Genomic DNA, 288,358 nt, shown 5'->3' with positions numbered 1-288,358 from the left:
CAACAGTCCTAAATCCAAAATTTCAACGTTCTACGGCAAATCGTTTAGAGTTATGAGAGATACGTGCGTACATACATACATCCGTACGTGCATCTCGATTCCCCCCCGAGGGAAGAAGATCCCACCTCGTAGCGTGTCCGATCGCTACACCACCCCCTCCGTTCCTAGCCAGTAGCGGCTTTAACGGAGGACATCTTCTCGCCCTCAAACTGATTGTGCCACACAGCTTTCAGTCCAGGCCCCGCAGAGATGCCACCGATGCAAATGCCCCGAGGGACATCTACATCGGTAAAAATTCACCCCGAGATAGATTTACGTGTTTATGCCTTCAGAATGAAGACAACGGACACCTGCAGCTACCACGTCGCCCTCAGGAACTAAGCTAGAAACCTAACCGCGGAACGAAGACCCCGCGCCTAGACCTAACTATTAAAGAGCCACTTTCTGAATGTCTCAGATCCGTACTAATAACCTCAACAACAAACTTTCCCGCTAAAGTTTTATACATCGAAATTTAGACCTAGTTCCCTTAAGAACCCCGCTTAATACTCAAAATGAGTTTCTATCTGACTCCGCTCCGGTCTGCCCGGGAGAGGAGAATTAACGCCTACTCCCGCACAGCGCCATCACGGAGTCTCGCGTGACATTCACCATCTTTCGCAGACCGCCGCCAGGACTCCCCCGCATACCACCAAAGCACTACCCAGAGAAGCCCCGCCGACAGTGTCGTTAGCTCATTTGTGCCCCCGTCGGAGCGCGACCGCACCCACCGGGCAAGAATAATCCCGCCCGCCGACAGCGTGTTTAATAACATACCACCAATACATCTAACCGAGGCACGCTGCCTAAGCGCCTACCTTCGGTCAATCAAAACTGTCCAGACGGAAATCCGTCAAAATCCGTCAAACGTCACGCCGAAACTAGTCAAAATGGATTCAGGGATGGTCAGAATGGATATTTCCGTTGAAATCTGAAAAGCGAAATTTTTCGCGATCGCAATACTTCCTTTACTTCGTACAAGGAAGGAGTAATTATATAATTATTAAATAATTTAATAATAATGAATTAACTCATTTTTTGACATTAAAATTTAATAAGAACTTTTATTTAATTTTTATTTCATAAGTCGGCAATAATAATTCATTGAAATCCTGTAGTTTGGTTTGCAAATATTTGAAGACGACAAATAAATTAATTTTGAAAGCTTTGAATGAAGCATATTTGAGGGCGTCGATTTACGAGTACCAAAAAAGACGCTTATTTAGCTAAAAAAAAAGTAAAAAAATCATTATTACAAGGGTTTTATTTTACTCGTATGGCTAGGTAATATTGTCCATTTTTTAATAAAATCTTTTTATTTTAAATTTATTAAAAATTCTTTTATGTGGATGAAAAATCCACTAAAAATTACCAAAAAAAACCAAAAAAAACGGTCGCAAAATAAAGCCTCTTCTGCTATACGAAAATATTTCTTTACCCGGATTTATAGATAATAGTGGTTTTTTTCATAAATAAATCACTTTATTTAATCAGAAAACTCATTTGTAATTAAGAACGCATTTAAATAAAAAGTTTTTAACTTTTTTTTATTTAATAACTGTTATGGTATTTAACGGAATCAAACTGCGATCTAGGGACACGATTTCCTAACGTGAATACACCTCCTTTTAGAGATCAACGACCCTACTGATTTATTATATTTGAGACCGATATATAAACATTTTAAGTCGAGAAAATTAGCAGATTACTTTTTAGATATTTAAAAATAACTAAATTTTGTTTAACGGGTTAAGTACTAAGCCTGACCGGATTCAAACCCAAAACTTTCTTGGATATAAATCAGAAACGTTATTACCGTTTTTTACGTCGTGAATTTCTTCCAGAGATAGTTTGATTCTGTTTTAAAATAAGATATTATCCGAAGAATTACGCGGTTTTAATTTGTACGTGCGTTTGATACTTTTACGTCAATTAAAAGGATAATATTCTTACCTTAACGGTATACTTTTAATGTTTATAGAATAATTCAATTCCGTTTTCATCGGTTCTTCAGTAAAATATTGAAAATCTTTTAATTATATAACTCGAATAAAAAGAAATGAAATAAATTTTTTTTTTAAATCGTAACATTTTACTTGTTAATTGAATTTAAATTAATTAAATTTTGAATAATCTAATTAAAATAAAATATACCTATTTACAATCTGGCTACGTTTTAAAAAAATATAAATGTGAAAAAAAACACCTGACGTTATGTAATTAAAAAAGGAAGTATATCGCATTAAATAGTATACACGTTTATAAATTAAAAAATAAAGATCGGTTAATTAATTCTTGTAGTCTAAATAGGAAGAATTTTATTTTAATTAACTATGAGGGGATAATTGATTAGATAGTACCGTAATTAATTTAAATATTATTATCAAAGAAAAAGCAGTATTATTTACAATAATCTATACAGTGCCACAGATTAATTAATATATAAATATGACTTAATTACTTTAATATATTAATGAAAAAGTATGTATTAAATAATTTAAATATATTATTTAATAGATAAGTAAAAACTGAAAGTGTATTCTATTGTGACAGAATAGTATCGGTTATGAATTATATACTCTCAGTTAAAAAGTGCATCTTGTGTTGGTGCTGTGTGGGGTGTTGTCTGTTGAAATGAAGGATACTGCTCTTCTTATATGAAGAGATTCATTTGACGATGCAATATTTAATTGGGAAACGTATAAAAGGCCAAACAAGTTTATGACCTTTTTTTAATATAAGAGGTGCCATCTTATCTTACCTCTGTTTGCCTTTTTATTATTATTACTTTAACTATTATTATTTAAGCATTAGGTAAAATCTGTTACTCGATTTCATTGTGTAACTTTAATTAATGTCGGGTTATTTTGTTAGCCTACATTTGTGGAGCTAAAAAATTGTCATTTGTGGTGCGAAACCAAGTTATATTCAGTTATTATTATTATTATTTTTATTACTGATTTTTTCCTGTAAACATTTTCTCAACAAAAATTCTGAAGTGGACAATACATGACTTCCTTGTACGCCTATTAAATTACAGATACGCATTGTTTTAAAATGAAAATTGCATAAAATGTTATTCCATTAGCAACTGTTATTATTGAATTATTACATATGGTAAATTTTTTTTTACAATCAGAAGTTAATAATTATTAGTAAATCAATATATTTAAATTAAAAAAAAAAAAAAAAAGTTAAAAAATAGTAGATGAAATCTGATTCGAACCGAAGCGCATTCCCCTAAGAGGCAAATATTTCATAATTTAAATTTAGTTTGGCTACAACTCTTGAAACCGATGAAAATAAGTATCACTTACGATATATACTGCAAACCTCTGAAAGAGGGCTTATTACTGCAGTTAAGAAAAAGTCCAAATTCCAAGAGTTTTGGATTTTGTGCTTTTTTGAATACTTTTGGTCCAGTCGATTGCAGTCAAATGAGGAGATGCACAACTAGACCTTACAACGGTCCTAAATTCAAAATTTCAACATCCTACGGCTAATTGTTTTTGATTTATGCGAAATACGTACGTATGTACAGACGTCACACCGAAACTAGTCAAAATGGATTCAGGGATGGTCAAAATGGATATTTCCGTTGAAATCAGAAACCCGAAATTTTCCTTTACTTCGTACAAGGAAAAATCTGTAAATAATATACATATTAATTTCCCGACTGTTGAATCATAACGACGCTTTCATCTTTACACTCTTCATAACGATACGTAATACAGATACGATCTTTTTATAGATTTGTTTATCCCTTTTTCATTGATACTACCGTAATACTTGCGTAATACGGTGTTGAATTTTCTACCGACTAAGGCTTTAACAGTATCTGTATCAAGCGCTTAGAGCGCTAATCATATGCCCGATTTCGCCGAGATCCTACTCGTTATCTAGTACCTGATTTACACGTACATCCGCCTCGTAGAGGCCTTTGTAAGGCGATCGAGTTTTGGTTCTACGAGACGCGTGACGACGAAATGGCAACGACTGTTAGTGTAAGTGCCCTATGACAAGCAAGGACTCGCCTTGGCGCCATAGCCAGCGTCTTCGTAATATCATGCGCTTGCGTAAAGGATCCAGCAGCGGCTAAGAGGTGCATATAGTGACAGGAGTACAATCAGGCCTCCGGCTCCCCGTATCTCGCTGCGGGCAGTTGCCACATTTCTGGGCCGACCCAGAAATATCAGCGAGTAAGTAAATAGATCATCTTATTTACTCAGAGAAGTACTGGCGAAGATGTCGATTGTAGAGTCTGGAGAGTGTAAGGGAAATTCCAGACGGGTTAGAAATAAAGAGATCATCGGGAAGGGGAGTAAAAGATGTTTCAGTCTTCGCCTCCGCTGATGAAAGCCAAGCTGGTCAGGCAGGTACGTTCACTCGGGTACCAAAATATAATCTGATTAGTGATTTTATTAAGGCTGCAGACAGGGCTGGTAATTTTGTCCCTCTAACGGCAAAATTTGAGGAACAATATGAGCAATTATCGGGGTTTATTGAAAGCCGTCGCAGAACCTTTGCAGCGGTTCGCAGACGAGTAATCCGAAGGCTTAATGGGTTTAAGGCAATATTCTCAGCTTTGGCGAATGGATTTGAGGGGCTCGTCTGTAAACTAACTGAAGTCAAAGAGGTTGTAGTTAAAGAGACTCATTCCATCCCGGTACAGAGAGTCTGCCTATTTCGGCGGAGCGGAAAGGCTACGCCGAAATAGTTAAAGGCAAGCGGTAGGCCAGCTAAACCCGCAAGCAGCCAGAGGTCAGACTGGCCTTCGGGGCAGGAGGTCAGAATTTGAAAATTAGGAACATAAAGGTAGAAAGGTCCAGGTTGCCGTAGCGGATGACAAGTAGACAGGATCATTTCAGAATTTGCTGTTAACAAAAGGGTGGAGGTCAAAGTGGACCAGAAACGTAAAAGGAGACCTTCAGTGATCGTCTATGATATAGATCGTCACCTGTACGAGGAGGAGGTTGTCTTTCCTCCTCGGACAAAACACTGTTTCTCCTTGTGAGCAAAACAATGACTTGGACGATATTCAAGTCTGAATGCAGGTTTTTGTTCAAGACTGGTAGATGTGATACCCAAACGTATCACGGTGTATTCGAAGTCGGGCCTAGTGTGTTTAACAAGTTTGTCACTGAGGGTAGGTTGGTTGTGAATTTCTCTTCTTGTAGAATCAACGAGTTCATTTTTGATCAGATATGTTTTAAGTGTTGTAAATTTGGACATTGACAAAATTCTGCCGTTACGGTTCATTCTGTGCGCATCGTGGTGATGAAGGTCACAAGCATGAAAAATGTTCTAAAAGGTCTGAGGCTCCTACTTGTGTAAATTACAGAAGAATACGGAAGGCTTACAAGCACTCGGTCGATAGTAGAACTGCGGTTGTAATTTGGGAGCTGTTGAAGTGTATTTTAATTCATCGCTTAGTTAAATTTGAACAAGTAAATTCTGAAGGTTTTTCAATAGTTGACAAAAGTTTTGTACTAGAAGTAACAGATGTCCGCAGTTCTGTACAGGAGGACATTGAATTGTGTGTTTTTGAGGCAGGTTTCTGCTACTTATTATGGCACTGTTAAACTTGTTACTACTGATGGACTTGATTTCTGTGTGGTAAGTTCGTATTTTCGACAAAGCGATCCCGCTGAGGAAACAAAGCTCGATAAGATTAACTATTCCTGACAAATACATTTTTATGTTAAAGTAGCCAGTAACCTAAGCGTTTTCGGAAATATGTCGATATAAGATTTCTTCTTTATTTCGATGCGGGGAACCATCCCCTGAATTCATGAAACGGCTTTTATAAACACTCTATATAAATAACGCCAAATCTTCACAGCGTTCATATCATGTTTCAGTACTTTTTCGGTTAAAGAGGAAGATGTAGATCGACTTATAAAGATAACAATACAGACAGAAATAAGTTAGAACGGAAATAATAGGGTAAAGATTGCTTGAAGTTGATAGGCCCTAAAAAAATAATTGTGAATGGGATCGCACAGTTTAAGTAAAAGAAGAAATGCACGACTGAGAAGTTTAGAACGAGTAGAAAGAAGATATGCGAATAAAGTTTCAGAGGAAGGCGGAATCGAACGCAAACACCACGCGTAAAAATACCCGAGGCCAGAGAACTAGCGGTCGATATATGTATCAGTTGTGGGTTCAATGAAGGCTAGGAGGGGACATAATTGTCCAGTACCGAGTGCAGCATTGTACTAAAAAGGTATGAGGGCTTTAGAGAATTGCCGACAAAGCCGATGGCTTAGACGCAGCTGGGGTAGAGGACTGCCAGGTAAGTCCATGGTGGGAGCCTCTATTCATCATTAAAGATATAGCATTGTTGCACGAGTTGGTAAGCGAAAGATATATTTTAAAAACCAGCAACAGGTTTGCTATTGCAACGATCGTTGCGCCGTGTATTTTGACAGATATAAAATCCTACGGCGACATTAGCTTTTCAAAATGGTAAATGTTACGCTACTGGTTAAAAGTATATTATGATTGATTATATCTAATAGATTCGAATACTTCAATCTAAAACTTGCTTGTTATTTATTAATATATAAGTTTTTGTATTATTAATCGCTTCATTATTTCTAGGAAAATCCAAAATTTAATTTTTCAAAATAAAACTGCATTACAACTTCTTAAAAGTCAGACATCAGTTTGGCAGCTGTATGTATTCTACAGACTAAATGTTCTCCGTTCAGAGAATTCACGTTTCTCCAACGTCCTAAGTATATATGTAACATTGTTATTAAAATAATTTAATAAATACAATCTTATCGGATTTGTTCCAGACTTCTGAAGCATCCAACAGTCTCAAAAAGTGACCGGCAGTTGTCGATCATCTCTTTTACACATCGATCTTGTATGGTAACTACAATAATTTACGTACTGTAATTCTTTTCAGCCAGTTATGAGTACAGGAAAGAAGACAGTAGCTTGTTCGTAGATGCTTACACGGCACAGGTTGCTGAGCAACCTTGGTTCAGACATTATGTTGTCTGAAACTGACTATTTGCAAATATTATTATATACACATTATTAGAATATGTGTTGTATGTGTGCAAGTAATTCGCTCCTCTTTTCAATTCGAGTAACAGTTATCTTGCGACTTCTCACTCAAACAAATACGGATAACATTATAAAAAAACTTAACATTATTTTGAAATAATACTACCTCATCTGGGCAGAAGCATAATTGGAATGCAACTGCTTACTTTCTTTCCAGCATGTTTTGTATTGCACATATTATGATTCCTTACACCCTATTGCTTGATTTGATATACAATGAATAAACTCAAAATTTAGCCATCGTATTCTATTGACACATCTCGATTTTAATTGGCTATAAGGTATTATATTTTTGAAATTAATGTATTTTGTATTTATATAGTATTTTTTGTGGTCAAAGAAATAATTGAATCTATATACATATATATAAAAAAGACTATATATATATATATATATAATCTTTTTTAATTATAAATTTAGGAGATCTTACAATTTGCACATTTTCTGTACTGTTTATTACTACTTTACGTAAACTGTTGTAGAGCACAACTTATATTTTTTAACAGAAAAATTAATTAATTAATTAATTTTTTTTACAGAATAAATCAATCTTTACAATATTTAACAAATAAACATAGTGTTGAAGCTGGTAGCAAAAGAAAATCTTGAACGCTGGCAGTGATTCCAATAAGAAATTCTCAAATTAATCAAGTTGCACCGGTATCTCGACAAAAAATAGTACAAAACACAAAAACAGTAAGATAATATTACATCGGTTTCAGAAATTCTAACTCAAAAATATGTTTGTTTTGCTTTAATTGTCTCTTTTTAATATTTTACTTTCATTAATCTCATACAATTATTTTACTAGAAGTACATTGATTAACTTTAAACATATGTAGTCCGACTGCCCACGACAAGCAGTAAGTTTTAGTCGGTTTTATATCTGCAGGTATAGAGGTGTATCACTTTATAAACCAGATTAATCCTGGATCTAAATTTAATCTTACTTCAAATTAAGTAAATACTTAATTTTTTTATGTAATTGGCTATAAGGTATTATATTGTTGAAATTAATGTATTTTGAATTTATATAGTCTTTTTTGTGGTCAAATAAATAATTGAATCTATATATATATACATATATATAGTTTTTTTTTTAATTATAAATTTGGGGATCTTACAATTTGCACATTTAGTGTGTGTTTATCTGTGTAACAGTTAATATATTCAGATTTTTAAAAGTAAGGTGGATGGATAGTTTATCCTATTTTTATTATTGTTTTAATACCTTAAAGACATCATTCATCATTCATAAAACCATCGGCAGTACCACCGTGTTATGATCCTATACTGTCTATATATACTATATATATATACAGATTGTACAAAAGCAAAATGTATCGTTCTGATGTAATCAAATCCTATTATTCTGTTAATATTATAAAATTTATAGGCCATAAATTTAAGTTACCTGCGTAAAAATTTAACATGTCGGTTCCATTTCAAGTTTTCATCTGCTATAACTCACCGAGTAAGGTGATGCGGCTACAGAACAAGATTATGAATTATTGATCTTCAAAAATATTGCTTGAAGGTCGACAAAGTGAATTAGGAGAGAAGGTAAGATACTTTGTTTTACTATATTTAAGCGTTAAATATACATTTACAGCCGTGATTTCACAGTAAAATGATCTTTTTCTGCAAATTTATATACTAAACTCCAGGATGCTGCATAATTGCAGTATCATCTGCAAATAAAAATACTTTATCGTAATCCACATCTAACTTCAATAAATTATTAACAAAAATCGAGAACAACATTGTGATATCGGTTCCTTGAGGGTGACATTAACTACTTAAATAGGCAGACGTGGTTTATTATCTTTTATAATCGATCATTTGTTTTCTATTATAAAAATAATTTTTAAATATATATATCGTATGGTTTTACAGGTATACAAAGTATCCAAAATCAGAAGAAAATGTCCAAATTTGACCAGCAACCGGAATCACTTTATGTAGAGTTCCTAGATCACCGTCAAATGCCCCAAGTGGGCACTCCATAACAATATGACTACTGTCTGCTCTTCTGCTCCACAGTCACAGTCAGCAGATGGGCGCAAATCCCACCTCTTCAAGGTGTAACCACACCTCTTTTGACCCGTCCTAATATGGTTCAGCCTCGTCCAGGTTTGGCACTAGCTACTTTCCTCCTCAGATCTTACGGAGCAATATTAGCCAGGACAGGCAACCACTGAATGGGAGTATATCTAACAGTACCAATGATAATCCTCATGGCTTCATTGAGCTGCACATCTTTGTTGTGCGGGTGCTATTTTCACACAAGGGGTGCACTATTCATCACCAACTGCTACCGGCAATCTTGCAAAGCAGATTCACTCTTGAGCAAAGTTTTTTAGTTAACCTGATTCACTGTTGTTTGAATGTTAAGCACCGATCCAGAATGATTCCCAGATATATTGGATTGCAATTATAGGGCACTTTGCTTCCGTCAAGTCACATGTAGCTTCCTTAGGGCTTCTTTATTCTATAGATGGAATGCAGTTAACTGTAGGAATGCAGCTTTTTTTTTAACTGTAGTAATATATAATATGCATATTTTTCATTTCACGCTCCCTGGAGCCTTCAGTTTGTGTTGGCTGCGTGATTCTAATGATCAGCTGTGACATCTCCTTAACAGCCTTGAATCCTTTATAAATCCTAACGAGTTCTTTTTCATTATGTATATGTTTGGCCAGTCCTGACCCTAGATTCTGTTTTAAGTTAAACAGTAACAGTCCAAGCTGACTGGTCAAATCTTCTACACTTCCAGGTGCAGCCTCTTTTTCTTCTGAAGGCATTTGTCAGGATATTTTTCTTCCCCGGCTTATAATCAGTTTTCTTTATCTTAGTGGCTGAGACTGCCCACGATTGGCCCAATTCCACCATTGGCAATGACTGTCACCTGTCCATTTCTCAGGAGAATTATGAATTTAATTCAGAGTATATCAAACTGTCAGGAGCCAATATCCAAGTTTTTTGACACCCCACTCAATATTTTTATGGGAGCAAGAAAGTGGGTGTTGGAGCGAGGTACAATGTATGAGTTCAAAATATTTGGCGGGTGAAATTTCTGGGTACATCTCCAAATAAAAGAATGACCCAAAACAAAAAGACACAAGAGCCCAAGGATAGAAAGGAAAGGTTTATGACTATGGTTAGGGAAAAATTCCCCCTGGTAAACTGTACTAGCACAGAAAAGTTTCTATGCAATACAGATATGAAATTTTACCATAAGATGTAAACAACTATGAAACGGGTTGAGTCGTGACACAGCCTTCAAATATACTAAAATAACCCTTAATGCCTATTGCAATGAGAATAAATAAATTAGAACTCAATAAAAAATCAGTCTGACATCCAATAATCATAAAAAGAGTAATAAACGTATCCAATAAAAACTTACCAAACTTCACCAATTGTCCAAATCGCTATAAAAACCAAAAAAACTAAGCAAAACCACTAAACTTCGTACAGCTAAAAGACACCCAATCAAAGGCTTTAATAGCAAGATCTAAAAGCACAGCCAAAAGGCTATTATTTAGATAATTAACAATATAGCAACTTGGATATAATCAGTATTTTTATTAGGATGAAATCCGAATCGGTTGTTAAGTAATTAATCTGATTTTTAATATTTTCTCCATTATTTTAGCAATGTTGCTAATTAAACTAATCTGCCAGCAATTCTCAAAATTTATCTATCATCTCCTTTAAAAATCAACTTAATTCATAACGTTAATGACGACGATGATAAATCCATTGTCATGAACATTTGAAATTCACGCAAGTTATATCAGACATGATTTTTCATAATCAAGTTTTCTGATCGCTTCTTACTTGAATTTAAAATTATTTATATCATTTATAGTCAAACATAGCAAAACAGCAAAACAATCAGTAATAGTCATTTTCAAAATGTTATCGATATTAAAATTGATTGCAAATTATAACTTTTAAAAATTATACGAATGATTTACTTTCCTTAATTACTTTGATGATATTGTTAATACAAGTATACAAAACTGTTAACAGAGTTAATTATATTAATATTAATACCTCTGTTACTAAACAATTAATTTTAAAGTTTCAATGATCTTAACCAGTTATCTAAATTATCAAGAAAGATATTTGCACCGCTACTAGGTGATCTATATATAGCTGTTCGTATAAACTGCTTGTTATCATTTTCTATTTCCATGTGTATTTTATTGCATCCATCAGACGATAGAGTACCTTAAATGTAATGTCTCTAACATAACAGATACCACTGCTTTGGCCTCTTTTAGAATAACTATTTTTTTCTTTTTCTGTTTAGCCTCCAGAACCACAGTAAGGTATTACTTCAGAGAATATGTATGAATGTAAAGGCAGTGTAGCTCAGGTCGACCGTTTCTGAGATGCGTCTATTTATAGCAACATATCCATCTAAATTAGACATAGATTCTTCCTCATACCAAATCAAGGTTTCCAAAAAAAAACAGTGACATGAAAGACACGTTAAATTTATTTATTACATAGGCTTTTTGATCAAAATTGTTTCTTTAAGACAGGAATATTCATTCATATACTCAAAATGATTAATCAAAATAATTTCTAGATTACAATCGTTCGAATTTCATCATCGCTAACCAGATCATATGATTTCTTAATATCAGCTGTGGTAAAAAATAAAAAACCCACCCACACAAAATAATCTCAATTTAAGATAATATTAATCAAAAACAGACAACTTCAAATCAACCCTCTTGAAAATTAGTTATTTTTTTGATTTCCTCCAGGTCATAAACAGTTTTTTTTTTGTCTTCAGTCATTTGACTGGTTTGATGCAGCTCTCCAAGATTCCCTATCTAGTGCTAGTCGTTTCATTTCAGTATACCTTCTACATCCTACATCCCTAACAATTTGTTTTACATATTCCAAATGTGGCCTGCCTACACAATTTTTCCCTTCTACCTGTCCTTCCAATACTAAAGCGACTATTCCAGGATGCCTTAGTATGTGGCCTATAAGTCTGTCTCTTCTTTTAACTATATTTTTCCAAATGCTTCTTTCTTCATCTATTTGCCGCAATACCTCTTCATTTGTCACTTTATCCACCCATCTGATTTTTAACATTCTCCTGTAGCCCCACATTTCAAAAGCTTCTAATCTTTTCTTCTCAGATACTCTGATCGTCCAAGTTTCACTTCCATATAAAGCGACGCTCCAAACATACACTTTCAAAAATCTTTTCCTGACATTTAAATTAATTTTTGATGTAAACAAATTATATTTCCTACTGAAGGCTCGTTTAACTTGTGCTATTCGGCATTTTATATCGCTCCTGCTTCGTCCATCTTTAGTAATTCTACTTCCCAAATAACAAAATTCTTCTACCTCCATAATCTTTTCTCCTCCTATTTTCACATTCAGCGGTCCATATTTGTTATTTCTACTACATTTCATTACTTTTGTTTTGTTCTTGTTTATTTTCATGCGATATTTCTTGCGTAGGACTTCATCTATGCCGTTCATTGTTTCTTCTAAATCCTTTTTACTCTCTGTTAGAATTACTATATCATCAGCAAATCGTAGCATCTTTATCTTTTCACCTTGTACTGTTACTCCGAATCTAAATTGTTCTTTAACATCATTAACCGCTAGTTCCATGTAAAGATTAAAAAGTAACGGAGATAGGGAACATCCTTATCGGACTCCCTTTCTTATTACGGCTTCTTTCTTATGTTCTTCAATTGTTACTGTTGCTGTTTGGTTCCTGTACATGTTAGCAATTGTTCTTCTATCTCTGTATTTGAACCCTATTTTTTTTAAAATGCTGAACATTTTATTCCAGTCTACGTTATCGAATGCCTTTTCTAGGTATATAAACGCCAAGTATGTTGGTTTGTTTTTCTTTAATCTTCCTTCTACTATTAATCTGAGGCCTAAAATTGCTTCCCTTGTCCCTATACTTTTCCTGAAACCAAATTGGTCTTCTCCTAACACTTCCTCCACTCTCCTCTCAATTCTTCTGTATAGAATTCTAGTTAAGATTTTTGATGCATGACTAGTTAATAATTGTTCTTCATAAACAGTAGATAATCATAACATCCAGATCCCCTAGGGGAAGACATCCTCCGTATCTAGTCCTGATGGGCTTTACCAGGGGTCATCATCTTATAATCCTCAGCATATGACATCTCTCAGTCAGCCTAGATTTCTCATTCTCTCTTAAAACAGACTTGCTGCTTCACACACATGTAAACTTAAAACCGTTTGTCTTGGAAAATTGTTTCGCCTCATAAAACAGTTTCTTGTAGTAGTTGAGAATGATGATTGAAGTATATAGGACAACCCTTCAGATGTTTGTTAATATTGCTTCTCCACAGTCCCAATGAATTACTATTATTATTATTTATGTTTTCATTCAACTCATCAAGTCGACCTTTATAACTTCTCATCTGATTAGCTTGCCATTTTAGAGGCAAAGCTAACAAGAATCGATGGAGTATTACTTTTACTCAAAGTAGGCGATCTGTGAGCGGTGCTTAGATCCCTTTCACAGTCCACTATGTTCAAGTTTATCACCTAGTCGTTTCCTTTAATATTTCGATAACATACTTGTTTTGAGTTATCTGTATTCCCTGGATCAATACATTATTTGATCTGGAATACTACGGAAGCTCAATTTCTTGAATCTCCATTCGTAAAATTTATTCTTCAAAATAGAATTTTCACGCTTAATTTCTTCATTCTCCTTTTTAATGTCGCTTGTTTAGCGTGTACTAGTCTATTTTACTTAAGAACATTTTCATCGCTTTTTTAGTCATTTAGACTTTCATTATTTTGCTTTATTTCCAGTTTAATTTCACTATCTTTTAATTGAATTCAATATATCCACTTTAAGGTTTTCTGCACTTTTCTTCATATGGACAAACACCTTGATTTTTACACTTCGAGCTTTCCATTTTAAAATGCTGCCTTTGATTAATTTTTTACATTTATTTCATTAAACTTAGCGTAATTAATTTTTAATTTTGTTCAAACTGATGGTGTAGATCACAGACGAAGCATTTTAATAAAAGTTTACTATCGAACAAACCTTTGCGACCTCAAGTACACGATACTTTCAGAACTATGATTGCAAGCACACAATTCAGTTCTGTTTCTTCCAATACTATGATAACATTGTCACTGAAAGGATAGTAACCTTTTTCCTTCAACATCAGTCGGTAAACATTTAAGAAACAATTACTTCGGTCAATGATTTAGACAAAACATATATGTTGCTGAACCTAAACCCACTAGGGTCGAACAAAAGGTTCCAATGCACCAGTATTATCTGAATTTGATACATCTATGATCTCATGTTGTCTGAAATTAGAGGACTTTGTCTCTTTTTCTAATTGAAATCGATTACAACTTCTACAAAATAGTTGAAATCAACCGCTATCTATTTCTGATTTAGGTCTTTCGCATTCATCTTTGCTACTAAACATGTCTTCACTGTAGATCACAGTGAAGATTACTTTAAGAGGTCCTTCTTTTCTGTCCATGAATCTTGTTTCTTACTGAATCCCAAACAGCGGATGAGCAGTTTATCTTTAATAATATTTCCACTACGTAAATATTACCGTACTTCGGTTTTACTCAATTCTTCTGTCCAACTTTAAGATAAATATTAAAGCGCGTCATATTAACTTGCAGATCGTAAAAACTTCATTCATCCAATTTGGAAGGTATACTTTCCCAAATGCCTTTTTATACTTATTTATTCTTACCTGACCGCCCACATTAAATTAACTTACAACTGTGTGCTGATGGTTTTTTCATGCAGCTTTTGTTAAGTTCAGTTACCTTGAGTTAGTTTTCACACAACAAATCTTTAGGGTTTAAAACCAATGATCCTATGTACCAAATTATGAAAACGTTTGACCGATTCATCTGATACACCCATCCATCAGTAAATTCAAATTCAGTAAATTTACACCACACGAGTTCTATTGAACCGCTTGGCTATTGAAACCTATCACATTAACAGCATTCATTGCCAAAACTGGTCAAAAAAGTTACATACTGTGATCAGTCAAAATTTAGTGGATTCTGATCCATGAAAATTTATTCACCCTTGTGATCCGATTACAAAATGAGGAATTGTGGTCAGATAGAATTTTGTGTTCTAATCGATCAGTTTGTCTCTGTACTGAAATCACTGGAAGTAATAACTTTCCAGTCACAAGATTATTCATATTTATGATCAATCGAGAAGATATATTTAGATCAGCTGATTATTTGGATATCTGATTTTTCTGAATGAATCAGGATTGAATTACTTGGAAGAGTTCTACGTCAGGGTGGTAAAGCTTTAAGTAAAATTTATGATAACCTACACAAAATGCCATACTCAAATTAAATAATTAACTTAATTTTACTGTAAAAAGTTCATTTGTTCACTAATTGACAATCCAATATAAGAGAGTTTCAGGATATAATAAAAAATAACTTTCTAGTAAATATTAAAATAATTGCTTTATTATTTTACCACTGTCTCCTAAGTACTACAGTAAACAAAAATCTTAAGAATATATACCACAATAAAAAATATAGGCTAAATTTTGTTCATCTTATCGATTTCCAAATAAAATTTTTTGCCACATTAGATACCAAATTTTATTTAATTAATGATGTATACGAGTATATTACATATATAAGAAATTCATGTCATATTAAATAATACAGCAATGTTATACGCAAAAATTATGTTATAACTAATCGTTATTATACAATGATTTAACCTTTATTCTTACTTTTACTTACCTGACCTTTATTTTTTTTTTTAAATTGATACATTATATTCATAATAAAGTCTATGAATGTTTTGATATATTTTATAAGATTAATAAGCGATTAAATTTGTGCAAATATCAAAACATTAGCTATAAGATGTACATATAAAGAAAAACATATATCTTTAATGAACAAAGGATATAAAAGATCCACTCTCTAATCCACCTATCACTTAACAAAATCAGCTGTATATCTGTCATCAAAATTTATAAATCATGATTACCCCCTCCCCACACCATAAACTGTACATCCTATAAAAGACATTTACTATAAAGTTTTACTTTAATTTGCAACATGGACCTGATTACGCTATTTACTGCATTTTCATTCGACATAAAAATTAGAAATTTGTTGTAAACATAGTATTATGTGATATAACATTACAAATAAGTGCAAAGACTGCTGGTCGGTACGGACACTCCTTGGGATAATTCATTATTTTTTGCAGGTCTATCTCGTTCATCCCATAATGTTAGGCCATCACAAGCGCATATCTTTTTAGTATTTTCAAATAAACCAGCCGATCTTGATATAACACCGCAAGCTAGTCTGTAAAACATAAATATGAATTTATTTACAGATTGCCGATACTTTAATGTTATGATGTCTTTATTACAATGCTATTTATTAAGAATTAATAATAATATTATATATAAGTCGATTTGCTGATCAAAGAATTACATAATAAAATAAAACAATGCGCGATAAATATATGTCCATTAAACATGCATTTTTCTAAAAATTTATAAAACAGTAGAAATCAACAAAAAAAAATTAATTTTCTAGTAAAGCATGCAGCAAACCGAAACAACTACAAAGGGCTGTAGAAGAAACTGACAAACAGAAAAAAAACTTAATCGAAATAAGGATATATTTAAAATGAATTAGCAATAATGCGCAAGTCAATATAAATTACAAGTATCAAAATAAAGGATTCTCATAAAAATGCACGGTAGCTACAAATCACATTAAAATTTAGACAAAAAATAGCACATTTAAGGCCTCATAAAGAAAAGGGATATTCAGTACTGTCTGCTTGTAAGTACCCTGAATAATAAAGCTTATCCTTTCTTTCTGCATGCCCCAATCATTTTATTTTACTCTATTTTATATCATTGTACTGTAATATGAGATAGCATAGTTAAGGACATTTGAAGTCCTCAATTGCATCCTAGTAATGAGAAACTCACATGTCGATTGTGTGATAATAAACGGAAACATTCAGCACATTGTACCAGAAAACCACAAAATTAAAAGCTTCAAAACACTTGGGAAGGAAATCATGAAAATACTAGGTTAGCTGTAACATCAAAGATAAACTGCAACAAAAACTTCAAAAAAAAAAAATGCTACCAAACATTCATGAATTCAGTCTTTTAAGTAACTATACTTAATCTATATGATCAATGTAATGCAAGTATCACAAATCAATACTGTAATTAACCGATTGCTAAAGCATTTGTAAGATTTATCAAAACACAAAATCAGCGATGATCAAATTACTTATTGCTAAATTTGGATAGCTACTTTTAAGAAAATGTGCAAACCTTTCTCCAGAATTTCCATTTACTATCGAAATAGGAGATGAACCACGACCCAAATCGTCCATATTTGATGTGACAACAATGGAACGCCCAATCGCATCATAAACCTTTAACAATTTATCAACCAGTCTAAAAGAAGCACGGCCATCATCTTCTGCTATTATATTGCCAAGATCACCTGTATGCTATTAACATAAGTAAAAATTTTTATAATTAATTTCATCAAACTAGAAAAAAAATCATGCATACATAAATTAACTTATTTATTTACTAAGTTACAAATTTATTTTTATTAGTTTCAATGATTTTCTCACAGGTTTAATAGAAACTCCACAAATTTCCATTTTACTTAAAATATTTTGTAACTTTGAAATATATTAGCAAAATACAACGAAGGAAATCAGTAATTTTACTGATTATGCTAGTGCCATGAGATACTTGTTAGTCTTAGAATTATTTTTCAAATTTATACAGAGACTTGCAGCTCATGAAGATTTCCTATCTCAATTACTGCCATGTACTTAACATCCATACACAGTGGAGGACTAAAGTTAAGTTTCTCTGCAAACAGTTTTAAATTCTGTATCACTCTGTAGCAAATAAGAAAGTCATCTCTAAGCTTCTCAACAAGATATAATAAAAGAAGATTAATGTCACAAATCTTCACCTTTGAGGACGCTATAACCGACAAACTGAACTATCTATACAATTACACTATTCCATCAAGAATATTATGTATTTCCTAAATAAAGAAGCAATGATGTTTTTACTACGCTGATTTTGATCACACTATTCAACAACAATTCAAATATTCTACTTATAAAACCTGCTGTATTACCTACCTGTTATAATCGATAAATAATTATGAGATAAAATTGTACAAATAAAAAATGAAATTCTACTTTAAAACGAATGGTTCAAATATTGAACAGAAGATATCTATCTTATATTAAGTTATAACAAGTTATAACTTGGATTATGAAATCATTTAACAATAAACATTCCATCAAATAAGATGTCATTTTGCTACCTAAAATGTTTAACATTTTCTAATATAACATAATTTAACAAGAGTAATAAATCATTATTACCCCAAAAATTTAACACTGTGTAACTTATAATCACACATCTACTTCATATTACTATAATATGCTAGCGTTAGGCACTAAGGACTAGAATAATTCTTTTTTAACTAAATAATTTCAATAAACACACAGACAGTGTATGCTTATTACACTAAAAAACATCAGACTAAACAAGTGAAAAAGAATGACATGACATCAATCCCTTTTTTGGGCGACTTGGAACGCATGCATAGAACTGTGGTCATAACACTCCAGCAGAAATATTTAGAAACAGAATTTAATTTCAGGACAAACTTAGTAAATAATATGTCTAAATATTCCCTAACTGGTATTCAAATATGCACTGAAGAGATAATAAACATAATAAAAAAAAACATTTATAGTATAATAAAATGAACAGAGAATCATTTTAAATAGATTAATTCATATAACAAAAAACTTTAATTTACTGTAAAAAGTGATAATAATAGAAGAGTAATTTTTTTTAATTTTGGAAAAAATTAATGAAAACTACAAAATGATTATGGGATTTTTTTAGAAAACCAACACACTATAATCTACAGAGAATTAAATCCTTCTTGATTAGACAAATTGAACAAAATTACAGAATGATTCTCAAAGCATACACACACAATAATGAAATTGGATTACATAAAGAAATGAAAAAAAAATAAAATTTACAACAAAACAAAGTGTAAGGATATTTTAGAGAATAAAAAAATGCCTTACAAAGAATACAAACGAAAAGAAAACACGTCATTAATTTCATTTAAATTGAAAAAAATAATAAACATGTGAAACACAAAAGGTATGTTTTATAGGTAATGTTTTATTTGTCAATTTTGATATAAAAACTAACAAGCAAATTTTTTTTTTAATAAAAATGTTATATTAATCTGAATTAATATGAATTAATTATGTTATAAAATGTTATATTAATCTGAAAGCCTGGATCTTAATGTACAATTCTAGATAATCTAGGTCTAAATTACGGCACTGTTGTATCGTGTGATCAGCTTCTGCATTCCAGCTTCATAGAATCTGCTACCTGAGAAGGTAACCATCGCTGAACAGCTTTTTTCACATCATCTTTGTTGTCATGGTGCAGACTGCCGAAATGCTACTTTAAATGCAGAAATAAGTGGTATTCACTGGATTCTCAACTTCTGATAAATGTACTGACACAAATACATAGAGAACACTTTGTGAAATTAAAGGAAATTCATTTATAGTGATGAAATCATAAACTGTCTATTGCCTATGTTTATATTTTGTATACCACCTATGTCTAGATGATTACCCATTCCATACTACATCTTATACATTTGTACACCCCTCTTTAAATGCCCTAACCAATTTTCTCACCATTCCATCAAACATGGAATACTATTATTATCCCTGTATTCCCATATTATCATCCCTGTGCACTTCACTAATCGGTCAATGAATTTCAGGGACTTTCATACCTCTTCCATTTAAGAAATGAATTACAGCAAGTATTTTACAGTCAGCAGCACTGCTTATAGTAATAGGTATTTTAAACATGCACAAGAAACTGTAAACAAAGACTTAACAATCACATAATGGCATCTGAAGCAAGCCTACAGATGTAGTTACTCAGTGTGCACATGCACACTGCGTAACTACATTGTAGGTGAAAGTCACACCGCAGCAGATATAAATCTCATACTATAAAGAGTGATCAACTCAAGATGGCCACCTCAGAAACTATTAGTTTTATGTGACATTTTAAATAAAGAATCTTCCCTAGACTTTCCCTACTTTAAAAATACAGTATTACTATTTTTGAAATCTTCGCCCTTTCTCCAAAACGGCAGCCAACTTCATTATTTCAAATGGTAACCCCCAGGTTTTTACTGTATTTTTGGGTAGAAAATAATGTTTTAAGACATTGGGTATTTTTCTCATAAATGCAGTTGTTATGGAGCTACAGGCTGAATACCGTGAAATCAAATATGGCAGCCATCAGTATTATTTTAAATGGGAAACCAATGTTTTTTGTACATTGTTGTCAAATAATATTTTCAAAGTTTGAAATGAAGTAAAGTGGAAAATAAAATAAAAGCAAGATTAAAGGACTTATACCTTGAACGTGTAATTTTAGTTTTATTTATTAAGAAGGAAGAATTACAACAGAATTCCAGTGTCAATTATAACAAATTTTCAAAATATTCACCATCAGTAAAAATGCAGGCACTCTTCTGAAAAAGACATAATTTTAACTACCTTAGCTGTTATTAAACCAAGACATGTGCAACTGGTTTTTTTTTCACGTATCCCCACACAAAATAATGTAATACAGAAAAGTTCAGGCTTCTCGCTGGCCAAACAATAGCTCCTTGGTTAGCAATCCACCTGTTTTGGAAATGAGCATTTAAAAATTCCTTATCTCGCCATAATCATGTGCTGGTGCTCCATCTTGTTGGAAATACATTAGCATTTGCAAATCCAAAGGCAAATCATCAATAGATGGCAGTCGAATGTCTTCCAGAAATCAAGCTCCTGTAAGACTTCCCTCAGATAAATGTATGGGAAAAATTTCATAACTGATGACGACATACCAGCAGTTTAGGAAAAATCTCAATTGTGTCCTTCTATGACAATTAATGAATTCTCTTTTGACCAACAACGGTTGTTTTTCAATTGTGCATTCCATTATTGTAGAAATTAGGTTCATCACATCAAAAATTACAAAAAAGAAAAATAATAAATAAATAATTAGGATAATTTACAACCTCTTCTGTCAATTCAGCTGCTGAATTCAACCCTTCTTTCTTCATCACCAGGCATCTTAGTGTGAAGAACAGCAAGTTTATATTCACGGTAATTTTGGTTCTCCATCACCCTTGCTACAGAGCCATAAGATATGGGTAACAATTATACTGCTTCCCTTATGGAAGCTGTAGCATATGAATCAAAGGGCAAAATATCAGTCTCCTATATTTCCAGTAAAATCTCTGTTTTGGCAATTTAATTTTTTTCTGACATGACCCATTACTTCATAGATTTACAACTAATCGTGCAAATAGTTTAAGGTGAGGTGAATGTCCATCATAGTATCTCTGTGGACGTACGTATATCTTACTAATGTTAAATGTTACGTTTAAATTTCAAGCATATCCACTTTTTTTATTATCAAACTGCATTATTAAAATAAAAATTAAAATAAACATTACAAAAATGAAACTACACAAATAAAGAACATAAAAACTAAGGCATTCATTTACTTTTCAATAAAAATTCTAACAAATAACGGTGACACATTAACCATCAATGAATGTACTGTTAAATTTATAAAATTTTTAATGCAAAAAACACAGCTAGTAAATATTTAGCATTAAAATGTATTTATTGTTTTTGTAAGTTGACAACTGTTAGTCCGTAGCTAATTAATGACTGTGTTTAAAGAAAAATACCCAAGAATAAAAATGTCTTAAAATAATATTTTGTACTCAAAAATGTAATAAAAACATGAGGTTTCCTTTTGAAATAATGAAGTGGCTGCCATACTGGAAAAAGGGCAAAGATTTCAAAAATGGTAACACTGTACCTTAAATGACAAGAAAAATTTAGTGAAGGTTCCTCATAAAAATTAGTCTCCGAGATCCCAACAGTGGCAATTTTGAATCGATCACCTGTATATAACTACATTAATAAAAGGGCAGATCGTGAAAATTATAATATATCTAATAAGGCCAGTTAAGTGATTTACCAAAATATTTTAATTGTAATGAATTTTAAGAAATACACATCTTTAAGACTAACAGATCCGTAAGGAAAGATTTTTAGAACATTTGAGAACACGCATAAATAATAATTTTTTTTAAATCTTGCAGATTACCTTATTATATAAACATACAATAACAAATTTTAGAAATAAATAATTAACTGGAATATTTAGAGAAATATTACATTTACAAATATTATAAATACACACTTATAAATGAGCGGGTAAATTATGAAAAGGATCTACTGTTTAAATTGACACATCTGCCTTGATAGCCAACTAAGTTGCAACAATTTTAATTCAGCTGGATCATGATAACTATCAGTTTTAACTTATGAGAAAGGTATTGCATTACTTAAGATATTATTTAGAGCTGATTGTGAATTAATGTTTTAGAAGTACTTTTTACGTGTTTACATTGAGCTTACTATTAATTTGGAATCTTTGTAATTTTTTTTTTTTTTCTAATTATTATTAATTGTTAAACACTGAACGAAGTCTAACATTACTGAGATTACCATTCTGTCACTGGGATAATGAAGCAAGCAGCATTTTACATAAAAATCTGCACTTCCGTTCTAACCAAAGTCAAGTTATTAATTGACTAATAAAAATCAAAAATTTGTAAATAAAACTTACAGATGACTGATAATGAAGTTTAATTTTTTTTTTATTTGTTTGTTAAACAAAAATTCCTTAGCATTTCCTATATACTGCACACTACTTAATCACTCATCCATTCCAAAGTCGCAACGTGTCAATAATTCTCAAGAATTGTTAAACCTAATTTTTTTAAGACAACAAGAAACAGATAGAATTTGAATGCACTAATTCAAAATTTAAAACAATTTTTTAATCGTCGAACTTACACATCGCTAAATAAATATGCAAAACTTTTTTCAACAAGATGAAGCTACAAGTATGAGCTTTTGTTACACAAAATTTATTTCCTAACCACACCATCACCGATACAGGTATATCGTACGGCCAACTCTGGACACTTGACTTTTCACGATGCATTCATTTTCTATTTGAAAACTCAAGTATTCATTCAGAAAATTTATTAAATATCAATTTCAACCGTAAATAAAAATCCGATGGAGATATTGCAAATAAGGATAGGTGCGACAGACTTAAGTACTTGCAATGAAATAAAAAAACGATCATATAAAGGATGTTACTATTAAGAAATACAATATCCTTCAGATAATTTAAATATGCTTTCATGAAAAATATTTGTGCGTACATTTAATAATTAAATTAACATGAATTTACTATTCATTTTGTTTTTTAAATATACTGATTCACCGACAAAATAACATCGACTGACTGAACTATTACATTTAAAAACATTTGGCGTATCTTCTGAAAAATGGGATCAAATGCATAATTCCAGAAAGTTCAGAAAAAGATGTACGGAAAGCAAAAAGGTAAATGTTAAATTTAGTACAAATCATAAAAACACATGCATGTCCGATCAAAAAAATGTTGTTTACAAGTGCAGATATATATATTGCATACAAAATTATAGGGCACAACAAATTTTTCATTCTCAAAAATCAACATATAAAATACAATATCAAGAATTTTTATTACATAAATTATTAACTGGCCACTCGACATACTCGATTACTGGAATTATCCATCGGTCCACCGTGTTTTGTTCCAAAAAGATTTAAATGATCCCCAACACTGTGAAAAAAATTTTTTAAAAATTAATTAATAAATTACAAACAAAACATTTAAATTTTCTCTTTCAGCAACCTTTTTACACAAAAACACTACTTTTGTTAAGCTACAAGGGGAAGGTGAAATATTAGGATGCATTTTCTCTAGACGAATCAGTCAACCGTTCCTGTTCTTGTAACATTCCCAATATATAAGTCATTCTAAAATGTATTATATATGCTATCTACACACTTAAGAATGAAACTCAAGAGATATGAATGAGCCCGATTAGAAAGAAATTTCTAAGTTAGCCACAGCTCTGATGTAGAATCAATATTTTTTTTGATGATTAATTCAACACATACACTTGAAGCTTGTGCAAGAGAATATGAAATGGAAATTTTGTAGCTATGAAAACTGTCATGCCTGACTGGGATTTGAATATAGATTATATCTTTGAAATGGCGTTTGTTAGCTTTTGTGAGATGGCTTAAGAAAAACTGTTACCTATACAAAATAATAAAAAGAAAGCTTTGCTAAACAGAGATAAAAAAAATTGTAAATAACAAACATTCAAAAACTGTAAAAAAGAAAACAAAAATCTCAAAAACAGATGTGTTCAAAGATAAAACGACAATATAAATACAAAATCAAACTTAAAAAAAATTAAACGCAAAAGAAATATCAACAAAATAATAATAATATTAATAAATACCCATTCCTTAATGCTTAAAAAGAACATTTTACTGATGTAACTTATATTACTATAAATGAAAGAACACAAATTACACTGATAAACATAATTTTTGTTTCCTAACATGCGATAGGAAACAAAAAATCAACAAAAAAACAATCAAATCTGTTTTTTGATGCTGAAAACGAATGTGAACAATCGTTCTAATATCCACCATGTTTGAAAATTTTTTTAATTTTTATTAAAGGATTTTTTTCATTTTTCAATGTATAGTTAGCACTTTAAGCTCCTATATTATATTTTGTTAGCTCATTTTTTATTGTTTAACTTTGTTAATGTAATTTGTAAACTATAAATAAACAATGCTAGACAAAGAATTAAATCCTATCGTAGTCACATAGTGTGATATCATATCTAAAACTGAAGAGTGAGCCTACATGGACAAGATTAATCATATGCAGGTCAAAACATGTAGCTGAAAACACAGCTGTGTTGTCTGTATTAAGCACTGGATTTAGGAATTAATTAATTTTGTTCGGTCTTATTGCCGTCTTAAGTTTGTTAACAGTGCAATGTTGTAATGCCTCAAAATTGTGTAAATAATGATTTGGATGCCTTTTGTTATGTATGTCAGGTTATTTCAGTTTTTTTTTTTTTTAATATGTAACTACCGTAAAATATTTATAAATTCTTATTTTTATTTACACTTATAAAAATTATAAATAACTTTTTTAAATTTATTTCTTAATATATATCAATTCTTTTTCTACACACACACTCATGCATGCGCATAATCTCCATAAGACAACCAGTCCTGGTTCCAGATAAGTTTGGTCTTTAGTGGGGGTCACCTTAGTGAATATGACTGTCTCTGGTCTCATTAGCAGAAAAGATAACAGTAATTATTATCTTAATAACAATGGATAATTTGTTTGATGACAACGGAAAAAAAATCCATCAAAAGTTTTTTTAAAATCAAGTCATCTGTATTTTGAACAAAGTCAATAACTGCTACCAGAATAGTCATTTCAAGTTTAAAGAACTTAATTACTCCAAGATCTAATGATTGTGATCTACTTACACTGTGTCAGCAGGTAAAAACAATAAATATAAATAAATTCATTAATGACAATTTCAGGTGACATGGGGCATTATTCAAAATTAGCAGCACTTGTCTATCTTTAAAGTGCTGTCTGTCAATTTATTCATTAAATTTTTCATACAATTAGTGAAAATTGACCTCATCATCCAAGCCTTTCTATTTGCATACCCATCTACTTTCAGTTAGACATATTGAAATTTTTTAAACAATTGGGTGGCAGGCTAATTATTATTAATGAAGTTTCTTTTTCCCTTGCAGCATCGACAAAAAAAAATCACCGTTATTCTTTGTCTGAAATTTTAGCACCGTACACATATCTTTGAACATCAATGACTTAGTAAAGCTCGATAAAAAAAGTCATGTTTTGCCAACACTGTAAATGTCCTTGAGATGGTAATTTTTGATTAATGATGGCAACTTTTGCAAACACTCTGCCATGTTTTCACTGAAGGTTTCATTTCCACCACATATTTTTTGAACAATATTGTTTCGGCAGGAGAATTTTTCCAACCAACCACTGCTTCCAGTAAATGGATTTGATGCGATTGTGTGTTTTAACTTATTGCTTCTTCTTGCAGAAGTTTATCACTGATAAGATAATTTTCATGCAAGGGCACCTTCAAACAAAGCCGAATTTAAATCATTCACTTCTTTGCACAGCTGAAAAGTTTCCTTTTTTGTATTTTTATTAACATTTTTAAACCATTTTTCTTTTAGACTTTCTTTTTTTTTAATTTTTTTGGATAAAATTTTACTACAATCAATCATATTTTTCCATTACTTTTCTTTTTGACATTCCATATCAGCATCTTCAAAACTTCTAAACGCTTTATTAAATTTAATGTTTTGATTTTGTTTTTACCTGACAATTTACTAAAAAAGAAAAAAATCTGTGCGCCGATAATAATTATAAAACCACATGAAAACCCTAATGTTAAACAGAGAAATGGAATAGCGACAAAATCAGAACTGAAGTCTGCCATCATCTGAATCATTTATAACAACGTTTTTGTTTGCCTAACTTGAGAAGTGTGGATTCTATAAAGTTAGCTTTGAATAAACATCTTGAGAATACGCGAGTACAAAAATTAATGAATAAGCAGAATTTTTGTACACAATTCAAATATAAATTTTCTTGTCTATTTTTTTTAAACTAAATTTATTTTTGTAAATGATTAAAAAATTTTTCTTCAATGAATATTTGATGGCCTTGGTCGGGTTAGTGAGAAAAGATCAGAGAAAAGATTCAGAGATCTGAACAGATCTCAGTAACTTATAAAACTGAGCTGATTAACTAGAAAACTGATAATGCAGCATGGATTTTTGACCATCTACAGGTCACCCGCTGACCAACCAAGCCCGCCCTGTTTCTAACATTTAGATCTTGTGTTTTCCTGATCCTAAACATATCTGCTAAGGTATATTAAATTATGAATAAAATTGAAGTTAATCAAGAGTAATTGCTAAGAATTACTAAAGATTTAAAAAAAATTGATTTTGGGGGTTCTGCACTCCTTAAAAAGATCATCATTTATAAGATGATATTTTTCATATCTTCTGTAAAACTGTTTAACAAGTTTCACACTTTTCTTTTATAAAATTTTTTAATTGCTGTCTAATAATAAATTTATAGTTAGCCAAACTAAGGAATGATTCCTGAAAGAGGGCAACAGCTCTTTCAGTATTTGTTAAGGGCGTAGATCAGGAGGAGATCAACATCACTCAAATCTTCTGAGTAATGCACAATTTAAAGCAATGGAAAACTACAGCTACTTTTTTTTTAAAAAATGTAACTGCATTTTCATGTAACAAAGATGAAGACACCTTCCTTGGTACAATATTCTGGAGGTAAACTAGTCCCCCGTTCGGATCTCCGGGTGGGGACTACTAAGGAAGGTGTCACCAGAAAATTAAAAAAAAAACATTCTACAAGTCAGGATGAGATTAGAAAGGTTCGGTGAGAACAGGAAAGCGACTTTTGGTTAGGTGATTTTAGAATAATTAACTCAACTTCAAATAAAGGGCAGGGAGGAAGGGGTTTTGTAATGAACAAAAAGATAGGGAAGACAATAGAGTATTTCAAAATGCACAGCAACAGAACCATTGTAATAAGAATAAAATCAAAACCTAAGCCAACAACGATTGTTAACATCTATGTGCCTACAAGCGCCCATAATGATAAGCGCGCTCATGATGATGAGGTAGAGTGTGTATACGAAGAGATTGATGAAGCAATTAAACACATAAAAGGAGATGAAAGTTTAATAATAGTTGGAGATTAGAATGCAAGCATTGGAAAAGACAAGGAAGGAAATATTGTGAGTGAATATGGGCTGGGTAAAGGAATGAAAGAGGGGGCATACTTGTAGAGTTTTGCTCCAACTTTATTTAGTAATTGCCAATAACGAATTTAAAAATTATAATAGAAGAATATACACATGGAAAAGCCAGGTGATACTGCAAGGTATGAGTAGATTATATCATGCTTAAGCAAAGATTTAGAAATCAACTCGAACGGAAAGCTACTCTGGAGCAGCCATTAATAGCGACCATAATTTAGTGATAATGAAATGTAGATTGGGGTTTAAAAACCTGAAGAAAAAGTGTCAGACGAATCAGTGAAATTTAGAGAAGCTTGAGGAAGAGGAGGTAAAGAAGATTTTTGAGGACATCACATGAGGTATGAGTAATAAAGATAAGGTAGAAAATGTAGAAGAAGAATGGGAGAATATTAAAAAGGAAATTCTTAAAACAGCAGAAGCAAACTTAGGTGGAACAAAGAGAACTGGTAGAAAACCTTGGGTTTCAGACGATATAATGGATGGAACAAGCTGATGGATAAACATAGAAAATATAATAATTAAAGGAACTATCGACAATTAAGGAATACTATAAACAAGAAGTGCAAACTAGCGAAAGAAGAGTGGATTAAAGAAAAGTGTTCAGAAGTGGAAAGAGAAAGTGTTCAAAGTGGAAAGAGAAATAAACGTTGGTAAAATAAATGGAGCATACAGGAAAGTTAAAGAAAATTTTGGGGTACATAAATTAAAATCAAACAATGTGTTCAAAGATGGTACGCCGATTTATGATATGAAAGGCAAAGTTGATAGGTGGGTGGAATACATTGAAGAGTTATACAGAGGAAATGAATTAGAAAATGGTGTTATTGAAGAAGAAGAGGAAGTCAAAGAGGATGAAACGGGAGAAACAATATCAAGATCTGAATTTAAGACAGCATTAAAAGATTTTAATGCCAGAAAGGCTCCTGGAATAGACGGAATACCTGTAAAATTACTGCACTGCAGGTGAGGAGCGATTGATAGATTATACAAACTGGTGTGTAATATTTATGAAAAAGGGGAAGTTCCGTCAGACTTCAAAAAGAGTGTTATAGTCATGATTCCAAAGAAAGCAGGAGCAGATAAATGTGAAGAATACAGAACGATTGATTAGCTTAACTACTCATACACCAAAAATCTTAACTAGAATTCTGTACAGAAGAATTGAGAAGAGAGTTGAAGAAGTGTTAGGAGAAGACAAATTTGTTTTCAGGAAAAGTATAGGAACAAGGGAAGCAATTTTAGCGCTCAGATTAATAGAAGAAGAAAGATTAAAAAGACTAACCAACACACTTGGCATTTACAGACCTACAAAAGGCATTTGATAATATAGACTGGAATAAAATTTTCAGCATTTAAAAAAAATTAGGGTTCAAGTACAGAGGTAGAAGAATAATTGCTAACATTTACAGGAATCAAACAGTAACAGTATTAAATGAAGAACATAAGAAAGAAGCAGTAATATAAAAGGAAGTCTGACAAAGATGTTCTCTATCCCAGTTACTTTTTAATCTTTACATAGAACTAGCAGTTAATGATGTTAAAGAACAATTTAGATCTGGAGTAACAATACAAGGTGAAAAGATAAAGATGCTACAATTTGCTGATGATATAGTAATTCTAGCTGAGAATAAAAAAGATTTAAAAGAAACAATGAACAGCACGGATGAAGTCCTAAGCAATAACTACCACATGAAAATAAATAAGAACGAAATGAAAGTAATGAAATGTAGTAGAAATAATGTAGATGGAACACTGTATATAAAAACAGGAAGAGAAAATATTACAGAGGTAGAAGAATTTTGTTATTTGAAAAGTAGAATTACTAAAGATGGACAAAGCAGGAATGATATAAAATTCTGAATAGCACAGGCAAAACGAGCCTTCAATCAGAAATATAATTTGTTTACTTCAAAAATTAATTTAAACATAAGGAAAACATTTTTGAAAGTATATGTTTGGGGCACAGCTTTATATAGAAGTGAAACTAGGACGATCGGAGTACTTGAGAAGAAAAGATTAGAAACTTTTGAATGTAGTGCTGTAGGAGAATGTTAAAAATCAGATAAGTGGATAAAGGTACTACGGCAAATTGATCAAAAAGAAGCACTTGGAAAAATGTAGTTAAAAGAAGAGACAGACTTATAGACCACATATTAAGGCACACTGGAATAGTCGCTTTAGTATTGGAGAGACATTTAAATGGGAAAAATTGTGCATACAGGCAACATTTGAAATATCAAAAACAAATTGTTAGGAATGTAGGATGTTGGGGGTATATCGAAATGAAATTACTGATAGGGAACTAGATAGGGAATCTTGGAAAGCTGCATTAAACCAGTCAAATGACTGAAGACAAAAAAATATATATAATAAGAATTATCTTTCCCAATCTTCTGCTCTCATCAGAGCTACACCCCCTTGACTGTTTACACATAAATCAACTCTTCTTTCTTTAAATTTTAGCAAACTTTTCCTTAAATTTAAAAAAAAATATTAATACATTCTACGTCAAGACATGGCTCCTTAAGATTTAAAAATACAATCTACATGATGTAGAATGTATGAAATTAAAAAAAAAAATCAAGACTGCTTTCTAAATTAATTTTAGGATTAAAATTGTTTACTAAGTAATTATGCACTTAATGTATTAACAGTCTGTACAATAATCAAATAGCTATGATAATAGCAAATGACTAAGAGAAGCCAGATTTAACAAAGAAAAGTTTGAGATAACGAAATCACAAACAGCAACATGGAATAGTTATCCCTATTCTTTTTCAACTTGATTTATAAGAAATAAAAAAACTCAAGAACAAGAATAAAAATTAGAGGTAGATAAAGATTGTAATATCAAAAACATATAGCTGAAGATAAAGTAAATATGTTGTAATTAAAAGATTAGTACAAAACAGAAGAGAATGAAGTACAAAATAAGCTAAATGAAAAACTCATGACAAAAAACTTCTTTTTGTTGCATACTTCTGTAAACGATGGATTTTTTAAACAGACATTATCAATAGCTATTAAGAAATCACTTTAATGCAGATGATTCAGTTAAGTCATCATCAGTATTCTTGATATCTTGACTATTCTTATGATTTCTCATCTGAATTATGGAGATGCCATTTTTTTTAAAGTAAAATGATTAATATAAATCAATTTTAAAATATTTTAAATAGAAAGCAAAACCTGTTGCATCCTTCGGTAATGTCACCGCACTCATGTACATGCAACCCGTGTTCACCAGGAGTTAACCCATCAATAGTGCCTTCAATTACACATGATTCTGGATCCAACTGTACAAAACGAACAATTCCACGAACAGTACCGGCTCCATAACCGGTGTTACCACCTAACATTGCCACAGCGGCTGCACTACTCAATGACACATCATCTGAAACAAAATATTGAAGAGCATTACAAAACATATACATTACAAACTATTTATTAAATACGTATTAATATAAAAAGTTGAAAAGAAATATGTAACGAGGCTTGAAACCGGTCAAAAAATGGGTTTTTAGTAATTGATAAAGAAAGAGAAATCGATAAAGGACGGTATAGATTTAATTTTGACACCTTCATTGGAAAGCCTAAAAAAAGCGTGAAAAAGCGTGCAGGCTTTCTAAAAGCGTGAAAAAGCGCGCACGCTAACCTGCACGCTTTTTCAGGCTTTTAGAAAGCGCGCATGTTAGCTTGCACGCTAGCGTGCAGGCTTTCTAAAAGCTTGAAAAAGCATGCAGGCTCTATCGCGTAAGCTTTCTAGACCGTATTTAAACCGTAACGAATCAATGAACGGATCATACAAAAGACGAATGGCTACCTTGGAGGATCGCGAGCAGATCTCTGCGGAGATCCGGAAGAGTATTAAAAGGAAACATAACGACTTGGTAAAAGGAAGATTCGAGTCCGACCTTAGGCTACAGAGAGAATTTAAACCTCTTACCGATCCCTTGATTAAGCTTGCTGATAAAATTAGTTCGGGTGAAGGCGAAGTAAAGAGAATAAAAAAAGAAATAAATCCAAAGACCAAACCGTCGCCTCCGGTATCGGCTGAAGAGCTGAGGGAAAAAGAAGAGGAATATCGCAATTTTGAAAAGAGACTCGATATGGGCTCGATGTATGATATACTGACCGAAGAAGATAAAATGAAGATTGCTAAGCGTTCCGAATAGACGAAGGTCTAACCGGAGGAAGTAAACAGCCGGTTAGCGAGTTACACCAGAAAATGGACGAGGCTCCATAGCCTCTTCCGCAGACGGGAGATGGGCAACTGTACGAAATTTTGTTCCGGTGCATTGTGATCACCGTTCCGCTCCGGTTCTGGCCCGGCTCGAAACCGCATCCCAAATACCTCGGCCTCCCGACCTCTTCGCAACTTCCACATGACTGCTCGAACTTTCACCACTAAATCGATTGGGAGAGCCTTTCCCAATACAGTAGTAGCCTCATAGGAGGTTGTTTTAAATACACCCGTGCATACTATCATGGCTCTGCGCTGGGCACTCCTTAAATTTTGAAGCAGTGCTCTATTTCTTTCCAACCTATGCGCCCAACTATGCGCCGCGACTCGAGGGTTTTTGGTTAACTGGCATTTCTCCCACCACCACCCCATTCGGTCGCCCTAGAGCATAGACCAAATGTTCCGTGCCAAGAACGGCTACTGTGCCTCATAACGGTTTAGCGACCCAAATCCTAAAAGCTCCTAATGAGCTACCTAACGTGCGGGAGCGAATCAAGCAGGGCGCCATACAGCACCCGCTGAAGTGTCCCAATCGCTCACTTGTCATACATAAAACTAGATCGGGGAGGCGCACCCCTTGTAACAATTTAAAACTATACGAGTCAATTTATTTTAAAGACAGCAATTTTGGCTGCCACGCCTCGGTCGCTGTATGCCAGCTAGTACCTGTCCACCATTTAACAGCGCTTGGAGCTGATTTGGCTGGTGGCCAGCCCTCTTACCAAGGCAATTGGTTTCCAGCAGCAAAGCTTCCAGGAGTCTAAATGCATTTACATTTATTCCCTTACATTTACCGATGACGGTTGAACATAGCAACCTCATCGAGGAACTCCCACACGGTCCGACAGTGCGGCTCTCGCCACACTGCCTCGCCGCTTGTGAGCGGCCAGGTTTCCCCCTGACCTCTAAGTTCCAGGGTGGCACGGTCTCTGGCCCCCCCAAGGGCCGGGCAGTCGTACATCATATGTACATTTGACTGGACCTCCCCGCAGACACACAACTCATCAGCCACCAGGCGAAACCGAAACAGATATTGGTTTAGATTCACATGGTTGGTGAGCACCTGGGCACCCGACGCCCTTAAGAAGGAACTCGAGGCATACCATCCCCCCAAATCCTGTATAAAATTATACAAGGATCTACCCTTAGTCGTGGTGTGCCATTCAAGCTGCCATGCCTCCATCGCGAGGCTTTGAAGCCTTTTCCGCAGACGGGAGATGGGCAACTGGACGAAATTTTGCTCCGGTGCATTGTGATCACCGTTCCGATCCGGTTCTGGCCCGGCTCGAAACCGCATCCCAAATGCCTCGGCCTCCCGACCTCTACGCAACTTCCACATGACTGCCCGAATTTTCACCACTAAATCGATTGGGAGAGCCTTTCCCAATACAGTAGTAGCCTCGTAGGAGGTTGTTTTAAATACCCCAGTGCATACAATCATGGCTCTGCGCTGGGCACTCCTTAAATTTTGAAGTAGTGCTCTATTTCTTTCCAACCTGTGCGCCCAAACCGGCGCCGCGTATGCGATCATACTCTCGAAGACGCCTCGGTACACCAAGTACATTTGGCGGCCCGACAGCCCGTAGTCTTTCCGAGCAATCCGTCTAAGTTTGTGCATCACAGAGACGGCGTCCGCCGCAACTTGCTTAATATGGTTACTAAACAGCAACTTATCATCAAACAAAACACCTAGGTACTTATGAACCCTTACTCGGCTGATTACACAGCCTTTATATTTAATGTGGGGGTTTCGACTGCATGATAATTTGTCTGCGCCCTTTAGAAGCATAAACTTCGTCTTGGGCACAGAAATCTTTAAATTTTGAATGTCCATCCAGCCTTCGGCGGTTGACAAAGCCGCCTGCGCTCTGCTTTCTAGCTGCGGTCGTGAATCTCCACGAACTAAAAGGAGACAGTCATCGGCGAAAGCCTGGGCCGTGACTCCTTCTGGGAAAGTCAATCCCAGAAATCCGTCAAACACCAGGTTCCACAGCAGGGGACCGAGAACGGAACCCTGCGGGCTTCCCCTGGTGACGGATTTTTCCACAACTAGGTGCGCATCTTTAAACAGAGCCGTTCGGTTAGACAAATAGTCTCTTACCACGGCCTGTGTGGCTTCGGGAACATTGCGGCGTTCCAAAGCATAGAGGACAGAACTCCAACACAAGGAAGGAAATGCTGCCTCTATATCAATAAAAATTGCCAAAACATATTTGCAGTCGGCGCTTTCCACCTCGGCAAGAGCATTTAAGATGCAATCCTCGGTGCCAACCCCTTTCATGAAGCCATATTGGCCTCGATTTAGAATACGGCTCATATCAATGCTTTCCTCGAGCCGTTCCACAACCAGCCTTTCCAGCAACTTGCCGAAAACCGGCAAGAGGCTGATGGGTCGATAACTGCCGACCTCACCAGGATCCTTTCCAGGTTTCAGGATCACCCTTACCAAAGCCACCTTCCAGCAACCCGGAAAGCAGCCCCAGCTTAGGCATCCCGTGAACAGCCTGCCGAGAGGCTCCCTTATGACAGGCAATAAATGATGGAAAATATCCGGGTCAAGTTGGTCAATCCCCGGTGCCTTCTTTAATGCCATTCGAGAAACCACTCTGTCTATATCATCGGGTTCCACGGTCCGAACGCCAGGGAATGGTGTTTCACCCGCCCTGACGCCGATTTCCGCTTCACCCTCCGGAGCATCTGGAAACAGAGTATCCAGGAACGCCCGGTAGGTCGCCACAGATGTTAAAGTGTGGTCACGACCACCTAACCCGCACCGAACACTGGACAACACGTGCAATGGCTTCGGCTTGTAACAAGACTTTGCGAGCTGCCAGGGATCGCGTTGCAATTCCCGCATGGAGTCCTTCCAAAACTTGAGTTTGGCTTCCTTGATGGCGTGAACATATTTGTTACGGGCACGCCGGAAGGTCCGCAGACGCTCAGCGCGCACGTCGTTGTTCGTGATCCCCGTTAGGGGGCAACGCTGGTATCTAGCCCGAGCGGACCTCACTCTTGCGCGCAGCACGCTAAGGTCAGAGGACCACCATTTCTTGCCGGGCCTCCGTCTGCCTTCCACAGACGACCCCCCGGAAAATGGGGTCATGACGGCTCCAGGCACGCTCAGATCAGCGGACTGGCTGCTTATGACGGGTCCGTCCATTGGCCTAGGCCGCCGTAGGACCTCGTCGCAGCCAGTCTTGATGGCCCGGCCGATTAGCTCCGCCATCAATTCCACCTCCTCCCTGGACTCCATGCTCCACCGCAACCCCTGCAATGCAGCATCGCATACCCGCCTCAGCCTGCGCTGATCCAGGCCCCTTAGGTTGTAGCGACCTGGATTTGGTGCCCTTAGACCGCCTCCGTAAGCAATATCATAGGTTATGAGCCTATGATCGCTCACACTGGCCTCGGGCCAGACAGTCCAACTACCTACCCTTCGAAGCAAGTCACCCGTCACCAGAGTGACGTCTATATAACTTTCTCCCAGTTCGCTGGAGAAAGTTGGTGGCTGCTCCGCATCGTTAATGAGGTAGAGGTTCCTGGCTTCTGCGAACTGTTCGAGACCAGCGCCTCTGGGGTCTGTGAGTGGAGAACCCCAGGCGGTAGACTTGGCGTTAGCATCCAGGGCAACCAACACTCTGGTGCCCGGGAGACTGTCCAGAATCCCGCCCAACTTCGCCAGCAAGTCATCGATACTCCATCCAAGCTGGAAGTATCCCGACACGAGTACGACATCGAGCGTACCCCTCGTGATTCGCACCACGGTGAACTGCTCATCAGACCACTGGGGCATCCAGAACACACCCAGAGCGTCTGAGCCCACCACGATCGCAGAGAGCGGCCGTCCCCCACGAGAATGAATTACTTTCACCCCGTGGAAGCCGACCACCCTATCCGCGACCGCATACGGCTCCTGGACCAAGAGGACCTCGAGGTCGTACTCCTCGAGGAGCCTCATGGCCTCACTCGTGGCCGCCCGGGAATGGTGCAGATTAATCTGCCCCAGGCGCAAGCGTTCGAGTGGGTGGAGGCCGTCCCCTAGGGTTTCCCGCCGTTCAGGCGTCGCCATAGGCTGTGTTCTTTACAGCTCGAGCCCGTGCTATCTCGTACGCCCTACACTGCCTACTCCCGACCCGGTGTCCAGCATCACTGCCTTTCACCTGGGCACAGGCGGCACACTTAGCGGGCGACGATTTGTGTGGGCAGCTGGCTGCCCTGTGCCCCGAAGCGGCACAGTGGCCACACATCTCCTTCTGCGCTCTGCATCGGAGAGAGGTGTGTCCATAGCCCTGACACTTGAAGCAACGGGCTACCTCTACATGGTCGACCACCCTACAGGCAGTCCACCCAAAAAACAGCCTACCACCGGCCACTAAGACCTGCCGGATCTTAGGCGAGGTCTCGAGGACCCAGTGACTACTCCGGGAGTCCTTTCTACCCAACTGCCGGACAACCTTGGTTTCCCTAAGGAAGTCCTCGACAGCCATATCCAATGATGGATTTTGGCTGTGAATCGCTTTAAGGATTTCGGGCTCCTCCACCCTTGTTGCCCTCGGCATATCGTAGACCAATATCTGCGGTCTACGCTCGGCCAGTAGCTGAGCCTTCAGTCCGTTCTTTGCCAGAACTGTGGCCTCCAGCAGTTGATTAGCCTGCTGCCCATTTACAACCTCCAGGATCACTCCATGATCCCTTGTTTTAGTGACCCGGGAAATTTGGAACCTTTCTTTCCGCGGGTCCAGGATCTTCTTGAGGGTTAGCTCCGTCATCGCTGACGAAGCCCCCTGATCAGGCTTAATCGGGACCACTTTAACAGTGGCCCGCTTGATTTTGTTAGCCGGCGCCTGAGCTGGCGGCGGCGGACCTACCCGCCTAGGCGCAGGCGCGGCCGTTACTGCGGCGAAGGAGATAGGTTTCTTAACCTTCTCCTCCACCCTATTAATGGACTTCTGGAGTTCGCCCAGAGCCTGGCCGTTAACCGGCTTAAAGCTCCGGACTCCCTCCACAACCTGATCCACCTTGCCCGATAGTCGAGTAACGACCGAGTCTAGGGCAAGGTTAGCACCCTGGAGGCCCTCACACTTTATCGCCAGTCCCGTCACCAACATACCACATTCAGCCAAATAAGCATCCACAAGCTGCCTCAACTCGAGAGCAACTCGTGACTCCTTTTTAGAGGAAATTTTGGCCCATTCGGCCCTCATTTCCTCGATCCTCCCCAAGCCTTCAGCCCTGGAGGTCACCTGCTTTGACACAGGCTTCACCCCAGTGGCTTCCCGCTCAGGGACAGAATCCGCCTTGCCGCTTTCCGCCTTGCCTTGCTTCGCAAGTCGGCGTCCTTCGGACTTGGCGCCCCCCTCTACGCCGTGCTCCCGCTGTACGGTTCCAGCCTTAGCCTTCTCCGCACAGCCCAAAGCAGAGGTGTCCCGCAGGCTTTTAGTGCAAGCCGCTGCACTCGGGCGCTCCACTACCCGAGGGGCTTCCGTGACCTCCTTCTCGGAGGACCGGGGCCTCGGCGGCGACCTGCCGATTGACCTCCTCGGCATGAAGGGGTCACCGGCTACCAGGTCCTTGGCCAAACCGACCAAGTCCTCCAGACAACCTCCTCCGGGTTGCTCCATCGCTTTAATGCCTGACACTACACCAGCTGTGCTGCCAGGTACTACAAACACAGCTTGTTTAAAACTATCACCTATCCACAAAACTAAGGTGAGTGTCTAAACCTCTTGTACCCCGACGGACCGTCTGTTCGGCAGCCCAATCGAGGAGTCGAAGAATAAAACACTCCTACCACCGGCTAGGTTGGAGCGGAAAACCGCTTCTCGAACCTGCCAGAGGATCTGAAAAAATATCTGGCCTCACCAACTACGAACGGGGACACGTTATTACAAAGGAAACGTCCTTATTTAGCCGACAGCAGCACTCCTGCAACACACTACGCCGCCGCTCGGTTAAACGCCTCACAGCAACGCAGGTTGACTAACCGCTGCTGATCGTTGTCAACCCCGACGACGAGAACGTAGAACGCTGTACTTGCAGAATCAGATTAAGCACCGGTTGCTAAGCACAAGTTATACAGCACGGGGCCAGAGGCCGAGAAGCGATGGGTTGAGAGACTCGAGGGTTGTTCGAGTTGCTTTTTAAGAGAAAACCGCAGTTGTACACAGAAGAGGACTTGGAAGAGTACAAGAAAATTTTAGTCGCGATAAACGCACAAAGAAGAAAACTCCGCTTTGGAACGAGTAAAGACCAATTCCGGTTCCAAATATGTCGAGATAATAAGCAAACTTTTTCCGCCAGGAGTAATTAAAAAACGAAAGGAAGGACTGTTAATACCTAACAAAATGACTTTATACGAAGACCGAAAGATCGATTACGTTTATTTCGACGAACTATGTGAGAGGTTGAAACTGCTGATAGCATCTAAAAAGGCTGGAAATACGGCTCACGATAATGAAATAGTATCGAAGATTGAGGAATTGAAAGAAGCGGACTAATAAAAGGAGAGGCCACGCCGTAGCCGATTTATTCGAAAACATACCAATCAACAGGTTAGGTCAGTCAGAATTCAGCATTAGGATTCCGTTTGGGACTACCGGGCAATATCCCATTCCGAATAAGGCAATATCGACGCCCGCGAAAAACGAATTTGTAATTTAGCCTGCGCTGAAAGTCCAAATGATGGTGTTAACATGGATGATTGTTTGTACTTTATCGAGCAATACTTCGAAGATCGAGGTGCATTAACGTGCGAAGAACAAAGCAATTTTAATGTTATCGATTTTAAAGGCGCTCGTGCTAACAACGCCGCCCAACCAGACGATGAAAACGACCTCATAACCATGAGATACGCAAGTTTCCTTATTCAGCAGAAATTCGAAGAAGTCATCGCCCGAATCGAAAATATGATCAAGAAAGACGTGATTAATCCTTTAACAAGTGCAAATACGAACGATCCCGCTGTTGAACGCCGGTTACGTGAAACGGTGTCGCGATTGAAAAGTGAGATTGGGAAAGATGCAGAAACCCAAATTGACGATATAAAAACAGATGATTAAGCCGAGAAATGAGATACGTGAATAAGCAAATAGTTAGTAACAAAGCAGAAAGTAAATATTTAGTTACCGCGGCTTGTTAAGTTCTATTGCAAGTCTACCTGGAAAAACATTCGACATCGCAAGTGGTGTTGCAGGAACTGTACTGAATCGTGCAGTAGACCTGCTTCCTTTCGAAGCTCACATACCAGGTTACCAGTATTTCGGACCTGGAACCAAACTAGAAGAACGATTGAAAAGAGGAGATCCGGGATTAACGCGCTCGATAAAGCTTCCAAAGCACACGATATCGCATATAGTACATACAACGATTCTCGCCGGATAGCGCAGGCAAATAAAGAATTAGCAGAAAGAGCCTGGCAAAGGGTGTCGGCGTCAGATTCTAGCGTCGCTGAGAAAGCCACCGCATGGGCTGTGACAAACGCTAAGAAAATAAAAAGCAAATTCAGCGGTAAACTAAGGAGATCTTCAGGCAGAGGTACGCGGAGAAAAACCATAAGGAAAAGGTGTTTACCTCGAACCTTACAGTTCAAAGAAAGGATGCGGCTTAAGAAAACGACGACCTGCACGCCGCAGGTGCAGACGTCAGCAACGTGGAAAAAGAAAACAATAGAAATGTTACGCGAGCTTCCCATTCAACCTTTAACGGTTATGGAGCTGATACGATTTGCGCGCAAAGTAAAAATGCCGCAATTCAGAGGGGTTTTCATGCGCGATACCCTACCGGCTAGAATAAAAAAATTCGAATCAGGAATAGTAAATCTAGACAGCGTCCTCAATCCGGGAACGCATTGGGTTTCTTACAAAAAAAGAGGCGCGAACGTGGATTATTTCGAGTTATGGAAATTTACGTCCGCCTAAAGAGTTGGTCAATTATTTCAAATCCGGCGGAGAGAAAGTCGATATTAAGTATAATTTAGATTGCAGACAAGATTTTGATTCAGTTGTTTGTGGACATCTGTGTTTGAGGTTTTTAATATGTTCTGCCTAAATGGAAAATCATCCGTGCTGTCTGCAGATTTTTTTCCGCCGATAGAAATCGTTTTTTCCGCAGATTTTTCGTCGACGCCGCTTGGGAAATCGGTCTCGTCGATTTTATGTCTTACAACAACATTTCGAACGTGTAAAAGGGAAAAATAACGTGTTTTATTATAGCAATGGTAAAATTATAAAGTTAACTCCGGGAATGTACGAGATCGAAGATCCGAGGTTGAAACTGAAACATGCGATGGGCGATTGCAAAGAAATCGATTCGAACGCGACGGATGATGATAAACGAAAGCTTCGAAATCGAAGTAAAAATATTCAGCCAAAATGTACATTAAAGATAATGGTCGAACCTACGACCATGCATTCGCGACCTTGTGTTCTGAAACGGTAGATTTTACAAAACCCTATTCTATCCGTACTCTTTTAGGATTTGATGAGGCGGTCCTTCCAGCAAATACGTGGCATTTATCTCAAAGGCCAGTAAGTATTTCATCTTTAAACGCTATACGCATAACCTGCAACATCGTTCGGGGTTCGTACGTAGGCGGAGGTCATATAATTCACGAATTCTTTCCAAAAGTCGGACGAGGATATGAGATGATTGAAGTGCCGACTAGTGTCATTTATCTGCCAGTCAACACCAAGTCTATAAAGAATATAACTGTACGCGTCTGTGACCAAAACGCTGAACTGATAAATTTCGACGAAGAAAAAGTGACCGTAAGATTGCATTTGAGACGAAGAAACGATGGGCCTGATTTTCATCGATGATATAGAATATAAATCCTCCGGTACGGTTACATTATCAGACAGTCAACCTAAGAAACTTAAACGGTTAACACGAGAGAACGTGCGTTTTCTGGAATCTTTAGGTTTCACGGTCTTACATTAATGATGAACGGACAGATAATAAATGTAGACTCTGCGAACGCGGTGTTCGATGAAAGCATTACGGGCAAAGAATACCATACTCATTACCCTTATGCTGCAACCACGTTTAATAATAGCGACGAGATAAGAATCCCTATTCAACAACAAGACATACATACATTGCCATGTGATAGTTACCTGTATATCACTGGAAAGTATGGTGATGCTAATGGTGCAGCTGACCCGACTCTAATGTTGTGTAATAATTTCTGTGCTTTTCTTTTTGATGAAATACAGTACGAGATAGCAGGACAAGAAGTTGATAGAGTAAGAAATGTAGGCGTGACTACGATGATGAAAAATGCCCTCTCTCTGAGGATGATGGAAATAGATGATATTTTTCCTGCAGGTTGGTCATCATTTGGCACAGATGACATACAACAAGCCGGTGGCGCGTATATCAACGGCGAATCTGGTACGTTTAGCGTATTGCTTCCGTTGTGAATGCTTTTAGGGTTTTTCGAGGATTATAACAGAATACTGCTGAACGTGAAACAAGGAACTTATCCAGCTTAGGGCGTCCACTGACAATAATGCGGTTGTTATTCCGCCGGGAAACACTTCACTTTTAGTATCACGAAAATAGTATGGAAAATGCCGTATGTTAGCGTATCGGATGAAACGCGGTTATCGCTTTTTAAACTCGTCGATAGAGACGAACTATTACCATGGCTTTTCGAAAGTGGAATCTGTACGAATACCCCTCTTTACCTACGAGTAAAGATGTCATTTGGACGGTGAAAACAACCTCGCAAGCGGATAAACCTCGTTATGTAATCGTCTGATTTCAAACTTCTAGAAGAGAAGATGCGACTAAAAGCACCTCTAATTTCGATTAGGTTTCAATTAACAATATCCGTTTATATTTGAATTCGATTTACTATCCGTACGAAAACATTCAAGGAGATTCGCTCTTAATGTATGAAATGTTTAAAAGTTTTTATCGAACTTACTATAACAAGAAATCCGAAGGGGCGCTAATTGTTCCGTCTAAATACGTTTCAATACCGTTATTATTTATACTGTTCAAAACAAAGCGATTCTTTGAAAAATGGCGCTGTAGATATAAAAATCGAGATTTAAACTAATAGCCCTATTGCCGCCAATACGACAGCTTACTGCTTGATGATAAGCGATTGTATGACGCAATATTTGTCTTTAACAGGCACAGTCAGAGGCGTTTTTTAACCAGACCAGTTCGATGTCTATGAGCGTCAATATGTGTTCCTTCGTAGTAGACTTCAGTTGTTTTCGCACATCTGATACGGATGTATACGTCAAAGAATTGGCTATCGTTTCTCTGCACGAGCATAAAATTGAGCATCATTTGTTTACACCGCCTTTCGATTACTGATATATCGTCGCAAACTGCTAAATCTAAAGTACAGAATTTACAAAAAGAAATAGGACATAGTTGGAATTCAGGATTCATTTCGTATTCGAGATTACCATTCATCATTAACATATATTCTAATTTTACAATATATGTTAAAGGCGAAGACAAGAAGACGTTGTTATCCGCAATTTTAAATGATATTCGGTATAAGGTAGATCTTGACGGATATGATTGTCCGCCGATCAACACTTTCAACTGTAAAACGGATAAAATTTGTCCCTTTGGCGAAAATCACGACTGCGCTATGAAAAAAGCTATGTGGCTTTATATGTGGTGGAACGAGCACAGAAAATTCTACAACATACTGGAAGAGGTAGGAAATGCTATGAAAAACGCAGGAGTGCTACTTAAACAATCCCGGACAGGAGGTTCTCCGCTACCTCCCCAAACAATTCATCATCGATCATTACGGCCTATACGTTCCTGCAAAGGTGCACGCAGATCTACCAGTCTACTTGCAACAAGATCCAGAAATCAAGATTCAAATACCGTTTCTAGAAAACGACAAGGACTGGAGCGGAAATTAAACATTTAGCTTTTCTTTACCATATGTATATTAATCTTAACGCCGATCTATTTGTAATATTCAATTTTTTTTTGTATGAGAAAATATATGTATGGATGTAAACCATAACGCCATTCCTTCTGTATTTAGTTTTTAAAGTCAATAAATCGTTTCGAAGAAGAAAAAAATAGTTTTTCATTTCTAGATTTAATTCCTCTTCCTTATCATTAAGAACCATTCAATGTTTAATTTTAGGAAAAGAAAATAACACATCGTTTTAACACAAACAGCTTTTAATATTTACAATAAACATTTACATTTTTTTCTTTTTTTACATAATTTTACATCTTTTATTTAAAATATATACATTGTTTTATATTTTATTTAAAATACATACATATTTTACATTATATTTAAAATTTATACCACACAACAATTTATTCAACTAAATAGAAGAAACAGATATGCAATCTGCTATACTGGAACAGCTTCCAATTTTATTTTAAAATAAATACTTTATTTTATTGAAACAACATACTGATTTTTATAAACTTTTTTTACAAAAATAATAAATGTATAACAAATATTAAGTAAAGAGTATAAAAATCTACAGAATTATCGATTCATGAGAGTAGGTGACAAGAAGTGGGGGATTGTGCTAATGTCGCATTCAAAATTATTTATATTCTACTTTTATAATACATTATTCTAATCGTTTACTATAAAATATTTTTTTGTGTGTATCACTTGCTAAATAATCAAACCATTTCTTCAAATTAATACTCATATAATATATTCTAACTGAATTTGTATGTCTTTGATTAAGTAAAATAAATAAAATATCCGCAAATACTTCAGTTGAAGAAAGCTTAAATAAAGTATTGTCTTCCTCATTAAATAAAAATCTTTTCATCGGATCAACACATATGTAATTATCTACCATGTCCATAAGACAAAAGGGACCAAAATTAAAAAATACATTAGAAAGACAATAATAACAAATAAAAGATCACAAGCGGATCACAACCGCTTGGCTAGTCGTTAACGAAGATTCTTCATTAATTATGTGACATTGCGCTGTCACTTCTGGCCAGCAACCATGACTGTCTTTTGAAGTTGATCGCGTCTGTCCGTCTTCGACAAACACAGATCGAGGTGTTGCTTTTATTGACAAACCGAGAGGAACAACATTATCATTCTCATCAGCCAGTAAAATAAAATGTTGTTGCTGAGCCATCTACAACAGACAGGGTTTTAATATTTCAATAAAATATTTTTTGAATTCATGTTTAGAAACAGGAATAATAATTCCTATCCTCTGTAATAATTTGTCTTGTAGCCGTTTCAGCATTAAAAAACTTTATTGCAGACAATACATACCGAAGCAATAGTACTAAAAGAAAAACGTTTATTAGTTGCATTAACGGAACTAATATTTATCAATTTGTGCACTTTGCACACGATTCCCGCCAGCAGATTAGTTGTACTTTACATCTTTGACGCAATACAGTACACAAACTCATGGGGGGTAACAGATGCTACTCTCCAGTCCAACACATCGAGCACTCGCATCTCAAATTTATAAATTACTATATAGTTATATTCGGCCAACGTATATGTAATCAATTTACTGATCGGAATAGGATAATCTTCACAATATTTAGAGGCGATCAATAAACAACTACAGCTAACAGAGGTAATTGATCATCACTAATTTTCTCCATAAATCTAACACAGTCAAAATTCGGTAGCGCGCAATAAAATACTGAATGTTGCTGTTCAACAAAACAAACTATAAGCAACCATAGACCTAACAATTTTCCTTTTTCCAAAAATCATTTCTGGTAGAACTTTGTACCCTAACTGTGAAGACTCTAATAATCCTAACAATGTTTTATCGCTAGTTAAATTTCTATCCGCTATCATCTTGGTATATTCCATCTGTAAAAAAATATTTTCTAAAGTTATGTACTGTTTAACATATATATTTTAATTATATGATTAATTATGAAAAATTATTTTACTTCAGTTTAATATCTATCTCTCGTATTTGCTTTTAAAAATATTATGTAATCTAATAAGTATTTGAAATAAACTAAATTGCTAGTAATATTTAAAATAATATTTTGCTGATACTCACTTTATTCAGATATACAAATTTTAACAAATCGATTTCAATTAACTTTCAATTTTATATCCTGGAAAAGAAAAAATAATTACTAAAACAGATTTTTACACTAGAATAAATAAATAAATAAAACTAAAAAAAAATAATATGTTACTACAAAATAGTTTTGAAACAAATACTCACTATAATCGGTTCTGACTGAGAACTTTTTGTATGCAGTGAACAATTAGATAAAATTTTAATTTATATCCTGGAAAAAGAAATAAAGAATTATCTTTCTAAATACTAATTAATTTTTAAATAAACGAACAAATAAAATTATATATTTAAATTTAATAAAATAGTGTTATTTAAAATAGACAATTAACTGAAAATAATCAATATCATTTAACATTACTGCATAATAAATTAAACCAGACTTAAACATTAACAGTAACAATGTATTAATTCTACAAATTAATACATTAATTACAAATTAATTATTGGCTAAATTAATCAAAACACAATATTATTTAAAATAGATAATTCTTATATATATATATATATTTATTAACATTTAATATATTTTTGGAAATTTTACAATTACATGTGTAGTTATTACTTAATGGTGGAATTAATCAAACGACGATATTATTTTAAAATGTATAAGTACACATTATTTATAAATAATAATAATATTAACAGAAAGACAAAAATATTATTATTATTATTTTAAAATGAATATTTATTTTATTTATATATATAACATTAACATAAAGATAAAAATATTATTTTATATTAAGTTAATTAAATTTCGTTTCACTTACCTTAAATAATAATAACAATAATAATGATGTTGATGATGATTATGAAGACAAATTTAATAAAATAAACTTGAATAAGTAAACAAGTATTATATTCACTAGTAGTAAATATAGAACTTAATAACTCGTGAAAATTCGGCGGACTTTTATACAAAACCGTTAATCTTTTGTCATTGAGATAACTTTCAAACAAACAAAGAAGAGTGACGCAAATATGAATTATCGACAGATAAATTTAAGCAAAGTCGGCAAGCGAGCACGTGTACTGCGCCGCGGGTTTTTTTCGCCACAGCAAGCGAGCACGTGTACTCTACGTGGTTTTTCCCGCCATTTCCCCCCCACAATTTTTTTTTACCTTTGACCTTCCCCGAACCGGCATGACCTTTCGTGACCTTGTCCGTTAACCGGCATATGTATACTACTAATGCCATTTCACCTAAATATATACATAATAGGAGTAAAGCTGAAGTTTTTGAATCCGTATGCCTGTTCAACATCAAATGGAGACCCAGACAGGAAACATGAGAGAACATTTGTCATCGTGTATAGAACGTATAAATATTTCTAGAAAGATGATTCATCTCAAAGAGCTTTACATGTCAACAGTTTTATCACTGTAGACATCATAATTTAGTAACGAATCATTGTTCTGGAATTTGTGCATGTGCTCCATCCATGATCAACAAATGTTTTTATGTTTCCTGTCTAACCTCCATTTGAAGTTGAACAGGCATATGGTATATATATTACTGCAGTTGTAAATTAGTCTGTTTTTTCATAATTGTTCCGTTCTACCTATTTGTTGTGTTTTTCTAACAATTTCATCATCACGGAAAAGCATTTCAAACACAACACAGACTTTAAACACAAGGTTATTTTAACACACTGAACACATCGGAAATAGTGCTGCTGGTAAATAGTTTTCCAAATGTAAACGAAGCGAATTTGCATCGGGTGGACAGTATGAAATAGAACTTATTAGCATGTAAATAAATGAAGAAATCCTTTTCAGGACCAAAACACAGAAAATATCTAGAAATTGATGCTGCTGTTTTGGCCTATTTCAAGAAACTCCACACAAAAGGTCTTCCAGTGACAAGAGATGGACTGATGTTAAAGGCCACGGAAATTTCCAGGAATAACGGTCTTAAATTTAAAACTAGCTGTGGATGGAATGAGAAATTCATGAAAAGGTAATATCTGTCATTTCGTTGCAGAACCTCCCTTTTTCCATAAGTTAGAATCAGATTACGAGTATAAATCAGTGCAATATCAACACTATATAATCAATCTACAATTAAAGAAAACAATAATACCGTCTCAGTCAAACTGGTAATGCTGATGAAGTTGCCATGTTCTTTGATATGCCACCAAATTACACTGTAAGTGAGAAGGGACAAAAACAAGAAGGTAAAAAACAACGGAATATGAGAAAGTAAGAGTAACTTTCATGTTGAGTGCTACTGGCAATAGAAATAAATTATCACTGTATGAAATTCTGAACAGGAAAACTGTGCCAAAAGAAAGGTTCTGTGATGGCGTAATTGTTCGAGCTTCAAACAGAATGCTTAGTGGATGACAAGCAATCTAATGCAAGATCGGTTACGATATGTATGGGAATTTACACCAGGTAGACGTCTGAAACAAAACAGTATGTTTATACATTGTATGTTGGATACTTTTCGTGGTCATTTGTCTGACAATATTAAACCAAAACGGACAAATGGAAAAAGTAATTTAGTTGTAATTCCTGGAAGTATGACAAGTCAATCAACTTGTCATATTATCCAGGAATACTTGTCATACATCCAGTGGTTGTAATCACAACCACTGGATGTCAGGGTTAATAAATCTTTTTAAGGTTGTATCCTAGCACAATACAATCAATAGTCGACTGAAAACAATCATACCCTTACACCGAGTGGCAAAATTAAATGGGTGTCAGGAGCTAAAATTGTAGAATGGATTTTGAAAGCTTGGAGTGATTTGCCATCAAAAATAGTTAAGTCATTCTTGACATGCTGCTTGTTGAATGCATCAGATGGTTCTGAAGACAATGTCCTTTGGAACCACAGTGACACAAATGACTCTACACCAACATAAAAAGCTAACGAGACACATTATTTAATCACAAAAAATTACTGTGATTAGTGATAAAATAATACCATACTTATAAAGTTAAATACGTACATAGCTAACTACATTACATTTGAGGTACCATAATACAAAATATAGCATTAAGTGCTTTTGATTTTACCGCATATTTGGATTGTTCAAAAAATTCTAAGTAGCTACTATTTAACTTTTTGTATTAATTTTTCAAACTAGGATAAACTTAATGAAAAATATAGATATATACAAAATACTTCCATGAATTACTGTAATTTATAATAAATAAATTATACAATATTTTTAAATTTCTACTGGATATTTTTATTTTTTCCAGAAATTATCTACTAAACTTGGAGTGTCTTAAATTCAAAGAACTACGGTATTAAAAATTAACTAAACTAATTGAAAAATTGTCCTCATATTTGCTAAGGAATATATTTATTCCATAGTCAAATAATTCAGACTTTTTTTTAACAAAAATGTATTGTACATCTAATTTATAAATATCAAAAACTGCTAATGGAAAAATTATTTTAAATCATGTACATTTTGGTATGGAGCTTTCTTAATGTCCAAAAGTAATATTACAATGAGAGTTCTTAATCTTCAGATTATAATTTATAGTTACCCCACTGATTTACTACAAAAAAGAAATACGATTTAAACAACAGTATGATATACCATAATCGATAAAAATTATTTGTTTAAAAATAAATTAAAATAAAAAAAGATTAGCTACTCATTCTTATTAGTTTTATTATTAATAAAATATTGATTAACTTAAAAAAGGCACTGAGTGCTGCATGTTGTCATCTCCATTAAAATAATCCCATTAATCTTTTAACAATAGATAGAACTGTTTCAATCATAAATTATAATATATTTGTCCAGTTCAAATTTTAATTCTTTCAAACTGTTGATAAAATGCACAATTAACAAGTAAATAACTAAAAACACTGTCAACATTAAAACTACATTGACGTTTAATGTTTAATATTTAAAAACTTGTTTTACATATATTGAATGTAATATACAAGATATATTTTTAATATATCATGTGTAGTTCCTGTTTAAAACAAATGATCTACTTACAGAGTTCAGTAACCGATTAAAGAAAAAAGGCTTTTAAGAAGTTTTGGTATATCAGTACATTAAACTTGTTTACACAGTATAATTTTAAAATTTATTCATTATAGATGAGTATATTGGAGTTTACAGTATTGGGAGTTTTTGACCTTAATGCACCTACCTTTTCCTGATCCATAACCTTTAAGAACAGCTTTACGACCTGTAGATTCAATTTTATTCTGAATCAGAGATGATGGCAAATTTGATTGAATAACAACTGTACCCTTTTCCAAAGATATGTCAACTTTTTCAACTCCGTTAAGCTGTTCAACAGCATTCTTTATTTTATTAACACAGCTTTCACATGTCATTTGAACTGCAAATTCTACCTATAATCAAGTAAACAGTAAGGGATGATGTGAAATGAAGAGACAGTTTTTGCAGTGGACTGTAATTAATTTAATGTTTTAAGATTATTATAAAATATAGAAAAGTGTAAAACTGAATAATATTACACATGAACAGCCAAAATCTCATCACAAACACGCATGCGTGTGCACACACACACAAATACACATTCAGATCAACACCGACTCTCCATGACTCTCAGCTGTCACCTACACAAAACCAACCAGTCATCCCCATCACCCACTCACACAACCATTAAACACACATACAAACATATATGCACACAATATCATCAAACTAATATTTCTAAAGCGATGCCAAACCATCAATGATCAATGAAAGCAGTACTGTACATGTGTATGTGCAACATTTATCAAAAATCCCCACACCTTTTTACATGGGCACCAGGATATAACAGTTGTGTACTGCTTCACCAAAAACTCAAGAAAAGAATAGCTTAATGCGTGGGAGCATGCACGTTTTGATTTTTTCCTAGACTGCAGGCCTCATCTTTCTCAAATCTTCCCTCAACCAAATAAAATAACTTATTGATGTTATGAGTCGTGGAACATACTCAATAAACAACCATTCTGATCAAAAAGTAGCCATCAACATCAAGTGACTTTGGTAAGCTCAATTTGAAATGCTAATAAAAATTATAACAATAAACGCAGCATTCTTTTTCACAAGTTCCTGCAATGTTTCTGTAGATTTCTTACCGAATTTGAAACAAAATTTTACTCAAACATGTTGCTCTACAAGAATCTTCACTTTCTTTTTATCATAAGATTATCATTAACGTGAAAAATATACATTTACAGGCCGGAAATGAAATGATGGAAAAGGTAATAATAAACAGAGTATTCTTTCTAAAGAATCCTGTTATAAAGATCTGCTAGCTTTATAACAGATTATCTAGTGACTTTTACACAATGGTGTGCTATTTCAAAAGTTTGCTTCCTGTTATGACAAATCTCATACGTATGTATCCATTATAAATTCTATCTATCTATCTGTCTACAACAACATTAATATAAGTATATGAATTTTACATTTACAAACTTCAAAATGGTGGTTATGTTAAAACTTAAATCATTAATATTTCTAAATTACAATAATTTTATACAAAACATAACAAATCTGAAGCGGACACCATATGATTTCTTTGTACACCTATTAAATTACAAATACACATTTTTTGCTGCACTCCATTTAAATTATTTCATTTGAAAGTGAGATACAAACCTCCTAATTCTTTAATAAAGTGGACAGTTATGCAATTCCATTGTGGTGGACACCACACTGCATCACATTTTTTGTGGTGTCCATATCAGCATTTTATAATAGTTTACATATTAATTTTTTTTCACGTTGCTAAAGTAGTTATGTCGTGTAAGTGAGAATGTGTCAAATTCATAACCATGCACACATAGGTTATAATCCAACTTCATATACGTAAATTTTTTTAACCTTTTTTTTATAATTTAAATATATTGATTTATTAACAATTATTAACCTTTGTAAAAATTTTTGAATTAAAATGAAACATAAAATTTTATTTCACAATAACTTCTGACTTTTTCATTTTTTTTTATTGTTATTGAATTATTATTTATTGTAATTTTTTTTTACAATCAAACATTAATAATTATTAATATATCAATATAATTAAATTTAAAAAAAATAAATCTTTTTTAAATATATGTATATGAAGTTGAATTTGAACCAATGTGCCTCTTGTAAGATCCAAATATTTTATTAATTAAAATTTCATTTGGCTGTAACTCTGGAACCAAAGAAAATAAGTACCACTTATACATCATTGAAAAGCTCACAATGTGGGCTTATTACTGCAGTTAAGAAAAAGTCCAAAATCCAAAATTTTGTGCTTTTTTGACACTTTTGGTCCAGTCGATTGCAATCAAAAGGGGAGGTGCATAACTAGATGTTATAAAAGTCCTAAATCCAAAATTTCAACAGTCTACAGCTAATAGTTTTTGAGTTATGCAAGAACAGATGTCAAGCTGAAACTAGTCAAAATGGATTGAAATCTAAAATTTCTCGCAATCACAATACTTCATACAAGGAAGTAAAAATACATTTTTATTAAAAAACAATAAAACATTATTTAAAAACATTTTAATATGAACAAAATAGCATTTTGTTCAAATAGAATTTGAAGGCTAATACTAGGCATCTTTTTGTTGTACAGTAACTTGACACAAACCAAATTAGAGCTAACAAAACCCACTCCCATTTGAATATTCTAAATATTTTTTATCCTTCTGACTGAATCTAGTTTTCTTGTTTCAACAAAACAGAATAACACACAACCACATTTCACCACATAATCTCTTCACAGCATTTACATTTTACGTTTTAGCAATGTGTAAATAAATATAAACAAAAATGTCAAAAGTCCTAATAGGAAGTTATGAACAATCACAATTACCAACTAGTGAGAAATATGTAACAAAAATTATAATTTAATGATAGCAGTTAATACATTTTAAACAGTTAATAAATTACTTATTACTGCAACACGATTTCACAGAAATAAAAAATTAATTCATTGACAATAAATATAATCATATTTACATGTACTTATAAATATTTACAACTGTAATAAATAAAATGGATAAGAGTTTCAATAATTTCAATGGGTATGAGTTACCAGAAAATTATAATTTTTGTAAAATCAATAAATATTTACAAAATTTTGTATTCCTGTTATTTGTTAATTTGATAATTAACAATTATTATTTGACATAAGAATTTACAGCAAGTTTTCTTCACAGCCTCCATGGAGAAGTTATATGTTCTTGTTATATGATGCCATTATAAAAAACTAACTGCATTACATCAAATAATGCAAGATTAGTTAGGTAATATCTAAACTGCAATAGCTCCTGTTTTGTCACAAATATGTGGAAATATGAGTACAATATGAAACATAAGTTATTAATAACATTTGATAACACTATTTATGTTATTAAGTATACCAGCCAAAAATTATAAATATTTATTTCTGATAAAAACATTTATTACATTAATAAATTATATTTTATTATAACATTCATATTTTAAATTAAAATTTAAAAAAGTTGGTAATGAATTGCATAACTTCCGCAGCTAAAACATTTGGGAGTTCATGCACTGGGTTTTGTTTTACTATTCACTAAAATTGATTTTATTTTAAATAAATTAAAATGTTTAAGTTTTCATTTTTTTTTTTAATTTCAGGAAGGGGGAAGAAAAATGTTATTAGGGGAGGAATATTAAGTTGCTTAACTGTTTAAAAAATATGTTTTGGGTATTAAAAATCTGAAATTGCAAAATCACTTTTTGCAATTTGAGGGCTTCATGTCAAGGGAAAACCAGTCAGAAGTAAATTAATTTTTAAGAAAATAATCACTAAGTGGTGATAATAAATTTAAAAAAATAGCTTTTTAAAACAGTTTAGTAAGTACAAAGAAACAACCATAACTGTAATTAAGAACAAACAAAGCTGTAATTTTGTAGAAGCGGTCAAAACGTTTGGCTATTTTCTTTTCAAAAAATAATAAGAGCAAGAGCTACCAAAAATTAACATTTTTGTATTTTTAATCCAAATTAATAAATTCAGTATGCATATTGTGACGAGCACATCTTGGTCCTAAATAAATCAGTTGAAACATGTTCAGGCCCTAGATACTATATATCTACCAATCATTTTAAACACAATTATCAAACTTGATTGTGATTTACATTAATAAATATTAATGAAAATAAGGCTAGTTTTTATAGTGTTTAGATCAACTATAAATTGAAATAGGAATACCACATTTCTCAAACATTAAAAAAACTTGGTTCTTACTTTTTCATATTAAAGCAATTAGTTTCCCTTAATGATAAAATCATAAACTGTACAGGTTTTTATTCATTATGTGGTTTCATGATGAGTTACAATGAATCTGCTAATTCTCAATTAAATTATTTTTAAACATTCATAAATATACAGCCAGTGTAATAAAAGAAAATTATACCACTGCTTTAATTTATCTGGGACACTTAACCTTACCAGTTAGGTGTACAAATCTACACTGTTATTAATTTATACATTTAAGAATTGCCAAAACTGGAATCCATCATAATTATAATACAATGCTATTTATTAGTCCAGAATTTATGACCACTATATAACATTTGAACAATCACAAAAATATATGAGAAGCTTCTGTTTTATTATAATATTATGAATTTAGAAAAAAATAAACAAAGTTGTGTATATGTCTTACTACAATTTAAAGTAATACTTAATAATCTTCCTTGCGAGATACATTTAATATGAAAGCTGTGTTTGACCATATCACAAAATAATATGTTCACTGAATTTTTTCCTTGTCAAAGGTGGATTAATGTAGAGTACACCTTACATTAGATGTTTTAATTATTGCTTGTTGCTCTTTTACAAGCCGATATGAGGAAGCAGTTGCATGTGTAGATAAAATTAATTAGAGAATCTAATTAATTTAAATAAACGGGTTCGATTAATTTAAATATTCCTACTCCAAAATATTTACACAGAAATAAGTACTACACTATAAAGATTTCAAGTATTTTCCACTCGATACAAAATAACATACCAATGTTCAACATTTGTGGAATTAATCACAAACAACCTACCTTGGTTGAAGCCATTGCAAATTTACACTGCTTTTTAATGAATTGTAACAATTATTTATTGCAATTAAGTCAATTTACTTCGTTCCGTAAGGAACTGCTAAGAAAATACAACACAAATTAATTTAAAACTAAACTTAAACGGCTGACCGATACGAGTTAACAAGTTACATACAATTGCGAAACAATCATGACTGTTTATTAATCGTAATCAGAAGTTTTCAAGGTTAAGCTTCATGCATTGCTGCCACTACTGTATGAAAAACCAGTATCGCACGTGTTAAATCGCCGGTCTTATAATTTACTCTAATACTTCACAAATTTAATTATAAATGCTGTTAGTTTTAAAAGAAGTAAATAGCACCTTGGAGATTTTCTTAACATGCATTAACTACAGGCTAAAAATCAAACTAGAGTAGCTTAGGATTTTTCACTACCTTGTCAGAGTCGGTAAGGGCGAACATCATGCAAACTGACTAATTTTTATGATAAATGGAACAAAATTTTGTTTTTTTATTAAGATTAGCTAATTTTTATTTCTGTTCGGTTTATCATAAAAATAATAATATTTATGTATGAAAAAGTTATGCTAAGTAATCAACAGTTTATGGATTCAAGTAATTTTGCGATATGTAGAAAGGACGATATTTAGTAAGTAGGATTATTAGCCCACCGGGTTGGTCTAGTGGTGAATGCGTCTTCCCAAATCACCTGATTTGGAAATCGAGAGTTCCAGCGTTCAAGTCCTTGTAAAGCCAGTTATTTTTACACGGATTTGAATACTAGATCGTGGATAACGGTGTTCTTTGGTGGTTGGGTTTTCAATTAACCACACATCTCAGGAATTGTCGAGAATGTACAAGACTACACTCATACATATCATCCTCTGAAGAATTATCTAAACGGTAGTTACCGGAGGCTAAACAGCAGAAAAAAAGTAGGATTATTGCTGTCATAATAATGACGAACCCATAATATTTACTTTTGAAATAAGTTAAGTTTTGTAACCTTTTACACAGATTGAAAAGAATATTATTGACCAGCGAGGGGGGGGGGGGGACTATACTGTTAAAGCCTTAAACTACAGCGAAAGACAAAGTGACCCCCGCGCGCGCATGTGTATGTGTGTATATGTAGATGCGTCTTTCTACAAGCAGCAGAAGTATCTCTCTGAATAAAACGTAAATGTATCTGGGAAATATTTAAACCCCTAATCATCGCACAGCTTGGATGTCAGTCCTTGCTAATGGTTTCTAATTATTATCTGGCCGGTATTTAATTTTTTAGTAGCGGATATTTGTTTTTATTTTAAGGTGGACGGAGTTGGGGGATTGCGTTCCGGTCCTTTTTAGACAGGTTTTTGAAGTATTTTACTTGGGTTATTCTGTTGAAGATTAGAAAGATATTTGTGTTCGTTCAACGCGATTTTCTTTCAGTCCATCTACTGAAGGCTTTTCGGTGCTAGTGCTTTTCGGACTAATTGTAATCCGCTTGATGGGGCTCTGGTTTTTGGAGGGTGCAATTAACTCCCTTTGTGAAAAGAGTCTCATATGATCTGTGTCAGTTTTCTGACTAATAACTGAAAGGTGAAGAAAAGATATCGAATTTAGGTTTTGGAGATTCTTTTTCGTACATCAGCTGAATCACGACTGGGCTGTTTGCTATCGTGGGATGTCCTTTTTGCTTCTTTCTTCTTTTTACGTGACTCGACGTGTTTGTTGGTTGAAAATATTTACAATTGTAATTTCAGAAAGATCTGTGATCCTGAGAAGTGTATCACAGTGGAGGGCAGCCACTTTGTTCTCTCCGTCGTATGGCTGCTGCATTTCTTCTCCATTCTTCGTTCCTATCTTCATTTCTTCTTCAATTCTTCTTCTCCATTGGTAGGCTATAGTGTTGCTAGCTGGACTCACAATTATAGAATCAATTTGATTATGTACGCGAGGCTGGCAGTGATCGCATGTTGTTGTATTTCCACAGAAGAGAAAATACCAATGAAATTCTCTTTAAGACACACAAGCGAGGCCAAAAACTATCCCTGCATATATAATCTCTACTTTTTTATCTGCAGTACCTGCAATAAAATTAATGGAGAGGGGGAATATCCAGTCAGGCAGTTGATTTCCTATTTCATTACATATAATTTATTCCACAGCACTTATTTGTACTTGGACCATATCGCTGGAAGATGATGACAGATGAATGACACAGGCATAGTCAACAACATAAACCTCACAATTTAGTTTCCTTTTGTTAGTTGCTTAATTACTGTAGTGAAGGAGAGACTGTTTTTATTTTCCAGTTCTGAAAAAACCTGGACAGTTTCGACAATATTAAAACAAACTGCTGATAGTCTGGCAATGCCAACTTCCAGTTAAATCTTCCCCTTCTGACCTACTTTCTAACTTGAAATCTTCTGGTGATTTTAGTTAATGTTATTCATGTGCATCATCTAGGAGAAAAAAAAGAAAACAGAACATCCAATAGCAAGCAAGGGTCTTGGACTGATTGAGCTTTTTTTCCTGTTTAGCCTCCGGGAATCACCATCAGGTATTACTTCAGAGGATGATATATATGAGTGTAAGTGAGGTGTAGTCTTGTAAAGTCTCAGGTCGACCATTTCTGAGATGTGTGGTTAATTGAAACCCAGCCACCAAAGAACACCGGTATCCACGATCTAGTATTCAAATCCGTATAAAAGTAACTGTCTTTACTAGGATTTGAACGCTGGAACTCTCGACTTCCAAATCAGCTGATTTGAGAAGATGCATTCACCACTAGACTAATCTGGTGGGTTTGGACTAATTGGATTTATCTGATACTTATCGACCCTGTGAATCACGATGGGTCATCAAGTATTGCGTGAGGTCTTTTCCTTACTCCTTGTTGGATTGGATTCTCATTGCAGATATCCCTGCCAAAGCAACCCCCCCAAAGGGTCTCAGCACTCGTGTCAAACTTCCACTACAGTCTATATACCGGCATCATATTGTAATGTGGCATTCATAACAAACACGGTGCGCCAAATATCATCCTCAAAGCGATATTTAGGACGGCTTCCTGCTTTTCTGGAGTGTGGAACATACCAAAGTCCCCATACTGGGTAGTCATAGGTGAAAACTGGCAGTACTAATAATAAATAAATTAGTAGTTTTGTCGCCAAAGGGTTGGAGCTTAATCAGTTAAGCACTAGGTGTAGGAGGTCCTGCCTACCTTTGCCTTCCAGATTAAATAACATATGTTCGATGAAGGTAAGCCGTTTGTCCAGAATCATACCTAGGTACTTAACTCCCTTACAATACCAGTTGCCTGGTCGGAGGGTGTCGCTTATATGTGAACAATTCAGCTCAACTACCATCGTGGAAGGATGTCTGCTGGTCACATTGCTTGATAAAGAGTACAGTGTAATAAATTATGTTTATAGAGAACTATTAAAAATATATAGCCTATCTTGTATTAAAATTATTAATATATCCACACTTACAACTTTTACATTGTACGGAATAATTTGGTAAATATAAGATTATTTTCTGCTAATTTTCTAAAAATTAAATGTTGAAGACTGTCTAAATCTTTTTTCATGCTAATTGTTCAAGTAAAAAGCAGATTTTGATAACATGTATAAGCTATTGAATCAGATGGTATGGAATACATTGAAATCATTTAGAGATGCAAACTTAGCATTGGACTGGTTTTATAATAAAATAGAAACATTCATTATTATTGTACCTCTCACAGAATGACATATCCTGTATGGTATGACGGTGAATTAATCAAAATCCTTAAAGTTAAGGAATATTATATGAAATTTAGGTTTAAAAAAATCTTTATATGAATAAATTTAAGATATTAAGAAATAATGTCAAACAGAAATTTAAATTATTATATCATAATTCTATTGATAATATTGAGAATGCGCTAGATCATGACAGTAGGGATTTTTGGTTTCATAAAAAATTAACGATCTCATTCTAACTCATGTAGAGAATGGAAATTGTTCATTCAAACTAACATTCAAAATAATCAGAAATACCAAAAGCCTTTGCCGACTATTTTCAAAGTGTTTATGCAGATTCTTCAGCTGAATATGACTTATCTAATATGTTGGAGAAAATTAAAAAAAATATTTTGAAATTATCTCCAATTGCTATATCAGAAGTTGAAAAGGTTATAAGAAAAATGAAATTAAAAAAAATTAGTAGCACCTGTGGCATTACACCTTATATAATAAAAGGTTGCAGCAACATGTTTGCATATTCACTGACTATTTTTTATTAAAACAAACACCTTTCTGAAATTGTGGAAGGTGACAAAAATTTCTCAAATTTAAAAAAATTATGGGTTAAGAAATGATGTAAAAAATTACAGACCTATAGCAATACTTTCTGCTCCATGTAAGGACTATGATTATATTTTATACCTAGGACAATATTTTCATGTAAAACCGCTTACTTCTAAAAAACTACAAGAAGTTATGTGACAATGGTCAACTTCTTCAACTTCACACAATATGAATCGGAGAATTGGAATAGATCAGAACAGGTGGATATTATTTACACGGATTTTTCCAAGGCTTTTGGTGAAGTAGAACAAGTAAAAATACAGCGTATTAAAATCTGTAATTTTCTCTAATTACTTAGATGTTATCTAAGAAAAAGACAACAATATAATGTTCAAAAATTTAATTCTAGGAAATTTTATGTTCACCAGGGATAGATCAGGTCTAATTAAGTCCATTACTTTTCATAATTTTTATGAATGATATTTGTCCTGCTAGAGAGTTCTGAAGCTCTCTTTGCTGATCTTCAATTCTCAAGTCCATGAATTTCTATGTTGTGATTCATGTTCAAAATTATATTAATAAGGTTGCCAACTGGTGTAAAGAAAACTGATTAAATTTTAATGTAGAAAAATGTAAATACATGTAGATAATTCATAAAAAAGAGATAATAAATTTTAGTTATATTATTAATATCAAAAATTTTGAAGGTGCAGGAAGTTAGGGACTTGGGAATTATATTTTCATCAGATAGTGGTTAAGTCTTTTAAGACTTAATCAAGACTTTTAATGTCTTGATGGTTGGGAAGGTTTTTTGGTGTTCCGAGTATTAATTTTAAGTTTGTCTAATTTGCTAGACGACTAACAAATTCCATCTCATAAAAATTTTACATTCTTAAAATGTTTTGAGAGTGTACGATCAAGATAAATTTTTAATCATTTTAGGAAATTGTTATTGTAATTTGGCATTTATTACTAGGTAAATAATTATGCATATTACAGATTGTGGTAATGAATCATTGAAATTTAATTTTCTACCACATTCATTGATTTAAGAGTGCTGGAATATGTGTATTTTAAATAATGAAATTATCTTAAAGAGATGGTAGCTCACTGTTTATTTATTTATTTTTTTTAAAGAGTAGGAGATTTTTTTGTGTTCTGTTTTTTCTGTCAAGTAATAAAATTAAAATTTATTTATACAATATCCAACAAAGGAAATTTATATTATTTATCTAAGTGCATATTATCAGAGCGCTTTATTAAATAAACTTAAAATAAAAGATTGTGATAATGTTTTTAGTTTGCACAAATTTAAGAGTCATCTACAAGTGATAATTTTTATGAAGTCAGATTCAATTCACTATCTGGAGATGGCTTTGAGCTTTCCTTTGGGTGGCATTATTTGCCTTACACTGCATTCTGCTGTGGATAGATCTTCATTTTTTCCTTATCCTTAATCCCTTTTTCCCTGTTTTCAGTTCTGTTGGAGGTGGTCTGACCTGCTAGGTTGATACTGAGGATGTGGGAACTGTGAAAAATCCATTCTTGGCCTGCCAAGACTCAATCAAATTAAGGGAGGTAGTAAAAAATAAGCCAAATGACTGAAGTGCTTATCAGTGTAGTTGGATCTACTGGTCACTTCTAAAAATACAAAACATACATCAAATAAATAAATCTTTTATTGTGATTGTTACGTAGATTTAGTAGATCACATCAGGAATGGATGTGCTACTCACAGTTATGCTACTTCACAGGTAAAAAAAAGGTATTGCCTCAGTATCACTGATATCTATATAACTGGAGAGGAGATCCCATGTATTGTTATTTGTAAAATTTGGATTATAAATTAGTACCGCTAAATAAGAGGTAGACTCATAAAAATAAAATGAAACAGCGCATGCGCAGAGATAAGTGTAAGAGTAGGGATAAACATTGGAAAATAAACATCCCTACCATCACGATTATAGTCGCGCAAGCGTACAATGATTTTATTTAGTTCCCAGCATTTCATTCTGTGGCGCTGGAGTATGCTTCAATATTGAACACTTAATTGTATTTATGCCATTTGGTCCCCTATCCAGTTATGTAGAGATCAGTGCTCAGTATTTAGCTCGATGGATCAAGAATAATCACTGTAAAACCGTGATTAGAGCAGCATCACAAAATTAATTATAAGGTAACAAAATAGATGTAATAATACAAACAAATGAAATAATGTTACGGTAAATACATAAAGTTACTAAATATAACAAATAACTACAAAATAGTTCACGGTTCAGAAGGCATTAATGAAAACTATTTGAGAACAAACTTTATATACACATTAAATGGGTTGCAGAAAATTCAGGTATTATCAAGTGTATTTATTCATTATTCAGTATGTATGTATTTATTATTAATTTATTCATCAACATAGTATAATCTTTCTGTAAAAGAAGATTTTTAAATTTGGTCTAGTGGTTAACTTGTTGATGCAAATCAATTATTTAACGACTGTTTTTCGAAATCGAGGTTCCGAGATTCGAATACAGTAAAAGCTAGTTTTTGTTGCATGTGAAAATACCATGCGTGACAGGGATTTCCGGATGAAGGGCCGAGACGCTACCACTCGCGCCATGGAGACCGAATTTTGGTGGTTGAGGTTCAATTAACCAAATCTCATGAATGATTAGCCTTTCCTTTCTTTTTACTGTTTGGCCTCCGGTAACTACCGTTCAGATAATACTTCAGAGGATGATATGTATCAGTGTAGTCTTGTACAGTCTCAGTTCGACCATTCCTAAAAAACGTGTGGTTAATTGAAACCCAACCACCACAGAACACCGGTATCCACGATCTATTATTCAAATCCGTGTAAAAATAACTGACTTACTAAGAGTTGAATGCTGCAACTCTCCACTTCCAAATCAGCTGATTTGGGAAGGTGCGTTCAACACTAGACCAACCCGGTGAGTTATAAATGATTAGCCTGAATCTGTACAAGACAACACTTCATTTACATGACATTCATGTCGTTGTCATCTCATTGATCCGTGAGGAGGTTGCTTATTATTCTCTAGTTATAGATTACAACAACAAAAATTGAGGTAGCATTAAAAATGGTTCTGTAGTTTAATAAAAATGGTAATTTTAATTTTTAGAAAAGCTTGTTCATTCATAAACACAAGGATAAATAAAATTTTTAATTTTCATATTTAATTGTGCCAATGATCAGATAGCCCTTATTATAATTTGAAAACACATTGCGACTTTTTGATGGAGCCACAAGAAATAATATATAATACACATAAAACGGGAAAATACGACGTATAATCAACGCAGGTGTTTACTGATCAGAAATTATTGTATCTTAAGTTGAGAACGAAAACCATCATTACGATCAAAATTTTGTTCAGTTTCGTTGCCTGTACAAACAAAAAGTGCTTCTGATAGAAAAAGTTTTAGTTTGTGATCATTATTTTGATTTTTTTGATAATAATGTAATTTAATCTATAAATTGTTATTCAATATTTTCGCGGGAAATTAACATTTTTAAATGTGTAGCTATTTATATATAATTTTAAAAACTATATATATATATATATATATATATATATATATATATATATATATATATATATATAATATAGAGTTTTTAAAATTACAGCTGTGTCGATTATAAAGTTGTTGGCAGTACTGGTATTTTCAATATAACGGTCATGAAACATACTTAACGTCGCCTGTAAGATGATCTTTCACCGGTAATTCTCTCTTGTATTGTTCTTGTGTAATTAGTCAGTATTAGTCTTTTTGTTTGTTTTTAATTACCAAAATAATTTATAAAGATAATTTAATCACAATCTAATTTATATTTAACTTTAAGTCGACTATTTAATGTTTTGGATTTTATTCGATTTGCACAAACTTGTTAGTATAATCATTCTTTATTATAATTTTTTTAGAAGTGGAAAATAAAGTTGTGACGCCTCTTTCAAAGAAACAAAGGTTTTGAGAAAAATTAAAGTTAAATAGTTTTATTACTGACTTAAATTAAGTATCTTTTTTAATGATAGTTGACCAGTTACAGCAAAACTACAATGTTGGAAAAGTTATTGAAAATGTAAAGAATTATACAATTGTGAATTTGTGCAAGCGAACATACACACTGTATTTATATTTGAAAATAATTTGTTACAAACCTCGAATACGTATAAAATTAAAGGTTGTGTCTCTAATAGATAAATCTATAACATAAACAATTGTATCAGACATCATTTTTTCTTCTAATGTAACAGCAGTAAGAAAAAATATTGTGTGAAAAATTTGAGTTGATACCACTTGACATTAACTTTTTTGAATTTTTTAGGCTTTGATTAAGCGAAGGCTATGCGATGAAACACAATTATAATGAAAAAACCATTTGTGTTCTTTATGTATGAAATGTAGACATGTGTACTTTAAATGCTCTTGTGGAAATTTCAAAATGAGTTATTTCATTGTTTACATACAATTTTGGTCTGGATTTTTATTAAAGAGGATAAAATCATTGCAATGTCAAAGTATACTTGAATTTTTTAATTGAAGGGGGATTACATATAAAATGCATATCTTATACATAAAAATTACATTTTTCTTTAAAAGTAAATTGTATGATTTGCTTGCATAAGCTATAAGTATAATTACATTGTTTCTAGTATTTACTTAGGTTTTGTTGGCTCACAGTCCTCAGAAGCCGACTGGAAATTTACATAAGTGAGATATGTACAGTAGTAATAACTAAAAAAAATTGGCAGAGACAATTTCATTGTGGAAGTTGATGACCTGTTTTAAGAAATTGAAAAATAATGCCAAAACGCCTGCTTTTAGTAATATATGAGTAATGTTTTTCATTACTCACATTTTTTATTTAAACCAGATTGGAGAAAAGGGAATTTTCTCAATTTTCATATATTTGTGTGTGTTCAAATAAATATTTTAACATTTAGTGTATTAAAAACATGTATACCTTTGTTTTTGAATTGTATTAAGTATTTATTAGTTAATGTTTTCTCATTTTTTAAATTACTATATTGGAAATGTTTTATTAAGAAATAAATCACATAAAAATTCTTTTAAAGAAAAACAAATTTTGGAAAATTTTTTTAAAGAATATACTATATGACAAAGAGAAATTCTTCAACTAATTAAGACATAGTAATTCAGATAATTCAGGCTAAAGAAATGTTATTGTTGTTTTTGAAACTTAGAAAATCTTATAAATTTATGATTACTTTTCAGACTGGTGTAAAACTTAATATCAGTAATATAATTTTATTAAAAAAAAGGATTTTATTATTGCTGCTTTTTGTGTAGGATTATATAAAGGTTAGCTTAAATAGCCAAGGAGGAAAAAATCTTTTAAGTTTTTAAAATATTTTGTTTTTTTAACATTACTTCATGAATTACAGACTAACTTTAGAATAGAATAAGTTCTCGTACAAACATAATTATTGAATTAAACCTCTCTTTGGCATATGTTTTCTTGGCATAAAAGTTGATGGATTAATAGAAAATGAATGAGGATAATTGTGTTTTTTTCGTATGATAAAGGTTCAAAATAAAACAAACTTCTAGAATGCCCTAATTTACATTTCCAAAACTGACCAGATAAATATATCAACCTCTGTGGTGGAGCCTCTGCATTTCATCTAGAAGGTTCTGGGTTGTAATTTGATAGGCTTGGGGTTATTCTATCTGCATCATAGATTTACTTTTATAAATGACTGTTTGGGGTAAAAGGAAAAATGGAATTGAGTTGATCACAGGGATAATTTGGTAAAGTAAGTTAAGACTATAGTGAGAAAACTAATCTAACTAAATAAATGTTTATCTTTTTCAGAAAAAATTGATAAAGTTTGAATTTGGAAAGTACACAATGGATATCAATATACAACCTCAACAGAATCCTAATGATGAAAATGAAGTAAGTAGTATTTTTTTTTTTTTACCTCTGATTTAATTTTAAATGTATTTTAACCATGAAGATGAAATGAATGAAATGATAGTTTAAAAATGCCAGACCTCTGCGGGAGATCAAACTCAAGACCAAATAATGTATACTAATTGGCCGACCATTTAAGTGATTCTTTACTTCATTGGCATGTTATTTGGGCCAGCACTCTTTGCATTAAAGCCTTGGTTCATTTTTTCGTCTTAATTTTACCCTATTTGCCTCAGTGGTAGCATTAAAATGACTGCAGAAATCATCCTTTAGATCGACTATTGTATATCTGTTACAATGGTTCTCTAATTTGTAGTACGCATCAGTTATACATATGCAGTACACAAGTTAGGTTACTGTCAGGGTGTAGCATGTGAGGGTATCTGGCGCGACACTGGCTGACCCTATCTGATAGGCTGTACCTCACCTGTCAAAGATGCATACTTCACAGCCGTTTTATAGGCTAATACACAGTAAGCTGTATTATTTGTAGGTCCAGTATCATCAGTTTCAAAGGTGACCTTTAAATCGATAGAAACCGATTTCAGTGATTCATTGTGGTGAGAGGAATCGACCACGTACAGAGATACATCCTTTCTGAACTCTGCGTAAGTATGTTCAGAGTCACTTTCTTCTCGACCATAATATGATCACTGGAAATCTATGAACATCCTGTATATTTTACTAGTGTCGCCTTTCAAGTCATTGTACAGGTAGTAATCAGAATTGAGATAGACTTAAATTCTTCAACTTGCAAGAGTTGAATTTCGACATGTCTGGTTTCTTGGTTTTTCCCATCCGTGTTGAAAGCCAGTATCTCAGTTTCTTCTCTTGTAATGTGGTCTGTACTGTCCAAGTATTGGTATCGCTTTATGTAACAGCTGACCACTCGTGTGTATCCCAACTGTGGAAACCGATCAGCAGCTTATCCAAGGCAACAGTCTCTTAGTCCAGGCTTTAAGTAAGGAATTTCCCATGCGACTTTTGTGATTGATTATGTAGCTCCATGGTGTTACATAACATATTATGTATTAGGCTTTATTTATATTAATTTCATATTAATGAATTAATTGTCATTTTAATTTCAATGTTTAATAATAAAACATTCGTTTTTCTTCTGCTTAATTACAGCTATCTTTGTATATATAATGAATTTTTTCTTTTACTCTGTTATTTTGTAATAAGAGCAATTGTTTTCTTAGTCAATGTACTTAAAACACAAGCTTGATGAAAATGAATTGTATTAAAAAAGGTATATGCAAGTGAATAAAGTATAAATTTCGTACGTCAATTGTTTTAGTTTAACTAGTGATGTGACAAACAGAGATGCATGAGTCATAGAATTACGGGTTAAAAACTTAAAATAGGTATGTAGTTATAAGCATTATGTAATTTGTAGACATGTTATTACTAATGAAAACAAATATTCTCTGTTTGCATTGTAAATTGAAACGGTTGTTACTTACAGGTAGTTGTGTTAAGATGTCACGTGAATGTGGAAAACCTCTTCACAGTCAAGCATGTCGTCTCATATTTAATGTTATTAAGTTCAAAGTCAAAGAAACAAAATGGGTTATTGCTGCTTTTTGTGAAAGCAGAACATTCATGTTGAATGCTAAATTTAAGGTGGTTTACAGTAATTGACAGCAGGAAACTCTGATACAAAGCAGAGGCTAGTGGTTCTCAAATTGAAACGCCAACGAAAAAAAATTTATATACTCATAATAAATATGTAATAGATATCGACAGGTGTGTTATTAGAAGAGAATTTTATAAATATTTTGAATTCTATAAGGAAATACCTACTATACAAAATAACATAATTTTTGTCGTGAGGGACTGAATTTTACTGCTAGTAGGGAAACACTAAAATTATGTGATTTCAATTCAGGAAGTGTTAAAGCAGTAGACTGATTTTGTGTGAATGATATGTGGATTATTAATTTAATATTATTAATAATTTTTTTACATTTAGTGAAGGAAATAAAAACAGGCAAAAAATTATCAGCTTACATTATGATGCACAAGCATACTTTCGGTTAATTGTCTACAATAATTTGATTATTTGTCAACAGATTTTTACAAATTAGGTGTCATTTTCAAAATAAAAGACTTAATAAATGAAAAAAGTAAAAATTTGATCAAACAAATAATTACAAAGATGTTAAAGATTGTAAAGTTAAGGTGACCGCAATTTTGAAATTTTTGAAGGTGACATTTTCAAAATTTTTTTATTTTGTAGATTAGATTCACCAAATTTAATTAAAATAGGTTTACCCGTTCTTGAGAAATAAGTTTTTTGTTGAAAATCACAAAATGGCGTCCAGAAGGAAAACAAGGCAAAATAGTACTTGCGTCGATTTGAAATTTTTGTCATGTTGGTGTCCTGAATCAGTACCTGAAGTTCAGGGAATATGCCCTGGAACACTCTGTATTTCCATTTCTGTCTATAACCACCAAACAAAACGATGCTGTAGTCTTCCACAAATATGAGCTTGTCGACTCGACAAGAATATTTATGTCGACTCGACATAAATAACAATCACTTGAAATTGAAACGCACTTGAAATTTACAAAAGGATCATTGAATTAAATTAACAAGCACACATAGTTAAGATATACTGTTGGGTATTTACTCAATAAGTCTTATGATCTGTTTAAGAAGGGCAGTGTTAACACCTGATCTGTCTGCAGTACCACTGATTATGTGAAGAAGCATTACAATTACTGTAAAAAGATTTGGAAGCATTATTCTTTGTATTTAAAAAGAAACTTTTAAATTCGTTTTCAAAAATTATTAAATTAATAATAATTATGTTAAAAACAACTAAAATTTCACAAACTGACTGTTTTTATTAATTACAGGCACTTTTGCAACAAATTCATAACTATAGAAAAAAGGTAAATAGTTTAGAGTTTGTAGTTTGTGAACTAAAAGAAGATAATGATCTGCTACAAAAAGAAAAAAGAGATGCTACTGAATTAGTAGAAGAAGAACGTGCTATTATCAACAAACTTAAAGTACAGGTAAAATGTATTTGTTCTTTTCTGGGTAAATGTGGTCTTAACAAAATGTAACTTTTAGATTAATGTATCGTTACCACTAAATATAGGTAAATGTATTAGCTCAATCGTTTTTAAGTCCTTAAAAGTATTACTCCTATCATTACTTAATTATGAGCAAAGATTGGTAATCTAAATGTTCTTTTCATGATAAGAAAGGAAAAATATTTAAAGTAGAAATACAATAACGTATTAGAAAATGACAGCCTTAGTATCTTAATTTTGAAAGGTTGAGTTGCGATATGAAATCTCCAAAGTACTTCAGTTTTTTTTTTTTTGAGGTAATCTTAATTGAGATTCTTTTGGTTTTGGTTATATAAAAATCTGATTTGGATACCACATGACTTCCTTGAATGGCCTATTAAATTACATATACACATTTTTTTTTGAATGAAAAGTACATAAAAGTTTATTTCAATAATAACTTCTGATTTTTTTTTCACTTTTTTAATATTATTAATTCTAAAATTTTTTTACAGTCTGACATTAATAATTATTAATAAATTAATACATTTAAATTTAAAAAAAAAAAACATAATTTGAACTGATGTCCGTTCTCCTTGTAAGAACCAGATATTTAATTTATTAAAATTTTATTTGGGTATAACTGGAACCAATGAGAATAAGTACTTCATGATATATCGCTGAAAAGCTCTCAATGAGGGCTTTTTACTGCAGTTAAGAAAAAGTCCAAAATCCAAATTTTTTTGGATTTTGGGCTTTATTGGACACTTTTGGTCCAGTTGATTGCAATCAAAAGGGGATGTGTACAACTAGATGTTACAATAGTCCTAAATCTAAAATTTCAACATCCTACAGCTAATCATTTTTATATGTACATATGTATGTATAGATGTCATACCAAAACTAGTCAAAATAGATTCAGGGATGATCAAAATGGATATTTCCACTGAAAACTGAAATTTTTCACGACCACAATACTTCCTTTATTTTGTACAAGGAAGTAAAAATTAAGTTGAAATTATTTATAATAGAACACAAAATTATCAAAATTGCTTGTGAATAAATAGGTTTATCGTTATTAAGGATTTATGTTAAATTCTGTTGCTTATTGTAAACAATCCTACAATAAAATGTAATTACAAAAGGAAATAACAGAAGAGTTTTCTCCTTATCAAACCAGATAATTAAATTACACAGCAGTATTTTACATATAATTATATATGTATTTTATATTGCATAGTATTTTTATATTTTATAGCAATATGTTTTGGTCTTCAAGAAAGATCTTATGCTTCACTTTTATTTTAATTAATTATGTAATGATCTTAAACATTTTCTTAAGAAAATCTGTAAGATCCTCAGAAAATCTTAAAGATTATTTTTAAATTTATTTAAAACTAAAAGAATAGATTTACTTCTGCAAAAATAATAAAGTTTTCAAAAAATGTTAATTAGTTTAACCTGATTTTCTGTGTACTTATTGAATGTCACTTAAGTACATTATCAATTATTTACGTGTTAGCTCCTTTGAATTGTTTTTATTCTGTGATGATTTTATTTATTTATTAATATTAATACTTTTTAAATGTTTAATAATACTATTATTCATTTCTAATAATTTTAAATTATCCTCTATGTTTGGTATTTCATGTCCTATGTAATGAGGTGATCAACAACATTTGAAAATATATATACATACAGTTACTGTTATTTAATGTTTTGTGTTTTTTTTTCTAATTACATTCATGGTTTACAGTTATTACAATTAATTTTTTAAATACTACTGTTAAATTTATTTTGCGACCTAGTTTTATTATGATTTAAATATCTTGTTAAGGTGTTTGCTGGTTTAAAAGATGTAAAAATGTTTCTACTGAGAGCATTAACTGTTTGTATTTTTATTAATTTTATTTATTTGCCTTGCTATCATTGGATATTCATAGGTGATAATAATTACAGCGCACTAAATATATTCGACAAAGTTGAACATAACTTGACACAAGTTTAAACTTGTGTCAGATTTCTAATGTTTCTAAATAATAATAAAAATTATAAATGCTGGAATTTAAATTTTCATCAGACAGTATAAATGATAAAACTTATTTTCTGTGTAATATTTTACAAAAGTATACAATTTTAAACCTAAGTGCGATAATCAAAATTATCAATTGATTAAAACCATAGAACATACTCAGAGATTCAAAATAAGTCTGAACATTTTGAATACATTTTATTTATATATACATTTGGCCGAATATAGATCAAGGTTTTTCCTACATTTTCTCCTATAAAATGTCGGGGGGGTGGGTCAAATATTCTGGCAATAGTGATGATGATGATAGTGTCAAATCAAGTGTTATGTGTCATGAGTGAATTTTTAATGCAATCTTTTTTCATGAAAATATAGAAAAACGATTTAAAAAAAAAATTAAAATTATTACTTTAAAATATTTCATAATAAAGATCTTGTAGACAATTTAAGTTTTTAAAAAAATTATAATGCTGTTTAGGTAAAATGTAAGCAAGTATGTATAATATTGTAAAATAGTATAATAACATACTAATATAATGGGTATTTAAAAAAGGATGCAACCCTTTTGTTTGATGACATGAATTTATTATAAAAATATTAATGTTAAAAAAATATTTATACAACAATATTCAAATTCCTTTAATAACTTTATAAAGATGTTTAAAATGATTTCTTGTGATCCTGATGCAGGATCACATGTATGATCCAGGATCATACATGTTTCATTATATTTGCAGCCATTTTTCATAATGTTTGCTCAGTAATAATTGAAATCTCACTTTCAATGTTAGCCTTCAATTTGTCAAGTGTATGAGGATTGTTTTTAAAAACTAGACTTTTTAATAACCCCCTAAGGAAAATGTCTGCTGGAGTAAAAGCTGGAATTTTGGAGGTTGCAACTCTTTTGTCATCAAATGATTGCCAAAAAATTTCCATAATATATCCAACATTTCATAACAGTATGACACGTGTTATCCTGCTGAAACTGATATCCTCGTTTGTGTAAATGGCAATAAACTGTTTGATTAAGTTGCAGTAAACCACACTGTCTGCAGATTTGTCAAAAAATAATGGCCCTATTTCACGATGCTGGGAAATAAACACACTAAACACCAATTTTACCTGCTTGTAATGGTTGTTTGTGAAACGTGTGAGATTTTCAGCACTCCATATTCTGTAATTTTGACTGTTAATGCAGCCATCCGAGTGAAACCGTGCCTCATCGCTGAAATAAACATGTCCTAAATTTCAATACTATTGACATCTACTGACGACAATACTGTAAACGTTTTCCACTGTCTACTTCTTCGGTTCGTGAATGACACCGATGTGATAAGCATGCAATTGTAATTTTTTACTAGCCCTCAAAGTTGTAGGTAGTGAAAGCCAAGCCTGTGAAGATTCTGGGCGAGTGATGCAAATGTTCTTTCACATCCTCCAGAACTTCTACTGTTGAAAGTGACGGTTGACCTGTACTTTTCTGATCATGTTCACTCCTGGTCTCAGAAAATTTATTAATCAAACACAGTATTGTTAGGACCTTATTAGGAACACCTTATTAGGAACTGAAGGAAATTTTATCCGAAACTTGTCTTTCACTGTAAAATTTATACGTGCGATAAGTCTTGATAATAAACGCACGTTCTTCCTTGGAAAATGACATAGTTAACACAATAGAGATGAATATTTACTGGTATAGCATTAGTGCTCAAGAAGGACATTTCAACTGTTACAAGCTGCTAACTTTGAGTACATTGTTGCCAACTGACATGTAGGGAGAAATAAAATTTATCTGTGACCTTTTTGAATCGCCCATTTCAAAAAGTCCTTTTTGAAACTCCCATAATAGATTTCAAAATTAATTTTTTATTGCGGTAAGATTTTATTTGGCAGGAAAAATTTTTTTTCCCTGAAAATTTAATTAAAAAATGAGGTGTTTACCTATAATTTGGGTCGACATACATTCGAGCAAATATGGTATATAATGGAAATATTATATATTATTGGGGCAAAAAAGTTCCCAGAATTGCTTTGCATGGTTTAAGATAGGAATCGTAATTAGGACATTTCTTATGTCGGCAGGATTTATGATTGTGAGATTTAACCGCATCACATGTTTCCTGTTTTGCATACAACAATATTAAGATGTTGAAAAATGTAAGCGGAACAATTAACAATTGAAGGCAGAAAAATTAAAAATCTTGTTTTGCTTAAAAAAATCATCATAGACTTAAGTGCTGCTTGAGCAAACACATGGAAAACTGGGAATGAAGAAAACAGCAGTTTACACTCTGCATAATCATTGTAATGATTTTATTAGTGTTGAAGATTTCATTCGCAGTGGGCATCTATCTGATCAACAAATGAAGAAAATATCAAGTGTGTAGAAAATGTTTGAAATTATAGAAGAAAAACCGTCAAGGTTTGACAGTGCAATTTCTGTCAATATTTTTTTTAGTTGTAATATTTGGGCCACCAGTGTTGGAAATTGCCACAGTATTCTGAATAATGATCTGAACGTGCGTCTAATTTACCGTTATATTGTTCTCAAAATTTTGTCTTCAGATCATAAAGAAACATGATTTTAGGGGATCTCACCGCTATGGCTAATCAAGATCAAAATAAGAAATGAGGCAGGCATTTATTTGATCCACAAAAAAGTCAGTCAGAGTGAAAATCAACATCGTCTATATTGTTCTCTGTGAATTCAGTTTACATAATAAGGGAAAATTAATGATTTATTAAGTAATAAAGAATGAAGTTTATTTTAAACATGATATACCATTAAATACCGATAAAAAAAAAAATAATGGCAAAATAGATAATAAAAATGTTCGTAACAAAATCGATCATGAAAATAAGGAAGGCAAAAAAGGAACAAAAAATTATCATTTAAAATATAAATATTAATGAAAGTTAGGCTGATTTTACATCAACCAAGTCCAGTTCAGTTGTGTCAGATGCTCCCAGTACAATAGAATGAAAAAAGCAATACTCTAAATGAAATAATCTTGAATGTTTGCACACTGAGTGAACCACGAGTTCAATCTAGTCGAAACTGATTTGGACTAAATTGAATTTCTATTAATCATCACCCGTCTTTCTTTGCAGTAGTTGCACTTTGTCATTCATTATAATTGTTTATTATTTTGTCAGTTGAAAATGGATATTGAAAAACTGATACATCAGTGTGTGACTGTTGCCAAATTTACAATCCAGACCGATTGCAAAGGTGATTTTATTGGAAATATTTAGAGAAATGCATCAGAAGAGTTGAAGACTAAAGGTATGTTGTTGATATTCATTTTTAATTTATTGAAATATAATAAACCTTAACATAAAAAGTACAAAATGCAAAAAGTTCAATTTAATCTGTTTGGTTTTAAGTAGTACAAAATACAGCGTTGGTAGTACAGTAATACAGCGCTAATCAATTTTAATATAAACCAAAAGCTTTATAGTAAATAATAAAATATTTCATTCAAAATTTCTGAAAGGCCAAAAGGTTTTTTAATAATAAATTGATAGTTAAAACAAGAGAGACTGCCTACTATAGTCGAGCAATCAAATAGTAGTTAAATAAATCCCATGATTAATTGAGATTGAAATTTGATGTTTTTAAAAAAATATGAGTGATTACACACCCCTGGGGACCATATTTCCTCTGACAGAATTTTGGACAGGTTATAAGAAAGATCCCCTTGGTAACGTTTAATGAAACTAATACTTTTTTTTTGTACAAATTGGAGTTTGTATTTAAAAAAAAATTTAGTTTTAAACATTTCACATAAAGACAATTATTGATATTTGTTACAAAAAAATATTGACAAGTTCAAGAAATGGTAACGTTTAAATTAAACTTAAAATCTGCTGTAGAAAAATGCAAATTAATTATTTATTAATTAACAGTTAATTAAAGGTAGCTAATATTTGTTTAGATACAGGATAAACCTGAGTTGATCTCAACAGAGATGACATCACAAAAGATATGATCTCAGTCAGTGTTTTCTATTACATGTAGATTGTTTTCATCTAAGAATTTAAAAGTACAAACAGGAATCATATAAACAATGACAATATAAAACAACAATGTAAATCACCACAACAGTGATGATAGAAAAATATTGAAAGAATAGATTGTTCAGAAATATATTATTAGACAAAAAAGGTATATTCACAGATGAAGCTGAATTATCATAAAGAATAATACTTTAGGAAAACTTGCTTATGATGAAATTGCAGATGAAAAACATTTGTCCAAAAAATATTATGTTTTAAATGCATTAGATTTTGAAGATAATAATGCAAATGCCAACAGAAATGTTAGGAATAAAACAATGGGAAGATATTTTCCATACAATAAATGTTGTTTGGTAATGAATTGAAAAAAAATATTATGCAATTTTTTTTTTTACAATTCAAATATTTTCATTCATCTAAGAGAATGAAAATAATTAAGTCAAAAAATACTGTGTTGTGTAATCACATTTTTTTATTTCAAGTAGTTCTAACTACTAATTAATTCATGTAGTTTTTTTTTTTGTCTTCAGTCATTTGACTGGTTTGATGCAGCTCTCCAAGATTCCCTATCTAGTGCTAGTCGTTTCATTTCAGTATACCCTCTACATCCTACATCCCTAACAATTTGTTTTACATATTCCAAACGTGGCCTGCCTACACAATTTTTCCCTTCTACCTGTCCTTCCAATATTAAAGCGACTATTCCAGGATGCCTTAGTATGTGGCCTATAAGTCTGCCTCTTTTTTTAACTATATTTTTCCAAATGCTTCTTTCTTCATCTATTTGCCGCAATACCTCTTCATTTGTCACTTTATCCACCCATCTGATTTTTAACATTCTCCTATAGCACCGCATTTCAAAAGCTTCTAATCTTTTCTTCTCAGATACTTCGATTGTCCAAGTTTCATTGTTTCTTCTAAATTCTTTTTACTCTCGCCTAGAATTACTATATCATCAGCAAATCGTAGCATCTTTATCTTTTCACCTTGTACTGTTACTCCGAATCTAAATTGTTCTTTAACATCATTAACTGCTAGTTCCATGTAAAGATTAAAAAGTAACGGAGACAGGGAACATCCTTGTCGGACACCCTTTCTTATTACGGCTTCTTTCTTATGTTCATTTGTTACTGTTGCTGTTTGGTTCCTGTACATGTTAGCAATTGTTCTTCTATCTCTGTATTTGAACCCTAATTTTTTTAAAATGCTGAACATTTTATTCCAGTCTACATTATCGAATGCCTTTTCTAGGTCTATAAACGCCAATTATGTTGGTTTGTTTTTCTTTAATCTTCTACTATTAATCTTGAGGCCTAAAATTGCTTTCCTTGTCCCTATACTTTTCCTGAAACCAAATTGGTCTTCTCCTAACACTTCCTCCACTCTCCTCTCAATTCTTCTGTATAGAAGAATTCTAGTTAAGATTTTTGATGCGTGACTAGTTAAACTAATTGTTCTGTATTCTTCACATTTATATGCTCCTGCTCTCTTTGGTATCATTACTATAACACTTTTTTTGAAGTCTGACGGAAATTCCCCTTTTTCATAAATATTACACCAGTTTGTATAATCTATCAATCGCTTCCTCACCTGCACTGCGCAGTAATTCTACAGGTATTCCGTCTATTCCAGGAGCCTTTCTGCCATTTAAATCTTTAATGCTCTCTTAAATTCAGATTTCAGTATTGTTTATCCCATTTCATCCTCCTCAACTTCCTCTTCTTCCTCTATAACACCATTTTCTAATTCATTTCCTCCGTATAACTCTTCAATATATTCCACCCATCTATCGACTTTACCTTTCGTATTATATATTGGTGTACCATCTTTGTTTAACACATTATTAGATTTTAATTTATGAACTCCAAAATTTTCCTTAACTTTCCTGTTTGCTAAGTCTATTTTACCAATGTTCATTTCTCTTTCCACTTCTGAACACTTTTCTTTAATCCACTCTTCTTTCGCCAGTTTGCACTTCCTGTTTATAGCATTTCTTAATTGCCGATAGTTCCTTTTACTTTCTTCATCACCATCATTCTTATATTTTCTACGTTCATCCATCAGCTGCAATATATCGTCTGAAACCCAAGGTTTTCTACTAGTTCTCTTTATTCCGCCTAAGTTTGCTTCTGCTGATTTAAGAATTTCCTTTTTAACATTCTCCCATTCTTCTTCTACATTTTCTACCTTATCTTTTTTACTCAGACCTCTTGCGATGTCCTCCTCAAAAATCTTCTATACCTCCTCTTCCTCAAGCTTCTCTAAATTCCACCGATTCATCTGACACCTTTTCTTCAGGTTTTTAAACCCCAATCTACATTTCATTATCGCCAAATTATGGTCGCTATCAATGTTTGCTCCAGGGTAAGTTTTGCAGTCAACTAGTTGATTTCTAAATCTTTGCTTAACCATGATATAATCTATCTGATACCTTGCAGTATCGCCTGGCTTTTTCCAAGTATATGTTCTTCTATTATGATTTTTAAATTGGGTGTTGGCAATTACTAAATTATACTTCGTGCAAAACTCTATAAGTCGGTCCCCTTTTTCATTCCTTTTGCCCAGCCCGTATTCACCCCTCTATATTTCCTTCCTTGCCTTTTCCAATGCTTGCATTCCAATCTCCAACTATTATTAAATTTTCATCTCCTTTTACGTGTTTAATTGCTTCATCAATCTCTTCATATACACACTCTACTTCATCATCATCATGGGCGCTTGTAGGCATATAGACGTTAACAATTGTTGTCGGTTTAGGTTTTGATTCATGTAGTAAAGGGTTAATTTAAAAAAAAAATTATTTTGCATTCATTTCTGTGCCATCCTTTTTAGTTGAAATTTTGGATCTTTAATATTTTTTCTGAGACTCTGGAATATAACCCCAAAATTCAGTTTGTATAGTTACCATATAACATAATACGATATGACAGATTCTAATATAAATAAGTTTTAATTAAATTTTTGGTCAAATTTTTCCTTACTTAATTGTAAAAATATACCTATTAAATTGTATCTTTTAATTGTAAAATTAAACAATCTACTTGAACAATAATTAAAAGTGTAACAAACAATAAGTGTGACATCATGTCATTCAGCCCTTTGATGTTTTATTTTTCAAAAAAGTGAAACTAAAGTAAGAATTCTAAAATTATTTACTAAATTATGCATCATTTTTGAGAAATAAAATTAACTTTTAATTTTTTTCTTATTTAGGTGGCTACTGTACTCCATCTTGAATCGATCTAATGTCCAAAGGTAATAAGGAGAATCTATTTCTTCAAAAAGCTGTCTGTTTTTCATCGCCTTGCATAACTGTGTAATGCATATGGGATTATTGAAGCCTCTGGTAATTAGTATTTGGTATAAATTTCTGAAAAAATATTGAACTTTTTTGTTAATATACAAAAAACATATGCCACTATACAGCCTATAATTAAATAATCTTTAAAAAAATCCTGTTGTCGTGGAGGATGTAGTCTTGTCAAGTTATTTTGCAGCTTAAAAGCCTGTGAACTGGAAATAATCAGTTGATTTGGTAATAATACTATATTCATTGTTGATTTATTAAAAATGTTGCTGTGTTGTCCCAAACATTTGCACAAACATCTGATGTAATAAATTTGCAATTAGCGTCCGTAATTGCCATCTAAACAATAGAATGGAAATGTTTATTGTTGAAATATTGCTAACCTGCAACGACAGTTATTATGCTTTCCATATAAACTATCGGTACAATGATACATTATACAAATTTAAAAAAAAAAATTCAGTAATTTCAATCTATTTTTGGGTTACAGTCATATTACATAGGCAAATTACAGAGTTCCTCTGTAATTGTATTGTGGGTGGTACTTACTCAAAATGGAAATTTTAACTGGAGTGTAAGGAATTCTCCTGAAGCTAAATATCCTCAAAAAAATATACCTTCTAGATTTTTCTGCACTGAATAATAAAACTATTTATAGATATTATTTTATCTCGCTGTTTACATTTAATTTGTTTGCAGGCTATTGATTTGCTTTATGTAATTGTTTTTGTTTTTCAGTTTCAGAAGCTCAAATCAAGCGGCAAAATCTGAAAATTAACTACATTAGGAAGAAGAGAAAATTAGGTAACATTACATCAGGATGTACTGTTAAACATAGTAATATGAGCAAGCTGGTTGTATTTTGATATGTTATCCTTCTTAAATTACATCCTGAAAACAATGTAGAGTGTAGGGAGTGTTCCTGAAGAAGATACTAATGATTCTCCCGACGAATAGACCAAACATGATGGAATATGTGATGATGATAATCAAGACTGTCCAAATATCATAAAGTAATTCAATTCTAGCACTGATATGTGTAATGTTCAAGGTATGTTCAGGAAATAGCTGAACATTTTTAATTATGTGCCAACAGAGATATTTAGTGATATGCTGTTGGCAACATCGACATGACCTCCTGTGTAACTACATGTTCCTGGGTTGTTGATATCTTCTTCAGTTTTCGTGTTATTGTTATTTGAGTGCAACTGTTTAAGTGGTGTGGTAGAAATTTTTTTAATGTGCGATTTTCAGGAGCAATGGTACAATACAAAATTTTGTGTGAAACTGGGGAAAACTTTCACAGAAACATTTCAACTTTTGAAACAAGTTTACAGAGATGATGCTCTGGGTCGTACACAATGTTACAAATAGTTTGCATGATTTTAAAAGTGGTTGTCAGCCAATTGAAGATGACCCTTGACCAGGAAGGCCTTCAATTTCAACTGATGACACCCATCTTCAGAAAATCAATGATCTGGTGTGTGTAAATCGCTGATTGACTGTTAGAGAACTTGCAGAAGAGGTGAGCATCTTGATCGGATCATGCCATGATATTTTTACTGAAAAACTGAACATGCATCGAGTTGCAGCAAAGTTTTTCCTCGTGTGATGATCGAACAGCAGAAAGAACATCGAGTGGATGTTTGTTAGCAATCTCTTGAACAAGCCAATGACGATGAAACATTCATGCAAAGGATCATAATGGGAGACGAAAGCCGGGTTTATGGCTACGACATTGAGACAAAAGTTCAATCATCACAACAGATTGGTAAAGGATCTCCACGCTACAAGAAAGCACGTCAGTCTTTATCCAATGTCAGAGTGATGCTCTCTGTTTTTTCCAATTTTAATGGAATTGTACATTTTGAATTCTTGCCTCGAGGTGAAATAGTGAACCATGGGTACTCCCTCAGCCTTTCTACTCGCCAGATCTTGCTCCTTGTGATTTTTACTTATTTCCAAAATTAAAATCTGTAAAACATTAAAAGGAAACATTTAAAGTAAAACATTTAAAACATTAAAGGAAATTCATCACAGACCTGAAAGGTCAGTTTAAATGAAGCTATCCAGGACAGTTTTGTGATGTGGAAACACCACTGGGAAAAGTGTGTAAATAGGGGTGGAGAGTACTTTGAAGGAGACAAGGACCAATATATGTAAAATTTATAATAAAGATTGAAAAAATAAGGTTTGATTATTTTCTGAACAGACCTTGTATTATCTGACTTTTCACATGTAATTAATCCATAGTGTGAAGTGAAAACATGGATGATGTTGCTGGGAGTTTAAAAGTAAGAAAGAACAAGACAAATTTGACTTAAAATGTTCATAAAATTATTGAACTGTATTTACATGTAATACATCTCAAAAGAATGTCATCAATATATAAGGAAGCTTACTGCTCCTGATTTAATGTTTCTCAATAGTTTACTTCTAGAAACTAAGAAATTAGAAGCTGCATAGAAACTAGTATTTAAATGTGACATTATTTACTTATTTAAATGTAAACAGACACCCGCTCCAGCCCTTGTTCAAATATATTTTAATCGTTCTTCTGATACAAGCATCACTACTTATGAATATACAGGGTGGTGCACAAAATGATCTAACATTTGGTTTTGTTAGGAATACTTATTTCAATCTCAATACAGAAAAGTAAAATACAGAGTGTTTACTATATAGCTGGAGATTATGTTCTGCTTATTACATGTTCAATATGACCACCATCACGATGTCTAGCAACTTCTTCAATACGAACTTCTATGTTGTTAATAACTGAACAATACATATCCTCTGATATCTCTTGCACGCCTCGATGATCAGCATTCTCAGTTCCATCACACATCTTCTCAGTACGCATGTATCGAGCTTAATATAAAGCGGGTTATGTTTACAAAATTTTGAGAATTTGATTCACATAGATTCAAATCAGGACTATTCGGTGGCCAGTTCTGTCCTCATGCAAAACAGTTAGGAATTCGGTTTGAAATGACATTTGCATTAAAATTTTCATGCAGAAAGCCTAAAACAACTTTAGCTGTGTGGTCTAGCTCCATTCTGCATAAACTGTTCGTTTTCTTATTAAAACCCTTTTCAAAGAAGCTGAGGAACAAAATTATTATGCAGCATTTTTAAATAATGTTCATTGTTCACTGTCTGTTCAAAAAAGAATGGCCCTATTACTCCATGACTTGAGATAGCGGCCTTACTCTAATTCTTGGAGCATGATGCACCTTTCCATAAAGTATGTGAAAATTTTTGGAAGTCCAAAAACGCATATTTTGTTGATTTGCTCGGGACCGTCAGCAACTCTGCTCAGACAGCTTCGACATTCTGTGGAGAACGAACATCGGCAGGCCATTCGCACTTACTCTCAAATACTGAACCATCACTATTAAATTTTTTGTAAAGTCTAAGTATCGTTTTAAATGAGGGCGACCACCAAGTTTGAAAATGTGCGCGAAACCATCTTTGTGTAAGCACCACGCTTTTTGTTTCATTAAAAAACAACATGGTCTTTACGCATTGTTCAACAGTTACTCTTCCTTTGTCAGCCATCTTGGAACATTATACAAACAACGCACTCAGAAAGAGAAGAAACGAATCTTCATGAACTGCTGTCACTTCCGCCAACATAAAACATATTAGTAATTATTAACCGAAACAATTACAGCCAAAACAAATGTTGGATCATTTTGTGTGCCACCTGTATATACAGGAACAGTCTTCAGTTCATCTTTATCTGTCATCATTTTCTTCAAATTTACGAGTTGTTTCATATCTACATTTTGATAATGATTTTTGTAATGAGTATATTCTTGAAAAAAAAAGAAGTGTATTACATATATATATATATAGCGTGTATATATTTAAAATAATTATATTAATTTACACTTGTGATACGTGTAACTTTTTTTAATAATAATAAAAAATTATAAATTCATTTCATAATTTTTTATTTCTTGTTTTGTTCACTTTCACATGTTTAGAAATGTATATATAATTTGAAATAAAATATTTCTACAATTGCAACTGAAAAATAAATAAAATTTGCAGCATTTTTAAAGGTAAAATTACGATTATATTTATTTATTATCTACAAATCTTTTGTTATTTCACAGTAAACATTCATTTTTCTATAGCTAAAAAAAGCTGATGTAAAGTTGTAGTACTTTCCTGGCATTGGTTATTTATTATTATGTAGCAGAAAAATAATGGTACAGGAAAGTAAACAAAAAAAAAATTTGTTTAATTCAAAGAGTTGATATTTTTAAACTTTGATCAGCTCCCCACCCACAACATTGCCCCCAAAATACTTTTTTTGGGTCACTTGCACTCCTACTGTGCTTAGGAGGACATATAAAACATATTAGGTTAAAAAATATGTATAATTAAAAAGATAGCTTTTTTTAATTTTTGTGAAAGTAGGAATTTTGGGTAAAATCTTTTTTAAAGGAGGCATGGACACATGTACTGAGCTTAATAAAAAGCGGGTTATGTTTGCAAAATTTTGAGAAAATGGACCCCCACTGCCTGGAGGTACTGATTCCAGAATTTTACCAAAAATTGCCCCACATACACGAGTATAAAAAAAAATGTAATCAAAATAGGTTTATCCAGTTAAAAGTTATTATTAAGCTTCAAACATGTAATATGTACATGAATAAGAACATTACCCCTCAATTTTGTTTTTTGGAGTTCTTGGGCAATCAAACACTAAGAAATGAAAAATACCAATACCCAATACCAATACTGATTGCTATGCTTTCCTTCTTGCAGCATAGCTCTAGAACTATGATGCCAAAAAAGTAATTAGGGAAAACATCAAATTTACCATAAGTGTATGTTCTAAGAATGTCAGTTTGGTTTCATTTTGCCATCGGTGCAGAAATCAAGATGAAATTTTTTGCAAGCTGTAACTTGAAAACTAAGTGTTTCCAAACTTGTGCTCATATTAACGTTTTTCTTTATTTTTATTTGTAGAACATGACCTGAAACTTTATTTTTCTTTTTAAGATGCCCTATATAAACATTGAAGTATTTACTGAAGGTTTTTAAACATCAGCATATATATAAATCATTCACAAAATAATGAAATCACTCATGAATACATAACAGTATGATATGTAAAGCATACAAATTTACACGCAATAACAAAAAAAATTATGCCCAAAAATAAAACATTAAATTTTTTGCAAACAAAAATGAATGTAGATATATTTTAAAAAGAATACAAAAAAGTACCTTGTTTATTGCATTTGAAATAAAGAATAAATTTGGGAGATATTTAAGAGCATAAAATAATAAAACTTTTTACAATTTTTGATCAGTTAATTACACACAGTGGTACAACAAATACAGAAAATGATTTTGAAATAATATTAATGAATTTTAAATACAGATATTTTTAAACAAAAATTATTGGCATACCTATTTTAATATCTAGCTTTACTGTAACCCCGCAATTTTTAATTAAGTTTGTCATAATATGGTTAGATTTTACATTTTATAATGGTAGTCATTATCTGATATTATAATACTGTATAATTGAATTGAATCTGTGAATTAAAAAGGCATTTAAAAAATCTTAATTTATCAAAAAAAAAGTTTTCTTAGAATTACATCGGCTTATTATTTTTTTTACATAATGTTTAAATTAAACTTGTTTGGTAATTTAGTTTTTATAAATTTCAGATAAAGAAATTGGAGAATAATGTTGAAGAACTTAATTGCCAATGTGAAAAATACCAAGAAGCTGCTGAGAAAGAAAAATTGGAAAATAATATTATCAGTGTAGTCGAGTGCAAAGAAAAGGAAGAAGATATTGAGCTGTTATTACAACTGAATGATTATAAGGTTTTTGTTTGTGTTTTAAACATATGTGAAAAATATGTAGTAGGGTTGGAAAATTTTCAATTCTTATAGGCCTAAATTTCTTTGGTAGCATGATCTAATGCGATTAGTGTTTTAATATGTGAAAATTGTAAGTAATTTTCTGTTAAATCCTTGTCTACAGTGGTACATACCAGAAAAACATTTCATCAAACAAAAAGTTGATAAAATTTCCTAAGCATTTGGCACTGTTGGTATTAATATAATTTGTATAAAGTTTCCACTTACCAACAATTTTCATTTTATATATATATATATATCCTAGTACTTTCAGAGTCACTAGTCCATCATCAGGGATTTCATAGAAGATGTAATTCAAAATTTGTATGTGTAACTTCTCTATATATAATTATATTTTAAATTGAGAGGTTGTTATGTTCATAATAGTTTATCATCAAAAAATAATGTATATGTCAATTAGAATGTAACATCATGTAAGATGTTTATGATTATTATGAAATATAAATGAAATAGTACCAACCTATTAATAATTATTATTGTATAATTTGTTTATGTAGGATATCATTATCGAATTTGACTTGTTCATTCATTAACTTACTATTATTCAAATATATATGAAATTTTTTTAATATGCTGGTTTTGTAATAATTATTAGTGTATTTTAATATATTTGTTACGGTTATAGTTATGGTTATGTCCAGTTTCTAAAATGTGGTTAGCGAAATTATATTTTTCTTTATTATTTTTAATTGTACAATTAATATGTTCAATTCGTATGGCGAATGAACGATTTGTCATTCCAATTTATTTTAAGCCACAGTTTTCACAATTAAGACTGTCACTCTTTGTTTTTCAAATTTATAATTATTATCACGATTTATTGTTATAGAAGGAAGGATCTTTATTATTTATGAATTTTATTATTTGTTGTATACACTGTTTTTAATTTATAAGTTTTAAGTATTTTATTAAATTTATTATAACTTATATTGTATTCCATTTTAGCATATTATATTATTATTCGTTAGCTTTATTTTGTCCTTTATGTGTATTTAATATTTTATATAGATTTATTTATATCTACGTACACATTTATATAGAATAAAGTAGTGACTCCGAAAGTACTAGGATATATATATTGAAAATTATTTGTAAGTAGAAACTTAATAGAAATCTTATTTGTATGGTTTTCAGAAAAGGAGAAAAGGTATCCAGATTTGTGATCTGAGCTGCACTTAAAGAAAAAGCAAAATAATTATATAAAGAAGTAGAAGATAATGGGATTAGTTATCTGATTAATTAGTTAATTAATTAATTATAAAAAGATACCATATTATACTTGGTGTTTCAAAATGAATATCGGCGTTTTAAAGTTAGGCGATATTTATTAGATTAACCGGCCAAATGATTGACAAAAAACTTACATTGAAAAATTATATGTGAAATGAAAAAGTAACTCAAACACTTTTTCCTGTAAGTTTTCAATGTGAGCACCATTCGTCACAAGACACATATCCAATCGATTAAGAGAGTTCATCCCATATTTTAATCAGTAAATTTGGAGCAATTGTGTGACAGCTGTTTCAATCCTGTGTTTGAATTCAGGTAGGTTAGCTGGTAATGATGGCACAAAACTTGATCTTTTATAAACCCCCCAAATAAAAAAAAATCACTTGGAATCAGATCAAGTGAACGTGGAGGACACAGAAAACGAAGGTAACTTAGTACTACACTCATACCAATCAAAATTATGTCATATGCAACATAGAAATTCAGACCTAACCCAAATAAGTTGACCAATTTAGGTCACCTAACAAGGGGAACGTAACCTCATTCCGGTCCGCGCAGGAGCTGAGGACAAACCCTGCACCCCTACCTGGCCCATCATGGTGTCATGTGGCATTACCGAGTTATGATCAGGACTGCCACTGGCAAAGGGAAGCCATGCCCCGGTCGCACAGGTTACCATACCCTGATGGCACGACCAACCCCACCAGCGGGAGCCCCAAAGCGAATCACAAACTATACCAATATGACTGTGGCACAATGCCAATGCGTCTACCTCCAATCAATCCAACGTCTAAGCTGGAACCCTAGCCACCCGTGATCCTACCACAATCGAGTACCTCAATTAAACTTTCTCTGCAGACCTACACAACACAAGGGCATAAAGAAAACCAGCCACTATAGACCACTTCTCGTGGATCATCCAGTTAATACGGAGATACAGAAAGGAATATATTCTCTCAAGTTCCTTAACAGCTCGTGAACATTCGACCTTGTATCGGGGACATATGTAGAGGATGTGATCTCCATTGTATCATCAGTCCCATAATCCGGGCATTGACTTGGATCCACCAAACAAAACCTAGCCAAACTTGCCTGAAAGACATCATGCCCGGAGAGAAACTGTGTGATATACCGATTGGGGTAGACCCATCCAATTGGAACTAAATCAAGCACTATAGGAAATATACCATGCATGTAGCGACCTGTGAGGGATTCGTCCCACTTGACCTGCCAAGATGCAAGGCCCTGGTCTTCAATCTCCTGCTTTTGTTCTGAAGTCAATAGGTTATTTACCTTGGAAATGTAGCGTTCCTTATGCTCATTAGCCAAGATATCTATTGGTTTGACTACGGCTATAACACAGACTGCCTCCCGCAAGACTGTTCTATAACAGCCAGGAAGAGGAGTCACTGGGCCCACAGCAGAATGTCTGTGCAATACCTAAAAGCCATTCTGTGAGCCCAGACAAGCGCAGCATACAGCATAATAGCTTCGCTGACACCTTTGAAAAGGATACATATATGGTACGATAATTCAACCCCCAATCGGGATGAATGACTATGGATTTAGCGGCCTTTTTTGCTACATACTGTAGATGTTCCTTGAGCCAAAAATTCTCATCAAGGATAACACCCAGGTATTTTTGAGCCGTAACGTGCCGAATGGAGAGATCAGCTATCTGAATCCGGATTAATCGGGAAGCAGCCAATTGGCCCTTAAGCAATATCATTGTGGTTTTCTCTGGGTTGAACATCATCTTATGTTGGAGACTCCACAGTCTGAGTGTCTCAAGCATGAGCAGCTTGGAACTCTACCTCGTTACGTGAATCCCCTTCGATCAGTAGCAGTGTGTCATCAGCATAAGCGATGACATGACAACCACATGGCAACCTTAAACGCAACATCGAATCGAATTTTATGATCCAAAGAAGGGGACTCGGAACACTGCCCTGAGGCATCCTTTAGTTAAGGTCTTACAAACCTCGGCCCCGCCATCATGCAGAGAAACTGTCTGATGTCTGAAATAACTTGAGAGCACTTCTAATTCATTTCATGTACATTTACGCTTCTGCATCTGAAACGGGGCAGAAATGTGGAGGACACAGCAAATAGGCGCGTCATTTGGTCCCCGGCAACCAATCCAGCAGTCAGGCAGAATTTTCTTTCAATCAATCATGTACAGCATATGCCAGTGAGGAAGTGCATCATCTTGTTGCCAAATAAAATTCTGTGGTTTGTATTTCAGTTGAGGAAAGAGCCATAGTTGTAGCGTATCAAAGTGTAGTTCATTCCATACACATTTGCTTCTATGAAAAAGAACAGCCCATAAATTTTCTTTTGGTATATGACAAAAACATACAGTTTTGGGGAGTCTGGTTCTCACTGCAATATTTTGTGGGGATTTTTTGATCCCCAGATACTAATTATGATTGTTTACTTTTCCATTATCATGAAATGTTGATTTGTCAGTGATTATGACATGATAAAGAAAGTCTTCATTGTCATGGTACATAATTTCATTTGCAAAGCTAGCATGCAAACCATAATCTACCGGCTTTAGAGTTTGTAACAACTTTAAATGTATGGATGCAGTTGTAAACGTTTGTTTAAAACCCTCCATATTGGAATTGCTAATTCATGGCTAGCTTTCCTAATTATTTCTTAGGACTGTGCACAAAAATCTCTCTTCCATGTTCAACATTGTCTCTGGACATAATCGGTCATCTTGTACTCTTCCCTTTACAAATATAGTCAGTAGTTTAAAATTGTTTAAACCATCTACGAACATTATTGTCGATAGGCAGATCATAATGGAACTTCAAGCGGAATGCATGTTGAACAGTAATTACAAATTCACAGTTTGCAAACTGCAAAACAGAACTCTTTCTGTTGGGGGCATTGCCATCCACTTTTGAGGCAATGACCCGGTCATATCTCGACTAACAAGTTTACTTGTAATATGTTTTAAATTGCAATACAATAGTTATTCAACTTAATGTGATAAAACATTGTTCTGCATATTCTGTGAATGATTTCAGCAAATATATCTCCTTTTCAGGAGATTATTGGTTTATGAAGAATTTCACCAAAATTAAAACATAAGTATAGTAAACTGCCTTTAATTCAAACAGTTTAATTTTTCACCTATGTGAATGTGAGTTTGCGTTTGTGTTTTTTAAACTTTATTCACATAAAAATTGAAAGAGAAGAAAGTCAATTTTATTTTGTCTTAATTTTTTAAGATTAATTTTTTAACAAACATTTTGTAGTAAAGTAATTCTGACTAATATTGTTTATAAAATATATTGATTAGGCTAAGTTACAACTTTTAATGCAATTATATTGTATATTTTCAAAGACTTTGGCAAGTTAAAAACAAATATTTCTCATCAGAATTAAACAAAATACGTTAAAATTTAACTGGAACCGGTAACATAATCAGAGACTTGATAGAATCTATAAAGAAAAGCTGGTATGGTAGGTATAAAAATGCATAGGAAACGTATCGGGTCATACAAGAAATAAAGAGAAGCTGAATTGATGAAGTCACTAGTACAATAGTGTTTCAACTTGTATGTTTGCCAGCTTGCACAGAAAGAAAAGAGCCCCAAAGCCAAGTAACTATCTTTCCAAAAGAGAAGAAAAAATAAACAATAATTTATAACTGGTGAATTAGAAAAGAAAAAAAAAATTAAAAGTAACATATTGAATATTTAAATTGTTTTTTCTTGTTGTTGTGTTATTGTTTTTATATTATAAGAATTACCTCTTTGTAATGTGTTTCCAACAAGTTTTTATTTCTTTTACAATAGACTTTTGCATTTGTGAAGCAGTTAAAAAAGCATATAGTATATTACCTTTCTTAAAAATTAGTTGTAAATAATTTTATTTTTTCTCTGAAGATGTAATTAACCTACATTATTAATAGTTTTTTCCTATTCATCCATTTTTTTATTTTGCAATTCTTTGGATTTCAAAGGATGCTTTATTGTACATGTTAAATGCTCCAGAAGAATCGTAGTTTTACAATACATAAAACAATCGTGCATTTATTATTGTTATTTATTTATTTATTGCAGAACTGCTTGGAAATTCTCAATTTATTTGTATTGAATTTAAGTTTGTTGGAATATTTTTTTAAAAAATTATTGATTTTTATTTTAATTTTTCTAGCAAAAAAGTGAAAGTTTACAATTAGATTTAAATACTTTAAAAGAAATAAATGATATAAAACTGATTAAATTAGAAGAAAAGATTAAATGTCTTCAATCTGAATTAGTTGAAAATAAAGATTTATTAAATATTAAAACTCTACAGTTACAGGAAGCCAACGATTTAATTGAGGTGAGTTAAATATAAAATATTTTGTTGTTGGAACGAACAGTTAATTATTTTTTAACCCTATGAAATTTCATTGAAAGATCAATTCAATCAAAGAAGTAATGCGATCGAGTCAAGCACATGGGATTATGTCATTTACGTAAGCATCAGTTTACAGATCAGGTCAGTCACATAAAGTCAGGGAATTTTGTGAATTTTCAAATTATCGCCAGTACTTCAGAACCCATTTAATCAATCTTACTTTGATTTTGGGCAATCTGGTCTGTTCTGCTAATTAAATATCCTTTTACCAAAATAATTGGTCATGAGTAATACTTGCTGTTTATTTTTCTACTTTGTACTTTTTTCATATACATGTATTATAGAATAAGCTTTTTGTTACTTTTTTTTTTTTTTTGTCTTCAGTCATTTGACTGGTTTGATGCAGCTCTCCAAGATTCCCTATCTAGTGCTAGTCGTTTCATTTCAGTATACCCTCTACATCCTACATCCCCAACAATTTGTTTTACATACTCCAAACGTGGCCTGCCTACACAATTTTTCCCTTCTACCTGTCCTTCCAATATTAAAGCGACTATTCCAGGATGCCTTAGTATGTGGCCTATAAGTCTGTCTCTTCTTTTAACTATATTTTTCCAAATGCTTCTTTCTTCATCTATTTGCCGCAATACCTCTTCATTTGTCACTTTATCCACCCATCTGATTTTTAACATTCTCCTATAGCACCACATTTCAAAAGCTTCTATTCTTTTCTTCTCAGATATTCCGATTGTCCAAGTTTCACTTCCATATAAAGCGACACTCCAAACATACACTTTCAAAAATCTTTTCCTGACATTTAAATTAATTTTTGATGTAAACAAATTATATTTCTTACTGAAGGCTCGTTTAGCTTGTGCTATTCGGCATTTTATATCGCTCCTGCTTCGTCCATCTTTAGTAATTTTACTTCCCAAATAACAAAATTCTTCTACCTCCATAATCTTTTCTCCTCCTATTTTCACATTCAGTGGTCCATCTTTGTTATTTCTACTACATTTCATTACTTTTGTTTTGTTCTTGTTTATTTTCATGCGATAGTTCTTGCGTAGGACTTCATCTATGCCGTTCATTGTTTCTTCTAAATCCTTTTTACTCTCGGCTAGAATTACTATATCATCAGCAAATCGTAGCATCTTTATCTTTTCACCTTGTACTGTTACTCCGAATCTAAATTGTTCTATCACATCATTAACTGCTAGTTCCATGTAAAGATTAAAAAGTAACGGAGATAGGGAACATCCTTGTCGGACTCCCTTTCTTATTAGGGCTTCTTTCTTATGTTCTTCAATTGTTATTGTTGCTGTTTGGTTCCTGTACATGTTAGCAATTGTTCTTCTATCTCTGTATTTGAACCCTAATTTTTTTAAAACACTGAACATTATATTCCAATCTACGTTATCGAAAGCCTTTTCTAGGTCTATAAACGCCAAGTATGTCGGTTTGTTTTTCTTTAATCTTCCTTCTACTATTAATCTGAGGCCTAAAATTGCTTCCCTTGTCCCTATACTTTTTCTGAAACCAAATTGGTCTTCTCCTAACACTTCTTCCACTCTCCTCTCAATTCTTCTGTATAAAATTCTAGTTAAGATTTTTGATGCATGACTAGTTAAACTAATTGTTCTATATTCTTCACATTTATCTGCCCCTGCTTTCTTTGGTATCATAACTATAACACTTTTTTTGAAGTCTGATGGAAATTCCCCTTTTTCATAAATATTACACACCAGTTTGTATAATCTATCAATCGCTTCCTCACCTGCACTGCGCAGTAATTCTACAGGTATTCCGTCTATTCCAGGAGCCTTTCTGCCATTTAAATCTTTTAATGCTCTTTTAAATTCAAATCTCAGTATTGTTTCTCCCATTTCATCCTCCTCAACTTCCTCTTCTTTCTCTATAACACCATTTTCTAATTCATTTCCTCCGTATAACTCTTCAATATATTCCACCCATCTATCGACTTTACCTTTCGTATTATATATTGGTGTACCATCTTTGTTTAACACATTATTAGATTTTAATTTATGTACCCCAAAATTTTCCTTAACTTTCCTGTATGCTCCGTCTATTTTACCAATGTTCATTTCTCTTTCCACTTCTGAACACTTTTCTTTAATCCACTTTTCTTTCGCCAGTTTGCACTTCCTATTTATAGCATTTCTTAATTGCCGATAGTTCCTTTTACTTTCTTCATCATTAGCATTCTTATATTTTCTACGTTCATCCATCAGCTGCAATATATCGTCTGAAACCCAAGGTTTTCTACCAGTTCTCTTTATTCCGTCTAAGTTTGCTTCTGCTGATTTAAGAATTTCCTTTTTAACATTCTCCCATTCTTCTTCTACATTTTCTACCTTATCTTTTTTTCTCAGACCTCTTGCGATGTCCTCCTCAAAAATCTTCTTTACCTCCTCTTCCTCAAGCTTCTCTAAATTCCACCGATTCATCTGACAACTTTTCTTCAGGTTTTTAAACCCCAATCTACATTTCATTATCACCAAATTATGGTCGCTATCAATGTCTGCTCCAGGGTAAGTTTTGCAGTCACTTTTTTGTTGTAACTTTTTGTTATCTGTAATATTATTTGCCGACTTCAAATGTTACATTATGACGTTTTTAAAAATAAATGCCAAATTAAGGGTTAATAACTTGTCGGTAGTAGTTTTTTAATTTAGTGAAGATTTTTAACAGAAAATTTTAAGAATTGAGAAAGTGTATTTTTGAAATCAGTTTTATTATTTTATTACAGTTTATTTTACATAGATTATTTTGTATATGTTGTATATGTACCAGAATAATCATAGTTTTTACAGTTCATAAAATATAATCGTGCATTTATTATTGTTGTTTATTGCAGAGCTGCTTGGAAGTACAATTTATTTGTATTGAATTTAACTTTATTAAAAATCGAAAGAATTGGAAGAACCTGTATCAATAAAAAGTACCAGAAAGACCAGCAGTGGTGGATTGTGTCCAACAAAGTCGTGTACAAAGAGTTAGAATCTATCACATACTATGCACAAGAGGAGATTAGGATTCTTTGGACATATGAGGATGCAAGATTCAAGTCTTCTGAAACAGCTTTTACAGTACAAGCTTGACTTGAAAAACACCAAGACAGGATACAGATGGATCAGAGAAATAAGAGAGATCTGAAGGAAATTGACCTTACACCAGAAGACACCACAGATAAAATAAATTTAAACAAGAAAATTAATTAAAAAAAACTTGTTTCAGACTCGCAAGAAAAAACTCACAACCCCAAAATTTTCAACACTAGAAAGGGCACAAAGATTGGAATGTCTGAAAAAGTAATGGGAGGACCACAAGGTCCAAACAGTCCCTTCAAAGAGCCTTGGATAATGGACTGATTAAAATGATCCTCTGTGGTCATAGAAGATATTAATAATACTTAGACTAAACAATTTTCCAGTCTAGGTATCGTTTATTGACTTTAAGAAAATGTAATCGAATAAAAATAATGAGTAATACTGTTGTTTATTTTTCTACTTAGTATTTGTACATTTTTTTTTACATATATTTTAGAATAAGTTTTTTGTTACTTGTAATATTTGCCGATTTCAAATATTACATTACGACTTTTTTTTTTTTTTTAATAAGTGCCAATTTAAGGGTTAATAAATTGTTGGTAGTATTTTTTTAATTTAGTGAAGATTGCTAACAGCTCTAACAGTTAAAGTTTTAAGAATTGAAAAAGTATTATTTTGTTCTTTATTACTGTTTATTGAAATCTGTTTTATTATTTTATTACAATTTATTATACTTAAAAACATTTTCCAGTCTAGATATCGTTTATTGATTTAAGGAAATTGTAATTAAATAAAAATAAAATCATCCGAGTTAAAGCTAAACTATCACAAAATATTTTAAAATTCAAAACATAGTGATGTACATATTAGGAGAAAAATCTATCGAATAAGGATCTCACATTACTTGTAAAGCCACCAATGAGGGAAATAATTCTTAGACAGATCCATATGCACAGCTGCCCCCATTGAACCACTCGGATACCCATGAAGCAATAATTCAAACAGATCTTAACGAACTTCTCACGGATCTATCAAAACCGTAAAACATAACACGGGAGAAGAATCAAGAATAAGGGAAAGGAGTTAATAATAAGAAAGGAATGATCTATCCTAAAAATAGAGTGAACAATCCCATGCAAAGGAGTGCTTTAAGGCCCTTTCCATACTGTTTTTGCCTCAATCCCTCAGAAGATTAGTTTATTTATCTGGGGTGAGTATAGCACTCTGAGGTGTTGATTTTTCATGAACCGACTCAAATATATGCTGTAATAAATACTTCCAGATACTAAACAGCCGCTTGAGAATGCCTCAGACGTCCTTTACCTTTGTGTGGAATTAATTATTCAAATGAACAGTTTATAGTTCATAGACTGTTCAGCCAAATCCCTTATTATAGAATAGAATAAAAATTATAAAGTATTTTGCTTCAGCTAATCAAGAAATATAAAAACGTTTTTGTATTTCTTGATATATTCCTTATTTTTTGTTTTTATATTATTTAATGCCTGTTTAATTAATTAATTGGTTTTATCTTGCACATTTATTTTTAAATTAAATAGTTCTTTAGTTAATACATGATATTGATATTCCATTATCCTGACATCGTGTTAAAATTGTGAGAGCGCTGAATATATACTTTGTTGCTTTTTGAGCTGAAATTATTTTTATGAAAATCTGGCAGATAGCCATGTTTTTAACGCTCTTTCGAATTTTAGTACAAGTATAACAATAATGTTGATTGCAGGTTATTTTTTATCAAGCACAGCAAAGTTCTGTTTTGGTGTTTCATCTGCTTTGGTGATATGCGGTCGGATATGTCGGAGCAGTTTTCCTATTTTTATGACATTTTGTAGGGGACATGGTTCGCTATTTGGTGGAATACTGTATGTGCCACAATTTTTCATAAAATTCCTTTATTGAAGAGGCAGCTGGTATGGCTGTGGCACTTTTAATTTGAAAGAGAATGGCTGAAAAGTTATAGTTTTGAAGTCTGCCTCCAGTAGAAAAATTAATAAAATAATTAGTTTGATAAAAAATCCTCTGCTAGTTGTTTACTAGTTTCTAGAGAAGTTTCTACAGAAGGGTCCTCTTTGTACATGCTACTTCGGAATTATGACTATTGTATGTACTATGGTTTGAAAAAAGATTTTAAATATGTTGAAAGATATAAAAATAAATATTCATAACCGAGATTAAGTGGAAGTACTTCTTTGATAGTTGTCTAATATCCCTTGAAAGAGAAGAGCATTTACATTTTGTTTAATATAGTGAATTTATTTTTTTGGCGTGCGCTAAACCTTTCTTCCTTCTTTTCTTTTCTTTTTATGCTGTTATTTGTCTGGTTATTTCAGCCAGTTCTTTAATCTATTAACTTAAGTTCTTGTGCAATAATCTTAACCTTATTCAGGGTCTTTCCTTGTTTTACAGCTAAGAACTGTCGCTACACTAAGGTCCCTCTCACCATACTGCTTCCCCCCAGTCATGCTTCCGTGACTGATCTACTAGGCCTTCTAGTACCATTCAGATAGATATTTTAGTGTATTAGTACATTTTTAAACAGTTTTCCCTGGATTTTGTTAATTATCTATTAGTTGTTTGTACCATACTGCACAACTTAAAATAGCAGATTTAAGTTGTTTTTACACAATTCACAAATAGAAAAATATTTTAGGTGATAAACTGATATAATTTTCTGTTTTTAATGAAAATAAAGATTTAAATAATTTATATAACTGTATAAAAGAGACAAATGACACTTTTATGGCTGATTGAGGGACACACACCTACATACAGTTTAGGTTAAGTGAAGTTTCGATGTGGTTTAAGTTCTAAGCCAAAATCATCCTTCATGGATCATTAAAAGTAAATGCTGGAAGTAATTAAAGCACCTTCCCTTATAAGATGGCCAGATTGACTTTCATTTTCATAATTGTTTCTTACAATTTGTTTCGGTTAGTAGTCATATTCACTTATTCAATTATCAGTTTGTAAATGTACATTCATTTTTGTATAAGTACTTATTTGTTGAAAGTATTAATCCTCTGATAATTTTAAATTTATTTATTTTATTTAATCCATTCACTGCCACAAAAACTGGTGATTATTTACCGTATGAGTTTCACTGTGTACTATTCCATAGTTGGAAAAAATAACTCTTTTAAAAGATAGATTCTTTGAATATTTTCAAGTGTAGGAATTATTTTTTAAAGTTTGTAAAATATTATTAATACATAATTTTCAAATAACTGCAGGTGTATTAACTACCGTAAACTTTGTAACTGGTTTTATTCAGTAGTTTTGGTTGGTGAAGAGAGATATTTTAAGATTAAATAATATTTTTTTCACTTAATAATATTTAGTTTACACTTTAGTTTTTTTTTTCAATAAATCTAATCAATTATTTGCTTTGTTTATTGTGCTTAGAGTAGAATAGAATCGATTTGTAACATGTCTAAATTCAGCGAAAAATTCCTTTTTTTATTTAAACAACTTTTTATGATGTATGATGGAGTCTGTACATGTTGTCATGCATATTGGAATATCTACACACCTATGGCAGTGAATGGGTTAAACCACGGACAGTAAAATTTGCTGGCCACTTACTACTTATAAACTATTATGGTATTTATGTTATAGCTTACTTAATGTTATATCTGCCAAATGCATGGACATGGATCAGGTTAAAAACATTTCAATAAGTTATGTCAACAGTAAGCAATTGAGTGTTTGTTGTGTATGTGTATATGTATGTACATAGATTAAATTGCAATATATTATTTATTGTCTGCTCCATACTCCTGATGTTTTTTCTTGTTATAAAAAAATTAAAAAAAAAAATCTATTGGTTATTTAACAAAATAACTTTTATATTTTTTTCAGTCACTAAAAGAAGAAAAATTGCTTTTGTCAAGTGAATTGGCTGCTGTGAAGTCAAATCCAGCAGATTCTGATACCCGTGGTAATTCATTATTTGCTGAAGTTGAAGACAAACGTAAACAGATGAGTGCTACATTAAAAACGGTCTATGGAAAATACATGCAATTAAAAAAGACTTACATGGAGAAAAGTAATGAATGTAAAAGATTAAAAGTATGTGAAATCATTTTTGTTAATTAATTTATTTTTCTTAATTTCATAAATCAAAAGTACAGTTAATGAGAAAGTGTTTAAGATCAAAAAAAAAACTTTAACCATCTTATAATGACTATTTGCTTTTTATAAATTTCAGTTATTTAATAGCTTAAATTATTATCTAAAATTACTAGGTACCAACCTAATAATTAGGCTTGATTATTACCAGTAGAAGGCATCTTTATGTAAGGTTATAAAATGTAATGATTTATTTTTTAATATAATTATAAAGTGCTTCAAATTCCTATATACATAATCCTTGGGTTTTACTATTACATTTTTTGCTGTATTGTAATTTTTAGTATATTATACTATTTTTATGTAATTTAGTATATCCTACTCTGTAATTTTTTTTAGCAATTTTCTATTTCAGATAAACTTTAGTATACAATCATATTAACGCGTGTGCACACACACACACACACACACACACACACACATATCAATACAATTGTCTTGTAGAAAAAACTTTCTTATTACAGTCAAGAAAAAATGTTTTTGTCTGATGTGGTCAATAAAATGTTTGAACTATGTACAAACATTGATGTGATGGTAATCATGTTTGTAATATGTGCATGTGATCCTGCTGCATGTTTTAGAATGCGGTTGTGGAAGATCATAGGCAGACCATTGGTGATATCTACATGGAATTATCGTACAGTACATAATAATATGGTGTGCGATATCAAAACTCAGTGGATTTTGTCATAAGATTTGTATGCAAGAAGAATTTCTGCAAAGTTCATACTATAACTGCTGAGATGCAGCTCATAAGTATCTATAATGAACTAAAAGAACTGCTTCAAACCGACTCAGATTTCCTTTCCAAGGTTGTTCACACATAATTATTATCTACAATAAATTTATACTTTCCGGTAAGATGATTAATGGAGGGTTCTACGCTAAGGGAGGATATGAAAAGAAAATGTCAAGAGAAGCTTTGCAGGAATTACTGGTTCCATCATTACAACAATGCAAAGCTGCATAATTCTTTCACTGTGCAGCAGTTTTTGGTACTTGAATTGGTGTCTGAGTACCCAAGGAGACTACTCTAAAAGTAATTGTGAATAAATTCAGTTATGATGTCATTGTATCTAGTATGTTTATTTTAACATGTCACGACTATGTTGCTCTTGTGTGGCTTGACTGCTATGATATTTATTTGTGAAATTTTTAAAACTTTTTACCGTTAAATGTTTTACTTTATTTAAATTATTAACAACTGATTTAAAAAAATTGCTTTTGTTTATTTATTTATAATTGAATAACCTATCTGTTTTGTATTTTGCATCATAAGTCGTCATCTAGGTCTTTTGTAATTTTCAGAGATACTATTAACAAAGCTTTACAATCTACAAAGCTTCGGAAGTCGCCTTTTAAGTTTTTACAAACAACCACTAGATGATGCTATTGAGATGTGACATTACTATATTGAGATGTAAAATTTGATTTCTTTTATTGTTACAAAAGTGGCAGCTCAGAAATCGACTGAGTAGTTGGTGTACAATGAGTGTTTAAAAAAAAAACAGTGTTGTGAAAAAATGGAAATTTCATATAAAGCTTTTGTTGGATGATTGTTTACAATTTTAGTAAGGGCCTAACTCGACAACAGTGCTTCAAATTGCTATTTACAATCGGTTTACAGAATTTTTTTGTGTCTGTCAGCGAGAATTTTGTGAAGATCAACCAAAATCGGTTGTTCCAAAAAACATTGATGCTGTGCACAATATGATTGGCATGTGACTTACCGTGAGATAGAGGCATCCTTAGGCTGCAGTACATTCGATTTTGGATGAACATTTAGTTGCAAAAAAGATCTGTTCCCAATGAATTCTGCATAATTTGACTGAAGCTCAAAAATAGGTTCACGTCAATCGGTGTAAGGAAATGCAAATTCCGTGTACAACATTTTAACAGGAGACGAAACTTGAATGTATTCGTATAAGCTGGAAACTAAGGTGTAATCAACTGTTTTGGTGTTCCAAGATGAACTGAATCCAACAAAAGTGGTTTGTTTGTGAAGCACTTCAGGGTGGAAACAATGTTTTGAGAATATTTGCTTCAGATGCATGTAAAAGTGTATAAATTTTAAAGGTGAAACTTTGAGAAACAATAAAACGATTTGTTCCAGAAAGCTTTTTTCTTTCATTGTTTTTGTGAGAACTTAAAAGGCGACTGTCGCATTATTAGCAAATAACTGAAAATGAAGAGAGCACTCGAATTCCATTTACAAAAAAAATCACTTAAATCTTAATTTAGATGGCCATTATGATTGTCAAATAATAATCAGTAGATGAGAAAATGTGTAAAACTATCTTGCAAAGGATTGCAAAACTTCCCTGTTCAAAAAAAAAAATGTTAAATGGAAATAATACAATCAAATTAAGTAGAAACTTTATTTAATTTTAAATAAAAATTGTAAATATTGTGACCAACTTGAATAAAAGATATCAAAATGGTCAGTAAAAAAATTTGGGCCAGATTTGAATCCCACTTGATCAAATTAAATGTTTACCTTAAAAATTATGCAGTATTAAATAAAAGTAAAAAAAAAGAGGAAAAAAACCCAATTTCTTAGTAAAAAATGTTGGGATTCCCTTGACTGAATGATGTTTTACAATCAGAATTGTAGTATTTAAAGTATATTTAATAAAAAAATAAACAGTTTTAGTAAAAAAAAATTGGTCCTGCCATGAGTCCCTTAATCAATAGATACTTCATAAAATTCAGAAATGAAAAAAATTCAAAGATTTTTAAATTCTTAAATCGGGTTCCATTTCTTTAAAATGTTTCCAGGTCATTTACATTAATTCTAGATGCTGTTGGATTTTCAATTTTGAAAATTAAAGTTAAAATTGATGCTTCCTTTATCCAGTGAGTTTGAAAATCAAACCAAAGCTGGATACATAAATCCAAAAATTTATGACAAATTTCAACTTTTTGGTCAATGTGTTACGAGGTAACTGTTTAAAAATAATGTAGAATGTCCAATCATCCTTAAATTTGTTCTACATAAAATTTTGGAATTTTAAGTAATTTAATGAGTTTCATATTGATAAAGCTTAATTTTCTATGATCGCTATACAAAAAGTAAAAGATTGAAAATGGTGAAAACTACCCCTCCAACTATTTTGATTTGGCCAACATTTAATGCCATCAATACTCCATAAATTAAAATTTTTTAAGCCATTTTTCAAAGAGTAAATAACCTGATAACCAACATCGTGACATATTTCTTTACTTTCTCTGTATAGTGATGCAGCTGCAGTAGCAGTAGAGCTAAAAGCAAGAAAGTAAAAAGAAGGTTTTATTTTAAAAATGATAACAGAGAAATAATATTAATTAATAGAATAGTTAGTAAATAAATTGAAATGACCATCTAGTTTTATATTTAAGTACATTCTTTTTTTAACACTGAACGATGAATATTGTAGAAAACTTTCTGTGATTGAGTTTACATATTGCATGATATACAATAATTTTATTTGTCTTGTTTTCAGGATGAATTTGTGAAATTACAGCGAAGATGGTACGATGTAAAGCAGCTGAAAACAGATGCTGATGCTCGACTTATTACTGCTCAAAAAGCACAGATACTTGTAAGATTGCTATTCATTCTTTTTTTAAATAAGAAATATAGAATCTTTTTTACCTACTACACAGAATTCTTATTTAACAATTTAGATGTTAGCATTTGTCAAATCTAATTAGTATATTCGTAATTTTTGGTCTCCTGATCCCCTAAAGGAAGACACCCTTCAACCGCCCCCTCCGTACCTGGCCCAGATGGGCTTTATTGGAGGTCATCTTATAAACCTTGGCATATGACATCTTTTAGTCATCTTGGCCCAGGATACCACCGATGCAGAATCCCACACTCTCATCAGGGTAACACTTACCAAAAATAACATAACACATCTTTAGTCTTGAACAAGACTGAAAACTATAGTCACTGAAGGAACTGAATCGCCTACCTACCCAAAAGGTAAAGCGAATTCACGTGCGACACAAACACGGAAAACACTAAAACAAAAACACAAAAATAAAACTAATTATAGTTATTAGTTTTATTTTCCAAAGTTTTATCAACCAAAACTGATATAATGCTAACAAAACAAAAACAACACTAAAGAAATTGTAACAAAACAAAGTACTTAGGAACAAGACCAAGATTCCCTCTGAAATCCTTTCCGAAGCCAAATAGTGCAGAAATTTTGTAACCACTGACCATTCAGCCTGGTCCTTCCTGTTTTGACTGATGTCAACTGTTGTTCCAACAGTATCCAGTTTACAAATTACTGTGGTGCGCTCCAAATCATATATGGCGCACTCATACAACACATGAAGGCATTGTACTGCACCCCACACTGTAGGCGCAGACCCGAATCCAGCCGGTCTACCCCTGAAGACCCCGTGACTGGTAAGAAACTGAGTTATGTACTTGTCAGGGGAAACCCATGAGACACCCCACACCCTTCTAATATCTGGGAAGAGATTGTACACATATCACCCATCAATAGTCTCATCCCATCTAGCCTCTCATATGTCATAATCATGTTGCTCGATTTCCCACATCTTTTCAGAAGTCAACTCACCCAATTTCCTAGCAACATAACCACTTCTGTCTCTCAAGAGCTAGAATATTAACCATTTCTCTCACAATCACCAAGAGTGCCTCCTGTGAAACCATCCGGTAACTACCAGTTACCATCAAAAGTAATAGTCGTTGGGCCCTCAATAATATATCTCTATAACTGTGGAATTTCATCCTATCTGCCTAAACTGGTGCAGCATACAACAAAATTGCTTCACACACGCCCTTGTACAGGATGCTTAGGGTCCTAAAATCGAGTCCCCAATCCAGATTGACCACATGTTGGGTCCCGAAAAAGGCTCTACAAGCCTTTTCTGCGACGTATTGAAGGTGAACTGAAATTTTTTATTAAGATACACCTCTTAATTTGATGGCCTGACATCGATACTCGAACTCGCTGACTCTCCACCAAACGATCTTTGTGGAGCATCATCGTGGTCTTCTCTGGGCTGAAAGTCACTATATTGATGAGCCCGAAGCTCAAGCACCCTGCGTGCACGAGTGGCCCCTGAGTTTGATCTCCCTCTGTGAGCATCCTTCGAACAGCAGGACCCTGTTGTCCATATAGGCCACAACAAAATACCCACTGGACAACCTGAGCCACAGAAGAGAGTCAAATTCCACTACTCGTAAAAGAGGATCCAATACATTGCCTTGGGAACAACCCTTAGACAGGGTCTTCCCTACTTCATGGCTGCCCTCATGGAGCAATTCATCCTAATGACTGAAATAACTTTTCAACACCTGCAGTTCATTTTCAGTCCATCTCCGCCTCTAATTGGAAAATGGCAGAGGACCACCACAAATTGTTAAACATTCCTGAAATGTCTAGGAAGATCCCCCAAGAGACATATTCCGCCTCACTGGCCAACGCTATACTCATCACATGAAGTATGGCATTCTCGGTGCCTTTTCCAGGGCGAAACCCATACTGATTTTCCATCAACAACCCATGCGAGGCCAACCTCTCATTTATACAAAGATAGAGAACACTTCAAAGACCTTGCTGGTAACCAGTAGCAATGTCAGGGGCCAAACATTTGGTCTGTCCAAATAAAATAGTTTTGTTGATGAATTTCCTACCTTTGAGTAATTTTTAATTAATATATAGGGGTGTTCTGGGATGTATTTTCTGAACTTCAGGAACTGATTCACTACACCAAAATGAGCAGACGTTCATGTAGACATATGTCTTATTTTCCTTCAGGACGCCTTTTTTTGTGATAAAAAAATTATTTCTCAGGAACCTACTGATTATTTCGGGTAAAGCTACTGTAAATAAATTTGGCAGACCTAAGACCCAGCACAACGCGATTCTGATTATTTTTGGCCCCTCAAACATTAATTTTTTGTAAATGAAGAAATTATGCAATTTTAAAAAATTTATCAGTTTTCTAAATATGTAAATCTCTTAATTCAATGAGTACTGCATTGATTTCAATGAATCTTTTTTATTTCCTTTATTATTTTTATAGAGAAACATATAGACCAGGCATGTCAAACTTGCACCCCTCAATGATTATTTGTGTGCCCCAGGCCCTGCCATGCGATATGTAAATATCGTGCCCTTTTTCCGATAGGCTTACCAATTTCCCTCCCCCACTAGCAGTGAATATTTTAGCAGCTGACTACCACATTTCAGACCAGTAGTCTTGTACAAAGTGATTTGATTGGCGGGTGTAAAACAAGTTATCTTTTGCTCATTAATTTGTACAATTATTCAGTGTCTGGTAAATTAATGTTCAAGAAAAAAAATTAATATTTATTAAAATGTTCTATTATTTTAAACTGCTTTAATAATTATTCATTTATTTCAGCCTTTCTATTTAGCATGTCACTATTGAAAACAAATGGTAGTAAAAATTAACAAAAAATTGTTGACAAACTCAAAATTTCCAAGAAAAGTGGGAATTGGAATTTTTTTGCTGTAAAGAAATAATAAAATAATCTGCTTGATATGTAATATGCTATTAGTGTACCAAAATTATAAAACATGAGTTGTCATTATGAACAGTAGTATATAATAATTATGAACGGTTAATGAGACAAGAAAAACTGAAAGGGCTCAAGTTGGGACTGCAAAAACAAGAGTTAGTATTTACTAAAAAAAATAGGAGAAAGTAAAGTGGTGGTATATGCAAGTTACTTCGTGTCTGAGTTGATAGCAGAAACACTTGAAACTTTTTATTGATGGTAATTTCATAAGGAATTTATAATTAAAGCTGCAGAAATTTGTTTTTGGAAATAAGAAGGCTTTTCAAGCAGTTCCTTTGTCCAAATACAGTTGAGGAAAGAGTTACTGATTTGGCTATTAATTTAATTATGCAGATCAAAGCAAAATCATCTAGTTTTGAAGCTTTTTCCATTGCCTGTGACAGGAGTGTGGACATCAGGATTGTAGCTTAATTAGCTGCGTTTCTTTGTGCTTGTTTGGATTTCAACATTTTTGAGAAATTGTTAGAACTAAAATCGATGCATAACAACCTATCTAACTTTCTACAGATTGCTTGTTAATCGGTAACTACAGATTCACATTTAGCAACTGAAAAACACAGAAGGCTTTTTCTGTTCAGGATTTGCCATCTTTGTTAGTACTGCTGTAAAGCAGAAAGATAGGAAATAATCTACAGCCATGCACACAACTAAAACTGTCCTTTTTGCTCTTGATTCTAGCCATAAATCAACACTATATACCTCATCTGATAGATGTTAAAACAACTGATATCTTTTTTTACACTGTAACTGCTATGATATTTTGACTTTTTTTTAGGAATTAAAGAGTATTATTGAAAAATTGGAGAAAAGACCAGAATCACCTCAGTTTGTAACGTTAGAAGGTTCAACTAATTTGAGCTGGGTTCATGGTGTTGTTGAAGCAGCCAGGTGAATATGTATAAAGCAAATTATAATTTTATTGAGCACTTTGTTCATATTATGTTACACAGTTGTAATTATTAGTGGCAATTAATAATTACCACCAAATTAATAATAAACTCAATCTAAACTTAACCAATTTATATACAAGGACTTTTCACATACATTGATCATTATCAGTTATTTAAATACTATCTTTATAAAGGCAAATGCACTACAATGATAGAAAAAAAATTTTTGTTAAGTTTTCTCTGAGTGTGATACCATTTCTTGGATTGCTTTTTTGCGTACGTTACAGATTTGTAAATTCGATTTTTCTATCACCCTTAGTTTTAAATAAATTACGCTTAAAAAAAAATTAAGAGGAAATATAGTTAAAATCTATAAAATTTATAATTTTGCATGGCCATACCTATGTTAGAATGATTTCATTGATGCTTTTCTTTTATAAATTAGCCTCAGGCACATCCTCAATTAATGTCCAACAGTAATTGGCTAGCATGGTAATATTCCATTTCCCTTTATAGCGGCTTTCCATCACTGAAATGTCTTGGTGGAAACGTTCACCGTGTTTGTCACTTACGTCTCTGAGGTTGTCTGGGAAAAAATTCAGATGTGAGTGGAGGAAATGTATTTTCAAAGACATATTACATTCCATACCTCTGTATGAAGTAAGAAGTTGATTAACAATATCGTGGTAATTGTTGGATTTTGTTGAATCTTACTCCTGCCTGCCCATTATTTGACGCTAAGTTAATTATTCTAAAATCACCTGACCAAAACTCGCCTTCCTCTTCCCACCGAACCTCACTAATTCCTACTACATCTACATTTATCCTATCCATTTCCCTTTTTAAATTAAGAAATACTATAAACAGGAAATGCAAACTAGTAAAAGAAGAGTGGATTAAAGAAAAGTGTTCAGAAGTGGAAAGAGAAATGAACATTAGTAAAATAGACGGAGCATACACGAAAGTTAACGAAAATTTTGGGGTACATAAATTAAAATCTAATAATGTGTTAAACAAAGATGGTACACCAATATTATTAAAGAAAAACAAACCGACATACTTGGCGTTTATAGACCTAGAAAAGGCTTTCGATAACGTAGACTGGAATAAAATGTTCAGCATTTTAAAAAAATTAGGGTTCAAATACAGAGATAGAAGAACAATTGCTAACATGTACAGGAACCAAACAGCAACAGTAACAATTGAAGAACATAAGAAAGAAGCCGTAATAAGAAAGGGAGTCCGACAAGGGTGTTCCCTGTCTCTGTTACTTCTTAATCTTTCAGGAAAGTTATAGAAAATTTTGGGGTACATAAATTAAAATCTAATAATGTGTTCAACAAAGATGGTACACCGATTTATAATACAAAAGGTAAAGTTGATAGGTGGGTGGAATATATTGAAGAGTTATACGGAGGAAATGAATTAGAAAATGGTGTTATAGAGATTGAAGAGGATGAAATGGGAGAAACAATACTGAGATCTGAATTTAAGAGGGCATTAAAAGATTTGAATGGCAGAAAGGCTGCCGGAATAGACGGAATACCTGTAGAATTACTGCGCAGTGCAGGTGAGGAAGCGATTGATAGATTATACAAACTGGTGTGTAATATTTATGAAAAAGGGGAAGTTCCGTCAGACTTCAAAAAAAGTGTTATAGTCATGATACCAAAGAAAGCAGGGGCAGATAAATGTGAAGAGTATAGAACAATTAGTTTAAAGAGTCATGCATAAAAAATCTTAACTAGAATTCTATATAGAAGAATTGAGAGGAGAGTGGAAGAAGTGTTAGAAGACCAATTTGGTTTCAGGAAAAGTATAGGGACAAAGGAAGCAATTTTAGCACTCAGATTAATAGTAGAAGGAAGATTAAAAAAAAATAAGCCAACATACTTAGCATTTATAGACCTGGAAAAGGTGTTTATAGACTAGAAAAAACATAGACTGGAATAAAATGTTCAACATTTTGAAAAAATTAGTGTTCAAATACAGAGTTAGAAGAACAATAGCTAACATTTAGAGCAGTCAAACAGTAACAGTAATAACAGAAGAACATAAGAAATAACCCATAATAAAAAAGGGAGTCTGACAAGGATGTTCTCTATCCCATTACTTTTTAATCTTTACATAGAACTAGTAGTTGATGATGTTAAAGAACAGTTTAGATCCGGAGTAACAGTACAAGGTGAAAAGATAGAGATGTTACGATTTGCTGATGATATAGTAATTGTAGCTGAGAATAAAAAAGATTTAGAAGAAACAATGAACAGCATGGATGAAATCCTTCGCAAGAACTACCACATGAAAATAAACAAGAACAAAACGAAAGTAATGAAATGTAGAAATAACGAAGATGAACCACTGAATGTAAAAATAGAAAAAGAAAAAGATTGTGGAGGTAGAAGAATTTTATTATTTGGGAAGTAGAATTACTAAAGATGGATGAAGCAGGAGCAATATAAAATAATGAATAGCACAGGCGAAACGAGCCTTCAATCAGAAATAAAATTTTTTTACATCAAAAATTAATTTAAATGTCAGGAATAGATTTTTGAAAGTATATGTTTGTAGCGTAGCTTTATATGGAAGTGAAACTTGGATGTTCAAAGTACCTGAGAGAAAAAGATTAGAAGCTTTTGAAATATGATGCTACAGGAGAATGTTAAAAATCAGATGGGTGGATAAAGTGACAAATGAAGAGGTGTTGTGACAAATTAATGATGAAAGAAGCGTTTGGAAAAATATAGTTAAAAGAAGAGACAGACTTATAGGCCACATATTCAGGCATTCTGGAATAGTCGCTTTAATATTGGAGATAGAAGGGTAAAATTGTGCATGCAGGCAACGTTTGGAATATGTAAAACAAATTGTTAGGGATGTAGGATGTAGATGGTATACTGAAATGAAATGACTGGCACTAGATAGGGAATCTTGGAGAGCTGCATCAAACCAATCAAATGACTGAAGACAAAAAAAAAATTCCTAACCAAGTCATTTAATTCACCTTGTAGTATAAGATGTGGCTTATTGGAAGATAATTTAAAATCAAAATCATTGTCTTAAGGACTGCCTGATTCTTCATCACTGCTTTTGAAACATACATTCACAGGTGGCTCAGGAACTGAAATAATTTCACTGTGAAGTAAAGGCCTGATTGCAAATTGCAATGAAGGATATTTTACAGTAAGTTTAGATTTTTTAAAAATTTCAGGCACACTTGTTTAACAAAAGTAACAATCGGTTACATGATCCTTTGGTTCATGCCAAACCATAGGTACACCAAACAGCAAAGCCTTCCGTGTACCTTTCAGCCATCCTCTTAAATATACAGAATAATTAGCGCATACTGTATGAGGAGTCCACGTCCTTATCCTGATCACCAATTTTTCACCGAAGGTACAAACGATATGCTTTTTTAATGTGATGATTAATCCACAGAGATGATTAATCTTGCCCATGAAGGCTCACTTCAATATTAGACATGATGTCATAATGTATGACTATGATATAACTTAATTCTTTGTCTAGTCTGTTTATTTATAGCTTACAAATTACATTAACAAGTTAAATAATAAAAAATGAATTAAAAAAATACAATATAGGAGCTTAAAATGCTAAAATTAAAAAAAATCTTTTAATTAAAATTTAACAATTTTTCAAAAATGGTGGGCGATAGAAAGATTCTGAGTTAATATTTGTTTTCAGCATCAAAAAACAGATTAAAATCACGTATCGCATGTTAGCAAACAAAAATTATGTTTATCAGTGTTTTTTAAGTGATAGTTGTCATGATCAGCTGATTTAGGATCAGTTATGATTAAGCGAGCTGTAAGACTGTGCTGATTTAAACATTCATTTTCAAAAATTTACTTATTATTTATAAGGGTGTATCATATTTATATTTAAAAATGCAATATTTTTCTAAATATTCAAGTTAATATTTTTATTAAATTAGAAATTTTAATAATTTTAACATTATTATTATTAATATTATTACTCATGTTTATGTGTAATGAGATACAACTGGAAAATTATCTTGTTTATTTCTGCTCTCAAAAAATCTATGACGAAAGAATCTGTTTGCTTTTACTAACGCCTATTTCTTTAAATTCATTACAATTAACTTTATATGAGCCACCATTATTAAATTTATCGTGCGATATAATTTTAGTTATGTAATTTCAACTAATTTGATAAACCATTAACCGGCCTAAGTTAAACTATAATCTTCACTAGTTTAAATAACTGAAATAACAGTATTGTAAATTAAAATAACCAAAGTAGTATTTTGTTTCTGTTTTACATTTTAGCATATCAGTTTGTTTTAGATTAAAGAAATTTGAAAATCTTTAAGAGTTAAAAAATAAAAATGCGTATGCTGCTTTACCCTTATCACAAATTCACTATTGAAAACTAGAATATCCAGTTTATATTTTTTGATTATGCTGGTCTGAGTGATCGTATTCCTTATTTGGAACCGTCCTTATTTTCATGGTTTAAGGTTATCGGTAACAGTTTTATTCTTATTATTGACACTTGCTGTACAGTTCGCTATCACCATCCATACTTACAGTATTCATTGCACATGTCACAGCTTTCATTCTTTACAATTTGTTTTAGTTTTTAATCTTAATGATTTTCACATTTTATCACATTTGTCATCTTTTTGCAATACAAAATAGCAACTGAACTCCTATGCAAATTCTTTATACAAGTAACATATCTTTGAAAGATATAAAGCACAACTGAAGGCCGATCAACAACCTTGTATGTAACACATTAAGGTTAAAGACATACTTTAACCATTATAAAGTTAAATATTATTCTTTTTAATAGTAAATTATTACAAGTGAACATGTAAAACTATCATAAGTAAGGAATTAAACCTTCCCGCGATTGTTTTTTTTTTTTTTTTTTATTAATGTTGATCTAACCATTTTTTCTTTCAGGTATAATTAGGTGAAGGTTCTGTGCATATGTATGTAAATATTATTTTAGAAATTAAAAATATTTCATACTAGAAAAAATCAAAACTGTGTATTTAATTTTATATTAAAATAGACTGTTAAGCATTTCAGAAGATAGTATTAATGGTTGCTAGTATTTTGATAAATTTTGTCTGCGAGTAATTTATTAATGCCTTAATATAAGTAAAAATTTGTTGAGTAGATGTAAAAACATTTTAAGTTATTGTTTTAACTTATTAAAGTTATTTTTTCCCCTGCAGAACTGAAGCGGATGAAATGCGTAAAAAAGTAAATTATTGTTTGCTTTCTCAGTGGATGTTGGAAGAAAAATTGCACGAAACAACTAGCAGTTTAGTACAAGTTCGTGAGAAAATGATGGATTTAGAAGCTGAAAATGCCAAATATAAATTACAAGAAAATTCCCAGGGAAATAACGATAAGGGTACGGTACCGTATGATTTACAAGATTTAATTTTTCATTATTTGCTATTTCAATAATCCGCATATTATTAGACATATTTTTTTCCATCTTCAGTCATTTGACTGGTTTGATGCAGCTCTCCAAGATTCCCTATCTAGTACCAGTCGTTTCATTTCGGTATACCCCCTTCATCATACATCCCTAACAATTTTTTTTACATATTCCAAATGTCGCCTGCCTGCACAATTTTTCCCTTCTACCTGTCCCTCCAATATTAAAGCGATTATTCCAGAATGCCTTAATATGCGGTCTATAAGTCAAGACATATTATATAAGATTCTAACATATTTGCTACAGGTTAGCAAAAATTGGGAAATTTCAACCCCTTTTGATTACTAAAGTAATCAAATAAGTCTGCATATTCTATTCATTATAAAGTAAATTTACAATTTTCTTTAATATTAGGTACCTAAAATAAAAAATTTTGATAAATAAAATATTTTTAAAATGCTAAGTAGTTATTGAAATAAATTGGAAAACAGATTACATTTAAAACTGTTTACAAAAATTTTATTTAATATTTAAACTTAGATGACTATTTCAATTGTTAAACAATCATCAGGGGTAGACTCCAAAAAAATATTTATTAAAAAGATATATAAATTAAACGATAAAGGATATAAATACCAGTTTGACAAATAAACTATTTATGAAATACTACAAAACTGGTTTTTAATATTTATTTTTATTTTTTTTTCATTTATTTACTTTTTTACATGTACTTTTTCCACAGTTTCTACTGATTGTTTAATCGTTTTGAATGACAAATCAACTATCTAGGTTTAGTAAGTAAAATTTCTATAAATGGTTTTTCAGCACGATCATGTTTTTAACTTTATTTGAAATATTTAACAAAATACTAACAGGCTCCAAAAAAATCTACTGGAAGTTGTTAGATAATGCCTGCTGGACAGTTATACTGTTCGGTTATGTTCTGGGCATCACAGTTTTAGTTCTGAATCGAAATTATAGAAAAATTTGTCCATAATTTTAAATCATATTAAGGAAATGCATGTTCTATGTAAAATACATTTTCATAAATTTTTTTTGCTCGTGCAATCATCGCCTGACAGATTATATAATTCATAGTATAGTCTAAATTGAGAGAAAACATAGTATAGTGTAAATTAAGATATAATGATATATTGAAATCAAAGTGGTCAAAACATTTTTTTTTTTTTTTTACAAAAAATGTCATTTTAGTGAATTTCCATTTTCTTTTTAATGGGAACATTAAAAAGCAAAGTTGTCATATTTAATGCGATGAAAATCCAATAGAAATACATAAACAGGCAATTAAATTGTAACATGTCAGTCTTTGATGTGATTATGGGCTAGAGGTGTTATTAGACCAAACGTTTTTTAATGAAGCAAGGCAAAAGTCGGTAAATGACTTTGTGCCGGATATGGATGAACATGGTTCCAGCAAGATGGTGTGACATACCAAACAGCCGATACAGTTGATGATCGAGAACAAAGTTTAGAGGCAGTATTTTTTCATGACATGGTGATGAAAACTGGCCTTCCAGATCGTGCAATTTGTTGCTATTGAATTATTTATTATTATTATTTATTTTAGGGTTTTGTTAAAAGCAAGATAAATTGTCGGTAGTACACAAACCATCCATGAGTTCGAAGACAATATCATAATGCCTATATAATATTATAATATTAATGAGGAAAATCACAATTAATGTTCAAGTCTCATTGAAAATTTTAAAAAAGAGTACTGAAATATATATTTATACGAGGGTAAATCAATTATAAACAGGATATTATTTTTTTTTAAAATTATTATTGAAAAATAAAAGGAAAATATAATTTATTTTTCTACAGTTTCCTGCTTTAGAAATACATTTTTCCCAGTGAGAAGGAAGGTTTTTTATCGCAGCATTGTAGAATGAAGCTGGTTGCATTGTGAGTCAATCGCACATGAATCTCTCCATGCCCTCATCATCTTCAAATTGTTTCCTTCCTAGAACTTCTTTAAGCGGCCCAAGCAAATGAAAATTGCAGGGTGGTAGGTCTAGGCTATATGGAGATCAAGTTGAGTCTAGTGCATTTCTTCTAGTTTTGAGATACATATTAGAACTGCAGTATGGGGTCTGGTGTGGAGGAGAATGGCCTCTTGTAATCTGAATCACCTCTCGGCAACATGCAGCCCTCACCTCGTTCAACAGCTCTCACTAGTTAGCAGAATAGATTGTGCGTCGCTCATGGAAAAAAATCAATGAGCAAAATGCGTCGTCGTACCAAAAAAAACAGTTGAAAGAACCTTGCTAGCCGACAGTCGAGTTTTGGCTTTTACTGGGGCTGCCTCCTCTTTCCTCCGCCACTCCATACTGGCTTGTTTCAACTGGGAAGTGTGATGGTGGACCCATGTTTCATCACAGTTGATGATCCGACTCAAAAATGCATCACCTTCTTTCACAAACCTTGCTGTAAGCCTCTGAGAGACCTCCAAATGTCTCAACTTCTAATCTGCAGTCAAAATGCGAGGAACCCATCTGGCACACACATTACAGAACTTATTAACTTATTCTGTGTTCTGCAATTTCAGATACACACCTGTCGGTCGTCTTCAAGAATTTATCGAACCACGCGAATGTTTTTGTCTGTATTGCTGATCCAACGACGTTGATAATGTTCCTGATTTTCCACTCGTGATTATCCCTCCATGAACTCTTTATGCCAGCCAAACACATGAGTTCTTGACAATGTTTAGTCCCCGAACTGTGCAGGCAATCTCCGGAAAATTTCCATCGCTTGAATTCTTTCATGAGCAAGAAATTTTATAATTATGTGTTGCCCAGTGGGGGTGCACCTGTTGCTCCAACATCTTAAGTGTTACTGACGAATTGGTTGGGAGTGTGGAATAGCCGCCTTTCCCCACTCCTAATGACTCCACTCAAGCATTCTGGAAGCGCAGGCCCAGTCCTACCAACCGTAGACACTCAGGAACAAAAATCCTGTTTATATTTGATTTACTCTCGTATATTATTATATTGTTTTTTATAAATGTTTAACGTATAAAAAATTAGAAAAATAAAATATACTAGATATCTTAGTAATTTTGGAGTAAACTGTTGTTACACATGCAAAATCTTGATATCACAAAATGGCTTTTGTCTGATGTAAAATTCATTTTGACTTAGCCTTATCTTTTAAAATCAATTATTACAGATTAAAAGAATAATTAATAAGATGAATGTTTAATTTCCCCTTCATTAATGCATTTTAATGAAAGTATCTGTTCAGCCAAGGTTGAATACACCAGGTTGAATGTTGCAAGCAACATCAGGCGCAATTAGTACTTGGAAGATAATCACTTGGAACACTGCATGTTTTTTTTTTTTTTTATCAAATAAGTTCATCTCTATTTTCATTATCTGTAAAATGGAAATAATTATTATTATTGCATTTTTGAAAATAAATATTTAAAATTTTTAATTGGTTTCTTCACAGCTGTATTCTCTGTACACTACAGAAAAAAAATTTCCTATATCTCCAAGAAATTAATTAATTTAATCTGATAGATAACAAACTACCCTATGCCTAAGCTGAAAAAATAATTGTTACTTATTACCAAAAATCACTACTAAAAATATATCTTATTTCTATATCCCTCTATTAATACAATTAATATAGACATAATTTTTTGTGAATCTGAAGGGGGGTGATACTGATGTACAGTTTGCCAGAGGTGAGAGGCCCAAAGGGCCTCTGAGCATTGAAAAAATCATTTCGTTAGTAATCTGCCAAAATTTTTCAAACCCATTTTTATGTAAAAGTTTTTCTGTTTTCACTTGTAAAACATGTCTTGTAATTTTTTTCTGTTTCTTTGTGAGATATTCTGTACAAAATTAAAAATAAGAGGGAAGACCAAGTCAAAATGAGGTTCAGCAACAGTGTAGCTCATTATTTGAATTTACTATTTTAGATTACATTATGTTTTGGAAGTGAAAAAATACTATTTAATTCCAATAATATAAATTGTACTTTGCTTCAGGTATAGGTTATTCATGGTTCCCACAGGCAGGAAATATAAACTTAGGAAAACAGTTTAGAAAAAAATCAGCAACAGTAAGAAAAATTGCAAAAAATTTCAGAGAATTGCATTTTTGTTACTGAATTATGTTATTAATAAAGTATTTTTTAAGTAATACCCTTATTATTCTTTTATATTAAAGGAGGAATTTTTTTACCGGTGAAATTTTAACAAAAAGTTACCACTGATTACCATTGAAAAATTTAAAGTTGTTAACCTGTTTTCTTGAAATTACTTTCAAACCACCATGAATTTTTTTCATATTTTAGCCAATTAAATGACATCTAAAAAGACTGTTTAGGAGTCTTTTTAGACATTTCTTTTATGATAGTCCGTCCACATTGTGGACTGCCATTGCTGAAAGGCAGTGACTTCGCACAGTAAAGGAAAGCAACATAATGAAATAATTTAAGTTAAGGACTACTCAGCCTTCACTGAAAAATTTCTTATCCTCCCAGTGGATAGCTTATTTTGTACAACACTGAGAACCTACATGTAATCTCCACCTTAGAAATATAGTCTTTATAACAAAAATAAGTATTTGTGTTAGTTTGCATAATGAAGTAGAGTCAAGTGTATCATTCACTGCTGAAATGCTATTACTCTGACCAGAAGATCCAGACAAAGAACACCACAGATGTATCGCAACCACCATTCTGACAACTGTTGATCAAAGTTTTAGTCTGCTGAGTATAAGTACCACTCTGGTCGATAAAAAAATTTTCATTGATGGGTGAGAAGTCCTTATCTTAGATTATTTCATTATGTTGCCTTCCTTTACTGTGCGAAGACACTGCCTTTTCTATTCTTATGTGAAGATATTGGTGAAACTTTTAAAATTATGTTTCCTGGTAGTTGTATAGCATCATTCCCAGCTTGGCGCTACTAAATGCTCTTACATGGCCTTGCACCATACTTCGCTGGCGTTTTGCAAGTACATTAGAATAATAAAACAAGTAAATGCTGATTGTTAATAACTCTTATTACTTTTAGTCACAGTGATTTTAGTTTTCCTTAAGTTGTGATCGATAATATATTCTTAAATAGTTATTAAATATTGTTTTTTGTGTACTTTACAAAATAAAGTAGGCTAGCTTTATGAAACATTTTTAGCAATCTTAAGGGCGAGCCAATTATTTTTAAAAATTTCTTTAATTAATTTTTATTTTTTATCGGTGTTAGGTTTAGTTACATTGATGTTTATTTTTATCCAAAAAACTTGTTAAATATTGTTGGTGTTGTTTTTTGTACTTTGCAGTGTAATTTACTGAAACAGTTTATCACAAAAAATAGCTGCCTAATTTTAAATGTATATCGTAATAAAATCATTAAAAAATAAACTTTAAAAATGAATGGAATAATAAACAGTGTGAGTTGGGTAGCTATGGGGATGGTGGAGACCGCAAAAAAATAAATTATCTAAATTATATAAGTAAATGTTATTGCAATAGCATAACATGAGAGTTAGGAAATTTTTACTAAATTGGTCAGGAAAAAGCAGTAGAAGTCAGAAAAAATCAATCTTAAAATTCAGTGGAAACCTTGTTATTGTTCTACCTTACATCAATCATGTATTTTAATAATAAAACCTTATATTTAAAAATTGCACTTTTAAGTTCATGCATTTTTGAGTTATATTGAAATATATGTATTATTTATTCCATTTTGTGTTTCAGATACAACCAGTACAAATACCATTAGTACAGAATACGATAATAAAGAAAATATCTTGAATGATGTTAATGCGTGTGATATTAAAGATAAAGATAATGTCTCCAAACCATCACAAAAAGCTGTACATTTTTAATTATAATTAGGAACATGATTTTATTATAGATTATTGCGGTGAAAAATATTCAAAAGCATTATAATTTAAATTTGTTTTTTATTTTAAGTGTTTTTTTTATCTCTAGTTTATGAATGGGATCTAAATGTTATACAGGTTTTATATAAAATAAAGTTTTTAAAAATAATTTTTATGTTTTTTTGTCATCATATATTTTCATTTTAAAAAACTTCTTAGTTGCTTTTATTTAATTTTCACTTTAACAAGTAATTATTAAATGTGTAATCATTGTTCCCTTATTTAGAGACAATGAATATCCCTTTAATTTTTACTTGCTTATATTTGAAAATTTTTATCTGTTTCACGGAAAACACAATTGCCTTTCATAGCTTTTGCAGAATTTTTAATTAATCCCAGTTTGATGTGTAAGGGTAGCAAAAAATTTTTTCTAGTTTAACTGAAGCTCAGGCTGGTGAAAGATGGTTTTTTCATCTGGAGTTAAATTATGTTGTTTCTTTTACTGTTTGGCTTTAACATTCATAAATAAATTAAAAATACTTTTTTTATGAAGGAGGAGGAAAAAGCTCTGTCAGCCACCATCCTCCCTCATCACAAACAGTAGTGTCAGGCTTGTACAGACTAAAAGGCCTCCCCCTTTTACAACAGCCTTGATAATTGCCTTGCGGTATAACTCATGGGCTTACTGAATTTCTTGTAGGACTTCTGCAGATGGTTCAGAGAGTCGTGGACATCTCAATAGCAGCGATGACCCCTAGAAAACAGCTAATGCCTGTCAGTTATCAGCTATCTTGGTGCGCAGGATTTCTCTGCTCATGGGGTTATCGCCTACCATGAGGCCTTGCTATGCAGCAGCTTATCGATTAAATTTTCAGCATTTAACGTTCCTTTTATCGCATTGGACTGTTTTTCAGTTGGGACAGATAATCCTGTGCCATCCTCTTTAAATAGGGGGAGATACTTTTGTCGAGTTCCTCCATCCATGATCGCTACCCAACCGCCTGCCTCAACTTCCTTTAGACTTTGCATGATTAGCATCTCAAAGAGCATATTGAGTAGGCATAGCCTGTAACTAGTAGATCTTCATCCTCTCTACCGGGCTTCTTCAGGAGCATAAGCCTGGTACATTTCCATTCTTCTGGAATCGTCCTGCTGACTAATACATAGTTAAGTACTTCAATGCCACCAGAGGGGGGAACCTCCACAAGTGGCATACAGCTCCACGACTGTGATACGTGGATTGTCCAGGGCCACCATCTCCCTTTAGCATAATTGCCACTTCTAGGGAACAGCACCCTGTTCACACCCCTTGTCTGCTTACCAGAGAGAACAGTAGCGTTCTAACAAACCTGCCCACAGTGATTTTACACACATTCCCCCAGGGATACTCGTTAATTTATTCACAAAGTTCTATCCACGTGATCTTTTCAATGCAATTCCGAATTTTGTTCGCCTATCCTCTAGCCCTGCCCCTTCTCCTTCTCTGTAGAGCCCTTCTAGCTGCCTAAGATTGGCAATTTCACCAGTAAGTCCTGTAGCTTCTAGAATGGCTACTCCTCTTTTACAGGACCAGCTCAAGAGCCTAAAAAGATAAAAATACTTAGCTCTTCTGTTAGGGATGCACTTAGGATACATTAAGTGCATCCCTAACAGAAGAGCTATTACTTTCAAATTTTTGTACACATTCCAAATATACCTTTTATATAATTAATTCTTTTAATAACCATTTTCATAACATGTCTATTTCAATTGAATTGAGTGTTATTTCCTGCCCTTCCTAGCTTTGTCACTAATATCTGTAGTCGACACGTTTTGGAATACCTCCATTCTCAAAACTACTTTTAACCCAGTCTTCTTCCTGTGTTCTAATCATTGAATAAATAGTGATTTTAGCTCCTATCCATCCCCCCTTCCCTACTGTCATGGAGTCTTTGTCATGTTGCTTTGTCCTTCCTTCTTTAACTGTTATACAATTTCTTGAAACTAATCCTTGTGATTAAAAGGAAACATCTTCCTTTTTCTATGTAATGTAATATTTTCACGGATTTTATAATTTCTTCGGGAATTTGTAGGGAGTAATAGAAAAACAACAGAATTTGCTTTGAAACACCTTATGTTTATTATTTTTATGTACTGATCGGAATAAAATATTTTTTTTATTCATTAAAGATGAATTTTTTAATTGTACCATGCAATTGAAATGCGGGTCAAATACAAATATTGCATTAATTTTAAAGTGTTTTTAATCAGATTGTTGATTTGTTTGACTGAAATGATTTTTTATGTATAAATTTTTTTAAGCCTGTTAGGATGTTTATCTAATTTATAAATATGATTTTTCTATGTATAATGTGTAATATAATGTAAATAATACTACATTCAGTGTTGTATCAAACATTTCTGTAAGTTATTTAATTTTCTCATTATTAACGGTTACTTTTATATAACATGTAGAAATATTCTGTGTATCATTGACAAGTTGAAGGTTTAAATTTTATGTCCTTGGATATTGAGGAGTCTACATTCACTGGGTACAATCTGGACCTACAAACTGGGTAAGTTAAAATGGTTTATTAAAATTAGTTTCCTCATGTTGATAAATAATTAACAGCAGTGGAGCAATCAATTTTTCTTTCAAAAACATTATGTGAGGGTAATATACGAGGTGTATGAGATGCAACAAAGTAATGATAAAAGTGTAAGTAGTGGTAAAATCGACTCTAGATAAGATGAATTTTGATAATTTTTTTTTTAGAAAACCTGCTTTACTCTGAAAAAAAACTGTAGATAATTAAAAAAAATTGTATCTCTAGAAGTCAAAGAACTCAAATGTCTAAATCGAAACCTTATACAGTTATCTCTATTATTTGAACTTATCGCAATATCATTCATTCTCTCAAATGGGTCAGCCCCTGGACCAGGGTATAATTAATAATTTCAAAATGTTCTGGACTGAAGTTGTAACAAAATATATATTGTGCGTTGAAGAGGGTCAAGAATATAGTATTAACTAGCTACAGCATTTAAAACGGTTGATAATGTTAAAATTGCGCCAGGGAAGAATATTAGGTGGAAGCTACTGGGGACCAGCAATTCCCATTATGAATGCCGAGTGGAAGATAGTAACTGGCCATCTAAAAGACCTTGCAATTTGAAGAATTTACCTGAGTAGGTGAGGATGTAGCAGTCATATGGGAACATTAACTGATAGTGATGTTGTACAGTCATTAAATAAATGATGAATATGATAATTCACATGATGAAGTTTTGGAAAAAAATATAAATTGCGGCTAAAGACACTAAAGATGCCATAAGCACTTTGCACATTTACTTACAAAAACCCGATGAAGTTCCATACAGTATATTTTCTGCTGTTGTTTTTATTGAGAACATGGTAGACTCTCACATCTCCAGTAATCAAAAGCAAAGTAAAATCACTGACTTTTTTACAAGACAATTATCACCGTATTAATAAAAAAAGATACTCTCTGATTAGTAATATTTATTAATAAATATTTAAAGTTGTTTTATAATGATTTAATGTAAAGTGCAGTACAGCACAAAAAATTTTATCTCTGTATTTTGAAGTTTGCTTACTTACATCTTATCAAAATAATCTATAACCTCTGCAAGTCGAAAAAGTCTGAAAATTAATCTCTATAACTATAAGTAGTCCCCTTGGGACTAAGTCTTGTCCCCTTGAGATTTGATTTTCAACTGTAGTAGATGTAGCCTTTACTATTTATGTACGGAAGGATTGATCTATGTTAAATTATAAGCTGTCCTTAATTAAGGACATAATTAGCAATCTATCAAGGAATTACATTCCATTCCTCTATCCTTTTTAATTTCTTTGTCTTTCACAGCTTTTTGCTTGGACTGATAGCTTGTGAATTGTGTTAGTTGCTGCTCCAGCAGCTGGGGTTAGTAGTTAAAACTTTTTTTGGAACACATTAAGATGGCAATTTTACTTATTATCTGGAGATCTTGTTTCTTTTCTGTGGATTGCATAAAACACGGTTCCCACAGTCAGGAAATATAAACTTAGGATTTTTAGAAAAATTACAAAAAATTTCAAATTTGCTTTTTCAGAGGTGCCTTTTCGTTAACAAATTTCTTCTTGTGGAAAATTTGCACAGAGACAATAATTTATCTACAAAACGTTTTTATGCGATTGTAGGTACTGGGACAAGGAGAATGTTTTCATTACCAAAAAATGCTTACTGTAGTGAGAAGCTCTATCGTCTTTAGAAAAAATAAAATAATTTTCTCAAGAACAGAATCTGCCCTAAGAGGAAACTGCAGAAATTCCAAAAACAAAAAAACTGGTGGAAGAAAGGAAAATGTTAAGAGCTACAATCTTGGAAGTAGAAGAACAGATAGCCGCCAAAATTAAACTTCTAGAAAAGGTCAAACCAATAGGAACCTAAAGATATTAAAGAAACGTTGCCCTGTGTTTTATACATACAGAATTATAATGCATAATGAGATCTTGTATTATTTTTTTAATTTTTTGGTATGTTAGAATAATGAGAGAATATTTTTCAAATAAATGTTAATAATGTTTCTTTACTATACAAAATAACAGGTGTTCGGTCATAGTTTTCTTATATGCATTACTTTTAGTCACGGTGATTTTAGTTGAAATTGTGATCATATATATATTCTTTGTTAAACTGAAATCTGTTTCTTAGCATTTTTATGAAAACCAAGTTTATTAAATGTTGTTTTTTGTTTACATAATGTGGGCTAATTTTTGTGAAAAATTATTAAACGATCTTAGGTGTGAGCCATTTTTAAAAATTGCTTTAGTTAGTTTATTTTTATTTCTTATCAGGGTTACTTTTAGTTATCATGATCATTTTTAAAAAAAAAATTATTAACCTTTTTTTTGTACTTTGCAATATAATTTACTAAAACTATTTATCGCAAAAAAATTGCCAAATTTTAAATGTATATAGGCATGGGTTTAGCAGCTGTGGGGCTTGTGAAGGATGTAAAAAAATAAAATATATGTATGTAGTGGTTCAAAAAGTAATAGAATTTTATTTTTTTTTGAAAGAAAAAATGAAAATGTAGATGAATTTATTCCCTGCAAAACAGTCCCAATTAGATAATATCCACTTATGCCAGCGTTTTTTCCAATCCCCCAAACATTTCTGGAACTTGATCTTTAGAATAGTGATTCGCTTTTGATCTCATCTGTGTTTGTAAAACAATGACCCTTTAAGGTTCTTTTTATTTTTGGAAATAGAAAAAAGTTACTCCGGGTCATGTCTGTATCATTACAGTATTGCTTTTGGCAAAAAATTAACGAACCAGCAATTAAGTGTGAGCAGGCACATTATTGTGGTGCAAAAGCCATGAATTGTTTCGCCATAAATCCGGGCATTTTTTTCGAATTGCTTCATGCAAATGGCATTGAACTTGTAGGTAATACTCCTTATTGATCATTTGACCTTGTGGCAAGAACTCATGATGCACTATTCCGTTAAAATTGCAGAACACGATGAGTATAATCTTCGCATTCGACCGTAGTTGTCGAGCTTTTTTCAGTCTTGGTGATAGATTCAGTTAAAGCCGGGCTTCTGACTCCTAAATTCTAAATCCTAGAAAACAAGGAACTTCATAGACTAAAGCAAAATCAGGTCTGTGTTATGTAACATGTTTCCTTATCTAATGTGTTCAAAGTTCAAAGTATGGCAGAACATGATATAACAGTTCAATTTTTTTTTTTTTTTTAATTCAGTTTCAAACTTAACTACCTTTTCAAAATTACCACTTGCTTATAAAGGGACCTTTTCAAAATTGCTGATGGCACATTAACAGTCCCATTACTATAAATAACTAAATCTCAAGTACTGTATTGTGCAAATTAATTTATACAAAGTAAAAAAAAAACACTTTCAAAAAACTATGCTTTTATTCATTTTATGTTGCCTTTAGATACAATGATAAACACATGTATTAGTATGCCATTCTTTAGCAGAAATGACCTCTTGAAGATGTTTTGGCATTGACCAGTAGATTAGTGCACATATTCTTCATCATCATGGAACTACACTTTTATACCATTAGTTATCATGCATTCTTTTGTCACATAGTCTATCTTACCTGAACGTCTTTTCAAACTATTCCACAAGTTCTCAATGGGATTTAAGTCTGGTGAATTTCCAGACCAATCAAGCACATTAATCTGATTTTGCAGCATGAAAGTCTTGACCGATTTTGAATTACGATGAGGGGCCAAATCGTACTGTCTCTTCAAAAGTTTGCTTGAATGTAACAATCCTGTTGTAAGATTTCTGTGTACTTGGCAAAATTCATCATACTTGTATCTTAAACAGGAACTAAGCTTCCATTGCCATTTGTTATGAAAAAACCCCAAACATCTTTTTCAGAGGGTGTTTTACAGTTTGTTAGATATGCTCAGGTCTCAAAGGTTCACTGTCACCTCATCTCACAACATTTGCTTTGTAACCCTGCACAAATAAATGTTTAATCACTAAAAGTTACCTTCTTCTAGTTGTCAGCAGTCACGATTTATATTTTTGGGCCCATGCTAAACATTTTTTCTTTGTTTTAGGCGAAAAAAATTGTTTTTTGTTGGTCCTCTAGTCTTCCAGCCGGCTTCCAGATGCCAGTACAACTAACTACTAACATCAAAACCGTTCCCAATAAATCTCTTTTAAGGTCTGAGCTTGGCTTTCTTGGATTAATTTTACTATTTCTTATTGGAAGTTTATCAGTTCTTAGAGAAGTTTTCTATTTGTGCCTACATTTTCCTCTCCTTTTTAGATGATTTGTGCCCACATTCTTTGAACGTTAACAAAATTCTTGAAACACTTAAATTTGCCTATACCGACTGCAGAAGTGATATCTCTCACTGTCATCTTTAAGAGCAATAATTTTTGCACGCTTCCTTGGAGTAATATCCATTTTTAAAAACATGAAAGTAACACGTGTTACTGAGAGCGCAAACACTAACCCTCACCTGCCACTCTCAAAGGCTCACAACTGAAGCTTAAAATGGATTTCTTTCATTTTAAAATCAGTCAAAACTGCTTTTGTATTGTCAAGGTTGAACAGTCAACAACATCTCAAGACAGATAAAACCGATTTAAGGTGGTTTCAGACAAAACTGACAATCGCATAACAATTTACAGAAAAAAATAGGTTGTTGCAATTAATTTGCACAGCCTAGTATATTATGATGATGTTAAAAAATTACAAATTTTTTTTATATCAAAGCCGACTAAATTTAATGTATAAAATATTACATAAAGAGGTGTTACAATAATCTTGTAAATAATTTATATATGGTTGAACGTAGCAAAGAATTTGAATTTATTTTTATTTATTTGATTTTACTTACTTATAAAGTGAAATAACTCTTTCTTACAAACACTTAAGTAATTTATAATAAAATTAAAAAAAAAAATGAGGAAATAATATTAACATATCATGTATCTTGTTTCTATGAGGTGATTTGCAAAAGTTGATTCTATTAAATGTAATGCTTATTCGTGTACTTTGTACCTTTATAGGTTAACATATATCTACTCAGCCCAATATATGGTTTACTACAGTCGCTTCAGCTAATTTGACGAGCTGCAAGAACAAATATTTGCTACAGATAAGACAGTTTTTTGGCTTACTTTTGTGCCGATAAGATGGTGGCAAGAGCACACACTGCTCATGTATCTATCAGTGCAGTGCAACAACTGCTTGAGAATCATGTAATCTTGAGAAATTCATAACCAGTATGATCTCAAAATTTAAGGGTGCGACTAATTTTTGTGGGCTTTTTTTAAAAGCAGGTTCTACATCACAAAACATCAAATTATTGTGCACTTAAAAGAAATATTAATGAAGAGATTGCAAATATTGAGTTAATATATTTCTGAAAGTAGTGAGACACTTCATCAAGAGGCTTGAAGAATTCATACTTGCAAACGGTAGAAATTTGAAAGATAATTTTAAGTTGTAACGGTTATAACAATAGTTAGTAGTTTGTAAATGGCATCTTTTGTCATTAAACAGGATATAAATAAAAACTTTAAAAAAAAACAAGATATTAGATTTTCATTTTTTCTCTTTTAATTTTCTTATTTTGGTGGCCCATCTGAATAGAAAAAGATCTCATTTTTTAACTCCTAAAGTTATAAGCTATCATGCATAAATTACTAACTATTTTTTTCATAAAAATAAAAATACAAAAAAGAAGGTTAAAATGATTTTTCAAGGAATTTGGTAAAAGGGGTCTAGATATGAAAAAAACAGTATAGCGATGAAAGTAGATATAGTTTAACAATGTTTACTTTTTTCTTCAATTTAAATTATAAAATGAACACATAATTATTCATTCAAATTTTTAACAAACAATAATAAATTCTATTTAACTGCCAACTAAAATAAGAAGCATTTTCCTATAGAATTTGCAATACTTCATGAGTTTACGTACGATATACATTAATTATAAAAATTATGGAACTTTATTTTATTTTAACCTCATACCCGATAATATATTCTAGAAACTGTTGCATAATATAAGATATACTATTACTATAGAATATATATGTATACACTTGTATATTACATTTATAACAGATTAAATATTGCAGTGTAGACTACATAATTATACAGAAATAAACCTTAGGTTTTTATAAAATGCAGCGATGATGCTATTAATATTACTACGAATTACTTACATTAAAAATAATACTTTACTAGAAAGCAAAACACAATTACCATATAGATAAATAATTTTTAATATGTGTACACAATATTATACTTTTTATAGTTTGCACTAAATGTAATATATAAGTATCGTACGATAAAAAAGTATATTTGTTTATGTACAGATATTTCTCTGAACAAAAGTATTTTAGAAATTGACAAGAAGTAATTGCACAGTTATAAAAGCATTCAGGTCGCAGTAAATAGTGCATGAAGATATGTATTTTAAATGTGTGAATAAATCATGTTTTATATTAATATAAAGAAAAATATAGATCTCTTTAAAAAAAAAACAAAAAAAAAACTGAAGGCAGTAAACGTGAAATACAACAAGTAACATATACTTGTCGTATCGCATATGTAAAAGAAAAAACAATACATTGTCAAAAGTTTTTATGTAATTTTTTCATAATTTTGCATCAATGTTATGTACAGATATCAATATAAAAATGCAATTTATAAAATTATAAAGTATTCTATTTTCTGTTAAAATGAAGACTAGCAAATTTCTTCGATTCTAAAACTAGATTGCAGCTTTAAATTAACATATAAATGCCAAACGGTACTGCACAGTACTAATGTATATGATTGTTTCAGCTTGTAATGTTAGTACGGTAAACATAAAATGCTAGAAGAGTTATCCAAGTTGAGGCATTTTACATTAATGTAACCCTATGCTGTGGACCCTAATGGGATACGGTTAAATAACGATAAGTCTTTAAATGCTTTATATAGTCTATATCGTATCGTACATTCCAGTGATTACAAGTAATGTTAAATAACTTATCATTTTCCGAGGCATCAGCATTTGTCTTGATGGTACCAGCTGATCGATAGCAAACAACTCTTTACATACAGCAGCTGATACTTGTAGAGTTACTTTCATAAAAAAGATAATTCAGAAGGTGAAAATTTGCGTTTACATGGCAAGTGGCTTTAATGTTTATAATAAAAATATGAACCGTGCATTTTTATTTATCTGAGAAAAATGTGAACAAACAAGAACTAGCATCTGAGGAAAAAAATGCGAGACAATTTTTATCGGTACTTACGTATTAATGCCACCGCAGCTACAGCTTTATTTAAAAACAAAGTAGTCAATCGGATTTTGGTGGAAAATGAAATCTCTTTATTAATTTTAATAAATGGTTATTTATATTTATTTATTTTATAAATATAATTTAATCAAAGTTAACCTACGCTCGCTAACCTTGACTAATTAACACCGTAATTTTTTCAGTATCTATTTAATAAACTCAGTAATTATTGCAATTATTTATTATTTAAATAATTAAAACACTCCTGTTAATTAGTCAAGGTTAGCGAGCGTAGGTTAAGTTTGGTTAAATTATATAAATAACCATTTATTAAAATTAATAAAGAAACTGTTTTGAATCTATGTTAAACTCTATATCGGCCCATTTTCCACCGAAATCCGATTGACTACTTTGTTTTTAAATAAAGCTGTAGCTGCGGCGGCGTTAATAAGTAAGTACCTTTATCTGACTTTTGATAATGCAGTACAAAACGATTTTTATTTTGTTCGAAAGTGAGAAATAAAAATATACATAGATGTAATTTTTTCAGCTTTATTTGAAAATAATACAGCAAACTATTCTCTAAACCATGATCTTTAAGGAGACGGTTATTGAATTAATCTAACGTGATCAAATTGGACAGATAAATTTTTTTAGAAGGGATAACGATGCAGTTGTGCAGCAAAAAATTACTGTTACTGAAAACTGATTATATATTATTCTCCAATATTACTGTTTAATATATAGGCTTAGTCATATTTTTTTTGCCACAGTTGTGAAAATTTAGTACTTTTTTTGTTAATTCTACAAAATAAAAGAGTAACAAAATAAATGCTGCAAAAATAGAAAATGGTTCTGTTTATTATTTTTATTTTTAATTTTGACAAGTCTTGAGTAAGTGACACCAGATTAAATAATAGATTAAAATAAAGTAACGGTATTTTATCTTTTAAAATATAGTAATTACCATAAAAAATACAATATTATAAAAACTAATTCAAATAATTATTAGCTCTGTAAATGAAAGAATTTAAATATTTTTTTTCAAACACAAAAGTTGGATACTTTTTATAAATTAGCATCAGGGGTGGGTAAAAAATTAGTTGAGGCAAATGAAGGCACAAGCAGAGAAAAACTCCCGATTTAAATGAAATTATAATTAATTAAACACGCATTTAATGTGCGCAGATTGAAACATAATAAATTATAAATAAATAAATCGATATATTATTATTTGATTCTGAATCGATCTGGTTATAGATTAAATAAATTAAGCGGTAGATAATTATCTAAATTAAATTTACACACTGGGTGCATCCTCAATCAAAATAAAGGGAAAAGGTTTTTGTCATCAGAGTTTTTCTCATTTAACTTAATAGAGGAGAACCTACAAACAGATACAGCCTAATCACAAAGTTTATTATCTTTAACTACTCAAAAAACAAGCGACTGGAAGACATATCTATATATAAAATGTTATTATTTAATCACAGAAAACCTGACCTAATGATTTTGATTTAAATCCAAAGCCTACAAAAGCCCGATCAATAACAGCTTAAGATTGAACGATGAAAAATTATAAAAAGAAAATAATCATGGATGCCAATATTCAAAATCTTCATCTACAAACTTCATAAACTTTCACAGAGTTTAATGGGCATACTATTGATTGAAATGTTTTATTGACCAGCATTTTTTTATATACATATATATATATGTATATAAAAAAGGAGCCTTGCTCCTAAATTTCACAAATAAAAACACCACTTTTTGAAGTCAAATATGTTATAATTAGTATTTTTTATAGCTTTAATTGTCAAACATAGTGATGAATCACCGGTAAGTACTATTAATAATTGCAGTATTAATTATAAATCATTCCGATGGAGTAAAGTTCTGTTGTCAGTCGCATAAGTGTACTACTCATATATACAACATACATCTGTACTTTAGCAGAAATTTCCTTCTGAATAAGTGGCAATTACAATATTAAAAATACAAAAACCATAATCTTAGAATGTGACCGATAATTATTGAAAACTAAACGGTAGAAAATAAACAAATAACTAAATATTTATGTACAATATTTAAGTATGTAGTATTAGTTAAATTTTATTTGAAGTTTATCCATTTCATTGATCGCCATAATGATAACAATGAGTTAAAAACCAGTACAGAAATTTCAGTTATCAGCTAATAAACTTATATTACATTTATTATTATTATAACAACATACAATCATAAATAAGAATAAGCATAAGCATAATAATGATATATCTATACAAATGTAAAACAATACGCATTTTAATTGAAACTGAAGAAATTTTGGATGGGAATTAATAAAACGAAAAAATTATACATATTAACATTAATAAATAGAATGTCTTTTTACTTATAATAAAAGATATAAAAAATAACAAAAGCGCAGTCTTAATAACATTACCAAAACTAAAATATGAACTGATTATTAAAAAACATTCCCCTAACACAAAGTAATACTGACTTATAAAGCATAAAATTTAATAAATTATCTGTGTTGCTGAATCTGCATTTCATCAAATAGTCAATAAACACATGGAATCAATAAGTCATCCAAAATTTGAACTAGTAATATTGTGATTGTATTAAGTCAATAAATCAATGTAACATTTGTCCATTATTTCAAAACATACATAACTACTGGTAGTCTTTCACGTTAGATTAATTTGTAATCGGTTCAGAATGACAAAGCACAGCGGTGGTTTACAGGCAGGAAGTGTATATTCATAAATCTGGGGTTTCATTATATTTCTAATTGCTGAAGATCAATTTAAATAAAGATAAGAGTTAATGAAATTTTTAGATAAGTTCATATTCCCGATTTGTGCTTCCTAGAATACAATTTAATTTTTTATTTATTTATTAATAGTGTATTTGTTGACTTGATCTAATAAATGAAAATATTACAATTTTGGTATTGCTGTTATAAACTTTTTCATTATAATAATAATACTTGAATTTTTTTTTAATAAAAATTGGATAAATATTTTTTTATGGTAGTTCTTGTCAGTGATAATATTAATTTGAGATTTTTTGTAACGCACACACTATAGCAAATATTTGGTTCCACAAATGAATTATTTACAAATCACATCAGTCTGTGACTTATAAACAATTCATTGACTATCTTTATTAAAATAATAATAACCTGTGACCTATTTTGTGTATCTAAACACCAGCTAAAATTATTATTACATTTAAACTATTAATCAATTCGTAAGATAATGACTACAAATGTTGTGTGAAGTCAAACAAAATTTCACTTTTAAGCTTTCTCAAATCCAACGCATTCATTCAACTTTCAAATACTAAATATTTATTATGAGCATCAAGAATTTACATAAACATGACCTCACCACTACCCCTCGTATCTTGTATCTTCTTTCTATTCCTCCTATTAAAATTTCTTGTCATCCTAATGCATCTTGCATTTTAATCTTCTTATATCTCTCACGTATATAAACACCCACCTTTACCTAAAATCATTTTGTTGGTGTATATAGTCCAACAAAATTACTTAAATGAAATTTATAAAATAATTTAAAAATATAAATTACATAATGCTGTATGGTTCTTGCTCTTCCTATTTCTATAAAACTACTGCATATAAATTTGCAATTATATTAACGATTCCACTATTTATTGACTTCATTACTTTTTACATTTTTTTATTTCATGAAACATTTATAGAATTTTGCTTTTATTTAAACTATTTCATTTTCTAAAATGTTTACTTTTTAAAACAATTTGACATCTTTAATCTATTTTACATATTTTAATAATAGAAAAAGAAAAAATGTATCCAAAGGTGGGCTACAAGACTCCTGAATTATGTGCAATATACAAAAGATCTCTCGTAAAATTTTTACAAGTAATGTATGGTATGTGGTGCACGATGCAGACATGTTTTAGAAGCCAAACGAACAGATTCTTCTTTATTAGAATTAGTGACTCCAATTAAACCTCTTGAGTTAAAGTAAAATACAATATTGCACAATTTATATAGGATACATAAAATTTGGATTTGCTGGATAAGAGTATTAATTACTTTTGACTTAGCTCTGAAAGTTCAATTCCATTAAAATTAAGTGCGTTTTATGCCTCTTTTGAGTTGCATTTTTGGAAAAAAATTCGACAGGTAAGAACAATAAAATATATGAACTCAAAATTTCACAAAAAGAAAAGTCTCCAATTCTAAAGGCCTACAATGTTTTACTCTGATGTAAATGTAAAAATAAAAGCAAATATACTTAATTTTCAAGAAAGAGAGTCGTACAACAAAACATACTGAGGTGATTCTACACTACATTAAGTACAGGTTACGCACATTGTAAATTAGACTAATCACTTTTCACGGTCACAAAAATCATTTAATATTTCATGCACATGTCATTTGATGAAAGGAATGTACTCCTTTGGTAATCGATACCAAAGTTCTAAATGTTCGTATTAAAATGTAATCTTTAATATCTAATAATCACTTAATTAAGTTAAAATCACTACAATTCCTTGAAACTATTTAAAAATTATAATTTTATTATGTTATAAAACAATGGTATTACTATAATGTTGGTTAATACCAACCTGACTGTAAAGTTATAATCATATATACAATTAAAAACTTAAAGACAACACTACAATAATAATAATACTATTCATATGCTATACAAGTAATATTTTATAAAAAACCGGTTAAAAAATACATAAATAAATTCTGTCAATGATATGCTATTTGTTTATACTAGATTAGATGCCAAGATTTAAAAAAAAATTTTTTTCACATCAGATTTTTGGGTTTCTTACATGAAACATACGCTACAATAACCATACTTATGCCAATTACTTGCATACCAAGAACAATGTGCCAAATTAAATATAAAAAATATAAATCTTTTGTAGTATCGCTCGATAGGATCGATGTAATTCTCAGTTGCATGCTGTGAAACACCCAGTTTCATTAATTTGTGTTCTACTTTTAATCATTCAACCGGTACTGAATTTACTATTTTAATCAGATGCAGTCTGAAAGTGAGTAATTATAAACGGTGATATGACAGACAATAAAATAATATTACAAACAGATATTCAAACAGTTCTCTTAAAAACAATTTACTCTTGAAATAATGACAGAAAATTAATTAACAGAAGTTATTTAAAACAGCTGCTGTGCATTGAAAAAAACACGAATAATTAATCTGTATGTGTTGTAATGTAAAAACCAAATCTGAAACATAAGAAAAAAATGATAAAAATAACACTGACAATTTTTTTATTTATCTGAAATCAGTCCTACAGTCATTAAATGCCAACAGCATCAATAGGAGATACACAATCTGATTCCAAGAATATTACTCAAGCCATTCTAGATGTTATTGAACTGTTGTTTTAAATTTTGCCCAGGATTAACAAAAATTAATAATGAACCAAATTCATGTTTGCAGTAATTAAATCTACCAAACCAAATAAACGTTTCTCTAAAACTGTTTATAATAGTACATTCTTAGTATTTATACAACACTGAAGAAATATATATATATATATATAAAACATTAAATTAAGATTCTATCATGGTAGTATAAGTTCTTTAGGGCCTAGAAATATTACTTTTAATGTAAAGACGCAATAGAAGATTTAGCAAAGAAAGACAGTAGAATTGTAAGGAAAATATTAGATCCAATCATTAAATATAGGTATATTGGGATAAATCAAACAAATTCTGAAATGTACAACTTTTGTCCAAAACAAAGAAATGAGATTAGGAACAGAAGAGCTACTTTTTATGGCCATCTTCAGAGAACAGATGAAGAAAAAAGTTTAAAAGAAAATACATAATGTTTATGAAAAGAGTAAAACTGAATGAGATAAAGGTTGGGACAAATTAGAAAAGATCTAGAAGTAGTTAATACACAAGACTTAATATTTGACAGAAACAACTTCAGAAATAAATTAAAGAATTTAAATGTTTCCCGGAAGAAAAAACCAAATTTTATCTAAAGGAAATAAATGGTTAGAAACAAGGAAAAAGGCCTTTGCCAAATGTATGACAGAATACAGGAGAAAAATTAAAGAGAAGAAATACTTATCGTTTGGTTGTTCATAGCTGGCCAGCAACAATAAAAAGAAGAAAATCATTTATTCTTACCTTCTGTAAAGGACTTAATGATTGAAACTCTCATGTCTATAGACTTGTATTTTTACAACTACGTTATGTTTGAATGTACTAAAGGGTGCAACAAGTTTTTACATTAATTAAATTTAATTAGGGATAGTAATAATATTAACCCAAGAAGTTAACTCATTTCTGGAACTAATAAACTGTGCATCTTCAACAAATGCAAAAATCATTGTGTTAAGTATCCAGCTTGAACAAGATACAAACAGGTAAATTGAGATAGAATATAATTGTAAAAGAAAATACATTAATGAAGTTTAACAGTAAAGTCATGTACCTAATTATTCACCGCTGTTTACAGCCGGTAAGTTGTCTTGTGCATCTTGAAGTCCAGCACAACAATGTAGCATTAATACAGTCATTGCCTGTAATTTTTCTTCACTTTTACCAATTAAAAATGCAGTACGTGCTTTTATTGAAGTGTCCAAACTACCCTGTTCTTCTTTAACTAATTTCATATGAACGTGGCTTTCAGCATCGATTGCCGCTTTTAATTTTGTCATCTGAAAATAAATAAATATTAAAATAGTATTTTTCATATAGAATTATAATTAATTGGTGTAAAAAGTGTTAATTTCCACCTTACCCTAGTCAGGTAGTTCGTTCAGCAACACCACAAAATTTTAAGGAATTGCAAAGGTTTATTTAAGAAAGCCTGAACCTGCTGTCAGATAGCTCTTCAGTATCTGGACTTCAAGAAATTTGTTATAGTAGAATTAAATTCAGTTTCTCTACAGCATATACTCATGGATCACCTACAGCCAATTCTGAGCTGAGGAATCCAAATAAAGGGAACTAAGAAAGTTTTGCAATATGATGGAAAAGATCGCCACAGGCAATTATAAGTTAGTGAATGTTTGAACAGGTTCCAACCCTGCACTGTAGCCGCTCTAGTCACTGTCTCAGGTTAATTGTTTTTTTGTGTTTGTTTATATTGGTTCAGATTCTATATCCGCTGTTTTGTGCAGAAGAGAGGTTGTGGCATAGCATTTTTACCGATGATGACGGTTAATTAGTAGAGGGCTTCTTAGCCCAGCATCGTCTTCAGGTATTTAATGTACCTGGGAGTTGCCTACCTATGCAGGTAATGCAGATGGGCGACGGTTGTTTGGAGGAACGAACATCAATGTTACCATTGGTAGGTATATCCTTGCCAATGTTTGCAACTGAAAGGTAGTTGATGATTGCTCAAGCAATCATCATTTGATTCTTTATGAGATTGCTTGTGGTTTGAGTGAGTGCTACCGATGCAAAGTTCTGGTTCAGCAGGTCTGTTTTCTGCCCAGGCATGTGAACTGTAAAAAATTTGTTGATTTTATTTTGGTCAGGCTTTGAGTTTTGTATCGAAGTGTGAAGGTTCTGGATTTGAAGGACCTGGTAGTGAGTCTGTCAGCGGGCTTGATTGATGCTGCTGAAAATTCAATTCCCCGCAGTTCTGGTCGAGAGAGACTTGCTCCATGGTGGAGCAGGAAATTGTCAGCTTTGAAACATGCTGTCAGTCGTTTGTGGAGGACTTCTGAACGAGAGGGTAATCTGGAATGGCGGGCAGTTCTTGTGAATACAGAGATAGTAGATCTCAATATTTTCACAAAGTTTCGGCGGCCAAAGGAATGCCAGGAATCCTTCTTCCTGGCATTCCTTTGTGCATAAACAGGGGAACATGGATCCCTGGGAAGTCGTTTATAGGGTATTGGGACACAAACGATGTAAGAACATTCTTCTGTCTGCCCTCTTGACCCGGTTTGGCATAATTTTGGACATGTCAGAGATGTTACGAAAATTACTTGACGATTACTGCCCGACAACAGTGAAGCTGGAGAAACCACATACCATCTGCAGGTGCAGCGTGAGGTTGTTCAGTTTTGCGGGAGTGGCAGTGTCCTTGGAGATTTCCGATGCTGAAGTGCATCAAGTTATCTGCAGTTTAGGTAGGAACAAGGCCAAGGCTTCAGTGGAACAACAGCAGAGCTCCTTGTTCACTCGGTTGGGGGTTAGTGTGAAAACAATCACACGCGTGTTTAACAAGTAACTGTTTGTTGGCTAGTCCCCGGTATTTTAAAAGAAGGGTATTATTAAATTGTTGTTTAAAGGAGGCGACAAGGATCCCATTGTTACTTCATCGTATAGGCCCTTGATGTTGCTGCCGGTAATTGATAAAGTCTTCAAAAAAGTTCTGTACCTGCGTATAATTGAAAGGCTGATCTCGCAAAGCTTATTGATGCAAAATCAGTATGGGGAAAAGAGAAAGGACACCAAAAGGAAAAGGAAATGGAAAGGGTACTGAGGATGACATACTCTGCATGATGAATGTGGTAAGAGCTAGTGAGGAGGAATATGTCCTGAGAATTTTCCTAGACATCTCCGGTGCATTTAATAACCTGTGGAAGCCTTCTGTCGTTTATCAATTACAAAAGAGACAATGCACTGACAGTGAACTGCGAGTAATGCAAAGTTACTTCAGGCATCGGGATGAGTTGCTCCACAAGGGTGGACATGAGCCACACAAGACACTGTCCAGGGTTATTCTCAGGGCAGCGTGTTGGATCCATTGTTGAGAGTGGTGGAGTTTGATTCCCTTCTGTGGCTGAGATTGTCCGGCGGGTGTCTCATCGTGGCTTATGTCGATGATGGGCTCCTGGTGGTCGAAGGAAGCTCGCAGAGGGAGGTTGAGTTCCGAGCCACCCAGGCATGCAGGATACCTGAGTTGTGGGGTCATTAACATAAAATGACGTTCAGCCCGGAGAAGAGCACGATAATGCTTCTTAAAGGCTGTTTGGTAGTGAGGTGTCAGGTTTGTGTTTCAATGTTAGGCCTTCAAATTAAATATGTTCAAGTTACCTCGGGGTGTTTCTTGATGAGGAATTGCAATTCAAGAAGCACCTTAATTACGTCGCAGAGAAGGTCTATCGTGCCTTCTTTGGCATTCGAGGAGTGGTCAACCCTGATTGGGATCATAATTTTAAGGCTATGTGAATCCTGTATAACAGCGTGTGCAGGGTAATTATGCTGTATGCTATATGACTGAGGCAAGAACAAGACTGAGAGATGCCTTTTGCTGAAGTTCTGAAGATGACCTCTAGTAAAGCCCATAAGGCTAAGTATGGAGGGGGTGGCATGGCGACTGAAACTGCCATATGGTGGGTATCTTTCCCTATGGGGTCAGGATGTTTATTAGTGAAAAAAGGTAGTGATGTCGTTGGCGTTGGTTGTGGTGGCGTGGTCACAACTGAATTCCGGACAATTCTGCATGTGGGTTAAGTGTTTTGAGGAAAAACACACAGTGCTCAGAAGGGTTTGTCTTCATCATACAGCAATATTTAGGTGGTATTTAGAGTTTCAAAGAGAAAAGTTTGGCCTTGAGGAGATTCCAAGGTTAAATTGACTGGCTCCATCTGAGGATTGAGGTAAACATTAAAATGCTTAAGATGAACAGGCGTGTGACCAAACACCAAATAGAGGTGTCCTTGAGCATTATACACCAGCAGTTTGGGCTATTCTACGATATCACCTTCACTTAGAAAACTTTGTATGTTTTGAATGTCGCATAACTTGACCGACAATCAGATGGCATGTTGTGTTTCGTGGTGCCATGAAATGCTGAAAAAGTTTGAAAATGGGAAATCTTTATGTGTACAGTACTGTGATAGGTGACAAAACTTGGCTGTACTATTATGAATCCTGACCAAGGCTCAGTGCAAAGTGGAGGGTTTTGAAATGAGGAGACCCCTGTGGCTGTTCAAAAATCCAGTTCAGTGAAGAAGAGAATGATCACCAAATTTTTTAGTATGAGAAGAATTTTAAAACAAGTTGTGTTGAAAACTCAGAAGACGGTTACAGGAAAGTGATACACTGAGAAATGCCTGCCTGAAGTTGTTGAAGCTCTCAAGAAGCTGCACCCAAACTCAAGGATAGCACATGGTTTCTTCACCATGGTAATACTCCAAAGTTTGTTTCGAACATTTGGCCAGCACTCGAATAAAACTGTTAGAACACCCTTCCAACAGGCTTTATCTTACTCCATGTGACTTTGTACTGTTCTCCCAGGTAAAGAACAGACTGAAAGGGAGACATTTTACGAGTGATACCTCCAAGGGCTTGGGACAATGAGTGTGCTTAGATCTCTGAAGAAGCATGGCAAGGCTTCTTTGAAGATGAAGAAACACATTTCCATCACACATTATACAATTCACTTTGGAGAATTGTATAAAGGTGTGGTGGAAGTTATTTTGAAAAATTATTAAAAAAACAAGTTGTGTTGCAAAACCTTTCTCGCGCCCTTTGTATAAGAAATTATATAGTTTTCTTCCTCCTCTTTTTATATAATAAAAATAGCTTTAATTATTCTTTCAATAGATATATTGACATAATTTAATAAAAATTGACTATAACTTGCGAGTCTATTTTGTAGGTGGTTTTCTTAAACGATTAATTTGTTTTTCATTATTTTATTTACTTAAGAACAATCATGTTATTTTATGTACATGCAAATAAAATAAATGCATTATATCAGTGTTTCTCAACCTTTCAGTATTTGTGACCCAATTTTCATCACTTTTCGTATTTTCCCAATTTTCAATTTTCATTTTTTGATGGTAAAGCTACACTATGGCCTTAATTACAAATCTTACATATTACCAAGAATAAGTAAATTTACTGATATTTGGCAACACCAATCCTCTACATTGACAAAACCAGAATTGATGCCTCCCTATTGCTCTCTGTCTTATGTTCATCATATCAGACATTCTCACAGCTTCGCGAGAAGTTCTGATTTGTCTCAAACATTCCGGAATATCTGCACAAATGTGTATAAATGATGCCACCTCGTTCAATTCCAGCTAGTTTCAGTTGAGTCAATCCTTCTGTCACTACCGATTCTATCGTGAATGTGTATGTTGTAATTTGCATGTTAATTGCAATTCACGGTATTAAAAATTTTCGGCAGTCTATTTACACATAATTATGAATAAATTTTTAAGTGGGTGTAAGTGAACATTAGACAATAGTGAAACGTCAAGTGCACAGACAAGGTTGGTTCCTAAAAATAAAATCAAGAAAATATTCTCAAGAATACTTTAATTCTGGGTTTACCAGTACTGAAGTAAATGAAGAAGAAGGGGTTTACGTGCCATTTGCACAAAACTTTTGGCAGCAGAAAGCATGAAATCTAATAAACTTAAAAAAAAATTGGAAATGCTTTGCGTGCCATTTGCTCAAAAGTTTTGGCAGCAGAAAGCATGAAAACTAATAAACAAAATTTGGAAATGCTTCGTAGCGAGTGCGTTTACAAACACCAAGAATTCTTCAAATTAAAATTAAAATCATTAGAAAAGCAAATACCATTGTTTGCAAAAAAAAAACTTTGTGAATGAAAAAGCTTTACTTATATACGAAGTTGCATATAAAATAGCCAGATGTAAAAAGCCTCACACCATTGGTGAAGAGCTTATTTTACCAGTTGCAACTGAGATTGTAGAAACTATGTTTGTAGATAATTTTGCCAAACAATTGCAGTCCATACCTCTATCAAATGATACTGTTGCCCATCGAATTGGTGATATAGCTGAAGATGTACAGCATCATCAGCATTTCGAGAAGCTGCGTGACAAATTGTTTTCAATTCAGCTAGATGAGGCAATAGACAACAATAAAGACGCTCATTTCATTGCCTACATTCAAATTTGTGATGGTATGTCCACAGTAGAACTACTTTTCTGCAAACTAGTAGAACTCAAAGCAACAACGTTTGGATTATTTGCTATCTTAAACGATTTTATAAATGAGGCAAACATAGAGTGGAAATAGTATCAGAATATACACCGATGATGTTTGTTCAATGTCTGGAAGAGTCTAAAATATATCAGTAATTGTGAAAAAACATCTCCATAGTGTGTCCGGATGCATTGCATAATCCACAGAGAAGCTCTGGCTTCCAAAGAAGTGAGTCCTGGTTTGAATATTGTGCTAATGACAGTTGTAACATAGTAAATTATTTAAAAAGAAAACTCCTAAATCAAAAATTTTTTCTGCACTTTGTAAAGACATTGGTGCAGTACATTCAGTGTTACTATTCTACTGCAAGGCAAGATGGTTATCGCATAAGAAATTTTTCCACCGTGTTTATGAATTAAAAAATGAAATCACCATTTTCCTAGAAGAAGAAAACCGATCAGAAGCCAACACATTTTGAAATGGTTTATTTGTGACGGAATTGAGCTACTTGGTTGACATATTTAAGAAGTTAAATACCTTGAATCTTCAACTCCAAGGAGAAAATACACATATGTTGGATAGAAGTGACAAAGTTAATGCTTTTTGTAGAAAATTGGAATTTTGGAGCAGATTTTTTAAGCTAAAAAAACATATGAAATGTTTGCAACTAAGGATGAATAAAAAAATAAATGTTACAGGGCTGAAGAACAACATGTGAAAGTTGTTTTTGTAACCATTGAAAGTCTTTTAGCCATGTCGGCAAAGAATTTAAAAAAAGTATTTTCTTGCTGACAACTTGGTAGCAAGTTATGAGTGGGTTAGGGATCCATTTCAAAATACTTCCGAAGGGCTCTCAACTGCCAAAGAAGAAATCTTCATAGACTTCACGACTGGTACTGAAATCAAGAGACAATTCAGAAATAAATCACTCTGAATTTTGGGCAGGGGCAAATGATGAGTTTCTACACTGAAAACAAGAGCATTTATAAACTATAACCATTAAAATATAACCACTATAACTTCAGCTAAATATAGAAACAGAACTCGGAGTGTCTATTTCTAATATTACACCTTCCTTCGAAAAACTTTGCTCCGCAAGACAGGCCCAAGGGAGTCACTAATAATTATTAAACTTGTTTTTAGTTTAGTATTGATAGTTTAATTATTAAGCACATTGTACAGTGCTGATGCAATCCTATCTATAAATGTATTATATCAATGTAAATGTGTATTCTATTATTTGTTGTCAAAATGTATTTTGTTTTGCTTTCGTTTCAGTAAATTAATACATTTTTTAATAATATTTTCTTTTCCATATGCTCACGCCCCCCTCCCCCTAGGGGGGTGCGGCCCACAGGTTGAGAAACTTTGTACTTACATATTTGTCATACAAATATAAAAAATACTTTTACATATTTTATTTTGTGAAATCTGAGAAACAGAGGTACTCCATAAAATTAATGCGAGCGGTTAACTAATGTAACAATCCTGAATCATTCATATCCCTCTTATTTCTGAAGATGCACTATGAACTGTTATGTAAATATTGCCTACATAGTAGTGTCATCCTGCACCCAGCATTATAACCAGAGTTCATTTAAGCATACCACTACTGCAATATTGTAAACTAGAAAAGGTAAAAAGAACTTTAAACAGGGAGCTTTTTCTCAATTTTTTAATTCATTAAAGATTCTCTATCGGCATGTTTGAAATAATTCCCAATTTTTCAATATGTTAGCCAACTTTACTTTTAAAAACTGAAACACCCAATTTCTATAATATTTTCAGACACAATGCATAATTGTAAAACATTTTTATTCTTCAATGTTCTTTTCTAAACACAATCATTCGGGAGCTACACCTCATTTCCAGTTGTACTTATTGATAATATGTATCTTACATGTTGAGTGTAAGATCACAGTGTTTTAATTTTACTCTTTTGTTTCACTAAAGTTATATGTTAAGGTAACATATAACTTACGTTACGTTAATTTAATTATTTTGGTTAATGTTTAAAAAATGTACGCTTTTCTGTCTTAACAAATTTACAACACTTTAAATCAGCAGCCCAAATTCTGTACTAATCATCGTTACTCTAATAAATACAAAATAATTACAGTTTATTTCAACTGACAATTAATTTAAATATTCCATACATATTTATGAAAATAAATTCAAAACAATCCAAGGAAATCTAGGCAGGTCTCTTTATTTGAAAACATGTTATCAAAGTTATATTATCGATAGGTACAATTGAAATTAGGCCACCATATTAGGAAAACTGAAAAAAATTCAAACACATCAATAGGGTATTTTTAATACATTCAAAAGTTGAGGAAAAGTTCCCTTTTTTTAAACCCTTTGTAACTTTTATAGTTAATGAGATTCTATTAGGACACACTTAAAATAAACATTATGCTTATCTGTGGTTGTATAAAAGCATTAGTTCCATACGTCATAATTCATGTAACGATAAGGAAAATAAAATGGAACAGAAAGATATTACACAGGTTTCACTACAGTAATTTTATCTATTGTGATATATTAACTATAAGAAATAAAAAAAAAGTACATACAACAGCATCAATACGCTGTTTACGAAGATCCGGTGGAAGATCGGCAAATAATTGTCTTCCTGATGCTTTAGCTACGTCTAAATTTAATTCTTCATCTTGCGGACGAGATAATAACTGTTCCAAAGCGACTGAGATTTCTTCATCATCTCCATCATTTAATGTAAATAATGTACCACCTCCCACTAAAGATGTCTGTAAAAATAAGTATGTATACGGAAGATCAGAGACAACACTTTAAATAAAATTACGAGAAAGCAGAGTTGTTTGTATAAAAAAATTGACTAACGACATATTAATAAATTTAAAACAGAAGCATTAAAATAAAGTCTATTAAAAAAAACATGCACATAAATGATAAGCCAGTTAAAAATTAAGCACATAAATTACACGGTTGGGCCTCAAAAAATTACAAAAAAAATAAATCTGCTGAATCTAACAGTGTATCCGGCTCCCTCCATCTGGAGGTGTATTATAACGATTTTTTTTTTTTTTTTTTTAGATGTACTATATTGAAATGAGTACCTAATAATCTAGCAGAGTGCAGCCGCAATTTATAATCAACTTATTATAAACCTCAACTTTACTAACAGTTCTAAATCACATTAAAGATTATTAATATAATGCATTCATATTAACTGTAGCTGTTTTCTATGATGCGATTAATGCTGTAGTCTAAATTAAAACCTCATGACTGATATATTCCAGCGGGTAATTGTTTGTCACGAGTTGCAATTTATCTTACATGTAGTGAGTACTACTATATTGTTTACATTCAATGTGCAGTTCTCAATTGATTAAGTTGGAAATTAAAAAAAAAAAAATCATGTAATCATTATTTTTGTCCAAAAAGTGTTCAGTAAAAATAAAATTGAATGGAAATTTTGATTTAAAATAAGTATAAATTATACTCTCACTAGCTCCATTTAAATAATCAAACAACCCTTAAAATGCTAATTTCATAAACAATAAAAAATATATTTTAAAGAGAATATAAAATATTTTGTGTAATGTAAATAAACTTGAGAACTACTGAAGTATGTTAAAAAAGATTTCAGACTAATAGCTGTCCTTCATCCGAAGAGGATAATTATTACAGGTTAAAATAATTACCTATATTTTGATATAGTGAATTTAGAGAAAAAAATGGAAAATAATTAATTCAGCAAACAACATTTTTCTTAAATACTGTACATTTGCATTAAGTTATAATTAAATACTGAAAGGAACAAAAAAAATATGAATTTGTGAATAAACTTCTGTGTCTTCTGCATTCGGATGTGGAAGGGCCTGATAATCCAACAAGAACGAACCAGATCCTGAGATACACAGAACTACTCAAGACGGGAAATACGTATGCAGAACTAATTCAATCGAGTATATCATTATGATTATATAGACAGATCAGGAATGAGTAGGTATGCTACTCTTATAAAAAATAAATTGTTCTAGCATTTGGCTTAAAATGATGAAGGAAAATCATGGTAAAATGTTTATTAGAATGGCACTACAAAGTAAAAAATTATAAAATAAAACATCTGAAGTTTTAAGCCGATTTTAACACATAAAAACGTATAAAATAATATTTATCTCGGTATGTAAAAATAATAAATGAATAATCGTTTAAAAATTAATCTATATAATAATATTGTTTTTATAAAACAAAATCATTAAATTTAAATTTACATAAATTGAAAAGCATGATATTTTAGACGGTTAGGTAATTTATTAATAATAGCAATAGAAGCACAAGAAATCCTTTTTTCAAGGGTCACAATATTGCACTTTGTAATGAAAATCATTCTGTCATCTGATAGGATGGATGCAGATATTTTAAATTAATGTTTTCTGCAAAAAAACTAGCATCTGTGTAAAAAATAAACAAATATGAAAATTACATATTTAATTTACTAAATACTGTATTATACAATTCATATTTATCGGCATCAAACAAGCAAATGCAAATACAATGGTCCATTTTTGTATCCTGATAACTCATTCTGAGTTTTTAAAGGTCTCCTGTTATATTAGTATTTTTCATACGATATTTTTTTTTTTTTTTTTTCAGTCATTTGACTGGTTTGATGCAGCTCTCCAAGATTCCCTATCTAGTGCTAGTCGTTTCATTTCAGTATACCCTCTACATCCTACATCCCTAACAATTTGTTTTACATATTCCAAACGTGGCCTGCCTGCACAATTTTTTCCTTCTACCTGTCCTTCCAATATTAAAGCGACTATTCCAGGATGCCTTAGTATGTGGCCTATAAGTCTGTCTCTTCTTTTAACTATATTTTTCCAAACGCTTCTTTCTTCATCTATTTGCCGCAATACCTCTTCATTTGTCACTTTATCCACCCGCCTGATTTTTAACATTCTCCTATATCACCGCATTTCAAAAGCTTCTAATCTTTGTGTTCTGAAATGCTTCTAATTTATGTATATCTTACGATATACATAAATGTATTAAATATTTAATAATGACAAGCTAGGCTTTTTGTAAATTTATTTTATAAGAAACAATAAGGTTTCACATAACACAAAATAATCAATTTGCATAGCTGCAAAAATTTATCATTAGACAGAACATCCTAAAATTTTATACTAGGGGCAATAGATTACTACTATTAGTGTCTCTAATTATAATGCTACCTGTGCGATTAGGAAACGTATATCTGAGAAACACGTAGCGACAATTTCATCAATTTTAAAATTACACAGTCACAAACTGGTCATCAAACAATATTTTACACAGAAATTTCTAATCTTAATAAAAAGGAAGATAGAAAAAACCAGTACGTAAAGTTTTTTTTATATATCTTCTGATTTTAATGAAACATACGTGTAGTGAAACATCATGATGCATTTCACAACTAAACATTTCATTATCAGACGGATCAGAATTACTACTCTTGAATGTCATAATAAATAAAAAAAATATATAATGTTCGATAGATCTGTTAAACATTTTAAAGAAAACATAATGTTATAGGCGCAAACCTTAGAAATGTCAAGAAGAAATGACATAAAAAGGGTGCTTACATATTTTGCCATCGTTTTAATTGTGTACACCAGAGTAAACAATATAAAATAGGGTCAGACAGAAGATTTCATTGACCTGTATAATGAATTTGATAATTTTTACAAATGTTAATGAGTACTTACAAATTTAATAAGGACAAAAATAATCAAGTTCTATTATTAAATGACCACTTAAATTTTCTTTTTGAACCATTCTATAATGTAGGCCAATAAAACAAAACCCAAGCGGTTATGTAACTGTCAGGTCAGTAATTTATTTTTTTTATGTTAATACATAACAACCTCTAAGAACAAAAATTCTGATAAGCCTGTTGATGGAACATACACTATGTTCTGAAATTGATCAATTTAATATACATTTCATCAGTCGCATAATGGATAAAAAAAAATATTATTAAAAAGGTATAGTTGATAAACTGTTAGTATTATTATTATTATTATTATCGTTAATATTTAACAAAGTATATTTTAACATTTTAAAATTATTAACTTTTTCATTTAATTTTAACAATTTTGAATTTTTTTATGAAAGAACTGACTATGGAATGCCAAAGCAATGCTTTTAGATTTAATAATTCTTTTAGTGTACTTATCTATCCAAAATTGCAATTATTTTCTTTACAAATCACTATTTTTCTTTATACACTGATCTGCACATACTTGTTTTCATGTACATTCAATCTTTACAGAATGTTCCAGGTTCAAATCCTGATAAGGTACGGTATTTTTCATGGTATAATACGACAAAGTTTCATTTGTTAAAATCATTGCTTACTATTAAGCTGTTACAGTGTAACCATATATAGCTTGAAGTCAATTTGACATTCAAAGTATGTCCATATACAGTTTAACTGGAATATTAAGGATAAAATACTATAATATACTTTCTTGCATTCTAAAGAGCCCGCTCCTGATCTCATGCTACGTAATAATAATAATAATGTAATTACTTTGCGTTGTTTTCCTTCAGGTTTCTCACTTTCCATGTTTTTTTTTTCTCTAATAAGTCTACAGATATTTTAAATACGGATAAAATTAAATAATATTACTTATTATTAATAATAATAATTCTATTCAATTCTTAACATTTTGTCTTTTTTGAACTAAATTGAAGGTTATTAAGTAATGGGAAATTTGGTTTTAACAGATTCTGAAATCCATTCAATTTAATTAAAATAAAACTATTAGATATAAATATTCTATCACTCTTAAGAATTATAAGGAGTATCTAGTCAAAATATTACATGAAATTTAAAAAAATCTGATGTGGACACCATATGACTTCCTGGTACGCTTATTAAATAACAATAACATACATATCTTTTTTTTAAATGAAAACTACGTAAAATTTTATTTCATTAATAACTTCTGATATTTTTTATTTATTGTTATTATTGAATTATTATTTATCGTAAAACTTTTTTTACCGTCAGAGGTTAATAATTATTAATAAATCAATATATTTAAATTTAAAAAAAAAATAAAAAAGAGAAGTCTGATTCAAACCGATGTGCCTTCCCCTTGTCAGATCCAAATGTTTCATTAATTAAGCTTTTATTTGGCTATAACTGGAACCGATGAAAATAAGTACCTCTTATAATATATTGTTGAAAAGCTGTCAAAGAGGGCTTATTGCTGCAGTTAAGAAAAAGTAAAAATCAAAATCCAAATTTTTTTGGTTTTTGGATTTTTAGGTCAAGTCGATTGCAATCAAAAAGGGGGAAGGTGCACAACTAGATGTTACAACAGTCCTAAATCCAAAATTTCAACATTCTATGGATAATCGTTTTTGAGTTATGCAAGATACATACGTACGTACAGACATCACGTCAAAACTAGTCAAGATGTATTCAGGAATGGTCAAAATGCATATTTCCGTTGAAATCTGAAAACCGACATTTTTCGCGATCATACTTCTTTTACTTCGTACAAGGAAGTAAAAATAAGTAACTAAAACTAGAATCTTTTTAAAAGAAAATTATCTCCGAATTTAGACAAATGAGAAACTTACATTTTTAAAAAAAACTAAAAATATTTCTTTATTTTACATCTATTTTTGTTAATTACATTGTTTTTGTCAAATTTCAATCGTGAAATTAAAGAAATCCACTTTGGAGTTGATTGTGGGACATTTTGAACATACACTGGGTTTATAAATTATGTTACCCTTTTATATTGTAATACAATGAAATAAAATTACTTTTTTTTCTTTATTTTTATTAGAGAAAGACCAGAATTACTGTGATACACAAAAAATAATTTATTTTTTCAAGTATCCACATCAACCTTTGGGGTAATTTAAAAAAAAAATTATATAGTTCATCAAAGTCATTATTTATACTCTTTTTTCAGTAATTTTTTTAATTTGAATCATTATTGAAAAATAATATTGCATCCTATTCTACAAACAACAGCAAAAGCAAACTTTTAAAACTAGTAACCCTTAAACACAAATCCAAACGACATTTAAAATGTCTTATTAGGATGTTTTGTCTTATACCTGGTTAGGATAAATATCTTATATCTGCGAGGCATTTTTATTCAAAATTTTAGAACCGAGAAATCTCTAAGTGCGGGTTTAACTTTTTGTATTATTGCAACTGAAAGGAGAAAATCGTTAATGATAATTACTTACCTACTTCCATCGTTATGTCTAGCTTAACCCAAAAATATACAACTTCCAATAAATATAAAGATATTAAGTTTTATTAGTATGTCTCTTCTTAATGCTTGTTTTGTGTTTTTTTAAAATATTTCCTTAAATGAAAGTAAAAACATCCAGAACACTTGTATCCAGGACCAAATTTTTAACTAAAATAACTACTTTGAAACTCTATTACTGCAGTTAATTACAAAGCTCATTCATTTAAAACTTAAATCTGGTTTCATATGGATGTATAAATGCTTATAAAATCAAATTTTAAATAAATAAAAATTAAATCTATTAAATAGATGAAGTTGATTAATTAAAACAACCTCCTATCTAGTCAACCCTTCTGTTAATATATTGGCCCCATCAGACCATTAGGATATTAATATTATAATACTTCCACTGCATGATCATGAATCGATCAGAAAATACACCACTGTCTTGATTATAAATATTAAACTCTTATAATAAAGAAAATATATTGTAAAGAATGATGCTTTATGTAATATATAATAGATTATCAAAATGTGGATATTCCATTAGAGTTTCCAAATCAATCAGTGAGTAAAACAATTACTAATCTTGAAGAAGGCTGTACCTAAATAAATAATCTTAACTGCTTATATTTCTTACTATATCTAATTTAACTCCTCATTCCTTCCATTTATAATACATGCTTATGCTTATATATCTCAATTACTTATAATTATTACATAAACACAGTCTGTAAATAAATAGTGAGACTAGTTTTTTTGGCAGCCAAAGTGGCAACACTGTAAAGTTACCAATAAACATATGGTTATATGAACAGCTGATTTATATGAGGTATTAACATTTTTAGTCTATTTTTGCTACGTGGGACGTAAACAAACTTTTCGTGAAGCGAGTTTTTATTGTGCGTTACAAAAATAAGTGATACTAATTATGAGTAACTTGGTGCAATCAAGTTTTATGTTAAACTCGGTGAAAATGCTACTGAAACTTTTTCAAAATTGAAAAGGGTGTATGGAGATGACGCTCTGTCATGAGTTCAAGTTTTTAGGTGGTTTAAAGCATTTTCAGATGGCCGGGAATCAGTCACAGACGATCCACGGACTGAAAGACCAATAACATCAAAAAGTGATGACAATGTTGAGCAAATCAGAGATTTGATACGGTATGACCGGTGATTAACTGTCAGAATGATTGTAGAAGAATTGAATTTGAACCGTACCACAGTCCTTCTGACAAAATTTTGACAAATGAATTGAACGTGAAAAAAGTTTGTGCAAAATTGGTCCCAAAAAACCTTACTGTTGAACAGAAAAACAACAGGGTGGAAGTGTGCTGCGATCTTCTAGGGCAAATTGAAACTGATCCTGACTTTATAAAAAATGTTATTAGTGGTAATCAATCTTGGATACCTATATGACCAGAAAAAAACCGCCAGAATAAGGAGTAGCACACTTCAAACTCACAATGTCCCAAAAAAGCAAAAATGAGCAACTCAAAAATTAAAACCATGCTAATTTGTTTCTTCGATAGTAATGGCATTGTCCATGAGGAGCTTTTGCGTACAGGACAGACTGTAAATCAATGTGTTTACCGAAAAATTCTTGAAAGACTGCAGAAAAGAATTGTCTGCATGAGACCAGCCATCAGACAACTACTGCATGCTGCATTATAACTGCACCTTGTCACACTGCACTCTCAATTAAATAGTTTTTGGCAAAGAAAAACATTCCTGTAGTTCACCTTATTCACCTGACTTGAGTCCCTACAACTTTTTCTTGTTCCTGACTTTAAAAAACACCTCAAAGGAAAACATTTTGTAACAGTAGAAAACATAAAAAAAATGTAACCCGACCATCTGAAGGATATTCCGGTTTCTGAGTTCCAAAACTGCTATGAAGAGTGAGAAAACTGTTTGAAGCATTGCATGGCTTCCCAAGGGAACTATTTCGAAGGTGATAGAGACCATGTATAATTGGATTGTAAATTAAAAGTTTTTCTGAACCGGTCTCATTACTTTATTTACAGACCTCACACATATGATTTGGGTTGATTTAACAAATGTTGTATACATTTTTTTGATTTCTTCAACATGAAAATATACCAATATTATTGCTTAAATGAGGTCAATTTTTGTGGTATAATCCATTTTTGAGAATCATTTTTTGACTATTGCCCAAAGATTTTCAATCGGGTTTATATCTGGGGAGTTGCTTGGACACTGGAGCACTTTAATGTTTCATTCGTCGAAAAGTTTTTCCACTTTTTTGGCAGTACCATATCTTGTTGGAACATTCCATTGCTTTATGAGAATTTGCACTGAAGTTGTCACAACCCTTTCCTGCAGAAAATTTATACATCCATCGCTTTTAAACATATCTACTGGAAGTAATGAACAAGGGCCTTCAAATGTGAAAAAACCCCAAAATATTTTTTCCTAGAGACATTTCCTGGGAACTGATTGTTGTATATGAGCCAGAGATGTATTTTCATCTGATGCTTTTCTAATGTATGGAACTTTTGTGGTATAATCCATTTTTGAGAATCATTTTTTGACTATTGCCCAAAGATTTTCAATCGGGTTTATATCTGGGGAGTTGCTTGGACACTGGAGCACTTTAATGTTTCATTCGTCGAAAAGTTTTTCCACTTTTTTGGCAGTACCATATCTTGTTGGAACATTCCATTGCTTTATGAGAATTTTTTTTATCTCTTAACATAACAAATGTAACTCATCAGAAAACAAAACATTTTTCTAGTCTTCTTTGGTCCAGTTAGCATGTGCTTTGGCCCACAAGGGCTTTTTTTGCACATCGTTGTTATTACAAGCTGTTTTTTAGCTGGCTGACAAGCTTTCTGCCCAGCTGCTAGAAGTCAGTGTGTAACAGTTGTCATGTGTAAATCTGTTTCAATGATTGCTAATGCTCGATTTAAGTCCACAGCAGATAATTTTGGATCAAGTTGATTTTTTTTTGCTAATAACCGATCCTGCGTTGGGGTTGTTTTTCTTTTACAGTCACATTTTCCTCTCCTTTGTGGAAAAAAGGCGCCATTTCTTTAAATTTTGTAATAGTTTTCATTGTTCCTAGTCCAAAACTACATTCACAAGCTACTTGTCATTGTGTCATACCGGTATGCTCAGAAAGAAAAACAATTTTTGAATGATTTCTTGGAGTTATGTCCATTATTATATATTCAAGGTGCAGAACAAAAAAGATATAAAATATGATTTTATAATAAAAAATGAAACAAACTTTCACAAAACACTATTTACAACAAGAAAATTGCTAAATAACCAAAAAAAATAACCTCACATATAGACAGCTTAAAGAATGTCTGTGATCAAACAGTGTAGCTACAACATAGAAATAAACAAAACATTTCCTGAGTTTGGATTAATTTGCACACTACTTGTGTGTCTGTGTGTGTGTTTGTATATATATATATATATATATATATATATGAATTTATGTTTAATAGATCAACCCTAAGTACAGAATAATTGAAATAGGATGACTTACCTTATTTCATTACAGAAACAGAAGCACTTTTGCAAACTTGATTTGCATCATCAGCTGCATACATTTATATTTATATTACAAAAAACATCATAACTTGCAAACCATGATAACATACCACTTATTCACTTATAATTTTATGTTAAAAATATTTTTAAACCAATTAAATTTAACTTATACTTTAAAATCTTATATAAAAATTTGTTAAAACTTTTATTTAAATTAAATGCTTTTTAAAATCACAATCAAAACAAGAGATAAAAAACATAAAATATAAAAAAAATTTAAATTGTAACGATTAATCAATTAAAATATAAAAATTTAATTAAAACAAAGCTACAAATTAAAACTTTTAAACTAAAAACAAAAAACTTAAGCAAAGCAAAATCAAGTGCCAGCCATTTCACTGAATTTACTCTACTAACCATATTGAAAGATCAATTACCCAATATACATATGTATATATATATCCAAGACAAAAGTATAACACAATTTTTCACCAACAGTACAGAATTCAACAGTGCCTCTTATCTTATGCTTACTGTTTTTTTCATTTAACAGCAGTTTCAAGGGTTTCCTCATCATCAGTTAATAAAAAAGTTTTTAATGAAAAAACAATAAGCTTAGGATAAGAGGCATTATTGAATTCTGTTCTGCTGGTGGAAAATTGTTACACTTTTGTCTTGGACATAATTAATACAGAAGTGAATATGTACAGATACAATAAGAAAATAAATTGATTTTGCTAAGTTAATATAAATACACATATATTTTACAGTTATCCGGTAGATTAGAATATATTTGTACTAATAAATAAATGAATTTCCAAGGTAGCAACAAATGAGAACCACACATTTGTGCATAGAATACTTATAATTCTCAGCCTCAATACCATTAACTGCAATCCTTCCAACCTGATAGTTACATGAGGAATGAAGGGGCATCCTTGAAATAAATGTAACTGTGTAAAATAAGGATAAAATTTCAACAGCTGTCCTCAACAGACCGGTTCTCACTGATCATCAACATCAACAACCTTGTCACTGACAATAATGTCGACGATGCTGTTTAATGTCATTAACATTAAACAACATTGGGCAACACCAACTGATGTTTTATTTTATAGTGCTCTCATTTATTAATGTCTAATGACCATAAAAGTAAATGCCACATTAAATTTAGAAAACATTTTCTTATTTATATCTTTCAAAAAATATATTTAAATTCATTGTTCTCTGAATTATTAATGAATAATGAATCAACAGTAAGGAGGGTTGCCGCATGTTATGCACACCTACATATTTATGATTAATTATAATTTTTGGAAGTACAGACAGAACACTTTCACTCATGTTCTTATTTTATTTACATTTTTTAATAAATGTTCTATCGATCACAAATGATGATAAGAATTTACTACACTGTTAAACTAAGTCGATAAAAAATTAATTAAATATTGATGTAATTTCAGAAACATTAACTTTTAGTATTTACTAAAAGTTATGTCAATAAACATCAATATTTAATGCCTCCTCAGTGAGAGAATATTTTCATTCAAGAAAGATGATTTAACCTTTTGTAAGAAGTCACAGAATGTAAAAAAACACATTATGATATTATGGATTTATAAACTTTGGAGTTTACTGTTCAGAAAACTAGAAAATTAATAAATAGGATTTATTATGATTTAGTACTGTAATAAAAAAACAAGAAAAGTAAGATAATTTAAGTGATATATTGACTTGCTCAACAGTAACTGTAAAAGGACCAATTAGGCGGGTAAAATTATAGCAAGTCTAACTCCAAAAGGAGTTAGACTTGTTAAACTGAAACAAGTGAGTACTATAATTAATGCGTACATTGATAAAAAATATAAATCATGCTTTTATAAAACTAAAAGAAACACTGTGCATCTTTTATCATGCAAATTCAAAGCTGATGTTTCATATCATAAAAATTATGTACGTCCACAGCCTGCTAATAATTAATAAATACTTTGAGGAAAATATGTAATAAATATATATTATATTTTAGGTACACAATTTTATTGTCTAATACATTACTTGGCAGTAAATATACTGAATTAATGTAATACACTTATGTATAAGTATTATACAATATTTGGCAATGTTTTTTGTTTAGGACAAAAAAAATGGTTTTTCAAAGGTGCTATTTGAGGCTTCTTGAGCGTTCTCAAAAAGCAAAAATTCCCTTGAATAAAATTTATTTTGTGCTTCAAGGATTCAAATTATGGAAGATGTAGATACATTTTGCTCTCAACTGTCATTTAAGAAAGCAGAAACAGAAGAAAATATAAACAGGGACAAAAGATACGAGGATTACAAAATACTTTTTTATTTTTCTAGATGTTATTATAACAGATATAATTTATTAATAAATGAGTGTGTCAGAATTCTATACTTCCAAAAAAAAGTAAAGAAAAAATGGGGTACAGATATGATCCAATATTCTAATAAATTATGACTGTCTTCTGTTGCAAAATATTTTAAACTTATTCCGTTTATTATATTTTACTTTTAAAATGTCTAATGAAAAATGGAAATACAGAAGGAAATGGAGGTAAATGAAGGAAAAAATATAAGAATGATTTAGATTTACAAAATAGAAAAGCTACACTGAAAGCAGTTAACACTAATCTGTCAGGTATAATATCGTAATCTGATTACACATTAATTTACTACTCGCAAAAAATTCATTTCAATAACTAATTAATCACATTTCATATACTTTGGTTAGTATTATAAAAACTGCATCCTATCTATGAAAGCTTATATTGATTTGTGGTTGATTTTCCTTAACAGCATTCTAATTATTAATTGAACTGGGATACCAGACATTCATCCTACAATGAGCCATTTATACTCTGAAATAAGTAATTTAATTCAAATAAAAAATTTTTAAGGGAGGTCTGTCGTGAAATAAAAAGTATTCATTATAACCAAATAAGATCAACATATATGTACTCGCATTTTTTTATGGATGCTGCTGATTTTAGTGGATGTTTTGTACCCTTCAGCTACTTCATTTACAGTATTGTAAAAAATTCTCTGGTTTCTCTTTTGAATACTGAAATACTTAGAACCGATTAACCTGCACTCTGTTAAAAAATTATTGAAATGCAATTATATAATAACAAGCACACAACATTATTATGGATCAATGAACATAATTCACAATAAAGTTTAAATTTTATTTCCAATTAAAACATGTTACACATTTAAATCCTAATGATTCAATGAAAAACTGTTTGCATTCAGTTTCTGTACCATATTCATTAAGGTACTTCAAATAATAACAAATAACAAGGATAAATTCAGGAGGACTTATGTAAGTGAGCCTTCAGTGGAGATCTAGGTGAACTGTCTACAGTTCAACTGGACGCTTTCATGTCAAAAATTCTGAGAACAAGCATATCTTTTCCTTAGGGAAGTTTCAGCCCTTTCTCAGATGGTTCTTTAATAACTGGAGGAGAAGGAATTTGTTTTGGCATGTAATTGAGCCGGTCATTATAAAATTATAGATTACTAACATCCAGCCCAAAGCATCAAAAAAAGGTTGGTTGAACCAATAACCAACTTGGTGTACTAATTCAAACTGAAGTCGCTGGTTCATCTTTAATAAATAAAACAATATTTAGTTATATTTCAATTATATCCTTTAATATGTAATAATGTTGTTTACATGTCTTTATATGAAAATAACTGTTATAATGTTATTGTTCGTGTAGTGCTTGTGTTGGGCATAAAGAATAGAGTAATATTACAATAAAAAATTTTAAATATTATAAATAATTATCAGCTGATAACTAGGGCAGTTAAATAGTAAACAAGTTTATATATATATATATAAATTTTTTTTTTTTTTTTCTTTTTACTAAAGAAGACGATACAGTTAGTATATTTAATTACAACGCTGCTCTCATTCTAGGTAAAGAAGATATCCAACTCCTGATAAACTGCAGCCGGGTGCTATATCTGGGTTGTAATATTGCTGTAATATGGCTGCAATTACTGCTACCAGCAGTAAAACGGGTAAGACTATTTGCCTCATTTAATGAGACTGTTGTTAGTAGATCTTCCTAGCTTTTCATAAATCTTGAGTTTTTTTCTTATTCATTCATCTCAATCGCTACAATTACTTCGGATGCTCGATAATGGTCATCCAACTTTCTTTTTTATGATGAGAAATTATTTTTTTCAACTATAAAAAATATCAATTCTGAGTGGGATTCAAACCCAGAACTTTTCAGGTGCATTCAAGTCTCTGCTGCAGCATTCTGTGGGTTTTGTTAGCCCGCTTAAACTTTACTAAGAATGCAGGAACCTATGAAGTTACTACATCCTTGATGTTTGGAGAACAAGAAAACTTTGCCTACAGACTACCCAAGGACTGTTTTTTATCTGGTAACTAAAAAATGCCTGTCCTGGAGTCAAGGTATTTAGCAGTTAAATCTGAATGAAGTAAACCTAATGTCATGGTACAAGATCAATCTGTACAGTAGGCTAGTGACAGACAGAGAGTAGAGCCTGGTTATAGTATAATAGGAGAAATGTAAAAAAATCTTTAAAATGTTTCTAAAGATATGAATATGCTTTTTTAAAACTGTTTCTCAAATTAAGTTTCTCCTAAACGTTAAAACAACTTACAACATTAAGATAACTTATCTTAATGTTTAGTTATACATTTTTTTAATTATACCGCATGCATTCAAATTTAATCTTTATGTAAACGTGGTGACTGAAGACATGAAACAGTTTAAATTACTGTAAAGTAATTTTAAAGAAAAATTATGAAATATGAAACAAAGAACTAATTAAAGAAAAAATATTTTAAGGTTTGTAGTGTCTGATGAGGTAAGAGGTGAGAGTATACATTTGTGTGTAGAAGGGGAAAGACGTGCAACAAGGCCGATATTACTCCTGAAAGTAGAAACAATGATTGTACAAAGAAAGATTTGATAAGCATTATGTATAAACAAAATGAAATATTTAATCATATTAGTGTTAAAATTCGTTTTTTAAACAGTACAAGTTATATCTGGGTGATTAATTAAGGAGGTATGAGTTTGCTATCGAGACTCATAATGAGTTCTATGATAAATTGTTGTGGGATTGATTTTCATTGACAAAAATATTTCATGTTTCTAGATGCGTTCATGGACACATTTTTAGTGTTTGGAATACATAATATACACAAGAATACCTGAATAAATTTATGGCATGCTCTCAAGCAAGACCATTTTTTTTGTGAATTTTCCTGTGACATTTCATAATTATTACGATATTTTGAATTATTTACATTTCCCAGACAGGAGATATAACAGTTCATATTTTAACAAGATGGTATTCTTTTGTTGTAAACTATTCATAAAGTATTCCTTTGAACTCCTTTACTATTTAGTAAAGAGTATTCCTTCAAATTCTCCTTTGTAAACTATTGGTGAATTTCTTGATGAATATTTTCCCGATGTCGGATCATTAGGAGGTAAATGGAAGCAATGGCCTCTATGCTCCCTCATTCTTAGCCCTCTAGATTTTTGCTTCTGGAGTTTTGTGAGCAAACTATGCATAATATCCACTGAAAACAACTACCAAACAAAGGAGTGAATCATGGAGGTAATTATGCCTGTCACAGCAGAAAATATTCTGCCATGAAAATTTCTATAATAATAGAAGTTGGGAAATCACATTGATGCATAGATGGCGACTCATGGAGCTCATACTAAATTTATTACAAGCAATGCATCTCATCGCTCTATAATCTGATATTTATTTACATATTTCTACCTCAGAATTGAAAACTTTTAGTACTCTGATAGTGAGGATTTTCAACTAGTTTTAATCAAGTCATGTTCAAGGAACCTAACACGCTAAATTAAATTAAAATGTAATATTACATGCTATTAATTTATGAATAATACATGATTTCACAGATTCAGGAAATGGAAAAAATATCAAAATTTGCTCAGTAAAAATTGCACTTACAACCTTCAAACAAAATAAATGTAATTACTGACAGAATTCATAAGATTAGTTAGTAAAAGTAGTATTCAGATACAGCATATACTAATAAGGTTATAATTCAGATAGTAATTCAAGAATTTGTTTTCCTCGCCGATCATATGTCTGGATCGACCCGCTTCCTCTTTATTTCAGTTTAGTATTAACATTTTAAATTCAACATGTTTGTTTAACATCTGTTTACATATTTTATTATTTGTTATGCATTATTAACCTTCATTTAAAGAATTTATATCATACATTCTTCTTTTCATTTACCGATTTGATTGATCGTACCTAACTATAAGATCTACCACCCTACAGTTTTTATTCTACTAAAAATTTACCACAGATTTACTTTTCATTTCTACACCTGTTTCTTTAAAGCACTATTTCTTATGCCTTGTTACTTTCCCACTGTCCATGGATTTCTGCACTACACTCCAAACAAATAATTTAAATTTTCTTTGTACTTCCTTAATAGCAGATGCTATTTGATATCAGCAATTTATTTTTTGCACGAAAGCATTCCTTGATTGTAGTACTCTTGTTTTTAATAATGTTTCTACATCATCTTATTATAAAGCTTGTCTTATTTTTCTCTGTAAATTACAAAATTCTTTTACTTTGATAACACTGTTTGTCTACCTTAAAGTATTTAATTCACTGCTACCTATTTTTTATCAAATTCGATTGCCTTTGTTTTATTATGAACTTATTTCTTTCCAAGTAATTTTTCTATATCATTCAGTTGTTAATCTAATTTAATTTCAGGTAAAGGGAAATATTCTCAGCTACTTAATGTGTTTCATATTCTACATATTCTACATATTCTGTAATCTGCAGAACATATTAAGAAATAATGAAACGGTGCAGTTTATTTTTCAGTCTGCCTTCCCTTCTACCTTAGTTCCCATTATCTTATTATGGATATGCAATGAAGAAATCATACAAAATGGATTACCCATATCATACAATGTTGTGAGTTAAAGCGGTATATAAAAGAGTAACTATAGTATAAAATCCTGTTCATTTTCTTGGTCGAGATGTTACATGTTTTTCTATTTACTAAAATAGCCACGTAACGTAATGGTAATGCTTTTTTTCCTATTCAATCTTTCACTTCACATATAAGTACGAATTACCTGTCGATAACTAAACCTGATATTAGCACTAAATCATTTCTTATAAACTGTATCAAAGCAGATAAACAAATGTTGTTATATTTTGTGTGTAATGTGCATATTTTTTTGAAATTGTATATTTTCATTTATTGTGTTTGTGCTATAGTACGCTCATTTTACAACAAAATTTGGAAAAAGTTTCACTGATCAATTAAAAATGAACTGAAAATTTATCAGCTCATTACAGATTAATGTCAGATTACCTTACGTCAGAAAACTTAGCTGTATAAACAGTTATATACATTTTATCAGAATTAAAAATTGTTTTAGTGCTCAATACATTTTTATAGCAATACATTAATTTCCTTTGCGTTTACTACAACATTTTGGATAATTTTTATTTCCTTTCTGCCAGATAAGTTCATAGACGGAAATCATTACGAAAATTGTATTCATATTGAGCATATCATATGATGGATGCACTCTTTCAAGGTTAAATTGTAATATGTTTCGGGATGAGCTCCATCATTCATTAGAGTACGTAGATAACAACACATGAATGATAAACATTGTACAGATATGAAGCGGCAGTGTAGTTATTCTGTTCAAAAGATTATTGTTGGACAATTTGCTATGACATTCTGTTTACAATATTTATCTTTGTCTAGTACCACGATGTAAATTGTAATCATTAATATAAAAAACAACTCATTTTTTAGAAAATATATGGATTCAGACAGTCATTTTGGTTCTATTACGCACACAATTTGTAGCACCATTTACAAAGAAAGTAGATAATAGCTCTTCTGGAAGCACAATTCTACATATGATTCTCGTATTTAAAATATTAATTTTTTTTTAAATTTAATTTTTTTTAGATTTAACAATATTTTGTCAACCTGATCGAAAAATTCAGTCTCGAAAGATGTGGAGTTTATTTTTTATATTCTATATCTTTTAAATTAATTTGACATAATTATTCACAAGTAAGTGACATATTAAAAATTTACAGTGAGTTCACATCATCTAAATAGAATTTTGAGATCTGGAGAAAGCATTTGATAACGCAACTTGGAATAACATTTTTACAATTTTATGAAAATTTAGATTTATAAATTATTTTTTCATTTACGCAAGATAATAGTTTAAAAGTGGAAGATGAACACAAGTCAATTCAGAAAGGAATGAGACAAGAAAGTAGTCTGTCTCCATTTGTTTTTATATGAGGGGCAGCTGAAATATAAGGCACACTTTAAATAACAGAACGAAATGTCACATAAAGTGACAGGTGCTGCCTAAATAGGGAAAAAGGAAGAATAAATGTAACTTTTTATAGAAAATAAAATGTAATTTTGTCATATTTGTTTTATTCAAGTATCTCTTTTCTTTTGAAAGTTATGGTGACTGCATTACATTTCAGCCACCCTTCATAGAATAAGTAATACAGGAACTAAAGAAAAATTTGAAATAGGAGTTACCATTCAAGGAAAAAAATACATAAAAATGTTAGATTCACAGATGACATTGTGTCTTTGTACAAATTAAAAACGTGTTAAAAGGATCATCGAAGGCATGGAATTACTGCTAGGGGAGAAATTTATTTTGAAAATATATAATAAAACAAAGGTAGCGGAATGTATCAGAAAAGAGGATACTAAGGAATTGTACATTACAGAAGAGGAAGCCAACATACCAGTAGCAGGGGAATTTGTTATTTAGAAGAAATCAAAATACAAACATCAAAAGCAGATTGATACTCTCGTATGAGCAAGGAGAGTTTTCATGCAAAAATGTATTCTGTATCAAATGTAAAGTTAAGAATTAGAAAGAAATTCTCAAAAATATTTGTGTTGGACACAATACTTTGAGATAATGAGAAACATAGACAATAAGAAACACAGAAAGGAAAAGAATAGAGACCTTTGAAATGCAGGGTGTCAGGAGTAGTTGAAAATTAGGTGGGTCAGTAAAGTTATAGAGGTCTTACGATTAATAGCAGAGGAGTAAAATTTATAGCAGTTTTGTAAAGAGAAGAACTAGGTTAGTTAACCGTAGTATATAGGTTTAATAAATTGGAGATAAGAGGGGAATGTAGAAGATAAAGCTATATGTTAGAAAGTAAATCATCATACAATTCAACTGACTGATGAAAAAAAACTGGTGTAACGTGTACATCATTACTTTACCTTATATATATATATATATATATATACTTTTAACGGTACATTGTAATCCCTAAATTCTATCACCTTATTTGGTTTTAAATCATTCTGACCTTTGATACAGATCATTATGACTGTAACATTTTTTTCAAAGGAGCAAGACATTTTTTAAAAAAATGAACGATACAAATATCATAATATTTCTCTATGTAAATATTTCTGTTTCTAAATTAACTGCGAGCAGGTTTGGAAGGGGTTGTAAGAGATTGAAATCTTTTCAGCACTGCTGATGGTACATTTCTAATTGTAAGAATCAGATTCGAAAGTTTGGTAGATTGAAATTTTTTCAGCCAAATGTTATTTTTAACTGCTGAAATGCAATCACATAATCAAGAAGTATACTAGAGGTGACTGAAATTAGGCAAATGTTTAGAAGAGAGGGTGAAATAAATACTATACGGTCAGGAAGATGTAAATTTTTAAAAGTAGGAATATTTTGTATCGGTTCAGCAATACTTGAGATTATCCGGGATAGATATGCATACAACAAACAAACACTTTAATCGTCTCTGTATAATAATATAAAATAATAATAAATATAAAATTAAACATGTAATATTAACAGTTTTTATTTGCTGAACATGTAGAAATCCTCAGGACGGGCTGTACCTAGTGTTCTAATAATCCTAAATATGTATTTGTGAAACATACATTATGTAAATAAATTATACATAGTGTTTACAAATTATAAATACAAAAAGAATGTTTAATTTTAATAAAATAAAAACGTACTGAATTTTATAGAATAAGATTATTAAGTTTTAGTACTGCCTAATCCATCAATTTAAATTATTATACATACCTATAAGGGACATCAATTATGCATTTGCTATAAAATTTCTTCACCGCTGTGAAAATCTATAAGTCGCAGGTTTGTTGTGATTTATCATTTCAAGAATCACAATAGACTATCATTTTCAGGACTGACTCTTACAAAAAACTAACTCAAATGCAAATTGTCACCACATAGTAAAATTTCTATCCAACCTATGCGCCCAAACGGACGCAGCATAAGAAGCCATACTCTCGAAGACACCTCGGTACACCGTGTACAAATGACGGCCCGACAGCCCGTAATCCTTCCGAGCAATCCTCCTAAGCTTGTGCATCAAAGAAACGGCGTCCGCCGCTACTTGCTTAATGCGGTTGTAAACGGCCACTTTTCATCAAACAAAACACCTAGGTACTTATGAACTCTAACTCGGCTGATGACACAGCCTTTATACTTTTCCTGTGGGGATAATAAAAGGAGTACGTCGAGAAACCCCGTACATTACAGCAACTGAAGACAGGTTTTCGTAGGGAGGTCAGGGCAGATCACGCAGGAGACACTGGAACGGGTGTGGGTCAGCTTCATTTATCGACTTGAAACATGAATCAGGGAAGATGGTCATCACCTTCCAGATGTAATTTTTACCGCGTAACATAAATGGTATCTGTTTCTCCACTTGTTTCTGCCAAGATAATAAAGTTTGGTGAAAAATTACCCGTGTCGTGTTCATTCTAAAATGGGAATACATCTATCTGTCAAACTGTATTTTAAAATTTGCAATGCTTTAAAATATTTTACACGTATAGTAGGAATGGAAACGGTTAGAAATACGAACATTTCCTAGTCAACATTAATGAACCGTTGAATTTTGCTGCCATTTACGAGCGCATTAAGTATTTTGTGATTTATTTTTATTTACTGACGGTTTGACATAAAATACGCATTCTAAAACAATCGATCGGACAATATTTACAATGTCGGTAACTTGATTTAGAAACATTTCAATACAGGCTTATTAGAAAAATTCATTAGAGATAAAGAATAAAGCCGGATTACAAATGAGATTTTTAATTTATTTAAGCGGCTTAAAGAATAAATATTTGATTAACTTTAAGCTCTTTTAAAGATTCAGCATTTACAAAACAGCTACTATATATTTCTCTAAGAGGATACGATAATGGTTTTTCTACTGATTTTTCCGGTCAGTCTAGACGGGCTGAAGGTTTGACAAATTGCTCCTATTTGTCTCAATCAAAGATGCAGGGACGATTTGTAGAATTTAGGGTAAAACCGTATGCGGATGGGATAAGTGGTATTTGACGCATTAAACGAGAGTTAATGCGGTAAATTTGTAAATAACTCTTCCTTAACTAGAAAAATTACTGCATTCTGTACAATATAATAAAATTCTAGAGATTTTTCTACTTTGTTTTTTAATCGACTGTTAAATGTATAACTAATTAATAACAATACGTGTAACACGTGCGCGTACACCCGCACGCTTAATCGTTCTTTGTTAACGACATTAAAAAAGATTATTATGTCAAACGGCATTTACTAAATATAAAAGTTTACGATAAATATAATTAAATATATTCTATCGACAATCCAAATAAACGAGCGTAAAAATGTCATCATCGATCGATATAAATGTCATCACACGTTATCATCATCAGAAGGATTCCCGGTTTAAAATATAAGCAACAAAATACATTTTTACGTAATTTCGATTAAATATTTTATTTTAATCTTTAATATAATCGCATAATTATTTTTTATCTTTTTTATCTCCTACTGCGGTTAAATTTTGAAATAAATTCCCTTCGTTATGAAAACAAATTAATATATCTCGACTCAAAATGCATCTTGCGACTTTTTTCTTTACATCTAACAAACGTTTTGGAAATAGGTAAGGTCGTACCGATCCTCATTATCGTACACAAGATAACGAAAGTAAAAAGAAATAAAAAAGTTCATAAATTTACACGTATTATGTGTACCGCGTGTAAGTTTTTATTCTTTTACTATTTCATTTTAATTTCGTCATCACGATCTCTACAATAACGGACTGATATTATCGTACCCGATGACACGAACTCGGTTCTAAAACGTATCGTTAAAACGCGAAGAAGTCGCGAGACAGATTTAAATTAAGGTAATTTAGTAATCAATTTTTGAATCTATTTAAGCTATTAGGAGAGTGTTAACGGTCGACACCATCGTTTTTTAAAACGGATTACTTGGATATCGGCGGTTTACAGTAGATGGAATTAGGAATAGGTCGATTACGCTTAGAAAAAGGAAAACAAAATCGGTTTGTCGATAGATTATATAAGGATAAAACCATGGCGATGTAAATTTTAAATCGCACGATAAAGAGTTAACAAATAAAAATAAAATTTTCTTTTATACGAGGGGCGGCTGAAATAAAAGGCACACTTTAAATAAAAGAACAAGTCACAAAAAGCGACAGGTGCTGGCATTTTGTGGTTCATTTCATCGCTACTAACGTGTAAATTTTAAATAGATTAATTTAAAATCGAACGATTAACGGTTAATAAATAAAACAATTTATAAAAATAAAGCAGAAGCGAAAAAGCTTATCCCATAAAATATTTTAGAGGCGAAAAAGAGAAAGGAAAGTTATAAGATGAAGAATAAAAAGAAATAACAACAATAATATCGTCTAATAATACTTATAATAATTTTATTAATAAAAAAGATAAGACAGACAAAAGAATAATAAATTAAAGTGAAAAATTTATAAAATAATATTTCGCATTTTAAAATACTTACTCGTAATATTAAACAAAATACTGCATAAAAAACAAATTAATTATGAAAACAGCGAAAATTTTTTTTATTTTTGAAATACGCTTACAATCAGTAATATACAATTTTCTATACTTAAACGCATGCGTAAACTAATAATATATATACTGAATATACAATTTTAACAATAATATACATACCGTGTTAGATAATTTGCACCAAAAATAATCGTACACATCACACTAACATTAACGATTACAAATATCACTATCGATTAAAACAGACAGCGTTTTTAGAGTTTGTAACATCCAAGTATCACAAGGTTACAAGGGGAAAAAGAGCTAAATTAAACGGTTACTGATATAAAGTTGTACAGCAAAAATGTTCGAAAACAGTTTACAAAGCGGTAGGATTCTCAAACTAATGCTCTTTTTTTATTTTAAACAATTGCCATCAGTAAGTACGGGGAATTAATAAATATAACTAAAAAAAAAAAAAAACAAGAAAAATAACAAATAAAATTTAAAAAAATAAATAAATAATACGAAGAAGTATAAATAACTAACTGCGTATATAAACATAAAAAAATAAATAAATAAAAAAACATAACTATTTCTCACAAAATGATAAAGTATCACTCAAATTAAGTTTACCTGTGCCGTAAACCACTCGGACCACGTTTCATTTCACCTCCCCCTATTTTATTTATCGTGCTTAGCTCTTACTGTTGTTTTATCATTTTGTGGAAAATAGTTGTTTCAATTTTTTTTTTTATAAATACAAACTTAAGGGTATTTCATTAAGTATCGATTTTTATTCGCTATTATCTCTTTTGTAGTTAATTATTTTAATACCTGTCATTTTTTTAATACTACATTACCATATTATAAACATAATATCTTCATTTTTTATATTTAACTTTGTCTTAACGTCAAGTTTCACATTTTGTTTTATAAAAAGTTTCAGAATATTTTCTTATTACGATTTTAAAACCTTTATGTAAAAATATTAATTTAAAACGCTATCGATTTTCCGGTCGCGTAGTTTTTTGAAGGTAAGTTTCGGGTGTGTGAATCCCGATTACGAAATCAAACGATGACGGTTTAATATTAATTACTAAACTCTGCGTATAATGAAAGATGAAATTCGGTCTGTTTTGGCAACGGAGGAAACGGTTTTTAACTCCTAAACTGCTTAAACTCCATCGTCGTACTACAAAAATATATAAAAGGATTATTTTTTTTAGAAGAAAGATTACGTATTAGAAAACGATGCGACGAGGGAGCGTGTTTACATCGGTTAATAATTTAACTCGGAAGTATAGATGCGGTTTATGCCGCGTAAGAATAAATAAATAAATTTAGTAAACGCACATCATACACGACGAGAAAAATCTCTACCGTAGCGCATCGATTCAAAAACGGCTAATAACACGGCAGATATAATTACATTAAAATAATTAACCGATTAAATTTCTAGAAAACATAAAACGGTTTTAGAAAATCCGATTTAACGAAAAGCGGAATTTATTTAACGATTTTAATCCGGAACAATAAGGAACGTTTTCTTAGGTCTATTAATAATAACATTTTACGATTAAAATATAAATGCGGGGTAGAGTCGAAGGTTGAAAACCGGGCCCGCGAGTATCTTACCGCCCGACAAAGCAGGAGAAAGTATACCAGTACGTAGACTAGAACGATCGATATCGGTTTAGCATATCTCACTTCCTGTAAACGTTACGTCAGCGATACAGCGGTACGTATTATTTAAAGCGCGTACCGACGGATCGATTCGTGCGGTAATGTATCATACCGTAATACTTTAACTTTAATTAATTCTGAAGGGCGTAAAATTATCGCACGGATTATTATGAATCGAGAAAAGGAAATCACCTATATACCGTCGAAAGGGCTATAAAAAGGAACATTTTTTCTACGCGTTTCGTATGTCAACGAGTAAGACGATTCGCAGAGAAAACAAAAAGTATTTAAAGATTAGCCTCAAGACGGAAACGGATTTAAGTTTACACTTATAGAGTGCAAGGAACCGTCTAAAAATGTAAACTTAACGGCGTCTTACGTTTTTTCTTACGGCATAGTAATTTGAAAAACGTTAAAAACAAATGAAATATATAAAGAAAAGATACGAGTATACTTAGATAAAAAATAATATGCCGTATAATAGTCGAAATGATTTTTAAATGAACACTGTAATTTGCGTGTTTGAGCTTGTAGTGCGAGACGGATGCGTAATATTTTCTTCAAAGGGTTCAAGGATAGTACGTACCAAAATTATCGAATAATTTTCTTTACGATTCTTAATTGTCTTTATTACCGAATAAAAAACGAGTACATTTAGTTTCGTATTCCCGTGTCGTTTTGTTTGCGGTTATTCGTAAATTAAAACTTTTGCAAAATTAATTATAAATATTAAATGACATTTGTCATTTTACGAGATGAAATTAAAATCGTGTAGCGTCTGAAAATGCCGTGCCTGTCCGGGATTCAAACCCGGAACCTCCGGATGAAAGGCCGAAACGCTACCGTTCGCGCGAATTTCAAAAATCTTGAAATCGGTTTATTCGCGTGAAGATTACGCTTGCCAAAAGTCGAATTGATATCTTCATTTGTTACAGAGAGATCACAAAAAACAAGTCGCGTTTGATTGTAACTCTGTTTTACCCCTTTAAACTGGAAATTTAAAAAAATGCTTTTTTAGTGAGCATTTACACGTAAGAACGCGTACACAAATTTTTCATCATTTATCTGCGCCTTTGCTCGGCGTCGACTGTGAATCGCTTACGATACGTTGTCGTCTTCGATTTCAATAAGAGCTCTATTAAAAAACAATTATGTGGACACCACATGACTTCTCTGTACGCCTATTAAATTACATATACACATTTTTAAAAGTACAAAAAATGTTTTCAATAATTACTTCTGATGTTAATAATTTATTAATAAATCTATATAATTAAATTAAAAAAAAGAAAAGGTGATTAAATCGGATTTGAACCGATGTGCCTTCCCGACTATTTCATTAATTAGAATTTTATTTGGCTATACCTCTGGAACCGATGAAAATAAGTACCGTTTATGATATATCGTTAAAAAAACTCTCGATGAGCGCTTATTACTGCAGTTACGAAAAAGTGCAAAATCCAAACGTCTTTGATTTTGGGCTTTTTAGTCCGATCGATTGCAATCAAAAGGGGAGGTGCACAGCTAGATGTTACAAGAATCCTAAATCCAATATTTCAGCATCCTACGCCTAATTGTTTACGAGTTGTGGGAGATGCATACATACGTACGTCCAGACGTCACGCCGAAAGCAGTCAAAATTGATATTTCCGTTGAAATCTGAAAACCGAATTTTTCGCGATCACAATACTTCCTTTACTTCGTAGAAGGAAGTCAAAATTAAACGAGTTAGAGCCAAAAACAAAAACAACAGAATATTACATTTGCTCAAGGCGGGGAATAAATATAAAAAATTCTAAAAATATTCATATATCGATTAAGGTTTAATTCTAATTTCTCTAAATCTAACATCCCGTCTAATAAAAGGTAAACAAGAACGTAACAATTTTTAAAAAGGCTTTCTTTGTTTAAGCTCCGGGACTTATAATTTTGAAAAATCGCATACATATTTTGATATATAAAATATCAATAAATTTAAAGATATATTAAAACCGAAGGGAGATAGAGCAAAAGACAAAAATATACATATACTTATAATTCAATTTTAAGAGCTGGGGGTTGATTATTAAAAAAAAGTTTTTTATCTATTTATACAATTTAGGAATAAAATCTGCCGAAGAAAACTTTTTTTTGAAGAAATCGAAATTGGTTTTTTCGCGATATCCCCAATCCCCTTTAAGAACTTTGAGAAAAAAATTAACACGATCAATACCCCGCATTTATAATTTCTTACGCCAAAATTCGGAGAAAGTAGGTTCGGTCAATCTGAAATATACGACCAAAAGCGTGCGACACAAATTCCTACATATGTACGCATATACATCCTTACATTAATATTTTTTTTTTGTGCGGATGAACTAGGCGGACCCTAAAACGTAAGATTTGAAATACTAGTTACCCTATTTTTGATAAGATCATCGTACTTTTCCTTCCAATATAGCTATTCTAGCTACATTCGCCGGGAAAGTAATACGTACACAAAAAACTAAGTCAAAAGTAAAGCGAAATTTAAAAACCGTTTACTTTTATTTCCATTTAAAAGAATTTTATTTTTCAATATAATCCTCTCTCCTTCTATGCACTCGAGTCTATTTTTCAATAAGCATTTTAATTTCCTTCTTTGAGCCAAATCAGGATCGTACGACCGATAATACGGCACTTCAAAACTGAAATCTGGAAGGCGATAATATGTTATTACGGGCGTATGAGGACAATCGTTACTGTGAAACGAAATCAAACCTTTTGAAGATTTACACACCTTTCGGACTTGATTTTTGCCTTCGGCGATAGCAGCGGCACAGTTGTCTTCGGTTTTCATAGTTTCACCTTTAGGCGTGAAGTAAATACAAACCGATCTTACATACCGCAGAATATTATCGTAATTACCTTTCAAGTCGGCGGCCTAACTTTCGGTTGTTCATCGTACGCAAAAATTCTAATATTTTTAACCGATGAAGGATCTTTGTTCTATTCAAACCGCTCTTCATTCTTTCTTCTTGTTTCGTTAAAACTAATTTACCGATCCCTTCTGGTTTCATATCTTCTGAAATGAGAAAACACCGCATTAATTTTTCTTAGTGCAATCGGACAAAGGAGCGCTCATCTTAACTTAATTTTTAAACACAACCGCTAACAGCTGTAAATGAAACGATACTTCAAATCAACATTTCAATTAATATTAAAGAATCAGATGTTTCACCAAATCTTATGCGGCACCGTACGACTTAGTTGTACGCCTATTATTTTAAAAGTACATAAAATGTTATTTTCCTAATAACTTTTTAACCGTTAATATTTTTGAATATTCTTTAACGTATTTTTTTTACAAAATTATTAAATCGATATATTTAAATTAAAAAAAGTCTGATTCGAACCGATCGTACCTTCCACCTTCCCTTTACGTTCTAACTATTTCATTAATTAAAATTTTAATTTCGATCGCCATCAAAAAGGGAGGTGAACAACTAGATGTTACAACAGTGCTAAATACAAAATGTCAACATCCTACGGCTAATCGTTCTGAGTTACGCGAGATATATACGTACATATAGACGTCACGCCGAAACTAGTCAAAATGGATTCAGGGATGATGAAAATGGATATTTCCGTTGAAATATGAAAACCGAAACGTTTCGCGACCGCAATACTTCCTTTACTTCGTACAAGGAATTCAAAATCTTGGGAACAGCTCGCATCAAGCGGCCCGAATGAGAAGCGCAGCGCCGTAATACATTACTTACACGTTTTAATACGTAATTTTTCATCTTAATGTGGCCTGTAACTCCCGGATTACATAAAGAAGCTACCGTTTAAATTTTAACGGCGATTAGTTTAACGGTTTTTTAATATTTTTCCAACATACAAAGAAACGTTTCCTGTTCGCATATTAGAGATAATTTGTTTCAAAATAAAATAAAATTAGGATTAAATACACTCGTACCGAAATTTAAGAAATATAAAGTAATATTTATCGATAGGTTTATCAAAATATAAATACGTCAGTCACGATAGTAACTTTCTTACGTTAAATAAGCTACACTATTTCAATACTGCTAATCGCAGTAATAACACGAAGAGGAAAAAGGCTAACAGGTTTGTACCGTAACATCGTATTTACTTCAGCGGTCCTCACCGGTACTGTTGATTACGCAAAAGACGGTTGACGCTAAGACAAAAAACAAATTGAAGAATTTAAATTAAAGGAAGATGTTTTTTGTTCGTCAAAAATTCCTATAAATTTCACAAACGGATGAACGAATCGGCAGCGATTTGGAGGTCGGTATTTATTTCTTCAACATCGCATCGTATCTCGATATACCGCAACAAGACTGCGCTAGTAAAAGAGTGGACCGATGTCAGCCCTTGACGGTATCTTCTAATAATGTCCGAGAAGCAATCTGGATACTCTGTTTCCTAACCGACAGCGACACAAAAAGACAAAACTATTGACCGATTATGTACAATTTTGAGCCGTACTTCTAAAACTTTATCTAATATACAGCTAGAAAGTTTAAGGCATTAATCGCCTCGTAAGAAACATATGTAGTCTACATTAATAACTGTCAAGGTGTAATAATTTACCTGACTACGCTAATACTTTAGCTAACAATAAGTCTTAAGCCTATTGGGCGCATTAAAATGAAATTTTATTATTAAAAATTATTATAATTTTATTTCTAAATTCAGTTCGGAAATTTACAATAACGGACTTCATAAAAAACCGATTAATTAAATAATGTACATATTTACAAGAAACTTACTAAATTGAGAAGAGTTATTTTTAAAAAAACAAACTAAATTTAGAGACTTCAAAGAAGCATAATGTAGGAATATTATATCGATTCATTCAAATCTCAAATATAATGCATTATCGCTAACACTTTAAAACTAAACCGAGTTCTACGAGAATAGGAATTTATCATGTTACAATCAGACCGAGATCATTCAGCCGTTCTTAGATTGCGGTGATAACCACGAACAAAAATCGGATAAATTAAAAGACAACAGAGATAGGAATAATCTCTTTCCTCTTCATCTTTCAAAATTACCACAATAATTATGACAAACCAATCGACGCTGGGTTAATGTTTCTGACTATCGCACTCAGATTCTTGTCTTCAATTCCCAGTTTACATGACATTTTTTAAAAAAGTACAAAAAGAAAATTTTCTGTTAACATAACGTCTGTCTTAAAGTAAATCACATAAATTACATTCGTCTTCATATTCCGTCCAGCGGAGGCATTCCATAAACTGTAAATATGTAGTGTGAACTAAAATGACCTCTTGAATTTTTTTTTGAAACAAATAATATTACGTAAGCAGAGGCTTAAGAAAAACCATAATTCGCATGTCATTTGATAAAACTTTGCCCGTAGACTAAATAAATAAAAAGATAAAATATTTTTACGATCGGTTAATTTAAAAACTTAAAAAAAAACAATTAGAAAGTTAATATTTAAAAAAATCTATGTATGTGTAGGTGAATCCCCGTTCGGGATTTTCCTCTCTTACTGCATAAATTCAGGTTCTGCGAATCAAGACGGTACAAAAAATTTAGTACGTTAGAACAAAGCTACAGTTATTACCTGTTTTAGGTAATTGTTGAGAAGTAGCAATTACCATCTACTGTCAATCGATGCGCATGAAAAAGTCGAGCGACATTTTATTTATCAATGTTTAAATAATAATAATAATAATAAGTAAAACTGCATATATTTAATGCATACCAGACTGTACCGGATGACTTTTAACAGAACTAAATGCAAATGTTCTCTAAAATTTTGAGTTACGATACGGTTGCAAAAAATCGATGCGACTATAAAAGTTAATATTCTTTCATGGTCGTACTACATTACTTTGTCCTCCTGTGTCCAAATGGCACGACCGGTTATCAAGCTTTCCTTTTTGAGTCTTGGACTAATTAATTATATATTTAAACTCTAACGATTCCTTGATATCGTCTATGCCCACCGGTTTGTTGTCGGCTAAGGCGGAGCAAGGCATATTTATCGAACCAGAAATAAGAAATCGGTCGACTATACTGCAGTTGAAGAAGCTTAAATTAATTAGAGGTTGCTTTATGGATATTATTTCAAAGCACGGTAAACGATTTCCTGGAATACCGTTATACGAATAATTAGAGAACTTTAAAGCGAGCTCCTTTAAAACTACAGAGAAGTTGGATGTGAAACGATCCTCAAAATTCATTTCCTGTATTTCCATTTTGATTTCTCCCTGACAATCTTAGTGCTCTGGCAAACACGGAGAAAGCTTTCGCTCAAAAATATCTATCACGGAAACACACTATCAGGGTAAATGCAAGCATTAAAAAATGCTACTCTATTTAAAGCGCTATACAGGTTATCGTAAAAGAGCGGTGCGGTTTCAGTAATTCATAGGAAGATTGTAGGGAAATTTCTAGATGTTATATTGTATCCGTGAAAGCCTTCGACCCAAAAGTTTGTTTATCAGCAGTTGTAACCGCAACGTCAGTTCTTGTATTGTTGTTGCGGTAAGTTTAGCGAGTTACTATGTTCTCGGATAAATACAAAGCAAAGTGTGTTTTATTGATGGCCGAATTAAAATCCGTAATTTTAGTTCAACGGGCGTTTCGACGTGAATTCGGAAGAGATCCGCCGCACAAAAATAACATAACGCGTCGGTTCAAACGATTCGAAGAAACCGGATCGGTTAAGAAACAGAAATCAACCGGCAGACCGAGTGTACCGGACGAAAAGGTTGAACTAATTAGACGATCGGCAATTAGAAGTCCTGGGAAGTCCATCCCCCCGTCGAATTAGGTATTCCAAAATCAACTGTTCACAAAGTTTTACGTAAAAAACTGAAATTACACGCTCATAAAATCCAGAAACTGCAGGAATTGAAACCCGATGATGGTGTAAAACGTTAAGATTTCGCTGTTGAAGTGTCGGACAGAATAAGTGAAAACGAATAGTTTTTAGACGATATAATTTTTACAGACGAAGCTACATTCCACGCGAATGGATGCGTTAACAGACACGATTCACGAATACGGGGCTCTGAAAACCCACACTCAATTATCGAGAAACAACGCGATTCGCCTAAAGTTATGTTTGGTGCGGTGCGATGAAAAATCGTGTAATAGGGCCTTTCTTCTTTGTTGAAAAAACAATTAATGGAGTCGCGTATCTTGACGTGTTAACCGATTATCGCTTTCCTCAGCCGGATGAACTCGAAAACATTCATCGAATTCATTTCCAACAAGACGGTGCTCCCCCGCGCTTCAATGCGTCGGTCGCGGACGCTTTGAACGAAAAATTTGGAGATCGATGGATAGGCCGGCAAGGATCCGTACTTTGGCCTCCAAGGAGTCCAGACCTGACACCTTGCGATTTTTTCTCGTGGGGGTACATCAAAAGCGTTGTTTAAAATTCGCGACCTAAACCGCTTAAAAAACAGGATTAATGAAGCGATGACAACCGTTAACGAAAAAAACTAATTTTTGGAGAGAAGTCGAGTATCGTTTGGACATTTGTCGAGCGACTAAGGGCGCACATATTGAAATTTATTAATTATGTAAAATAATGTTTGAGACGACAAATTTGAAAAATAAAAAACATAAACTGTAAGTAATTCTCTTTTAATTTAAACCGTGTTCAAAACCGCACCATTCTTTTATGATAACCCTGTATTTAAAATGCTACTGTAATTTAAAGAAAGATCTATCGCATATCTACACGTATCCCTCTTTAATCTCGGTCATCTCTTGACTCTTCTTCAAAAAGTCAGAATGTGTCTTCAAGATTAAAAAATGTCAGATTATCGACCGGCACCCGTAAATATAAATCGTGTATACCAATATTAAGGAAAGAAGAAGTCATTCCTTAAGATAACAATAACACCTATTAAACCAGACTGCAGAACCGTCTTCATGAAACAGCACACAATACTTCAATGTAGAAGAAAGAGTTGCGCTTCTATTGGCATTTTAATAAATTACTGATCCATTTAAATATCTTACCACCGGTTTATCAAAAATCAAATTAAAAAGATTTCTTTTATAAAAAAAAAAAAAATATTACATCGAATGAGTTTTAATTAATTTTCAATTACCCTTATAAATTAATTTATTTAGTATCTTCACATTTAATTTAATTTGTTTATTATTTCAAGCGGATCTTAAGAGCGTCTATCTTTTTAATTATAATTAATCGCATATTTTGTGATGTTGCACTTTGTATCACGATTTCTCTTCACAATTTATGCAGGTAAATGCCGGGGCACTTATTTTTTTTATCCATACACTAGTCATATCTACTCGCTCCTGATATTATCTATATAATAAATATTATTATTTATAATACGACCACAAAAAATATTATTTATTTAATTTTGGTCTCTCAGTAAGACTTTAGGCTAAACAGGCTGATACTTCCACGGGTTGCACGACACCAGGGGATGGAGTAGTTATTCCTTTAAGATATTCGAATCGGTTTTCAGATGGCTCTTTCATTTCTGGAGGAAAAACAATTTTTGTTGCGGCGTACATTTACAACAAACGATGCAATATCATCGATCGGTAGGTCGCTCCCGCCTACATTCATTTCCTGAAGGTATGCAGGTGGGATGTACACTTACCGCCTGAAGCTAACCTTCGGACAGGGTTGTTGTATCTTGCTGCGGTTTCGTAACGGTTACATGAACATATTATTTTTTACCCTTGTTCTCTTATTCCTGTTTTGAGTTCCATAAATGTAGGACAGACACCGCCGAGTCCGTAGCGAGAACACTACTCGATGCATTCAACTTCAGCGGTTCTATGCACGTCTTGTAAAGAATAAAGAAATTAATGATCGACTGTGACAAAAACTATTTAGTCGTTTGTTTTCATAAATTTGTGACAGAAGATCGATTACATGTTCTTTTTTTTTGTAATTTTTAATACTTCCATTTATTTTTTTGCTTTTACGTAATAAATGCAAAACAGTAAATTTTTACGGAAAATGTGAAAACCTTTACGTTCAAAAAACCTTGTCTAACCTATTTATAAAACTGTAGAAATATTAAATATCGGTGATGGGGGAACAACTTGAAGGATTAGATTTATTTTTTATCGGGACGCTACAAAATCTAACAAATAACATATAAAAGATAATCCCAAAATTTTCTATTTTTTTCTTCTCGTAATTTATTATCGTCAGTGTTACACTGACGATAATAAATTACGATTATTTTTAAATTTATTTCAAAACATCATCTTATTACAAGTTTTAAAAAATATATATAAGTAGCTATCGACTCTAAATATACCCAGAAAACATTTATAAGTAAAAATATACATACGATAGCAAAAACTCTGTCAAAAGTTTTATACGCTGTAGGTATTACTAAGACTATCCTTTTTTAATGAAAACAACTCTATAAGTTAATCGTCTTTCAATAATTAACAATGCATAAGTGAAAAAACATAAAACAATACTACATGAGTATCGAGTTAATAAAAAAAATTTCTACATATATAAAAAATTAATTCGTTTAACGTACGTTGATATTATTTTAACGCAATGTAATACCCTAGGAATTAAATTACAGTACGTATAGAACTTATAACAACAAAAACAATGTACTCCAATAATAACTGTTACATCTATGAATTAAATTTTAAACGGTACCATAATAAAAAAAAAACTAAAATGTTGTTAAATTAATAAAAAAATACAGTAAAAACCCAATAATCCAAATGTTATGGGATGTACTTAGTCCATATCTACACGTACTTTGAATTAATCGATTAATCTTTACCGTCCTACTTCTGCTTATATTTAAGCTTAAAGGTTATCTAAGGACCATTAAAAACTATTCAAGATTTAGAAAGAAAAGTTGTCATTTGTTTATAACCGCTATTAAATAAGGCGATACAACGTTATAAAATCTCTACGCTAGCTTTTAATAATCTATGAATATACCGCTAACAAAAAATTATTTTTTTTCAAAATTGCTGTAGATTAACCAAAATCCAGACTAGATCAGATTAATGGGTTTGTACTGTTAAAGATAGCAAGAACATAATTTGACTTGTTCATAATACAAATTTATCGCTAAATATCACTAAATACATCATAACAATTAAATTTACAGTTCACCATATTTACAATATAAATTAATTAACGCATGACATTGCATTTTCATATTTACATAGGTAAAGGAACGGTTTATAATATTTTTATGGAAAATAGTTTGTTAATGAAAAAAAAAAAAACTCCAAAAATAGCAAATATCCATTTTTTTTTTTTTTTAAATAAAAATCTTTATTTTAAATTAATCAGTAGTAAGTTATACGACTGAATAAATTTTGTTAATAATAATACCTGTAACAACTGTACTATTTCTTAGAAACACTAAGGTGGCATAATATTGCTAATAATAATTCAAACAAAAATTCACTTGTATTTTTATAGATCCTTGCATAGTGTGTAATATTGGAGCAAAATGTTAAGAATAGGGCTACTCTGGCTACTGACAATATATCTAGTGTACCTGCACAAATATTTTATCTGAAATAAATACGTACATATTTTGAATATTCAAGATACAAGCTTTCTGCAGTATCGTTTACGGTCATTCTGGAAAATGTTTCCATTATAATTAAAAACAGTGAAGGATTCTGAAAAATTGTTAACATACTAAAGTAGTCTAAAAAGATAATAAAAATTTTACAGAATTTTTTCTAATATTAAATAAGTTGCCATTTTCAAGAATATAGCGGGGTAAATTTCCCTTTTTTCTTTTCCTTTTTTTAAAACAAGTTAAAACGGTTATAACATTAACAAAAGTAAAAATAAAATGTAATTGTTAATAAAATTAACAATAAGATGATTAAGTGTTTAGAGTCTTTAAATTTGTACAATAAAATAGAAATGTATATAATCTATCAAGCTCTATTAAGTAGTGGAGTTGTACTGATTGTATATCATCTACACCTCTTATTCTCATTGAACTCTTTCCCCTTATAATAGAATCTCTTTTGAAATCACCAGTTTCTCTTTCCTTCTGACCGAGTATCCTTACAAAGGCCCTCGATGTTTTCTTGCCGCTAGTCGGCTCGTTATTTTCTACTTATAATTAGTTTTCTTTCCGCGCCTCTGATGTTAATTATTTTCACTTTTTATCGCTAAAGTTTTTTTTTAATTTTTTCACACCTATGCTTTTTGCAATTATTTTTTCTACCCTAAAAGTCACAGCTTACCTACAATCGACTTCATTTGTCGTTTTGTGTCATCCACACACACATATATATATATATATATATTTCTAAAACTGCACTTTTTGCCACTTACAACTACTACAATTTTATTCTTTTTACATTTATCCATCAGTAATAATGTATTTTATCAGGGTGACATAGAGGGATAGTGTTTACATTGCTGTAAGGTCAATTGTAAATGCCACGTACATTTTAACACGGCTGAATCAGTTATATTTTAAGGTTACAGCTCCAGTAACCGCTCCAGTACCTTTCCAGTACCGCTCCAGCCGCCTTTTTGTTATGAAATTTTAATTAGTATCACACCTTGCTGTAAAAAGAAGAGACACAGCTGCCAAGAACAGGCTTTAATTCCAAAAATCTTACCCTGGGTCTGGAACTTTTTTATCGTGTGCTTTTTTCTACATAAAGAAGATTTTTTTGTACACAATAAAGCTCTGGCTTTCATTATTCTACAGTAATTTTAAATTCATCTATTTGCCGCTTTCTACAAACCTTCTTCTTCTGTACCGGTATGTAGAGCTATTCCAACATTTTATTCAAATCTTGCGTTAACATTGTATTTATATTTTTTGATATGCTTATATCCCATCCCCCTATTTCTTCTGCAACTTTTAAAACTTTTAAGCTACACAGTTTCTTCGAAAACACGATTTATCATCAGATGGATATTCACTGTATGAACACACATAAATATATTTATTACATAAATGTGATTCTAGTTTTATTATATTGTGCGATACCTATGTATTTAGGTATCTCTGTATAAGTGTAATTTTATAATATTTGACAATAATCCAAACTGCAAGACTAATATACACTTTTATTTCATCTTTATCATTAAAATCCATATTTAAATGCATGCCACCCAAATTGTAAAAAAAAAAAAATAATACCTTCAGTACGTTCTAGGTTCATTCGTGTACGTGATATCATCTTCTTATATGGATTTTAAAAAGGTTTTTCCTGATTTTCCAATTACTTGATAATACTTAATATAAAATTTTGTAAAAATCTAGTTCAAACATCATCTTCAATTATACCAAATTCATACTTCAATGATTAGCCGTTTCTTTTCTTTTTCTATGGCAAAACAGAAAATCTAGAGCACTTACAGAAAAACCTAGCATTCTACTGTTCACACTAATATCACCATATCAACCAAATTTATAGATATAATATTATACAAAATGCACAGCATACAATAACAAATAAAGCATACAGCACGGTGGGTGTCTCCGAATAACTGGGTACTCCCAAAAATGAAAGAAATGTATGACTAAACATTTATTTGTTGAAAATAAATTGTATGAAAATGAAAATAAAATTATATCATTGTTTCCTAATAATTGTTCTAACCCGGGTAAAGATCAAACAGTTACGGAACAGATCTTAATCTGCAAGAGCTGCTTTAAACTTAACACTGCAATGAAACACGTAGAGTTTGATGCTAATAGGAATCAAAAACATATTGAGCTTTTTGCGCACAAGATAGCATTAGCATATTCTGACAAAACTCTTGGAAGGCTGGCATTTAAGCAGTCTGACGTTGCCAATGACGTAAACATCCATCACCAAACAGCATTAAACCATTTTGAGAAAGCTGGATACAAAAAAAAAGCTCAACGTTTGGGTATGACCCGATTCAAAAAAGTTTGAAAAATGGATAACCTACAACAATGTGCAAACAAGATTGTGGTCTAAGCAAGGAAAAGCTCCAATCTGTGGCAAAGCCCACATTGTTGCCCAGGAAGTTTATGTTGTGCGTTTTCTAGGATTGAAAGGGCATTGTGCATCACGAGCTGCTGCCGCCAGGCAGAACGATAAACTCGTCTGAGTTTATAGAGTTGACGATTATTGCTATTGCACCTAGCAAATAAAAGAAACATCCTGAAATGATCAACAGAAAGGGTATACTGCACTGACAATGCCAGATCACAAACATCTTTAACAACCCGTCAGAGATTGAGACAACTTGACCGGGAGGTTTTAATGTCTGCCATGCACGGACCTGGCACCATCAGACTATCATTTGTTTCAGACTCTGCAGAACTCCTGGAATGGTGTTAAGTCAGTTTCAAAAGAGGCTTGTGAAAACCACATTAAAAATTGCAATATTACTGTTGAACCGGTGGTAAGATTGCAAAAACATTTGTGACTTTATAATTTTAAGATAGTTTATTGAAATCTGAAATTCTGATTGTCAAATTTAGAAACCAACAATGTAGTTTTTAAATCCTCAAACATAATTCAGTGAATCATACTTATATGTTACATGTTACTTACTGTTGCTGTTATTATTATTATTATTATTACTAATTAAGTTTGTGAAAATCCAAAAAGAAAAACAATTCTGGTTCTGTGGTTGCAATACATTAACATAAACGCACACATATAACCCTTTTTTAATAAATATTTACTTATCATCTCTCAAATGTTACATATTTAAAGGGTACGAGTACAGCACCGTCAGTAAGTAAATATTTAGTAATCCAAATTCAATAACTGTACTTATTTAATTTTATCTGTAATAATTAGACTTTCATAAAGTGTGACTGCTAAAAATAGACTCATTTTAGTCAAAATAATAAGACAGTATTATTACTATATGATGGTAAGGTAAAATGTACAGATATTTATTTGTTAAATTTTTATTATAAAAGTAAAAAATATTCAAATTTTAAAATCCTTTTACCAAAAAAAAATTTACTTTTCTAAAAAAAAACTATTAATAAGAATGCCATACCTATTTGTGAAATGTAAATATGAAACTGCAATACCATAAATATGAGAGATAGTACAATATCATAATTTCCTCATGCACACTGACCATAACGTGCAAATTTTAATATTAAACTACATCGTTACTATTCTCATCACTAATATTACTGCAACCATTACTATCATGATTGTGATCATTATTTTCATCATCGCTTTCATTCACCTTTCGACTAGGGGAGGGAGAATGTTGGGGTGATGGTGGTAAACTAATAGAACCACCGACATTCGCTTGAGGACCACCGGGAGGTGCCAAATTAGTGGCCGACCCGACCCTCTTCAACCCCTTGGTCGCTACGCTAGCCAACAAAGAGCTTAGACGTCGACCGGTATGCGGATGCCCTTGGTTATCCTGTAACATTCCCCCCTCCCTTTAAATAAAATCATACACAAATATTACATTTTTTTTAAAAATAAATTATACTGAAAAACAATTATTAAAAACTTTTGTCAACAATAATTATTTATAGTTCTAAATCAAATTTTAATAAAAATAGATTAAAAAAAAAAAATTAGCTCCGAAACCAGAATCAAACAATGAAATTACATGATCTGAATTCAATGATAATACTAGCCCTAAGAAAGATGGACAAATTTTATCCTTGAATGGGAATTTGCCTGAATAGTTTATTGTTCACTTAGACAATTGTAGCCCTTTCTCATGCGGCTCTTATCTAGAGAAAAATTAATTTCTTTTTAACCTAAGTAGGTCGATGTAAAATTATTGATCGGTTATGATGAAATAATCAGTAAGATGGTGCTCAACTAAATCAATGGTAAACTTGATTAAACCAGGAAATAGATATAAATTACATTGAAATTACAATTAATTACAAAGAGGGCTGAACTTATTAAAGAAAATGATGATAAGTGTGTGAGAGCAAGAAGAGTTAAAGTGATTTGGTATGCCCTGAATTATTTACAACTTGAGTAGAGATGATGTTCAACAAACTCGGTCAGGATTTGAAGGTAGAAATATTTGTACCCCCAAAAAAAAAAAATAAATATGAAAAAATTAACAATTACGTAGATATTATGTGTGTGTGTATACACACAAACCTTAGATTATGATATTATGATGTAAACAATACTGGAAGATTGATAATTGAAATGATTCATATTTTCAAACGTAAAAATGCTATTAACAATAGAACGGATATCAACGATTTAAGTTGTGTATATGCTAGTATAATTTAACATATTTTTATACGATTTAAATGGAATCATAAACAATATTTAGGATCAAATTTTATTGTGTAAAAGAATTTCTATAGGTGTATGTACATGTTTTATTATTTTTTATGATATTTCCAGTTTGGCTAATTAATAAGAACGATCCAACATTGTTTAATATATCATTAAGTAGATTATATTTTCAGTTATACTTCAGAAAGCTTTGAATTGAGGAAAACATCATTTTATTACTTTTCTGTGTTTATGTTTGTATAATAATATTATAAAACGGTTGTGTTACCTAAAGAGTTGTAAAATAAAATATTTGTTATCTATTACACAAACAACCGAGAAGTTTCTTTTATATAAAATAAAGACACATGATAGCAATATACTAAAAGAACAGAGGTGGTTAAAATTGAACACACTTGCCTGCAAACTAATTAAGTTTTCTAACTTAAAAAAAAGCACAAATCCAATGGTAATTTCAGCAGAACTTACTAGTGTCAAAAATAATGATCAAAATACTATAATGAAAGTATACAATTTTTAAATTCAGTTAAGTCTGTCAACAAATTAATTATTTTCTGTTATCTTCAGTAAGGACTGCATGGACATTAACATTAAAAAAAAACAATTGCTACACAAGGAACACAGAATGGTCATATGAAATTAAAACTAAATAAAAAATAATTTGGTAAGGATTGTTAGAAATTTATGAAATAAACTGTTTAAATTCAAAGTAATATATGGTAAAATGAAAATGATAAGTCTACTGATCCACGGGTTCAGTCGTGTTTTCTCATGATAAAATCCAGTCACAGATTAAAACTGGAGGCAAGAATAATTTTGAAAATAATAATACGATAAGGTGCATTACAAGCTTGGAAATCTATGGACAGTCTAGAAGAAAATCGATGATGATATTAACAACACGGAAACTTAACCTTCGGTGTGGAGATGTTGCTTAATTTTAAGGAAAATTATGACGACAGTAATGCTGATATCTAACAAATCAGCAGAACTACAAAAAGAAACAAAAGGAAATCACAGACACCTTAAAAAATGTATTCATTAAAATATACTATTAAATGATTAACAATACGGTTATTTGTTGTTAATCTTTTTGTTATTTTTATTATACGAATTAATTTTATAATCTTAAGTATGTGTTGCATTTTCTCTACATATAAGGGTTGTGGTTACAGTGTCAGTGATAATATAATATGTATTTCTAATCTTCTTCAAATTACTACGATTAATTGGCAGTTTACAAAATAAATGATTTGAAACAGAAAAGCCCACGATAGGTAATGGCAATATTACGTACTTAAAGGGGGAAAAATGTTACTGTAATTCTAAAATAAAAAAAAGTATATCGTATGTAAATTGATGTAGGTATTATCGATTACAGTAAAAACATATTTATTTTTCTTAAAAAAAATAACATAAGCTGTACATAAAAATAAAAATTAAAACGTACAAAAAACAATAAAATAAATATTATTAAAATATTTAACCGCCACATAGATCAAGAAAAATGATTATTCAAACATTACAGAAAGAAAACTTACTTACCAAAAAAATAAATATTGTAAAACACATGCAACCATCCACCATCGAAAGAAATATTACTAGATCTGAATGAAGACTATACAACATGATAAAAGTAAATAAAATACACGGTTTAATTTTAACAAAATATTAAAATAAGCAAAAATGACAATAAATAATAACAATATGTAATAATAATAATACCATAAATACTACACCCAACACCTATAAAGAAATAACTAATGGCAAAAATTACCAACACCAAAACATGTAAAAAAAAACTGTTTTTAAATACAGCATACATTTAAACAATCCCATTTAAATATAAAAGAAAAAGCATAATAATAAAAACACTTAAAATTCACACTAAAATTGTATATAATAGTTAACACTGATATCCAGTCGTTTACTAAAACTAAAATAAAAGATTTCAGAGATTTTCTCTTCATCTTTATGATAGTTTATTTATTCCTTAATTTATTGTCGGTAGTTCTTGGAATTTTATGACTCTATTAAAATATAAAAATACATCATCTAAATGCAGTAATAAAAACCAAGTGTGGGTTACAAACTCAAAAGAATACTAACATTTACAACCACTTTTTCCTGAAAATTATACCCGCTGTAGAATAATTTTCCGCTACAGGCAAATTAAATATAAATATATCATGTCATTATCGTGAGTTATGCTGCAGGAGCAAAAATAAATTTATGACATTTTTTGCATAAATATTAAAATAAAAAAAATAAATAAATAGATAAAGAGAGAAGTTAAATTATTTTGCGACTTAAGATTTCATAAACTTTATTCTACATTTATTCTGTAAAATATGAAATTGTACTGTAATGCCTTATTGCTGTACTAATTTATAAAAAAAAAAAACTATAGGTTATGAAAATCTGTCTTATGTTGTTCAGTTAGTAGGCGATATCAAAATTTTACTTGAGGGTGATTTGACCAGGCTGCCTCAATTTGTATGCCAGCTGTTATCAAGACGTACAATTTTTATATTTTATAAAATTCTATTTCAAAAAATTTGTGGGTTTTTCACAGGTATTTAAAATCAAAAATAATACTGAAAAATTAAATTCAGATGTCAAGGCGCTGATGATGCAGTATGTATTACATAAAACTTCAATTTAGCAAATATAAGATCGATTATAGATACACAGACATAATGAAAGATCAGTAAAAGTATAGGCATAAACTGTTAAATTTATTATTGACAGTTCGAACTTTTAACTGATTTTGCTTGGGGCTATCCCTCATGATTTAATTCTCTTCACAGCCACTGAACAAAATTCTTAAAAAAAATTTTAAGAACACATCAAAATATAAAAAAAATATGATGAAATGTGATAAAAGTTTTTATAATATTTAATAAATTAAAATCAATCGATTTAAAAAATATGGGGCATTGTGCTTCAGATCTCATACCAACTTATGTAACTTTTTAATGGTAGAGTAACCGGTTCCAATTTAGTTAAAAATTTCACAGCTTCAAAATAAATGCTGTTAACGGTTTCGCTGATGGTAATTCGAGCGGTGCAGAAGCCATTTAACCGTAAAAGGATCTTCTGGAAGCAATTTTTGGGTGAGTAGCTAAAAAGTTTTGAAATTTTACAGTCAAAAATATTTTTAATTGAAAATATAAAAAAAATTATGTTTTTTTTTCTCTGAATAGTTTACCTTGGAACACGTTAGATCATTTATTTATTTACTTGCGGTTGTTTCTTCTTTCTGATATGTTTTTCCTTCGTTCTTCAGAAAGTTCAGCTCAGTTGTTCTTGCATTTTGGCGCTTCTTGGGACCTTTTATTTTCATCTTTTAATATTCACTTTAAAATTTCTCTTTCTCTTTTAATATCTTCAGATCTTTTAGGTCTTATTGGACTTGTGCAAACCATTTGCCTTTAGTTACTTTTTGGAAGAAATCAAAGATTTGTTATTCAACCTACTTTTGATTCATTCTAAATAAATGGGGATAAAATGCGATTCGTCGTTTCCTTTACTGTGATTTTTCTGACAATTTTTAAATTTAAATATAAGGTTTGTTATTTGGAATAAATTTTACCCGATTATTTAGGACTAAAATTTTTCTTTCTTTTTCTTCTACATTCTCTAGTAGACTTTGTTGTTGTACAGTCTTAGGGTTTCTGTTACATGCAGTGCTTCTGGCTTCATCACAGTTTTATACTGTTGAAATTTTGAGTTACATGATAAAAACTGTTTGCTATATGTGTTTTTTGTTATCTGAAAAGCTAATTCCACTTTATTACCTCTTTCAATTTAAGCTTTTTTTATCTAAAGAATTATAACTGATCCATTTTCCAAGATCATTGAAATTATTCACCTTTTCTAATTTTTTATTTATTAATTATACTAACGAAATTAACGCAGTTTTTCTCATTAGTCAAAATTTTCATTTTCTCAAACATGATTTTTAATCCTATTTTAGCAGCTTCTTTTTCTAGTTCTTTAATTTGTTGTTTTTCAGCTTCTTTCCAGTTTTTAGCTAATAATGCAATATCATCAGCGAATGCTAAACAGGTAATCTTTAATCCTTCAGTTAGTCTTATTCCATTATTTTTGCCTAAATTTTTATCCATTCTCCAACTACCATTTCAAAAGCACAGTTAAAGAGTAATGGAGAAACTCCATCGTCTTATCTTATGCCGGTTTTGATGGGAAAAGGATCAGATAATTTGACCAGAAATTTTATTTTTGAGTATGTCTCAGTTAACGTTGCGGTTTTGTTATCTAATTCTCTTAATATTGAAAAAAGTGATGTTCTACTACCGAATCGTATGCTTTTTTAAAATCAATAAAAGTTTTAAGATATGTTTTATTTTGATATTTACAATATTCCATAATATTTCTGAGATTAAAGATTTGCTCTGGGCAAGATCTATTTTTCCTAAATCCACCCTGATATTAACCCGGTTGAGGTTCGGCATGATTAAGAACAGCTTGACAGAATTTTAAATGTAAATTCCGAAAGTGAAATTTCCCTGGTAGTTTTCTGGGTCTGTTTTGCATCTTTTTTTATGAAGTGGGTGGATGAGTGCAGTCTTCCATCTTCAAGAATTTTTTCATATTCCATACTTTGCTAAAAATTTTGACTAGGGATTCTTCTGCCTTTATCTTGGTCTTCGTCCACATTTCTGCTATAATTGAACTTTCTTCAGGCGCTTTATTATTCTTAAATTCCTTAATTAAGTTTTGAGTTTCATCCAAATCCAGAGATGTGGAGTTTTCTGTGTCATGGTTGTTAATTTTGAAATTAAATGTTTTTTTTTGGTTTCTCACAATTTAATAAATTTTAGAAATATTTGCTAAGATTTTACTGTAGTTTGTGTTATGTGTTTTTTCCAGCTGAAGACTTGGTGGATTACATTTGGTTAATTTTTGTTTACATCTTTGGTAGAAGTTGCGAGAATTATTTTTACTAAAGTTTTCATATATATATATATTTGGTTTAAAGGTTCTTTCTCAATATTTTTCTTGACATATTTAATCTTTTTACCAATTTCTTTTCAGATCTTAGGGAATTTTGTCTATTTTCCTAATTTCTGGTGGTGTTCTACATTTGGCAGGCTACTTTTTCTCTTATAAGATGGTCGCATTCTGATGTCCACCAAGTGTGTTTTTTAACTCTTTTACATAATGCAACATTCTCTGCTTTTTGTATCATTTTGGTTTTAATGTTGTTTGGCTACACCAACCCGTGGGTTCGCAGTATATACATTAAATTTGTTTGATCGCACAAACTTCTAGGAAATGAATTCTGCAACAGACAGATTTGGGAAGACGCATTTCACCACTAGACCAAGCCGGTGGGGTTATTATTCTGGAATCTATCCATCCAAAATTACACCCTTGACATCAAAAAAACACAATGAGGCTGACTTTAAATTTAGACTCACTTTTATCATTCTAGGAGATGATGGTATTTCCAGTGCATTACCTGCAATCTTTTCAAAATCATACTGGAAGATCCAGAATTTGTCTTAAATTGTAATTTTTTGTAAAAATTTGGCATCAAGTTCTGAAGCCATTAGTGCGAATTTCCTTGAGGTGTTCTTTTAGTTCTGTTGTGAGAATTCTAGAGACTATCTTGGCACAATTCTTCCATGTTGAGATCCTTATGCAAAGTTTTCCATGTGGTGCCCCTTACTGTTAACAGCTTCACCTATTCTTAGGTCAATGAGTCAATCATTTTTCTGAACAATCTGGATAATTTTTTCTATATTTTTTCACAATATTTTATATCTCTGCTATGATTATAATTGATTTTTTGTGTTATTTTCTGCTCTTCCTAGCAGAAAACTCTAACATTCATAGTTGATGTGTTTCAAAGTACCTCGATTCTCAAAACTACTTTTAGCACTGAGTTTTTTTTTTGAGTTGGGATTGTCGAATAAATAGCGATGTTAAGCTCCACCCACTACCCAGCCCTATTTTCATGGCTTTCAAAAATGAAAATGGGCAAATATGTTCACGGGAAAAGAAACATATAAACTAAAGGATTTAAAAAAAAAAAAAATATAACATAAACTTAGCAGTTACTACAAATAATGCCATCAGGAATAAATTAAGAAATGATATAGAAGAAAATGACAGTTACAACAAAAATGGGGTATACCAAATAAAATGTGATTGTAACATGATATGAATAGGACAAACAGGGCAAAAATTTAAAACAACATTTAATGAACGTATAAGATCATATAAATATGAGAAAAAAGATTCAAATTGTAAAACATATTTGATAGAAAAAGAACATACTCCAAACAAAATTATAAAATCCATAAAATATTACACTATGGAGAAAAAGGAAAACGTTTAAATATTCTAGAAAACATGAAATATTCAAGCTAAAATTAAAAGGACAGGAGATATTATTGCACAAATAAATACTCAAACTGATGTAATATTTAAAAATTTTAAACTGTTAAAATAAAGAATCAGAAGATTAGTTTCAAAAAATTGTATCATAGTTAAGAACGGGAAGGACAAAGCAGAACTCATGAAAGTAGGGAAGAACTTAACATTGCTGTTTATTTGATGATCCCAACTTGGGAAGACTCAGTGCTAAAAGTAGTTTTGGGAACAAAGGTACTCTGAAATGTGTCAACTACAAACGTTAGATCGATAATGCTAGGAAGGCAGAAAATAACATTCAAATCAATCTTTCTATATTCTTTTCAGTTCTTGAAGCGGTGATCAACCTGGGCGTTCAACATCTTCCATGTTTTGACTTCCTCCATTGAATCTTTCAGGACACTCAAACAAAAGCGCAAAGCAGTTTTCCAAATGCTTTTGAAAACACTCTGTTAGGGTTTTGTTCAATTTCATTAAAAATTTCAAACTGTCACATCGCACAACTTTTAAACTTAGCATTATTCTGGTACATAACAGAAACACAAGTACACTAAAGGATAACTCAATCAACTGAACAGCCAAGAGTGCTTGCTGATGTTTGCCGTGCAGGTTCAGACATGTCCAAGATCTGTGCCACAGAACCCACAACCAGTTTCTAAGAGGTAGAAATACAGTCTCATTATTTAATAGAAGTGCCTAGTACATGTCGACAGGGTGATGATTCAATGACTTTGTACGAGATCTGAATTTATCAAAAAAGGAGGCAGAACTTTTAGATTCAAAATTAAAAGGTTGGAACCTCCTCCACCACAAAAAAATATGTGTTTAGAAATAGGAATACTGACTTCAAGAATTTCCCTGTATTTGAAGATGGACTTGTTTTTTGTAATAATGTTTTTTCATGACTGATTCGGTCATGAATACAAAACAAAGGAGTGGTGTTTGTTTATTGATTTGTCTAAAACTAGTCTGAAAGCTGTGCTTCTGCACATTGGGAATGAGTTTCCATCAGTGCCACTAGCTTATGCTAAGGATCTGAAAGCAACTTACGTGATAATGAAACTTCTGCTAGATAAAACAAATTATGAAGAATTTCAGCGGAATATTTTTGGTGACTTGAAAGTAATTGCTCTGTTGCTAGGTCTTCGACTTGGTTTCACCAAATACTGTTATTTTCTTTGCAAGTGGGATAGCAGAGACCAAATAAATCATTACATACAGCAAGAAGGCCAAACTGAACAGCATTAACTCCAGGAAAGAATAACGTTAATGCACCACTTGTTGATTCAAAAAAGCATATTTACCTACACTCCATATTAAGCTGGGGATTATGAAAAACTTCATTGAAGCAATGGATCGAAGTGGACTTGAATTCACTCAGAGAAGAGAAGAAAAAACTCAAAGAAGCAACTTTGTAGGACTTCAAATTAGAGAATTATAAAAAGATGACAATTTCGATCGTATGTTACATGAGGTGGGGAAAGCTGCATTTTTAAGAGCATTTGCCAGAACTTCTTAGGAAACCGTACATCTGAAAATTACTAAGAAATAGTAGAAGACATTTAAAATCTTATAAAATCATGGGATGCAACAAGTCGGTGATGATTCAGTTTTTGGACTCGCACTTGGATTTCTTCCCATCAAATCTTGGAGCAGTCAGCGAAGAAAATCGTGAACGGTTCCATCAGGATATTTCAGATATGGAAAAATGGTACCGGAGCAAGTGGGATCCGAACATGCTAATTGACTATTTTTGGACCCTAAAGAGAGATGTTCATGATGCAAAATATCGTAGAAAGTCAAACATTACTACTTTTTAGATAAGATTATATTACACTAGGAATGCATTTTAAATATATTATGTTATAAAATTAAAATAATTGTCTGTAAAAATCCTTATGTGTTGGAATAATTCTGAAACCGTGTTTAAATTCAGTGCAAAAAAAAATGATATTAGATTCACCCATTTTTCACTTCGGGAAAAAATAATTTAAATTTTGTATGCCAGTGTTATCAGAAGAAAACCTGAATTTTTTTTTACACAGTTCATAAATACATCACTAGTTCATGCCATTATTTTTTTCCCATAATTAGTTTTTTATTACTTTATATTTCTTAACAAATACTGAAATGATATATTTTATTTTTATGTATGAATGAATACATGAACAGAGCGTCATTTAATAAATCCTAGTGATTTAATTCTTTTATAACCAAAATTTATAATTTGAGAAATAAAAATTTTGTCATCACAAAATTATGTTCTGTAGTAATAAAAATACAATTGAAGAACGTGAAATAATAAATATTCTGAAATGATAACCCATCATTTTACTATAAATTTAATTTGATTAAACGTAAATGAATATAGAACTTTAATAAACCCCCTCTCCCCCCAAAAAAAGTCAATGATAAAATAATAGATTATGTGAATTTATTAAATATATTAAATTTACTATTATTAATATATATTTATAAAAAAATTTAAATAAAACTGTGATAATAAAAACTTTATAATCACTAACTGCAGCAGCCATTTTGCGATACTTACATGATAAGTAAAAAGTACATGATTACTTAAAAAGTACACATAAATTAAAATTTTTTTTTTAATTTAAGCACATCAGAAGTAGAAATCGCTTTTAATCAATTCTAATTTGTGATGTAATATTTAACTCTTTAAGTTAAAAATTTGGAGAAGTTTAATAGCTCTACATTCAATCCCCCATAAGAGTGAGAAAACCTACAGTTTTGTATTATTCTAAATACTCAAAGTAAAAAAAAGAAAAAATAATAATATAACTCTTGAAATGCTGATACAGTGAAGAAGGCAATAAAAAACCATTTCAGTTCTTACTTTTTAGTAAGCCCAGAACAACATGTTTGTTATTCAGAACGGCTATGTTGTTTTTTTTTTTGTATGGCAATTCACCAGACAAAATAATTTATGTCTGTTAATTTTAAATGTCTACAGCTTTAAATCGACTTTTATTGTCATGATTAATAACAGCCCAAAAAATAAGTAAATAATTCTTTTTTTAACAGATTCAGTAATAAATTATTTAAAATTAGATTTAATTTCCGGGTAACTTTAGTTTTTATCTAATTCTAAATAAATGTAAATGTGTAAAAATTCAACTATGAATTTTTAAAAAAATTTGTGAGCTTTGATATAGCTCAGAATTTTATTTTAATCTCATCAAATCATTCAATGAAATTTTTCTTAACATATATACATGATACTTAATTATAAATCTAAGGGGCATTTACAAACTCTTATAACTGTGGCCATATTTTCCAAAATATGCAAGCGAATAAATATTATATGATCTGAAATTCATTTCTACATTTCAGTTCACTTGTGTTAAGATGTCAACAGCTCTCTAAAAATTTTATTACCACTTCATAAACATACTATAGATTTTTTGGATGAAACTATTGTAGGAAAGAAACTACTTTCTGTCTAACAAGTAGTATATTATTATCATTAAGTCTGTATGGTAGGATTACTCTGCCCTCCCGATGTAAACAAAGTAATTTTTAAAAGTATTAAAAATTATCAGCACTATCTACATGGATGCAAAGTCACTTACTTTCATTGAGCAACTTCCTAATGTTAAAATATATAAAATTAATATTATTATTAATAAAAAAAAATAATCACTCGTAAAAACTTACATTCTTATCGACCACGCTATCCTCTGTCTGTTTATAATGCAACAGAACAACAAAGAAAACATACAAAAAATAAAAATATATAAAAAAATAAACACTTGCATACATATAAAATTAATGTTATAATAGAAACTAAGTTGTCAACACGTGTGTGTGTGTATATATATATATATATATATATACACACAATAAAATTGTAGTATATATAAAAATAAATTTTACAATATATATGGTAAACAGAAAATTTTAACAAAAAACATTTTACTGAAATTTAAAAGAAAAATATAAACTAAGTACATGCAAATATAAGCCAATGTACAAACATTTAACAGTTTTCAAAAAGTCAAACACATATACAGACACACACACACACACACACACACACACATATATATATATATATGTACACACACCCATACACACACGCACACTCTGTTAATTACAAAATACCAAATTTATCTGGCAGGATAAAAACTTTTTAAAAAATTATAACAAATAAAGCAGAAACTTTACACACCTCGTGCAACAAAATATGAAGCCTTGCTTTAGCTTAGCTTATCACTGCAAATCCATAAAATTTTGATAACATTTGTCTTACAGCTTATTCTTTCAAGAATTTATTTACATACAATACATTCTATAAAATGGAATCATTTATGGAAACTTTAAAACTTTTTAAAACAAAAGAAAATTTTTAATCAAGATTAACTACATAATACATTAAAAAAAATATATCCCTTTAGAAGAGGAAGTCATTTTTTTAGTAAGACAGCTAAAGTCAGTTTTCTAGTTCAGTGAATTAAGGAGTTTCATCGACTAAAAAAAAAAAAAAAATAAAACTGTTATTTCCATTTCTGAGATGATTACAAAATATCTTAAAAGCAGTCATCTGTTTATTAAAAAGAATGCAAATAAAAATATAGATAGATATTTGTGTACCTTAAGATTTTCTATAATCAAGTGATGTAGATCACTACAATGTCATCTACACAGCACTGAATTATTCCTGTTATGAATTTTACTGAGCTTTATTACTTTCTTAATAATTAATACAACTGTGTCAGCTATCTTTCTGAAATTGTAAACAAGTAAAACATCTTTCATTATCAGATGAAATGAAATAATAAATTCGGTTTCATTTTTGGTAGATTAAATTCAGGTCATTTTATGAAACAGTCAGCTTATAGATTGGTCATTACAATTTCTAGCAAGGATAGGGCATTTTTCTGCTTGCATACTTATTAATAAAAGGATAATAGCATTTAAACGTTTGCATAGGGCTGCCCACAGGAGAAAGAATTTATTTTTAAATCTACTATATCTCCTGAACCACTTGGACTAGACAGGTAAAACTCTTTCAAAAGCGTAAAAAAAAAGATCTGATGTGGACACTGCATGATTTCTTTGAATGCCTGTTAAATTATACATACACATTTTTTTAAAATGAAAAGTACGTGTATGATGTTATTTCATTAATAACTTATGATATTTTTACAATTTTTTTTTATTGTTATTTAATTATATATTGTAAAATTTTTTTACACTCAAAGGTTAATAATTATTAATAAATCAATTTATTTAAATTAAAAAAAGTTAAAAAAAAGAAGATGAAGTTTGATTTGAACCGATATGCCTTCCCTTTGTAAGACCCAAATCTTTCATTAGCATTTTATTTGGCTATAAGTATAGAACCAATTGAAATAAGTACTGCTTATGATATATCGTTGAAAAGATCTCAATAAAGGTTTATTACAGTTACGTAAAAGTAAAAAATCCAAACTTTTTGGTTCTTGGGATTTTTTGGACACTTTTGGTTCAGTCAATTGCAATCAAAAGGGGAGGTGCACAACTAGATGTTACAACAGTCCTAAATCCAACATATCAACATCCTACGACTAATTGTTTTTTGACTTGTAAGATACATATGTACAAACTTTACGCCGAAATAAGTCAGATAGGATTCAGGGATGGTTAAAATGGATATTTCCATTGAAATCTGAAAACCGAAATTTTTCACAATCACAATACTTCCTTTACTTCATACAAGGAAATAAAAAGATTATATGAGAATAACTTCTTCAGAACTTAAAGGATATTGAGAGGTCTAAATTCAGAAAATAAAAACTTTAATATAAGTTATCTACTGTTTTGTTTTTTTTTAATTTGTTCCGATGAGCTAAGCAATTCTAAGGCAAGACTTCATACAGGATTTCTAAAAAGATCACAACACTCAATAATCTAATAATTTTCCACTCAGTAGATCTAGGTAGTGAAGTACAAGTGTTTTTTTTGTTATGATGAAAGAAAATAAACAAGTTTACATTGACTATACTAATTATTAATTGTGTAGCATTTCCATTAATACTTTGTTAAATCGATGATAACATGGCATCTGTTCAAGAAAAAGTTCATAGAATTTGATCGGTGAAATAAAAGTCCGTTCTGTTTAAGTTTAGATAAAAATATGGTAATTTAGCTCTGACATTAATAACTATTGTTTCAAAATGTTAAGTTTAGGCAGATAGAAAAGAGTGAGTCAGCAGGAAGGCTATACACATTAGAAAAATGTCAATTGCATTTGGTCTTCTATTAACAGCCAGAAGATGTTAAAGAAATGGTGTGGTTTGAAGTACAGTATCTCTAAATCGGTTTATATATGATGTAATATGAAAGAAATTACGATTATTTTCATTCACATTTCAACTAAGATGTGAAATTAGACGTTTCGGATTTTTAGTTTTTTAAATTTTATGCTAAGCAAGATCAGTGAAAATAATCTTCTAAAACATACACAGACAAGGCAACTTTTAATGGTCACACGAATCGATGTGACTGTAGAATCTACAGCTTAGAGCTTCCAAATCAAATATTGAATTCATCCAACATTCTCTGAAAGCGGAAGAAGCACAGAAAGCACTGTTAAAATCACATTGGAAATGATCCGACAAAAAAAACTTATTTATGCAGCTAACAAAACATTTTCCAAGTATTTCTGGAAAAAATTACAATAATAAATAGACTTCCTAGTTGCATCAAATAAATAGTTACCGAAGCACCAAATGTTGTGATTCTCTTTCAAAAATCTTTGTTTAAATTTGTTTATAAAGTATAGCAGCAAGACACCACCAAGATGGCAAAGATTATTTTAAAGGCCAAACAATTTGGTCATTCAAATGATTTATTTTCATTAATTATGTGGAATATCATCAAAAGTGACACTGGGTAATTTTTTTATATATATAATTAAAGTTCCTTTAATTCAACTAAATACACACACACACACACACACACACACACACACACACACACACACACACACACACACACACACACACACACACACACACACACACACACACACACACACACACACACACACACACACACACACACACACACACACACACACACACACACACACACACACACACACACACACACACACACACACACACACACACACACACATATATATATATATATATATATATATAAATCAACTTAATCCATCCAAATACAAAAATAAGAAAACTCTTACCTGATTTTATTATTTTTATTTTCTTTGTAATTTTTATGATAGTACTTTCGCAGGATCCCGCATCATCAGTCGTACATAAATTTTGTATACAATTATATATTAAACACAAAATATTAAAATTATATATACACATACAAAGGCATACTTAGTCATAAGTAAAATAAAATATTAGTTTTAGTGGCTAGCCACATACAGGTTATTATGTTTTTATTTTACTTATGATTTCATATGCCTTTCTATATGTGTGTATATAATTTTAATCTTTTGTGTTTAATATGTAATTGTATACAAATTTCATATATGATTGATTATGCAGGATCCCGCAAAAGTACTATCATAAAAATTATAAAGAAAAGACAAATAAAAGTAGTAAAATAAGATAAGAGTTTTCTTATTTCTGTATTTGGGTGGATTAAGTTGATTTATATTATATATTTAAATTATTAGTGCAGAAGTGATATGAGTCTTGAAAGGACTATTTTAGAAAATTATATATATGAGACATAAGTGACATACACAAATGCCACTTGTTTTATATTTTCTACAGTTTAATGTTATAATTTTACAACAGTCTTGAGAAAACTACAGTGATATTATCTCTTCAGTAAGGCCTGTAAAATATATATATATATATATATATATATATATATATATACAGTAATTCAGGAATACCTGAAGAATTATCCCCAAAAAGCCTCCTCAGTTATCTATGAGGCAATAGCAAAAAAAAAAAAAAAAAAAAATGCTATTAACAACACTCAATCAATTACAACCAAAGGAGCAGACAGGCTTCAAAAAGAGTTTAGCTTTTAAAGCCAAACAATAGTTTAAATCCAGTTGTTCAGCAAATCATAGAAAGACACGAGTATACCATGTCACTACAAATGGCTTTTATTGACTACAAAAAGGCATTTGATTTGTTAACAACACAAGCCTGCATTGCTTAATGAGGGTGTAAACACAGCCTTCATAAATTTGCTACAATCAACATCCGAAGAAGCAAAAGCTACCATCTGTGTCAAGAAACATAAAGTAGAGATAAACATACAAAAAAAATGTATGAGAAGGGTTTTCTCAATCTGCCTCAAGGAGGTATTTAGAACACTGGAATGGGTATATGATCCAAACTACCTGAGACTGGCAAATGACATACAGTTCTCTTCTCACAAGAACCAAAACTATAAAGACACATACAGGAACCCAGGTGGCTGAAGAACCCTATAGTCTAAGGATGAATCTTAAATGAGCCAGGACATGTTTAAAAAAGTTTGCCAAGAAAAAAATATTCTTGTCCATGAAGAAGAACTCAAACAGATATCATTATATATATCTCGGCCAATGAATGTCAACTGAGGGTGATACAATCAAAAAAGTTTAACAATGAGTTAAGCTTGGGTGACAGGCATTTAGGAGACTTAACATCTTTTTCAAGAAGTGATGGCACATGGATTAAATTAGTACTTAAATAGATACCGTTGCATGTTAAATGCCCACAAAAAAGACCAAAGACTCATTCGATTGATGATATTATTAAGTACATTGGACTGAATTGGCAGAAGACTGCACAAGACTGTATTAATTGGAAACTAGCTGAAGAGGCCTTCACCCTGCAGTGGATCAACAATGGCTGATATGATGATGATGATGATATATACTAACATCCTAGTAGTGGCTTCACCCGCGCTATATGGTTATTTGCATTTCCCATCATGGTCAAGGGATATTTAGCTGGTCATGGCTCGCTTTGCTCATCCTTTCAGTCTAGCCAGAGGGCTCTGCCCCGTGGACACCTCTGTTGTGTTCATTAAACTCATGCTTTCGAGAATAATAAAGATAAATAAAAATTAAAGCCTGTTCAATTTATAAAAAATATCAGTGTATTGTGATTTCTTTAGAGTTGCAGTTTGATCAGTAAGGACCCAAAACTTTGAGCGATTTAAGAATGTAGATTTAAAACGGTTGGCATCAGTCTTTAAAATATTGATTATAACTGCATTAAAATCCATTTTAACCTTAAACTTGAAATTTCAAAAAATCTAGAAATTATTTTTAGATATTCAAACGAAGATTACACACACCAAAAATCAAGTTGATAGTTTCATCTGTTACAGAGAGATTATAAAAGTAGTAAATTTCATTTTTACTCTATTTTAACCCTTTAAATAAGGAATTTCAAAAAATCCTTTCTTAGTGTGAACTTACATCATAAGAAGGACATGTATACAAATTTTGATCAGTTTATCCTCAGTAGTTTTTTCTGAGCATTGATGAATCAAGTCAGTCAGTCAGGACAAGTTGCTTTATAGGTACAGAAAAAAAAAATACATATATATATATATATATATATATATATATATATATATATATATATATATAGTAGGACCTCCCTTAACCGAGGTCTCTCAGCTGAGATGACCAGCCACCGTGGTCAAGTAGCATCTCATTCATTCATCCGACGGTTGAGGATTCGAATCTGTTCAGGCATGGCATCTTTTCACTATGTTACAAATTATTTATTAAATCCATAATTAGCCTCAAGTACAACAAATTCTGAAGTACAGTAAAACTAAAAATAAAAAATTAACCATGATGTCATTTACTCTATGCACAATTTTATTACTGTCTATTGCTGAAGATTATTCCTTGTATGTAATTACTATTGCATATTTACAGCACTTGGCAGTAAATCACAGCAATAAATTCTCTTAGTTACTAATTCAAAACTTAAATGGGTGGTGGTCCAATGGACAAAAAATTGGAAGCAATTAAAAAATTAAACGCCAGAGATCGATTAAAAAAAATTTTCTTATGAGTTTGGTGTCCAATAAACAACCGTTGGGGATTTGCGGAACAAAAAAGAAATTGAAGGATACTGTTCAAAAATGCCTGAAAAGTTTTTAAATAAATGATCTACACTGAAAACTGCCTGTTCAGGATGCTTTAAATCATGCCATTTCCTTGTGTTTCAGACAATAGAGAACCTTTGGGGTACCAGTATTTGGCCTTATTTTTCAAGAAAGACTATTCAACTGGACAAAAAATTTAATGGCCCAGATACATTTTCTGCCAGTAAAGGCTGGCTGGAGAAATTTAGTAATCGTCATGGCATAATATGATTAGCCGTATCAGGAAAAAACTTATCTGCCGATACTGACAACGCTGATTTCTGCTCTTGTTCAGTCAGAAAATCTGTGACCAGATCAAGTAGTATATAAAGCTGATGAGGCAGGATTATATTTTAGAATGCTGCCATCGAAAACTATAGCAACAAAGGAAGAAGGTTCTGCACCCGGCTTTATAATTAGTAAAGAGCAAATAACTGTTCTTGTCTACAGTAACCCTAGCGGTGATGACAAGTACCTCTTCTTGTGATCAGCAAAGCTTCTAATCCTGTGGTATTAAAAGACTTAAAATTAGATTCATCGCCTGTTAAGTACACTAACCAAAAATCGGCGTGGATGAGTGCAGACATTTTTGAGAATCGGTTTAACCACAATTTTGTTCTACATGTGAAAAATTATTTACAAATAAAGAAATTGCCGGAAAATACAGTTCTCTTGTTGGGCAATGCACCCTGCCATCCATCTGAAGATGTTTTAATTTTGGGAAACATTAAGACAGTTTTTTTCCACCAAATGTAACAACCATTTGTCAACCTACGGATCAGGGTATCGTAGCAGCAATAAAAGAACATTATAAATGAAAGATGTTATCTCATATTCTAGCATCAAAGTTTCAAGTTACACCCACATTAGAAGCGCTGACCATAAAACATAAAATTTACACGTTGGCAGAATCATGGAATTCAATCGATAAATCATTTACAAAAATATGGCCAGAAATTCAACAGGTTAACGATCAGAAAATTTTGTCTATGACATTGAATGAGGAGTTTTGTGCTTTATTAGAAAATACACCAGGATGTGAAAACGTAAAGGAAAATGAAGTGCAAGACTGGCTAGAATTGGATTCAAGGGAACCAACATTTAAAATTTATGATGACGAGATTGTGTGAAAGTTGTGACAGAAGAGGTTGATTTTATTATAATAAAATTGTACAGTATAACAGTACTTACTGTCTATCATATTTTTACACATCACAAAAACTCTAGTGTTTCAAATAAATTAATGTTAAAGAAGCCACCCGTTTTGAATGAGTAATAAGAAACGTAATTTTTCTAGACAAAAAATGTTATTTTACCCAAGGAATTGAAATGATGTGTAGCATGTTCATTAAGTCATGATACAGTTCAAAATTGCTCTTACCTTGAAAGAAAATGTGACGAAACATGAAGCAAACATCAAATTAAAGATAAACAGTATTATTTATAGTATCTGAAGAAGTGTTGAGCAGGAGAACACATTTGTGTAGCAAAAGGTACAATATGGTCAGTACACCCTCACTGATCACGATTGTGACACTATACAGGAAGGTTTAGTCGGCATTTTAAATAGCAAAATTTGAAACAATACTGCTCTAATACAAAGATAATATTAATGTATTTATTTATAAATATGGATAGACAATACTAATATTTGAACCGCACAAAATCCTAATTAATTCATTGAACATGAATGTGATTTCCTGAAGGGTAATGTCTGATTAGTTTTCAGGCAAGAACAAGTAATTTGAAATTCTATTTTTATGGAATCTATAGGCATTTAACAATTATTAAGGTATGCTTGAACCATTTTATATTTCCACAAATGCCATTAGGATAGTATCGTTCATACTACGCAAATGTGTAAGTGATTTCCTTAATGGAACATTTTCCCAACAATGGACTGAAAGAGGTGGCTGGAAATCACAGTCTTGAGAGCCACTTGATCTTACTTTTCTGTAGACTTTCATTTCTGGAGTTTATGAAGCAACATGTGTATACTATAACCATCAATTCCATCTATCTACCACTTGAAACAGCCAGTCTTGGAGGTAACTGCAACTATCATGCTTGACATTCTCTACAGTATATGTAGAAATCATACCGTTGTATCAATGTATCCAGGAGAATTCTTGAAACTTATACTGAATTCCAATGATCACAAAGTAAATATTGAAATGTTTTTCTTTAATTTGCTACTTGTTTTATGCCTTCATTATTTTTCCTTTTTAAATTGCAGTACTGTGACTTTACAGGCGTGCAGAATACTTCAGGTATAACTGCTATTTAATATATTCAAGTTAAAACCTCCCCACCATAACAACCACATTATCCATTTTTAAGAATGAAAAATATGTACCCTGAGTAAAAAGAAATTATACGATGATCAAATTCCAAAAATCTGTGAGAATAACATTTTACCTAGAATTATTTCAAATAATACAAAGAAAGAGCATACTAATGTCATCTATTAAATTCAACCATAAAAAAACCTGCAATCTACTGGATTTCAATGTAACATAAAATATTAATTTACAGTTTCTTTTATTCTAAAATTAATTTTATAAAACAAATTATGTAAAATATTTTGTTTAAAACTTTTTTATTATAATTAAAAAATTATTATTTTTTTAACTATTATATACAATTATATTAGTAAACATAAATAATCTTTAAAAAAAATACTAACAGTTATATAGAAAAAAATAACTGTAATGGATCCTGTGAAAGATGATAGATTATATCCCTTGAACCGCGGTTAAAATATTTGAAAGCTGAATTAGAATGTATTTTATTATGATTGTGGCCAATTATTTTATATGAAAATGACAGAGCAAAGGATTTGCATCAAAAGTGGAATAAAGTAAGGAGAAGTGATGAAGATGTTAGAGTAAGCTTTGAATGAGAATGTTATGTTGACATAAAAGGTTTACGAGAGGTTCAAACAGTTTCAAGAAGGCTGTGAAGATGATATAAGGTTAAACACTGTAACACATCAACAACTGATTAAAATATCAATAGAATAAAGGACAGTGGAATCAGTAGTCATCTAATCACAATTAAAAAATTTGTTGAAGAGGTGAGAATCTCTTACGGCTGTGTGAAACAATTACAACTGACATTTTGAGTATAAAATGAGTGCAGCACAAAAATGTTGAATTTTCAACAAAAGAGACATCACATAAACATTTTGAAACAATTGTTAGCAGACATCACTGTTGACAGAGAATTATTCAAACATGTTATAAAAATGAAAAAGTGTGGATGATATTGATATTGAAACAAAAATCCAATCATTCTGATGGAAGAAGCTTCTTAAAGAACCAAGAGAAAAAAGCATTCAGCATTCAGCTGCACATTAAGGTTCTCAAAACTAAACATTGTAATCCAATTTTTGTTTCAATTACAATGGATAGTCCATTAAGAATTCTTACAAGATTTTAAGTAACAATATTACATTTGGGGGTTTTATGCCATTTGTGTGAGGCAATCTGAAGAAACAACCACAAATTTGTGCAAACAATTCTTGGATTTTCCACCATAATTACATTACAGCTTCTATTAACTTGTGATTATTTAGCCAAAAATAGTTCCATATTAGGGCTGCAGTCTCTGTACTCTCCAAACACAGGACCCTGGAATTTTTTCTTGTTCTATCTGGTTAACAGAAAATTAAAATCGCTAAATGAACTTAAAATACAAAAATGCTTCTCACAAATCTTTTTAGGATTGGAAGAAACCCTGACATAAGTGTGTCACATCTCAGAAAGCTTACTTTGAAGGAGACAATATAGTAAAATAAGATTGGTTTGCTTGGCATTTCTCCTGCCATCACCCCATTCGGTCGCCCTAAAGCATAAGACCGAATGTCTGTGCCACAAATGGCTACTGAGCCTCAAAACAGTTTAGCGACCAGTGTCCTAACTAGGTCCTACGGCTAACCTAAAAGCGTGTGCAGAATAAGTGTGGTACCATACACAACTCTGCGTGTCCCACCACCCACTTGACGTATATCACTAAAATGGGTAGGCGCACCCCATCAACTACTAAAACATATATGACTATCAATAATTAAAATTATCTTGTCAAAGACAGCAATTTGCTGCCATGCCTAGGTTGCTGAATACCAGCAAGTACCTGTCCACCATTAAAGCGCTTGGAGCCTTAATCTGGCTCCATATCACTTGGTTAGCTTCCTGCAGCAGTGCAGTAGGAGTTTTTTCCCTTAGGTAAACTACTGATGTCGGTTGAACAAAGAAACTGCATCAAGGAATCCCACACGGTCCGAAAATGCAGCGCTCGCACATTGACTCGGGGGCCAATTTTCCCCTTGACTTCTAAATTCCAGGGTGGCCTGAATTCTGCCCCCCCCCCCCAAGAGCTGGGCAGTAACTTCTCATCGAACAAAACACCTAGGTACTTAAGAACTCGAACTTGGCTGACACTATACAGCCTTTATACTTAATATGGGGGTTACGACTATATGATAATTTGTCTGCACCCTGGAGAAGCATAAACTTGATCTTGGGCACAGAAATCTTTAAATTTTGAATGTCATTCACCCTTCTGCAGTTAGCAAAGCCGCCTGCGCTCGGTCTTCTAACTGTAGTAGTGAGTTACCATGAATCAACAGGAGACAGTCATCGGCGAAAGCTTGGGCCATGACCACTTCCAGGAATGTCAGTCCCAAAAATTCACTGAATACCAGGTTCCACAGCAATATCAGGAATACAGCAGGTTCCATGACCTGCAGGGCTATGGGAACATTGCGGCATTCCAACTCATTGAGGACAGAACTCCAACACAAGATAGAAAATGCTGCCTCTGTCTATAAAAATTGCCAAAGCATATTTACAGTTGGTGTTTTCCACCTTGGCAAGAGCATTTAAGATGCAATCCTCGGTGCCAACCCCTTTCATGAAGCCATACCGGCCTCGATTTAGAAGCGAGTTCATATCGATGTTTTCCCAGAGCCGTTCCACAACCAGCCTTTCAAGCAACTTACTGATGGGTCGATAACTGCTGACCTCACTCGGATACTTTCCTGATTTTAAGAGCACCCTCACCTAAGCCACTTTCCAACAAGTCGGAAAGCAATCTAAGTTTAGGCACCCCGAGAACAGCCTGCCAAGCAGCTCTCTTATGAGCAGCAAATGATAGAAAATATCTGGGTCAAGTTGGTCAATCCCCGGTGCCTAGCAGATAGTAGAATAATCCCCAGTAGATTATTCTATCCCCAGTAGAATAAGTAAATTCTTTTTGATCAAAATTAAAATCTTCATTATGATTTTTATCACATCTCATATATACATGCTTATTAATTTAATAATTAGGCATCTTATTACACGGCATTAAAATTTAACTTAAATGTTACCAATAAAAAGTATTAGAACTGAAAATCACAGCTTAATATATGTATACTATATGTTTGTGGTGTATATGCACCACAAACATATAGTTATGTTCATTACAATAAAATAATATAATATGGCAAAAACATCAATTTTTACATTTCTAATTTTCTATTTCACATGAAATTACATTACATTTTTTTTTTATAACTTACCATTATAACTGTAAAAGACATCAGTTTATTCAAATATGGTTGTCTATGCAAAAAAAAGAATGACAATTGGAAAAAGGCAATTTAATTTCATTATATTTTTTAACTCTATAAATTATGGTGCATCATTTTAAAGCAAAGAGCACTCAGACAATGTTTTGAATTTTATGGTTTTTCTAATTTTTAATACTTTATTAAAGTACATTTTAATAATTAATTAGTAGTTTTAACAGCTTAAAAAAAGTATTTTTTAAATCTGATAAAATTGACAGTTCAGTTTGTTTTTTTCTAAGTTTGTATCCTTAATATTGTCAGATAACTGCCAATTTGTCACAAGTAAAGATAAACAGATGGGATGGATAAACAGTATTCATCTTAATGGTATCTGAGAAAGCATAGAAAGTACTAATAATACATCACGTAACAGTAATTGCAATTATTCCTACCTAGCATCCTCTTTTTTAAAATAAGAAATAAATTTTTATTACACTTGAAAAATTCCATATCCAAAAAGAAATTGACCCCAGAACACCTTTTGAATTAAAATTTGAAGCAACAGTAAATTCCCTATCCTACCAGAATATGCATTTCTTGAATTTTAGTACCCATTATATGTATTTTAAAAACTGAACACTCTAATCGTTTAATATAGTACACTATTTCAACAGTTGTAAAAAAAAATATTACCTCAAACTGAGCTATAGCTTTTGCTCTGTGTATAGCAGTTGATTTAAAAAAAAAAAAAAATCAATATCGGTCTATTAATGAGATTTTTAATATTAATATAGGTCAATTAATTAAAAATAATATAATATTCCCAACCTACACGGGTGGGAAGTCCCTTTACACTATTATGAAATTATTAGGCTAGGTGCAGCTAACCTTCTATGGATCTAAAACGTCTATGTGTTCCACAATGTTCAATGCACAGCTGCATCCGCCTCCAAGTTGAGTTGTTCATCCGCAACAGCATATCAGACGTGACCATTTCAAATGTTGAACGAAACAATAAATTTTCCCTTGAAGAGCACGTTCAAGTTGTCAATGAACAGCATCTTAAAGCTGCTTGTTGTTGACATATCTGCATTTTCAATATTTTCTTTTATAAAACCCGAGAGTGCAATGTCAGGTGCGGTGAAGTCAGGACTTCTTGCTGGCCAAAGGTGATGGAGCCAGTAAATGTTTTGACTCGATGTGGGTCGGAACAGTTTGCTGATAGGACGCCGATCAAGTGGGGAGAAAAATTTCATAGAGGCGTCTGCAGACATTCAAAGCAAAATGCGGGAGCACTGTCTTGTTGAAACATAATGTTGTCAGTGATCCCTTTTGCCATTAATTCTGGAAGCAACCAACTTTCAATCGTTCTCAAATAACTAGTCGGTTAACTGCGCCATCAAAAATTGGGGACAAAGAAGATATTCAGCTGTCATCCCAACCCAAATCATAACATGAGGCAGATGGGATTCGATTTCTTCAAAAAGTGAGAATTATCTATCGCCCAAAAAAATTTTCGGTTACAAGAGTTTCAAAAAATCACACGCCCTTCTAAGAACATGACTTTTTTTATCGTTTGCTCTCGGAAAGCGTTCAAGTAATAATTGACACGCATAAACATGTTGATCAAGGTCATTGTCACACTACTCATCTAACTGTGGCTGAACGAAAAAATTTCAAGTCCTTCCGCATATGGTCTCGCATTGTCAATCTTGAAACGCCTAACTCTGCAGAACGTTTGCACATTAATTTCATCGGTGATTGTTGAATCGATGCCTCCACAGCAGCACACATCTCAGCTCGAGTGCTTGGCCTCCTGCTGTCTGGCGCAACAAGAACGCTTCTCGTTGCAAAACCCTTCTTCTCCAATATCGGTAACATTTACCGTGATGATTTCCAAAACACACAAAAAGGTCATTCATAATGTTTTCCAATTTTTTACGAGTACGTTTGAGGACCACATATAAGCTTAAAAAACACTTTTTGACAGTGAACATACTCTTATCCGCCATCATTCCACACTGGACTACAACTAAGGTCATCCCATCACAAAAGAACAAACCAAACGATCCCCGCCACAGTTTATCCTACCACAATTTTTTCCAGCAGCAGTGAGCAATATGAGCAGTAAGAATTGGCAACAGTAAAGTCCAAAAGTAATAAATCCAGTTAAGCTGAATTTATTACAGAGTAAAGGGACTTCCTGCCCATCCTGTAGGTCCAAGCTGACCTAATATATTTTTTCAAATTAATTTGGTTAGATAAAAAAAAAATTATAGTACATTTAACACCGGTACAGTATATAAACGCGCTACTTGTTGTATATCAACATTGCTACAATCTTTACAATCTTTCTGTTGAGCTGGCGGTTTGTTGGTAATCGAATACATTACCTATTGTCTAAAAACAGTAGGTTTTTCTTTTACACTGTAAGGATCACTTATGTTGTTTCATAGTTACTGAGAGCATGTTATAATTCTTTTGTTGTATTTTTTGTTTTGAATTCTTGGGTAAGCAGAAAGCCTAAACAAAATATTATTACAAGATTCAATGTTATACCTTTTTTAGGGCTCAAATTATACCCATATAAAATGCAGTTAATTTTCTGAATTTTTGTACATATAACATTCTACTTTTATTCACATTTAACAGGGCACACGAGTAAAATATTCATTATTTTAATCAATGAATATAAAAAAACACTTCATTTTATTTCATCAAAAGAAATTTTGGGAAAAATTTATTAAAAAAAAATTATTTTATTTAACTATAAAAAAACAAATTTTTCATTAATAACAATGATTAAAAAAACAGCAATACTATAAAGTAAAATAAATAAAAAAAACATGCCATGAATAGACAATCATTGCCTATTCTCTAAACTATAATATAAAAATATATTCATAAACATGAATATATACTTTGTATTCTAAATTATAAAATCTCACTACTAAGTCATAATCAACTTATTTTACTTTTTAAAGTGAAAAAAATTTAATAATAAAGAACAAGTACACACATATATGTATGTGATGTAATAAGTTACCTACGCTTTACTGACAAATTAGTATCGATTAACGCATATATAATGTGATCAGTAACAGATTGTTTGTTATTAATGTAAACACTTTTAAAAACTGGACAACTGATTTTAATAATTAAAACAATTCAGCGGGTGCTAGTAATGAATCTTAAAATTCTAATGTAAACATCTCAAGCAAATTAGTCACCATTAACCTAACTGGCAACAAATAAGTCAATCTATCGTAAAGCTAATTGTATCATTAATTCATATAATTAATGATAATAATTAATTGTATCATATTCCTGTATGTTTATGTTACTGCCTGAATGCTCATTTGACAGTCAATAATGCTCTTATTACCTATATTATAAATCCTATGCAACACTGTCAAAAAATACAACACTGAAAAATTAAAACCCGAACAATAATAAATACCAGGTTCAATTATGGATTTGTTTTTTGTTACTTCTTGTTATCATCCCTTGTGATTGTACCTAGAATAAGTTGTGTCATTAGTTAGATCTAAATTTGTTATTATCTAAACTAGAAAATGTAAAAAATCGCTTTCTTCAAAAAAGATATATTTATGTAATTTATATCATATGGATAAATGAGATGGCCTAGTTCAAATAACACAACTTACTTCAAAATCTCTTCAGAGATCTGCTAGCGTATTAAAAATGTCCTATAATTTTCACATACTTTTACTCCTATCACGCATTTCATTTCATAAAGCTTTCTTTTATAGCCAGAAAATGTTCTTTTAACCTTTTTGTAATCCCTAAATAATATTGTTGCATATATTGATTATTGTTTATGATTAATTAATTCATCATCGCTAAGCCAGTATCAGCACAGGAAGTATGCGGGTTCAACTTTGAAGCTTAATAAAAATAAAACCATCCATCAGATTTCAAAACGAATAGCATCACGTTTTAGATTATTTTATACTATTTTAAACTTTTATTTTTTACTAATTTTTTAAGATGTTATCGTGATAAGAGTGAAATTAGGTACCGTTCATTGAACTTTCTGTTGCATACCTTGAATTTGATTATTCATAATAATGGTAAAAAAACATAGGCGACCTCATTTTTATTACTTATCTAGGTTTTGAAACTACTGAAATTTTATCTTATAATTGAAATTTTTAAAACAACCTAAAGAAAAGTACCTCTTCTTGAAAATTTATTAACCAAATATAATTCATATGAAATACATTAAAAAAAAATTAAAAAATATGTTTCATTAATACAATTATCAGCCCGACTTCAAGGTAATATCTATTTCAGACTGCAGTGGTTATTTTAAAGCATTATGTTAAGTCGTTATTAAAATGATTATATCAATTAAACATACTCTTTTTTAATATAAACGCATTAACCGATTTGGAAAATAAAAAGGCCTGTCATAACACTGACTGTAAGTGAAATACTGCTCAAAGACATCTTAAACGTTGTTTTGTGCCTTGAAACATGTCGTTTTATCTCTTACTGTACCATTGGATCTAAATCAGGATGGTAAAGTGGAAGTCGCAGAACTTGATGCTCACGTCTTTCCAAATATTTGTCAAATCAGTATAGTTTTCTGTTACTTTTGTTCAACTTAATTAGTTCATACGATTGTGGTTTAAGCATTTGAGACGAAAATAGAATATGATGTTTCTGTTGCCAAACAGTCACGTCTTGTTTCTTGCTTGATGACGCTGGAAGTTTTTCAGAAAGGGCACTACGATACGGAGTATTGTCAATAACTATTGCAGACTCAGGTGGAAGGTTAGGAACTAATTTTTCTTCAGTCCGATTCAAATAATTTTCAGTATTCATGCTATCACAGTAATCGCCACTTTTTGATTTCGCTGTCCAACGTAACATTATGTTTGGGATAAAGCCCATTTCATCTCTGGCATGAATTATAATTAAGCGTTCACCTTTATTTATTGGTAAATGAAGTCCTCCACCGCTGCCATCAGCCCATGATTTTTCCGTTCAATGGCATGATAAAATATAGGATTCATCTAAGTATACGATCGCCTGGTTAAATTTGAAATATGAAATCCTTTTCCGCCTAATAACATATTTTTAAACTAAAATTTTCCTTTTGCGCCACTTAAAACCTAATTCTTTCAAAATTCTTCTTAAACTAGTTTCACTGCCGTTAAAATGAATTTTAACTTTCAATTCTTTACAGAGTTTGTTAACTGTTAGCAGCTCCCCTATGTTTGAGTGAAATTTATTGTTTATTTATTTATTCATTATTTCCCCTCTCTTCTTTTTTACGTTATTTCACAGTTACGTTATATTTTCATACAAAAATAAATTCTTATATAAACTTAGTTGTTAATCGTACTTAAAAACTACTAACATTATAAAAGTCTCATTATAATCAGATAAAATGATCGTCTGTCGAAGAAATAAACAGTTGTCAACGTTTACTGAACTGGTTCATTAACCAGCACCACCTCAATTCATTAATTGAGGTGGATCGCTTCACGTGTATGCAAACACTGCTTCATGATGCTCATCACCTATTCTTACGAAGGTCATCACGCTATCGCTTGTGAAAAATTAAACTATTGCGGACGTTGACTACCCAAGTACATGTGTTCGTGTGAACTGATTATCGAAAACGTTATCGAACTGATTATCGGAAAATTGAGATCGATGATGAACGAAAAATATTATGAAGTGTTATGGGAAAAACCGAACGTGTGCAGACTTATCGAGAAAAACGAACTTTATTAGTTATTTTGTGAAATTGCTGAATGCTGTGGAGGGGGAAAGAAGCTATTAAATAAATATCTAGTCTCCGAGCGGACCGTGTCACTTTACAACATTTCGTGTAAGAGAATGGACGTCATATCATTCATAAATACAGAGCGTTTCATAACGTTCTTAGGAGTTACAAAAATTCAGTACAAAAAAAGTATTTCACTTACCTAAATGAAAGTTGTACGAGGTGATGCAGGGACTCAAACAGTTTTTGTTAAAATCTATAAATGTTCAATATATGCTTCTCTGGTGACATGGCACACATCAACACGAAAGTCAAGCTCTTGCCAAACTCGTTCTAACATGTCATTTTCGATAGAGTTGATCGCATTGATTATGCAATCCTTTAGCTCAGCAATATCGTGCGGCATTGGTGAGATAAACACCTTATCTTTCAAGTACCCCCAGAGAAAGAAATCAGATGGCGTGAGGTCTGGTGATCTTGGTGGCCACAGCATAATATGTTGGTCTTCTTCAGACGCACGTCCTATCCAGCGCCGAGGTAATGTTGTGTTAAAGCACTGTCGAACCTCGTTATGAAAATGGGCAGAGCAACCATCCTGGAAAATGAAGTCGTTGAGTAGCTGAGGCATAAGCCATAATTGTAACATATCCAGGTATATCATGCCGGTTACTGTCGTTTCCATAAAAAAGAACGGCCCATACACTGCCTCACGATAGATCGCACAAAAAAGTTTACTTTTGGAGAATCCCGAATGTGTTCCACATAAGCGTGTGGTTTTTCAGTTCCCCAAACTCGCACGTTATGACGGTTTACTTTGCCGCTAATATGGAAAGTAGCTTCATCTCTGAAAATTATCGCTGTAAAAACTTCTAACAACATCATTTCCTGTAACTGTAAACAAAAATCGAGCTTACGTGTTTTATCTCCATCAGAGAGACACTGGATTAATTGAAGATGGTACGGTTTGCATAATAAACATTTACAGAGAACTCTCCACACTGTTGTTTTCGGAATTCCTAATTCTCTGCCTGCAGCCCCAGTCGATTTTGACAGGCTGCAAATGAAACTTACACGTACACGTTTGACATTGACTTCTGAGGTTGATGGATGACCAGTTGATTTTCGCTTGCACAAGCAACCAGTATCACTGAATTGTTTATATCATGCACGAATTGAATTGTCACTAGGTGGCTTCTTATGAAATTTCAACCGAAACGCACGTTGCACAGAAATTACTGACTTTGACAAGTGAAATTCTAACACACAAAACGACTTCTTGCTTCCCGTGGCAGCTATTTTCTCTACTGTCGACGCCTAGCGAGCAAATGGTTTACTAACTGCCTAGTATATGTGGAAAAAACTATTTGAAGTACTCTTTCGTACAGTACTTGTTTTATTCTTATGAGTGAAATAGATTTTTGTAATGAATTTTCGAAACTCCAAAGAACATTATGAGACGCCCTGTACTTTCAATGATGGAAGTTACACGTCAAAACTGACGCGTAAGAAATCACCTGATCTGCGAGTCGGTTGCGACTACAGGTTGTGGGATATGAAAAAGTTATTTACAAAATACGGTGAATTTTGTGTTTGTGTCACCTTGTACGAGCACACCAACAATGTTGATGACTTGTTGCGATTGACATCTTACTTTCGGCTCTATTTACCAAAAAAATACACTAATAGATTCACAGAAGAATTGAAAATCGTACGATATCATCCAATGAAGTTGACTTATTATGGGTTTAAAGACTTAAGTTCCTAAAATAGCAGCATGGGTGTTTTGTAGTCATAGTGGGAAGAGATTTGACTCTAAAAAAAATCTCAACGCGCCGTGGTTGCTACCTCTTGGGTGTTGTGGAAATGCAATGGTTTTTTATTCTGGTAAAGGTTTTTAAGATAAATTGTTTCCACTTTTTCTCAACCTCTAACGACTTTTTAACGACTTTTTAACGTACTTTTACCTAGAGGAATCTAGACCCTTAAGAGATTACATTTTTTATCATGATTTGTTCTAAAAATCTGACAACAACGAAGACGTCTTCAACATGATGGTTGTTATTGGCCACGATTGTTATTTGTTCTTAAACAAATAACAATCGTGGCAATTGGTTGGCTTTCAATACCAACTGATTTCATCTACATTAGAATCTAGATTCTCCTTAATTTTACACTCTACCTCATGTAAAATAAATGGTAATAGTTTTTTTAGTTATTTAACTTCAAAAATGCTGAAGGCCTATAAATTGGTGTTTTTAGTTTCATTAGGTTTGACCCAGCTAACAAGTTTCATCCGACTGCTGTTAAATTTTAATAAAAACAAAATTAAATTTTAAATAAAAAACAATCAATGCTATCAACAGAACAAGAAAAAGAAGTTAAGCATGTAAACACCAGCAACCCTTTTAAAACAGCCTAAAAGTGAAGTTCAAGTTTCAAATGACATTGTCTAAGAGAATGTATTATCAGTGTCTTTAATTCATTTTTTTATTACTTTGTTACTCACCAACTATTGAATATTAAATTAATTAGTTTTTATTTATTGGAAATTACAGAACGATTTACATTTACAGAAAAAACCGGGGCAATTTTGCTTTATGGGGAATGTCACTGAAATTTTGATCACACTGAAGCTTTGTATGCTCTACAATTCCCCGGTACTAATACTTCAAGTCACGCTTCTGCGTACAGAATTGTAAAACAGTTTAGTGTTGCTGGAAGTGTGGGGGGAAAACAAAAACAAAAACAGGAATTGTTGAAATACTGTGACAGCAGAAAACAATGAAATAGCAGCGGCTGCGGTGGACATTGATCGATCCTCACGTCAGTTCAAGAAGAATTTCAGTGACTCCGGGGTATAAAAAATTAGTGTTCTGAGAATATTAAAACACCTGAAATTCCATCTGTACCGTATTTCACTGCATCAGGAATTGCACGGAACGACTTTGAATTAAGAGTAACATATTATCAACGGACACTTGGAAAAGTACAGGTAGATCAAAATTTATTTCTTAATGTTCTATTTTCCGATGATTCAGGTTTTACTAATCACGGAACAGTAAACAGACATAATATGCATTACTGAGCAGTGCAAAATCCATGGTGGCTAAGGGAAGTAGAACAGCAACGTCTGTGGATTGTCAATGTTTGTTGCGGAATCATAGGATGTACATTAATCGTGCTCCATTTTTTTTATGGATATTTGAATGGAGAGAAATACGCCGATTTTCTAGAAAATCAGAAATCAGTTGCCTTTTCTGCTTGAACTACTTACTACTTGTTGAAGCAGAAAAGAACGATGTGGTTTCATCAAGGTAGCTGTCCTGTTCGTTATTCAATTATCACCAGAATAATTTTGGACCGTGAATACAATGATCGTTGGATCGGTCGAGCCGGTCCAGTTCATTGGCCTGCGTTGTTCTCCCGACATTACTCCAATAGACTTTTTTTTATGGGGTTAAAGAAAAGGTTTATCTACAAGTACCAATTACCCTTGAAAACAAGAAAGAGCATATAACAAATGTCGGTAGAGATATCAAGAGAGATCTTAAATGTTCATAGATCGTTCTTAAAACATATGGAAAAATGCATAGAAGTAGAAGGTCACCGCTTCAAACATTTGTTGCTGTAATTTACATAGAGTAAATTTTTGTTATTATTTTAAATAAAAAAAAGGATTTCAAAGTAATATCAGTAATTCATTAAAACAAACATTTTAATTGATTCGACATAACTTAACTGACCAAAGCGTGCAACACATGTAGGGATGCGATAAAAATACAAGTTTCTATTAAAAAAATTAAGTTGACCTTGAAATGACCTTTATTTGATCTTATCGAGGACAACATATGTTGTGAACGTATTTTCCCCTTGAAATGGAAAACTTTAATAAGACACATTTTTTGCTAAAATGTGTAGTCTCTGAGTATAGATGCCACAATTTAAATGAACCACCCGATATATATTTAAAAATTGGTGAATTTAGTGAAAATTTTCCTAAAATTTCAAGGTCCACGCTTGTCCACTGAATTGTTACAAATAAAATTGAGTTTTGTAAATCCTGTGCGTGAAGAATACCGAAACAACTTACAGATGCCAACAAAATATAAAGAATAGGAACAGCACTGACTTTTTTAAACAATACTAAAATAGAGGAAGTGAATTTCTTGACAGTATTGTTTCTGATTACAAGGCATGGATTCAATTCATCAATAATGATACAAAGAACAGTACAAACAATGGATACACACACACACACACACACACACACACACACACACACACACACACACACACACACACACACACACACACACACACACACACACACACACACACACACACACACACACACACACACACACACACACACACACACACACACACACACACACACACACACACACAAAAACTCCTAAATAAAAACATGATGGCTATTGCGTTTTGGGACCATAAAGGAAACTTGATGGAAAATTTATGAAGCCGAGTACAGCAATAACATACATTTATTTGAAGCATTGATATAACTTAGAAGAGTGATACAGAATAAACACCGCAAATGCTACTGAAGAGGATTGTTTTTTCATGACAATGCCCAGCCTTATACCACTGCTAGCTCTAGGAATGTACTAAGTTTAAGCAACAGATTTTTTCCATCTCTTTACTATCCTGATTTGTTATCATTTTCATTTGTTAACAAAATTAATGAATTGGCTGGCTAACCGACAATTCAAAAGCAATGATGAATTCATGGATGGAGTCAAAAAATGGACGGGTTCTTGTCACCATTCTTCGAAGAGGAAATAGACAAGCTGGTGTTATGATACAACGAGTGCTTGAATTCAGGCAGGAACTATGTCAAGAAGTAATATAATGTTTAATTTTTATATAAGGTAAATATTTTCCGATTTATTTTGTCTATTTCAATTACTTGACCAGAAGTAAATTTATAAATAGCCCTCGTATCTATACACTTATAAGAAAATATCAATAATTAACCAATCAAAGAGAAAAAAATGGATAACCCAAGCTATAGACAAGTGTTTTAATTATTAATTTAATAATAATGTTAATAATGGGGTAGAGTCTTTTCAAACATCTTGAGACTCTGGAAAAAAAAGACACGATAAGCAATTACAACAATTCAATAACAGAGTTCTTGTAGTTTCTGTCACCTCAACTCTCCAATTTCCTATCTACTTGTTGTGCCCCTGTTAAACTGAGCAACTAAGCGGAAGTAGAGGTACCCAACTCCAGTGGGAAACCAAGTCGGTGAGCAGACATGATTTGGAGGTCAGCGGAAGGCGATGGGAAACCACCACTGAAAATCTTTCCTTGACAACTCCAAGTACGAGGTCACAAGACTCAGCAATGAGCAGAAAGACTAATAGAAATGTTGTATGAAATACTGGTTAGTAGTAAAATCTACTAATAATTTGAAAAAAGTGAAGACCATGAACTACAGTTTGTGAATATTTAAAAATCTGTATTTTATTTATTTAATAAAAATAAGAAACTGTTATATTATAAAATAGTTATTTTTATAAAATTTCAAACGCCAGTCAAGATACTAACAAAATTTCAGTACTTTACTTTATCCAAAATGTATAGTGGCCCCAAAATTTAAGATATTATTTTGAAGTTTTGTATTATTATCGATATACATATTCATAAATATGTTGTTGCTTTTCTCATAAATAATACCAACCAAATAACAAGGGCAGTACAATAAATTGCTGAAATCTCCTATTTGCTATGTACTGGGAAATGTTCTTGTCTAATCTGCTGCACACAAATAGTTATTAAACTGTTATTTGTGTATGTGTATGTTTTGAATTAGTTTTTTATTTAAATCTCGATCTGGTATTCCTACCTATGGTCAAGCTTTTGCTTTGTAGGTAGTAAGTATATTTCCATACGCAAGTTCAGTATTATATTTATCAATAACAGGTGCTTAATTCATTGGCACAGTAAATTGATTAAATGTCAGCACGTGCTAAATTAATTAAATGCTTTATATTTTATATAATACATGCTAATGTAGCACTTCTTTTTTTTTTGTGTATTCTCTATTCATGTTGCAGTTGAAAATAAATAAAACATTAAATATGAGTAATATATTATAATGTCAGTACTGACTCGTCAGACAAGTAGTTTTATATTTAGCCTTATGTAAAACATTTTTACAAACTTGGATTGTATAATTTAAACTACAATAACTTAATGTTGACATAATAATATTTACATTTAGTCAGCATTTACCATGTAGTAAAATTTTACATAAAATAAAATATAAATAAATTCAAGAAAAGAAAAAGTACAGACATAAGTTAGTGTAGCACATTTACTGATGCAGGAAGGCTTGAAAACAGAAATGAAGAAAACACGTACAATACTATATTAGTTCTACAAACTGTATACTAATACCACATCTACCATAAGAACTGAATTTATTTTTTCTCTCAGATACATGTATGTGTGTGCGTGCAGACAAACACACGCAGAACAAAAAGAAAAAAAATTTAAAAAATTAAGAATTATAAAAATTCTTTATTTTAAAAACTGTGAAATAAAATTTAAAAAATAAAACTAACTTTGAAATAATAATTTTTATTGCGAGACATGTTTTTAAAGCAAGTACCGTTTTGAAATTAAAAAAACAAGTACACTAGTCTTAACAATTTTATTTTTACATGAAAGGCTGTCTTAATCTACTTTTCTACATAACTGCCATCAATATTAAGGCCCTTGTCGTATCGTGTAACCAGCTTTTGAATACTGTCGTCATAGAAGTCTACCACTTGACTTAATAACCACTGCAACATGGTAGCTTTGACACCATCACTGTCAATAATTTAAGCATTCAGTCACAATTTCATAGACAACACTTCTTGAAACTTGAGAAAATTCTTCAGATAGCAAAGAAATCATAAAGCGTCTGTTCTGTTTCACTTTTTCGCCAAATTTCTGTACCAAATCTTCAGTAATGACAGAAGGTCATCCATTCCGTTCCTCATCATGAGAATTTTGGCGGTCATCTTAAAAGCTGTAACCCATTTCATACCATTCCATTGCTTATAATGTTTTTGCCATACAATTCACTGATCTGAGATGAATTTAAGCTGCTTTCATGCCTTTAGCACTAAAAAAACAAATCACACCATATACTTCACGGTCGATGAGATTCTCAATCAGTGGAGGCATTTTAAATACACACAAACAAACATAAACACGGTTGACTATTTTCATAATGGCATCTGTGGCTTGCCAACAGATACGGGTACGCAGTGCGCATCTGTGGAATGCCGACTGCAGCGTAGCAGCAGCAAAATTTCAAAATGGTACTTACTGTAAAAATATGCCTCATATTTCACAAACGTATGACCGATCACACCTTACAGTCCACAGGATTTTCAATTTTGTTATTCATTATAGACACGTGCAAAATCACTCCATGTCACAGTACAGCTACAAAGTTTCATACAGCACTAGCACAACAAAAACAGAGACCAGCCGGTCTTGACTCATTATTGCGAGTGAAGCTGTGCGCATACGGTGTGCAAATGGTTCTTACATTCTGGACAACCCATATACCTTTAGCTAATTTTTAGAATCATCACTTAAACAGATGAGGCTTTCCTTTATAAATTATTTCACTTACATCTTAAAGAAATAAAAATGATAATGAAAAACTTAAATTAAAAACAAAATAAAGAGTGATTTATAATACTGGTATTACAAGATTCTACAAAAAAATTATTGAAATTTGAGATATAATAATATAATAGCCAAATTGGGAATATAATCTTGAAATCAGGATATAATAGGTAAATTAACAAAAATTGATGTGGACACCACCATATGACTTCCTTGTATGCCTATTAAATTACATATACACATTTTCTGCTGCACTTCATTTAAACTTATTTCATTTGAAAGTGAGATATAATCCTCTAATTTTTTAATAATGTGGGCAGTAACACAATTGCATTGGGGTGGATACCACATTGCATCACATCTTTTTACGTTGTCTATTCAGCATTTTATATTAGTTTATATATTAATTTTGTTTCGCCTTGCCTTAAGTAGTTATGTGATGGTATAAGTGAGAACTTTTCAGATTCATAACCATGCATATATAGGTTCGAATCAGACTTCATATACATATATTTTTTTTAAACTTTCTTTTTTTACTGCCTTGTACGAAGTAAAGGAAGTACTATAATTGTGAAAAATTTCAGTTTTCAGATTTCAATGGAAATATCCATTTTGACTAGTTTCAGCGTGATGTCTGCACGTATGTATCTTGCATAACTAAAAAACGATTAGTCGTAGGATGTTGAAATTTTGGATTTAGGACTATTGTAACATCTAATTGTGCACTTCCCCTTTTGATTGCAATCAACTAAACCAAAAGTGTTCACAAAATCCAAAAAATTTGGATTTTGGACTTTTCCTTAACTGCAGTAATAAGCCCTCATTGAGAGCTTTTCAATGATAAATCATAAGTAGTGCTTATTTTCACTGGTTCCAGAGTTGTAACCAAATCAAATTTCAATTAATGAAATATTTGGATCTTAGAAGGTGAAGGCACATTGGTTTCAATGCAGCGACTTTTTCCTTTTTTAACTTTTTTTTTAATTTAAATATATTGATTTATTAATAATTATTAACCTCTGTAAAAATTTTTGAATTAAAATGAAAAGTACATCAAATTTTATTTCACTAATAACTTCTTAATTTGTGGACGTGTTCTCAAGTTTTCAAATTTTCTCTCTCTTTATATTCATCATTCTCTCTTAATCTTTTTATCCTTTCCTGGGTTTTAACATTTTCTTCCTCTTCATATTTATCATCTTCTCTTAATTTGTTTATTCTTCCCTTGTTCTTAACATTAACTTCCTATTTATATTCATCTTCTTGTAATTTGTTTGTCATATATTTCTTCATGTTATCTTTCTTTTTCCTGTATGATTGTTTCTTTTTCACTTTTGATTATCACCAAATAATCGAATAATAAAAACTGAGTATCTACACTGTAAGGTCAAACAACAATAGTTGTAAGAAGCATATTACACACAAGTGAAAAAAATTTTCAAGATTCACTTTAAATTGAATACAATTGAAAAATGTACTTTATTTTTCTGTTAAATTAAATCAAATGATTTAAAAAAAAATAAATATACAATTTTTAGATGGTTTTGCTAAGCAAATCCAAAAATAATATGATTCTAAATTATAATTTTCAATTAATATTAAATAATCAGATCTTTCACCAAATCTGATGTGGACACCAAATGACTTCTTTATACGCCTAATAAATTACATATACACATTTTAAAAAAAAAAAATTTGATTTCACTAATAACTTCTGATTTTTTTAATTGTTATTACTGAATTATTTATTGTAATTTTTTTTTACAATCGGAGGTTAATAATTAATTATTCATAAATCAATATATTTAAATTAAAAATAAAGTTAAGTAAAGGAAAAAGTCGCCGCATCAAAACCGATGTGCCTTCTCCTTGTAAGATCCTAATATTTTATTAATTAAAATTTTATTTGGCTATAACTCTGGAACCAATGAAAATAAGTAGCATTTATGATATATCGTTGAAAAGCTCTCAATGAGGGCTTACTACTACAGCTAAGAGAAAGTTCAAAATTTAAATATTTTGGATTTTTTTTGACATTTTTGGTTAGGCTGATTGCAATCAGAATGGGAAGTGCACAACTTTATGTTACAATAGTCTTAAATCTAATATTTCAACGTCCTAAGGCCAATCATTTTTGAGTTATACGAGATACATACGTACATACAGATGTCACACCGAAACTAACCAAAATGGATTCATAAATTATAAAAATGGACATTTCGGTTGAAATCAGAAAATCTAAATTCTTCACAATTACAATATTTCCTTTACTTCGTACAAGGAAGTAACATATAATAAAGCCCAAATATAATAAACATATATGCAATTAAATAAGTTTCAAAAGATAATGTAATAAGTTTCGAATGTAATCAGTACAATTAACTATTTGTTGAAGTTACTCTTGAGTATCTATCAAATAAGTGCATGATATCTTAAATATAAAACTAACGCTAACCAAGGAACTATTTTTTTTAAATATTCAACAATAAAAATAAAAATGTACATAATACAAACCGTAACAAAAAATGATAATAAACAGAAAAATGATAACACTCACCTGACCAATAGGATCTGGTTCATCAGGAGATGTTGTAATTATTTCCGGGTGTACAGATGCTCTACGTTCAACCAGCTGTGTTAGGGCGCATGAAGATGATGCTTGGCATTTACTAACACATTTTTTATGACAAGTCATCATACAACCACCACACTGGAACGCATCTTTCAACCATATCTGAAAAATTAGAAGAAATAAGCGTTAGAAAAATAACAGACTAGGTAATTAAAATTATTAAGGTAAACAAAAGTAGTGATTTTTTTTAGAATGTATCTTATTTTAACCCGGTGTTGCTAACTAGAGAGTGTTGTGTTCACCCTACATGCTTTTTTGTTATAATGTTTTTCTTACAGTTCTTAAAAATACAACTGATTATGTACCTTTTGTACTGGGCGTTTAGAGATATTAGTCATTAGTATTTCTTATATTATTGTATTTTTTGTTGATGTTTTCAGATTGTTTCTTCAGTATAATATCAGTGAGCCTAACACTCAGTAGCTAGTAAATGTTATGGAAAAATTCGGTTTTTTCAAGTGTATATTTATGCATTTAATATTTGATGTTTCTACACAAGTTTATGGTCTCACTGTTCACATAAAAAGAACAGGAAAACAAAAGTTAGGTGTGTAAAATGTCATTCTGCTATTTGTAGGGAGCATGCAGTAACAATCTGCACAAAATGCAAAAAAAAGAAGGGATTAGACCCTAAAAACGATGGTTACCTAAAAAATTTCTCTATTTATAATAATTGAACTATTTTAGCTAAATGGGATACATTTTTTCAAAAATAATTCATCGATTTGTTTTGTTATTGTCGTATAAAACTAATTTTTCTTGTAATTTATAAAATGTTGACTATTATCTTTTAATTTTCAAACTGGAAACTTGTATATTAGTTTTGTTTGTAAAATAAGTGTAAGAATAAATTACATGCGTTATGCAAATATGGTGTATCTAAAATCTCCAGATGCAACCCAAACAAAATACATCATTTATGTAAGTAAATAATAGTTATTATTAAATAGTTTAAACAGAAAATTAATTTTATATCATTAATTAGTAATAACGAACAATAAAAAAAAAAATAATTATTTGCGTAAAATTGACAATAATCGAACTACGGAAGAGAAAAAGCCGAACGGTGAATGGAGCACTCACCAACCAGTAACAGCGTAACACATGACCTAGCCAACAATGCCGGGTTAAGAATGAATTAATTTTCTTAGTCTGTATCTGTTTGCCTTTCTTTCAAATGGCCCTTTTTCACTTAGTCCCTATACTTTTTTATAGTCCTACATATATTTTAAATAAAAATCAAATTAAAAATAAAATAAAATTAAAAAAAATAATTTAAAATATCCACAAAATACAAAAATATATTCCTTAAACTTTGAAAATGTAATTTGTACTAAATTAAGATTTGCTAACAGGTTTGTAGATGCTTGTTTTCAATTCGGTGCAGACTTCAAAAAGTAAAATTTAAAATAACAATTGAATAATATTACTTTTTAGAGTTTTTTAAGTCAGAATCTTTTAGTTTATTTTTACAGCTATAAATTAATAAGATTTAAAATTGTACACAGATGCTTAAAATACGTGAAAAAAGTAATTACAAGTACACAATATAAATTGTTAGTTACTCTTCATCAAAATAATGGTACACATAATTTTAGAAATTCAACAATGAAGTTAAAAATTCTGAACATAAGAAATTAATTTTCAATAGTTTTCTGATGTTTTCAGCTGTTAAAAGTAGCTAGTGTGCTCAGCAAAAGACCTAATTTGGGTATTAAAATCTTTAATAATGTATTTAAAGTATACATCAGGTTATCTTCTTAAAGTACCCTGTTGCTGGCAATATGTTGCTTCCAATGTTTCTTCGATTTTTTAATATTTCCCAAAATCTGTTTTTGGGGATGGCGTGCAGCTATTGTATCATATTTTCCTCAATGTCATTTATGATTTGAAAATTATATCCTTTCACTTTACCTTCAATTTCAGGTTTTCTTCAACTCGGAAAATAAAAAAAAGACTGCTGGGCCTAAGACAGAAAAGTAGAGTGGACAAGGCACAATGATTGTTTTATAATTTGTCATGTAATGGCAAATAAGAAATGAGTTGTGAGCTGGCATGTTGTCATAGTGCAACATAACTCTGGTTTTCTCACATCTCAGGCCTTTTTTCTGTATCCTTCAAATGCCCTAACATTTTCATGTAGAACTCCTCGTTCACTGACAGATCACATGAAATTAAATCATAATGGACAAAGTCTTTCCTCTAAAACACCTGCCAACATCACCTTCATATTTGAACTCATTCGGGCTTTTTTTTGGTTGAGGCGATGGTTGAACACTGTGACGGTTGCATCTTGGTTCTACATTATATCCGTAAACCCAGGTCTCATATCCTTAAGATATAAAATGTTTTAAAAAATTTTTCACTGACCCTGGAACAGTAAAAAATTATTAACATAATTCTCATTCTGCATATCGATCGGCAAACATAGGATGAATTTTGAGAAGATGAACTGAATGTTATATATTTTTTAAAATTGTATGGCTTGATCCTACGCTGATGCTCACTTCCTCAGCAATCTGTTGGACAGTTAAGTTCTTTATGAACCCGGTACGAACTGCCATCTATGTTATCAATGTTTATTAAAGCAGAAGATTACCCAGGTCTGGGATCGTCATCGATTGATATTCTGCTTTCTGTAAAATGTTTAAACCATTTTTAGACTGCGATATCCTCATGCTGTCTTTCCCAAACGCTTGCTGAAGTATTTTAAATATTTCTGTGGAAATGTTATAAAGTTTGAAGCAAAATTTGTTACAAATACATTTTCGTCAAGATCTTTCATTCTCGCTTTGTTAATAATTTGACAAGAGGTTAGTACATGTGTTTACTCCAACAATCGTAGCTTGAAAACTAAAAACGGTTGCAAGGTGCACCAAACAGCACTGTTTCTGAGAGTTACCGAGAGCCAGTGCCACTTGTTGGAACTTGCTCTGTGCATCCATTGGTTCACAGTTACAAAAATTCAATCTTCTTTTTTTGAACGCATCTCATATTGGCTAAAATAAAGTATTTTGCATAAAATTATACACATAAAAATCTAAAAAATCATTTATGAAAAATTCAACTTTAAAATTTTGTACGTATACCTTTTTAAAACAAAATCCACACTGTGTAGCACGTGTAAAATGAGTTCGAACGAAATCATGTTGTGCGGTAGGAACTGGTGCAAGAGTAGAAGATACAGGCAGTGTTGGGACAGCGGTGATAACAGGAGGTTGTGGCTGAGGAGCCGATGTCGTCAAAGACAATGTAGAGGCACTAGATGATATGAATGATATAGCTAATAAAATATCACCAAAACATAAACAAGGCTCAAAGCCAGGATGTGAAGAAAGAGGATGATTTAATCTGAAATAGAAAAAGAAAACACTTCAAACATTTGGTGAATGTAAAAATAAAAGTTTTGGTAGCCTATTTTTTTTAAATGTCAATTTTTTGATGCGCCGAGTAAAAAATTTAATTTGTAATTTAATTATTTCAAATATTTTTTTCGAAACTTAAATTTTACTTCAAGTATAAGTCCCCCACTGGCTTTCTTACAAATAGAATAATTAGTTTATCAAAGTTAATGTTACAGTCTCAAAGTTAATGTTACATAAAGTAGCCATTTTGACAGATTTGTATGAAAATATTAAAAAATAAGTTAAGATATCAGTAATAAAAATATATTTTACTTCTAGGCTAAACACATCCTTTTTCATACTCATACTTAAATTTTCATATTTCAGAGTAATATGACTACAAGGTAAGGTAAGAATAAAAAAGTACAATAAATAAAAATTAAACTACCTTCTTAAGTTTTAGCGTAGAATGTTTAATATTCCTGTTTTTATAATTTGTAATAAATTTAACGTTAGAATTCAATCCTTTTAAGTCGAACACATCGGGACAGCAGAGGCACATACACATCCAGATGCGTTCCTTAGCAAGAGGCTGCACACATGCGCTCACTATCAATTTCTTTCCAAGCCTTATAATTCAATTGCACACCTTTGGTTTAACTTAAATTAATGCAAATACTCGTACAATTTGTATGTTAAAATAAAATCAATTGGTTATTAACACTTTTTGTAGTAGTATAATTTACAGAATTCCTCTGATACTTTTCAATTTTCTAAAGATTTTACTATGGTCTGTAAATCTTTTTTTTCTTTTTTTAAAAAAAAAAAAAAACTATTTAAAACATTCTAAAATTCAACAAAATAACCTGAAACAATTTATTCAGTAATTTTCAGATATTAATGAACAGTAATATCTGAAAATTTGTATTTATTTTTTATACAATACTACCTCTTTATTTTTGAATAATACAGTCTATGGTGGAAAAATTAAATACAAAGATAAAATTTTTAAGTGTTAGTTATTCGCATAAGATATTTCTCTTTTTTGTAATGTTATCAACAAAAATAAATTTTTCAGTTTTTATTTACTCCGGTCATACTGAAAAAAGGTTACATCAACAAGTGGGTTTTAAAAACAGTCGAAAACATTCCTCTAATAAAAACTGAAAAATTGTAGATGTACAATTTGTAATGTATAAAATAGAAGTATAATGATGGAGTTTCTATTACACCTGAACCGCTAGATGATTATTCCAACAAAGAGGTAAATAGATGCTTTTATATTTTTCAAACTAATAATTTTTTAAATAAATGTAGCATATTTTAAATTTTCTTTATAATAGTACGATTTTTATTCATTTCTATAATATTATTACCAGTACCAGGTTAAGTCATACGACTGGTAATGGTACAAAGAGAGCATCATGTACAAGGTTTGATAAAAAAAATATTCAGAATTATTGTTTTTCTCAAAAATCTTTCTTTATTCATCAATATTGATTTTGTCACTTACAATGTACTCCTTTTCAGATATAATACATCTGCCAGTGCTTTTTCCAATCTTCGAAGAACCTCTGGAATGTAATTTCCGATATGACGTTTAGCTTCTTCAGCGATTCTGTCTTTGTCTCTTCAGTGTTGGCAAAATGTCATTTTTCAAGGTTCTTTTCAGCTTGGGAATAGGAAGAAGTCACAGGGGGCCATATCTCCGCCTATAAATCCAGCGAATATGAACGCTGAGGTGTTATAATAATGTTATCTTCAGTAAAAAATTCACAAACTGTGAAGTGTGAGTAGGTGCATTATTGTGGCGCACAAATATTATATATTATATATTTGTGGTGCACTAATCCAGGTGCTTTCTTTAGATTGCTTCATGGAAATGACGTAGAACTTCCAGGTAGTAATCCTTATTGACTCTCTGGTAGTGATTTAGTGATTGTCCATAATCATTTTCTTCACTTTTTCGGCATTTTCATCGGTTGTTGATGTACTGGTTGTTGAAAATGATAAGCGCCGTGGACGGCGCTTATCATTTTCATCTTCATAGCCCTCTAAGAAACAATTGTACTGTTTGTAAATACTTGTTTTATTCAGATAAGAATTGCCAAAAGCAACATCCAACATTTCCAATGCGGTGGTGCTGCACTTTATTCTATTCTTAAAGCAAAATTTAATGCAAATTCTTTGTTCCATTCTTTCCACAAGTTAAAAATCACCGACCATACCAAACTGGAAATCCAATATGGCTACCAACGTAAACATTCGTTAGGGACAAGTATACCAATATAACAAAAAAATTATGCAACTGGACTTATACAACCTGAGGAATTTAAAAATTTTGCATATTTTTTTATTAAACCTCATATTTTTGTTAAAAATTCTTTTGTCTCTAATTATGAATACTTATTATAACTTTTTTTTATTTTATGTTTTAATCAATTAAATATACTATATAACTAAAAAAAATTAGCTATATTGTATTTTTCCTCTGATTTAGTACCAACTGTATCATCAGCTGAGTTTCTTTTTTCCTTCAATGTACAAAATCATTTAATAAGAGACTAATGGCCACAGCAGATAAACTACTAAACTGAAACTGTCTAACATTTAAGCTGACATTCCTGACATACAAAATATCAGCTATTTGAAAAAAATTTTAATTATTATAACCTCTTGTTTCAATTCTTTGTTCATTTCCAAATGTCGGCTTCACTTTAAATGTGTACAAAGAATTTGCATTAAATTTTGCTTTAGGAATTCAACATATTTCAAGTGAAGCTGACATTTTGAAATAAACAAACAACTGAAACACTTGAAATCTGTGGAAGAACAGCATGCTGTGATAAGATTTTTATTTTCTGAACGTGTAAAATAAGCTGTAATTCACTCGCGGATGAACAGTACAGTAACAAAGCTATTAACTGTACAAATTTTTATAAATGAATTGAACAGTTTAAATCGGGTAGACAAGTGTCACTGATTTTCATTGCTGCAGAAAACCGATGGAAGTATGAACTGACACTTTTCAAAATTGCATTAATGATCTTATTCACAAGGACACACATAATAATTTGGGAAATTGCTCTTAAATTTGTAGTGTTACTATATGCACTGTCCATTCAATTATCCCTGATAAGTTAAATAACTGCAAATGTGTCAAGGTGAATTCCAAGACAGCCAACTTAAAATCATGAAAACATCTAAACTCACATTTGAACTTAAACAGCAGAATGTAGTGCTTTAGATTGCATGAATGTTTTCGTTGCACTCACGATGAAATCTGTTTTCATCATTTTGAATTGGAATCCCAAACAACAGAGTATGTAATAATGGAAATATCAAATTTTGGATGCCAGGAAAAACTTCAAAACCTAAATGTTGGCCAGTAGAGTGCTGTTAATGGTGTTTTAGGACTGTGAAGGCCCAATTTACGGTAATTATTTGAAAGAATAAAGTACAATCAACAGCGGGTATTAAACTGTGATATGTCACAAAATAAAGTGAAACTCACAATAAGGATGAAGAATCCTGGTTCCCTCTCAAAAGGTGTAATTCTTCTGTATAATATTGTCAGCCCCTACCACTCAAAAGGGTTGGGTTCGGAAGTGCTGGTACACCCACCTTACAGTTCCAATCTCATACCATCAGATTTTTGTTTTGTCTGACCTTCTCAAAAGAATTTTTATGGGTATTAAGTTTGGCAACAATAAGCAGACAGAAATGCGGTGCAAGAATGGCTTAGAACCAAGTAGTTCTTTACTACTGGAATAAGAAAGCTCAGAGAAAGGTAGGTCAAGTGTCCAAATGTGCCAAATATTATATCAAAAAGTATAATTAATTTTGTTGTCATTGAATGAATAATACATTTTTCTATAGTCATTTCTGTCTTTAATTATGACCAACCCTAGTATCATTATCTTGTGTTCACTTTTTGGACTTTTTTTTCATAACAATAATGTCGTTATAATTTATGTACATTTTAATATTGCTAAATTTTTATGAAAAATTAATCAAATTACAAGTACATTTTAGTATAAATTATATTTATTATAGTTAAAATAATAAATTGAATACTCGAGCACTACATTAATTTTGGGCCTACTTGCAAGTACTTACAAGTTTTAAAATTAATAAACTGCTTGGATTAAAGAGAAACTCCTTATAAGAAAATAAACTGAGGAGCATTTGAGTGGCACAACTGTAGCATTATATCTAAGTTTGTATGTGAAAACTGATCTGTGTCTGGTCAAGCCTTACTTGAAAACAGACAAAATTTAATCACATATCGATCAGTCAGATAAATCAATTTTATGCTGGTCTTTGATCAGGGATTAAGAATGGCAGTGGATAATTAAATCTTGTTCCTCAGCTTACAGGAACCTGTGAGTAGCAGGGCCTATGATCTACTGTAGTGATACCCAGTGCGGAATAAATCATGCACTTTACTACTGAAGAATGCCTTAGTACTCTTCAGGAGATTGGAACTTGCAATCGGTATACAGTAGAGGCAGCACACAACATGATAGGGCTCTATAGGTAAAATTATGCTGTTTTTATCACCTTCCACATGGAGAAGCAACAATTCACTTTCTAAATACTAACATAATTTGATTTATTATCGTTGAGTTTATAAAATTAAAAATTTAATTATCATTTCTACTTTTTCTTTAAGAATTGCATAATTAAATCGCTTAATAAATCTGAAAAAAAATTAGACAACTTACACATGACATGTTCTTGTACAGTAAAGTTTCTGAGTATTCATAATTACCAAAAAAATTACAATTTTGCAGAACCTTCAGCTAGTACTGTTATTTAGTAAAACATTAAACTAATATAATTCAGAATGGTGAAATAATTTTATATTTTAGTTCATTAAGTTTATTAACAGCATTAGATGCATAAATGCAAACAGCAGTACTCTGAATACTCTCAGTAGTCTGATGAATCGGCACTCATGTGTATCCAGCATTAATTTGTTGTTTATAGATGTTCTGAATTATTCTCTGCCAAATAATCTAATCAAAAAAAAAATATTCCAAACAGGAGGAAATTAATTTTCTACAGAAAATCTAATTACAAGTACTTAAGCGATGAAAAAGTTATTATTATTTTTCAACTTTTCAGTTAAGATATAAAAATTAAACTTTGCATCTTTGTCATGAAAAGAATAAAATATAATCTTTACATTCTAAATATCAGTCCCATCAATTCATTCATTTTTTAAATTAAATACTTTCCCTGAGTGAGGTGAAATACTTTCTAAATTGCAATACCTTTTCCCTACCAAAAAAAAAAAAATGTAAGAATAAGTAAGAACCAAAAATACTTAGAAATTAAATTATACAGAAAGAAAACTTAAATCATATTACGTATTGACTAAATGAGGATCAGGTGGTAACAATGAATATAATTTAATATGATATCCAGAAGCCGGTATACAGCATTGTGATGCTAAAGGAAGACTGATATGTCCCAGCAACATATTTTTCTCTCCTTTACTCCATACACTTAAATTTAAATATCTATGCTCTGAATTAACATAAAATCGAAGAGTTTCATTATAAGATATCACCTGAAAAAGATTAAAAAGATTAAAAAAGATAATATTATCAAAATACATTATAAATGAAAAATACAATAGCTACATATTTTTTACAGTAATATGTCAGGCAAATTATTTTTGATAATAAAGCTGATATAATAAGTGTTCATTATGAATATTTATTTTTTTTTAAATCTTGATTTTTTTATCATTAAAAGACTAAACAAATTTTTTTGTGGCAATCATAAAAAAATGAGTTTTTATTCACACTAAACAAAATTATTTAAAAAGTGGGTGATCATGGATTATTGCCATAATCACTCATTGACACAAGAGAGTTAACAGACCATAGAGATCAGTCATCAATTAGAAAAAGTTAGAATCACTGGTGATACCTCATGAAGAATATATATATGCGTGTGCGCACGCACACACTTTGAACCAACATTAAATATGAGTAATACTTGAACATATTATTTTATACCAAACAACAAACAAAAACATTTAAAAGTGACAATAGTTACAGAAAGCAAATGAAACCTAATATGTTATTCCGTGGATAAAAAAGGAACTATCCTAGCAATTGTGTGATTGGATCAATGGAAATAGTGGTAAAGCCTTGATTATAACAGCATTACAAAACATACAACAAATTATAATCTAAAAACTTGATGTGTATAAAGCTATATTAATTATTTAAAATATATACTCAAGAAACAATATAAAAGTAAATACATGAAGATACTAGATATAAAAAAATAACTAAAAAAATATCACAATTCAGAAGGCGATAATTAAAAATTATTTGATTACATATTTATGTATATGTTGAACAGGATGCAAAAAATTCATGGTTTTTAAACATTTTTTTTATTAGTATTACTTAAAATTCCTTGAAAAATTAATACTGTTTATACAAAAGAGATCTTTTAATTACATTCTAAATAAATTGGGAAACAGATTTTTTAAGTCGTTTGGTAATTTATTAAAAATTAAAACTGTATTTCAGTTTATGAAAAGGCTTTTATCAGAAAATGAAATACGGAGTTGAATTACATTAAAACAATTCTGTTGTCTAGTTTGATAGAGATGCATACTGCTATTTTTAGAAATAGCAGTATGCATAGAGGAATAGTCACTTAGGTGACTATTCCTTTCAGCAAAGATTACAACAATCATACACAAAAAAAAGAAAAACACACAGTTAAATACATCCTTAATTAACAGCTGTAATATGAGTTGCTGACTGTCCCATAAAGCAGGCAAATTAAATCCATCTTCCCAACTTGACCATTCCATAGTACTCTCCAGTTATAAAACACACAATACAATAGTGTAATTGACAATATCCTAATCGCATGTTGCATTCATCAGAATTAATTTAAGTAGTACATAAATATTCAGCTTAAAATACTACAGATCAAATACTTAGGAATCTGAATCGGTATTAAAGAGACTTTACCCGATAAGCAATCACCAAGTAAGGAGATCATTTTGTCCTCCTGTCTAATAACTTAGTTTCCTATCTGGTGATAGCCACCAGACAGGAGGCCAAGTTATTAGGTAGGTACATAGGCAGAGTCTATGGAAAAAGCCTATAACAGAGCTTTATCAAACTAAACAGATTCTAAGGACATACTAATTTAAAACAGGTTCTACTTACTTAACGCAGATCAAAAAGGATCACAGTCAATATGAGGAAAATCCATTCTAAAATGTTAAAAGAGAAGGGATTAAGGATTACGGAAAAAAGATGATCCATCCAAACCGAAACTGCAAAATGAAATAAACAACCCCAACCAAAGGGCAACTTCAAGATCCTGTTCCGGGCAGCGAGCATCTATGCCATCCTTAATACTTTAGATCACAGATCTTTACTCAGGAAGGGAGCAATGCAAGATCAACAATTGTGCACATAAACTGCAATAAATGTTTCTCTTTCATATAGTAATAAGATCGGCCCTGACTTTCCATTCCTAGAACTATGTAGTTTAAGCAAGTATATAAGTAAATCACAAACGGTTAAACAAGATTACGTAGTACTGCAACTGAATTGTAATGTAATGACATAAGAAAAATAACTTACATCAGAATAAGGTTGTTCTTTGGTATTTAAAACTTGCAATTTTGTATTTGCATCATTATCACAGTCAAAGCTAACAGACAATCTGTTGAGTTTAACTTTATGCTCTGGGCTACCACGCAATGACCTTCTAGCTGGAGAATCTGTAAATAATACATCGATAATAATTTTCAATTACTATTTAATCTATTTAAACAAAAAAAAGTAATTTTATAATCAAATACTAAAGTCCAGCAATAAAGCAGATAGTTAAATTTTAAAAAATCTAAAGAAAAATCAGAGACAATACTTTACAGAGAAGACAAAATTAAATAATATAGAAAAAAATAAAAGAATGGAAGTGCAGTACGTATCCAAAATCTTAAATGAATGGGAAATACGTAACATATAAACGGTAATGGTAAATGGGAATGGGTAAATGCATCCCTTATACTGAAACAGTTTTTGCATTATCTAGTTCAGATGACCCTACATAATACATGGAGTTATATATTCTTGTTTTTTGTTAAATTCAGTATGAATTGTTAAGAGTAAGCCTACATGTTGATGAATTGTACTCAAATTATATATACAAGTTTACTATATGGTAACCTGTAATGTATGTACAATAATGTTCAAATTAATTGGGACATAAGTTTTTTTTTTTAATTTTTACAGGAAATAATTGTCTGAGACCAGTTTTAACTGCTATGAGTTATTGTGGTAACTTAATTTTGACTATTAGAAACTACGGGGCTGGGGAAAAACATATTCTCTTTGATGGCTTTAGGGTCCCATAACTCTAGTATATAATCAAATCTGGCAACACTTCTGTGCTTTTGAAAGGCAATATATCACTGAATATTTTTAGAAAGGTTACGATTATCGGTTTATTTATTTAAAAGTAACTGAAAATGAGTAAAAATAAAGAAGAAATTTGACAACATTTGAAATTTTACTACAAAAACAAGGTTGCTAAAAAAATTTGTCATGTTTGTGGACATGATGTGGTATCATGCGTAGTAAAAAGCTAATTCAAGCGATCTCAATCTGGAAACTTCAATGATGCACCTCATTCTGGTAGGTCAATGACTGAAACAGTTGATGAAATCATGGAAAAAATTGAGTAAGACCAGCCCATAGCAGCTGTATATGATGTCAATAAAAACTTAAACATCAGTTTTGAGTTGTTTGAAGAAGGCTGGTAAAAAAAACACTTGATGTTTCGATGACACATGATTTAAAAATAAAAAATTTAATACATCAAACTTCCAGCTTTGAATCTTAGCTAAAATGCAACAAAATTAAACCATACTTGAAACGACTTATTAAGGGGGTTGAAAAATGAACAGATAAGGAGAATGTGTATGGAAAAGATCAAAATCAAATAGGGTAAAGCTCCACTAATAGCTGCAAATCCAGGACTGATACCAAGAAAAGTGATGCTCTATGAGAGAGTGTGAGGGGGAGAGAGGGAGAGAGAGCGTGTGTGTATATATGCAAATGCATGCACACACACACCACACAGTGGGTTTGGAAAGGAATTTTCACTATGCGTTGCTGCAACCTAGTCAAACAATTGATTCTAACCCCTACTGCCTTTTTCTTGATCGCCAAGAAATCAAGACAGAAGGACTGGAATTGGTGATTAGGAAAAGTGTCATCATCCATAATGCAATGCCAGACTGCATACATCTTTGGAGACATGTTGAAAATTGTGAGAACTTGGCTAGGAAGTTTTGATGCATCCACACGTAGTCCTGACGCTGCACCATCATACTTCCATTTGTTTCAGCCTCTACAGAACTTTCTTGACGGTATAAAAGTGACTTGAAAAGAGGGCAATGAAAATCACATTTACATTTTTTTGTATAAAAAACACAAAGTCTTACACCGGTATGATTTTACCTTAAAAATGGCAAAAGGTGGTCGATCAAACAGCACATATTTGGTTTAATATACTTCATTTAAAATATAAAAACAATTTTGCATTAAAATATGAAGAAATTTTTCCCAACCCTTTAGTTTGATCAGTTTTTGTTCGGCTACAAACATTTGTCACAGTTCATAGATAAATCTTGTAGATTGTGTATGTGTATACTAGCCATCTGGTTGCTGTTTGTGTTAATAAAAACTGGATATTGCTCACAATGAAAGGGTATAGATTGTTGTTCTTAATGAACATACATTTACAATTGTGAGACATGCTACTGCAGATGGTCTTGGAAAAATCTAGCTTCTCCAGAATAGTAAGTATATATTTATATATATATACACAAATGATTTAGGAGCATTTTCTTTCAAATAAAAGGGCACGTGTTGATGAAAACGTAAAATAACTCCTAGGGTGAATAAAATTCATCCTCAAAAGTCAAGTGAGAATGTGTCATTATAATAGTGTAAGATTGTCATTATACTGATGTGATCTACTGTACACAATGTATTACTATGTTCTTATCAGATTAAAGTTTTATTTTTTATTTTATTTATTTAACGCTTTCTGTGTGCATATACACTTATTTATTCCATTCTTTATGTGTACTTTTCAAATAAATTCAGATATCATCTGACAGTAAAAATCTCAAATATCTTATGAAAGGACTTAAAAATAAATCAATATAGGATAAATAAATTACCTGATAAAGATGTAGAATTGCTACTATCACTATCAGTTTTGTCACTTGATCCGCGACGCTGCCTTAACCCAAATGATTCTTGAGCCTATTTAAATTAAATATCAACTTAAAATTCAAGCAGTAATAATAACAATTATATTAATAAAAACTGTTTCATAAAGGCTCTAATTAAAAAAAAAAAAAAATTAACAGTTGATGAAAGTAGAGTCACCTCATCTTACACCAACATAAGGATTGTTGAGGCTAAAATTATGCCGACAACTCATAACATTCTCCCATGGATGTTGTTAGTAAATTTTCATAAAAAATAAAGGTTTGTCTGCAAAAAAAAGATACAGCAATTGATCCCAAATCTCACCCTCTCATGTTGACTGAAAGGAAGGAATTTCTGGAGATCGGCTTTACAAATTTGATGACTGTGCTCAATTAAAAATGTTAGCTGACAAAAATTTTGCTTCTACATTTACAGATCTATAGCTACATAACAATAAAGCATTTTATATTTAATTTCCAAAGTAAATTGTATTCAAAATCTTGAAAAAGTTGTTCCTATTTTACATTTACTATTCCATTTCTATTAAGCCTATTTTTTATTAAAATCAAAAAATGGTTTCTAAGAAAACAGGCAGATTTCCTAAAAACAGAATTAGTTGTTTTGTACAAATCAAAAATAGTAAAAACTTACATTCATAACTGCTTGCGTAAAAAATTATTTACATTTAAATTCACTATTATCTGGTTTTTTGTTATCCACCTTGACCTCCCATTTCAAGCTAAATAATTAAGAATCTATTGTAGTTAAAACACTATCATTAATACATAGTCAATATTTACAAGACCAATCTCCCTCTAGCTTACAATAGGCTAATTTTGAATCTAGCAACTGAATCAAAGAACTAACTTCAGAACTAAACATGGCTGTTTATGGTCACACAAACCATTACTCAAAATTACAGGAATGAAAACAAAAAAACCATCTTGGCAAAATGGGTGAGGCTACCTTATCGATCGGTTTAAACTACTGTTATGCGCCATCTGATTTGATGTCATCAATCACTTTTTATCAGTAAAGACAAGCCTTTACTTTTGACATGTGCTTCAGATACTACAGAAGATTGCTTTCAGGTCCTCATTCGCAGCATTTAAATACAATAATATATTTTCAGTTACATCAAACAGAACATAAAACAGCAGTCGAGATAGCTTAAATCCTATTGGCAAAAGACAAGGGTACCGACTGATGTCTCATTCCCTCATGATAATAGTATCATTAGTAATTCTTTTTTTTAAATTATCTCACTGCTGGAGAAAATAAGATAAGAAAAATTAAGTTAAACATAGTTCCATTAGGAACATGAACAAAAGATGTGATCCAGAGTTTCCTCCTGCTCAGTATTGTCAGCATCAGGCGAACAATACTCTAAAAGAAAATTACATACGTCTACTTTAGTGTTCCAGGAAAACACAGAAAGGATAAATATAAGCAGACATCAAAATTTCTTCGATTATAATAAGAATAAAACAGAAGTAATTTCTAATAATTATTAAATTATAATTCTTATACTATTAATAATATATTGTTAAAACATAAAAAAAGATACCTTTTCTTCAGGTGGAGGGATAATTTTTATTCTTCTTTCAAGACGCAGAGATATTCGTTCGCCGCCTTGTTTAATACACTTGGCGACATTTGACAATGAATTTACTCTTTTACCATCAACAGCTACCAATATATCGCCTAAACGTACATCACTTCCTATCGAGCTAGATACTGAATCGACAACTACGCACACCTATTTTGAAATATCACAATCAACTTATTAATCAACAATAAAGCATTAAAAATGTTATTAACAAGAGTTGAAATCATCAATGAAGACAAGCGTAAACAGAAAACAAGAAAAATGAAGGATTGACAAAAATGAAGCTGATCATTGATCTACTTTTGTACTAATTCTTAAAAATACCAATAACTTATTAGTGTAAATCATATATACTTACATGAAATTAATTGTACATAGTGGAGGTTCTCTTGATATTACTAAAGCTGATATTTTATGACCAAGGAAAGGGAGTATACTTATTCATTTACACTGCTAACAATAAAGCAAATCTCTTAATCTAATAATCCTATTAACCATTTCTGTTATAAAGTGTAACTTTTTATTAAGCTGTAAAAACTCTCAGTCAAGATTAATGAGCAGCTTTAAGTGTTCTAACAATTCACTAATTAAATGAATTTTAGTAAGATTTAAAATAGTATATGATAGTCACAGAATTAGTATTGGCTGCTAGTTATTAAAATGTGTTAAATTATTTAGTTAGCAAGTTAGTTTCAAAATGTAAATGCAGTTTATGAAATTTGATACATTCTATTGTTAATAAGATCATCAATGGTTTTATATGATATACTTTTATTATTATTACCCTTTCTGTGACAGTTAGTAAAACAAAAATTGCCACCCAACATAAGGTAACAAATTTAATAAATTTAGACTGATAAATAGTCACTCTCACACTGAGGAAAATATTAGGCAGCTGATTTTCTTCTATTTTTAGTGATTTTAATTATTTTCTGAATTTATTTCAACAATATTTTAACTTTCAGTCAAAAAGAATAAAGACTGTTGTTTATTAAAAAAAATTAGGTCAAATTAATTCTTTGAAACTATAAAAACGATAATCATAACTTCTGAACCCATGGAATGATTTTTAAAATTCAAGTTAGCTTTTCCTTACAAGGTTCACCTGTTAAATTTCTGATTTGTCATTTTTTGTCCCAGAAAGGAAAGAAAGAGATTATGATTTGACATTCCCGCATGAATAATACATTACTACAAGTAATTTTAGGCTACATTACAATTAACATTTTTAATTAGTTTTTATTCTAAATTTTAATCTCAAAAAATACTAAAATGACTTTGAGCATTTATATTTCATTGCTTTCAGAATTTTCTGTAGATTTATTTTCATTTTTCTGTATATTCAGTTTAAATCCATTTCAGATTCTGTAGAACGATAAAGAAAATTGTTTTAATCGGATAATAGTATTTGTTTACTGCAGATTTTTATTTTCATACAAATATTTAGATCATTACAAGGTGTCAGCCATAAGGGCCTATAGTCTGGATTCTTGAATCATCAACGTCTTAAATTTTATATTTTACTACCATATTATACTTTATCTCGATCCACTGTTAGAGTATATCACATTCAAAGAGGGAATTTTTTTATATATTTTTTTTTTTTTTTTATAATAAAAGTAGATTTATGTCTTCTCTAGTCAAACTTATAAAATGTAATTTATATTTAAAACAGGATAGTTTCATTTTTAATATTTTCATTACTTCGCTAGTTTCTGGGCCTTTGTCCAATCAATTAGATTCCAGTGTTGGCCGAAAGGACTTCTCTGGCTCATCCACAATGACAGAATGATTTTTTTTTAATACAAATATTTATATCTTTAAGCACATATTTCAGTCTTTTATTAGTACGTATAATTTTGTCGCGTAAAAATGTATTGGACCTGAGTACAAGATAAGTTATCTATTTTATTTTTACTGTATATTTTAAATAAATCAAAATTTTTGAAAATTATATTTTTTTATAAAGTAAATAATTTTTCTTGAAAGTATAATATTATAAATTATTAAATTCATTATTATTTTTTAAAACAAAATATAAATAAAATCCGATTAAAAAGTTCTATTTATCACCTTATTTTCTCACAGTACCAGGAATCTCAAAGTACAAACTCTGTATCCTTCAAAATTAATTATCTACGGTATTTTAACTAATAATAAACACCCTTTGTTTAATTTTTCACAGATTTATCTTATTTTTCCAATCGGAACAAAGATGTTCCATTATTTTTCATAATCTTAAAAAAATTTCTTTAACACATTAATTATAAAATGTTTATAATGACAGTTGCTTTCTCATTTATTTTACTTATGAACAGATAGTAAAAAGTCTTTCAATTCATAAATAAGTATACATTTTGATAAGTTTTATTCAATTTGCAATAAAAAAAACCGCGATGTGTTTAAAGAAAAGCAATCTCAATCGTTCAATAAGATTACTAATCAAGCACAGGACTTTCAATAACGAGTGACAACAATATTTGCATAACTTCTCATATTCTTTCAATAAGTTTTCTCATACATTTGTAACGTATTAAATCACACCAAATTGCATTATAATCTATCTTCAATATTTCATAATATTATTTCAAAATGTAACTAATTGAAATCCTAGCTAAATTTTTTTAACTCCGGCTTTGTTAGCTACTTTGTTTAGCCCGTTTTTCCGGTTTATTTCTCCTAGATATTTACATTTTTCTACCCTATCGATCTTTCCATATTTCCTGCTATTTGTTTTAGTAAATGTATTTGTTCTCCTGCTGTTCCCACATTTTCTGGAAAAAAACTTCAAACAATTGATTCCTAAGATTTTTATTTAAATACTATCGATGATATAATTAAATAAATCTGTTATTTAATATGTAAATAATAATAAATATATTTATATATTTTTTTTTTAATAAATAATAATCAGAACATTCTGAATATAATCGTCGTAAGTTAAATAAATTTTAATTACGTTTTACAAAGTATTTCAATAATTGTTTTAATGTATTTCAAAAGAAATACTACACAAACGCAAAAAAAGCTAGTAATTTTTTAATATATTTTTAAAACGACTTTTTTAAAGTCGATAAAAACATGTCCTCTTGCTAATTTTATACTAGATTTTACAGCAGATTTGTAAAATGTTTTATAAAATCTATTTTAAATAGTTTAAATTAAGTAATCAATAATTTATTATATTATTTTTCATTTCATAAGGCTGTTCAGTGACCGCAGTTCAATTAATTTAGCATGTCTGAAAGAAAATAATTCACTTCTTTAAAAAGTCTGAACTTTTTTTTTAATTAACTTACCTGATATTTATCGGGTACGAATTCTTGTTTAAAATTAACTCCAAATTGGCCAGCTGAACCTTTATTAACCGCAATATCGATCGTTAAATAACTTCCCAATTCAGTATTAATCATTTCAACCCATGCCATCGCATCTGGAAAAAATAATACTTACTTTGAAATCGATAAAGAAGAAAACAATTAAACAAAACAATAATTAAAATTAATTATTACTTCTGCACATAATTAAGCATAACCGAACTGCTATGTGTAATAGAGAAGAGTGCATGTATGGAACCACTTATCTTGGAATCAGCGAAAACAGGAACTGTCTTGAAAACAGTCGATTAAAGAACTTTGATTTTAGATGATAATATTTTTTTTAGTATCGATCGGTTATTCCATTCCTTCCTGTTATAAGCCAGTCTTTTAATTTCAACAAATTTTACTATGTAAAATTAATAATGTTACCCTTTACAGAAACAGAATTACTCCATGATGAATTTTTAAACAACGTGTACTTGTTCAATGAATATTTAAATAAGCACTCAAATATTTTGAAACTGTTATTAAACTATGTAGAGATTTTATTTATTACTTTCACTTAGACGTATGCTATTGTTTAAAAAAATAATTACTTTTATTTATTAATACAGACTCTAAGCGCTTCCCCTTTTTATTTTATTTTTTTTTTGGAATGCTACTCTAATCAAATTTTTTCACAGTTTCCCTCAATCCTTCCAGACAAAGGTCAAAACAATTTCTTTTGTTATCCACCAAATAGCAAATCTATCATTTCTAATACGATTTATTAATCTATATAATCTTTAATTACATCATGATCTGAATTTGTTTATTTATACAGGGTGTCCCATATAAAACTCAACCCAACCTTATATCGGTAGGTAGTGAAATAATAAAAAGGCATGTGTAAATGTAAATGTAATTTTTATTATTACCATCCATTACCTTACATTTAGAGTAAATGTTGGAAGTGGCCGCCGTCTTCTTAAATACAAGCTTCAATTCTTTTTACAGCGTTTCTTGCAACTTTTTTCAAAGTTTGTGGCTGGATATTTAATACAGCTTGTTCAATATTGACTTTCAATCGTTCAAGTGTTCATGGTTTGTTGCTGTAGGCTTTTTCTTTGAGGTAACCCCAAGAAAAAAATCCGCCGCAGTCAAATCTGGAGATCTTGGTGGCCACAAGCCTCAACCGATAACACGATTACCAAAGAATTCCTCAACGACATCAGAAGTAGAACCTGCGTAGTGCGATGTCGCACTGTCATGTTGTAGCCAGCAGTGTCTGTCTTCCAATTCCAAGAGTGCAATGAACTGAAATAAGATATCTTGATATCGTTCTGCATTAATGGTGTACTCGAAAAAAATAGGACCGATTATTTTCTTCTGCGATATCGCGCACCACACGCCTGACTTCTGTAATTGTTTTTCGTGGGGATTTTCAGCACTCCAAATTCTACTGTTTTGGCTGTTTACGTAGCCATCCAAATGAAACCGTGCTTCATCTGTGAAAAATAACGAATCCATAACATTAATTCCCTCACGCAGAAATCGATGGAACCATTGACAATATTGTAGCCGTTTTTCTTCGTTGGGCTCAAGAAGTTGATGAACCGTTTGAATGCGATAAGGTCGTAATTGTAATTGTTTGGTCAGCCGATGAACAGTTGATTTAGACAAATTAATTTCAGCAGACAAACATCTGATCGATTTATTTGGGAGGCGAGTAATCGGTCTTTGATTTCAGCGACTGTATCGGTATTCAACACTGACGCAGATCTTTTGTGTTCCTTGTTATTAACAGAACCGGTCTCTCTAAATTTTGCAACTAACTTTAATACTGATGTTTTGTTAGGAGCCGGTTTATCTGGGTACTTATGGCGAAACAAATCTTGCACTGCAACCGCTGATTTCGTACTGAAGTACGACTCAACAATGAAAACACATTCATCTAGCGAAAACACCATCTTGTCTCTAGCGATATACTGAACGTTATGATTGCATTGTTGTTACTATCGCTACTGCGTCGCCGTGATGTTCAGATGTTGGACGAGTCCATTTCAGTGTCTTTGAAATTTCAGTCTTGACTTTTGAAATTTCATGGATGAGTGATTGATGGGTTGCGTTTTATATGGGACACCCTGTACTACATCCTAAATGTTGTCTTATATACTGCAATTTTTGTTTTCCTTCAAAGTTTTTACTGCCTTTTTTACATTCCTCAGTGTATACAGATTAACATTCCAAGTGACATGCATGTAATATTATGGTCTCCCGATCTCTGTGGTGGAATGATAGTGTCTGTGTCTTTCATCTGGAAGTTCCAGGCTTAAATCCGATGAGACACAAAAACTTATTATCATCGATCAGTAACTATAATTGGGTTCAGTCTGTTTTATATATATATATATATATATATATATATATATATATATATATAAAAACATCATAATATTACAGATTATAAAACTTATAAAAAACTGACAAGTTCTTAGTATTATTACAATACATCATTTTAATCGGGCACGCTGTTTTATCTAACTTTATTGTTTGGAAATCCTATAAAAGAAACTTTACAATATTTAGTATTCTTTTAAATCCACAGAAAAATCATTATGTGCATAAAACAATGTATGATTGACCACAAAACATCTGGTTTTAATATACATTTATGATATACTTAAAGGCACCTTATTTGATCATATAACGTACAGTCTGCGTTTATAGTTATTCCATAGTAAAAAAACTCTACTGGATACAAAAAAATCAATAAAGATCTAAAAACTTATTTTTTACAATTTTTATATACATATTTTAATTTCTAAAATAATTTTTTTTTAAATATTCATGAATTTAAATCTTTCTTACAAAATCTGGCAGTAGTCAATTTTTTCTAAAATCGTTTATTTATTCAAATGCTATAAATGATATATATAATTAAAAAGGATACAGCAAGGTTTAAATCGATAAAATTATCAAATTTTCATCTAAAATACAAAAAAATGCAACTTATTTGAAATATGGTAAGAATAACCTGTTTTTCAAGAACGGATTCATAAAGGCATAGTATTCAAAGCGTTAACTAAATCTAAACATGTCTTAATAAATAAACCGTCTACCTAGCTCATTTCTTTATGAGATTCTTCCGTAAATTTTTTTCCTACTTGTCTTATGACATTTTTACCAACTTACCTCATTTTCAACACCCTTCAACACCACATTTCAAAGGCCTTTGCTCTATTTATCATCTATGTTTTACTACCATCAATTATGGTGTTATAATCCGCATATATATTTTCAAAAATTTCATTCAATTTATAATTGATATTAGCATGCATCTTTTTAATGCATGAAAGCTCTTACAGTTTAAGCCATCTGCTTTTTTGATATCAGCATTACTTCACCCCATCGTTGTAATTTTAGCGCTTAAATAATAAAATTCATAACTTATAGAATATTTTTATATTTAATTCCTTATTATTCTCCCTTTGATCAGACTGGAAAATCTTTTTTTTGGTCTTATTTAATTAATTTCAAACTAAATTTCTGTCCGAGTGTTAATCTGTAGCGTTCAGTATTTCTTCTAATTCTTTATTTCTGCCGGAAATAGAATTTCATCAGGAAACCTGAACAGCTACCTATTCTTCCCTCAGGTAGTTACCCTGCTCTCAAATTGTTCCTTCGATTCCTATATCTCTTCTTCTATGTACCGATTGAAAAGGAATGAGGACAGATTAGATGTTTATTTCACTCCTTTCTGAGTCTGAGAATACCTTTCATCTTCTACTTTTAAGATATCACTATTATACAAAATAAAGTCAAATTTTAAGTAATTATATTTAAATTTTAAACATTTTATTATACTAAATTTGATATAATACTTTCTCCATATCTATTAATTCAATACCACATGTGTAAATATGAAACCGGAATTTTTGTATAGAAAATACACGTTACTGTATGAAAATGATAAAAAAATATTTTATTTGAAATATTGTCCATCGCTAGCTATACATTTTTCCCATCTCTCTGACAATTTATGAATGCCACGCCAGAAAAATTGTTGCTCTTTTGAGACAAATCAGTCAGTGAGCCATTTTCGTACATTTTCATAAGAAGTGAAGCGCTGCTCAGCAAGGGCGTGCAAATAAACAGTAGTCAGATGGAGCCAAGTCTGGTGAATAATCCGCATGCAAAAGTATTTCCCAACTGAACACCTTGACCGGTTTTGCTGTGTGTGATGGTGTATTATCATGATGTAAAACCAGTTTGTGTTGCATTTTTTGATATTCTGGTTGTTTTTCACGCAATGCTTGATTCAAATCAATCATTTGTTGTCGGTAGCGTTAAGTATTAAAGTTTTGCCAGGTTTTAGCAGCTCATAATAGATCATAGCCTTCTGATCCCACCAAACACAGAGTATCTTCTTTCCATAGCGATTTGGCCTTGAAATCAATGTGGATGGTTCACCTGGAGTTACCCATGATCTGTTACACTTAGGATTCTCAAAATATATTCACTTTTCATCACCTGTCATAATTTGGAGAAATGACTTTCTTTTGTACTTGGTGAGCAGCACTTCACAAGTGGTTTTTCAGTTTTCTTGCTGTCTTTCATTCAGTTCATGTGGAACCATTCTCCCATCTTCTGGATCTTTCCCATGGCTTTCAAACATAAAGGAGACAGCTTCTTGTGTTACTTTTAGTTGATCAGAGAGTTGTTGTTGCATTTGAGCGCCATCCTCATCCAACAATGCTTGCAATTCGCTGGCTTCAAAGTTTTTCAGTGGTCTTCCACGTTCTTAGTTTCTCACGTCAAAATCACTACTTTTGAATTTTTTAAACCACACAAAGCACTGTGATTTATCAAAAGCATGCTCACCGTAAGCTTCGACAGATTTTTCAGCATTTTCAGTTGAATGGTGTTTCTTTAAATGGTAACAGAAAATCAATGCTGTCCACAAATCGTAGTTTGTAGGTTCAAAACTTGACATGTTTAATGCTAATTAAAACTGTGCTGTTGTATGAAACTTGTATTGTTGCGAGTTGAAAATCTTTGTCAGCTGTCAAAGAAAATGGCATCAACCATGAGGTTTGACAGTAACTAATAGATTGACAGCTACAGCCATCTATAGGCAAATTCCAGTTTCATACTTTCACACCTTGTACAGTGAAGCCTGCTTTCCAAAATTAATCTCTGACTAAGAAGGAAAATCTTATATGAGTAGCAGTATGTGTGCAAACTGATAATTTGTAGAAAGAAGTACAAATGAAATTTAGGAAAAATAAGTAATCGTAATTAAATATTCTCACCTCAGTTCTCTTTTAAGTATAGAATATACTTAAAAGTAATAATGCTTATAAACTTTGATTCACTGCTAATTGAATTTCCTCTGGTAATTAAAGTTATGAATTTAAATTCAATGTAATGAAAAGTTTGTTTATGAACAACTATACAAACAAAAAGTTGTAAGTATTGTAAATTACAGTGCTTTATAAGATAAAAACAAAATTTCTGATCATAAATTAAAGCTACATTTAAAAATCTGATATGGACACCATATGACTTTCTTGTAAGCCTATTAAATTACATATTCACATTTTTTGCTGCACTTCATTTAAAATAATTTCATTTGAAAATGAGATACAATCCTCCGATTCTTTAATAAAGTGGACAGTTGCACAACTGCATAGTGGTGGACACCACATTGCATCACATTATTTAGAGTGTTCATATCAGCATTTTATATTAGTTTACATTTTTATTTTGTTTCACGTCAAGTAGTTATATGGTGAAGTGAAAACATGTTGGATCCGTAACCATGGACACATCGGTTTGAATCAGACTTTCATTTTTTTTTTTTAATTTAAATATATTGATTTATTAGTAACTAGCGTACCCTGTTGCGACTTCGCCCAGTGGCTAGCTTCTCTCTCCCTTCCCGTTTCTCTTTCACTTACTTCCCTTTCCCCTTACTCTTCCCCATTCCCACTTTCCCCTTTGTCTTTCCTCTTTTCCCTGTATTTTCCCCTTCTTCCCTTTTTTTATTTTTCCCTTTCTCACACTTTCCCCGCACGTAAATCGGTCCAGTAGTTTTTTATTCTATAATGGACACACACATCAGAAACATAGCAATAGAATCATAAAATATTTAGTATAGTGTATGTTGCTTTTACGTCCAACAGATAGCGCTGTTATTAAAAAAAACATGTTTTATTTAAAAAACACTAAATTTCAAACCCTTATTTGCAAACCCTTAAAATGAAAATTTTGCAAAATCCTTTCTCAGTGCATGCCTACTTAAAGATACAATGGTACGATGAAAATTTCAAGTCTCTACCTACATTAGTTTAGGTTGTACGTTGATTATGAGTCAGTGAATCAGTCAGGACATTCTCTTTTATATTAATGGAAATTAAAAAGAACTCCTAGTAATTAAAATTAAATAAATTGTTAAAAATATCCTTCATCACTACTTACATAACAACCCACTCAATCTAACATTCTCTTAGTAAAAAATTGTATTTTTCTACTGTAAATTTAAAAAGTTAAGTTTACGGAAAACTTAGAAAATCTGTATTTTGACTTAAGTTTTTTTTGCTCAACACCAATTTTATCGGCTACTACTGGAACTCATTATTTTTTTTTTTTTTTTACGTTAAAAAATATATCAAACCACAACTTCCAATAGTTGGTTTTCGATGAATTTCGGTATAGGTTCATTTTGCCACTAAGCAGAAATCACGATAAAATTCTTTGTTATTCCTAATTTAAAAACAAAGCGTTTTCTGGACACATGTTTATTATGAGCTTTTTCCATTATTTTAAACAGAGAAATACAGCTGTAAAATTTACGGCATTTTTCTGAAGCATTCACACACTCATTTTGTTGTTCTGCGCGCGAACATGATGTATTAATATTACTTATTTGACAGATGTAATGAATCATTTCATTTCCATGCTTTACCTACGCTTTTAATCTCAACCAATTTTTTTTGCATCTGCCATCTTCAATTATTTGTTTTACATATTCTAATTTTTTAATTCCATTTTAATTTAATTTAATATTATTTGATTTAATTTTAATTAAATTAATTTAATCCCCTTCCTCTTCTCACCATTTCCCTTTCACCCATACTCTTTTCTCTTTTCCCTTTCCATTTTCTTTTCCCTGTTTTCTTTTTTCCATTTTCCCCTTCTTCCCTTTTACCTTTTTCAATTTTTCCTTATTTCCCCTTTCACCTTTCTTCCCCACACATAAATCGGTTCAGTAGTTTTTTAGTCTATAGCGGATACACATATCGGAAATATTGCAATGGAATCGTAAAATATTTAGTATAGCGTATGTTGCTTTTACATCCAACAGATAGCGCTGTTAACACAAATTAAATTTTTTATCGATTTGAACCCCTTAAAATCAAAATTTCACAAAATCCTTTCTTAGTGCATGCCTACTTAAAGATACAAAGGTACCCTGAAAATTTCAATTCTCTATCTATATAATAGTTTCGGTTGTACATTGATTATAAGTCACTGAATCAGTCAGGACATTCTCTTTTATATAAGAAATTATTAAGCTCTGTAAAAATTTTTGAATTAAAATGAAAAGTACATAAAATGTTATTTCTCTAAAAACTTTTGATGTAAACATTTTTTTTTTTTATTGTTATTACTGAATTATTATTTATTCTAAAAAATTTTTTACAATCACAGGTTAATAATTATTAATAAATCAATATATTTATATTTTTAAAAAAGTTTAAAAAAATATATATAGATGAAGTCAGATTCAAACCGAAGTGCCTTCTCGTAAAATCCAAATATTTCATTAATTAAAATTTTATTTGACTATAACTCTGGAACCAATGAAAATAAGTACCACTTATGTTATATCGTTGAAAAGCTCTCAATGAGGGCCCCCTGTTGCTGCAGTTAAGAAAAAGTCCAAAATCAATTTTTTTTTAATTTTGGACACTTTTGGTCCAGTCCATTGCAATGAAAAGGGGAGGTGAACAACTAGATCTTACTATAGTGCTAAATCCAAAATTTCAACATTCTATGGCAAATCGTTTTTGGGTTATGCGAGATACATACGTACGTATGTACAGAAGTCATACCGAACTAGTCATAATGGATTCAGGGATGGTCAAAATGGATATTTCTGTTGAAATTTGAAAACCAAAATTTTTCGTGATTGCAATACTTCCTTTACTTCGAACACAAAAATAAAAAAAAATAAACTTACCGACAGCAAGGCTGCAAAATACAGGTCCATTTGTTTCATTAACTCTAGTTACTTCAATAACAGTGACATCAAGTATACCATTGGGAACAGAACCAGCAACTTCATCTAAAAACGTAGGATCATTCTTAGAAAAAAATGGTTTATACCTGACTTTATAAAACGGCAATGTGTGCTTTCTTTTTAATGACTTTCGTATCTGAAAAAATTAAAACTGTATTAGGTAAACATTTATACACACACTTCACTTCTTAATTTTAACACCAATGTGTATGTAAATAAACAATAAAAAAAATGAATACTCAACTCTAAAAGAAATCATAATTTCTAAATACAGAAAGACTTGGGACATAATTACTCCTTTTTTTTTGTGCGAGAGAGGACTACACATTGTTCCTAGTAGGTATTCTATCAATTAATCCTTTTTGTTTAAATATCTATATAGAACAAGATTTTCATAAGATGCAAAAATAAAATAAACTTAGGAACAAACATTTACTTTTTATTGTCAATCACATGAATAGAAAGAAGGAGAATAAATAATGTAAAAGCTTTGGATTTTTTTTTCAGATGAATTCAAGATAAAAACACAAGAATGAGTGCATAAAAAAACACAAGTAAAAACCCACAGACAATTTAGGTATGACGTTAACAGAAGATTGCAAAAGTAAAAACAAACAAACCCAACAACAAAAATGTCTAAGGAAAGCCTTTAACAGAAACAACAGTTATTATGTAGTAAGATGGAGTTTTAGAGTTTAAGATGCATTTTGTGAACTTTTCTGTTTGGAGTGTACTTCTGAAAGATGGACAGTAAGAAAAAGAAAAAAAGAAAAGTTGAAAGGATCTGAGATGTTGGCGTTGATGAGATAGGAGAAAATTACATTGAGAGATGAAGTGAAAAAATAAAAAAAATAATGAAGAGAGTAAACAAGAATAGAAGCTTAATTGGTACAGTAAAGCTGACTGACTGGGACATATCAAAGAATAAGATAAGATTAAAGCAGTGCTAAACAGATCAGTACAAGGTGCAAAAAAATAGAAGGAATAGAAACAAGTAAAAATTGTAGACAATATAAAAGGAAATGGAAGCTAACATTATCTTAAAAGTTGAGGTAGGAATAGAGAAGTATGTAGTTGGATTTGTGCATGGGAAATGCCAAGCAAAGCTGATAGAGAATAAATAACTGATAGAGAATTTGAAAGAATTGTTTGCTTTCTCTTAGGAATTTTATTACGACTCTATACATAATCAATAAAATAAATAGATGAAGTAGCTTAATTATTTCAAAGAAATAGTAACAATAATTCCCTTTTAATATCAGGATAAGTTCAATAACTGAATTATTTTCAAATGTTATCTTTATTTGTATAACTCAACAAAACAACATAACTGTTGATAATAGTATCACTGCAACCATACTACTGATAATAGTAGCAAAGTCTGGTAATGTTTTATTTTTAATTTAATTCTTTATTTTATTATTTATATTACAATAAGAAGAACATAAAAGAAAGTTCAAATTGAATCCTCAACATTTTTAACTCCATTTAAAACTAAACAGTAATTAAGAAAAAATTAAAATACCTATTACAGATTTCAGAATCAATTAAGATTTTGAAATATGTTCTTTTTTGTCAAATTCTTTTAGTTTTAAATAGTTACAAATTTACAAATAACAAATGACATGTAAACTGATTTCAATAACGATATGTCATAACAAAAATATATCATAAAAGTATAACCTTGTAATCAGGCTAACACTTTTCAAAAAGTTTTATAAATACACATGATTTCAAGTAATGTTGAAACAATAAATTAGCCGATGATGACATGATACAAGGGACATTTGTTAAGTTCCGTCTCAAAAAGAAAAAAAAAGATTTTCTACAATTTTTTATTTTATTTTACAATGTAGTCTTCTTGCAATTCAATATATTTAGATCAACAACTTTTCAATTTTTTAATATCATCAGTATAATGCAATTTGTCCAACTTACAAATTAAGCGGTCGTCCCAGCTTAGACATATTTGAAATGAATCTTGCAAACCATTTCTTCAGTTTAGGAAAACTAATTGCTGGAAACCAAATCTGACGAATAAGGTGTATATGGAAATACTTTGAATTGTAGGTCATGGAATTTTGCATCGATAACCAGAGACATGCGCAAGCACACTATTGTGGTGACATTGCACTCTCTCTTTTGCTAGATGTTAGCCTGAATAGCACCCTTCAATCTGTCCAGTAATGAAGCACACTACTCGAGTGATGGTAGTGCCTTTTTCCAGGTAGTCTATGAGCATTGACCTCCATGGCATAAGTGATACTGGTCTCAGAGGTCCTGGGTTTGAATCCCAGTCAGGCACAGTATTTTCACATGCTACAAAATTGTCATTTCATCTCATCCTCTAATGCAATACCTAAGGGTGGTTTCAGAAGCAATAAAAAAAAGTAATCTATGAGCACTACACCATGAGAATCTCAAAAGACTACAGTTTTGACTTTTCCTGTAGTCAGAACAGTTTTCACTTTCTTTGGCACACTTTCACCTGTTCCTACCCACTTCGAATTGCTGTTTGGTCTTTGGCATCTAATGCTGAAACCATGTTTCATCCATTGTTATAAAATGTTGATAAAACTACGGAATTGCTTTTAATAATTCTAAACACCCGTGAAAAGTGTTATCTTCTTAAGAGTTAACTCAGAAGTTAAGAAACGCGGCAAGCATCGAGCAGAAAGCTTTTTCACACTCAAAACATTGTATAAAATGTAGTGGACACAGTCTATCAAGATATTTGTGAGTCATGTACCTTCAGTTGGCGATCATTTAATTTAGCGTTGTAGATTTTCATAACAATTTTATCGGTTGTAATGGTTTTTTGGGTGTCACATGCATGCATCATCTTAAATGGATGTACGACCATGTTTAAATTCAGAAGCCCATTTTTTTTACTGTCAAACATTAAGGGGAAGAATCTTTTAAAAAGAAATCTAAATCTTTTTGTATATTTATAAAAGTTAAACCTTTTAAATCAAAGTACTTTAAAACTTTATCTCAGAAAATCTCAAAATTTATTTGCTTTCTTGATGGCCAAATAAGCAACTAAATGCAAGGTTCTGAAACTTCACAGCACAACCTAAAGGATAATACTTGACAAATATCATAAACATTTGTCATTCTTATGCCACTTCTGTCAGGTTGAGAACTTTCCAAAAAAGCTTAGTAAGAAGAGAACAGAGAGTTGGTGCCAGGAAGAATGTTAATGAAATGTTTAAAGTTATAAGATAACAGTGTAGCACTTGATAATGCAGTGATGGTGTCAAACTGGAGGAATACCTTGCTGTTTTATATCATTTAGGATAACTTGATGAGCCATTTATTACAGTAACCGTCATTAAATTTTTATAATAAATAGTATTTATAATCTTTCACATTTTATTCTATTTTATAGTTATGAATGAAGTTTGTTTCTTCTACTTTAATAAAATGTTTAGGTTTTTACTAAATGAACTTTTTAAACATTATATTAGATAGTAATAACAATGTTTCAAGTAATAAAAATTATTTTTAAAAAACGTGCTATAATCTCATCTATTTATTAATACCAGAATTTTATTTTATAAAATAATGTGAATTTCATATAGCATTACATGTTATACACGGTAAATATAAATTTAGAATAATATTCTATCTAGTTACTGTAGAATTGATTATCAATTCATCTTGCTGCTGACACAGTTGAGTTGTTAAAAAAAAAGTTATTTCATTACCCAAATTTTTAGTAAATAAATTATATACGTTACTGATGTTTAATTCTATTATTTTTTAATATGTAATGCGTAACATTAATACTTTCAGTTTTTTAATTATTAACCTGGCCGCATTAACATTATCTAATCACGCAACTAGTTACTCTATAATTATGACCTAAATGCTGCTATATATGCGTATGATGTCTTAATATTTACCCCATCTAAACCAATCTATCAATTTCCCTTTTCAAATTGTTAAGACTCTTGTTTTAAGATCTGATGTATTATACTCCAACATTTTCTAGTTTTTGGTAATTTCCCCAAGATTAGTTTCCATCTAGACATTCAATTGTGTTACTATTTTGAAACTATGCTATTTTATGCTATGCACTTCTTCGTTATCATTTAGATCAGGGGTGGCCAACAAGTCGATCGCTAGCAATGTCTGGGGCGGAATTCCGTGTACCATGGACTTTCAAGCGATTGTAGAAGACAAAACTTTCTAGCAATAGTTTAATGCATTCCAGGAATTTCCCAGGTCATAAATTCCTAGAATTCTGACAGCCTGACACAGTGATCTCCGCTTACCCAGCACAATACATTTTGACTTATATGTTACACTTGTCACTGGATGCAACGCATGAACACAACAGTTACGACTCGACTCATCGAAGAACACAGTCAGTTAGCTTGAATATTTAGTACTGTCATACGGTAGCTTCTTTTCTTTTGTATTAACAGTATTATTATTAATCAATATTATTTATCCTCGGTGACCACGTTGAGTTTCAATTAAAATGTAAGTACCTTTTCTTTGTTTCAAATTAAATTGCTTTTCTTACTTATCTATTTACTTGATAAGTGAGCATTCTCGGCAACAGATCTCTAAACTGTGGTCATTACACTGAGAGAAAAATAAGGGATACTATTACAAATTTATTAGGAATAACAATAATTCTACTTAAATTAAGAAGTCAGTATTGTAAACCGTAATAAATATATTGTAACTTTAACACTTGTAAATTTGAATATACGAGGGTTATTTTTTTTTTCAAGATCCGATCGGTCGCGAAATAAAAACCCATGCAAAAATCGGATGAACCTTTGTGCACATGTGTTGCGCAATGTCTCTAGTATGGCCATCAATCACGCCGCGTCACTTCGTTTAGTTCTGAACACACAGCTAGCATGTAAACATGTCTACAACAATAGCATCTCCCGCCAAGTGTGAAGTGTGTGCGGTAATTTGATTTTTTCAGGCTGAGGGGTGTAATGCGGCTGAAATTTATAGACGAATAAGTAATGTGTACTGTGAAACTTCAATGAGTGACAGCAAAGTGCGACAATGGTGCACGAACTTTAAAACAGGGCGTACAGATGTTCATGATGCAGGCGGTCAGGGAAGGAAGCGATTGTCAACTGATGATCTCGTTGAGCAGGTGGATGAGGGAATTCGAAAAAATCGTTGGTTCACAATTTCTGTATTGAGTGATTTGTTTCCTGAAATTTCAAGGTCAGCTCTCTACACCATTGTGAGTGAGAGACTTCAGTACCGCAAACTGTGTGCAAGGTGGGTTCCCAAGATGCTGTCCGACCATCACACAACAATGAGAATGGACGCCTCCCTAACATTTCTCCAGCACTACCACAATGAAGAAGAAAATTTTTGGAACAAAATTGTCACAGGGGACGAGACACGGGTCCATTTTGAAACTGAAGAAACAAAAAAACAATCCAAACTGTGGTTGCATTCTCATTCTCCCAGTAAACCGAAGAAATTCAAGCAAACCTTCTCCAACAAAAAGTGTATGGCTACTGTGTTCTGGGACCGGAATGGAGTTCTCTTGGTGGAATTCATGGAACGTGGCACGACCATCACTGCAGCCTCATACTGTGTGACTCTTCAACGTCTACAAAATGCAATTCAGAATAAGCGGAGAGGAATGTTGTATCAGACATTGTCTTTCTCCATGACAATGCTTGGCCGCACACTGCAGCTGTAACAAAGAATCTCCTGCAGCGTTTTTGTTGGGAAGTGTTTGATCAACCATCATACATCTCGATTCCCCCCCCGAGGGGAGAAGATCCCACCTCGTAGCGTGTCCGGTCGCTACACCACCCCCTCCGTTCCTAGCCAGTAGTGGCTTTAACAGAGGACATCTTCTCGCCCTCAAACTGATTGTGCCACACAGCTTTCAGTCTAGGCCCCGCTGAGATGCCACCGATGCAGATGCCCCGAGGGACATCTACATCGGTAAAGATTCACCCCGAGATAGATTTATGTGTTTATGCCTTCAGAATGAAGACAACGGACACCTGCAGCTACCACGTCGCCCTCAAGAACTAAGCTAGGAAACCTAACCGCGGAAAGAAGACCCCGCGCCTAGATCCTACTAAAAAGAGCCACTTTCTGAATGTCTCAGATCCGCACTAACAACCTCTTAAATAAACTTCCCACTAAAGTTTGTACATCGAAATTTAGACCTAGTTCCCTTAAGAACCCCGCTTAATACTCAAAATGAGTTTCTAATCTGACTCCGCTCCGGTCCGCCCGGGAGAGGAGACTTAACGCCTACCCCCGCACAGCGCCATCACGGAGTCCCGCGTGACATTCACCATCTTTCGCAGACTGCCGCCAGGACTCCCCCACATACCACCGAAGTAGTACCCAGAGAGGCCCCGCCGACAGCGTCGTTAGCTCATTTATGCCCTCGTCGGAGCGCGACCGCATCCACCGGGCGAGAATAATCCCGCCCGCCGACAACGGCCGCAACTCCGCCGACAGCGTATTTAATATCATACCACCAACACATCTACCGAGGCACGCTGCGTAAGCGCCTACCTTCGGTCAATCAACTGTCCAGACGGAACCTAACCGCCCGGGCTTCTAACCTAAATCCCTTCTGCCGCCCTGCCCTGGGCAAGGGATTTCAGGAAGCTAGCCACTATTGTCCATTCACTGCGAGTCCTCCAGTTGACTCGCAGATCCAAAAAGGAGTGCACTCTCTCGAGTTCCCTACCAACTCTGGTACGTTCAGCCTCGTACCGCGGACATGTGTACAGGACATGGTCCGCTGTGTCCTCGACTCCGCATTCCGGGCATAACCCGGAATCAACCAACCTGAACCTAGCCAAACTACTCCTAAAGGCACCATGTCCCGAAAGAAATTGAGTTATATACCGATTGGGGGAAACCCAACTAATAGCACGCAAATCCCTAACATCTGGAAAAATACCATGCGTATATCGACCCGTGAAAGAGTCGGCCCACCTAACTTGCCAAGCGTCAAAACCTTGGTCTTCAATTTCCCGCATACGCCCGATAGTAAGAAGACCTGCCTTCTTTGAGATATACCGCTGGCTACGCTCTGTAGCCGAAATGTCCGCTGGTTTGATGCCTGCGATCACAGTTACTGCCTCTCGCGAGACAGTCCTGTAACCACCGACAACCGCTAATAATAGAAGTCTCTGGGCTCGTAAGAGGATATCCCTATAGCACTGAAAACGCAAACGATGAGCCCAGACGGGCGCAGCGTACAACAGTATGGCCTCACAAACGCCTTTATCGAGAATACGCATGGTACGGTAATTCAACCCCCAATCGGGATGGATCACCCTACGAACGCCGAAGAAGGCGTCTATATATAGCCTTCTTCGCCACAAACTGGAGGTGCTCCTTGAAGAGAAGTCTTTCATCAAGGATAACACCCAGATATTTCTGAACTGTGACATACCTAATTGGAAGGCCGCCCATCACAACCCGCGGATGACGGGTTGCAGCGAGTCGGCCCTTCAAGAACATCATAGTGGTCTTCTCAGTGCTGAAGACCATCTTATGTTGAAGACTCCACAACTGCAAAACCCTACATGCTTGTGTCGCCTTGAGCTCGATCTCGGCACGCGAGTTGCCCTCGACCAGCAGCAGCCCATCGTCGGCATAAGCCACGATACGACAGCCGCCGGGCATCCGCAATCGCATGAGAGAATCGAACTCGACGACCCAAACGAGTGGACCTAACACACTGCCCTGTGGACATCCTTTAGACAGGGTCTTTCCTACTTCAGAACTGCCGTCACGAAGAACGACTGTTCTGTTGCTGAAATAACTCGAGAGAGTTCTAACTTCGTCTCGCGTGCAACCACGCTTTTGTAGTTGTAACAAGGCTGAGGGCCACCACAAGTTGTTGAAAGCCCCGGATATATCCAAGAAGACACCGAGTACATATTTGCACTCGCTGCCTGACGCCAAATTCATAACCCTAATTATCGCGTCCTCCGTGCCCTTGCCGGGACGGAACCCATACTGATCGTCCATCAGCATATGGTTAGAAGTTAACCTAGCATTTATGCGGAGGTACAGGACCTTCTCGAAGACTTTACCAACTACAGGCAAGAGCGTCAGAGGACGGTAGGAGGAGCTGACGGTGGGCTCCTTGTCGCCACCCTTGAAAAGCAGCTTCAAAATACCTCGTTTCCAGCACGCTGGGAAGTGCCCAGCAAACAGCAACCTATTAAAAACCCTAGTCAATACACCTACTATGACAGGCAGGGTGCGAACAAGGAGTTCCACCGTGATACTATCATATCCGGGGGCCTTATTCCTAGCTAGGCTGCAGATCACGTGGCGGACCTCCGCTTCGGTGATCTCAGCCGATGCAACCTCTGAATTAAAACCAACAACTTCCCTTCGGACTCGCCGATGATACGAGGTCTCACCAACCTCGGTATCATCTGGAAGAAGATCAACCATCATACAGCCCGGACTTGGCTCCATCCGATTTTCACCTCTTTGCTCACGTGAAACGCTGGCTAGGAGGACAACATTTTGGTACAGACATCAAGCTGCAGACCGATGTAGAAACATGGCTGAAAACACAGGCGGCTCCATTCTATGACGAGGGTATTGAAAAGTTGGTACCACGCTATGACAAATGTCAAAATCAGAGTGGCGACTATGTAGAGAAATAGCGTAACTAGTACTTGTTACAAATAAAAAATTATTTATTTTCACTGTGGTTTTAATTTCGTGACCACCCGGACCTTGAAAAAAAAATAACCCTCGTATCTAGATTAGATTTTAATATACTTTTATTGCTGTCCCAGATCGTAATATGCAGTATTGTTATTATTTCTCTCAATGTAACGGAGATAATTGCCGCAGTTTATGAGTTTTTGAATTTTCTGGGAAAATATTTAATTCAATATTTATTCTTAAATTGTCATATTTCCTTGCATTCTAGTATATCGATGGACATGAGTAGTAAACTGAAAAAATCGAAAACTTATCACTTCAATGAAGAATGGGAAAATAATCTGAATCATTTTTCAAATATGGCAGATAACCTACAAAAAACATAAAAATATTAATTATAAGATCGACAAATAATTCGCGGAAATCCAAAAAGTAATTGAAGATTTTGAGGTAAGATTCCAGGATTTTGAATAAATTAATGAAATTGTGGAATTTATATATTTTCTTTTTAAAAAAGATTTAAGTGTGAAACGCATTAGCAAAAAAAATGTCAGACATATTTCATATGGATCAAAGGGCATTAGAAAATGAAATCATAATTTTACAAACTGACTTAATCTTACAAGCCAGAAAATTTGAAGAAGATTTTTGGAAATATGTCAACCGAGAAAAATATCCCAGTATCACCAAATGTAGCGAATATATCCATTCTTGTTTCAGATCTACATACCTATGCGAATCGGCATTTTCATACGTGAAGCTAACGAAGACTAAACAATGTTCTGTCCTGGACTGATTCCCATACTGAAGACTCATTATTATTATTATTATTATTATTATTATTATCTATGTCAGGATATACACCTAATTATGATTCCTTGTTTAGAGACATGCAAACTCAGTCTTCCCACTAATGTTAAGACAACAAAGTAAATTCTAAATCTGTCTTTATCTGTAGCTACTTTGAATCAATAAATATTGTTAATAATTATCCATGTTCTTTTAACTCCTTTGGACGTGAGTTTTTTGGCCCTTTAAATAATTATTGTTGTTTTTTACGTAGATAGATAAGCCGTATATCTATATTTCAGTATGAGGTGTACTCAGCGAGCTATTGATAGATTAGCAAAAAGGGGTCATATTATTCTTTCATTATAAATTTTCCTGGCCCAAAAAACGAGAAAGTGAAATATTGAAATCAAATTATCAGCCATACTGTGCATTTTTATAACAACTTTTCCATATTTACAAACAAATAGTACAACTTATACATTGCAGTTAATAAAAAAATTAAATTGCATTTTAAGTTAGTAAAAATCTATCTAAAAGAAGTGTCGGAAAATCAAATTTTTTAGGTACCGCATGTATGGAATGCTGCTATCAAAAGTTGGGTCGGGAAATTTATTTTCTTCATGAGCCTATATCTCGAAAACTTAATAAGTGATTTAAAAAATAATATATTTTACTTATCTACCCATACCTCGCTGGAATGCACCTTACACTGAAACACAGTGTATAAACATAGTATGCATTTCATACCCCTTCTTTCCCCTTAGACTACGCCTACGACAAGTAAATCGCGACAAACTTTTAAGATAAACAGTCGATCTTATATACAGAAAAGTTGGCCACCCCTGTTTTAGACCATATCAGAATGTCGATCAGTTAATATACGGCTCATCAGTGAAGCAGGAAAATTTAAAAGCTCAGTTATTCATTGACATTTGGATGAGGATATTGATGCTATATTGTCTGTCATTTAATGATACTCGGTAACTATGGACAGTGTTCAGGTGCACGTCATCCTTTCTGTGTTAAATTTTTCTATAAAAATGGTGACTCCATGACAATTGCATTCATTTCAAAATGTTCACACAATTGACTTTCGAGGTACGTTTGAGAAAACTGGATTCACATTAAATTTAAAACAAAGAAACAGTAAAACGAAATGCCAGAAAACATCGTTAGAGTTTGAGTTGTCATAACATGCATTTCAGAACATTTTACGATTAAACATGCACTAGCTTTGAATATCCGTAAACCATCGATCTGTTGATTCTTAAATAAGGACTAAAATTTTCAACGTTATACATTCAAATGCTCAGGATATTCATATGAATTTTTGTCAATAAATATTTAACGTTTGAATGATGACGAACACTTAATTCATATAAGTTTATGACAGATGAAGCTCATTTTCACCCAAACGGCTACATAAATAAGGAGAATAGTAAATACTGGAGCGTTGAACACCTACTTCAGTTACATGGAAAACCATTGTGTAATTTGAAGGCCATGGTATGCTGTGCTTTTTCATCACCTGGTATTATTGGACCATTCTCTTTTCAAGACGACTGAAGAATCATGTATTACATAAGCATCATCACAACATTTCTGAAGGAAAATTATTATTAATTACAATTTCCAAAAATTAAGTGGTTCTAGCAAGACAATCAAATTTCCTGTAAGCTGAAAAATTGGTGCATTGTTTGGCTGGTTAGATCTCCTGATTTGTTCAGATGTGACTTTTTTCTTTGGAAGTTGCTCAACAGCAAGGTGTACGTCAAGTGACTACAAACATTAACAAACTAAAATTAAAGTTGCACATATTACACCAGCTATATTATGGCAAGATTAAAAATTTTCGATTAAGACTACAAAGATGCATTCATTGAAACAGTCCCAGCCTGTCAATAGTTATTTAAAAATAAACAAAATGGCTTGTCTTTCTTAAGTAGAAAACTGTAGAAACATTCATGCTAAAATAAAAACTTATTTCAAAACAAGAATTTAAAATTTTCCACTTCACTGATATATCCTGTACCTTAAATCAATACTAAAAGACTGCTATCCTCCTTTTGGAGTCATTTCTTAATTTCATTTGCTATAGATTCAGATAAAAAATAGCATAGTTGCTTCGAACAAACATAAAAGCACTTTTACTAAAAACAAGATAACTAAATATTTACCGGGGGAGAACTGAGACTGTGCAAATATAAATCAATACTACTAGCATGTTTACATAAAAGAACAAATTTTTCTAACCTGGCTAGCAATAATGCTATTAATTTGTGGTAATGATCGTCCTTGAAACTGCGATTCAACAGACAATTGCAAAGTCGGATCTGTATAAAAACAGAATGACCAATGGGTGTATGGATTCCGTGTAAACTTCAATCTACCTTGTCCTATAAGCTGATTAACTGTAACCATAACCACATAATAAAATTAAATGCACTAAATTAATTATTTCAAACAAATTAAAAGACTACTGAGGTATTATATATCAATTTTATACACAGTTTGCTCACCCAACTTTTTGGATGATTCATGCATTCTCTGATACAAACATGAAAACTGGCATACTTTTTCTGGTGAATAAATATTTATAGAACACACTGAACATGTTACAAAAAAAATAGTTTGTCAACTGTGTCATTTTATTATACTATAAAAAACAGTTAGCTGTACTCTATTGATGGTAATCATTGTACCAACTGCGGTACTCATTGTTCTGCACTGGCGGTTAATTTCTTTTCATATTTACGACAAAAATATTTCAGATCATAAATGTCATATGAGAATGAAAATGTTAATATTATTTCAGCTACCGCACAGGCTGAGAATTAATCGCTTAATAAACTGGATTCAATAAAGATTACAAAAACAGTAGAATTAACTTGAGGAGAGGATTTTCTGTAAAAAATGTTTTGTTCAGAAAGGTTTTTGATTCAACAGTGCTTTATGCTTGGCTGTCCACAATTTACAGCCTGTAACACAGAAGTTGTTTGATACTACTAAACACAATCGAGTATAGTACATTTATTTTTCGTGTACTTGAATTTCATTTTTCTCAATATTATCTTATTTATGATCGTGTAAGAGATGTTTTCATTTAATTTTCTAATCTACAATTCAATTATTCATTGTCGTGTAGCAAATTTAGAAAGAACGTCCAATAAATGTTTCATTAATTAACATGTTAAATTTTAGGTTATAATGGACTAAAACCGATAAAAAAAATAAAATTATGTACTGAACAGTGAACCCGGTAATAGTTAAATCTATACAATTTAAATTCATAAAGCTTCATAAATAATTTAACACTTAAATTTATCAATTTGGCAAAAGAAATATAACTATAAAATTTTTACTTTACCTTTAACTGAAACATGAGCGGTTTTAGAGAGTCTCATGGCTGCATCGATTGACAGCTGAAAGCCGCCTCTGTAATCTAAATCCAAACACAGCTCAACATCATTTATAAGTTTTGTATTTGAATCGATATTAAGTTCTTTCATAACGATGGACTTTATCGTTGGAAACTGACTACCCAAATCTAAATCACGTAACTGAAAGAAATATTAATTTTATTTTAACCGATGAAACAACACAGCCTCTGTAATAGGTTATGAAGTTAGATTACAAAAAAATTCATTACTCATTTTCTAGCTGCAATGAGTAATAACTAAATATTTAATTATAATTTTAGCAAAAATGATAAATAAGATTAAAAAAAAATATTACAGTCAAATAATAATTTAAATATCACATGCTCTAAGTAAACAGGAATTTTGTATAATCAGGAACCTGGAAAACAAGAGAACTCTGATGTCAGATAACATTGATATCAGACAATAAAATTACATTATTAGAATGAAACCATTTAAACTGACCAGTAGCAAATGTGTCATCCTCTAGTTGTACTCTAATATTAATAATACATTCATGCATTGCCTTGAAATAATTTTTTTTAATGTACTACCTTTTAGAGAAAGTGACACTATTTAAATGTAAATTTTTATTTAATATTGTACTTTCTTTAAGAATGTATTTGATCTCAATCAGAAATATTTGATTATTAATTACTTAGATGAACAAAATATCTTCTCTTTGCAATGCATCTTTAGAAGATTATAGCCGCATACACACGTGTATGTTATACTACTATATTATATGTTATGTTATAGCCACATATGTGTATGTGGCTATAATCTTCTAAGATGCATTGCAAAAGAAGATATTCTGTTCATCTAAGTAATTAATTCACATATATATATATATATATATATATATATATATACAAATAAGAACATGTCCTGAATGACTGAGTCAACAATGCCCAGCAAAAACTACTGAAGATAAATTGATGAAAATTTGTATACATGTTCTTCTTAAGGTGTAGTGCAAACTACAGAAGAAATTTTTTGAAATTCCAAGTTTAAAGTTAAAATTGATTTTGAATTTTTTTGAAACGGCTATTTTTTTAAAAAAACAATTTCTACATTTTTCAAAATTCATCCTTGAAAGGAGTGAAGACAGATAAAAAAAATTTGAACAATGCTAGCAAATTTTCCTCATTTGTGACTATACTAAACGAGATATTCAGTAGATTGGACTTGCGAATATTCTTCAGATAAATATCTACAAACCACTTTTGGTTGTTTTTTTTAATTTCAATTTTTGTGTGAGACAGTGTACGGCACAGCGGCTTAATGACACAGCCACTGTTAATGTGTATGTACAACGAGACTAGCTGCATCTGCCTCAGATTACTTGGCTAAAAAACACAACATAAAAAAAAAAAATCTGACCTTGACGGGTAGCGCAAATAACCATATTGCAAGTGAAGCCCCAATGCAGATGCCCCAAGCAAATACAAGTACATATATTTATATATATATATATATATATATATATATATATATATGTGTTCATACACAAAATGTGTATATATTATGTGTGTATATATAATATATATATATATATGGTCTAAATTTATTGTACTAAAAAAAGTTATTTTTAATTTTTACAAATTCTGTTAAGTTTTGATCTGTTTTGTTTTTAATAATAAAAGTTGATATTTTATCATGCATTAAATACCCCCCTTATATTAACACCTTAACAAAATCTGATAAAAATTAAAAAATACAACTGCCAAAAAAATAGATTTCTTCTGGGCATGGTTTTTCAAATTCACATTTGATTTTCAAAAGAAAGGCATTCTGACCGCATTAGGGTGTGGGTGACAAATCCGCTCCCTAAAGATAGAATAATTACTAATAGATTTGCGTTTCGTCATACAACTAAATTGGTTCTGTTGTTGAGCTGCTAAAGTGAAACAAGCACATAAACAAACACACATTAAACTCCTTATTGGTCTGTCATGTAAAAATTTCAGTACAACTTCATTTCACTGGCGTACTGAAATCCGGGTCAAAATTTATTTGAAATTTTTTGCTAGCCGTAACTCGATAACAAGTATTTTTTGATATGTGTTTGTACAAATATTTTCCTTATTTCAAGTTCTAAAATTGGTTCTCAAATTATTTCCCTTTCCATCTGAATCACCCCCTGTGTATGTATGTATATATATACATATATGTATGTATATTAAAGCAGAAATTCGACTGCATGTTATTTATTCATCTCAATGCCATTCACTAAGATCTACTTTTTATATTTATACAAAAACATAAGGAAATGCCAACATTACAAGATATACGTGTATACCGAGTGGTTAGGAGAAATAACATTTGATTTTGAAATTCCAGATAAGCGGTTCGTCGAAAAACCAAACCTTATTATTATTATTGACTTTTGCACAGACTAATATTATCGACCCTTTATAAAGACATTTTTTTTTACATTTTTGGATGAAAACTACACAGAATTTTAAATATGTTATTTAAATTTACAGAGTTACTTCTGTAAACCCGCAGCACCACTGCACTGTGGAATATTATCCTTCTGTGGAGTTCTTGCGAACAATAATAGGGTCGCCTGCACGATAATCACAACATTTATGTAAATATACATAAGGAAAAAATTGATATATTCATTTTACAAATGTAACTAAGATAAAATCACAATCTGACGAGTTTATGACCCCGATGAATACCAGCGGTAAACGATCTGCTATCAGAACAGTCGATAGATAATCTGGACTCTTCCAAACACCAAACCTCTCTCTTTATACGTTTTTTTCTAAATAACTCTTGCACCCAGATCGACAAACGCATACACAAAGGACTGTATCCGTTTCAAGGAATATCCTGTGATATTCCTTGTCCTTGGTTTATGCACATAACCTCTTTCAACTAGCCATATAGCATTATCATTACAGCATGTAGGTTTGTCAGAGCGACAACGCCTACAGGACTTGACTTTCAATTCTCTTTCATCTTTTAGCACGATCACCGATTAATTTGCACTTACCGTAAACGAATTCTTTCTCAAAACCAAAAAAAAAACAGACATAAAACTTGTCCCTTTTCTACGCGCATTTTTAATCGCCTACATCGGTCCACTAATGTCACGCGTCGCTCGGATTAGTACTGAACCCTAAACGCTGTTCTTCAGGTAACGTTTTAGCGACACCTTTTAGGCGTAGTTTCATCAGTAAGTGAAATAAGTATTATCGTCTTATAATTATCTATTCTATGCGATGAAATATTATAACGGTGACAATGATAAAATTACATTTACCCTTATAATGAGACGTTCCTAACATCGGTCTTAGAAATCTACTGTTTCAAGTGTACTCCCTGGTAAATTAAAAAAACAATCAAACAAACGTTAAAAAACACGAATCAAGATAAGAATCAAATCTTCTAAATCGAAGTAAGAATCAAAATATTTTCGGCTCTTTAATTTTTCAAGATATGAATTTCAACAAAGCGTAAAATTTTAATCGAATAGTTGTAATCGGAAGTAAGTCGTGAGTGAAGTGATGCTAATTCGGTAATAAAACGATTAAGAAAATATTCAGTAATTTTTCTAGGGTTAAGGTAACAAACCGATACCAAAAAAACGCTGAGATAATTCAAAGGTAATGAAGGAAAGTAGAGCGTTTTATTTAAAACTAGTAAAAACAGTAAATAGAATCTCGGGTGAAGGACGTACACGTAATATAACTGCTTTGGGAAAAATTAAAAGTAATTAAAAATTAATAATAATTTCTAAATAAACATTACTTAAATTCTACTTTAAGTTCTACCTTTATACTTCTTACAAAGAATGCTGCCGTTTCATAAATTCTACAAAATGCAGCAAATAAATTTTATAAAGTTAAATAAATATAAGCGATTAATTTAATTAAATAAATAAGACGGAGCTTGTATTTATTTATTTCTAACGCACCGCGGTCTAATAATAAACAACAGTTCAATACCGATGTAAAAATTCATACTATATCGGCGCATAATATTAAACGACTACAAAGCTTAGACCTGAAATCAAATTTGTCAAATAGTTTGCAAAAGCTGAAGTACATTGAACACAATATTGTACAAGCACAACGCATATTAAAAAAAATATCAACTTACAGCAATACTTTCAAACAGCTTTCCGGTGGTAGTTCTTGTCAATAATTCTTCTAATTCTAAGCTTAACCTCTGTCGAAACCACAGCCTAACCTTTTCCAAATTTCGGCATTCTTGAAATAATAACTGGAACAATGCATTTAACGCTAAACTATCTTCGGATTTTCCTACAGCATCTTGCATACTAACCCTTAACTCCTGGGGGAAAAAACATTCAAATAAACAAACGATATAATAATCAATTAAAGATATTTGTATATAAATTACAAAAGGCGGTATCAGAAAGCTCGGCTTTACTCGATAAGCATTTCGACTCTTTTTTACCGTCTACCGGTTAGAAAACAAATCCTGTGAAAAGATCCAACCGAATCGAACCGAAAACTCTAGAGGTCCATGCACACATAATGATCCGGTTACAATCCGGCCAAAATCCACTCCCTCCTGAAGCTAAGCGCCCTACTTCTCAAGAGGTCAGGGGATTAACTAAGACGTGAGCTAAGCATCAAGTTAATTTTGTATCCACCGGCTTGAAAATATGCTGCGATAATTTGTTTCACCGACAGATACTAAAGAGAGGCCAAAGTTCAGTTTTCTAACGAATTAGAAAACCGCCAACTCTCTTTAAAAATCCTTCCCTACTCGTATTCCATTAAATTGCGTTTCGTGTAGAACGATGAAAGTATCAAAATCTATGACAAATTATTCTGTCAGAAGGATCAGAGAGAGCACGGAAAACTTGCATATCGACCTCCATATAAAAGTAAGGTAAACATTTTTTTAAAGTTATAACTTTAACGTTACAGTAGCTACTTCTACTGAACTCTTTAAAAGAATAGGCGATAATAAACTGATTTGCAAAGACGTACAAAAAGAAAGTTTGAAACCAGAATAAAAGAGAATTTGGCTCGTTATAAATACAAAAGACCGCAAAATTTGGAAGTAGCCCGAAAACGGTAATAAAATTAGTTTATTAGAATTAGGCTTTTTAAAACGATATACATAATAAATTAACGTTGCAGAAATTTCATCGTTAGCGCTACGATAAGGGATGAATATGGAATAGCCTTTTATAGTTTCAAATTTAATTAATTCATTCGGCGAAAGTTTCTATTTTAATAACACTAAACAGTTCTCTTCCCTTAAGTTTTGTCGATAGGAGGGGGATATCTGTTTAGCTGAAATTGTATTCTATCTTATTTTTCTCAAGATAAACTTTATCTTATTCGCGTAAACTACGCGAATTCTGTCGCGGTTGACGATCTGAGTCGCAACGGTTTAGACGATTTTAAGCTAAATTTTATACCTTCAATCGGATTAGATTAAAACAACAGTCGTTTGTAAATTTTTACTCTTATTCTAAATAAAGCGTCACAAACATTCGGGTTTTATAAGCTTTCTAAGTATCGCATATTCGCTAATTAATATTTATTATTACTTTTCATTTATTAAATTAATTAATTTTTATTTTTTATATTATTTCCTCAGACGCTAGTGACGATGACCGACTAAAAGTGCAACGGGTGTCTGGTTTTAAATAAAACCGTTTTGTAAACTATTTTCGAGTATTTTTTGTTCTCCGATTTATACAAATCGTTAATATTTCACTCATCGCTCTTTTTAAAGATTTTTCTTTATCGCGAGCATACCGTAAAAGCGGTCGTGATAAACAACTTAAAAAAAAAAACCATCCGGTTAAAGGACGATAAACACAGTTCTCGGCGCGTTAAAGTTTTATCGCGTTCGTAATGTAAGTTTTTACGCCGAATTCAAAAACGCGATCAGAATTTTTCCATCGCTCGCGGTTTGCGCGATAACATTTTTGAAGTATAGCTTTTGTAGAATTCCACATATTTTTTTAAAGGATGTAAAAGAATATTTTAAATGATTTTTAAAGACGGTGGGGTATAAAGGCGACAGCAGTCTGTATATGCAGGATTCGTTTACCGTAGATTCTGACAGGCCAGGACAGACCGGTTTTCTGAGTTTTACAATTAACACGCTGATATTGTTTAAATTTTAGCTGTGTATGCGTGCACTGTGACTTACAGTTACCGTATTGTTGTGTTTGGTTAGCGATTAAATACGCCAAAGACACGCCTATGCGAACCGGATAAATTCTGTTTCACGTGTGGGGGTTTGACATTTAAAGAACGAACAAAGTCAAAAAAATGTTACGAACTACACGTACACTATTAAGCTGGAGATCAAGGGCTCCTCACATCTGCCATTCGAACTGTGTGAAACGTCTGACAGACTGCGCTAGGGGTATCGGCACGTGAGTTTACCGATAGTGCGGCACGAACCGCAGGACCGTTATTTCCGTATTACAAAGATAAAAGCAATAAGTAGCGTATCAAAAAGTCCAAACGCGCAGTGCAGTACTCAAATTTACCGTCTGCTAAAAGACCGGTGCCTCATGATAAAGACTTATCTATACCGATACCGCATCCTCTGATACATCTAACTTTAGAAGATGAAACTGAATACGATGTAGCCGACACGAGGAGCAAGATCATCTTACTTTTCGATCCTCTTCCTGCGAATCTCATCCGATAACTCAAAGCGAATTAAACGACTTTGTTCAGGACTTACACTTCTCGAAGAAACAAGCAGGGCTTTTTGGAGCTAGGCTGAAAGGCTGGAACCTTCTCCGTACCGATACTAAAGTGTCTTTCATAATCGTCAGAAAGAGCTTCCAAATTTATATTCTGAAGAAAATAATTTAGCGTACTGTAACAGAATTTGTACTGTTACGGATGCACTTCATCACGGACATAACTCAAAAATAAAGGAGAATGTTCATCGATTTTTCCAAAACTAATTTAAAGGGTGTCCTTCTGCACGACGGCAACAATTCCTTCTGTGCCGTTAGCTTATGCGAATAACACGAAAAAACATTTGACCGTATGAAAATCCTGTTAGAAAAGATTTAGTACAAATACAGTCGGACTATTTGTAGCGATTTAAAAGTTATAAAGGTTTGCGGCTCAAGTACACAAAATTTTGTCGGTATTATACAAACGGGATAACAGGGTCAAAACAAATCGTTATATCAGGAATAGTGTACATCTAGTATCGATTAATTTTATTTTTACACGGATTTGAATACTAGATCGTGGATACCGGTGTTCTTTGACGGTTGGGTTTCAATTAACCACACATCTCAGGAATGTGCGAGAATGAACTCGCACATTCATTCTGCGGAACGAACTGAGAATGTACAAGACTACACTTCATTTACACTCGTACATATCATCCTCATTCATCCTCTGAAGAATTATCTAAACGGTAGTTACCGGAGGCTAAACAGGAAAAAGAAAGGATCGATTAATTTATAAATGATTCTTCTATCTCCACTCAGTATGAAATTAGGGCTTTTCAAATGTTTTGTTAAGGCGACCTATAAAAATGGAGCTGAAAACTACTACTACTACTTCGAAGAAACATTTCCTTCCGTTAGCGAAACTAAGATCGAGAAAGTAATTTTTGCGGTCCCGACTGAGAACCTCGATTAGAATAGAAAATATAAAGAACGGTTATGCCGAGTCAAAACGTTAGCGCGGAGGTCGTTTAAAAGCGTTGTCGAAAATCTTTTACGAAATCATAAATCCCCCGTCTACCCTGTCGCTGCAGGTGAATTTATATCGTAAACACAAAGGGGGTGATGTAATACATCCCTAAAAATTTATTTCTCGGATTCGCATCCGAATTTCTTTCTGGACAATCTTGGCACCGCCGGCGAAGAGCAAGGAGACACTTCCATCGGCGAATCGGTCGTGGAAAACGGGTACCGGTGATAGGGAGTGCAAGAATGCCGGCAGAATATAGTCGGACGCTAAACAGGGAAGTTCTCGATTTTATCCGCAAAAGGAAAACAATTACCGCATTTTAGGTAAGTTGAAGAGTGCCCGGCACGCGCGTAAAGTCTTACGTTTCTTTCAAAGTTTACCTACCTATCGCAAAAAAAAATACGGTGGGTTACGGATAAAATCTACTTATTTATTTGAATTTAGCGTAGAAACTTCTATTAGGATCACATACTCTTTCCTTGCGACAAAAAAGTTTACTTTTATTCCTCGGTATAATACGTCTATTATGCCGCTTTGATGAAATCCAATTACGTAACCGACATAGTTTCCTCTTTTTTTGGGGGCAGGCCCACCTCCCACAAAAAAATAACGAGTGAAAAACTTACAAAACCCTTACAGATTTACAAAACTTAAATATTTTATTTTTATTGGCTCCATCCTCAGCCAAAATATCCCCTCTCAAAAGCAAGCGGCAGTTTTTTGTAAAGATTGCTATCTCCACTCTAAGTAATAATAGGATATTTCATTGTATTGAATAACTGAATTTTGTGTTTTAACAAGACGACGCATCCAACTTCATAATTTCAATTAAAAAAAAAAAAACTATATGTAAAAAGCAATACTCATCGGTGCTCCACAGTGCTACACATGCGAGTTGTTTAAATGCTTAAGCGATTTGTCTGAACTATTTTCTAACACACGAACCAGATTTAATGACAACAGAATTCTTTTTCTTTCTGCAACTCTTTTTCCGTTCGCTGTTCTTAGTTGAAATTATAAAACTAAAGGCCTTAACATTATTAAAGGTGCAAAACAAATTTCCTGCCTTTGACAAAAACCGAAGTAGTATCTTTTTTATTTTAAATAGTAAAACTTTGAAACCGACTACAGGTCAAATGTTTATAAAATGATATTAAAATACCGTGTATACTAAAAGTAATTTTTAAATTTAATCTCCAACAAATTTTTGACGCGATGAAATTACACTACCAGAAAAGCAAGACAAAAAATCGGGTAATTTACATAATTTTATTTTACAGATTTCCTTTAAATATATTGAAAATCCGAGGAATAATGAATAAAATAATTAACTTTTATTGCGATAAAAATTAAATTTTTTCCCTAGAGTTTTTCATAAGAGATAACTATTCAAGGGCAAACTTTTTATTTCACGATACATATATTAAAACACTTAATTATAATAACAACAAAAAAATCTTCATATCGTAAAAAATAATAATAGAAGCGACCTTAATAGTTTTAAATAAATAACACTTACCTCAGGTAATTTAAATGACTCGAATAAAGGTTTTTCTGAAGGACCAATGTACGGCAGTTTCATAATATACAGATTAAAAATATACCACTGAACTAATAGAGTTAAAAATATACCGGTGACAAATGAAAAAACCACTAAAATAATAATTACAAAGAAATCCATGATGCGATGCTCTCTATTAATACAATACTGTAGTGACTTTTTATAACGATATAATACTTTTATTATTCAGGAAAAGGAACATGATTAAATTAAACTTTATAATACTTCTAAGTCTCATCTTCACCCGCTTTGAAACCTATTTCCTGCAACAAAGATTAAATAATAAAAACTAAAACAACTTATGTTTATATATATATATCTATATGCATACATATATATGTATATATATACGGGTGTATAACAAAGTCATCCCGGAACTTTCATAACCGATTCCGCTCGTAAAAATAATAGAAAAAGTTCAGATAAACTTATGTCCTAAAATGTTTCTTTTGCGAGTTACGGCTAGCGAAAGATTTCGCTCAGATTTCAGCTACCCTGGTGAAATGAGGTCATACTGAAATTTTTAGGATGTTAATTAAGGGGCAGAATTAGGATTTGTTATGGGATTTACCCGAGAAATCTAATAAAATAGGTCTTAGAACCTTATACGCAAGAGTTTTTGAGAAATATGGGGTGAAAACCAATAAATTAGTATAAAAAATCCTGTTTTTTTTTTTTTTTTTATATCTGATACGCAATAACTTTGTTAAACACGTAAAACATATTAAAAAAACTTGTACGGAATGTAATTCTGAACAAAACGATGTAAGATAAGTTGAATAAAACAAAGAAAAGTAAGAAAAATTCGAATTTTATTTAGAAACTACACTAGACCAAAGTACCGCTTTATAATAATGTTCAAAAATAAGCCCGCCATTTTCAACACATTTCTTGGCACTCTTCTGTACCCCTTTTTTTGCTCTTTTTAATTCAGAGTTATTCTAAGTAGCTCAGCCGCATCCGTAATGCGGACAATTAATTCCTCACGAAAACGTATTTTTATTTTGTATACGATATTTTTCATCCGTCCCCAGACGTAAAACTCTTAAGGTGTTAGATCAGGCGATCTTGGCGGGCAGGAATGCGGACCTCTACGACCGATCCGTTACTCGGCGAAATAATGACTTAAGAGAGCGGCAACGTCACAACAGAAGCGAGGAGGCGGGCCATCGTGCTGGAAGTACGCTTTGCGTCTCGGCGCTACAGGAACACCTTCAAGCAGCTGCGGCGATTCTTTTTAAAGAAAATGCAAGTAGACTTCAGCAATTAAGCGGCCGGGTAATACGAACGGTCTAAATAGACGATTGTGAAGAAGGCCGCACCGTACATTGACGCTAAATCGGTGTTGAATATTGCCTTCCACCGTTTCAACGGCGTTTTTCTTCTGCCCGTGTACGCTCGCCGCGTAAATCGTTGACGCCATCTCGGCGTCAAATTTAAACAAAACGTACTTGTACAATTATCGATTTGTATTCAACCGGTTGCAGAACTCCAAGCGAAGCTGACCGTCTCCTGGGTGTAGATTTGAACCGGCTGCTTACGGTAAGGATAAAACTTGTTTTGATTAAGACGGTTTCCTCCAAACCGTCGAATGCGAAAACTCCGATCCGCTTAAAAAGACGTCGTGTACTGTCGCCTGGACTACGCTGAACCGCACCGATAATAATTTCATCAATAACAGCGTCGTGTTGGTCCGATCGTTCGTAGGCGGTACGAATACTAGGCGCTGAACCTGTCTCCAGAAGATTGCGAAATGTCGCGCTAATTGTTTTGCGATCTGGAATCCTGCGATTCGGAAAACGTATTCCGCATTCTAGTGTAGCATTACCGTTACATACACACTCAAAATGCATACCGTATCGGCGTATGCCTCTGTCGTAAATAAGTACGGCGTTATTTCAACGGCAAACCGAACAAGTTAAAACTAAAATTCACAGAAAACCTTCGCTAACGGCAGCACAGTTCACAGTACCCGATATACTTAATGTACCTTACAGAATGATCTAAGCAATAATACAGTATAACGTTACAGCATACGGTATTACGTCTCTTGCTGTTATTCTATTGCAAACTTTTAAACGATAATTTTTTAAATAATCTATTGTATTTCTGTCATTAATAAAAGAAATATTATCTAAGTAATTTTTATTTTACAATTGTCGAGTAATTTCCAGTTTTTGCACGTTTTTTAACGACGATTTTTAACAGTAAATTCTGTTTTTACAAATTTTTCTCATCGCCAAAAAAATTTCGTTTTTGTTTTCATTACATAAGTACTCTACTTTTCTGACAAATGCAGTAACATACCGTTTCTAAATAAAATTTCTTCCAATTTTTCTAACTTTTCTTTGTTTAATTCAAATTAACTTATACCATTTTGTACAGAATTAAGTACGTCAAACATAAAAAACAGGGTTTTTTACTCCAATTTATCGGTTTTCTTCTCAGATTTCTGAAAAACCACTGCAGATACGGTTCTGGGGCGGTACGGGCTCTGCGGCTATTCGATTTTTCAGGTCAAAAACTATAAGAAATGACTAATTGCGCCCCTTAATTACGTCCTAAAAATTTTAGTACGACCTCATTTCACCAGAGTAGCTGAGATCCGAGAGAAAAACATTTACGTGAAGTTTTTCCATTATTTTCACGAGTAGAACAGGCTATGTAAGTCCAGGGAAAACTTCGTGATATATTCTGTATATACATACGTATAATACTTACGTTAGATTTGAATAAAGTTTTTAAAAATACAGCAGAAGATCTGGACTCGGCGGGACCATTCTTGATCCGAAATATAAAACTACACTTCAGATCTGTTTTTCTTTCACGACAGATTAAAGGCTGATCCTAAGTACAGCTGTAAAATATGTTATTTATGAAGCGAACGAATCTTTTTTAATTTCTATACGATGTGTTATGAAACAAATAATAGCCGGTTTCAATATTTAAACCGGGTCTGTAGCGATTATCACAAAGCTATTTCCGGTTACTCGTATTACATTACACTACTATAAAATCGCTCAAAATAGTCGAGCAACAGTCCAGATAAACGAAAAAAGTCTGAGCTACATTACTCCAAATCATCAGGCTTGCGATGCTCATAAGTACGAGCAATTTATTTTTAATATAGTTTAATAAACATACGTACGAGGGTAAGTCAAAAAATAAAGGGAAATTTTTATTTCGCTCCCGACCACACGTACGGCGCCAACGATTGTTCTGCCATAACTCATAACCTCTACCGATTGTTCGTTGAAAGTACCGTTTCACCGTTAGCAATTTGCGATTGTATTTAAAATGAGCGCTCCTTTGTCTCGTTGCACCGAGGAAGAAATGCGAGCGGCGATACGTTTCCTCAGTTCAGAAGGGATGAATCCGGCAAAAATTATTCGTCGAATGCAGCAGCAACACGGAAAGAGTTGTTTGAGCGGGAGCAAAATCTACGAATGGATCGATCGATTTAAAACGGTAGGATTATCTCCGCAATGAACGGCGGCAAGGTAGGCCGTCCAATTCAAAGACTAACGACAATATTAAAGCGGTTAAACAAATGATTCTCGGTAATCGACGAATCGCAGTCGATGACATTGCCAAGCGAGTCGCTACATATGAACGAAATGAAAAAATCAATTAAATTCACTATTTACATTCGCCGTAATTTTAAAAAGGATGTTCTAAACGAGCGCCCTACGTAGTGTCGGACTTTCGCGCTCGACAGATCACACTGAGAATCACGTGACGCAAAACGTCGTCATCGATGCCGTCGATTTCTTGTCGAAGTTAGCCTTCGGTTCATCTATATCGCTGGAATCCGATTCGAAATCTCTAGCCTTCGAAATAACGCGAAGGAAAAACCTAGAATACACAGATCTGAGGAACGCGAAGACCGCTCTCTCCGCTGACAGTTCGTTCTTCTGTAAAAGCCGCATTGACGCGTGCTATTGAATCGTTTGGGGTCCATCATACACGTCGCTCCGTTTTGTTCGACGGAAGATGCCGTACTCTTTTTCACCATCTATCAACCGAGCGTAGAATTCTTCGAAAATTGTACGGTACACTTTTGTACAGACAGTCCGGTAAAAAGATATATCGGCTCCGATGTACGATTAGCAGAAACGGCACGCCGTGCAACGGTTTTCTCATCGTGATGCGGGCGCTCAAATGTACGGTGAGGATTTTCAGTCGCCTATTTGTCGGCATGTTGAAATTTATAATTTTTTTCGCGAATATTTGACGTTTTTCTTGAAAGGATCTAGAACGCGCACGGTTTGCGTTACAACAACTTTTTCCTCGATCGAAACTACACTGAACCGAAACGCGAACAGATTACGACCGATAAAAGACGAGAGCGATAACAAATACGACAGTTAGCGGTGCTATTAGTAGCAGCTTTAAAGGTGACAATCAAATAACTGCAGTTCGATCCGGCTCGATTCGGTTTTAAGTCGCTTATCCTGTATTTTTATAATTTAACGAGTCCGTAGTTTTGCAGTCTTCAAAGATTTTAAACGTCACGCTAGTTTTAAGTTTATAGAATATTTACGGCTACAAAAGCACAGGGAGATGCGTCCTGGGAGGGTAGACTAACAATACGGAAAAGCTTTTTCAGAAAAACGATAAAAGTTACGGATAAAATTTTTATTTAATTACATTTCAGTTCCGAACATCTTTAAAATTGTGCGAGTCAAAAACCGCTTAAAGACTATCTACTCGAATAATTTTTCGTACAGTACGAAAACTATTTTAAACGTATAAAAATGTTAAAATTAAAGCGATTAAATAATAAAGTACATCGCGTATAAATTATTGTCGAACCAAATATATGAAACGTACAAATCTCAGTAGTCATAATGAAGTGTATTATTTTAGTCGGTGGAGAAACTATTTTTCTCCCCTGCCTCGCACGCCTCCTATTTTGCATTATTTCAATCAATCGTTTACAGCGAGGTGAAACTTTTCCTTCGGCCTTCGATCTTCGGATAAAAATACAAAAGAAATTTTATAATTAATTTTTAAGAAATTATCCTTCAAATCTTCTGTTTTGTTATATATTTGCGTTCTTCAAAATCAATAATAATTAGAGAAAAAAACTATCTTCTCCGTACACGTAAATATAAGAAAGACATACTATTCCTTAGACTCTACCTACTATAAAATGCGAGCTGTAGAAGCACAGATAATCGAAATAAATAGAAACTCCCGCGATCGTTAAAACAATTTAGATAATTTGGCAGCAAGTTTTTCCATTCGTTTAACTCTGATTTACGCAACGCGTTTTAAATCGGCAAGATTAATTGCACATAAGTCGGGTTTTAACTCCGGTTAACTGTAAATGGAACAATTTTCACGTTTCTACCGATCGTCGGTCTTACAGATGTATTCTTTTAATAGGCGATTAAAAGAGAAAACGTTTATGGAAAATCTGTCTGTGATAGTTACGAGTAAATTATTCTCAAAAGAAATGTTTTTAATTTTAAATAACTTAAAAAAATGAAGGCATTCTCTATTCGATCAGAATATAGTTTTTTATGCGGCGTTCGAGCCTGAAGTTTTGAAAATCATCTTTCATTTACCCTGTTGTAGTTATGTCGCTGCTGCAGCACGGCGTAGCTGTAAAGGGAGAGTATAGCGATCGGTTAAAATTTTGAGTATCAGGGATTTTTGGAAACGTCTACGATTGAGGAGTTGCTTAGTCTAAAAATTAAATTAAAAAATTATAGAAATTTGTATATGTATGTACAAATGTAGCCGTTTTATCTGTATTTTAAGACACTCTTAATCCAAAAAAATATATAAAAACGTTACGTACGTGTACGTATCCGCTTGTATTCTTATTCTGAATATTTCCGGACCGGATCGACATAAATTCTTCGAAAACGGCTCAAAATATTCATATATTTGGGACATTGATGGCATTTAATTTTGGACAATATTAAAAACGGTTGAGGGGATAGTTTACGCCGTTTTCGATTTTTGACTTTTTGTATAGCGGTCGTAGAAAATCGGGCTTTAGAACGACCAAAGTAATTATTAAATTAATTAAAATTCCAAAATTTTAACTCGATCGGATGCAGGTCCCTGTCTCCGTCTCGTTCCTGTCTCGGATGTTCCCTGTCTCCGTTACTTTTTAATCTTTACATGGAAGTAGCAGTTAATGATGTTAAAGAACAATTTAGATTCGGAGTAACAGTACAAGGTGAAAAGATAAAGATGCTACGATTTGCCGATGATATAGTAATTCTAGCCGAGAGTAAAAAGGATTTAGAAGAAACAATGAACGGCGTAGATGAAGTCCTACGCAAGAACTATCGCGTGAAAATAAACAAGAACAAAACAAAAGAAATGAAATGTAGTAGAAATAACAAAGATGGACCGCTGAATGTGAAAATAGGAGGAGAAAAGATTATGGAGGTAGAAGAATTTTGTTATTTGGGAAGTAGAATTACTAAAGATGGACGAAGCAGGAGCGATATAAAATGCCGAATAGCACAAGCTAAACGAGCCTTCGGTAAGAAATATAATTTGTTTACATCAAAAATTAATTTAAATGTCAGGAAAAGATTTTTGAAAGTGTATGTTTGGAGCGTCGCTTTATATGGAAGTGAAACTTGGACGATCGGAGTATCTGAGAAGAAAAGGTTAGAAGCTTTTGAAATGCGGTGCTATAGGAGAATGTTAAAAATCAGACGGGTGGATAAAGTGACAAATGAAAGGTATTGCGGCAAATAGATGAAGAAAGAAGCGTTTGGAAAAATATAGTTAAAAGAAGAGACCGACTTATAGGCCACATACTAAGGCATCCTGGAATAGTCGCTTTAATATTGGAAGGACAGACAGAAGGAAAAAATTGTGTAGGCAGGCCACGTTTGGAATATGTAAAACAAATTGTTAGGGATGTAGGATGTAGAGGGTATACTGAAATGAAACGACTAGCACTAGATAGGGAATCTTGCAGAGCTGCATCAAACCAGTCAAATGACTGAAAACAAAAAAAAAACGGATGCTGGATTAGAGGGACATTCAACGTCACTTTCAAACGGTGTTTACTGCACGTCTCGAAAACCCGCAGGCCAAAAAGTTGAAACTTCATACCATCCCAGATTTTGACTGATTTTCAACCCCGTCGGAGAACGGAGGATCACGGTACCCTTGTATTTTTACTTACTAGACTAAAATTTTTTTTAACCTTCTTGAATAACATCGCAAAGAATCGAACGAAAATAATTAATGCGATAAATAAACTTTTAAATCCCAAAAACAGGGAGATCGTACTTAAAATTAAAATATCAATCTTCAAAACTTAAATTTTCAAGATTGAAAATCCAACTGTATTAATGGAGACGCCACGGAAACGTTTTTAAAAAGGGAGTCCCGTGGCACTCGACATAATTTTTTTTATATCGCTTTTTTTAATACGAGTAATTTCTGATACTTTATCGGTATGTTAGCTGTTATTAAAAATGTTACAAAAGGTAGCTGTCAAGCAACAGAGTCGAATAGGACCCAAAGTTTTTACTGAACATTTTGAAATATGTTTGCAATTATTAGGTTAAATCTCCTTCCTGTATCCGGTAATAATATTTTCACTATTACTATTAATAACGATGACGATTATATTTATATTTATTCGTAACTTACATTTAAAAATAATATTCGCAATAATTATGTTCGTTTATATATTTTTTATTTTATTAATTTTATTAAATTACACGTTATATATTACTACAACAACCAATATTTACTCATTACTGATGAAATGCGATAAAATTAATTGTCAACTGCTTTTTCAATGGAGTTTCCAGTATCAGTGTCGTCAGCGTTAAATGACCTACCTTAAAAAGATAGGGAAATCCTTACATTTAAGCGTACGTGCGATTTAACTATATATCCGATCTACGTCGCATTTATTCGTTTAATATTTTGCTTTTATCAAATTTAATATATAAATCGCATATTAATCGAACAAGTTCTTCGTTTTACACGCTATGTGAACGATTTCAATCGTTTTTTTTCTATGCCGATTTGCAAAAGTTTTATAAAAAATTTTTCCGATCTCGTGGAAACAAACCGCATACAAATACGTTAACAGCTGCTGCTGTTTTGCATGCTTACAAACACGCGCCGCGCGAACACACACACGCACAAACCGAAATCTCAACGCGCTTAAACTACATAAAATTTACCTTAAAATTTAAACTACATAAAAGCTTTTCATAATTTTTTTATAAGTAAACAAACAATAAAGTTATTATCGCCCGATCGAAACAGAGAGAAAGAATCCTGGAAAAAGTATAAATAAATTTTGTTAAGCGACTCGTTTAGGAAAGATGGCGAAATAAATTACGGTACAAAATCTTTAAACGTACAAAGAAATCGTAAAGGGATGTAAAAAATAGTAAAATCAGAACGAGGTGTATAAAAAACATCTATAAACGACAAAAGAAGAGAACATTTTTTTAAAAATTAAAAAGTAATAAATAGTATTTGATAAATGAATACGACAAATACTCGTATAATAAACCGTTTTTTTCTTTTTCTTCTTTGTTAACCGGAAGAAACCAACCGACAGTTCTTTGAAAAGAATACCGTGATTTTCTATCAAAAATTCGCAACCCACGACTTAGACCCTTCGCCTTGATACTCTCGACACTCGGGTAGAGGTCTTGGGCGTAGAAACGATTAACTTTTTAGATCTCCTTTCTTCAATAAGCGACGGGTTCGGTTCGGTCCGGTCCTTTGTTAAGTTGATGTTACCGCTCTTAGAGCCTCGACTCGCTCGGTCAAACCTTGTACGATAGGTTTTGCCTTTACGCCGGAGAAGAATCCGACAAAATTTTACTCGCTTGATACCTCCTCCGCGTCGGAGATATCGGGGCGGATAGCTTAAAATTAGGGAGCCGTCTTTTTCTATTACCGATGGATAGCTGCAAACTAAAATTTCTATTCGATTTGGATTTTTAATATTCCTATTTAAAGAAACTGCAGTCTTCGGACCGAGGATTACAGTCGACTTTTTTTCTGCACAGGCTGCACTTTCACGATACAGTTTTCCACTACTAGCCCGTTTCTGCTCTTTGTCACGTAATGTAAACGATTAAAACAACGTGTCGGTTCGAGATACGAGGTCTAAAACACCGTTAGGTATCCGACAGGGAAGAAACGGCATATCGGAGATTATTTTTCACGGCGATAGTTCTCGGCCTTTCTACGAATAAGATACGGTTAAGAACAAATCGTAAATCCATCCGTTTTTTCGCCAACTCTACCCGAAATCCGATCGAACGTTTCGATTCGTAACGACCTGTACCGTGCGTACAGCGAAGGTTCGTTCGATTTAAGCGTTCCGATTATTGTAGTCGTATTACTAGTATTCACCGCTTTCAACGAACCGTGTTCGTACGTTAAATCGACAAATAAGGAAAAGAGTGGCGATTACCGAAGATATCCGTAACGCGACCCTCTCGAATTTCTTCCGTCAGAGGACAAGTTTTGCTGTAATATTGATATCGACAAAACCGGCCGTTTAAGCGCTATAAACTACGAGGGAGAGGATTACAGAGAGGAAAATCTAAAGGGACATTTTCTTCCGAGATACCGATTTCGCTGCAGAAGGAATCGGTAACTACACCAAGTACCTCATCGGTGCAGCTTTTATAATCCGAATAATTTCGACTCGGGTTTTATTCTTTCCTGAATTTATTCGTCTACAATAAAAAACTATTTGCAAACTTTTGTTTTTAATAAAGGAAAGTGTATCGGATTTTTTGTCGGTTTTTCGATGTCGTTTGATTATAAAAGGATCGCTTTGTTCGTATCGATTTTTAACGATCCGTTGCAACAATCTCATCGAGGAGTAATAAGATCGGCACGCTACTCCACGGAACAGGGGTAAAAAAAGTCCCCTTCAGAGGTTTAAGAGCTGTCATTAACAAGAAGGTACATAAAACAGTCGTTAATAACTTAACGTCAGCGACATGTTTTCGTTCTCGTTGTCGCTAACGACTCGTAACGCCGACATCGACGTGTAAGTAGAGAAATAAAGCCGACGTGGAATTTTATAATCGAGCGGAGAGTATCGAGTAAATCGATTCCGTATTCGTTTTTAGACGAACGGACGGCTAAGTAAAACCTTCCGACGGTCCAACGGGTTCATTCAAGCCCGGATGTTAACCGCTTTTAAACGCAGCGAGCAATAATTTATTCTTGAACGTAATTCGACGATATTTTATTTCAGTAATAATTATTAATATTAAGTATCGACTTAAAACATTTATTCGTACTACTACTCCGATATAATTTCACGATCGTTCGAACATAAGCCGGTAATTAAGATTTTAATCGGTACATAGATAACGATGCGCGCTATACGGAAGGTAATGCTAATCCGATCGGGATTAATCGCATTTGGAGGAACGCTGAGGCGATTCCTTTTCTGTATCGGTCGTGTATCATACCTGCTTGTTCCTGAAGCGATCTATATAATGTAAGATTTTATACCTGCTCGATTAAAAATATCGATTTATTCGATTTTACTTTACTCCATTATTAATAACATAAAATTAAAAATGTTAAAAGAAGAATTTTTGATACGATCGCAAACTTTGTACTCGTACGTTTTAGCCGTGTATAATCCCACCGCATGTTTCTCTCTCTAACTCGTCCGGTTTCATTTTACGGCATTTACAGTTCAGTAAAAATCACTTTTTAACGCTTTGGATGCGATTTGCGCGAGGCAGTAGAATAAATGTATATCTCGCGTAACAAAAATTTCCAGATATAGCGGCAAGTAATAGCATTTCAGAGAAATAAACAATTTTTACCGTTGTTTTAATTAGTATTTCAGTCTTACGGCAAAAACATAGATTACACCGACGAATCGTTTTATCGTAAGGAACAAACGAAACCGTACAATACGAGTACATCCTTTTACTTCGGTGAATAAATTTCGTGTCTTTATCTTCAGAATAGAAAAATCGACAATCGCAGAAAACGTTTTTCCATCGAGTTATATACGTTCTCGTTCCGCATTGACAAGTAGATGATACATATTAAGTTTTTGTTTTGTTTTCAGAGTCGTTTCGGAGACCTACTGAGTTTTTAATTATTTACTTTCTAAAAGAAAGTAACTTATACGACATAATAACCGTCACTATTACGATTTACAATCGTAAATTTTACTTTTTGTATCGGATTACTTTACGTAAAATCTACGTAAATGTTTCATCGGTATGCGATTACAATAAACATGTCTTTTCTTAAATTACATTTTAAAACGATAAAGAAACAATTAACTAAATCGAGCGCACGATTCTCTAAAATGGTAATTAATGAAATAAAATAAATAAATGCGCGTACGATTCACCACAATTTTAAATTAACAGATCCGTATGCCGGAACAGAAGAAAATCTTACACGCGATTTGAAAGCTCATTTTACATTTTAAACTGAAGCGCTCTACAAAGTACTTTTATATGATGTTCACACATCGCGACAATCGTTTCCGAAAGAAAACGTTTTGATATTCTTAAGATCACAATTTTTTAAGATGAAAATTATAGTAACGAGTACCCCCAGGGGGTTTTAAATAACAGGGTCGTTCGGATGTGAAATCGAGTAATGATTTCTTCTTTATTTTTTAGAGTTCAGTGAACCGATAGTTTCTTATTATTCTTAATCCGATTAACGAACGAATCGTTCTTTATTTCTTTAGCCTTGAACGATTCATAAAACGAGTAACATGTATCGTCTTAGTTAAAATCCTGTAAGTCGATTTGTTTAAAACTTTTATTCCGCGTATCAAATCTTTACCGATAAGAATTTATAAGGGGCGCGAACTCGAAAATAATAAAACAGTCTGTTTTTTTTATTTAAATAAATTACCTTCAAATATTTTGTTCGCTTCGTTATTTACGCGACCGGCATTTCTGTACGATTCATCAGTAAGCGGGTAAAAATGTACGGTATAATTGCACAACGGTAACGTAAATTAATCGTCTAACCTCAATAATTAAACCGACAAAAAACTTATTCTACGCACTTAAACGGTAAAATCTCACTCGATCTTCATTTCTTAGAACTCAGAAAGAAAATCCATCTGCCATTGTTGCATTATTTTTCGATAGAATTTAGTAAGAATCACTCCTATAAATTCAGAAAGAGATTCAGGGCTGCCGTTCAACTCTGTAATTAATATATGTATATGTACATACTAATACTCTTAAGAAAAATGCCGACTGAAAAAAATGATTTCCATCATTCTGTATGATATCTAATTATCTGAAAAATTGTATACGGCTCGTGAAAGCGAGGAAATAATCGTTGGATTCTGATAAAATTTTCTCTATGCAAGGAAATTTATCGCTTTCTCATCTTATGTTTGCTCGAGGAAAACTACTTTTGACTAACAGCTCGGTAGTCGTTTTATACCTAGCAGTAAATCAAGCGTGTCATTAAATCGGAGAGCGGTTACACGATTAGCTGCTCGTAAGCAATCTTTAAAGAAAATTAGATCGATTCGGTTAAGTTTCTTAAATCAAGTTTCACTGAAGTCAATTTATATTTATTATTATTGACCTCCATAGATTACATTTTTTTTTTTTGTCTTCAGTCATTTGACTGGTTTGATGCAGCTCTCCAAGATTCCCTATCTAGTGCTAGTCGTTTCATTTCAGTATACCCTCTACATCCTACATCCCTAACAATTTGTTTTACATATTCCAAACGTGGCCTGCCTACACAATCTTTTCCTTCTACCTGTCCTTCCAATATTAAAGCGACTATTCCAGGATGCCTTAGTATGTGGCCTATAAGTCTGTCTCTTCTTTTAACTATATTTTTCCAAATGCTTCTTTCTTCATCTATTTGCCGCAATACCTCTTCATTTGTCACTTTATCCACCCATCTGATTATTAACATTCTCCTATAGATTACATAGCGTACTGAATTTAAGACGACAAATAATTTTTTTTTTCCAAAGAATTCAACAAGTTATTCTGTATGTTACATAATATGTATTATATGTAAATTATTTTATATATAATTTTCTACTTTAAAATTATCTTCTGCAAACATTTTTACTAGGTTTATTCTCTTAACAGAGAGTCCTGTTTTATGATAACCGATTAGATATTATAATTATATACAATATATTTGATTATATGGACAAGATTATATTATAATAAGTTAAAAGAGACCAGTAAATTGTTAACTTTTATACTTTTTCTACAGTGATATCTTTAATAAACATATTTATTATCCGATGACCAAAACTTTGAGATAAAACCAAATTTGTTTACTTCTGCTACATTATAGAAAAAAATGTATTTTAAACCGTATAAGTTTAACCGAACGCAGACTTCATAATATTTCATTTTTATAGTGTGTTAATAATAAACATACCTCTATCGAAGAAATTTTTTACAACCGTATTTAAAAGGTGAAAATGTTTCTGGAAAGGAATAAAAGCCACAAACTTTATTAAGAGATGATGGAACATTCATCTTGAGGGTTATAACAGAAAATACATACTCTATTATTCTTTTCCCTGACGGTATAAACTCGTGTTTTCTCCTGCTATAAAATTAATCGATACAAAAAGTTTTATCGATTTATGATAATCCTTAGAGCATTCAGGTATTTTTCTAATTAAATCTTTACACTATAATTGATAATACTGATAATTTTTGTTAAGCGTGATCAATAAATAACGAGAAATATATTTTTATTAAAGGACAGCACAAATTGCATCCAAGACCTCGAAAAGACAGATTATAAAATTTCCACACGGCTTAAACAAGCTGAGCATCAAGACTTTTTTTTTCACTGAAAGTTGTTGCTCCAAAGCCAGGCTTCATCTGCAGCTGTTAACAGAGTAAATCTGTGATGTAAATCAACATAATAAGAATGCCTCAAGAGAATGTAATGACTAAAACCAGAAAGAGTATCGAAACGGAAATAAAATTAGTTAGTTTCACGCCGTTAATATTTAAATAATATGTTGACAGAATTTACGGTATACAGAATTTATCCTTTCTCAAGCTCCATGCCTGCATGAATTTTCAGTGAGCAGCAAATTTTTATGCAAAAACAAAAAATTGTTGTTTGGATGTTTAAAAAAGATTTTTATCTTCTTTTCTGAAAACAATCTCAGGTCGGCTTAGAAATGTAAACGGTAAGCAACGCGATCTTAAAGAACTATTTTCAGTTACGTTTAAGATTATTCCCCCTTATTGATAAGAATCTAATAGTTTTGTGTAATCAAGTAAACCAGCCACAATTTCTGCTGGACCCCTGGGCTTCTATTTTACAATTATGAATACAATTTTCAGCTCCTTTTCGTTTCTCCCCACCCTGCAAAAGTTTGCCAGTTTTTCACCAGGAAATAACTCAAAACAGCAAGAAAATTGATATTAACAACAACCAGATTGGAGATATAACCCAGTAATCCGATATAAGCATTTATATTTATTTATTTTATAAATATAATCTACCAAACTTAACCTACGCCTAGCTAACCTTGACTAATTACAGTAATGTTTTGAGTATTTAAATAATAAAATCAGTAATTATTACAATTATTTATTATTTAAATAATCAAAACATTACTGTTAATAAGTAGAAGTTTGCAAGCAAAGCGAGCGTAGGTTAAGTTTAGTTAATTATATTTATAATTTATATCTATAATTATAAGCAATGATGCTTATATTTTTAATATGTAAAATATGTTAAAATAGATAATGTTTAAAATTACCGGTATAAACAGCATGTTAAGTATGTTTTCCCTTATGTATGCTAAGTAGTTTTGATATATCAGGTTATTTCTGTAACCTGGTTATTGTTAATATCAAATTTCCTGCTGTTTTGAGTTATTTCCAGGTGAAAACTTGCAGACATTTGGAGGGAAGAAACAAAAAAGTACCTGATTTTCAACCGTAATGAAATTTATAATATGCAACAGATCGCTGACAAAAAAGAATAAAAATGCGCCTGACCTATAATGCGACAAATTATTTTAGATTTTATGAGTTCATTCCCTACTAGATAAATGAGGTAACAGATAAATTAACCCTCACATAAAATACAACTAGCCAAACATGGTTCTTTTAAGATAATAAAAAGGAGTTAGATCTAAGTGAATCTAACTGTAAAATATTATATGAAATGTGTATTAAGTCTAATAAAGGGGCTTAATACTATATAACAAAAACCTGAGTTCAACAACTTTTTGCTAGTTATTTATAATAATAACTGAAAAACTGTATCACAAAAATAAATACTGGATTTGAACATCTACACTTTTAGATAAAATTAAAATATCATAAATTAGTTTTTTAAAATACTAATTTCATAACGGCATTCAAAACAATAAAACTGAAGTTTTAATACTACAAAGGAAGTTTTAATACTAAAAAACTATGTAATATTTTAAATTTGAATATACGATACCAAAAATAAATGGAAACTCTTCATAATACAAAACAATATTTCATTAAAACCTAAAGAATTAATTTAAAAAATACAAAAAAAATTAAATTAGGATTTTACAATCCATTGTTCATATAGTCAAACTAGTTAAAAAACCGTCAATATGTTTTTACAAATGTAAACCAAATCTAACGATTTTTGTCACATAAACAATATTTACAAACATACTTTTATCAATTTAACTGTATGAAAGCGCTTTACGGTACCTAAATTAACAAACATAAAATAACGGTAATCTACAAAAATAACGACCAGACTGAATGAAATAAAGTTCAAAACATAAATTCCTTAATATAAAATATGCATTTAAGTTGCTGTTCTGCTAATCGTAAATTTAAATAATACATCGGGTTACCTGAGTCTCACGATCTCCCTCAAGAACAAATTCCATATTGATGATACAAACTTTATTGAATAAAAACAACATTACATAACGAATATAATTAATAAATAGGTTAAAATCTTTAATCGTTCAATAAATATAAAGTAATTAAAAATTGAAAAACTAACTAAAGCGTACATAACATATTGACAGCCCACAACTCATGTAAGCACAGCTGACAGAACTGTCAAAATTCCTTGAAGTTAACTGAATTTCCTCGATTTAGCAGTGGAATAAGAAACAGAAAAATACTTCTTTTTATTAAATTTAATAATTCTGTCACAGAAGAAAAATTACAATACCGTCAGTTAACTAAAATGACTTTGGTGTTATTTTTTCTTCAATCAGCTATTTATTTTTTCGTTGTCTAAAACAACGATAATAATCAGTCAACTGGCGGGAAGTTCAGTTCTCAAAGTGCAGGATGGTAATTTGTGTAGCGTCTTACTTTCTTGAGTAGCAGCGTCTTAGCCTTTCCGGAGGTCCTGGGTTCGAGTCCCGATCAGACATGGCATTTTCACACACGCTACAAATCATTCATTTCATCCTCTGAAGCAATACCAAACGGTGGTCCCAGAGGTTAAAAAAAAGAAAAAAAAGGATGCTACTGTCTTGTAATTTGAATTTTAAATCGTATTAAGTACATTACTTGTTCTATAATTATAGAACATCATTCCAGCCATAATTTGGTTATTGCATTTTATTTAATACCGGTTGAATTGCTTGAATCTAACAAATATATGCTATTGAAAAAAATATTACATTACTGTTTGCTAGTACTTGTGTTTTTTGTTTAACCTCCGGGATTACCATTAGGTATTGCTTCAGAGGATGAGATGAATAATTTGTAGCGTGTGTGAAAAAGCCATGCCTGACCGGGATTCAAACCCAGGACCTCTGGATAAAAGGCTGAGACCAGATGAAAGGCACAATTTGTGAAAATTATTCAAAGAAAACTTATAAAAATCATCACCACAAAATTGATACATTTTATGAGATGGAAATACTTTTTTTAAATTTGTTGTAAACTTTATAAAAAATATTTTTTGTTTTACTTACAAGGTAACTGTTGAAAAATAATAAACTAATTTTATTGCATGTTAATAACATGTAAAGGGCTCAATAAAACTGTAGTTAAAATTATATTAAATGCTTTGAGGGAAAAAAATTTCTTTATTCCCTTATTTTGGTATGGTTTAATAAAATAATGAAAATTGTCTTAAACTCATTTAAATAATTGCTTTTTATATGCTTACCAGCATAGTACCAACGGCCGATATATGATAGCTGGTCTCAAATTATGATTTACAAGATGCCATACATAATTTATTATTGTTTGAGGCTGGTCTTTTGTCGTTATAACAAATGCTTGTCTTTATAAGCAACTTGCATTGTGCTTATCAACTAACAAACATTGCTGATTTCATGAATATTATTTTCATTAATGATAATGGTAGAATTTCTATTGCCATTGAAAAACATTTGTTTGTTTTATTAGATGGCAAACTCTCTTAGAATAATCAAATTGATTTTGCTTGCAATAAAATCTAATCATACTTTTTTGCTTTGAAGTACCTTAATAAAATGCTAAGCTTATCATCATTGTTAAATATTTATTATGTTTATAAATATTCCTGTCTGAAGAATAACATCATTTCTTGGGGCTTCCTTAAAAAACCAGAATGAGTTTTCAGTGTTCAAAAGTGGATTGGTTGTCAGATCATTGTTTGATAAAATATGAATCATGTAGAGTAATATTTAGAAAATTAAATATGTTAACTTATCTTTGTGTTTGTATTTATGAATGTGCAGTCTGCTAAAAATAATAATTTATTTTTAAAAAAATCAATAAATATTTAATAATAGAATTTAAAAATTTTCTATTATTATTTAATAACAGAAAAAATTGATTTAATTGATTAATTTATTAGTTTTTTATTATTTATTAATTTATGTCTTAATTTAAGAATAATTTATTCTTAAATTTCCACTTCTATCATACCAATTTAAAACACTGTTTTCGTGTAACTCAATACAATATGAGAAAAGGTCTTTTAAGACTTCTGTTGCCATTTTGACAAATTACTGAGCTATTTAAAAACTTTATTTTGTATTTTATAATGCTGCTCTGATCAAAGTTTTATTATGATTTTCATTGATCCATGCAGACAAATGCTGGAGCAATTCCTTTTTTTATCTGTAGAGTATTCACTCCTGACATCATCTACATAATATTTATGTATCGATCAGAGTACAAGTTTCATTTAAAAGTTTACGATAGTAAATCATTATGCAATCATTTTTGTCTTTCTTTTTTTTACATTGTTTGGACTGTACATATATGATGATTACTTAATGAAGTAGATAAATTTAATTAAAATTTTATTAATTTTTTCAAAATATTAATATTTACTATGGTCCAACCAAGCAACCAAACTACGAGGGTAAGTCAATTATTATCCGCAATTTAGTTATATTTTTGTTTATGTTGGTAGTACTATCGTGTTGTGTAGATGACGCATCCATGGTTTAATTACTGTTATGTCTGTGCAGGTTTGATGCTGCAAGGTTAGTTCCATTATCGCTGCCTTGCCGTTAACCATGGCTGCTGCGCTTTCTGTTTGCACCAAAGAAGAGCAACGTTCAGTGATCTGTTTTTTGTGGTCAGAAGATGTATCAGGGGCCAAAATTCATTGAAGACTTTCGGTATAGTACAGGACAGTGTGTTGTCACAACAGAGTGTCTACAAATGGATTGAAAAATTCAAAAATGGTTGCACAAGTGTTACGCACAACAAAGTAATCAGACGACCATTTACTACCACAAATGAGGAAAAAATTGAATTGAGCGTGCACGTGACATGGCTCTCTTAGACAGACTAGTTACTATTGATGAAGTGGCACATCGTCTGCAAATCAGTCACGGTTCTGCCTATGAAATCATCTACAACAGACTTGGGTTTCATAAAGTCTGTCCAAGATGGGTCCCAAAACAACTCACACAGTCGCATAAACAAACGCGCTTGGATATCTGCCAAAAACATTTGGATTGCTGTGGTAACAAACAGGACATCCTCTTAGACAGAATCTTCACCAGTGATGAAACATGGATCCATCATTATGAGGCGGAGAGTAAATGGCAGAGTATGGAATGTAAACATCCAAATTCGTCCTGCAAAAAAAGTTCAAGACCCAACTATCCGCAGGAAAACTGATGCATATGGTTTTTTGGGACTCACAAGGCCCAGAACTGGAACATTATGTGGAAAGGGGCACGACAACAAACAGTGTGCATTACAGTGAAATGCTTACTGCCAGGCTAAAACCTCAATTCGAAGCTAATGTCGAGAACTGCTGTCGAAAAGTGTTGTGTTGTTGCATGACAATGCCCGTCCACATACTGCTGCAATACTCCAGAAACTCAACTTTGAAGTACCGGCTTATCCTCTGTATAGTCCTGATCTTGCCCCTTCTGACTACCACTTGTTTGGTCCACTCAAAAAGGTATTAAGGGGCCATCGATTTACCTCAGATGAAAAGGTGAAAGAAGCAGTGCATTCCTGGCTTGCAGCTCAACCGAAAACCTTCTCTTATGAGGGCAACGATCCCCTTCTTTTATCAGATAATCTTCTTTTATTAGGAAAATTGTGCAACGATGGACCAAGTGTGTTGAAATGGAAGGTGACTAAGGGGGGGATGTAAGTTTCCTATTTGTATTGCAATAAAATTTATAACCACATTGCGGATAATAATTGACTTACCCTTGTATTTTCACTTTACTCAGAACACTTGCACCTATAAGAAAAGCTCTTGTGCCTAAATGATAATTTTAAAATATTACATTTATGGTCAAAACATCTAAAAACTTTTGTGGCCAATATATTTAAAATTAAGTTAAAAAAATACACTTTTATAAAAAGCAGTATTACACTGTTAATTTTTAAATAATGCTGCTAATTAGAAAAACCAGAACCTTTGTATTGTTAACATGGATTTTAATATCTATAGTACTCAAATATTTAGCAACTGACACTTTCAAAGTAATAATTTTGTTGATAATTATTTTCTTTACTTTTACAATAATTAGTAAAAGGAGGCTACTGATGGATGATAATGAGTTTTGTAGCATGTGATTTTATTGTTACTAATAATTGTAATAGCATTTTATAAAAGTTTTACAGAATATACTCTAGTACATCGATGTACAAACAAGGTTTATAAGATTACCTTTGCCATGTTACCCTGATAATAATGCTTGTTTAGTATGAATAATAAAGACTGCAAATTAAAAGCTTATTTTATAATTTTTGCAGACATTAAAAAAGTTTTAATTGTTCAAATGGTACTAGTAAAGTTTTACAGTGTGACTTTATTTTTTATAATTTTTCAAAATAATTTCCACAACACATTATAAACTTCTACATCCTTCGAAACCAGTATTCAAAGAAGCTCTGCCATTGACAAATATCTGAGCGCACTCATCATCCCAAGACCTAAGGAGTTCATCATTGTTCAAAAAATATACCATTTTCTGTTTGTTCTTCACCTGAGAGTAAAGTGTGAAATGAATGGAATGAGGTCAGGACTGTAGGAGAGTGTTCTCATAGATTTATTCCAGTGCTGGCCAAATACCTGGAGCAAACTTTGGAGCGGTGTGCTGAAGTGTTACACCCTTGAGTTTGGATGCTGCTTCTTGAGAGCTTCGACAAGTTTAGGCAGGCATTCATTAGCATATCACTTCCCTGTAAATACCTTCCGAGTTTCCAGCACACTCACTTTAAAAAATACAGGGACTATTCTCTTCTTCACTGATCTGAATTTTTGAACAGACACTGGGGGTCACCTCTTCTTCAAACACCCACACTTTTTTCTGACCCTTGGTCGTGACATCATAATAGTATGGCCAAATCTCATCACCAATCACAATATTATTAATTTAGGGAGATTTCCTATTTTCAGACTTTTTCAGCATTTCACAGCACAATGAAACACAACATGTCATCAGATTGTCAGTCAAGTTATTCAGCACCCAAACAGTACAAAGATTTCTAAAATTTAAACTAAAACTTTATCTTGAAGATGATTTCTCAGAATAACATGAACTGCTGTTGCATTAATGCCCAAGGACACCCCTATTTGGTGGTAGGTCACGTGCCTGTCTGTCTCAGACATTTTTTTTACTATAGCAACGTTTCACAGACAATTATCGTCAACCTGACCTTGGAGCATCCTCAAGGCCAATATATCTTCTTTCAAACTCTTGGTACTACCTAAATATTGATGAGGAAAATTCTCTCCAAGCACAGGAGTTATTTCCTCTAAACACTGATCAACACTTAACCTACATGGAAAATTGTAGCTTAAAATTCCTTGGCATTCAGTTTTCGACCACAACATCACTGCTTTTTTTCAGTTACACGACTAAAAATCAAATGACTAGAGTGGCTACAGTGTAGGCTGGGATCTATCTAAACATGGGTTAACTTGTAACTGCCTGTTATGATCCATTCCATTGTATTGCAAAACTTTCCTAGCACCCTTTATATATTGCTTCACCCACATAGAATGTAAATTATTTGGAGAAATTCCTCTTACTTCATCTAATGAAAGTTATGTGATCTAATGAGTATCCGATTTAAATACTAGTATTAGTCTGATAATCTTGACTATATTTCATGAGTCCCTTATCTTAGAGCTTTTATTAGATAATTTCAAACTATTTTGAATAAAAAATTTATCCTAGGATGAAGCCCCCATGCTTTAAATCAACCCTCAAGATTTTATAACAGCAACATTATCGTCCTATCAAGTTCTTAAATTTTTTTTGTTAATAATTATACTTTGTACGTAACACTGTCCATTTCTCATAAATACAACCGCTTCTTTTTTTTTATTTTAAACAATACTTTGTAATTAGCATATTTTCATCTGAGTAAGCGCTTGTGTAATATAAAACATTCATTTTGGCAGAAAAGCACCAATCTTAAAATGTTGGCATTTTCTGCCAAAAAAACACCTAAAAAATCTAATAGTTGTAAAAGACATTTCACTGAAGAATGTTTGCAGTGGTTAGACAATTTGAAATATCAAGATAGTATGAATCGGAGGTAAGATGAAAAGTTAAGCAAGATTTTTGGTCAAGAAATTGCAGGACAATTAATGACACTGGTCAACATAAAATTTAGAACTGAAAAGGGAGTAGATGTTCTATATAGTATTTTATATGCTGAATCTGAATAAGTAGTCCGAAACAACCCATCATGTAATGTTGTTAAGTTACAACCGCTTAAAATTTATTTGTTCTATTATTTGTGGAACAAATAATACAAATAAGTTAGTATGTCTGTATGTTTGCTTATTTACAACTGATTTATATTGTGATGCATGCTGTATACCTATATTTAATACATAACAGTCGAATGATGTCCTTTCATGTCAAGCCATGTCAGTAAATCAAGTAATGAACAATTCAATATGATGAAATTTTCTTCAGTATGAGTTCAGCTCTTGGTATGACTTGCTGTGTGTGTTCTTTAGTTGTGGTAGTGGTTTTATCATACACATATTATAGAAATTGTTTCATAAGTGATGCCATAAATTTGGTAAAAGAGTTGTAAGACAGAACAACCTTTGGTATTATTTTATTGAAGAAACACGTAGATATTAAACTGTTTAGATAACTAAGAAATAAAATTAATAGAATGTGCAAAATACTAAAGGAAATCTGAGTGAAACAGAGGGTGTTGCAAAATACAGGAAAATTAGATGTAGCATATAGAAAATAAAAGAATACTTTGGGAAATTAAGCCAAAACATATTACCAATTGAGATGTGGGTAGACAGCTGTTGTTGGGCAAAGAAGAAAGAGATATAAGACTGTAGAAATATGAGTAGGAACTATGTACAGGTAAAGACTCATCAGTTTAAGTTTTGGGAGAAGAAAACAAAATTGATGATGATGTCAAAGGAAATACCTTTTCAGATCAGAATTTTAACAGAAATAAGGTTATGGGAGTTGACGATTTACCATCAGAATCAATACTAAATAGATTATACAACTTTTGTAATGCAGATTTTATGAGTTTGGAGATAAAGAAAGTTTTTATTATTATTCTATTGTCATTTTTAATAACTTACCAAACTATTTAACACATCTTTCCAACAATTTACTTAAAAATAAATTAAAAAATTAAAAATGAATTTTTTTCCATTCGGTTCAACATCTGCTCAAATATATTTTGTTAATGCCTTCTGAATTGTGATTAATTTTGTAGTTATTTTACATATTTAGTATCTTCATGTATTTACCTAATATTATTTCATGCAAATTTATTCGCATCTATTTTTTATTATATAATTAACTGTGAATTTTGAGATGCTTCTCTGATTAAGGTTTTATCACGGTTTCCCTTGATCCATTCAGACAGTTATTGAAATAGTTCATTTTTTATCTATGGATTAGCAGATCTATCCATTCCTGACATGAGCTGTGTAATACATTATTATGAACAGATCTCACTAAAAGATTTATTTATTCATATATACTTACTTGTCATTGCATTT

General features: G+C 31.9%; 3 protein-coding genes across 8 annotated transcripts; 1 reads left to right on the top strand and 2 right to left on the bottom strand.

Moving 5' to 3' along the window:
• Nucleotides 1-15,618: 15,618 nt before the first annotated feature.
• Nucleotides 15,619-54,642, bottom strand: Ccs (Copper chaperone for superoxide dismutase). Its single transcript, XM_075370190.1, has 6 exons — nt 54,438-54,642; nt 49,546-49,753; nt 31,324-31,528; nt 23,954-24,020; nt 17,499-17,680; nt 15,619-16,500 (listed from the first exon to the last, which is right to left on the bottom strand). Exons 1-6 carry the CDS (start codon nt 54,450-54,452, stop codon nt 16,332-16,334), a joined length of 846 nt encoding a protein of 281 aa, XP_075226305.1. The 5' UTR covers nt 54,453-54,642; the 3' UTR covers nt 15,619-16,331.
• Nucleotides 54,643-62,383: 7,741 nt separating this feature from the next.
• Nucleotides 62,384-114,683, top strand: LOC142327519 (uncharacterized). Of its 3 annotated transcripts, none has more exons than XM_075370648.1 (10): nt 62,384-62,456; nt 64,574-64,657; nt 67,541-67,702; nt 82,759-82,920; nt 88,381-88,551; nt 95,520-95,729; nt 99,272-99,370; nt 103,136-103,248; nt 108,478-108,659; nt 114,423-114,683. In XM_075370648.1, the coding sequence occupies exons 2-10, from the start codon at nt 64,610-64,612 to the stop codon at nt 114,551-114,553; spliced, it is 1,278 nt and encodes a 425-aa protein (XP_075226763.1). In that variant the 5' UTR covers nt 62,384-62,456; nt 64,574-64,609; the 3' UTR covers nt 114,554-114,683. The 3 variants fall into 3 exon arrangements, with proteins under 3 accessions (XP_075226763.1, XP_075226764.1, XP_075226761.1); XM_075370649.1 differs by having other exon boundaries at nt 62,417-62,489; XM_075370646.1 differs by lacking the exon at nt 62,384-62,456 and adding an exon at nt 62,490-62,622.
• Nucleotides 114,684-122,861: 8,178 nt separating this feature from the next.
• Nucleotides 122,862-280,961, bottom strand: Pdzd8 (PDZ domain containing 8). Of its 4 annotated transcripts, XM_075370139.1 has the most exons (18): nt 280,770-280,961; nt 264,890-265,194; nt 259,805-259,999; nt 255,637-255,829; nt 254,523-254,680; nt 242,754-242,949; nt 234,506-234,639; nt 231,165-231,356; nt 229,564-229,648; nt 226,952-227,091; nt 224,693-224,895; nt 219,063-219,324; nt 215,899-216,075; nt 187,951-187,977; nt 176,828-177,013; nt 138,826-139,017; nt 130,815-131,040; nt 122,862-129,589 (listed from the first exon to the last, which is right to left on the bottom strand). In XM_075370139.1, the coding sequence occupies exons 2-17, from the start codon at nt 265,049-265,051 to the stop codon at nt 130,819-130,821; spliced, it is 2,724 nt and encodes a 907-aa protein (XP_075226254.1). In that variant the 5' UTR covers nt 265,052-265,194; nt 280,770-280,961; the 3' UTR covers nt 122,862-129,589; nt 130,815-130,818. The 4 variants fall into 4 exon arrangements, with proteins under 4 accessions (XP_075226254.1, XP_075226255.1, XP_075226256.1 ...); XM_075370140.1 differs by lacking the exon at nt 176,828-177,013; XM_075370141.1 differs by lacking the exons at nt 176,828-177,013; nt 187,951-187,977.
• Nucleotides 280,962-288,358: the final 7,397 nt, after the last annotated feature.

This window comes from Lycorma delicatula, chromosome 7 (genome assembly GCF_047948215.1).
Source record: "Lycorma delicatula isolate Av1 chromosome 7, ASM4794821v1, whole genome shotgun sequence".
Taxonomy (NCBI): domain Eukaryota; kingdom Metazoa; phylum Arthropoda; class Insecta; order Hemiptera; family Fulgoridae; genus Lycorma; species Lycorma delicatula.
The sequence above is the reverse complement of the archived record's forward strand: the minus strand, read 5'-3'. Positions and strand labels throughout refer to the sequence as shown.

Bases quoted from the DNA above. Each gene is read 5' to 3' on its own strand.
- Ccs (XM_075370190.1), bottom strand. The intron at 24,021-31,323 runs GTTTTGCTTTCT...TTTTTTTCACAG, and splicing joins ATTACCGAAGGATGCAACAG to TGTTGGGGATCATTTAAATC. The intron at 17,681-23,953 runs GTATGTCGAGTG...TTATGTTAATAG, and splicing joins TGGATAATTCCAGTAATCGA to CATACAGGTGATCTTGGCAA.
- LOC142327519 (XM_075370646.1), top strand. From the start codon at position 62,590: ATGTTTTGGATTTTATTCGATTTGCACAAACTT. The intron at 62,623-64,573 runs GTTAGTATAATC...TATCTTTTTCAG, and splicing joins TATTCGATTTGCACAAACTT to AAAAAATTGATAAAGTTTGA. The intron at 108,660-114,422 runs GTACGGTACCGT...TTTGTGTTTCAG, and splicing joins CCAGGGAAATAACGATAAGG to ATACAACCAGTACAAATACC.
- Pdzd8 (XM_075370139.1), bottom strand. From the start codon at position 265,051: ATGGATTTCTTTGTAATTATTATTTTAGTGGTTTTTTCATTTGTCACC. The intron at 260,000-264,889 runs GTAAGTGTTATT...TTTTTCCCCCAG, and splicing joins AGTCATTTAAATTACCTGAG to GAGTTAAGGGTTAGTATGCA. The intron at 187,978-215,898 runs GTGAGTGTTATC...CATTATAAACAG, and splicing joins AACCAGATCCTATTGGTCAG to ACAGAGGATAGCGTGGTCGA.